This window comes from Phalacrocorax aristotelis, chromosome 3 (genome assembly GCF_949628215.1).
Source record: "Phalacrocorax aristotelis chromosome 3, bGulAri2.1, whole genome shotgun sequence".
Lineage (NCBI taxonomy): Eukaryota > Metazoa > Chordata > Aves > Suliformes > Phalacrocoracidae > Phalacrocorax > Phalacrocorax aristotelis.
Genome location: NC_134278.1, coordinates 66,862,011 through 67,150,368, shown reverse-complemented (window position 1 = coordinate 67,150,368; position 288,358 = coordinate 66,862,011). Strand labels below are relative to the sequence as shown.

Sequence of the window (288,358 nt, the reverse complement as noted above, 5' to 3'; positions counted from 1 at the left end):
AATTTTGCTCCTGTAAAGAGCAATTTATCCACAGCGAGCAACTCCAGAAGCATCCAAGCCCAGCATCTTGACCACTGCCTCCTTCTACTGAGGGGGGCTCAGAACCCCTCTTTAGTCTCTTAAATATCAGCTACTTATTAACACCTGTGGGCTCCTTCTTCCTGAAGTGGCGTATACAGCTTAAGGGTTCACTGAACCTCTCTCCCCTGATCCTCAGATGTCAAGACAGCATTATTCCAGCATTTGCTCATATACAACTCTGCCACATATGTAAACCTAGCAGCAGTTCAAGCCCTAAAGCTGCAACAGAAGGGCCTGAGACCCTGTGGCTGAAAGACTGTTTCATCCTTTCCAAGGGGCAGCCGATGAATGTGGAGATACCAGCTACGAAGGTCATGCCACAAGATCTGTCCTCCATCTGACATTTGAAACCAGTTTCTGCTGTTGGCACCACATCCACAAATCACCCTAAACCAAAGCAACAGCAGATTTGAACCACAGCTGAGGAATGCCAGAAGCAACCAAACCCAAACCACCTCTTTTCAAAGTCTGCCTGTATTACTGACAGCGGATGTAAAAAAGCACCACCACCACTATTACTAAGCTAATATCCTTGGGATATTCTACGTACACAGAGTAAGACTAAGCCAAAGGAATAAAAAAAAGAGGGGGAAATATTGCCTCTTTCCTCTAATCAGATATGCAGACCAGGCATCTTCCGGTAAGTCAGTTCCTTTCAGGCAAAACATCTGATAAATCTTACAGTTAAGGGTAGACCCACTTTTTAGCACGACATTTGAACCTAAGCTCATTGCTTCTGGTGACTTCATATGAAGGATGTTGGCACCACACAGTAAAGGACACCGTAGCTGAAACTCCTCTCAAGGTGGATGCTGCATAATCTCTCTCATTTGATGCAGAGAAGTGCATGCACTTGTCGTACACCTCAGCCTTACATGGCTGCTGGGGAGGCTGCAAATATTCTGCCTTTTTTAGGGCCTTCTCCAGCTCTCCTGGTCAGAACAGTTTAATGCTCTTTCAGTCTGACCAGCGCCTCACATAGGGAAAGATTTCTCTTCCATCACACCTGGAAGCAACAAAGCTGACTTGCAGGCCAGAAAAAAACCCAACCCGTTTCAATCCTTCTGGTTTTCAGCACATTCCAGGACAATTCCCACAGTCTCCATCATGGGGCAGAGAAGCTCATCTCATGCTCACCTGGTAAGATACCCTCTTCCCCATAGCTCATCTGCAAGCACTGCTGAGCATGATGGCCACTCTGTGCGGCACCTCCAGCACAGTGGATGAAATACCCAGGGAGAGAAGGGGACCTTCTATGGTGCCTAGTTTCTGGGCAGGCCCAAACAGGTCTCTCAGGTAGGTCAGGGAAGCTTCAGAGACTGCCCAGTCTGAAAGTAAAGCTATGATGTCTCAGGAATAATTTTTAAAGCAAATACCTCATGTTGTTTACAGGTTTGGACCTTCCCATTTTTAAAGTAGTTGAAGATTTAACTTCCCCGTGGTGCTCCCTAGCAGCGCTGCAGCTGCTGAGCTGCTTGCGCGTTGTCTGTCTGTCCCATGGGAGAACATTTCCTGTTAAAAGAATTTTTGGCGCGGCTGCTTCATTCTGCGCAGGGAGCAGAAAGTCGATGCACAGATTAGCAATCGATTTTCTAAGAAGTACCCCACAAATCAGGTCTCCTCTCTCTGTTTGCCTTCACATTTCTGCTGGAGCCTCTATAATTAATTTAAACAGATACAAGCACTTCTCCTCCTCTCCTTTTTGATGCGAGCTGTTTCAACAGACTGTGCAGCGAAGCTGCAGCAATTCAAAGGCTTCCGCTCCCTGCGCAGAAGGGAGCAGCTGCAGGAACAGCTCTTTAAAGAGGAAATGGCACCCAATGGGACTGGCAGGCGGCTCCAAGCTGAGCTCAAACAGCCCCCAAAGTCCTTGGGAGCATCTGAGGACATCAAAAGAGGAAAGATCTAGGCTGGGAGAAGCCTGAAGAATTAATTTAAAAGACTTTCCCCCATCCCTGGAGCTTTCTTCTATGTAAGCAGCAGGGTCTGAGGGGAAGAGTCTCCCTCACATTTGGCTTAGATGATCCGACTCATATCGAAAGGCTGGAAATACAGGGATGAACACAAGGGGCAGCTGCATTCCTGGTTTATTTGTTAAACTATAAATGTATAAATATGTATATAAACACAAACATATATATAAAAATTGTATTCCTGTATACTATTAAAAAGCTACTGTATTTCTATTAATATAAATAAATATACTACCATATTTCAAAGTTACCATAAACCACTCACAGGGCTTCATGCATGTTTAACTGGTTAACTGATGGACTCACTAAAGTGATTTATCTCAACTAAACTGTATTTTTTTAATGATGATTGCAAATAAATTCCTCTGTTATTTACAGCACAGGACACACTTTCTGACTATCCTATTTAAGTGTTTTATAGCAAATTCAATAGGCAAAATAAAGAAATCTGTTTCATATATATGAATTTGTGCACAGGTACATACATACGCTCTCTGTCCCCAAAGCGTATAACATCACTGACTTATGGCTGAACTTTGTAACGGATGGAAATTTCTAGTCCTGATTTAACAGGCTTCAGACTTAATGGGAACATATCCAGTGAAGCCCTATGGCCTGTGCTGCTCCTGCAGGACCATCCCAGCTGAGGGGTAGTTTAAACAGCATTCAGTTTTTAGTGGCAGGCCCACAACAACAGTATTATACCAAATGCATGTTATTTTCTGAAAGCGGCATGCTTCCTTAATTACTTATGCATAAATAGATGCCATTTTACTACACTCTGCTACTGCGCGTAACCAACATGTCGTCTAGAAAAAGAACTGACACAACACATCCTGCAAATGCCTCCTCTTTGTCAGATTGCACTAATTACATACCCACCACAAACTTCTCCCTCTTAGTCCTCCTAACTGGCAAATTCTGCCTTTTCCTATCAATTTCACACTGTTCGTCTCTTCACTTTTGAATTTTGCTTTTGGAAGAATTTGGGTACATGGACACACAAACCTGAGTTAAGCAGTTCACAGACCTACTGTGCGTGCCTATTTATGCCCACGCTTCTGCACTTCCACTGGCAGAGATGTAGAAAGCCTTTTTTCTGAGACCGTGCCGAGTTTGGCAGGACAACCCTGCACCCTGGCAGGAACTGCCCTCAAACAATTTTGCTCTATAAACAGTTTTGCTTTGCTATTAGCGTTATGCCCCATTGTTCTGATATTGCCTAGCACATTATGATATAGCACTATATTGTGACTACTTTATTTTACATTGCAATGAACTGACTAATGAACTTCATCAAAAACGCTTCACTCTTCCTAAGCATATAGGCTGCTTAACTGAATTACTAAATTATGTGGAAAAATAATACAGAGAACTAAGATGAGATCAGTGGAATAATTCTCATTTGCACTTCTCGCTGAAGTGCAAGGTTTGCTGATACTTCTTGACACGTCACATCTTAGTTGTATTTTCGATGTCTGACAGGGTCAACTGTTGAGAGACAAAAACTCCACAGCCAGTTGTTTATACTTCTGACAGCAAAATTAAAATGCAGAGCAGGAAATAAACTAAAATGGTCTCATACTTCAATGGAATATAAACATTCTGCTTAATTAGGTCACTAAGCATATGTTTGTTTACTTGGATACTTCCTCTCTGACAGTTCATCTCTGGGTAACACAACTACCTCACTAGAGAAAGTGGAATTCCCATGGCAGATATCATGAAGTTGGTAATTTTGGGGGGAGAAAAGTATGTTTATTAACACTATTTCAAGTACCTCATAATGAAGAGAGCTAGAGTACGTGGGCAATACATGGCTCACTGGCTTCTATGTCAGCTTGGTGCCTGTACAAAGGACAGCAAAGCCAAGAAGGAGCTGGTTATAGCTCTCTGAATTTCTGCCTGTCCTTGATTTACCTTCTTAGCTGATTGTAATGCAGAGAAGGCTGTAGGAGCTAGTGATGCCTATTCCATACATATGGAAAATCTTCCCATGTTGCAAACCAAGAGGCACAAGCAATATTGCCGCCTACATGCATCTCAATCACTACATAATTTTTTTTTGGAAGGCCTGGAGGGGAGAAACTTGAAAGTCTTGTGCTGTTCCCCAGAAACTGACCAGGGAATTAGAAAATAATTACAGCTTTTAAAGAATTCAGTGCAGTTGATCTGAAGAGAAATGGTACCAGCAGCTTGGAGTGTTGGTCTGAGTTCAGAGTGACCCTCTCCCTAAAGCTGGCTGGAAGCAAATTCAGTTTCTGATTTTATTTCAGCTGAACAAACTCCTATTAGTCCACTGTACCCTGAAGGCATGAAAGCCACCTCTCAGCTTCTTACTGTTGGGGCCTAGAAATCCCTGTATCAGTTGTGCACATGCTATCTAAAGCAGTCTTTAAGAGACGAAGAAAGCCAGTTACTAGGAAGAGCTGAAGAAGCACACTTTACTACTGTGATTCAGTTATTTGCTAATGTTGAGGCTGAGGAAGGAAACGCTGAACCTTGGGATTCACAGGAATACCCACCAGCCCAGAAACCATACGCCTGATCCCTTCTGCCTTTCATCTTGTCATTATTCTGTTCACAGGCTTCAATCCTCATCTCCTTTTTGGCTGTCACAGACTTCCCTCCCTGCTGCCCTTTTCTTCCTTGCTGTGTTCCCAGATTCCCTGGTCAGCCTTTATCTCCCTAAAGAACTTACATGGGACTCTAGATCCATCCCTTAATGATCTCTCCGTACTGCATCCTCATCCACCTGCTTCCATGCGATTGTTTCTTTCTTGTCCCCCACACTCACTGGGTACCATCAAGGAAAAGGTAAGGACATAGAAGAGCTAGATTTGCAACAACTCAAAAGCCATAGACTGCTACATGTCCATCTCAGAAAGTCTTAGACTTTGGTTCCTATGCTTAAGCCTGGCTTTCTCAAGGAATATGGGACCAACACACTGGCATGTCTCAGTGCCACAATGGCATGAAAAGATTTGAGTCATGCCTGGGAAGGGGTGTCTTTTGCACAAGGTTCACAAGGAAATAATTTGAGCCAATACCTTGAAGGTTGCTGTTACCTTTGTCATAGGCAATGAACCTGACTGCCAGCATGTACATCCCATCAGCTGAATCTGCATGTTTCAGCAAACATGCAAATAATTTTTTTAGAAAAGCATGTTATTTTTAAATTCTGTAGATGTATTCAGTCTCTGCTACTCTGAGATGCTACCAGGAAAACTGACTGTGGGGATAAAAAGGGAGGGAAAATGGACCGTTAACTCAAGAATACCATTGGTCACCTCACAAAGAAGAAAAGGCAACAAATCCACATTACTTAATAAAAGACCTTGAGCTAAACCAGTGAAAGGCATGCCTGTACAGACACATTCACTACTTGCAGTTCCTGTATGACCACAGAAGTCCCCAACAATCTGGAGAGCAATGCCATTAAAAGTCATAGTTGCCCTTCCTGCTCCAGGCAGAAACAGGTTCAGTCCCGCTGAGGCCGGGGTATGCATGCAACTCAGTCCTCACTATGTGGCTGGGGTAGCATTACCTTTGCGGGACCAATGGAACCAGTTGCCCACTTCTAACAAGCCTGCCTGGAGTCTGGGGCAACTGAGGACTTCAGGAGCTTGCAGGTCAGCCAAATCTTTGTAGATTGAAAATGAAAGACCAGCAAAAGACATATCCTTACACAACACTGTCTTTGCCAAAATTCAGCCCCTTGTTCTAAGAATGAAGGTGTTGGAATACTTCTGATGTCAAAAGATATGATTTCTGATGATCCAGCTTTTATACATGGATGATCTGTGGTTTGTGTAGTTCCCTCCTGAAAAATTCAGGTAGGAAGGTAACCTGAACATGGAAATTTTCAAATTGCACTTTTTATCTTGATAAAGTTAGAAGTGATGGAAATTGTTAGGCAAATTTAACTATAAGCACTTTTCCACATAAAGTTTATCTTTATAATATGCATGCACCAAACTGCATTTTTCTTGTTTCGGTTTTGCCCATATCCCATTTTCTTCTGCATCCATCTATGCATTATTTTTCTTGTCTGTTTTAAGAGCATAGGCTGCTTGGACCATGTACGCAGATTTCTTGTCTTCATCGGTCCAAGAACACTTCTGGTGGTACATAAAAAATGCAAAAATTTTCTTTTCTGTTTGCATTACAGGCCCAAGCTGCTACTGAGACTCAAGGAAGACCTTCTGAGATGGCTGCAGTACAGACAAGCCAGCACAGGCACCATGGAGACAGCAGATCCCCCCTGCTACTATAGACCCCTCCTTTTATGGGCCTGTGTTGAAAGTGGGATGGGGCTTTTGGAAAATTGCATCTGCCATTGCCCCCATATCCCAGTTCCAGGACATGGAGCTTTAAGGACTGGCGTGTTTTTCACAAATAGCCAGTATTTTCTGGACAGAGTACCTCAGCAGTTGTTCCTCCGCTATCAGTCTCACGTCATCTCTTGGGATGAGTTCTTCTGATTTCTCAATACAGATTACTTGCACCTGGATGGGAATGATAGGGTATTGGCAGAGACACTGAGCAGACGAGTGGAGAGGGGAGAAACCTTGCCAGCCTTTGTGTGTGCAACTGCTGAGTCAGCTCAACAGCCTCAGATATACCCGCCCCCACAAACACAGGTGCAGATGGCCATATAAAAGTAATCTTAATTTGGCTGCCGCCCAAATTCCACATTCCTCTTGGCTCCACTGGACCCGTTTTCCCACATGACCTCATCAACCATGCCCTCGCGGCAGACAGCCAGGCAGGCAACGCACAGTTGATTCTCCAAACATCCAGGAGTTGTTGTGGAAGTGGGAAGGAGATGAGAGTCCGATATGGGCGAGAGGAAGTGCAAATAGGCAGGCCTGGGTCTGGGCCCTTGACCCCCAGACTTCCCCCACACCCACTGCAGTCTGGGAGCCAGATCCTCGGGGCTACCGGGCTGCCTTTGTGTCCTTCCGCTCCAGCAATAATGCATGGGCTGCAGGAGATCCCTCTCTGCGAGGACTCTGCTGGCATAAAGCTGCTCTGTGCAGACCCTGGCAGTGCCCGCTCTGTCCCCGTCTAGGACACGATTAGAGGCTGCTCAGTGGTGTCAGGATGCCCTTGTGGGAGACTCAAGCTGCTGCAAACCAGCCTCAGCTGCTGAGGGAACTGGCCAGGCCCCTGCCTGTCTCTATACTCAGCACCAGGTAGCTGAGGATTGAGATGCACCTATGTGAACAACAACTTCAGTGGCAGCTTGAGGACTGAGGGCTAATTCCTGCACCCATCTCAACCCATGAGTTAATACTGAGTATAGCTACAGCATATGGAGCTCACAGACATATCCAAACACAACCACTGAAGATTAAGAAAGTTAAGTTTAACCTGCACAACCTTTAACTCTGCTCTTGACTACCGTGCAAAGTTTTCCTACAGTGACTATATTCACCTGTCTACGAAAGAATAGTAAATCCTTCCATATGTTCACCATTTGCCAGGGAGACTAATGAAGACAGAGCCACACGACATCCAACCAAAGGTTGTTTCCATGCTGTGTTTCGGTTTCCAAGATGAAGGCACTTTGTGTGCACAGCTAACAAACTTAGTAACTTGCCCGATTTGCTTTTGAGGGACTTTTATTTTTCCCCTCTTCAACGATTTGGTAGAAAAAAAAAAACGTAGTTGATTTTGATTACGGTAAAGCAGACACAAAACCTGGAGTACTTCAGATAACTAAAGTTTAAATAACTCACAAGCAGTTTGAAACAGGGAAGTGGACTGGAAACCGTGACACAACTTCACTGTAGGGATCACTGCTTCAGCTGCTACAATCTGGTAAAGGAAAATCAAGATCTGCAGCACTCAGATGTGTATCAGATTTCATGACGCATATCTAAGAACCACCCATTCCCTCATCTCATGTTTAGCATATCCAATGTGTTAGGGCAAAAAATAAAAACCTGAGCAATAGGCACGAGAATGACAACACCATCGGGAGCCTCCTGCTGTTGGAGGCTCTATCGAGGGGAACTTTGACTGTCAGCTTGGCCGAGCTTCAATTTTGTCCTAAATATGGTGCAACTGACTGAGAAGAGCTGGGGCGACAGTGTGAGAAAGCTTGCCACCAGAGAGCTATCAACATAAGCAGGTGGCTAATGTCCTCTTTGCTGGGCTGTCACACAGCCTGGTTGTAAAGGCAACACTAATAAATACCACCAAGCATTAGGTGCAGTGTATGCCAAGCCCAAGCAAGGCTGCTAACGCAGAGCAGAGGCTGTCGCCTCGCAGATTGGGACAGAGGCATGAAGCAGCACACAGGTGTCTGCATGGGCACCATGGAGCTTGTGGTGGGAAGGAAAAAATGAATTGCCAGAGGAATTCCATTTTTAACAAGTTGCTAAGAGGCACTCTGTGCCTATTTAAATCCAAATTGTGCAAGCAGTGGAAACAGAAAGGGAAGGGTGGGCAACGTTAGGACTGCCCATTAGATTTCCTAGATTGGCTGGGAAAGAATCCTGTTTGGCATCTGAATACGCTGCAGGAAGCACTCTTGACGTTGTGCCTACACACCTTTACCCTCCTTCAGGCCTATGACCATATGCCAGAGACCTTCTTACCATGGTAGTCATGAAGTTGCTTTGCAATCTTTGCTGGCTCCTAGGGAGCAATATTAAGTGGAAATCTTCACTCTTTCTGTCAGCCCCGACCACGGTCATTGCAACTTCCTATGGTTGCAGACTGCATCCAAAGATCCTACGGATGAGCTCTGGGCTAAGCTTTAGGTTGAAATCATGCTGTCAACTTGGGAGAAGGGAGGTGTGTGGGAAGGAAGAAATGAGGACAGCAGGGAAAGACACTGCAAGAGCCCACAGCAGGATGGAGAAATAGAGATACACAGGAAATTTGTCCTTACCAGAAATGCAGAACAGAAAACTGTTGACATGACACCCTACATGAAAAAAAAATCTACACAAAATACTATTAGCGGCTTTGGAGGTGTGCATGATCGGAGTTGCAAGGAAGAAGAAACATCCTGAAACTGAATCACTTTCTGTTCCTGAAACAGACAGCTAATTAATTTTTAGTTTTAAACGTTGGAAAAGATCACTGATCATTTGAGCATGTTTCAGCATGATTGAAAACAAGTAAGGAAAAACCTAACTTACAAGTACCAGCAAGCCATGTTTGCGATGATTTGGTTTTATTAGAATTTTTTTTTAGAAAGAGCATTTATAAAGATCCAGATATAGATTTGCAGCTCCGTATGTATGGTAAGTAGAACATTTGGTTGCACTGTGGTCATCTCAGTGGTATTAACCTGCAGCCTCATGATTCATTATTTATAATATCACTGTCTTTGTAAAGTACCAGGTCACAACCACCATAAAATCCAGATATTTCATGTCAGAACTAAAATTTTGGTTAGCCTTTAAGAATGAAAAAGAAGGAGAAATTAAATCACCCAAATGGGCAGGATAACTAGGTTCTGTGCGAACACACAACAGGACAAGCAGATCAAGTAAAAAAGAATTTTGCCTCTAATACGCTAAAGTGTGAATAGAAGCTCTTGTGCCATGCTTGTCAAAGACCACACGGAACAGCTTGTCTATGTAAGCAATTACCATAACCTTCTGTGGACCGGCAAACAGCAAAGTCATTCCAGAAGTGAACATGCACTACTGATCTCAGCTAGTAAAATTCAGCCCTGCTCCCAATTCTACAAGTTGTGGCAGTCCAAACTCTCATTAGACAGCAAGAATTCGGGGCAAGGATCATCCTCTAGTATGTACTTTGTACAGTGCCAAGCATGAGGGGGTGGAGGACTCTAGCTGCCACACAATATGAATAATAGTGATTCATCTTTATGATGCCTCACTATTAGTTTGATTACCTGGCTTGATTCACTTGAGGTCTGTAACGACTTCTGTAGGCTGTCAGAAACCTTACTTTCTCAAGCTGTTTGTATTGGTGAAAAAGAAACCCCAACACACCTGCCTCCTGAGTGAATGGGTTTGAGGCAGGACATAACACAGCCTCTCCTCTTCATGCCAGTGAATGCAAGTTTGCCTGAGCTGCTCTTGAGGTGATGAGGAAGGGTGGGAATCCAGGCTCTCTATCTGCAACCAAGAGCAGCTTATCTGTAGCTCAGGTGAGAGTTACATTTTAGGTGAAACATATGCTCCATATTGTGCTAGTTCCCACCCCTGCAGGGGACTGGAGGTTCCTTCTGTTCCCTGAGCGCATGGGGGCACCTGCAGGAAGCAGGTCCTGGTGCCCTTGCTCCACTCTAAACCATTTCCTTGGCTCACACACTGGTGCAGCAATTTTGGGGAAGCAGATATTTGTTCATTTTAATAAAGGCTTGTCGCTATTAATCCATTCTGTCTACATTCTCTTCAAGATCCAGACTCTCACTCTGTCTGGGACTCCAAATGTCTGGGACATTTGGAAAAAAAGCAGTGCTTTGTTACTCCAGTCATACTCATCTATCATCTGTTTTTACAATGACCCATGCCACCTCTTTCGTTTCTTTATAAGCCCTTGTCACAGCTTGATCAATCCACTAACTATTTCTACATGTCTTCTCTTTATCTGGGTTTAGGTATTGTGCTTTTACCAGTTCTGGACTAGAATTCGGCAATTTCCAGACTGTTCAGGGCCATGGTCTTTTCAGGTTTTATTTTTTTAGGCTAAAGTTTAGCCATGTGGTTATCCAGCATGTCCCCCTGCAGCTCTTACTCCCAAGAGCTGATGATTGCGCTGATAGCAGCATCCTTAATCTGAGTACTGTTCTTTCCAGTGGAAAGAACAAATTAGTGAGGAAAAAGTAAAAATACCAAAGAATAAGATTTTTAAAGACAGTCTTCATGCCTTCTTCTTTTACCTAAACACTAACAAACTACCTACCTCTGCACGTCTGAGTTTTGAAACATTTTATCTCCATAACCAGCCTGATTTCACTGAAAAACGCCTCCATAGCAAATCAGGATTCCCTTCCAATTCCTATATCCCTTCAGTGCATGCTTTTCTCTTCATCCCTTCTTGGCATTGCCCTTTAACCATGCTTATGAAAAAATATTTGTAGAAAAATCACACCTGTCTTTGGCTTCCACTATTTGCCTTCTCTTCCACCCAAGACCCATGAACAAATCCCTCCTAATCATTGAGAAGGCTTCTGAACTGTACAAATACCCAAGAAAGAGACACCTTTTCAAGTACACCACAAAATTAAATGCTGTAATCTACAGCAGTTACAGGCACAGTAACAACCTCAACTAATTATATAGTTACGAGCTGTCTCAAATGCCTTTTTCTAAACCCCCAGCTAAAGCATGTGGAAGACTTACAAATTAAACTCTTGCAACTTCTAAAAGTAATGTCACATCTTTTGCTTTTTGTGCAAGTAACCTCTCACTGGTGAAGTTTGGTCAGTCACAGCTCGAACTGCACCTCCAAATACCTGCTAAACATTCACAACGTGAGGTAGACAGGTTACACTCTTGAAGAGTAAAGACCATAAATCTCTCTTGTGCAGCCAGTGAGCAGCAATTCCCTGTCAGCAAACACAAAAGAGGAGAAATGAAGATAACCTTCCCCTATCTGTGTTGCTGTAGCATCTGAAGGCTGTAAATCTCTCCAGAATGGCCATTACGATGATGGCTCTGCATGTTGTACTTGAAGAATAGTGACGTTTCATCATCTGCTTACTAGAGATGCTGAATCAATGGAGAAGTATTTTGCAGTCTTCCAAGGACACACAGGGCCAGCAACGCATGCTGCTACTATATCTGCTAAAGCTTTTGCACTGCCCACGTACACGTTATTAGCAGTTTTCACATGTGCTTATAATGGACTTCTCCTGACACCTCTGCCAGACATACCTCTGCAACCTACCCCACTATGCTGCAGAACCTCTGCTCAAATAACCTTAGGTTAGCAAATGCATGCTTTGGCTTCTTGCTTTCCTGGGCTTGCAAAAATGGCTGATACGCAGCACTTTTCTACTTCTCCATATTGGAAAAGAGCAAAAAGGCAAATGACAGCATTTTAGGTCGTATGCAGTCAAGCAAAGGTCACCTTGAATTAGGACTGATGTTAGCTACTGCCTCGTTCTATGGTCTCCTGACAAATCCACTCCCTAAGTCACTAAGCATAGGATAGACTTTTCCAAAGCTATGTCTGCACCCAGAGCCACATTCCACTTCCACATGAGGGAGATACTTAGGACCCTAAGATGCACTCATGTTTGAAAAGGTGACGTTGAAATCAGAGAATCAGAGGATTGCTGAGCTGGGAAGGGACCTCTGGAGATCATCTAGTCTAAACTCACTGCTCAGATAAGGGTTAACTAGAGCAGGCTGCACCGGGCAGTGCCCAGTTGCATTTTGAATAGCAGTAAGGATGCAGACTCCACAGCCCCTCTGGGCAACCTGATCTAATGTTCAACCACTTTTACAGTAAAAAAAAGTTTTTCTTATGTGACCTTAGCTCAGTATATAATTTTTTCCTCTCTTCTCCATGGAGCCTGTGAAGTTGCCTACATGTTTCGGGGATGCTTCCTGCAAGCAAAGTATGACCAGAAAATTCCCTGCCATCCATCCATCATTCTGAAGTTTTTAAGGTAGTAATTTAAAGCATAGGTTGCTAACACTGAAAAGGGATGTTTATTGTTGCATCTATATTCTAGCTGACAGCCAGCAGGAATTACACAAACATCACAGAGTCAACCTTAAAGAGAGTCTATCTCACGGCAGTTAACCTTGTTCTCCCTCTTCGCCAGACTTCTGTTACCAGTGCTGAAGAAGTTCAAGGGTGGAAGAAGATTTATATAGGATACAGATGATGGCATCTGCCTGTGAGGTTCATGAGCAGGACAAAAACAATGCTGGCATTTTACCCATCCCTTGGTATCTCATGTTCGGTCTAAGAACACCATACAGCATCTACTGTCTGCACATCACAAGAGAAAACAGGGCTTTCAAATGGGAATTATCCACCAGAGGCAGCCTTGCAGCTAGCCACCAAGGTTACTGGGATTTTTCACCATCTTGTCTATCACATCTCCACCCTTCCCCTGAAAGGTTTTTTTCTCAGCATGCTTACTAATATCAGGATTGGATGAGGAATATTCCACACCCTACCTAGCATTTTCTTCACCAACAGCGTGAAGAAGAATAACTTCAGGGACTTGTTGCTCCATTTTACAATACTTAGCTACCCATTATTGGCTCCAGTTATGTTTCAAGTTAAAATAGCACCAAAACAAAACAAAAAGGTGGGAAAGAAAACCTCTGAAGTTTGGAAGCAAAACTCCGAGGTATGCACAGGACCACTGCTGAAGAACCAACTGACATTATCTCTACACAGGTAGGGTTGTTTGGTTGAAGATGTATCGGCTGTGCTGCCACGCACCTCTCGCCTCTGTACCATAAAAAATACCTAATTATGAAACAAGCATAGGAAATGATGGGCTGGCATGAACATAACCAACTTCCAAGCAGTAATTAATATAATGCTACAAGATAGTCCGTGGCCAGGAAGGGAATTGTGGGATTTTCTTTGGTAAAACTGAGAAGTGGATGTATCAGATCAGCTAACCAGCACAGCAAAAATAAGACAGCTTCCAAAGTAAGTACGAAGTGTAATAAATGTACTAGGTTATTGTCTGCAAAGGTTAGAGACATCTGGGCCACGAAAGTATTCTTCCCCCTGAAATTTTATGTTGAAATAAAAAAAAGGTCAGCTGAAGTCAGCCTTATCTGCACCACAAAATGCTTATCTAATTATTATGTATAAAATAACTCAACATGAAAAGATCAGGGCAGACAAAGACTACTACATTTAGAGAACCTTGATGCTAACTGGAACAACAGATGATGACATGAAATTAAGGATGACAGTGCTACATGCCATGTCAAATTTAGCTCATGTAAACTAACATGATAGTTAAAGGGTGTTCAAGTATAGCTTCCAGATGGAAGAGGGAAAGAAAGTAAGAAAAAACTTGCTTAAGATGATTTCTGATGACTTTTTTACTGGAAAAACCTGGTCAGCCAGTTAAGACCATGGTAAAAAGAGAATGTAGTGTCTTGCAGGAATTTTATCCCACCAAACAAAGCAATTTATCTCTACATATATGCACAGAACTATTGACAGATATTCTAGCAAAATAAATATAAATAAAGTTACCCCATATTTCTACTAGTTTTAAAAATTCTGAAAAACTCAGCTGATAGATGGGCATAATTGAAGTAAAGCACAACTTGCAAGTTTCTCAGTCCAAATAGCAGTAGTTTCTGACTTTGTGTGCTTTCACTGTTCACTGTTGCTTCTTTTCTAAGATTATGTTCCATACGGCTTTTCAAGTAGAGATTCCAGAAAATTTCTAATTGCAATAGATGCATTTATAGTGTCTCTCAGTAAAACCAAAATCCTATATATGAAAACAACTAGCAGTAAGATATTAACACCTGAGGTACAAAATTTCTGAATTAAAGCACTGTACTCGTTACTCAAAAGATACATGCTTTCATTACGGAGAATTATATCTGTGTCTTTAGGTGGAATTTATTGGATTGCTCCAGCAATTGACATACAATAATATGATTCTCAAATACATTATAAATTAAATATGTATACCAGAAACAGTCTCACTTCCGCAATATCAAGTAGAGAATTCACTCCATAAGCAGGACAAAGTGGTCTTTAAGCACTTCAAGCACTAGAAATGGGTATTAGGAAATAATTTCTATCTTGGAGTATGGGTATTAATTTCTTTCAGATCACAGCTTTCCACCAATAAATGCAACCACTGTACCACCACCCTCATTACTAAGTAGGAATATAAGGGGAAGACAAGACCTATGCAGGAGAGGAAAGCAGAAATACTGGATTGAAACGTTATGATGCTCCACCTGCTCTCATCAGGCTGAGAGACATGTTTCAAAGGTGGCCGTGTTGTAGCCAAGCACCTATACTGAAGGTGAGAGCAAGACTGCTGTACCGAATTTAAAGACGACAGTAAGGGCTGAATTCTCCATCATGTTCAAGCTCTAGTCAGCATAAATGCAGAGCAAGAGCTAGTGAGCAAACATGCAAACCCTTCCCCTTTTGCACTGCCTGGTCATAACTAGAGTCATTAGCATCAGCCTCCCAAAATGTGATGTAGACTGAGAGATGTATCTACACAGATACTCTACCAAACTCTAACTCTGCACAGGCGGTTTGTGTTGGCAGAAAGTTCCTTGACCAAAATATGCCACAATGACAAAAATATTTTTATAAGTATAACCACATCCACTTCAGTATAGAAAGGAAGCGAGCTTGGGCAACCTAAACCAACACTGCCACAGCAGCAAGGGTTTCAAAGACAGACAGCGTTCACGTATGTTAGCCGCGACAGTTTGTGCCACATTTCTTCTATATCAGCCTCAGACATGAACTGATACAAGGCGCTGGCAAATGGTGGCTGTAGCAGGAGAAAAGGCCTTTGTTACCCTCTGCCACAAGATGCTACCTTGCTGCAGGAAGAATGCTCCAACAGTCTTGTCCACGTTCAGCTTCTCCCACTATTTGGCCACTACAGCTGAAAACATAAGATCAAACTGGAGAATGCAACGTACGCTCTCCTCCCCCTTTTTTTCTCAACAAGCATTAGCTTGGGGTGGCCAGGAAAGAACAAGGGAAATAAAGGAACTATAAAATACATTATAGTAACTGTAGCATTTTCTTAACACTTCAGGAGAAAAGGCAAAGAAGAGCATTGATTTTACACTCTTCTTTACATTCCTTTTCCACACAGCCCATCCCCAAATGCAGGGCTTAGCAGAGCAATGAAAATAGTGAGCTACAGTTTCCCTCCACCTGCCACACACCCCTGTACTTACCCACCTGGAAGTCCTGCATCTTGTTCAACTGCATTGGGCCCAGGGAGGCTACAAAAAGTCCTTAACTAGTGCTAGCAGTATAGGACATAATAAAGGCAATTGCTTGAAAGCGCTGCATCGGCATGTAAGTCATACTTCTATTTTTTTCCAGAAGATACAGAACTGGCATACTATGATCTTTCCTTGTAGAATGCTACATACTGATTTTTTCTCTTTTCCAGATTCTTACACATTTTCAAAATCCACTAATGCAGTTTGTTCGAGAAAGAACTTGAAATGTGACCTTTTTATCATTTACCAAGAGAAACTGAGAGTTACACAAAGGTTTTCCTTTTTTTTTCTTGTTGGGTTTTGGTTGTTTCGTTATGTGTTTTGGGTTTTATACACTACGGGAAGGAAATAATGTGTTTCTATAACTGGCCAGCATTTCTCTATCACATCAGAAAATATTTTTGAAGCTTGGATAAAAAGAGAGCGACCAAATGTTTAAAAACCTCCCCCCCTCCCCGCCCCCTTGGCAAAACTCCATGTTATTTTTCTTTAAAAAACCCTGTATTTGCTGTTACTTTTAAAGAGCTGGCAGAGGCTTGGCCACACATCTTCTCTTAATATTAAATAAAAAAGATGTGGGCAAACCTTTTCGTGCACTTCTCTGAAAATCTCAACCTTTGATAAAACAGAACGCCAAAACAAAAGTAGTAATAATGTGGTTGACATTAACTTGAATGGTTCAGTTGTTTAAGCTTTATCTGATTCCATGCATCCTGAATATGGATAGTTTGGTTTCTAGGATAATAGCAATTTGGATAGTTATTTCATTATTTCATCTCAGCTGGGTTTTTGAGGAAATGTTAGTTGATTTGTGGGTATGTTGTTCTTATTTACCAATGAAATACTATATTCAAATACAGCACAGACTTTTTCCCATTTGTTTTATATAAAAATAATAACAACTCAGCCGTATCCCTGGAGGATTTACAATTGACAAAATCCTTCCAAGGGTTACTTTATCTTCCCTTTTTTGTTCATGCTTCCAGTTTGTCAGCAACTGAATCAATAATTAACTTGGACTGTCATGTTTTCTGTAACATAAATAGAACATTTAAAATAACAGCCCTGAAAAGCCCTATTTTCTTTAGGTTACACAACATCTCAAAAAAAGCAGGCAGCTGAAAACCACTACACAACTGATTTTAATGTTTTGAGTTGCGAGGGAAAGTCAGCTGCAGGACACCCACATCTGTTTTTCAGAGGCTCAGGGTGAACGAAAAGCGAGGACTCTTCACAGGTTTTCTGAACAAGTATGTAAGAGTGCTCTTTGCTTTTTCACTGCCTATGGAAGTGGCAGGTTATTCCTAGCCTTACAAACACCTTTGATCTGGATAGGTGAGGACCCATTAAAGAATCTGCTTTCTTAGGGGCTCACAAAAGATAACAACAGACAAGCATGCGCTGCTTTGCAGGCAGCAGTCATCCAAAATGCCAACTCGTGTGACCGCTATTGGCAAAGACAAATGTCTAATCTATTAAAAAAAACCAAAACAAACCAAAAAACTCACGCGTATCCCCTCCCTCCAAATCTCTGTAGCTATAGTGGCTGTGCCATGCTGTTTCTTAGAGAGTTGGGACAGTATATTTCTTATTATTTTAACAAGATGGGAAAAGCAGTGACATGACATCAATGGATATAAATGTGGCTGCAACTAAGATTGTCAGAAACCTCTTGCCTTATGAAAACAGTTCTGCTCAGCTTCAGAAGGGCTGAATTATTATGCCTCATTATTCCTGATACATTTTGGTGGGGGGAAATACACTGAAAACAAGGAATCTGCAAGAAATACTGACTGCAGTGTACTGCATTTAAGTATGCGTTTAAATATGTGGTGAGGTGTGATCTTATTTCTGGAGATGTGCTGTAATATCTGGTCTAAAACCAACAATGTACGGCTGTCAAAAAGACAATGGAATATAATTACTGAGGAGGCTCTTTTGCAAAGGATCACATGAAGACAACATAAAAGCAGAAGAAAACTATTATTATGCTTACAGTTTTGTCACTATGGGCTTTTCTATGCTGAAGACAATTTACTACAATTTTTTCCCTCCACAATTTCTCAAAAAAGAGGGACAAAATATTACTGAAACCTTGTTTTCTAGATTAAGAGATGAACAGCACAGCACACCACACTTCACTAACTCCTGTCTGGTTCTAATAGTTTAATAATCCTTTCCCCAGCGGGAAACCAACACTGAAAAAGTACTACAAAGAAAATGCTCCGATCCAGTTAGGGTTAAAGATTTTGCTGTTCATTTTGAACACAGGGGATCAATATAGGGAAACCACCTTTTTATGAAGTAGCTGTTTAATAAATAGCAAAGAACATTCCCTGCTGGAACTGCCTGTGCAAATATATGCTTAAGACTTTAGTATCTGCAATATGTTCTCCTCACTACTGGGGACCTGGCTGCCCTCTCCACTCCCACATCGTCAGAAGCAGCTATGCAGCACAGCGATTTGATGAAGCTCTTTCTCATGACATTCTGGAAAATGATTCAGCTAATGGCTTGGTGGGCAGGTCCAATTTTTTGCCTCATTGTCTGTGTTCTGACTCCAACCCTGTATAATATTTTGGAGAAAGTTCGCCTTTTCCGCACTGTGCCGAGTAAATATTTTGTCAGTTGTTAAGGATGCGCTGCAGAGTAAGACCCGACAACGTATCCAAATTCAGCAGCAAGACTTGGAACCGTGTTAGAACTTTTTCCAGATTGTGATTTGTAATGTATTTCAGAAGCCAGCAGAAAACCAACCACTTGAACTATTACAGAAAGGCTGAATGAACCCTTTTCAGAGCAGTAAAATGTTTTTTCCCCATAGCTGAAAAAAAAAAATCGTTAACACTAGCAGAAAGGGCTGGGTGACAAAGGGGGAAGTTTACTTCCTGACTGCTCCGTGGTGCTGCATGTTCCCCAGCGAAGAGCAATATCTGTGCTGCACCAGAGAGAAAAACCTCACTGGGACGAGGCGAAAGGACCAGTGCTAATGCACTGTGATACCAAATGGCTGTGATACCAAACTGCCCATGTCAGAGACACATCCTCATGACCCGCTGGTGAGGGGTAAGCAAAGAAAATGAAAATAGAAGCTGCCCTCCATCCTGCCTCCACAGTGGAGCTATAGAGAAGGAGGCACAAATTAAGACTAAACAAAGGCTTGTTTCAGGAACATAATTATTTGATCTCTGCTGCGGCCAGGCCATTACTAGAAGTGATGGTCACTAAAACTGAATTCCACTACTTAAGCTAGAAAAACATTTAGCTTATAAATTACTAAATAAAGAGAATGAAAAGTGAACACAACTATGTGGCTCAGCATACATCTATAACAACGTCATGGTAACCAGTTGTTTGTACTTTTTATGTTATGTCTAACATAAAATCTCTACAGTAATAATCTGTGGGAAAAACAAACAGATGATAGACTCATATTTGTGGTGTTGTTGTTTGGACCAATGAAGAAAAAAAGTTAAAAAGCACCTTCCTTTCCAATACAACAGTCCGTCATATAATTTTGCTAGAAGCTGTATTAAAATAATCGATATCTTGAGGTTAGTATGCCAGAGAGATTCTCTCTCTCTTTTGTTGTTATGATTGGGGCTGAATAAATAATTTTTACAGTCTGGTGGCAAGGTACAAAAATCCTGAATTGCTGAAAAGAATGCAAATGATGACAAGGGCCACCAGAAAAGCAGAGACAGAGCAAGAAGACAGAAACTGAAAAAATAATGTTGCTGTCCTCAGTGGAATGTATACCTGAGGAAATTTCTGTCACTACCCCAGCTATGCAACAGTAATAAAAATGGCAAGCAGTTTCACCTCCTTCCATCCATGCATCCATTCTTCCTTTATTCCCTCCTCTCCATCCCTCTTCCTCCTTTTTCTCTTTCCTTCCCCTCCTTCCTTTACTTCTCCCTCTCATTTTTTCTGACGTTTTTTTGTGAGGTACAGACTTTACATGGGAGATAGTAGTAGGCTTTTTCTAGCAGAGGAGAGAGTACCACTTTCTCAACCAGGAAAATTTTTGGACAGCATTTACAATCAAGCCTGGCTAATGGTTCTAGTCCCTGACTGACCTCTGCTACTTCTGGCATGCTCAAAGCAAAGAAAGCCAGTCCTTGAGGAAAGGCCATACCAAAAACCTCCTAGAAGGCCAGAAGGCTTTAATTTTTGTTGCAGCTACGCTTTGCTTTTGGCAACAGCATCCAAAATGTCTCACTGAATCATCAGGCAATAAACTGAGGCATAAATTGATAAAATCTATAAATTTCAATCTGTAAGAAGAGTAATTCTTGACAAAATTTACAATTTGCACTGTGAAAAACATTTCCAGTTTTGTTTCTTTAGCACATTCATAAGCTTACCATCTTGCTCTCTCTTCAGCTTTGGGGACAACATGTCAGGCAAACATAAGCACAGGCTTCTTCTCCAGACCACCACGTTGTATGTACTGGTTTACCCAAGAAGTCCTTTATGTGCTATCCTCCCACCCCATCCAATTTCAGGACTTTCCTGCCATGGTCTTAAGCCAATGGCTCCTCCATACCACCACTCTCCTTTTCCCCATCAGCTGGGTTGGACACGTGCCCTCCACTCAGCTCCTCCCTGCAATAGCCAGAGCTCTGGCTGCCCCTTCCCTGCCATTTCACAACCCTCTCCTCCTCCTTCACTTTGCCTGTGGCTTCCCACGCTCTTCTCCCCAACTCTTGTTTCTTTTGTTTCTTTTTCTTCCCTCTGGAGGACTGCTCATGTATCAGTCTCTTCTGATTCATCAGAAGCGAAGCAGAAGTGACACAACCAGCTGAAGAAAAAGCCATGGGCAAGGTGTGTGGTTGTGTCCTGCGTTTCTGCTGCATCTAGTGTATCAGCGCCTGCCTCCGACTGGGGCTTTCCAGCATGGCCGAAGTGCAAGCAGCTGAGCAGAACACTTCAGAGCCACTGGTCAGGCATGGCGACACATGGCATACAGGTCTGTAAGTACTAGTCAAAAAAACTGCCGGAGGAATATAAAACTTCTGGAGCAAGTCCAGAGAAGAACAGTAGGGTGCCTCATGACATATGCTGGTTTCTGGTTTTAGAATGGCTTTTTAGACACCTTTCAAAAGCAGTCAAAACTGCAGATAAAAAGAACAGTAGTAAGATTCTGAACAGACATTCCCTTTTTTATCCCCTGTCCTTTCTGGCTTGGTTTTACAACTCCTCTGCAGACCAACCAGAAAGTCAGTACAACCTGGAAGACCCACCCAAGCTTCACGGCCCTTCAGTTTGGGACAGAATCACACGGAATCACAGAACCACAGAACGGTAGGGTTTGGAAGGCACCTCTGGAGATCATCTTGTCCAACCCCCCTGCTTGAGCAGACCCACCTAGAGCAGGGGGCACAGGAACACAGGGACACTCGCTGAATCCCATGGGTTCCTGGATAGAACAACACAAAAAAGAGGAAGGGACACATTTTGGGAAATGCTAACCCAATTATGCCTTTCCATCAATGTGAAGGGCTTAAGGTGGCACAAGGACCTCTGGCTGCTCTTTTAAGGATTGCTGAAGCAAGTGTGAGAAGAAGCTCTTTTAAGATGATGATTTCCTCATATAAGCAAACACCACAACAGAGGTGGGGCAAGGCATTAAACCTGCAGTCTCCTTTCAGGGCCCAGCCCCATTTTCAACCCATATTTACATCTACTGTCAACATAACTTTGCCCACTTAAGGAGGTCCAGTCCCTCCCACAGGGCCATTTACTTTCTTTCAGCTGGTGGAATTTGGGACCACCGCACAACAGGACATGTTATTTTACATACACAGTTGACCAAATCCAGGTGGCCTTTATCATCTGTTATTCTTATTCAGTGTACTCTCAGGCAAAGATCAATGTCAGTTCCTGAATGTAAAGAGAGTTTACCTGAGGAGAAAATGGGTAAGGATCTCATTTCCACTGACTTCAGTATCAGAAAGTATTTCATACCCTGCAACTTCCTTAGTGGCCTTCTGCCGGCCCATGTAATGTTGCATCTATGCAGCTGTTTAAACCACTGTTCAAACGTACCCACTGGAAAAATCTACTGGTGCCACAACTGATAAAAAGAGGTGTGGCACTTTTGCAACTACTTCTTAAATTTTAATTATTCGTTAGTTTTGAGGAACCATATTAGCTTATATATCATCAGAGAACACGGGACTTAACAAAAAACTGCAATTGCCTCTTCCTGGTACACAGACAATATTTTGGTGAGATTACAGACGCAAATCTTTGCAGCATTTCAACAGCCGAGGTCCTTTCCTTTTGTGTCAAAATTGCAATATCAAGAAGAAACATCACTGAGCTCCTAACCCATTCATGCATGTGTTTCTAATTATTTTCTTTCAGTCTGTTATCCAGAATCAGAAATTACATTAGTATAAGAACACAAGTTTTCTCTGTCGTGGTTTAGCTTTTCATCTTTCTGCTGGATGAAGGAATGAAGTCATAATAATTTACTTATATATGTTAAAAATTATAGCCCACTTACATGTATTTAGTTTGAGATAAAGCCAGTAACTGTCCTTAGCAAGTAAATACAGTCCAAAATGAAAGTCATTGTTTCAACAAAAAATAAAAGGCATTGCTTTCCTCAGTAGTCTGACTCCATTAGGTGTTCCGTGTGTTTACCAGCTGTAAGACTTGACTGAGGTTAAGTGAATGAAGGGATAGAGTCAGTGACTAAGTGAGGAGACAGCAGGTAATGGAACCAGGAAATTAGGTATAAGCCACCAAAGGATTAATTATACAGACCCAGTCCTCTGATCTACTCTGTTTGGCACCTGGCCTAAAGGAATGCACAGTGCACGTATGCTCACTACCTACAGCCAGTTTCAGCTGCGTACATGCACTGCCGACCGCTTCGGTTCTGCACATTTCTGAAAACATGCCGCAGACGTCAATTTTTTTGGCATATACATGCTCAAGTCACTTGCTTAGAAGAAATACACCATTTTTGGGGTATCTGGCAATTCAGACTGCAGTACTTACTTTTTTAAGCCCAGTGACTGAAAGCAAGTTTATGCAATTTTGTTTACTGCCGCAAAGAAATTCACACCGCATCTTAACAGCACATAAGATGACATATGATGAGGAAAGAGCTTAATAAGGCAGGCAAGTATCAAAGAGCAATTCAATACAACTTGAGAAAAACATTTTAAAATTTTGCTTAGAAAAGTTTAATTATATGTATTTTTACATCTGTGAAGATGCTTCTTAAAAAGCAAACCATTGGGTAATTCCTCACTGCACTTAAAGGAATGGTCTAACTTGTATTGATATATTTGATATATTGTATATATCAACAGAGAAGCTACATCAAATGATAAAATTAAATAGTAATGTTTTGCAGGGTTGGCAGAGTATGCTCATGGCATGAGAAGTACAAAGACACAATATTAATTCAGTATCTTTCAGAGACAAGAACCAGATTTGTGCACATTTTGTAAGCTTTTCCTTGTTATGTCCATTAACCAGCATTTTGAATGACGTATGTTTGGCCTTTCTGGGAAAAAAAAAAAGAAAATGTGAACTTTACTTCAGGAACAACCCAAGAGAACTAATGAAGCTTTCTTAACCTCACCAAAAGGAAGACAATATAGGAGAGGTCCTTACTTCTATTTTTGTACTTTTTATACTACGTGAAAAGGAATTAAGTGATAAAAAGGGGCACTAGAAGCAACTGGATAAAAGATCCCTCTAGCACAAGGTCCATGAGGACAGCTGTATGGCTATCCTTAAGCATAATGTATACCAAAGTAGAGGTATATCTCACAGCATGACTGGAACCTCACACCACACTCAGCCTGGGAGGTAGCCTGTGTAAATCACTGATTTAGGGGACACAAATCTCTGCACAAGTCTTTTCAGCATATGGTGCAGAAAAGGTACAGGAGGGCCGTAGGAGAGCCTAACACTGAGAGAGTGCCATTGCCTCTCTGTTCTCTGGCACACAAGTGGAAGCTTTCAGAAGCTCAGTGTAGAAACTTGCCCACAGCTCCAACACCTGTGAACTATGTATTTCTTCGTAATTAATGTATAGTTATCTTTTTCAAATTGACATCCCATCTTCCACCAAAAGACTTAGTCAGGTCTCCTTCTCCCAGTAGAAGGAAGGACTGCAGCGTTGTTATTTGAGCTTTGGCTACACCTTTCATTTTCATCTAGGTATGCTATTGATTTTGTTAGAAGGTTGCATTTGGGAGGGATGAGAAACCAAAATTAAGTTTACAGCGGAGTAGGCTTTAAAAAAATTACTTCTGTGGCTATTCTCTGTCCTTAATCTTGAGAACTGCAATGAACTACAAGTCTACAGAGGCAAACTTGACAAATTTTAAATAATTTTTTTCCTTTCAGAGTATAATTTATTATTGTTTCCAAAATTATCTTCCACAGACTACTGCAACAACAAACACAAGTCCATGCTGATCAGAATATCATCTCACTGGCTGATCTAATCTCACTGAAAGAAAGGGAGGCTTATAAAAAATGTTTAAAGACTAAACAGTACAACTAGTGCCAAGTTTCGCTTGACTCATGCTATATGGAAGCTGAGGCCCAAATAGCCAATGTTCTTGTCTGCCAGAGGCCCATGTTCTCAAGTTCAAACACATTTTATATTTGCCAGTCATACTGCCAGTAATCACCAAGCTCTACTAAAGAAGACATTTAATAACTTGTATGACACCATACACTATATTTAATTTTCTCTTTAAAATGCATTAAGAAACATTTTGTAAAACACAAATTCATTATAAACAAAATGTAATCAGTATGGGTGTGTATACCCAGATGTCTGCCTGTGAGACAGATTTTGGAAACTAAAAGCTCTAATTCATCTCTTCTGAAAGGCCCTAGATTTTACAAGGTCAGACCAAAAAGTCTCTAATAAAGAAAAAACCATGAATGCACAGAAGGAACACACATCTGTTCATGCTGCAGTTCATACTGCAATTCAAAAGCAACACAAGGAAAGGCATGCAAACAACATAATTTTGTTGGTTCTGGTGGGCTTTTAGATAACCAGGAAATTTTTGGTTAAGAGCAAACTAGAAAAAAAGAGCTATGAAAGCTTAGCATATTCCAGCTCTATCCCCTCTGGCTGCATTGCTCTGAAGAGGCTGCTGAAAAAGACAAAAACCTCTGACATTTCTGATCCTCCTTCCAGAGGGAAGTAGAGTCTGTCAGTCTTCCTTTTGCCAGTTTGGAGGCTGTGCAAGTGTACACCAGCATTTTAAGACAGAACAGGGATGTACCAGAGGCCAGAAAATCCCTTTCCATAGGTTGTCTTAAACAAAGCAGAGCCTCGGGACAAAGGCAAGAGGAAGCGGTCTTGGGTGGCAGCCCGTGGTTTGGGAAGGAGTCCAGGTTGCTGAGCACCCACAGTGCCCCAGAGCGAGGACCACTGCGTGGGCAGGGCACAGCTTCGCTCGATCTCATCTAGAAGGAATCCTGGAAAACGTAATCCTAGGATCTGCTGGGATTTGCAGACCTCCATAGAAAGGCATATTTGAAAGCAGTGGAAGATAGAAGCAGCCTCCTTTCCAATAACTTAAGAAAGCCTGAATGGAACTAGAGATGATGCTCATCTCTCCTCTAAGCAGGGAAAAAAACCTCTGTGTTTGACTTTCAATGCCAAAACTGAGGAGGCATCCATTAACTTAACCACAGCAACACCTGGGATAGTTTTAAACTCTGTAAGCAAGACTTTTATTTTTTTTTTTTTTTAATTTACTCAAAGTGTTTTAAGTTGCTTGTTTGTTTAGACTTCGCCACTAGAGCTCTGGGGAGAAACCTCTCTTCAGAGAGAAGCTGTATTGTTTGTTTGTAAAATAACTTCATAGGCAAAGCCTGCAGGGAAGGTTGACCTGTAACATGCAGGAAAAGCAAACAAGAGTGGTAATGGATTCAAAGGTTAATACAGAGTCAATGAGGAAATTAATTAGGTTAATGAATGCCCTCAGGTACCCACCCACCGACCCCTTCATCCAAATATAATGGCATAGCTGCACCACAGCTCTGGGTACATCCTCAAGAGGGATGAGAATCAGATACTGTAAACCAGTGTGAGATGCAACATGTGGGAATGTATGCAAGCTTTAAGTGTGTAACCCTGCACAAGTGTACCTATGAATGTTCACCTGCTAGGTTGCAACACTAATACCTTGCAGATTGACTGACTTAAGGCCAGGAGAGCCCCTGCTGATTGCTGTTTGACCTCCTACAGTGCACAGGCCACAGAATTTTGCTCTGCAATTGAAGTAAACCATTATTTTCAAAAGTGTGCATCACTGAGCCCAATGTGGTAAGGTTGAACAACAAACCATCGTACAGGTAGAAGACTTACCTACTTCCCAACCTGTCTTTATAGATGGATTTTCTCACGCTGACTCCCGAAAAAGCTTACAAGCAGCTAAATTAACTTCCCAGCACAGCTTAAATTCAGACAACATTTCAGACTCCTTCATTTCAGAAGTGCCTCCCCAACCTTCTTCTCCCCAGTTTGGGATTTAAGAAACAAACTCCACCCAATACTCCAGGTCACACCTGGTAAGCAATTTACTGGCTTATTTAACATCATCCCTTCTGTACTGCCCCATTATCTTCAAGAACTACCTCAAAACTGTAAGGTGCTGTAAAACATGTTTACATAAATTAAAACAGCAATAAAAGGCTGCCAGGAAATTCTATAGTATGCTACCAAAATACCTCAAGGTACTTCACATAACCCGAATGCTGAGGGTGAAAAAGCATCACAGTTAAAACAGTCACAAAGTTGCATGTTGGGGTTACAAAATTTCTTTCAGAATGAATTTCTGACAGAAACATAGTTTGGGTATAACTGAAATTTTGTCATTTTTGGTTTGACAGAATTTTTCCATGCTCATAAACAATCTAAAAGGTCCATCAGGCTACTTCAGCATGGCTGCATTGGGGACATGCTGCCTTCTCCCAGCAGCTTTCCAGAACAATGTAGCCTTGGGGGAATTTCAGTTTTCAAGCACCCGATGGACCAGGTCTTGGCTGTGGGCTGAGCTTCTGACTAGACCACACGTCTCATAATGCAGTTCCTCCTCCTCTCAGACTGAGTGACCAGCTTGGAGAAACACAAGTGCAACCGTGAAGTACTGTAGGAAGATGCAGTTCAGGTTTGAACTAACTCCGAATGAATTATTTTTGACTTCCATATTTAAAATGTTTGAAATTTATATAAAAATAAGATATATTGGTACAAAATAATGCAAAAAACCTCAACAACAAAAAAACCCAGAATGAAACATTACCATTTTTTTGCCTCCATTAATGATATAAAGAGTAAATGGAACCTATGGATATATGAAAAACTGGTGAATAATGGCTATGCAGACTGCTGCATGTCTATATAGTAGTCGTGTGTTTGGGTCTGTCAGATGTGAGACCTTGGAAAGTCCTACCTGTGCTGCATTTATGAGTATATACAAGTTATCTTTAGTAAACTACCATTCTATCCCAAAAAGAGAGAAACAGAGACTTGCTTATTTGAGGCTGCACAGGAGAAAAAGAGAAATAATTAATGCAAACTTCCAGGCAGGTAAACTAAGCTGTAGAACTTGCTGCCCTTCCTGGGGAAAACCTTTTCTGAACGCAAGAAGAATAACGGATTGGGAGGGCTTTAAAATGAGGCCAAGGCCAGGGAACCATACTCAGAAATGAAGTGGCATTAACAAGTGACAAGCTCACATCTGTCCCTAATAGCACCGTTTAGCGGCTGACATGTTACAGCTAGTCAGCTAGGTCAACCGCATGTAAACAGGTTTATTGTATACAGCCTATTTTCTCTGTCAGGCTTTCCTCCTAAAATAAACAGCAGTGTGCTCCATGCAAGGTAGGTGGTGACCGTCTCACCTTGTGTGTGTGCTGGTTTACTAGGGATGATCAAAATTAACTGCAAGGGGGCGCCGGACCCGTGGATCCATGTAGATCACAGCACAGTGACAACTCAGGTGCCCCCCATCAAAAGAGGGTATCGGAACAGGGGCAAGAAGAGCCACTAGTGCTACTGAGAGATTGCAGAGCTTCTCCTTAGATGAGTCTCTCAGATGTCTTAACCTGATCAGTTTATCCAAAAGAAAACACAAGATCTCTCCACGTATGGTAAACAGTGATACAAAGCAAGGAATAAAGGGCTCTTTAACGCAGCAGTGGGAAGCACAACAAGCTGAAGTCAGGAAAGTGTGCCAGGAGAGGTTTAGGTTGGATATGAGGAAAAGGTTCTTCACCCAGAGGGTGGTGGAGCACTGGAACAGGCTCCCCAGGGAGGCAGTCACGGCACCAAGCCTGTCAATATTCAAGAAGTTCTTCAACAACGCCCTCAGACACATGGTGTGAATTTTGGGGTTGTCCTGTGCAGGGACAGGAGTTGGACTCGATGATCCTTTCGGGTCCCGTCCAACTCAGAACATTCTATGATTCCAAGTTAGAAATTTGTAAAAGAATTAGCAGCGACAATGAATAATGACAGGAGCAAGCTGCTAAGGAAAACAGAAGATTGTTTATCTCTTCAGATCATGACCAAATGCCTTTCTGGAAGATAAACTTCAGCGAAACAAAAATTACTGTGCTCACTACAGGTGCAAGTGAAATGTTATGGCCTGTGTTACACAGGAGGTCAGACAAAATGATCTAATATTCTTTTCAGACCTTAATGCCATGAATGTCTGGGTTTGTCTGCATGGTATTTTGTCAGTAGGGGAGAATTCACTGCTTCTGAGTCTGGATGAATCCACGCCAACAGTGAACCAGGAGCTGTGTAGCTGTGGTTAGCTCGGTGCACAATCCAACCTAATAAACTTGCTCCTGGCTTGGAGCTGGCTGATGCCCGGCCAGCTCACAACATGGAATAAAATTGCATCTGTCTGCAAAGTACCATACTGACACACCTGCCCCTACCCAGCAGGCCAGCCACCCTAGCCCACTTTTGAGATAAGGAGACAGGAGGCATGTCTGTGCCACGTCCTGGAACGTGGTGCAGGGATTTCCAAGGTAGCACCCATGGTGCTTGTGCCAGACCCAGCAGCAGCACAGCCACCTCAGCCCCATTGATAAAACCTGGACAAGGGGCAAGACCCATCCCCAAGGACCCAGTGCTGTGCTAACCCGGCCGTGCTGCCTTCAGGACTGAGTCAGCATGTTGGCACAAGTGATGTACCACACGGTGCCAGGACACAGCCGGCCATAGTGGCTACCCCTACCACAGGATAGAGGGGCATAAGGTCCTCTCGCTGCACGTGGTACTCTGAGGTAAACTGTATCATGGATTCTCTTCTTCGGGAGCAAGAACGAGGGCTCAAGACACACTCACTGGTTGCAGCTGGAGCGTAAATGCGCTGAAAGGATGACCTGCACTCCCTTCCTTTCCATCAAACTCTCAGCACCTGCTCGGTGACCTGTCTCTTTCTCAGCAAGAACCGAACCAAAGCAATTCCAACTGCAAAAGGAGTGATGTGGTCACACTGTTTTCCGTGCTTGGTATCTGAAGAGTAGGATAATGAACAAGGTGGTAAGAATGTGCATTGGATGTACAAAGAAGGGCAAATGAAGTGCATGGTGCTAAGATCATTGCCACCGCATGATTTGCCTTTACAGAAAGTAAATTGAGCAACACCCTGAAAACCTTTGTTTGTCAGCAGAGCGCTCTACACTGACAAGAAAAGCACAGCTTGAGCAAAGAAGACTGAACGTGATCCTGAGGGATGAATGTTTTCCAAAAGGGCTTATGCCACAGGACTGAATTAATGATGTGAACAATTGCTGAAGTAAAAGCACAAACCAAAAGTGAAATTCAGATGTTTACTCCACTGGGGACAATCTGGCCCAAAATGGTAGGTGCTGGGAAGGAATTAATAGGGGAGAAAGGATTAACCACTTCTCCAGAAACATAAATACAGAACATTTTTGAAAAATATCTTAAGATTTGTAAGAAGCAGCAGAAATTTATATTATACAGAGAACACAATAAAAATAAGAAAGTCAAAGGTAAAACTAATTGATATAATCTAACCTTTCAACCATTCTGGGAATGGCTGATCCTCCCCTTTTTTAAAGGCATCAGATCCTTAATTTACATGATTAGTCGATAATCTCAGCTTTCATTCAATAAAAAAGGTTTTCCGATCCTTCATGATGTGAAGAAGAGCTTACAACTGAGGCCCTGAGGATTAAACTGCCAAGGCAAAATTCCCAAACTTGCATATTTCTGAGCCTCCGCTCTTTTTAATCCTGACCATTCAGATGTTAATGCTTGCAGGTTTACCCTCAAGACCACTGACACCTGGTGAAGAGCCCAAAAATACTGGCACCAGCATAGGATGCTCAGGGTTTATTTACATGTTTCCCTGAGATTACGTAAAGAAATACACAATGAGAAGGACTGGTGTGTGAGCAGTACTAGCACATACGAATTATTCCACAGTATAACTCCTGAAGGCATCCTGTGTCATTAGGTTCAGTGGGTGGACAGTTCCATGAAAGAATAATGCCCAGCCGGATGGGCAGAGTATTTGGAAAGAGGCACTAGGGGTGGGATTTAAGCTGTATAGGAGCTACTGCATATAAAGCATCGTAAACACTTCAAAAAGGCATAGTGATTGCAAAACAGAAATATTTAGGATGATAACAATGCCCTTAAAGTTAAGTTTTTCCGTAATCATAGGACCTTAAAAGTTGAAAACTCTCCTTCTTCCCTCTCTATTGCGCACCAGTATGATTCTCACGAACATATCACTTCAGTTGCTGTGCTAGAAACAAAAACAGGATGGATATTAGACATTGGAAACTCTCCATTTGCCTTTACCACAAGGGTTTTTTTTTCCCATGGATCATAAGAAGGGCAGACGGGCATTCCCTTGAGGCAAACAGAGATGTTTTCAGAACATCATGCAACAGGAATACTCCCTGACAACATGTCTATAATAATATGTTCTAAATACAACTTTCTGTACTGCACCTTAGGCTATTTAGTGGTGGACATATTTTCATGCCCATTCATTTTCCCTGAACTTGTGTAGGGACCACTGCAACTAAACACCAGCCTTTTAAAAGCAGTACATCTCATTTAGCCCCACAGATGCTCCTAACAAGTCAACAGGTCCATAAAATTTTCTGAAAAAGGATCTGTGTATCATCACTATCCAGTTTCTCAATCCGCAAGGTGGAAAAGGTTATGATGAAAGAAATGCACTTAGTCACAGAGTATCTGGCAAGCGGAAAGATTCCAGCCCACCCCTTGTCCCCGCATCTAGTTTCCTTACAGAGCTTCTATGTGGCAGGAGTTTGATAAAGACATGAAAAGTGAGACAGTGCCAAATGCCATTCAAGGCTTCCCTCTGGATAGACTTGCAGAAGAAAGGAAAGAAGATTCTGAATTTGTTTCAGTACCATGAGGCTTCACTCAACACACAGCTAATGTAAATGCCACCCCAGGTGACATTTCCTCAAGCACTAACAACAGGCAAACATGGCTCCCTGTCTCGAGGCGCGTACTAGACAGCTCAGCTTGGTTCTCCCTGGGTAGCTCACCAGCTCCTTCCCTGCACATCTAGTAGAACATCAGGTTTGGTAAATGCCCTCCCATGAACATAGCAGGAGGAAGAAGACTGTTGACTCTCTCATGTTCTCAGAGCAGCTGCCTTCTCTTTGAATCTCCATGAATCCCAGCTGCAGTAGCCCTCCTCACTGAGAAAAATATAATTTTTCTGTGCTGCTGATGGTCCTTTCCGTTTCACATCTGGAGACTGTTAACTGTTTCCCATGTGGTCTGAGTTTTAGCAGCAGAAACACTCCAACAAATTCTAGTAAAACTGATTTATTTGTGTTAACTGGACACTGGATACCAAAATAATACTGTATGGGGGCCTTTATTCTCCCTTCCTCTTCACATTGACATTTCACCTTGACCTGTCCTCTGAAATAAATTCTAGGGAAATCTCATGTTTTAGTGGTTGGAAGTTCGGAACTGAAAAAGTCAAAAGCTGAAAATAATTTAAGCATGACATATCCTCTGTTTAGGAGAGCTTAAGTATATATGAATGGCGGAAGTCCCAGCTAAAACTCAAACTTGATGCTGTGAGGCTGCGACTTCCCCTTGGATACCAACAGCTTACAACAACCTCTGTTTTTGCAAAGTCATAATTTGCTGCCATGGAAAGAATTATATTAGCAGAAACTGAATGCATTGCTTCAAATCTTTGAGGGACAAAACACTGCAGGAGGGAAAAAGATACATATGCATGTATGTATTTTTTGCAACTGCATAAAAGAGAAACCAGATAAATAGAGCAGAGGGGAGTGCTCAGTGGAGCTGGGAAAATGGTTTTAAGTGGCTAGCATGGAGGAAAATTTACCCAAGTCTTGTACAGTAAAATTTACTACCTTTCCAGAAGGCAGCCAGTTGTGAATTTATCAATGCCTTATTTGGTGCAAAAACACTTCTGCAGAAATATCTTTGTTTAACATTCAAGCTACTCTTACGTGAAAGCGAGAAGGATAAGTTAAATGCTCTTCAAAAGTAAACTACCACAAGTAACTAAAGAAACCAAGATTTTATACAGATATTTATTTAAAAATCAACACTACCAGGGAAAAGAACTAATTTGATAGTTGCACAACGCTTTCTACTCTACTCAAGCAGGAAAAACCTTCCCCCATGAGATCAGCAATGTGCCTAAACCATGTGGCAGAGAAATAACCTTTAGAACCGAGAATGTGAGAATGAAGGAGCTGACGGTTTAGATCAGTCAAGTATTTGTTCCGTTATCTTACTTTCTCAGTTTAATTTAGTTCTGAGCCCATTGCTGCAAATTTACCAGCTACCAGAACGTTTTGCTGCCCACAGTGCTACATCCTTGCGTTGCATGAGGCGGCAGAAGACATAACACGCCCCACGGCTGCAGCCTGAGGCTTGCTGCTGCTGCTGCTGCTGCCATGTCAGGGGAGCATGCTCTCTCCTGGACTCTGCTAGTGCGTGTATCCCGTTTTGGGATTTATATTGCACATAAAGGTGGTGCAGTGCAGGACACAGAAAGGCTGCACTTGGCTGGCTTGTATCTAATTTATGGGCGGGTGTATGTAGGCATTAAGAGAAGGCTGCAGACCACACGAGGCTCCAGCCGTGCTGTGGCGCAGCAAACTTAAACAATACCTCTGCCCCAGGCAAGGACTGGCTCTTGGGGAAAGGGTTTATTGCCCAGCATTCATCATCAGGTACTCAGGACAATGAAAGAGAACAGGTTTTATTTCTGCTACAAATCATGCACAGCACCAAAACACTCTGTTGCAGCCAGGACAAAACCAAAAGTTTGCCTGTGATCTCTGACAAAGAGGGACTTTTTTTTTTTGTAACTGAGACAAATTGTAGCCTTGAGATAATGGAACCGAATATCATTTTTGAAGAGTTTTGTACATCATTCTATCTTAAGAAAAGGAGGAAACGACCTGAAAATCATAAGATGATGGAGAGAGTCCTGTACTGTAAGTGTTTTTGAAGATTTTGAAACCACCGCAACTGAGCCTTCTAGCCTGTAGGCCAATGCAGGAAAGCTGATCAAGAGCTCTGGCAGGGAGAGACTGCCTGCCAAACTCCTACTAATTGGTAATAAGGACAGCTGAAGAAACTAGCCTCAGAAAAGAAAAATACAGCTTGAAACCTCAGGCCAACTTCTTCAGGAACACAACTACTTCTGAAGAGAGTAGTAGATCCGCGTGCATGGATAGATATAGGCTAATACCCATAAATAGCTCCAAGCTGGCAGCGCTACGGCAGTAACAGAAGCCAGACTGTGGTAACAGCCGGCTTCGCTATAGAAATTTTCATCTTAATGCCATCTTCCTTCTTGCTGTGGGAGATGCATTGAAAACAGGTCTGGGTAGTATATTAAAACTCTATCAAGCTTTCAACAAGGTTTCATAAGGTTACACCAGTAATTCTTAAATTTCATTTTAGAAATTCAGTTCAATCTCTACACTATACCTATAAAACCTCTAGATTTCACTGTTCACATGAAAATGCCAAGGAACATGACCTTTAAATACAATTTTTATATTTACTCCAGTAAGTTTTCTCTACACCAGTAGTAAGAGCAGTAAGGAACCTTATGCTGAAAGAGTTGAGATAAATTCACCAGATTAAAGAAGCAAATATCCTTTATTCCTTTTGCTGCTGTTAATTTAAACTGAGATAGGTGATTTTATTCCTTCAGAATGAATGTCACACCTCTCAACTAAAAGAATAATATATAAGCCTCAGTAAGGTGTCTTTAATACTCTTGTAAAGTTTAATTCATTTGTTTGCAAAGTGATCCAAGATATCTGGAAAGACTAAGTACTATTTTCTTATCAAAGGTTGGAATAGGGTTGGGAATTCTGCTGCAGTATGCTAAAGAGACTGGTTTCCAAGAACAAAACGAAAACACTAGATTCTCAAGTACAGCACATCTGCTTTGAGTGCACTGAGTTATACAGACAAAAGTAAGGAGAGAGAGGAGTAAAATCATAGCACTTTTCTACCCTTCTGACACCGTGGGGTTGCTGGGGCTCCCATTTCCTGCAAGAGTAAATGAGAATAATTTGCTATTCTAACACATACAGGAACTGGCTGGTCTGTGTCACCTGTGAGGACACCAAGCTGGGGCTAGTTCACAGAGTCATAGAATAGAATCATAGAATCGTTAAGGTTGGGAAAGACCTCTAAGATCATGTGCAGTTAAAACACCGTCAGAAACTTTTTAATGGCAAGAAATTTTACATTTTCCTATTTCTATTTTGAAATTGCAGCCACGGAGTGTTCAGACTCGCCCTTCTCTGCCTAGCAATATATAGGTGGCATTTTCCATGTACAAGCCAACTTGATATAACATGCTTTCAGGTTCACTGCAAAATGTTCTTCCTTGCACTGTATAACTTACCAAGAGGCTGTTCAGTATTATATTACATGGCAACGGTATTTCCAGAAAAAAAAAAAAAAAAAAAGAATTACACATGAATAAGGCAATGAAAGTATGCAGGTAACCATGGCTACTGTTGTGAACTAAATAACATTTTTTATACAGCTGTGAATATTTGTATTATTGCCAGTTAAGCTGTAGAGTTCAGATTTGAGACAGGACTGGTAAACACTGAATTCTTGCCTGAAGAAGGTACTTCCCAAAGTGGATATAGGCTTCTACATTGTGCCACTGCACATTCTGGTGTAATTTTTTGTCTAGTAAACACACATCCTATTATCTCAGTCAAAATAATCAAAGTACAACTCTTCCCGGCCACTGCTTATACTTTGCTCTCAGTGACACACTTTTGCACAAGCTATTTTCTGTCTTAGGGGTACTTTCACTTCCTCTTGCCATATACCTTCAATTGCAACTTTTGACATACCTTTTGAAATAGCTTTGGCTCTATAAAAGAGGCTTTTGAAAGGTCTTAAAAAATTTGCAAGCAAAACTCTCAGCTTTCCTTGATTTTCACTAGTGGCAACACCCCCCTCTTTGGTCCCAACAGCATTCCTGGACAACAAAAGAAAAAACAATTCCAAATGACAGAGCAGATGAGAGGGACCTTTTCTCCTTTGACATCTTTTCAGTTTCCAAGTTCATCCTTCTTAAATCATCCTGCTGTTTACATGACAGAGTCTCCCTTCTTAAATCAATCATCATCAGAGAAGGAATGGAAACCTAAGGGATTTTTCTCCTTACGGAGAAAAGGTACGCCCAAAATCAAATTATTTGGAGCAAGTTGACAGTAGTTGCTATACTGAAAGAAAACATAAACACAAAAGCAGTTAGTGAGATGAACCTGTGCTTCCAGTAATATAAACAAAGTGAAAATAATGAAACGCCTATTGTAACTAAGTGAAGCAGGCCTTAGAGCAACATCTCTCAACTCAAAAATTGAGTCACTTCTTCCTTCCAGTAGAGCATGAGTTTGAAACCCAAGCAAGTGCTTGTTCATTCGCTGTCAATTTGTCTTCTTTGCCTGGTTTGGAGAGAGAGGATTATTTCTTAATAGAAGCACTGGCTAATGAAGCAGAGACAGCTTCGCCTCACAGTTCAATCTTTAACAAACTGCCTGTATCCTCAGGCAAACCACAGATTCCATGTTTTAGTTTCTCCTGAGTAACATGGGGTAAATAGCAACTATTTTCTGCCAGTCTTTGCCTGTCCTGTTCATTTAGGCTAGAAGAAATTTGAGGACTAAACATTTCATATCTGTACCAACAGTGCTCAGTTTATATAAAATTATAGATGTTCTTTAAAATGGTACTAGCTACCAATATTGTTATTAATATATGAATAATAATATATATTTTTATTACTATATAAACACCATTATACACACTATATATATATATACATTTTATATATATACACACGCACACTATATAGTAATCCTACCAAACTGATGTCATGAAGAATAAAACTGTGGGAGGCACAGTAGCACAGTGCTTGGACAAACAACTGTGAGAACTAAAGACCCACAGACTCTGGGGATATTAGAGGCAATGAGTGTACAAAAGCAGGGCACTCTTCTGACTTCTGCATACACAAAGAAGTTGGACAAAGAAAATTGCTCTGCAAACAGTGATCCCGCACAGTGGTCATGAGAAACCAAATGGAACTGAACTTCTGCGTGTTGGTCTAGAATAAATGAAGGGTCACATTTTCAATATCCACTGGCTACTTTAAACTTCCCTTTCAAGCTTTTTCTCAGTGATGTGCAGTACACACAATTATCACCTCCATGTTCTATGGTTCTCTCCAGCTGACTACTATTATCACCTCTTTATTTCAGTATTTGGTCTCCTCTACTTTGCTCCCTGTGTTCTCCTCCTTAATCTCTAAGGCTATCACTTTTTCTCTTAGCTTCTGACACATGCATTTCTTTCTCCTTCGAATTCCCTCTTCTTTTTCATCTTTAATTTCTCTGCTACAGGAGCAAAGACGAAAATGACATCCACCTTAGTCTCTGATCTAAGAATACATACATTTGCCTCCTAAAATGATTCACAGCTGTATGCATTTTTAAACAACTTGTGGCCAACGCAATTTTGTTTGTTAATGGAAACATTAGTAAACCTCTGTGTTAGTAAAAAGACATTTTTAATGGATGTGTCCTTTATAGAAAATGATATCATTTCCCATTCCTTCATTTTAAAAAGTGCCTTAAAATACAAAGTTCAGTAGAGCGACATACATATTTCATCTTTCCCATAAATAGTTCATTAAAAAATTCTACATTACATACTGTATTTGCAAAAGAAGCCACAAAAATGTGCACGGCAGTGACTCAGCAAGTTGGAACTCTGCATATAGGGTTTATAGAAAGCTGGTAAAGCTCAAAGTAACAGAATAAAAAGCTAAACCCCCCCTAACACAAATAAAATTGCTTCCTGTGGGAAACAAACTTAAGGATGTGATTGGAATATTACAGCCATTTTTGATAAAAAAGAATTTCCTTTCTAGGTATACTTGAAGTTTCTATAGCATGCACCATATCAGCCTAGAGTATTTTATGAGATACCAGAGCACCAAATTTGGTATATAACCATAAGTAATGTTATTATTTGAAGCAGAGGTTGCTTCCATTCTGCAGCAGGATGGATAACACCACCAACTCTAACTCTTACTTTCATTTGCATCCACGAGCCTCAAAGTAATTCGCAAAAGGCAATTCACCTCTTCATTGCAACTGAATGAATGGGATGCTGAGGCACACGAAAGGGAAATACCTCCGAGCACCCTGCAAGACCCCAGCACGGTGACGAGCAGAGTGCAGGTACACGCAGGCAGTTTGGTACCGTAGCTGCCCTGCCTGGGACACTTCATAACCAGAATCAGGCACAGAGCTATAAACCCAATAACAGCCAGCACTGTTCTTCCATCATTACAAAGCCCCACAAAATACAGACATTAGCTAATTAAGACTTATAAAAAATGCTTTTGATTAAACCCTGCATAATTTCTCTCAGATTTTTAAGTAAAAAGTGGCAGAGCCAGGAATAAAATGGAAATTTAAAAACAGAGTTTAAACAGCACTTCAGATACGCAGTGTTACCTGTTTCCAAGAGAAAACAAGCTGTGAGGAGTTAAAGGATACCAGTTAATATTGCAACAAAGGTGTATGAGCATATATTGGCCATTAGTCTGCCTTTTGCCATTTTGAGACACCTCCACGCCCTGTGCTCTTTCTCCATGGTTGGAGCTTTTCCCTGCTCAGATTACTGTGGTGTCAGAGGGGGGAAAAGAGTCATCTTAGTCTTCCTTATGGTCTCTCTGAAAGAAAAAGACACCTCTGAAAGGTGATGGCTTTTCCTTAGTAGGGCACCAGGCTGGGACTTTGGTGCTTTAGGTAAATGTCCAAAGGTAAAAGGGATAATTGTAGACCTGCATGATTAATGGCAATGGCTTATGCATCTCTCAGAAACATCCTTCATGCTGCATCCTATATTTGAGTACCTTGTGTTTGAGGAGTTACTAAAAATGTACACCGCTTTTACTTATTTGTATCTATGTGGGAAAGTAAAAATATGGGGATTGAACTGAAGAGCAGGGCAGACATTGGGTTATGTCAAAGCTCATAGCCCACCATGAGCAAACCTAATTCCCAAGGTTGTCCCCAAATCCTTGATTTCTGCTGATCAGCATGTATAAAACATACTGCTGTTGCACTACTTCAACATATTAATTAATCGTCTAAATATGAAATGATTTCTGCAGAAATGATGTCTGTTTCCAAATACAAAGGCATGTATAAAGACAGCAGTTAACACAGAAAAGAGTTACCTTTAAAAAGTGGTAATTTGTTACAAAAACAATGTCAAAATATTTCCTTGTATTAGCATTCCTGTAGCAACAATGATCTTGGGATACAGGGAGAAGTAATATTTTTTATTCCACCAACTTCAAAGGCTGGAAAAAGCATATAAGCTTTTGGGCTCAGATTCCCTTCACCAGGTCTGCTGATTCTTCTGGTATTGTGTCCATGTGAAATAATGCACTTTCCAACAATGATAAATAGGTAAAAATCTGGTCACTGAGTTAGTGCATATGCCTTCAATTGAAGGAAAAGCTGTCTGCCAAGCTTCAACCAAGTAGATCATAGGTCTGCAAAAAAAAGAATCTAAAAGGATGGAATCCAGTTGCTATAGCGGCAAATTAAACAAATAAATGAGATACCATGGAATGCTGCAAAATATTTGTGGTATGATTAAGTCATATTTGCCACATGTGTGAATACTAACAGCACAGTTTAGTGAAGTGGGTACAATATAATACAATCCCACTTTTAATGTATGTACATTCTAATTCTTATCTGAGTAAGTGCTAATGAATGGTAACCAGTGTGTCCAAGGAAACAGAACACTGCATTTTACTGTAATCATAAGGCAACGCATAGGCCCTTAAATACATAAAGGTAGACAATAAATGTATATTAAACTACTGTACCTTCAAAGAGATATTTGCATCCTTCCCTGTGTTTGCATGGCCTGCTAAAGAGACAAAGCATTTTGTAGTGATCACCTCTAGGATGATTTGCGTATGGGTTGCTTTAGAGCACACAACCTGTAGCTGGCAGCTGACATATTAAACCTTCTTCAACATAAGCAATCCTCCTCCCAACAGATTAATGTTTTCCAATGAAAGTTTCTCTTTTCTAAAAGACACTGTCTGAATATACTAATCATTAATGATAATAATATATCACTTACGGTTTGATTCCACTATCTGCCTATGTTCTCTGGAAAAAAAACCTCAGGAAAAAACCAGAAATCTGTGATGTCAAAAGATAAAACAGATGCCTGATTTTAACTGACAGAGGAGAGAGGAGGGCAAAAAGATTTTTATCAAAAATGTGTACCTGCTATTAATGCATTTTGCACTGATTTTCAACTTGAACATTTACTTACATTTTTAACCTGCAAACCACGTATCTGATAAATCGTGTAAGTAGCACCAGAGAACTGTACCAGCTTATGCACTACAAAAGGGCTGCATGGCTCCAGCAGTGACTATGGCGAGCAATATAAGCTGCACAGAAAATTAAATCGGCATTCCTAATATTGTCAGAATTATGGGAATGAACCAAATGTGTTTCCATCCCACACCATTGCTCGTTTAACAAACAGACCAAGCAGTCCAGGGCCAAACCCTTCTTCTAGGAAAACACAGCTCAGTACATACTCCACACCCAGAGAAAGGTAGAAAGTCTAAGGCTCCTTTTGTGTGCCCCTTTTGGGGCTTTTCTTCAGTCTTTTGCTTTGTGTCCATAGTAATTGCTTTACCAAACAGTTGTATGAGTAACTTCAGCTGAAAATCTGGCTTTGAGCTTTTACTATCAGTATTATTACTATTACCATAATTATTACTTCCAGAGCTACACCTAGCTTTGGCTGTTAAAGCAGGGTGGTTTGAAATACGGACAATATACTTCCTTACCTCTGGTGCTTCAAATATGTGATCTTCCAGCACACCTGCAACCCTTAGCAAACAGTGCATCTGCAGTGCAACTCACTCTTCACAGCTGATATGAAAAAATAAGGCACACTCTGAACAGGCTTGTTTTCAACAGCAGGACTTAAGTTTTGAGGGTCAAGCTGACAGTCGAGACAGTGTACGGCATTGTTAGATAAAAATATAGTCAGAGATGCAAAGACACCAATGCCATTCTACAGATATCACACAGATACCATTTACACGAACACAGGCCTCGTACTGTTGCATGGTTGCAGGTGGTTTTAATCCCAAATATTTTACAAGAATTTGAAGCTCCTGGCATGTCACTGTGCAAAGTATTACTTCATCTACCCTGTAAACCTACATCCAACAGCAACAGAAGCAATTCTCCTCCTCTCACAGCAGCATCAATAAGCCATCTCCTTGCCCTCCACTCCTCTAATTAACAGATCTCAGGGAAGTTTTCCCAGGGAAGCGATGGAAAGATATGGTAAGAAAACATACTCTTCATTTCCTCTTTCTACTTTTCGTTATTTCCTTGCTTCCCCTTTCCTCATCCCTCTCCTCCCCCAGGTCCTCTTTAGCATTTTGAGCCTCTTCCAGCTTGCCTACATTATTCTGTGGCTCCTTTTTTATTCACTTCCCTCATCTGTTCTTGTTTTTTTTTCTTTTCTTTTTTTTTTTTTAAGGTAGGTGTTGAAACAGCATCAGCTGACTTTTTGATTCATCTCTTTCCTCCTGCCTGTCTTCTTCTCTCATGCAGCTATCTTTCCCTAACCTCCTTTTTTGTGCTCTCTCTGACTCTCTCCCCTCCTTTGGTAGCCACTCCCGCAACTTCGTGTTGACACTATATGCTTTCACCCTCTGTGCTAACAAACCGAGTTACGTGACCTTGTCAACAGAAGAAGGCAAAACTTCAGAAAAAGATCTCTTCTGGGGATTTCAGCTCTCAGACTTTTCATTTGCAATGCCCACATCTAGAATAGGGCTCGCATGTTTAGCTGGTACTAAGTACTCAAAGGTATTTTAGAAAAGGTCCCTCGTTACTCTGTGTTTGTACCAGGAGGAGCCTGAGTGTGTGTTTTCTCTAGATTAGTGGAAATAGCAAATAATCAGAAACATTTGGCACCTGTGTTCAGTTAGAAAGCTGTCTTCACGTTACGCTGATGAGTCTCCTCCGGCAGATGCATAACATGGTTAAGGCCAGCTTCCTAGTTCACAAAAACTGCTGTGCTGTTACTGTATTAGGTAAAGGGGATTTCCTAATGCTCCCAGAGGATGCCACTCAGATAATTCGATGTTTTTTACCTAGCAGCCTCTCTCAATTTTCAGGTGCTATGCTATCACAGGTTTTGACACACTACCAATTTCCAAGCTCTTCACATAAGTAACATAAAATCAAAAAAATCTTTTAAGCTGCTGCTGGTTTTCTCCCCAGAGCAGGGGGATAATTGATACTACTGTATTCACGCTCCAGTGTTGGAACTGGTAGATAATGAGGAGAGATACCAGACGGAGCCACGTAACTGCAGCATGGACATGCAAGAATTGTACCGATCCAACAACATTATTTTCACGGGTTTTGCAAATATTCTGATTCCGCAGGCAACCAGCTTCAATTTCTATTCTTTCTATCAGATAGATGTTTAAATAATAGCCATCTAGTAGTGGGAATTCTGCTGGAAATTAAATTACAATTTTTCTCTGATTTTTATCAGAAAACTTTGCAAATTATGGAACAAGTGGGAACTCCTTCCTGGAGTACTAAAGACTTTATTCACCCCTAACATACAAAAACATTATAGATAGTTTAAAAAGAGCACTTGAGTTGGAATATCCTTGAAAGCTTTAAATTGGATTTAGAAACCAATCTCAGAAAAGGGTAAGTATCTTCTAGATATAAGCATGAGGCATTACCAAGGTGCAGTAGATTGTACAAAAATAGCTCATACATGGGATGGATGTTGCTGTGTTAGGAAAGCATCCTCAAGAAGTATAATGCACTGTTTCAAATGAGTCATTTCTGAAAAGGATTTTTAAAGCAACACACTAGATGGAAACACATTGCTGAAAGAAAGGACTTATAATGATGGAGAGAGGAGTTTGTCAAAAAAATCACCAGTTTTGGACCTTCCGATCTTTATATGCCAGGTTACTAGGAACTTTGATCTTTGCATGGCTTTTCTATTTTTCTACTTGTTGAATCATCAAGGAAAAAATCTTTCCACCAGAAAAATGAAGGAACAAACAAGCCAAGGCCACTGGACCTAAGACAAGGCTGCCAGGAAGAACAACAATTGGAGAGATGGCTGGAGGGACTCTGTACCACTCTGCAGCAGGCTGAGCTTTTAAGCTGAGCAGCTAGCAATAAGAAAAGAGAGCCAACTTGTGAAATAAGTAGACATGTATCACTTGGACAGGCTCCTTCCTCTCCATATCTTGTCTTCATCTGCTATTTTTCCCAGTTTTTGTGCATTCTCTTGAATACAAGGACAGAGGGTATGACTTTCTAGGAACGCCTTTATTTCCCAAAAACAGCCTAAAAAGGATAGAGTACAAAATTGGAAGAGCTCACACAGACTGTAGTGGCAGAGAACCCATATAATAATCAGTTTTTCAACTCCACAGAGGCAGAGCATATTCCCCTTCCCTCTTCCCTGACCTCTCCTCTAGAGTTTTCATATGAAGGCAATTCTTTGTTTCTGACCTCCAAAGCCATTAAACTCCTCAGTAAGTAATTTATATCTCTGTATTTTACTTTCCTTGCCACAAAGAAAAGATGATTCACGTTTTTAAAAAGAATTTCGGACAGCATCTGTGAAAAACAAAGAAGGACTCTCGCTGAAATGGTATGCTAACTTGGACAGATACTGCACGCAGTCCTGCCATGTAACCTGGCTCAAAATCAGCAATGCTCAAGCTTAAATTAATTCAGTCTACAGATCTGTTTATGTGGGCATCGGTTAGAATAGGGGCAACCTTTAGTTTTATAGTCCATGCTAACATTGAAGAGAATATAACTTCTGGAAACAAATGTTATCCATGCATCATCCTGTCCAGTCCCAATATAAAAAGGTGCAATGAATGAGCCGATAAAAATCCTGTTACTATGACACACTCTAAACTCTAAAGGTTAGCCTTTAATTAAAAATTCCTAATACTGATAGAGGTCAGATAGACAGCCGTCAGAAAACGGGAAAGAATATTTCCCATGGAAAATATGCCTGTGGAATTAAGGGTTGATAAGGATCCAAAGTGCAGAACAGTCTCAAGAACACCAAAAACGTCTTTGATGGAAGAGTTCAGTAATTTGACAACTAAAATCGTAGCCAGCAAAGATGAATTCATATGCATAACTAATAAATACAGGAAGTGAACTTGACACTTCAGAAATAGACCAAGGCTGAGACATATCCCTATTCTCCAACAGCTGTCTTTAGACAGGTAGTTATTTCTACTGACAGAAGCTTAACCTCAGCCTCTCAGATGTACTCCACATAATAAACAGAGATGAAATCCTTGTCTTGCTGAAATCGACAGTAACCCTGCCATTGATTTCCCCTGGTCATTTCTCAAGCCATAGCGATGCCACTGGTTATGGATGAATCGACTGACTGGAATGGTGAAATATATCAGGTTTACAGCACAGTACAACTCTATTAGTGATGCCTTTCACAGGTGTATGAATCTGTATGTATGAGGTACCATCTGGTACCAGAAGGCACTACTTAATACACACATTTTTATCTAGACAGGAATTATATTTTTAAGTATTATGGTGTGTATATATACACACACGCAACAGAAATACAGTTCTTAACGCTATATGCAATTTTATGGTAAGTAGTTTGTGGCTTTTTTCTTGGCGCACAGTGATGAGCCTCCTCTGTTTCTACAAAACTTTATAAACAATATTAAGATTGAATTGGTAATGGGATTGCATAGCTCTGAGGTCCATTTCCCTTATGTTTTCCATTTCTAAAAAGGTATTTTTTATACAGTTAGGAAGTTTTTAGATGTTGAAAAAGCGTTGCAGTGAAAGAGTGGTATCTCCAGGTATTAGCAAGACATTACTATGTATTCAAGAAAACTTTTATTTTTAGCTATAAATAACATTGTAACTGCAGAGAAGGGATAGGAAAGGGCACAGGGAGGGGGGAAGGACATGAGAAATAATTAGTGCAACCTACCCAAGCAGCAGACACTGCTGCCCAAACTGCTTTTGCTTGGGCTAATGCGCTGAATTGGACCAGCCGTTCAAAGAATTTCTTCATACAGCCTTCAAGATAGTCACCTTAAAATGCTTCTGAAGTATGAATACTCTCAAAAACTTTGATACATGCCCATATTACTAATGGAAATATGATTGCTATTATGACAGCCAGATTTCATGACTTCATTCCTTTTCTACGTGTGGATTTTGCAGGCTGATGTTGACAGTTGAGCAAGTTGTTACAGCTGGTCATAATGTATCTGTCAGGAACTTTTGAAATACGACTTTTCAGTTAAAGTCAGGAATCTTTTTACTGTGGAAAATGTATAGGTTTACATTTCCTACTTTTTGTGGCTTTTTTTTTTTGGTGATAAATATGTGTTTAGGGAAACTGCTGTGAAAAAACCTGGACAGAGTGTTCACAGGTGAAGTAACATGTGAGCCCAGATCCTTAGGAGCTGCACCAGGCACTGTGGAGAAGCTCACAGAGAACAGGGATTCATCAGCAGTGCTGCAGCAGCAAAGGACCCACCTCTCACTGACAGATTTCACTCTGCCAAGGGTGATGAATCTCTTGTGGGAGTTGTTTTGTACAAGGTTAGGCTCCAGCGCAGCCACCCTTTTGTTCAGAAAAATTATCACTGAGTGTGCACAGCTGCTGTCAAAATGTGCAGGAAAAGATGGGAATAAATGTTTATTTCAGTAAAAAAACAAGAGCCAGGGATGCCGACTTTTCTAAAGCTGTATTCCCAGAGGTCCTACCCTTTCACCAGGGGGACCCCTATCATATTATCTAAAATCTGCCGTGTCAAAATTGTAACTACTACTAAGTGAGGTGCTAGCATTCTCAAAGTAGTTTAAGAACCCCTTCATATTATGATAGGCAATGCATCAAAATTAATTAGTATGAAAGCTGGTGAGGATAAAATGATGGCTAAAACATCAGAAAGAATTAGACTGAAAGGTGGTGAAAAGCCCAACAGCCATAAGTTTTCTGTGTGACAATGCTAAAGGAACACTTGGATAAATGGAGACTGACACAGCAAACAATTCCTTTACAAAAGACTTCCAAAAATGCCTTCTACAACATTTCAAGGTGAAAAAAAAAAGTCTGAGATGGTGGCACGCAATTCATTTCAGCAAACTCTACTATGTCCAAAAATCTCAAACAAAAGCCCTCTTCAAATATTTCGCTAAGTATACATTTCTACAGAGCACCATGAGCTTGAATTGCCTTTTAGTTACGGCGCAGAGGAGACTTCCTGAATACATAGGGCTGTTTGTTGTCAACTGCTTCACAATGTACATTCATGAAAAATGTTATAGGTTAGGCACTTCCAGTACGTGGAATGTCACCTGGAAGAAATGTCATCAGAGCTGGCAGTGATGTGGTGTGGGGAAAAAAATCAGTGTACGTATGGCTTGGCAGTGTTTGCAAGTGTTCGGTTTGTAACCTCAAAACTCAAGAGAAGACAGTCTGAACAAACACAGCAGGAGTCATCAGACTCTTTCCTCAGCTCTCTACACTCACATAATATCACACTATTCCTTTCCAAACATTGTAAAACAGTACAATATCTAGCAGAAGCTGATGCTCCTCTTGTCAGTAGTAACTCTCATACTGCTCTTTTAACACAATATTTAGGGAATAAATAAATAGCAGTACCATCTGCTCCACCCCACAAAGGACCAATTTATCAAGTCCAGCATTAGTGGACAAATCTTAATCTGCTGTGGTGATACAGTACTCACACCCTGAAGGATGAGCTCTGCTGTCATCTGCTGATGAACAGCAGTGCCAAATGGTTTGCCATGCCTTGATATGGAAAACAAAGCAATAATGAAACATTTTGCACAGACTCAACTAGAGAGGCAAATATGATGCTTTTCAGCGCCAAGTGTTGCATAAACAGTAGTAAGCACCTGATGGCAAAGTGTGGCCTTATCTTTCCCTTAGCATTTAAGCTTATAGTTGGGAGAAAGAATGTCTGACCTGACATACCAAATAGGGCTGAAAAGGTCAGATTTCTTCTCAAGAAACTACTTTTATGACTACCCATGCAGCAATTTTGAAACCTTGCATTGACGCATGTAATTCCACATTATTCAAAATGCTCAGATACAGGTTCTGCTACACAAGTTTGTTGCACTTGAGAAATGAGTAATTGATTTTTTTTCTGAAAACATCTAAGTTCAGAAAGCATAGTGAGATTTTTTGAACGAGCATTTTAACCAAAATGTTTTCATCACAAATTATGCTTTGGTAGAATGGTAAAGAATAATTCAATTAATTGTTTCTGTCATTTTAGAGCAAGATTTGTCAAAGTCAGAACCTCTGTTTTGTGGAAGAGTCCCTTTTGATTAGAATTCCTCATGACCAGGGTGACATTGCTCTGGGAAAGGTACCTTATCACAGGAAACAGCCGATCCCCACAACTAGGCTGTTATGTAAGACACACAAGTTCAAATCTCCACTGTTTCAACCCAATAAGGATTCAAATATATGACTCCAGGAGTCAAGGAAGGAAAGATGTGATTCTTGCTTGCAAACAGTGTTCCTTAACCACTTCTGAGGAGATTAGCTCTAAGTGTATGCAAAGTCATGCACAGGGAAATCAGTGTCTTTCTTACATTTCTGTCTATGCAAGGAAGTGTTTTCATTACTTTACTCACCATTCCATGATTTAGCCATGCTGGTATAAAATTATCAAGCAGCTTTGGGTAAACCAGTTCCCTGTCATAGATATAGATGCTCCAAAACATCGTCACAACAAACTAAGAAGAAAAAAAAAGAAAAGACAAGACATTTTCAAATATATGCTTCTGAACAATGAACTACACATTTTAAATAGCAAAATGGAGCATTTAGCAAATGATCTATGGACAGACACAGACATTGCTCTTTGGCCAAATCCTGCTTTAATCAACAGTGTGAATCTGGATTATTCTTTGTGTTCACAGGAGTTTTAACTTTTCTTCCTTTTTGTTTTTTTTTTCTTGACTTTCAGCCTGGAAAAAAATCTCTTTTTTTTGCTTACATGCCTGTGGCCAAATTACAATTGAGTACTATACTTTGGTAGCAGATGTGGCACACAAATAATGTTTCACCACTAACAGGATAGAAAACAAATGGAAAATAAGGTAAAATATCACTTGGAATTCACAGAATGTATAAATATGAAACATTCACCCCTGAACCCATCTTTGCACTTTTTCATGTCAGCCATCAAAGCAGCATTGTTAAAAAAAAAAAACAAAAATTCAACCCTTCAACTACTCTGCATGCAATTCATAGACTGTGATCTACAGAGAAGAGGTCTAATATCCTGCTCATTTGTCAATATGAAATTTGGCTTGGTTCTTGTCAGAGGCCATTTACCAGGAGCCCAGAGAAAGACCATTATTTCCTCTAGACTGAGGACAGGACAGATGGCTCAGATAAAGTTTGTACTAGGCTATATTTTTGCCAAAGTGTGCACAAATTCTTTAAAGATACCCTGATGTCTGAAAAGCAAACACAATATAAAACCAAAAAAATTTACAGAAATAATAGTTCTAGCTTACCTTAGCTGGGGAAAGAACGCAGTAAGTAATCTTCTAACTAAAACACAATTGCTTTCTTACCTTGAGTTTGAGTCATAGTTTTCTAGTAATAAAAGGCTTATTGTTTACAGCAGTAAAACCCAATACTTGGGACAGAAGCTTTTCAATGACCATTTTCAGGGGATCGCTACACAGTAGCAACCAGTCCAAGTTTAAAGTTTAAGAGGCAACAGATAGGACTTTCACTGAGATCAGCACGGAAGTATTCAGTTACACCCAAACCTATGTGGCCCGTGATTTTACAGCTAATTTGGGGGTTCAGTAAAAGAAGGTGCAAGAAATACGGGGTGAGCACAGCAAGGCCAGCAAATTACTAGGGTGCGTGATAGTGTAGGCATAAGTTGTTTTATATGCTTCTGAGTTTGAAAAGTTAAAATTGAGGTTGCAGTTTATCAATGGCACCTTGTTCTAACCACAGACACGCAGGCTTCGGCCAGCCAGTTATGTGAATGACCTGAACCAGTACACTGTTCCCTCAGTGTGCATACAGTACATAGTTCTTGGCTTCCAACACACTTGTCCATCTGTTATGATAGCTATCGGTGCCTGCTCAGAATAAGCTTGAACTATTTGACTATTGCACAGAGGCCAGGAAAAAAAAAAAAAGGTTATGATGGACAGCCTGAAAAATATTGCAAGTGTAAAGTACCCCACAAGAATTCTCTCTTCTGGACCAGTCTTGGCATTGGCACAGCCTAGCTCTTTACGCACCTGCTGACACGTAAGTGCCAAGATATGAATAGCTGAACAGCAGGGAAAATGGAAGCAAAGTATCCTCTTCTCTCTAGGCTTCCTAGAAGTCATGTATTATCACAGTGGGTCTCTGAGAACCTGCTAAGACCAACTGGGACATAAAAACATATTCTCAGACGCATGAAGACCAAGACTGATAATGCTTTTTTCAATGGAAGTCTTACAGCATGAAAAATCACCCAGGAATAGGTGAACATTATTACATGGAGTACAACAAAGCTGGCATGTTTTGACCTGTGATTTTTGTGTGGAGCAAAATAAAACAATAGACTTTGCCAAAGAGGTAAAGATAAGAAAAGAGGGGATGTGCCATCTGTCCCTTAACCAAAGTCAGCCAATGGATGGAATAGGATCATCGAGCTGGTTGCCACCATCTGGAGCTACAGACGGCAAATGCTGCTTAGCAAAGCACTATCACAAGGCAGACATAAGGTAAAGGAAGTGCGCACAACCCAAGGTGTTACAGAACTAACCTATCCTGGAGGATGACCTGACATGAGACTAACGCAACACCCTGGTGAGGATCCCTTCCAGTGTCTGAATGGTTCACCTTAACTTTCCTTAGAATTAGTTCATTTGGATAAAATGAACTATAAAAATGAACTATTTGGATAAAAAGAACTATAACGAGGACTTGCTACTTAGCTACCTTGGCTGCTTCTGAATTTGTTTACTTTGATTAATGAGCAACTGTTGGTCCGGTACTTTTAAATCACCTCTACTATGCTTACACTTTGGTATTGATAGACTTTTATTTGGGCTGGCCTTTGCCAAGGTCACATATGGTCATGCAGTGCCAAACCATGATACAACTGAGATGCGTCTTTACACTGCCTATGTAAGGCTCAATCAGAATTGCAGCTGCCTTCCTTGTGGCACAGTTCATCACTGTTGTGGAGAGTCATGGTACTACCCTGGACAGGACGAGGGGTAATGGTTTTACACAAAAGGAGGGCAGGTTTAGACTGGATATAATAAGAAATTTTTTACTATGAGGGTGGTGAAGTGCTAGCACAGGTTGCCCAGAGAGGTCGTAGATCCTTCATCCCTAGAAACATTCAAGGGCAGGTTGGACGGGGCTCTGAGCTACCCGATCTAGTTGAAGAGTCCCTGCTCACTGCAGGGGGGTTGGGCTAGATGGCCTCTAATGGTCCCTTCCAACCCAAACCATTCTATGATTCTATGAAAGATACTCTCACATGCCAGGCTGAACAGGCTCCTTATGTGCACCAGACATCTTTCAGGGAGCCCAATACTTTTATTTTCTTTTGTTCCCAAGGCAAAATGGCACAAATGCCACCCTTCCACTTCCTCTTTAGACAAACTAGAGGCCTGGAATTCAAGGAAGAAAACAGGCACCAGCAATTGCTTTCACCCTTCTTTGCACAGGAGCCTCCTAAGATTGCCAACTTTCCAAAGACAGTGATTACTTGGTTAAACATAAGGTTAAGCAACATATAAAAGAACAGAAGTGTCCCTCATTTGCTACTTACCCTATCTAGGGTCATTACAGACCAAAGGGAACCTCAAATTTGCAAGCAGACCTTGGAAACCGCTTTAAAATATGGAGTAGCTCACTTGTCACAGGCATCTAAAGTATTGCTAAACAAATACACAGCAGCAGGAAAAAAATAAGGCTGAAAACTAAACTCTGTATTCCCACATAAGGAGATATTCCTTGAGTTTTTGTCCTCTGCCTCTGAAGCTTCAGAGGACATGAGAAGAGCATGTGGCACTGCCAAGGGAAAAATTTTAAAGGACAAGTTGGAAAACAGTTGGTGATTCAAAAGGGAAAACAAGTGGCTTTATCAAAACACCACAAATGGAAGCAAAGAGAAACTGAGAGAGGAAACCCAGTGAAAAGAATTGCATAATTTGCTGTTTTACATGAGCCCAACCAAGAAACGTTATGCAAACGAAGAGCGAACCCAGTGGAACTTTACTTTCCTGCACTATGTGTTTTTGGTTTTGGCTGGGCTGCACAGTTCAGTTCACTCATTTCCTGGATGGCCTCATGACAGAAAAATACCCCCAACCCTTTGACCTTGACAAATTTCTTCTAAGTACAGTTAAAGGTAAGCTTTCTGGTTATCTTCCAAGATATCTGCGGTTAGCTGCGAGTATAAATATATTGTTTGTGAGCCTCTTTGAGGGTTAAAGACATTACACATAGAAGCAAAGTGTTACTAAAGGCAGACCACAGTGAGCACAAATTGGTGTGGTACTGGCTTTTGGTAGGATCTAGTGCTAGCACAGCATCACACCAAACGAATTTGAAAAGGGCCAATGAAGGAAATCACAAGGAGTGGGAACTGAAAATCAGGGAGGACTCCTCTCGGAGAACAGAGTTCAGGAGGCAATTGCACCACTGCTCACTTATGTTGCCATCACCAGCCACCACATTACCACAGATGAGGGCAAAATCTAGACTAGAGAGATTTTGGCATGGTTGAGTCAGTTATGGAAATAAAAGTATTCTGTAGTCTGGTCAAATAATGAGGTAGGTAGGAGGCAGCAGCAAATGGCATCTTTTCTTGGCGTAAGATCCCAGATCAGCATTACTGATGTTCTACAGAAGAAGGGTGATCAGCTTTCCTTTTGACTCTACCAGCACAGAGAAACAAGATAAGAAAGGATGCATGGCTTGCTTTCTTTCATACCACAGGTTTTTAAAAACATAAAAGTATAATATCAAGAATATGAGATCATTCTAGGCAGTTTAGACTCAGATCCGAACACAGCTGTTAAAGATACATGATATAAAATACCAATGGTAGAGTTTGTGATTTCCTAGGCAGCAATCTCTCTTCTAATATATAACAATACCAACTTTCTTTCTTCTTCCTATTTCTATTAAACGCAGTCTTTAACAACTAGAAATGCCTGCTTTATCTCTTCTTCCTCTTGTTTGGTACAAATTACAGGAAACACACTGATAAAACCATACACAGTTTACACAAAACACTGATTAACCACAGAAACTCAGCAACTTCATGATCTCTGCCAAAGAAATAGAAAAAAGTAGGGATAGTCTAAACCACTGATGCAGTCTCTGACTTTTAAGTGTGTCTCACACTTCTCTAGCAGTGTAAATTATTCCAAATATAAATCTCCTTTACACTGATAAAGGGCGGGGGGGTGGTGGTGGTGGTGGTAAGTGCAGCCAGTATAGATAAGACTTGGTAAAGAACTAAAATGTCTATGCAAGCTTTTTTCTTCAGTGGATGCTTCCTGATCTCTTCAGCATTTGAGTAGTACCCCAGGCTTACAATAAACTAAAAAAGGGCTAGGAATTGTTGCCCACTGACTTTTCATGGAATAAGGCTTTACTGCATAGAAACTTGGTCTGTTGATCTCTGATTTCATTCTCTTAAGAGTCATATTAAAAAGAGTGACAATAGGTAAACAGTAGTCATTATGTCCTTCAAAGAGGTTCACGGTTATTTCTTGATGCTCCTAAACAAAATGGTAGGTTGACAATCCAGTTGTATCTAAGCCCACAAAGATACACAGTGCATAACACAACACTGCAGAGAAGTGATCTGCTGCGAAGATTTTGCAAGATTTGATTTGTTGCAAAGCCACCCAAGGAGATTGTTTGCCCTTGGGCTGGTTCTTTCCCTTCCTTTGGAAGGTGGGTGGAGGTTGGTGGCCAGACTTCCCAGATGGTTTATATGTGATACTTTTTTAGGAAGCACTAAAAATGAAATACTTTATTTTGTTACTTTTTTTTTTCACACATCATTGTTTGACTTGGGAGTGGAAACCCCTTTTCTCATCTGTTTTTCAGAACAAGTCATCTCAAGGGCTTCAGTAAGCAGGAAATACAGAAAAAATTGTGTTGAATTGCTCTTGAAAAACTACAGTTACTGGGCTTCAACATGTTCCCCTAGTATTTGCATTATTCCCTAAACATGCCCTGTGTAAAACACTGAGCAATAAAAATAATTTAGATGTTAAGGTAACTGACAAGTACTTAAGCATGACCACTGCTGTTACATTAGAAACCCAACAAGGATTTTATTCACATCCACCCGATTTTTATGTGTGAAGCTTCCCTTGTGTTGCTACTGGAAACCACTGAGAAGCTCCATGGAGAGCTAGGTGGGTGAGTCTCAAAGAAAGAAAGTCTGCATTTGAAATTTTTTTTTTTTTTTGAGTGAGGAAGCTGTTGAGAGAATATGGGAAACAAGGGAACTTTAACTTTTTTTCTGCGGACACTCTGGTGTTCTAATAACTTCCTTCTAACAAGCACCTCTGGCATTCCAAAATTTCACTGGGTATTTTCTTACACATAAATAGCTCTTTAGAGAACAAAGCCAGCATTAGACGTTTGCTACTTGTGGGCCCTGAACTTTTCCTACCCGTTAATCCCACCGAAGAAGAAGAGCCCCCAGTGGCTGGCAGTCCCTCAGGCACTGGCCAAGGCTTTGGCAAGTGGCAGCTGCGGTGTGGTGGGTGCTGCTGGAGAGGATCAGGTTTCAGGAAGGAGCTGAGACCAGCATTAAGTTATGAAGTGCTGCTGTTTGTCTCCCAGTAGCCAGGAGAAGAAACAACAATGAAAACAACCTTTTTAAGCTTTCTCTGTAAGAAGTAAAGTGAAATAATATGTGGTAGTCAATTGCTCCTCACCACAGAAAGGTCACCTTTGGAAATGGAGAGCATCTGGCCAATGATCATGGCCATTTCTTACTATTTTCTGGATTTTTTTGTTTGTTTGTTTTAAGACAGATGATGTTTCTATATGAAACCCTTAGGAAAGTAGCTAGCTCAAGGTATGCAAGACATCTCTTGAGAACTGCTAACTTGTAAATGTTGCAACAATACTTCTAGTGCAGAGGGTGGCTAGCTGGGATTCCTCGTATACTGGTGGCAAGAGAAACAACAGCCTGAACAAAATGCACAGAATTACCAAGACAAAGCGAAGCTGAAGTCCTCCAGGGTCTTCAAAAGTCTCAAGGTCAGGAACACTGCAGGGGTGGAGGAGTGCACAGATACGGAGCTAAAACAGCAGCAGGAGAGACCCCCTGAATCCTGAGAGGTGTGAGAGAGCCAAGGAGGGTGTGCTTTGGTGCATGTAAAGCTTACAATTCTAGACTGAAAAAGGCACTTAAAATCTTTAAATAAAGACAAATAATGTAATGGTGTTCTCCTTCACTTCTACTATGAACACAGTAGGAAAAGCATCTGTTGCCAATCACAATCACAACTACTTCTAATTCCCAATCTCCCTTAAATACAAATGTAACATATAAATATCTGCACCCAAAAAATACATATTTCAAGCCTGTTTATGCATGGATTTTTTAAAAACTGTATTAGCTGATCCAGTTTCTACTACTATGGCTGAAGAACTGCAGCCTGTTACCCCAACAGGAACTGTGGCAGCTCCCAAGAGGCAGGCCAGCAAATACAGTAAGGGAAGGCTACCAGCTGGGTTTTTATAAAACAAATACCTGCACAGTGTTTCACATATGCTTTGCATTTTCTAGCTTCGCAAAAACGTTCTGTATTTCTTCACGTGTTGTAAAATCCCACATAAATGGTGAAAACACATTTTCATGAAGCATCTCTGAATATATCAAATTATAAATGATAGATTGATATGTTGTGTTAACTGCTGTTAATTGACAGTGATCAGCTTTTGTGAAACAGTATAACTTTAGAGACCTCATACAGTTTTCTACTAGTCCTATCATGAAAACAATTTGCTTCTAGTGAATTTATTTTTAACCACTGTACACTGAAATAAAAAATTAGAATTAAAGGTTGATCCTGAATTACAATAAAAGCAATATTTTAATGAAAGGTTCACACATCTGTTTTAATGTAACCTAAACTTAGAACTAGACACACACATATCACACTTCCATGTAAAAACCCATAAAATTCTGGATTTCAGCTGCCTTCAGTGTGTGGTATGGGACACACAAAGGCACTCAGCACTTTCTGCCATTGAAAGCAATGTGCAGTGTCCCATTAGAGCAGGACCTGATCCAAAAAATAGCTTTCTTTTGAAAAAGTCATGTAAAAACGTTTTTCCATACCTTCTGTGTGCTTTTTTACATTACTGACAAACCCTTTTTTTTCCTTCCCCATTTCTTCTGTCAGCTCTGAATCCCCAATGGGATTAACAGGGAGCAACCTGGGCTTGTGCTTCCCTATATATGTCCATGACAAAATGGCTTGTGGCCCAAACTGCAGTCAGGTCGTTACGGTGTGAAACATGCCCCAGTCAGCCCTTTCGCTGCTCCTGATGATGACACACAGTCCAGAAAAAGTCCAAATTGACTCTCAAGATACTGCTGGTACAATTCACATTTGAAATTACTTGTAAAATCAAGTTCCTATTGAAAAGTACATTTTTTTAATGAACAAAAAAATAATTTCAGCAATACCAGTGCTCCCTTACACCTGTGAAAAACAAGAGAGCAGTAAAATAATCTCTACCATTTTTCCCTTTCTGCATAGTTTTTTTCCGTAGAGGTGGGAAAGCTTTTCAGCCAGAGAACAATCACTAAAAAACATCGCTCACCCAGTTTGTAAAGACATGCACAGATGGACACCATACTTACCACTCCGACAGGGAAAGCTAGAACAGCCATCACCCAGTCTCGGAGGGAAATGAGTTTTTTCAGCTGCCGCTCTTGCTCTTGACTGTCATTTCCTTTTGTGAGAAGGCTGGACAGGTCGGTCAAGACGCAGATCCCGAAGAAGACAGCCTGGATAACCTGCATGGAAGGGGAACACACTCTTTAACACAGAGAAGGCCAGACCTTTGGCAGAGAACAAGTCAGACACAGGCACATGTGAGGAATATTGCCACAGAATTGACACGAGGAGTGGGAAAACGTCCGTCCCTTAAATATGGGTAGAGTTTGTTCACACAAAAGCCACTTGTGCTTCTAGACTGAATGCCCTGCATGAACCCTGCTCCTTATGTATGGCGGGATTCAATGCGAGTGGAAGGACTGTTCCAGAGGTGGGACTTCCCACCCTCACCTCACACATGTGCTGCCTGCTGGGGACTGAACGGTAGCCACCCCTTCCTGTTTCACTCCATGCAACTTGGCCCCAAAACATGCACCTCTGAGGCGGAAAAAGTGAGGAACTCTCCATGCAAAAAGAAAGAAAAAAGACAAGCAGTTCTTTCCCTTGTGCCAGGTCTCCCCTGCAGACCCTGCCTGCTCCAGACACTCCACCCAGAGGCGAAGAAGGTGCCTGAGACTTCCTGAGAGATGCGGCACATGGCCCAGGCTCCAGCAAATCTATCACTACGTCATCTCTGGTAGTGAACAGCAGAATGAGCAAGCTGCAGGAGTTATTAAAGCTTTCTTTTCATGATGGCAGACTGTCATTTACCCGCCTTTTCCTTTTTTGTATTTATGTATTAATGTGCAATATTGTAAGATTATCTGTTACATTAAATTGGTAGTTTAATCACCTGAACCCACTGATTTGGTTCAAACTTGACTTGATTTTAGTTTGATCACTGCATTTTTCTTACTTAATTACCTTAGTAAAGTAGTAGTAAGTTAGCTCAGGAATGCTTTTGCCTGAGGACCTGCACATCCTTTCTAGTACGGTTCAGAGGAAGTGCACACAGCTTGTTTACTCCTCAAGCTGGAAGGCTGGGTCACAAATGCACATGCATCAGGTAATCTCAGGTGAAAAATTAACAAAACATGGGATTGGTTCCCAAACTGCACAGTGATTCATCAAAATCCATAAACATATGTTTAAAATACATACTGCGTGTTTTTCAAAACAAGCATGGAGTACTAGTTTAGAAGACTTATTTGTAAATCTAACTTCCTCTGACTAGGAGTCTCTGACTAAGCAGCAGACCATCCATAAGAAATAAGAACAGCACATACCCAGATTTTGCAAAATACAATTTATTATGTGCATACAGCTTTGCAGAATTTAGACGGAAATAAGTAATGTAAAAAACCACCTTAGGCTAGGGGACACAGATCTGGAATATGGTAGGGAAGGGAGGGAGAGGAGGAAGGTGGGACAGGGGAAGGGAGGGAGGGAGGGAGGGAGAAAGGAAGGAAGGAAGGAAACACCAAGCAGATGTAGGCTACTAGAAACAGATCCAGAGGTGTAATGATTGGATGGATTAAAGTACATTTCCTTCCTCAACAATCCTTATATGACCCAAATACTTGTAAATTCTGGCTGTAAAGCTGTGAACGACAGACCCTCAAATGGCCCCTGGATCTGCTTGCAATTCTGCTGCCATTGCTCTCCCCTCTCCAGGCTGTAGTTACATACAATTTGCTTGATAAATAGATGAAGCAACATTACAAAACAGTCCCTGAAGCCACAAAATGTGACAGACTACTAGTGCTAGAGCTGTATATTGTGCTAGAAAAAGGTATTACTACTGCAAATGACTGCCTGGAAAAGTTACCATCTTCTACATAATTTCTGAAAAACAATTTTTATAAAAGTTGGGGCTCCTTGGAGCTACATAATCGCATGAACTCCTAATGCACTTTTCCATATTATTTTTTGAAACAAGCACTTAGTAGAAAGAAATCTTCCCATACTCGGCCCTGTTTTCCACCAAACAGATGGCCTATTTGGAGAGAAGGAATAGAAGAACTAATTATGCATTTGCTTGACTTCAGAGGAGATATGATACCATCTATTCAGTCAAGAGTGTGAATGCCAAAGAGGGAAAAGGTTTTAAGACAGGACTGGAAAAAAAGTATACCTAACAGTCATGAGATCAATCTGGGTGTTAAAAAGTTTAGGCTGAGTACCAGGAAATATTTCCTAACTGTGAGCTCTGTCAGACCATGAAATAGTTTCTCAGAGGAAGTGGTGGAAGCCTCGTGGCTTGAGTCACTCAAACCAATATTGGACAAAACACTCAATAATGTACTGCAGGGAACAGCATTACGCTGGCAGGGCTTGGACGAGTGACTAATGGATTGTTTGCAGCTCTAACTACGATTCCCTGAAATGGTCTCTCTCCGAAAAAACACAGACTCAAACAATCACACGCCCACTTTCCAAGGGAATTGAGATTGTACATCCACTAATCAATCACAAACCAAACAGCTTCTCTCCCCATTATCCTGCTATGAGCACACTGCTTCAAGGGAAAATATAATGACATCATCAGGAATAACTGAAAACTCCTAACGGGAAAGAAAATACCCAAAGACTTCAGAGAGTAGGTATGAAGTAAACTATTCCACAAAAAGATTAACAAATAAAAATCCATATAGGGAAGAGAAAATTACATACTTACTGAGAACATTCAGAGCCAATGAAAAAACTGTATACTGTTCAGGGAGGAACAGTGCCAGCTTATTCATACAAATAACGTACACACATTCGCTCTAATACTTCCTTTCCTTTCTAGAATGTGCAAGAAGACTCTTCTGACATCTATCAACATTTAGACTGAGGACCTCCACAATGGCACAAGCCTCAGCAACATAAACGGAACAGCCAGAGTCAGTAACAATTTACCTCCTTTGTGGGTCTGGCATAGGAAAGAGTAGCATGCAGCTACTGGAGGTTTATAGTATGAAACAAATTTTTTGAGGTCTATTCTCCTTGGTGTGAATGCTGCCTGACAGATGTGAAAAGTTCACAGCAAGGGAGTAGAAACTCCCTCTAAACAATATTCTCCAAAGTGCCCCGGTGTTACCTCAGATTTAGGATCACATTTTCAAAACAAGACCCTTCTTTTGAAAACCTGCAGGTGGTGCATCTATACATGAAACATCCCCAAGATGTTAAACAAGCAGTTGACTTCTTTTTTTTTTTAAAAACCTTGGAAATGTAAGCAAAAACAGCACTTCAGAGGAAATATCTTCCAATTTTGACTCTAACTAGAGTTTGAAGGAAAACAGTGATTTAGAAAATGACAGATACAAATTTGACAGAAAACAGCCATACCTTCTTTATACCATGCAACAGTGATAGGCAGAAACTCGTAATCAGGGTATGCAAAACCAAGAAAAACATTAAAACAGGTATAAACTACTAACTTACTGCTGACCTCATTTTCTCCATTGAAGCCTAGAGGGGCCACTGCTACTATAGTTGATACTACAGTACCCTTAATCTGTGATAGCATAATGACAAGCCATCTACAGGTATTTTAGTAATACAAAACTCTGAGCAGAGAAAATACTTGTGTGCTGGTTTTAGCTGGGATAGAGTTAATTTTCTTCATAGCAGTTAGTATGAGGCTACGTTTTAGATTAAAACACTGGCAACAGTGTTGATAACTGATGTTTTTGTTACTGCTGAGCAGTGCTTACACAGAGTCAAGGCCTTTTCTGCCTCTCACCCCACCCCACCGGCGAGCGGGCTGGGGGTGCACAAGAAGCCGGGAGGGGACACAGCTGGGACAGCTGACCCCAACTGACCAAAGGGATACCCCACACCATATGGCGTCATGCTCAGCAATAAACTAGGGGGAAGGCTGGCTGGGGGGCCACTGCTTGGGGACTGGCTGGGCATAATCAGTTGGTTGGTGGTAAGCAATTATTTTAATTTGCATCACTTGTCTTTCTCGGGTTTTATTTCTCTTTGTTATTTTCCTTTTCATTGCAATTTATCATCATTATTGCTGTTATTATTATTGCCATCATCATTATTATATTTCAATTATTAAACTGTCTTATTCTCAACCATGAGTTTTCTCACTCTTACCCTTCTGATTCTCTCCCCCATCCTGCTGCAGGGGAGTGAGCGAGCAGCTGGGTGGTGCTTAGTTGCTGGCTGCGGTTAAACCACAACAGTCCTTTTTGGCAACCAATGTGGGGCTTGAAGGGTTCAAGATAACAACAGGTTTGATTGGAATGTGCTAGATTGGATTTATAGCTGTTACTGCCGTTTAGCGATTAACCAGCAGGCTCCTGTGCTTGCCATGGGGCTTGCTTGCCTTACTGTATATTAGAGTCTAGAGCTCGTTAGTGGCTGCTTCTTGCTTTCACTGCTTGCTGTGCTGCTGATCACCTTACTGTGCTGTGCCTGGGAACATTTTGGTAACAGCAATGGCCAGGTGCCTGGGCTGGCAGACGGCCAGGGCATCTCTGCTGTTTCTGTGCTGCTGTACTGGACTGTGTGGATTCAATGGCCTGGCACATCAGCGCTGTGGGAGTATAAAGCTCTAGTGGACACCAGGGCAGAGTGTACTCTAATACCATCATATTACAAAGGGGCAGAATCCATTTGTATTTCTGGAGTGGCAGGAGGATCCCAAGAACTGGGATCTGTCTGTGTTGAAGGATGAGGTAAGCCTAGCTGAGAATGAGTGGCAAAAGCATCCTGCTGTGACTGGTCTGGAGGCTCTGTGTATCCTTGGCATGGACTACCTCAGGAGAGGGTACCTCAAAGACCCAAAATGGTACTGATGGGCGTTTGATATAGCTGCCTTGAGTACAGAGAAGATTGAACAGCCATCTAGCTTCCCTGGTCTCCCAGGTGATCCATCTGTGGTGGGGCTGCTGTGAGATAAAGAACAGTAGGTGCCAATTGCTATCATGACAGTGCACCGGTGACAATATGGCACCAATCAAGACTCCCCAGTTCCCATCCATAAGTTGATCTGGTGACTGGAGAGTCAAGGAGGGATCAGTAAGCCTCACTTACCCTTTAACAGTCCCATACGACCAGTGCAAAAGAGAGCGGAGGCTAACAGTGGACTATCGAGGCCTGAACAAAGACACACTGCCGCTGAGTGCTGCCGTGCCAAACATGCAAGCACTCCAATTTGAACTGGAATCAAATGCTGCCAAATGGTATGCAACAGTTGATACTGCCAATGCATTTTTCTCAATCCCTCTGGCAGCAGAGTGCAGACCACAGTTTGCATTCACATGGAGGGGCGTCCAGTACACCTGGAATCATCTGCCCCACAGGTGGAAACACAGCCCTAACATTTGCCATGGACTGAACCTGACTCCACTGGAGCAGGGAGAAGCTTCCGAACACCTGCAATACATTGATGGCATCATTTTGTGGGGCAACATAGCAGAGGAAGTGATTGAGAACTTGAGAAGAATAATCCAGATTCTTTTGAAAGTTGGTTTTGCTATAAAACAAAGTAAGGACAAAGGACCTGCACAGGAAATCCATTTTTTAGGAATAAAATGGCAAGATGGATGTCATCATATCCAGTGGATGTGATCAATAAAATAACAGCTATGTCTCCACCAAGTAACAAAAAACAAACAACAGCTTTCTTAGGTTTTTAGAGAGTCATACTCCAGGTTATACTCTTTTTCTAAGCCCTCTCTATTGAGTGACCTGGAAGAACCACTTTGAATGGGGCCCTGAGCAGCAGCAAACCGTTGAACAAATTAAATGGGAGATAGTTTGTGCAGCAGCACTTGGGCCAGTCTGGACAGGACAAGATGTGAAAAATGTGCTTTACACCTCAGCCAGGGATAACAGCCCCACCTGGAGCCTCTGGCAGAAACGGCCTGGAGAGACTCGAGGTCAGCCTCGAGGGTGTTGGAGCAGGGGACAGACGGGGTCTCAAACCCGTTACACTCCAACTGAAAAAGAAATATTAACAGCATATGAAGGGATTTGACCCACTTGAGAATCAGTTGGTACTGAAGCACAGCTCCTTTTGGCACCTCGATTGCCTGTGCTCATCTGGATGTTCAAAGGGAGGGTCCCTTCTATGCATCATGCAACTGATGCTATGTGGAGTAAGTGGGTTGCACTGATAATGCAATAGGCTTGAATGGGAAACCCTGACTGCCTGGGAATCCTGGAAGTGATCATGGACTGGCCAGAAGGCTGAAACTTTGGAGTGTCACCAGAGGAGGTGACTCATGCTGAAGAGGCCTCTCTGTATAATAAATTACCATAAAAACGTAATCTTCCCTGTTTACAGACAGATCCTTTCATATTGTGGGAAAACATCAAAGGTGCAAAACTGCTGTGTGGAGTCCTACACGACAAGTCGCAGAAACTGCTGAAGGACAAGGTGAATTGGGTCAGTTTGCAGAGATGAAAGCCATCCAGCTGGCTGTAGATACTGCTGAATGTGAAAAATGGCCAGCACTTTATCTCTGTACTGACTCATGGATGGTGGCAAATGCTCTGTCGGGGTGGCTACAGCAGTGGAAGCAGAGCAACTGGCAGTGCAGAGGTAAACCCATCTGGGCTGCTGAATTATGTCAAGATACTGCTGCTTGGGTAGAGAACCTGGCTGTAAAAGCTACTAAAGGTACATCTAAAAATGTACATGCTCACATAGCCAAGAGTTGTGCCACTGAAGAACACCAAAACAGGCGGACCAGGCTGCTAGAATTGAAGTGGCTTGGTGGATCTAGACTGTGAACATAAGGGTGAGCTATTTATAGCTTGATGGGCCCATGACACATGAGGACATGTAGGAAGGGATACAACATACAAATGGGCTCGTGATCACAGGGTGGACTTGACTATTGATGCCATAGCACAGGTAACCCCTGAATGTCAAATGTGCACCATAATCAAACAACCTAAGCAGTTAAAGCCTTTTTGATATAGAGGATGGTGGCTGAAATATCAATATGGGGAAGCCGGGCAGATTGATTATATCGCACTACTATGAACCTGACACGGCAAGCACCGTGTGCTTACAATGGTGGAAGCAACTACTGGATGGTTGGAAACATACTCTGTGACCCATGCCACCACCCAAAACACTACCTTGGGCCTTGAAAAGCAAGTCTTATGGCAACATGGCACCCCTGAAAGAATTTTATCAGACAACAGGACCCATTTCCGAAACAACCTGGGCCAAGGAGCATGGCATTGAGTGGGTGTATCACATCCCCTATTATGCACTGGCCTGTGGCAAAATTGAACAATACAATGGACTGTTAAAGACTACACAGAGAGCGCCGGGTGCTGGGACATTCAAGCATTGGGAAACACATTTAGCAGAAACCACTTGGCTAGTTAACACTAGAGGGTCTGTCAGTCAACCTGGCCCTGCCCAATCAAAACCTCTGCACATTATGGAAGGAGATAAGATCCCTGTAGTACATATACAGAACTTGTTGGGAAAAACAGCCTGGGTTATTCCTTCCTCAGGAAAGGGTAAAACTATTCATGGGATTGTTTTTGCTCAAGGACCTAGGTTTACTTGGTGGGTAATGCAGAAGGATGGGGGAGTTGAATGTGAGGAGGCTGGCGGGGGACCTGTTGCTCGGGGACTGGCTGGGTATTAGTTGGTTGCTGGTGAGCAATTGTTTTCATTTGCATCACTTGTCTTTCTTGGGTTTTTTATTTCTCTCTGTTATTTTCATTTTTGTTAGAATTTATTATTATTATCATTGTTGTTATTATTATTATTATTACTTTGATTATTAAACTGTTCTTCTCTCAACCATGAGTTTTCTTACTTTTACCCTTCCAGTTCTCTTCCCCCCATCCTGCTGGAGGGGGAGCGAGTGATTGGCTGTGTGGTGCTTAGTTGCCAGCTGGGGTTAAACTGCAGGAGAAAACAGCTATGAACAGGAGATGAAACCAAGCAGCCAAGAAACCTGTATCAGAAAAGATTGTTCCTTATGAATGATTAGAATAAAGTAAACTAATTGTACATGTCTGTCTCCTAGAAGAAAATAAAGACTTGCTTCAGTAGGACAGTTTTTCCACAAGGTGCTCACTGCAGGATAGCAGCTAATGACCTCTCTGTACTCTCCCTAATTTGACTTAAGACTCAGACAAAAAATATATTTCCTCATAAACCTTTCTTCAGGGCATGGAGACTCCCTTTCCCCCCATGCCATGGGGCTCTACAGTACAGACAATATCTCTGCACAACTGAGGTAAATGGAAATTCTGTCACTACTCTTACCAAGGCAAAAAACTCCCATTAAATTCACAAAATCTAGGATTTAATTGCCTGTGGACTCATCTTCTTTCAAGCTCACTCTTGTAATCAGAAGCATTCCTTAGAGCTCAGGGCAGAAGAAATGGAAAAGTCTGTGCAAGGACTACTATTATCCATGGGTATTTTTTCCTCTGTCTACCTTTGAAAACAGAAAATTCACTACCCTCAAGTTATCATTTTTGAGATTAACAGTACTTACAAATTATTTCACATACACCTCTATGAAATAAGGCATCCGAGTAGCCTGGCAAGTAGACAGCGCTGCCAGAATAGAACATGGGAGTGACACTCATGACATCAGCAAAAAACAACAAAAGAGCATGGAAAATTAAGCAACTTCTACACATTCCAAAATGCCACGTTTGTGCATGAAGTGTGTGCATGCGTGTGCGTGTGCATGCGCACATGCATTAGCTACCTGTACCTCACTTACCAGGTAAGCTTCCACGGTTTAAAGGTAAGACTGCATTTGGAAAGACACTTAAGACTCTGCAAATATAACGTATATAATAGGAAGACTAATTCACACTAGGGTGTCAGGGAGGACTGGCTGATCCATGGGGGCTGGAAGGGGCAGGGGGGCTGCCAGGGCCCATCCGATCCCCAGCCAGGAGCAGGCAGCTGGAGCACCGGGACAGCCCCAGCCCCAGGCATCAGGTACCTCCCCGGGGATGGGCCACCAGCGCACAGATGGGGGACAGACATAACCTGACTTATCAAAACAACACTCACGCTTAAGACAACTCGTGGCTTTCCACAGGAAGGTGGAAGTTTAGCTCTACCAGCATGCAAAATCAAATTGCTGAAAGCTGCCATTTCTCATGTATTTCAGATTTTACAACCTGCCACATACAGAACATGGTCTGGTTTTCCTATTTAAACAACAGGACTATGATTTATAACCTCAGAGTATCTGTTACTACTCCTTGTCACCTTGTGTCACTTTAGCTTTCATTCCTCCAGCCTCTAGACATTATTATTTGATGTACAAGTGTACTATGTTTCAGCAAGTAAGATGACTGTACTTTAAGAAACTCTGAAGTAACTGAAGTCAGGCTTTGATGTCTTTTCTCACTGTAAGCACAACTGATTTGGGACCAACTGTTTTGGGACCATGCTTGGTTTGGGTCTCAGTGCATTGGGCTGTACACAGGCACATGTGGGCAGCCTGCATCCTGTAACAACAGCCCAGTAATCTATAGTTGCAATATACAGAGCAAGACCAGGTTAAGTCAAGAATAACATGGTATTTTTGATAGAAAATGCACTGTGCTTACAGAACAAAGCCATGGGCTGTAGCTGTTTATTAAATCTGTTACTGCTCTTGACTGCATGAAGCTACTGACTCTTCTTGTCCATCACCATTCCAGCATTACTCACAGGCATATTGCTTTTATTCTTGATGCTTCTCCTCCCCTCACTGCATCTTTATTAGTTATAACAGCAAGCAGAAGCTGGACAACATATAATCAAGTGCTACATCTCTGTATCAGATAAGCTACTGATTTCAGAGAAGGAAGAGGCAAATCTTTGCGTCTACAGACAAATGACAGAGAAACATAAAGAAATAAAAGCAAGAAGCAACACCATTTTAAGTACTAAAATACAAGCCAGTGTAATATGTCTAATCACTAAATCTACAATTAATTAAAGCTGAGGTGCAATCACCACAAAAAAGTACTGTGTGCTACTCAGAACCGTTACTTCTGTGTAAGGAATGGGGAAGAAGACTTGTATTTTGGAGGTAAAAGAGCAGCATCATCCCAGGATATTGACTGACTGACATTAAGTTGGGGCATGCAGTCAGACCTCGTATCACATCTTCTTCCACACTAGCTGCAGTGCCATGGCCATTTTAGCTCATTTTGCTTGTTGAAGCAGGTTCCAACAGCGTCATTGGCCACTTCAACACAGAAAAGCAACACAGCACCTGCCCATCAAAAGCCAGTAACCTGAGAAACCAAATACACAACGTACAGGAGAAGAGTCAGGGACAAGGGAATGAAAACAGAATAAGCCAAAGGAATACTTAATGCAAATGATGCCACCTATTTTACTTTCTTTGTTGGTTAGGAATCTTGAAGTATACGTTTCTCCAACTCCTGCTTTCTCTTTCACTTACACGAATCAGAACTCAAACTTCACTAGTAAAACATGACACTTATTTCTATCAGAAGAGCCATTAGAAATTCGGCAAGTGCAGAGATCGACGCCTTATAAATATCTAGTGATGCCCTCATCCAAAACAGTGACTCATGTCTCCCTTTACAGCCTTCAGTGGGGGGAAGGCTCCTCAAACCAGGATGTCGCACAGGAAGACTAGTCCTTACTAGGAAGTTTAACTTCATTTTCATGATTTAGTCATACGACATGAATCAGCTCATAAAACATGCCTAATCCCTTACCATATGATGTAAGTTCAGTGAATCCTTTAAATATCATCCTTTACTTTCCATATAACCTCCTGCAGTCTTTTTATTTGAAGACCACCAGTATTGTCCAAATGCAACCAAGGATGGGGTTTTAAACCAATGAGATGTTATAGATACACAAAAGAACGACGTCTACTATGGAATTATTATGCATGGAAAAGAAACCCATTTGACTCTTGGGTCTAGTATTTATACGTATTACATTGTTTAAGTCCAAGTTCTCTAAGCATCTACTACGGAGCTGCGGAAAGGGGACAAAGCTGTATAAGCTGCTGAGACCTTGTATTTCTGAGAGGAGCGATGCATTTTAAAACTCTGCATGTTGGAATACAATCTGTTTTGTTATCTGGACAGACAGAAAAGCAACTTAAGAAAAGTAAGAAATCGGAAAACAAAACAGATGTGGTCCCTCAAAACACAATTTTTATAGCACTGCCTTTCAGCGTCTACCACAATTCACAATTTTCAGCATATTAAATAAAAAAATCTTATAAATAATATAACCATATTGCATGCATCTTTTCCTTTCTCTCTCCATCCTCCTTCCGCTTAGCCCAGGAAAAAGCCTTACTGTGTTACACTTACTGGAGACGCTGAGTTTCAGATCATTCTGTCTTAACAAGAGTCCTGACTGTCTCATAATGATTTTCAAACATACACAGCACAGTTCCTGAAGGGGTAATGTGGTTGGGCTAACATTGTTTTAAAAGCAGTTTCCTTAATACTTTTAGTACTTCTGTAAGGACAAATATATTATTCCTCACTTCAAGAAGCTAAGCTGAAATTTTATAAACTATCAAAAATATTTGGAAATGTCTTAATTTTTAAAGGCAAGAAAAGCATATTTAGTTGTTTTTTCTTACATGGGCAAAATACCCCCAACAAAAAAATTGCCGTAATGGACAGCAATGGAGAAATTCATCTTAAAGTGCTACTATATCTCAGCTGTGTTGCATAGATGACATTTCCAACATGATCTCAGCATGACAGAGTGTACGCCATCTGGCTCAGAAGTGCTAACAGCGTGGAATCCACTACCATGTATCGGATGAAGAGATGGAATGGACAATACAGAATATACTAAAGCAACATGACCAAAAATTTGACCAGATGCTGAGAAACTGTTACATTTTCTCGAAACTTTTGCATTCTTTTTAGCTGTATCATTCCTCTCCAACACCATGTCAACCCAGTCTTCCTTCCTCCTCTAAAAGCTACAGGTATTTTTTGGATACTTCTGAGTTATAGATGTCTGGGTATCTTACTTTGATCTTAGCTAATACACTCAAAGAAGCACTAAGCTCATTGTGGCAGTATTTAAGAAATTATTATTCTATTTTTATCTTTACCTTTTTTATTTTAAATTGTTTTGACTAAACTAATTTTCTAATAATCCCCATTTTCTTCCTTACTCTCTTGCATTTTGTATAGAAAAGCTGCCATTACTACTTATTGTATCCTGCTTATAAGACAGTGTAATTTCATTAAACTTATATAATCCATTCAGCAAACATGTATAATACAGTTTATTCAGAATAGATTATGATTTTATTAGGTTATATCTTTTATGTTTTTCTTTGCTAAAGCTTAATCTTATTAGGATTATTCGCTGCACAGCAGGTTGTGTCATTATTTTGGCTTAAATGCTAATTTTACACATTTCAGGATGATTGGTAGGCTCTCTGCAGCAGTGGCCTTGCAGCCAACCAGGCAGGAATGGCAGCTCTCTAGACAATGTTTGGGATAGCTAGCTAAGAAGCTAAGACCTGTTCTGCAGCTGCCAGTGCTAAACTGAACTTTAGGATAGGGTTTCCGATGGCTGGAAAGTCCCTAACATTTTGTAAGTTAATTAACCCAAAAATAAATTACATTTTATTATGTACAGAACTTTCTCAAAGAAATGGCTTTCTTACAACTTCAGAAACTTCTGCATTGCACCAACTTTTTCATGTTTAGAAATACAGTTTGAAAACCACTAGAGGGAAGCAATTTTGACAGATGAAATCTGAAAAGAAAACTACACAGAAGTTTTTCAAAGTTAGAGTGACTGTTTTGGCTTTTTTCTTCTCTCCTTTTTAATGAATAAGGTAACAGCTGCCTTCTAAATCGCTGAATTTAGAAAAGGCCATGACTGCTGTATCTCAGCAACATGGTGACAGAGCTGAAAATGCAAATGAGAAAGGCACTGCAATCTTCTGAGACATAGCAGCCCCAGTGCTGCCCTGCCATGGCTGCAGGAAATAAAAGGGTTTAATCTGTTTAATCTGTTTCCTGAACAATGTGAAAGCAGTAATGAATGACTCCTCACACCAGTCCAACAAGGCAGGCTATTAAGTGATACTGTCTCAGTTGGGCTATTCTCTCTCCCTCCCTCCAGGGAAGGTAAGGGAAGAAAACACTGAGAGCTTTATCCCACCTCTTCCTCCATCCATCCAGCCTACCAACAACACACAAACCAAGTCAGTGGCAAACCTGCATTGTGAAAAATAACTCAAGTCCCTAATCAGGGTCATCTTCAGCTTTTGCTTAAAGCAACTTTTCTTCTTTGGCTTACTGCTGCAGCAGCTGAAGGATAATTTATGAGGGGCAGGTAAAGTATATTCATAAATAAAGTTATTACTAAACAAGGATGTTCTGTAATTAGACCGCAGCAAAGGATGCTGCTATTTAGCTCCACTTGAAAAAAAAAGGACATAATTTTGTATATTAATTACAAAGCACGTGGTTCAATGAAAGGTGATCTAACATGTTGTACTGTCCTCATAAACAACACTATTCTTTACACAACATTCCAAGTGAGGCACCATGTGTAATAAAGAGTTATACTTCAGAAGAAAAAAAAAAAAAAAAAAAAGGTCTCATTACCTTACATCTCTAAAGAAAACATGGGGAAAACCCTGATATAAGCTAACTGCATGCATTTAAATTGAATAATACAAGGAGGTTTGAGCGTTCACTAGGTGTGTGGCATTTCAATCCCAGAGGGTAACACTTCCCTGCTTTCATTGCCTTTCTCACAAATAAATCTCAGAGGAAATTAAGGATTTTTTTCCTGATTGTCTGTTGGTGAAAGTGAGGCAGGGAGAAGTGAGCTGGCCATGGTCAGGCAGCAAGTCAGCAGGGGACCGAGGGGATGAGCTCAGGTGCCCTGATCCCTAGAGGCAGTTCTCTAGGCATGAGATCAGGCTGTTTTCCATGTATCTGCACTTGCTCTTACAGTGATAGCCATTTCCACTGCTTACCAGAGAAACACCCCTGGCTTTCGCAGAGGAACAGCACAGACCTTTTTGTTCCCTCCAAACACAGCCATGCTACTGTTAGTATAAATCCACATCCTCTTCCTCTAATGCAGCTCATATTAATCACTGTTTTAAAAGACCTTGTTTGCTTTACTGTGTCTTTCAAAGTTTTCCAATGGTTAGATTCTCTAATTCTGACTAGTTTATTTATTTGTGCCAACCAACTAGAGTTACCAAGCTCTCAAATATAATAGCTTTGGACAGCTTGTCCATTATACCATTCCCACCTTCACTGTTCTTACACCTTAGTTTTTAACAGCAAATATTGATTTTGAGCAACACTAGCACTGAATAAATCTTTTTTCTTTTCCATCACTTGTTCTGCTTTGTATGAATAAGTTCAATGCACTGCAATTTCAGTGTGGTCCACACTTCGCTTCCCAGCTTCTCTGCAGGACAGGGCACTGGGTGGAAGAAGCACAAACAACCCACCTGCTACCTGGAGACTGTCTTTGGAGAGAGCAGCCTGAAAAAGAAACAGCATGGAGCCCTGTTTGTCTTACGTGCTCATGAAGGCAGACACAGCTCAAACCTCTCTCACTTTTTCTTACTCTAACCAAGATTTAACTGTTTTTTGAGTTTCCAAACTAATCTTTCAGACATTGTCTGTATTTCTGTTTTGCTCACTACTTTTAATTTCACTTGCAAAAGGAAGAAAGAGATTAACTGGAAGGAAGTTTAAATGTACATCCCCCTACATGTTATGGGAAGCCACCTGATGGCAACTAGCTGGCATCACACCAGGTTCCAAACTCATTAGATTTAGATCCTCTCCATCAAGCCATTGCACACTGACTGACAAACAGTAAATAGGTTTTTTTTATCAGTAAACACCACAAGATCAATAATAAGCTGTCCTGTCTTCTCAAGAGAACACCTCTTCTAGCAGTTAAGAAAGTAGAAGATGACTCCAGAAAAGAGACCTTTGCTGAAGCGTGGTACTGGTGACCAGTATTACTGACAGTGAGCATGGTGTTTTGGATTCTCCATGGGAGGAAAAGCACTTTGCAAGTACTAGCTTGTAGATGTGGCATCCCAGAACAAAAAAAAAAAAACACCAAACCATCATGCCTATCAAGAGACACAGCCTACCTGTCAGTGGGGCAGATCACGTGAGAAAATGCCCAAGTATCAACTGTCCTCTGCTAAACCTCTTAGACCTCCAACACTAATGCCTCCATACACCAGGAAGGTAGGCACACCGTGCACTCTGAATTAACACTATAGCTGTAATTGTAAAGCAGCTGGGGACAAGGGCTGTGACCATGCACACGCTCAGTGTGCTGAGTCACCCATAGGAACTCCCTGGGCAGTCCCAGGAACTCCCCAGCTAGTTTCTGTCGAGATGAGATAATTGACTGATAGCTACAGAAACCCGCCCCGGGCAGTCCCGGCTCCACCAGAGGGCTGAGGGATCGATAAAAGAATTCCCCAGGCAGTCCCAGTCCACGTTAACAAGATAATCGACGGCATGACAGGGACTGGAGAGGCAGGGAGCTCCCGGCAGCCCTGGGGACAACCCAGACAGGTCCTGCTTTGCACACATGAAGTAAATGGTGAACTGATAGACACTATTTATCTATTTAGATAAGTTTATCATTGGATAGGGCAAATTTTTGCACATAGTTGAGATGATTTTCACTAGAAACTCATCCTGCATGCACTGGAGAGTTGATGTGGGACTACAGGCCAGCTGGATGGTAAGAATTCACCAAATCACCATTTGGGGAGTCTGATCCAAACCAGCTGAAAACGAGGACACTTGCAATGGGGACTCCTATCACCACCTGGACACAAACTGGCGGTACTGTCACAACAGTGACAACAGTAACACAAGAGTATTACCTCATGTAGAAGATCCAAATAAACCAGTTTCTTTAGCTAACATTTGAACCAGTGTGGTGTAAGATGGACCGGAACGGTCTCTAAGAAAACAAGAGCCTACCACCGTGTAAGCTGCCACAATGAAATCACACACAGATTTATAACATTACCCCAGAGTATAAGGGCATTGATCCAAGTAAATGTATCTGATGCCACTGTAAGATTTTATGTAAGGTACGTGTAATTCTGACTTGTAGAATACATACTCTTTTCCCAAAATACTTAGTAAATAGTACATTACAGTATTCTGCCCTGTTCCACACAACACAAAAATGCTGGTTACACAGATAACATTCATAAATGTCAGTGGTTTCTGGTCTGCGCCCGTTTATTTATAATCTGGCTGTAGCCAATTGCAGCACTAGGCACAGACACCACTGCAACGGAACAAAGACCTCTCCTGTCCAGACCATCTGTAACCGTGCAACATGAAACTTCACACCAGAATCCTGGAGCAGAGCTACTGACCAGCTCTGTCGGCATCCCTTTCCTGAGACATTCAATTCTGACTAACAGCAAGACCAGGTTGCTTTCAACCTCTAGCTTTGAATCAGCCAGGAATCCTGGCTCAGAGACATGTTACAAATTTCACGTGACACAGCATGAGCAGGGGTCTGGACACCTCCCCCCTCCTGTCAGGAGAGCAAGGCCAAGTACTCATAGAATCATAGAATCATAAAGGTTGGAAAATACCTCTAAGATCGTTAAGTCCAACTGCCAACCCAACACCACCATGCCTCCTAAACCATGTCCCGAATTCCATGCCTACATGTTTTTTAAACACCTCCAGGGATGGTGACTCTACCACCTCTCTGGGTAGCCTGATCCAATGCCTGACCACTCTTTCAGTAAAGAAATTTTTCCTAATATCCAATCTAAACCTCTCCTGACACAACTTGAGACCATTTCCTCTCATTCTATCGCTAGTGACCTGGGAGAAAAGACCAACACCCACCTCGCTACAACCTCCTTTCAGGTAGCTGTAGAGAGCAAGAAGGTCTCCCCTCAGCCTCCTCTTCTCCAGACTAAACAACCCCAGTTCCCTCAGCCGCTCCTCGTAAGACACGTGCTCCAGACCCTTCAACAGCTTCGTTGCCCTTCTCTGGACATGCTCCAGCAACTCAATGACCTTCTTGTAATGAGGGGCCCAAAACAGAACACAGTATTTGAGGTGCGAGCTCACCAGTGCCCAGTACAGGAGCATGATCACTTCCCTCCTCCTGCTGGCCACACTATTCTTGATACAAGCCAGGATGCTGTTGGCCGCCTTGGCCACTTGGGCACACTGCTGCCTCATGTTCAGCCAGCTGTTGACCAACACCCCCAGGTCCTTCTCTGCCAGACAGCTCTCCAGCCACTCTTCCTCAAGCCTGTAGCATTGCATGGGGTTGTTGTGACCCAAGTGCAGGACCTGGCACTTGGCCTTTTAAACCTCATATAATTGCCTTGGCCCATCGATCCAGACTGTCCAGATCCCTCTGCAGAGCCTTCCTACCCTCAAGCAGATCGACACTTCCACCCAGCTTGGTGTCATCTGCAAACTTACTGAGGGTGCACTCAATCCCCTCACCCAAACCACTGACAAAGATATTAGACAAGACTGGCCCCAACACTGAGCCCTGGCAAACACCGCTTGTGACCGGCCACCAACTGGATTTAACTCCATTCATCACAACTCTCTGGGCTCAGCCATCCAGCCAGTTTTTTACCCAGTGAAGAATACACCTAAGCCATGACCCGCCAGCTTCTCCAGGAGGATGCTGTGGGAGACAGTGTCAGAGGCTTTGCTAAAGTCCAGGTAGACAACATCCACAGCCTTTCCCTCATCCACTAGGTGGGTCACCTGGATCATAAAAGGAGATCAGGTTGGTCAGGCAGGACCTGCCTTTCATGAACCCGTGATGGCTGGGCCTGATCCCCTGGTTGTCCCGCACATACCTGGTGAGCGCACTCATGATGAACCACTCTATGACCTTCCCTGATACTGAGGTTAGGCTGACTGGCCTGTAGTTCCCCAGATCCTCCTTCCAGCCCTTCTTGTAGATGAGCATCACATCGGCCAATCTCCAGTCACCCAGGACCTCCCCTGTTAACCAGGACTGCTGATAAATGATGGGAGAGTGGCTTAGCAAGCTCCTCCGCCAGCTCCCTCAGCACTCTCGTGTGGATTCCATCCAGCCCCATAGACTTGTGAGTGTCCAGGTGGTGCAGCAGGTCATAAACTGCTTCCTCCTGGATTATGGGGAGTTTATTCTGCTCCCTGTCCCTGCCTTCCAACTCAGGGGGCTGAATACCCTGGGGGTAGCTGCTCTGACTATTAAAGACTGAGGCAAAGAAGGCATTTAGTACCTCAGCCTTTCCCTCATCCTCAGTGGCAATGATGCCTGCCACATCCAAGAGAGGCTGAAGATTCTCCTTGGCTCTTTTTGTTGGTAATATATTTGTAAAAACATTTTTTGTTATCTCACACAACAGTGGCCAGATTGAGTTCTAGCTGGGCTTTTGCCTTTCTAATTTTCTCTCTGCATGACCTAACGAGATCCCTGTACTCTTCTTGAGTTGCCTGCCCCTTCCTCCAAAAGTGGTAAAATCTCCTTGTTTTCCTGAGTCCCAGCAGAAGCTCCTTGTTCAGACAGGCCAGTCGTCTTCCCTGCTGACTCGTATTACGGCACATGGGGACAGCCTGCTCCTGCGCCTTTAAGACTTCCTTCTTGAAGCACGCCCAGGCTTCCCAGACCCTTCTGCCCTTCAGGACAGTCTGCTAGCGGACTCTCCCAACCAGTGCCCTGAACAGGCCAAAGTCTGTCCTCTGGAAGTCCATGGTAGTGGTTTTGCTGACCCCACTCCTTACTTAGCTAAGAATCGAGAACTCTGTCATTTCACAGTTGCTAAGCCCAAGTCAGCCTCCAAACACCACATCTCCCACCAGTCTTTCTCTGTAAACAGCAGGTCAAGCAAGGCACCTCCCCTGGTAGGCTCACTTACCATCTGTGTCAGGAAGTTATCTTCCACACACTCCAGGAAACTCCTAGAGTGTTTCCTTTCTGCTGTGTTCTATTTCCAGCAGACGTCCGGTAGGTTGAAGACCCCCCACATGAACAAGCGCTCCTGATTTTGAGATTTCTGCCAGCCACTTGTAGAAATCTTAATCTGCCTCTTCATCCCAGTTGGGTGGTCTATAACAGACCCCAAGCAGGATATCTGCCTTCTTGGCCCTCTCCCTCATCCTTACCCATAAGCACTCAAACTTATCATCACAATCCTTGAGCTCTATACAATTGAAACACTCCCTGACATACAGAGCCACCCCACTGCATCTCCTTCCTTGCCTATGCCTTCTGAAGAGCTTATAGCCATCCACTGCAGCACTCCAGTCATAAGAGTCATCCCACCATGTCTCTGCAATGGCGACTAAGTCATAGCTATCCCGCTACACAATGGCTTCCAGCTCCTCCTGTTTGTTGCCCATGCTGTGTGCACTGGTGTGTAGATGCACTTGAGCTGGGCTATTGATTTCACTCCCAACATTGCCATGCCACCCCTTGGCCCCTCTCTAGTGAGCCTGGCTATATCCCCCTCCCCCTTTGAACCTAGTTTAAAGCCCTCTCAGTGAGCCCCACCAACTCATGAGCAAACTTGATGCAGAGCTGAGATGAGTCCAGCCTGGATGCAGCCACACAGAGCTGTTGTGTGTACATTCAGGAAAGCTTGGTTTGGATTAGGCCTGTATACACCAGAAGGTTCAGGTGTGACACTGCACAGGGTTTTTAGACACCTGGCTCTCAAAGTGGAAATCACAGCTCTCACACAAGATTCAATTTCCAAGGAACACTCCATAAAGTGGGGTGACATTTAAGCAATAAAACCCAACAGGGTGTAGTAAGGAAGGAAGTATGTCTGGAATCCCACCCTGCTCCTGCAAGGCACATACATGCAGCACTAAAGCCACTTCAGTCAGTTCCTTGTGTGAGACTGTTGCTCACAGCTTGAAGCCCAAAGAGGGGCTAGGCTTTTAAGAAGTCAGTCCTTATCTCTCAGCACTGCTTACTCTAACATGTGGTGGAAGTAAAAGACAAATTCTTGGCATCAACTTTTACGCAACATCAAAGTAAATATGATCACTTGGTGAGGGATGTACCCATTTCAACCCAAGATGAGCTTAAAGAATAATTCCTGTCTTCAAGAAGACATATATTACTAACAGTTCCAAAGGGTAGGATGTCCACCCTTCCTGTTAAGTTGTGCTAGTGTAGGAGAGAGCCCATGGATGCCTTTGAAGGCTTATACTGAGGTTCCAGCCCTCTGCCTAGATTTCATAGGGAAATGTGAAATCCTGAAACTATTTGCTGAAATACTTTCTTTGGAGCAAGAAATAGGAACCAGAAAACAGGACTACTTCCTTCTGTCCCATCCTCCTTCTCCACACAGCATGCAAAGTGGACAGCCACTCTTCTAAGAACAGCTCTTTGTGAATCCTCAGTCAACAATTTTGCTTTTAAAATAATTGTTTTTCTTGGTCAGAAAGCCAATATATTTTACAGGCCTCACTGCAGAGCTCAGATACATCGCATTTCTTCATGTATTACTGAAACCTCATGGAAAACACATGCCAGAGGTGTTTTCAAGTTCCACATGACCCAATCAGTTTACCTTGTTCTTCCCACTCCACTGAAGGAAAGAGGCGCATGTGAGCTTTGGGTATATCCACAGCTCTGTATTATTCTGCTGTCAAGACCAGACCGTTTGACTTCTACATTTCTATTTATAAACAGAGTTAGGCATTACAAGAGCCAGACTATTTAGCCATGAAGACTGTCAAAACAGATAATGTATTGTGTCTCATTGAATTACGAACTGGCTGGGTGCCCTGCCTTTTGACTCCAAAGGTCCACTCCACCACAGCTCCAGCAATGTCTTCTGTCTACTTCAAAAAAGTTTTGAAAAACAGACAACTGTGAAATGACTATATGGATCATACAAATTATATTTGTTAATCCTCCTGTTGGTTAGCTGCACTTAGTTACCAGATCTGATGCCAACTTAGGAAGAATAATAATTTACTGGAAAATATAGCTGATGACCTTCATTCTAATGAGATACTGCTCAGCAGTGATCTCTTGTGGTATCCACATGGATGTATGCTCAGAAAAGTACGGATGTTAACTTACTCTACTAGAACTAGTTCTCTGATAAATTGTTTTCCTTATGTATTCAGGGACTGCATGTGCATCCACAATGCGATCAAAATTAGTGTTATACTTCAAAGAACTGAGCAGTTAGTGTAGTAGCAGTTACAACACAGTGACTGTTTTTATGAGGACCATGAAATTTCAGTGAAGGCATTGCTTGTATCTGCTTTCAAAATCTCCAAGTAAGAAAACTAATGGTATTTAAGTGGGTTAATATTTGTTAATAAACCCATAAAAGAGCTGTAATAAAACCTACAACAAGTATGGCAAATCTAATACAGGTAGGAAGAAATCCCCTTTGAGAGGAGAACATTGAAACAAAACAATAACCCAGAAAATGCACATTGACTCTAAGTTAAAACACCAGAGCTTGCCTTTATATGAAATTGTATTAGCTAATCTTTTGGAGGAAAATACAAATTAAATACTGCTTTCATTTATAAAATGCTTAATGTCCAATCATTAACCTGCACACATGCACTGAATAAAGTGCAAGCACATTCTGTTGCCCTAGGAAGGGATTTCTTTTAAAGAGGTAGGGGTTATCCAGCTACAGATGTGGTCAGAGATCTTTCATTTAAAAGCAAAATATGATATAGTATCACAATACAGTAGTATTATCATCAATATAAAACTATGATTTCAGGAATTTCATGTCTATGGTTACAACGTTTGTATCAAAGCCAAGATAAGGTCAGCACATCAATACAGTCAATTTGAAAAGCAAGCACAAAAAATCTACAGCAGAAATGGTCATATTTTAACCAAGCATTTATCAACCTTGTGTGCTGAAATGTAAACCATCATATCACGACTTCCATATTGTAAGTGTCTTTAGCTTAGAAAAAATAATCAATCTGCATATCACAGTATTACTACAGCATTAGAATTGTCTCGCTACAGATATTTTCCCACCCTTATTTTGTTTTTTCTTGTTCCTACTTCCCAGGTTTTCAGACTGAAGATGGAGGGAATATTAGAGGCACTCTTGCCTCTCTGAACAACTGCTCAAGAAATCAGAGAAGCAATCTGAAAGGATCTCACATACTTCATTCTAGGCTTGCCTTCACTCTATAGCACTTAGACAATTTGCATTTATTTTGCCACTAGATGCAGAGAGAGCCAGCTTCAGATGGGGACCCCCTCTTTGGTATTATCAGACCTTTATCATCTTTTAGAGAAACCTGAAACTGGTAAGGCATCAAAGAGATGATCTACTTCTTTCTTACCTATCCCTTATTTTTATGATTCTAAATGTCACACAGAAAGGGGGCTTTATGTGGAACTGTCATAAACAAGCCTATTTAATGGTATCACTGTACATGACTTGACAATATAAATTGATTGTATATGCAGATATTTCTATCAAGCTATAAATTTTTTTTAAAACCACCAGAAAATCATAAAGCAGAGACCAATTGATTGCTGGCTATATTTAATAAAATTCAGCTCTGTCCTTAAAAACAATACGGCATGCTTCCCTGGTTTTAATTTCTTTATTCTTCTTAGCGGTAATTTTTTTGAAGTGCTAATAAAAGCAATTTTCCTTATAGGTCAACATATTTATTCAGACTAAAGACAGGAGTAAGATTCACAACTGAGGCGCTCCTTATCAGTGGCCATTTCATAAGAAGGCAGAATAGCACATCTGCTAACTTCACTGTTGCATAATAGCACAGGAGGAGCAAACATGAGCAAATCCACAGCAGTTTACTGCTTTGTAACTCAAACCAGAGCTTTAAATTCAGATTGAAAAAAGATACAGGAAATGCAACTGTAGTTGGACAAACAAAACCAAAAGTAATTTATTTGTGGCAAGACATACTTAGTAAGCAGACTGCTACATTCTGCGCGACTTCCCATTTTTGGTTGAAGCCCCTGCTGAAGAGAACTGCAGAGAAATAATGCCTAAGGCATTGCTGCCACGTGAGCATCGCAAAACCGTCACAATGAATGCAACCGCCTAGTCAACCACAGGCAGAAAAAAGGACTCTCTAGTATTCTGGAATGTAATCCAGACTTGTAAGGGCCAAAACTGAGTAACACAATGGCAAACACTTCCCCTGAAGAAATAAAAGCATGCATTTATTTTATTTCTGATAGATAATTATCATGACCGGTGACAGGCAGGAATACACTAAAATTTCTCTAAGCAGAATTTTGAACTGTTTTAACTAAATAAATGACCCTACTTAAAATGTGTTGCATGTGTAAAGACAAGCTTAAACCAACACATTATGTACTTAAATTCGAGACACCAAACAAATGAAATGTTTTCTGTAGTAAGCAAAACCTGATTTATTGTTTCTTTTCACCAAGCCCTACAAGATTTTAGAAGTAGTAGATATTATCGTCCCACACCTCATTGTTATTCACAGGTGAGGAGGAAGAAAACCAGCTTTCCTAATTTTTAACTCCCAGTTGGTTTCTCAGTGAGTTGATTTCTCTTCATTCTGTGTGAATGAAATAGTTATTGAACTAAACAAATGAATAACAGGAAGAAATATTTTCTCTGCATCTGCAGAGAAGACTAGTGTTGTCAAAAAAACAATACTGAAGCAAACTCTAACTCTGGTGCTTAACTATTATTTCAGTAGTTCTGTGGTGTCGCTCCTCTTAAAAACTTCAATAACACATTCTCCAGCTAGATGTAACAATAAGAACTACTGAAAAACCTGGATGTGTAGTCCATGCAGATAAAAGAATCTAAAAATATTCTGCACTGGGATATATGATGGTTTATGAATACGCTACATTATCGCACATCTAGCAAACAGGATTATCACCAGTGAGATTGTTAGGACACAATGTGATTGAGCAGTTCTACAATACAACAGAAAGAGATGGATGTGTAACTGTAGAAGTGTATTAACATGCCAAAGAATGGAGGCTTTCAACCTACTAGTCAGGACTCAGCTGGACAAAGTCCTAGGAAACCTGAGTCAGTGTTGAGCATGATCTGAGCAAGGGGTTGGACGAGATGACCTCCTGGCTTACCCTCCATCCTGAGTGATCCTGTGATTACTGGGCCCTGAAGTCTGGGCCTTCACATAAAGGAAAGTGTTTAGTCTTGTCAAGGACTGTGAAACCTTTTCCTTGTTTGCAAAACACAGATATCTGTAGCTGGAGTCATTACTCCAGCTGATCATGAAATTTTAAAGTACTTCTGAAGTGTTTTCACAATTTACTGAAGGACTTTTCCTATAGTCATTACAGGTTTAAGCTTCACATGAAGATACTGGTGCACAGACACTGCAGCAACAGTACTTGGTCTTGTACAACTGTCTCCCTGCTGGTTAAGACTTCAAATATGTTAATTTGGGAGGAAAAAAAGGGAGTCAGGGGACATAGACCAAGTGAAGATTTGAGCTTAAATTTGTATAACAGACACCACTAACTAATACGTACTCGGTAACATCTGATTGCTAGTCTATATGTTCATATAGAAACAACCAGAAAAAAACCCCTATCCAAATTGTGTCATGTGTCTAAACCTGGATATCATTCTGTGATTGCAACACCTGCAAAGACGACCTAGGGTCAACTCACCTATTAGAACAAAGACAAGGTACTTGTACACATTTAGGCATATATCTGTTACAGACACTCAGAAAGAGCTAAGACCAGTAGCCGGTTATTTCATTGCCATTTGCTGTCTAAACAGGTCAGGAAGTTCTTAACATACACACTTAGATACCAGTATTGCCTTTTAAAGCTGCGGTTTGATTTTTCAAATGTAATCACAGATTGATCTCTCGCCTCTCTGGTGACCGTTCAAAATCTGTTTCTATCTCCATGAAACTAAAAGACATTGGAACCAATAGTTTTGTCTTTTATGTGTAATTTTACAGTCAACTGTTTCCCAGTCACACAAAGAATTCTTACTCGCATCCTGTGTCCAACTTCCGGTTCACATTAAACTGATGCTATGCATTCTTTGGTGAGGTCCTCATCACAGGTATTTTTTCCTGGATCTTTCCAAGTCTGGGTGTCAGCAGCAAAGTAACATCAATTCAGCTTTTAACCAAGATGCCTGATGTTGATAAAAAATTTTCATTTAGTATCTGTAAGGGAAGTTGCATGTGAAATGGAGCACTAATGTATTTGCTTGAAAAGGCTTATCAAGAGTTTTGCAGGTAGTCTTTCCAGCAGCTAATGGTATTATTGGTATTATTAAATTATTATTTATATAAAATATATAAAATATATATTAAATTAAATTATTATTAATGGTATTATTAAAAGGCTTATCAACTGGGGGAGTGTTTTAAGGACTTGCATTTCCATAGGTTATCTTTGGCATCTGTGGGCAATGTAGACAAGACACTAACAAACTAGGATGATAATATTTTATTTTCACTTTGTGGCATCTTCTGTCATTTAAAATCTAAGAGGCAAGATATGGTTGCAGTCACACAGTTGTTTTCCCTGTTGCTGGTAAAGACTGAAATCAAAGCTCCAGTTTGCCTTGGGATATTGGAGCCTTCCATTTCAACACCTTACCTGTGTACACTTCAACAACTGGCTAGCCCCAAAAGGAGTCTACCATTGCTCAGCATTGCTCCCTAAAACTAGAGGAAGAACCCTGAATCTTAATGCCTATTTATGGTAGCATAATCACATCCATTGTGGTCTGTAGAGATATATTCAGCTAGAAGAGAGAACAAGAACAAGGAGACTGGTAGGAGGCTGTTGCAGAAGACTGTTGCTACCTCTCCCCTTACAATAAATCCTGCCCTACATATTCTATATATACTCCACAAACAAGATTCAGCCATTCTCATTATAAGTCCTGTTACTTTTCTCTCCTTCATTCGACCCTGTAGTACATTCTGGGTGGGACCTCACAAGCATGCAATGTTCTTTGAGCTTTCTACTCTACTGATGCTGGCGGCTGCCTAACCTTAACTGCAGCAAAGTTTCTGAAAAATCTCACTTTTTCTAACCATATGTGGCACGAAATGAATATGCAAAGCCTAAATGAAGGACTTTCAATCACACTAAGTCTTATATACAGTCAGGTGAAATTAGGTTGCTGTTGTGTTGGTTTTTTTATTTCTTCCTTGATATTCAGAACATCTGATAAAATATGTGGATGCTAGCTTCATATCCTGCATATTAAGATGAGAAATATTCTCTAGTGCAGTTAAACAATATTGTATTTCTGGCTTAATTGAAGAAACTGTGAAGAAAAAATACAGCTAGTAAGTATTACAGCAAAGTCTATACAACGTTTTAACATTCATGGCTAGGACTTCAAAAGAAACTGAAAAGGAAACCTACTAGAATTCATAGCACAAGGTACAAAGCACTGGGGAATCGTATTTTATTATACCTCATGACATCAAACAGTGAAGCAACAATATCTTAATTTTATTGTCATATTTTATAGATAACCTGAAGCCCACAGAATTTACTAACTCTCCTGTGATGACACATTAAAGCTCAGGGCATTCTGGAACAAGAGGACAGTCAGAACTCCTGACTGAACGAGACTTACTAAATAATCCTTTTGCCCTTGATAGAAGCCAGTTGGCAGAAATTCTTCAAGATTTGAATACCTCCCTGCCTTATAGATATCTTTGAAAGGTCACACTTAAATATAGATGTACACACTTCTAAATAAACACCAGTTGTGTCTTCTTCTTCCCAATAAAGACATGCTCATATGATAAGTCTATCATGGAAAAAAATAATTTTCAGTTACGGACCCTGCCAATGAGCAGAAAAGTTGCACTATAAATTTAAGAGAGTCTTCTCTGTGCTTCGGTTTGTCTATTTACCAGATTAAACATGTTTTTGTAATTGGCATCTGCTTCATGGAAGAAAGCATCTTTCATGAAACCAGATTTTTATGCCTGGAACCTTCAATCTCATCTACATTTACATACAAAATGAAGATAAGATGCTAGCAATATCAAATGATAATGATGTGCATTCATATGACTAAGATGTAAATGGCAACACAGGGTGCAAGCTAGAGGCCTTAAAAATGTATGAAGAATGCCCAGAAATTCAAGCACTAATGAAGCTATATCCTAATTTGGAAAAGATTAGAACAACAATAAAACTAGCCTAATTTTCAAAGTAAAATTGTCAGAAGCAAATTTGGACTATGATTAATCAAGAATATAAACACCTAAAATTCTTTTGCTGCCATGATTGTTTACTACTAATTAAGCAGATAATTTTTTCACACTCCATTTGCAGCAACATCTTCTGTTTGAAGTGTTTTAAAGATGTTGTGTTTGTCCAACACAGAAACAAACGCTTGTAAATTTCCCTTTTTGATGGCTCTACACTTTGATCAATTCAGTTCCTTTTATGACTTCAGGAAAACTGGCTTTTAGAAATTTATTCCATTTCCTGAGGACTGGCATATGAAACATCTGATGATCACTAACTTTGGCTCTTTACATTGTTGTCCCGTGTCACAGTTGAGGCAAGATAAAAATAAAGCTGTGGAAAAGTCAGATTCAGCATGAGTATCAATATTGCTTCCTTTTGTTGCTATGGTTCTTCATAAAATACTTGGACGTACTTGGTGAATGGAAAAGGTCTGAAGCATGGTTTTCACAGGCCCGCCAGAAAATGAAGAGAGAAGGAAGGATGTTTATAATGGAAGTAGGTCTGATTGCTGTAAGCTTAAAGCTCACATCAGATAAATCACTTAGGATGTAGATTTTCAAATGATAAAAATTTGGAAGTCTGTGTCATATGATTACAGATTAAAATGGCAGCTACTCTCAAAATTAGGTGTATCTGGAAGCTATCTACTACATTTAACTGGCATTCTGCGGAAGCAGATACACAACCTTATCTGAGTGTAAAGAGCAAAGGTAGTCTTCCAGTGCTGGGTCCAGCACAGGACAAACCAAGCAGAAGCACAGAGTGAAACAGCTGACACCAAAACTGGCTCTCTGACTCTAGAAGTTTGTTATTAGAGTTCACTCGTGCCTTTCTCATATTCTTCTAATAGATCACTTTACATCTTCAGACAATCTTTTTAGACCAGTTTTCTTTAATTAAGTCAAAGACCTTTTCAGGCCACATAGCTGAAAGAGATACTAGGGAATTATTCAGAAAAGATTAATGCTCTGGGATGGGAATGTGAAAAATGTACTCACAATAAAACACGCTTGGAAAACATTCTTGTGAGAAAAAGAGTAAACCATAAACCCTTATTCTCCCCACAGAAAAGTGTTAATTAATGAGATGACTAGAAACCATAAACATAAAACTAAAAAAAATATTAAACCCAAAAGAGTTTGTGAATTAACTTGACACATGTACTACTTCACCACATGAATACAATACTTTTTGTTGTATATCCCATGTCCACCTTTGCTTTATATGTAATCATAAGTACATATACACATACTCTCTTTTATGTATCACAAAACCTTTGGGCTAGGGTTGCCATTGCCTTTTTTCCTGGAAGAAGGCGATGCACTCTGCAGCCATGAAAGCTGGACCTTGTCATGGGCTGCTCCAGCTGAGCGACCGCAGGTCGCGTTTACAAGCAGAGAGAAGAAGGCACACAGCCCGACCCCGCTCTCCTGAAGGCAGGCACCCAGGGACCCAGCAGAGGGATGCCTGTAGGCCAGGCTGGGCCCTGGGGCCCCACTGATCTGCCCACAACTGCCCCCGTCTCCCCTGGGGAGGAAGAGGGTGAGCTGCACATGACTGCCCCTCCAGCCAAGTCGTGCCTGCAGGCCATCCCTCCAGCACCCCTGCCAACCAGCGGCAACAGCAGCAACGCAACAGGGCACACAAATGTCAATGGTACATAGGCTTAAACACCTATGTAACCACAGACTACAAAATATGCTAATAAATAAGGGCACACACAAAATTCAGGATGAGGCAAGCTTCCAGAACAACGCACTCCTCTCCAAAGTGTGCACAGAGCTGCCTCATCCCACCTTTCAAGAAGGACCTTTCAGGCACAAGTGCCCAAGCTCAGGAAAACAGTGCCTTGATCAATGAGGATCTGAGACTGACCAAATGCTGATGATACTTCTTTGCAATCTCCTTCACTCCAACTCACTGATCCTTTAGGAATTTTCAAACAAATAACGAATATTGGAGAAAAAACTGTCCAGCACAGTGAAGCAATAATCCACGGACACGAAACACATTCCTCATTTCTCTTCCCATTCAACTCCACAGCTACATGAAGACAGTAGCACAGTAAACAAGCCTCCTCCTCCTCAACACACTTCAAGTCATTCTTCCCACACACAGCTGCCACTATCATGCATATTTCAAAGCCTCCATCTGGGCTTGACAACTGTACCTTCCTTTCTTCCAGCCAACAGAAATACACGTCCTACTCAAACAGGCATTGACGGTATCGCTCTGTTTATTTCAGAAAAGAAGCTGTTCCACAAGTAGGTCATGTGGGTGGAAGCCCCCATGCTAACCTACATGTTCACCGCGTAAGTTAGAGCTACCCTACATTCATTTTCCCCTCTTTCCAGCTAGAAACTGTCTCCAGGCAGCATGTGAGGATTCGTGGTACTTGTCCAGGCAGCTGAATGCCTGGTTCTTCTGGATAAACACCTACTGCTCACACAGGGATTAACTTCACAGTATATACCCAGCAGGTTCAACATTTCCCAGAGAGTCTTCATTTGTGTCGCATGTGCTACACACTGCAGGTACACCTCCTTCTGTCCAGAAATATGGCAATAATCCCCGCGGCTGCTGCAGATTTTGAGGACGCCCTGAACTCAGTGCACACACAGGGGCCAGATCTCTGGTCTGGGACCTCCTCTTTTTCTCCTGAAGGTCAACTCTCCCTGCTGCAGCTATCCCTCTTGATGCTCTCCCTGCTGCAGCAACCTCCCACTCGGCACCCATGGCAGCAGCCTACATTCTACCATTTAAATAGCTGTGTCTCTTCCTTTCTCCCTTGTCAGCAGCCTGGACTCAGCTCACCCCTCCTATACCATCAGATGCGCCTTCCTACGTCCACATGCAAACAAGCACCCTGCCTCTCTCCACCTCTTCCTCTGCAGCAGCTGGGGAGGCACAAGCTGAGGACAGTGGCTGTTGCAATACTGGTAAGGGCTGAGGCCGAGATAGGATAGGGCTTTCACCTTGGAAAGCACAAGGTGGGGCCAAAGACAAAGCCAGTGTGGAATCAGGTTGCTCCTGTTCCACCAAGGGGTAGCACATGCCTTCATTCACACCTGATGGCAACATCCACACACTTCCCATCTCTTTGTGGACAGCACTAGAATCAAGTGAGTCACTGGGTGAGACAGGGCAAACTGGACATGATGTTTGATTACCTGGACAGTGCTGCTTGAATAGCCAGTCTCAACCCCAGCCCCACCCCACCCTGCAAAAAACCCCAAAGGCTGGATAGGAGTAATCTATGGGCGGCCTCTGTCCCACAAATAGCCTCCTGGACCACCTGAGATTAATGATGTTTTAACATACAGATTACATAACTAAGATAATTCCTTCAGGATTTTAATGACTATATGTCCAACCAATTTTAGTGTCTTGCATGCTGGGCTTCCATCTGGTTTAAATCATGCCTCTCTGCAGAGAGATGTTGTGAGGCTTAGCTATCTAGTATGCCTAAGGGCTTTGAGATCTTGCAATGGCGCAATGGCACTACAAAGCAGTTTTACTCTTAGTAAGATACTTGCTACCAGGATTTATTAATTTGGTACTGAAGAAAAATCAGAAGACCTCCATCTACATGTACATTGCTTCTTTCTTGGCAGATGAAGAACAAAGGAGAGGGATAGTACAAAAATCAGTATCCATAAAGAGAATGGACAAGTTTGGCTATTTGGAATAGTCACTCCTCAGCTGTTTATACTGTTTACCTATGCCTTCTTTTGGGAAGACCACCAAGGAGGAAAACTGCAAAGCAGACTCCATGGGAAGATACTTTCTGCCCAGAGCACTCATTCATTATAGGTCACATGGAAAGAGATGTGGCCTAGATCTTCTGTGACCCTGTAGCCACTACCTGTCTTCCTACTTTAACAGCATTTCCAACAAACTGAGATATGGCCTTAATTTTCCTTAAGCTGATCACACAGGTTTTAAAATTTTTCTTTGGTATTTGTCATAGTGCTTTGGAGGTCACCCAGGCATTTTATGCAGGCTGATGGTACACTTAATCATTTCAGTGGCTTCCTGCAGTAAATCAGGAGACATTATATTAATAAAAGATGGGGCTGTTCCAGGTCTGATTCATGCCAAATACCCATTTACCTGGCTTAAAAAGAGTCCTTTAAAAAGGTCGGTTTACTCTACAGAATTCTGAATATCAGGGATACGTCTTCTCTCACACAAGATATGTACATTCGAGGCCACCACCCTGAGAGGTACTGAAGACACTGGAGTGATTCAGAATGAGGGCTCACGGCTGTCTGTACCACAGCCTAGCCAAAGAGACCTTGTCTGAAAATACACCACTGAGATACAGGCACACCACGCAAATAAGCCTCTCATAAAACAGGTCTACCTCCATCACTGCACTTCTTTGTCTGGCAAATACTGTTCAGTCACATTCATTGAGCACAAGACCCAAGACAGGCAAAATACCAGGTCTAAGAGGGAAAGATTGGCAAAAAGTGGACTTTGTTTGTACCATATTATTATTATTTGGTTACTACTTCAAAATACTTACTAATCCCTGCAATCAGGATGCATCTAATTTAAAAAAAGAGAGATTAAAAAGTTGTTTTCCAGATTTGACTCGTTATCAGATCCCCTCCTGACTTTCACTTTTATATTTCAAATTCAAGTTTGTTTTCACTATCTCAAGCAGCACAGGTACAATTCCTATGAAACAAGGGTAACATCTGTTAATAAGTCACAGCTTTCAGTATTAAGTTGGTCTCGTGGCATTGGTCTTGCTCTCTCTAAAGGAAAATTAAACAAGTTTTCAATTAATACAGCTGGCAAAATATTTCTGAATAACAACTTCTCACTGCAAAGGCCAATTCCTTTGTAATGTAATTTTGTCCAAGTATCATAATGAAGACAGTCAAGCGTTTTGTTTTCACTTGGTTATTCCAACTTCACTGAAACCATGAACTTGAAATACTTTTTCTAAATTTTTTTTCCCCACAAGAAATTGTGAGATTGACTTTTTCTTCCCATCTGGAACAAATTCATTATTTCTAAATTTACAGTCTCACAGGAACAGAATTAAAAAAAAATATTAAAAACCCCAAACAAACCCCTTCAATACTTTATGGCCTTACCCTGCAAGATGCTGCAAACTCTCATATTTCTAACTTGCATGCAGTGTGGAGGGGATGCTAACTGGAAGTCTGACCTCAACTCCTGTGAACACTAAGCAGAACAAATGTGTATACTACAGAGGGAATAGCTTCCCATTAGCTGCCAGATATAGTGGCAAAATACATGTGTAGGTTAAGACCCTTACAAGATCCACAGTCCTTGTGTGACATTTTACGAGGAGGCAGTTGTGATCACTGGTTCCAATGACAAGCCACACAGATCAAACCCCGCGGTAGGGCCAGACTCCTTGCAAAAAGTGGCATCGAGACCAAAGTGCTCCCACCAAAACACTGCATGCAGCCCACAGCCCACCCCTGTGCTGGGCACAGGAAGGACAAGCAGGCAGGCTACAGACCCTAGGTGGGTCATTCGCTGAGCACTCCTTGTTACAGCCATCCCTTGAGTATTTGGCTGACATATCTTAAAAGACATTCTTGAATCTAAACCACCTAGTCCATTCAGAATTTTGTAAGTATTGACTTACATTCTAGCGCCTTGATTTTACACCTCTGTTTCCGTGTATGCCCACTGGGCACAAGTTCAGCCCTGCTACTAGTTGGACGTGGCGGCATGGAGCCATGGCGGGCTCGTCTCTATCAGGCTACTGCATTGGTCAACGCCTAAAAGAATGAATATGTTTCCGTGGAGGTTTGAGTAGAAAGGTACCACTGCGAAATGCAGATTTCTCTCTTCCTGTACTTCGAAATTGCAACACGTGTGTCTGCACGCAATCCCAATCGACCCACACAAACAAGGAATAAGTACTTATATGTTCACATGAAAAAAAAAAGCTGCTTCTATTAAACACAGCAATAGCTGACAAGCTAAGCAATGTTTAAAAGTATTTTTGTTCATCTCACTGAATACAGCAGATTTCAAACCTCACAATGGCTATTATGAGATAAGTTTTCGTATTAGGAAATATAAAATACAATTTAAATCATTTCAGTGTCTCCTTTAAAATATATAAATTACAAAAAAAAAAAAAAAGAACATCTGGAAAATGTCTGAATACTGATTACTAATTCCATACATTATTTTGATTTTTCAACTTAAACATAAATTTCTATCAAGGACCTGCTTCTGAATTGGAAAATTTATCATAAAAAATTAAACGGCAGACTACCAAGAAGTGACAAGATTTTTAACACCGTAATTAACATTAGGATCTTAACACTTACGGGAGTTTTTTCCTGTAACCAGGATGCTTAAAAACTTGTTCAAAAACCGAGAGCAAAGCTAAGAGTCTTATGTAACAACATAATTTCAAAAGTGGTTTCTCTAAGGCTATCACCACACCAAAATCAAGCTTTTTTAAAGGAAGATGACTAATTCTTCATTGGTTTGGGTCTGCATAGGGTGCTTTAAAAAGACAAGAGAATGACACTACTCTTCTGGTCAGGTATTTGGGAAGGGCAGGGTGAGGATACAGAGGATGACATAAGACAATGAATGCACTGGGAGAAAAGACAGGATGTGTGAATGGTGGGAAAAGAGTATAAGGAGTGCTGTGGGGATAAGAAAAGCAGCACTAGACAGGGCAACACAGGCTTCTGGAAGAGGACTGGGTGTGCAATGGAGCTGGGGTACAGAGCTGAAATATCACGGAGACTGTGCTGGGTAACAAGAGATTAGACGGAATGGGGAAAGGGATGTTGCACAGGCAGGTTCCTATAAGTAAAAAAGGGGAGAAAATAACATGACAGCTAACAGCAACCTCTAACTGAGGAGCCTGACTGGGTGACAAGGTGGATGAACGGATCAGGGCAAAGTGGGAGCACTTTCATTCACCAAGCCAGCGGTGGATGAAAACACCCTCCAAGACACTCATGTTTTGCTTATATGTTGTAGGTTGAATTTTAAAATCAAGAAGTTCAGATCCCACTGCCTTGTACCCGCAAAGTAACACGATGTCTCTCCACCCTTTTCTAAAATACATCCCCATAAAGTACATCCCATCATTTTAACTCATCCTTATAATTAATGTGGAACAAAACAGCTTTAAATCAATTTGACAATATCATTTTAGTAGCTTCTGCCCCAAACCGTGTGAAAAAGAAAATAAAAATTAGCCTGAAATGCCATATGACTTAACAGCACAGAATATAATCTCTGGAAATTCAGAGGTGTTTAGCTTCTGAAATTCTACTGGCATTGAGTCAAGGAGATTTGAATACTAATCTTCTGTAATCATATGTTACAATGAGAAACAATCATTAGCTTCTTAATAAATACAGGAGTAACCCTTTCTAGCCATGGTGGGTCATGAGACAGCTGACCTGAAAGCCGCCTGCACTCTCGTTAGCTGCATTTCTTTGACACTCAAAAACTTAACAGCGTCTGGTACCTCAAACCACTGTAATCTTCTGTCCATGGTTCATCAGTTGGTCACCTGAACTAACTTCAGTAGTGGCAGGCCAATTTACTCTTAGATGTGCACAGCGTATGGAGTGACTATAGAACAGAGTAGCTTTTATGAACACTTTGATATTTTCAGGTCATATGCAGCGTAAGTAAATAACCATTATGTCAAACGTACACAAAGATACATATCCACCTCCAAACACCCTAAATCCCTTTCAGCCTCCTGAACGTCCTGTTTAAAAGTGTTGAGCAGCAGGTCCACACAGCAGAGGTTTCCTTCGTGACTCACGCATTCGCATTCTTAGGACTCACTTCCTCAGACCTACAGGAATGCAGGTAATTGTGTCTAATGCACACACAAATTCACACTTCTTGGAACACAGCTATAACAAGCAAACTCAGGTCAAGAAAGTTTTCACAGCACAGAGTTTCAATTTGTTCCTAAGCTTAAGTGAACAGCAAATGGGGATCTCTGCATCTGTCAGTGCATATGGCTTCTAAGGACAAAGTTTTGCAAGCACCCTCCACTGAGCAGAAGCGTGCTAAGCCAAACAAGTTGTGTGCAGGGAAGTGGTGCCGCGCCACCAGTGGGGGTGGGGGTTTGTGTGCCGGGAGACTGTGTGGGTGTGTGGGAGGAAGAAATGGGGGTGAGGACAAGGAAGGGGAGAAAGCCTGAGGAAGCAAACGCATGTGGTTTTAGCCAACAAACACCAGTCACTTTATATATCCAGCCATTGTTCTCCCTGACTTTGTCCTCAAACCTGGCAGTCAAATATCTAAATACCAGTTTGTCACAACACAAGGCTGACCAGCATGGTGCACTGTCTCACCTACACACCCCAGGTACAAAGTGGTGTCATCTACTGGATCTTCCTTTTCTCTCCCACCTTCTCTACTTGCATCCTTTACAGAGCTGAGCCAGTGCAAGCACCAGCCATAAACCTGCACCTTCTCTAGGGTCAAGCATCCTTGACCCAGGACCACAGATTGAGACGTGAGATCACAGAGATGCTGGCCCGAATATTAGCTGTGTGAAATGCTTCCACCACTTCAGCCACAAGCTTGTTAAGCATCTCACAAAAACATCCCTTTTACATTTATCAATTTATATATCAGCATTTAAAGTCAGCAGTTTCTTTTTCTTCCTTTTGCATCTGATAAAGTACATTTAGAAACATATGCCACCTGTGCTCTGCATGTGGAACTCCCACTCCTACTGAATTCTAATAATACTAGCAATAATAATAAAAAACAATTTGTTACTTATGTGCTGCCAGGACCAGAAGGCTTCAAGACACCTGATAAAATATATGCAAACGGGGGGGTGAAATAAATTTGCCCTTAGGTTCACAAAGAACTAGGTTTAAAAAAATATACAAATATGGACAGCACTGTCCAAAACCAAAAACAGCCACTCAATTCCTAACGTAGTGAAACTGAAATTCTCTGCTAAGTCCCTGCACAACCTCTCAAGCAGTCTGAAGTGTCTAGCAGCATTTGTGGATGTAGGATCCAGCTTCTTAAATTGTTTCACTTGAACTAAATCATTGCAAAAACCCACCACCCCCTGTGCTTTGCTTTACAAGTTAGCAAGTAATTAGTAAAGGATTTGACATTCTGCTCTTCTGCACATTCTACTCTAGTTTATCTTTACCAGGACACCTAATATTCAGATAGTAAAAATCCAGTGGTACTAGTTTTGTTTTAAGATATGCTGTAGAGAGTCCTCACGCACTTTGAAACAACTAACCTGACAACTGCAGCAGAAACACCTGAGCTATGTCAGTTGCATGTAGATCTAAGTGGAAATTATTATATAATTGCATCCTTTGGCAAGTATTTGTTTGGAAATCCCACTGTAAACAGGATGCTTGCAAGGGCAGTGGCAAGACAAGATGTTCAGGGAATGCAACTAGAGGCATTCAAATGTTGCTTTCAAACTCTTGAGGGAAAATTGCATGGATTTACCTAAGTTGCCAGAAGGAGCCTTCATACAAATGAAAATCAGGTTTTGCTTTTTCTACGAGGATTTCACATGAGCTTAACCTGTTTCCAACCAACAGAATCTCTAAATTTTGCAGTATACTGCAAAAAAAAAAACCAAACAAGCAACACCAATTATATGCCAAGAGAGTGTAAAATATCCTGAGGTAACTGGCAAAATGCTGACAAAAATCCTCTAAAAGCTTAATCACAGCTCTAACTGGGAGAAGGACTTGTCTTTAAGTCATACCAAGACATGTTTATAAATTTTAATTTACTTTAGTGTCTTCCTTTCTGAGAAAGCTAGAAGTTTTACTTCAGCTTCCAACTGATTTTGTTTTTTTCTTCATACTTTGGTTAACTTTTCCATCCGCTAAAGTTAAACACAGCTTCTTTAGTGGTAGCAAATTTAACTACGTCAAGTTGAAAAAATCTTGCATCATACACAGTAGAGTAGTAGAACAAAGGCTGTAAGGCTTTGAAGACTAATAACAAATTCAGAACTTTGGAAAATATGGTATGGGGAAAATGCAGTTATTCAAATAAATGCAGGCAAACAAGGCATAATTTGAAAACGCTTTCATTAGAAGGAAGAAAGCTTTTCATATTCACCCATTCAAAGAGTGAACAAGGAGTTTGTGCTTCACTTCGGTCTCCAAAATAGGCCAGGGCATTGTCAATTTTGTTTCTACCTCATATGCCATATATACACCTGGAATGTGAGAAGACCAGGCCTCACATTCAGACATTTAAGAGACAAAAAACCTACACTGAGAGGAATTTGATGTTTTTTGTGTGTGTATTGTGAGCAATAACATCACTTTTGTTTCAAATGTAGAAATGTCCAATGTGAACTTATTACACATCAATATTTGTTTCACTTTTGAATTCTGCAGAAAGCATACAAACCTGACACCGGTGTTGATTTTTTTAACATTTACTGCTCCAAATGACAAGGATTCTCCACCCATGCTGAACTCCTCCCAACATCAGAGTCTACATAGAAGTAGTGCAATTAGGAAAATGTTTTCTAAATACTGCATTAGGGTAGGCAGGCACTGACAACTTCAATTATTAAGTATGGAAAGTGGCAGCACAGAAAAGACTGCATGTGATGGAAGGAATCTGAGATATTTTTCTTTTACTGTTTTGTTCAGGTAAATACACGCTCAGCATAATCCCTTGTAATGAATCTGTATTATATCATGTTTAATATACTGCAGAATTGCCTATTTTTTCAACTTCGTTTTATTACATTTTATTGTGGTTTTACTTTGTTCAAATCTGCAAACTTAATTCTGTGGAATGTCAGGGTTTTGTAATTTCATAAAGGCTTTTTTTTTCCTCTATTTATAGGTTTCAACAACTTCACATTTTGTTGCATGGTGGCATACTGGCACATTTGAATTTTCCACCACACTGATAATAAAAGATTTTTATTGTGTGAATGTTTCCCCATTTTCAGATAGGGTGATCAAGTTTCTGGTTTGCTTTTTTTTTTTTAGCCTAAGGACAAAACAAGCAACTACATAAGTGGACTCTTCTAACCTACAAGTCTTTGTACATCCTGAGGTTGATGCAACTGAAAAGATTCAGGTGGAATTTGATTTTTATTAACAAAAATTTTAATTTAAGACACTAAGTTTGCAATTTTCTATATTAGTTAAGAATATTACTTGATAGGTTATATAGATCTTTACTACAACTTAAGGTCAATCTCAAAATTTATTTCTTGTATAAGCTTATATGGTCTCATTAAGATAATACAAATACACTTATAAGGTCACAAATACATCGATTAAATATTTTGATATATACTTATATTCACAACAAATTAGGACAGCTCAGAACCCCAACTTTGACTTCAGCACAGAACACTAGATGTGCTGTCCTTGTTTAAACTAATTGTTTAAAATATTTAACAATTTTGCCATATGGAGGCATATAAGATTATCTCAGTTATCCTTACCACTATAATAAAATTGTAAAGAAAATCATTCAACTGTAATAAGACATAAATAGGATTTTTTTTCAAAGGGGAACAGAAAGACTACTAAACCAGCTTCTTGAAGTTGTCATCATTTGAAACTGTTCTGGCAAAACTCTACAGACTTTACACCAATTTAAAGCACAGCACTGTTACCTATCACTTACATACCCCAAGTTATAAAATAATATTACTGGCATTAGTTAAATCTATCATCATAGTAAGTGATCCCAATTTGTCCTCTCTTCCACTCTCCTCCTTTCCCCTGCCAACCCTACTGCCAACACAAATATTTCAAGACAGCCATAACTTTCTTAAGAATTCCCAAATTAAATGTTCAACATATTTAAGTCCAAGCATAAAATAAATACAAGCTAATGCAATGTGAAAATGGCACTCTTCAACATGGTGCTCAAATTCCACTCAATTTGTAACAGCACTACCAAAAGCAAATGGAAAACATGGGTCTATGAATAAGAAATGGTGATACTATTACAGTTTTATTACTGCATCAACGGCAGTATACATAACTGTTTCTCTGACATGTTTACAGCCTGAGAGGGAAAAAGAAAGATTCGAAACACACAGTTATTAAAAGGCTCCCTTACACGTAACATTGCCTTTTCTCTCAAATACATTAAGCACCATTAAGAAACCTCACCTTGTTATTCCTCAAAAAGCAATCCCCTTCTTTCTCTGTAAACTGATAAACACTCAATTGACTGTATTCTTTGTTATAGTATGAACAGTGAGATATTTAGTCATGGTGATAAATTACCTCTGGGAATAATACATAATAATATTTCACACTTCTGTAATCTTTTCACCCAAAATCCATAAACCACTTTAATATCAGGGTAGCTTTACAGATGATGAAAGAGGAAAGCAGAAAGTTAAATTCATTTTACTAAAGGAAATCCTGGAAAAGAGTCATAGTTATATTCCATAGAGTGTGGAACGTGTTTTACACTTTTGTCCTCTGTGTTGTGGCGAGCTTAACCCACACAGTCAGCAATGAAACTTGCTCAACTTCAGATACCGCACCAATGGCACAGTTCATTAATCCTGAATTCTGAATCTTCTGGTCTCTGACATTTTCTGGTCATCTTATTTCCTATCAGCACGACTAAATCCAAATTGGGCACAAATCACCTACAATTTTTAGTCATGCTTTGTTAAACTGCTATCTTTTTTTGTTGTCTAGTACCTGTAACTCATATAACTCAATAGCTAATTAAATGCACTAAGTAAATGACAGACCTATCAACTCTAGATTCTAGTCCTATTGTAAACATGCCCCTCTGAAATTTTCCAAAGACAAGAAATGAATTAAGTTCTGATGACTTACTTAAACTTAATCAAACTAAACCTAAAGGCATTTTCTGCAAAACAAATACAACATGTACTAGCAAAAAATGTGCTGGGAACAGAGCTTATACCTGGTTTTCTTGTAGAACTCAATATGCCAGACAACATATAAAAGTTCGTATACAGACATCCTACTATTTCTTTCAAAGGTATAATAAAAGTATAAGACCAAGCAGAATTATATATGAGCAAAATCAATTCCTCTCTAGCTTTGGCTGCCCTGAATCAAGTCATACGAATACCCACACTAACATTCTGTTATTCAAAATAGGACCATTAATCAGAATCATAAAACATAACACTTGAGACTGCTTCCAAAAATCTAGCCTTGTGTTTTGCCTCCGTAAATACCCTGTACAGCCTATCAGAGAGACCTAAAGATTAGAAAATAAAACCCATACAGTATTTTGTCAATACATACGTATGTATGTGCAACAGTATCTTGGTTTACTCTAGCTTCTTTGAGGAATAAGGTTTTCACAGAAACTGCAGAATGAAAGCTAGATACTATTTAGACCAGCGCACCCTTTACTAAGGAGATATATACTTATTTTAACTCTAAGCTACTTTCCTGCCAATTATCATATACACCCTAACACAAAACGTAGAACTGGTCTTATTTTGGCACCCAGAGGCTCCACTTTATTCCAGAATACAAATTCTATTAATTTTTGCCTCCTCTCACAACAACAGTAAGAGAGCCAAGAGAGGCTGAAGAACAAAACCCCTGCAACAGCAAGGATCCTGTCATTTTAGACAAGTTGGTGCAACAGACCCCTCAACAGATGTGTGTTTATAAAGGCAGGTGTGTGGTTGCAGTGTATGCGGGAATATTCTGTTATCTCTAATTCAAGTACTATTACCTTTAATTCAGCTACTTCAAGTATTTACAGAACTGAACAGCGGTACAAGCAGGGAAAGGTACATAGCTGACAAACTTGTTGCAAAGAATCATTTTGTATTGGCACCATTTTCACCCTAATTTAACTTTCGGCTCTGAGGCTCAACAATGAATTTATGGTTTGTGGTGCAAGACAGCGCAGCAGTCCACTACTAAAGCACAGAATGGTGAATCTGAGTCTAACAAAGGCAGCTATACAAGAAATTTTAGGCACATCTCTTGAAATATCTCCTCTGAATCTGGTTACTTGCCATTTTCACAGGACCTAACTTTGGGGCTTTGTGGTGTTGTGAGGCTGAATGAAAGCAACATGTTGCAGTTTTCAACTAGCCTCAATGTTCAGTTCACTGCTTTGAAGAGCTGGCCTCACCGACTGATTTCGGCAGCAATCCTTTACCTCTTCGTACCTCAGTTTCCCACTCTATAAATGACAAAAAGGATACTGCTCTCTTTTCTGAAGTGTTTTGGAATGCACAGGTACTAGGCAGATATCTTTACCACTTTTTGCATAAGTGGGAAAGGTATCTACAACCTCTATATACCAGGGAGGTAAGTCTGGAGTAGAGAAATGTTAGCGGCCACAGTGAGGAGCGTCACCAGTGTAATGGCAAAACTTGCTGCCAGTACATTGCTTCATAAACCAGAAAAACATTCCGTTGACATGGGTGTTTTAGAGAATGTTGCCACCGCAGTCACAACTACAAGAAGACTGAGTCAGTCATCAGAATCACAGCAGACAGTTAAAAGAAGTCATCAGTTGCGCTTATTTTCAGTCTTCATTCAAGGACAGGAGAGGTTAAGCATGAATATTGGCATCCAAGAAAATCTTACTTAGATATGAACATCCAAAATATTACGGATGGACAGGAACAAACATTACAGTCTTTAGCTTTGTATTAAGCAACTTCCTCATAATGCCCAACTTCCGTAAACAGTGTGAGGCTGCAAGTCTACTGTTCAGATTAATGCACACATTTATAATACTGTGTCTTGTGTTTTAGAGTCCAAACTACTAGTTCTTCATAATTCGATTCAAAATTATATTACCTGCAGATAACTGTAAATCATTTCACACAGCACCCTGCAAAGCCAGCTACCTAAACCTCCAAGACATTTGCTGATACTGAGATTGGAAAGGAATGTCCCGTTACAAATGGACAGATAAAAAAAAATAATCCAAATCGCTTTTCAGATTCAAGTCATAAAATCACTTTTCTCAAAAAACTGGTAACAGTTTTTGGAAACAGAAAGAACTTCTACGTGCTTCTGTGATGTCAAGGATGAAATCTCTGCTTGTGGAGGTACAATCTGTAGCAAGAACACACGTCTGCCAAGACTCTGGCATTGATGATATTTTGTCTAGACAGCCTTTGAATGAGACTGACACAGGAACACTGCACATGGTTGAGGAAACTGAAACTTACTGAAGAGCTTTTCAAGACTTAGTCAACATACATTTTGGAAATGTGCCTAACATCCTCCAACCACACCTCCTGGTACCCTCCCCAGGAATCTAACAGTTTTTGTTTCTTCGAGTGTCTCAGTTGTCCCGGGAGACAGAAAGATAGATTCGCTTAGATAAGATGCTACCAGGGCCATTTGGACAGAAATAAATATTGTCAACAAGTGGAGAGGTCTATGTGCTGGCTAGTCACTGAGAAAGGCATTCAAGTTGTTGAATTGTGTGTTACTTGGAGGGATTAATGACTAAAGTATTGGTAACCTTTTCTGAACTATTGGACTTGACTATGAGAAATACATGACAACTATTAGCTAAGGGACTGAAATGAGACCAGCTGCAGGTGACAACTGTTAGAAAACACTACATATTTACCTTGACCTCCTGGGCCATGACAGAAGTAGGCTGAACCATGTGCATGCTTTGATGGGAAAGTCCACATGAACTTGCCACAGACAGCAGGCTGTAATTTTTGGGAAATGATGAATATCATGTACTGTCAAATGTTATTTTCACTCTATGACAGCTTTAGTTCACTTAATCCTCAAGCAGCTGTCAGGGCTAGGAGAACAGAGAAGAAGGTGAAAGAGACTCAAAGACAAGGTTATCAGCTTTTAGCTTTAGTTGGTTCACTTCCAATTCAACTGCCACTAAAGTCAACAGCTCCCCCTCTAACTTACTGGGACTTGATGCTAACTTCTATCAATTGATATTACAGGCGGTACTGTTCAGCAGCCCAAAAGGAAAAAAAAAAAGATTAGATTCTAGTTTTCCTTCCAGAAAACAGCAGGCCTTAAGATGCCCTTTTCAAATTGCAATAAAAGCACTAGTTATGGCTATGGAGCCTCAGAGATCCAGCAAATTTTTGGCACCAAACACAGAAATTATCTTGGCTAAATGCAAAATACAGTAGGTGCTTCTTCTCTGCAAATAAAATATGGACCTCAGTGAATCTTAGCTTCATTGTGGTATAGAAATTTGCACTCTTGACCTGCCAGGTTAATAGTATTTGGGTTTGGTCTCTAGACTCACAAACTCAACCTACTGGCTGGATATGAAGTGCCTGGACAATAGTGGCAATACTTGTGAATCTACAATGAGGTTCTGAGAGTGGTTTTATCACTGGGATGCACTGAAATACTTGCATTTTGGCACTTTCCTGTAACTTGGTAGGAACTGCAAAATTTCTCTATTTACATCGTGGATTCAAAGGAACGAAAAAAACCCTACTTTGATCTAGACACTAGGTGTAAGCTGGCTATCATATTTCTGAACCAGAAACCGTCTTCCTCCGGCCCCCTCTCCTCCCACTGGCACTGGGGGAACGCGGTAGTGGAGGCAGCAAGCCTGGGAAGCTCAGGGCAAAACCAGCCCCCGGCCAGCAGCTGGTGTTCTCCAGCAGGCCAGCGTGCTGGTGACTGTTCCAAATCTGGACCCTTATGAAGAAAAGTGAAATGAAACATCTTTTGTTTCGTAGGCTCTTTTATGGGTTTGCACCAAAACTAACTGGATCTGGCCAGCTGTGTTGCCCAACATTTTTGTGTGTGGCTCTCACACGCTGGGACCTGTTGGGGATGGATTCCTCGGGTGGGCCGAAGGGAGCAAGGCGTGTTTTCTGTTTTGACAGCACACGGGAGCCAAATGCCGGGACCGGCAGGTTCTGGTGTTTACCGTCAGCCGTTAAAAGAGGCGAAACACAGCGTCAGCACTGCGGTGACGGGGCGTCAGGAGCACCTTCCCCACGGCCGCTGGCACGCCGCGGCCCCTCCGCTCTGTCCGTGGCTCTCTCCGTTCAAACCGCCCGGCTCCGCCGCCGCCGCCGCCGCCGTGTCCGGCTGGCTTCTCTCACGGCCGGCCCGGCGGTCACAACATGTCGCCGTCCCCGCTTTAAGGTCACCTCATGGCACTGCCGTCGAGCAGGGCCGCCGCCTCCGGGGGCCGCGGTGCGTCCGGCTCGGCCCGCTCCGCTCCGCTCCCGCTCCGGCTCCCGCTGCCGCGCCGGGCCGCGGCCCTTCGCCGGGCAGCCTGCGGGAGGGAGGGGGCAGGGCCACGGGCGACGGGGGCACTTACCAGGTCTATGAAGGTCAGAAATTTCCAGCTGCCTCCATAGGTCTGATGCGCGGGCATGTCAATGGCCTTGTAATTGCACAGGATGGAGCAATAGGATAGGAGGATGGCGGCGCGCAGCACCTGGCAGGGCACCAGCGCCATGTTGCACGCTGCGCCGGGGCGGCCTCGGCGGCGGCGGCGGCGGGCTGCGAGCTAGCTCGGGGTGCACTTCCGTGTCCGTGTGTCCGTGTCCGTGTGTGTGTGTGTGTGTCCGTCCGCATCCGTGCGGGCGGGCCTCGGAGCGCCCCCGCGCCGCGTTCAGCCCCGGCCTGGGCGGAGCGGAGCCGCAGCCGCAGCCGGAGCGGAGGGGAGCGGCGGGAAGCAGCGGCCCGGCTGGCGGGCACGGCGCGCTCCCGAGCCGCGGCTCCGCGGCCGGGCCGGGCCGGGCCGCGCGGGAGCAGGCCGTGCCGCCGCCGCCGAGGGAGCGCAGGGGCATGCCCTCCCTGCCTGTTCCGCCGCCCCCCGCCGCGCCGGTCCGGTCGGGCGGCGGTGGGTGCCCGAGGGGGGCTGGCAGGTGCGGGGCCGGGGGCAGCCCCCGAGGGGGCACGAGTGTGAGCACGGGCAGTAGGTTGTTTGCAGTTATTCGCATTTTCAAGCAAAAATTACAACGCATCGGCAATCACGGGTTTTAATCGGCGTATGGCGAAAGGCTGTCGCAGGCGCGGGCCCCGCCGCAGTGCCCGGCTGATGACTGTGCAATGTGTTCCCCACTTCTGTTCCATTACATAGGGTCAAAGGCTCTTAATCTGGTATCCGCTGTGCTCAAGTTCTGCAAAAACGGAGGGCTGTTTAGGACAACAGGCTACCAGCTATCCTAGATGAGATCAGCACAGTTTAAGATCTCTGCTTATGCAGGGGAATTGGGTGTCAGGCACAGACAAAGCATCCTCTAGAAGCATGGTGCACAAATTTCCCAACCAGATCCTTTAGGTTATTTTACCTTATCTTACCAGGGTTCACAGCCCCAGCACGCACATTGGGCAATCAGAGCCTTCTGTTGTTTGTGGCACGTATTTTAGTCTTACAGCCTAAAAGGGTTTGGTCTCACTGAAGTCTCAAGGTTCAATGTAAGAGGTATGTGGGTGAAATGTAATGGCTGCAATTCAACAGGATACCAGACCGATGTCTGCAATACGACGGGAGACCAGACTAATAATGTTAGCAGTGTGCCCCATTACGAGTGGATCTGTAGAGCAGCACAGCTGCTGCTGAGGACCTGATGCCTGTTATCTGTGTATTGCCGGAGGTTTCACTTCGGACTAGTTCTTATCTAAAGCTGTGGACTGAATGTTCATGAGCAGCTGGAGTGCATTAAGTGAATCCCTGGAGCACATCTTCTGGTTTGGTTTTATCCAAAAGGAATCCAGCTTGCTTTCTGAAACTGTGTCAAGTTACAAACCAAAGTTCAGTGTAAGTCCCGATGATCCGGAGATTTACTCTTCATTTGAAGAGTGCTACTGTAGAGGGACCTTTAGAGTGCAAGTCTCTCTAGACTGGATCTTTGTAGGTGCTCAAAGGCAAGTTGCTCTGTGCTGAGCTCCACCGCACGACCGATTACATTCCCATGGACACCCTTGTGTCTCGTCATCAGCCTCTGACAGGAAGAGTGTGGGGCTGTCTAAGCCTTAGGCAGTCTGTTCCCTGCTTTTCCTCCTCCTATGACGTACACGAGTTCAGTCCTTGGATCACCTCTATGTCACTAATATGACATCACAGGCATTAATACTGGATGTAACTTGATAATGGCCATTCTCAGTCTGCCTTTTAGTCATGTGCATTCAAACACACTCCAGGGCTACAGCATCCTCAAGACTTACAGCAAAACTACCCAGGCTTTTTGGAGCCCCATTTGAACGCTCTTCAGTTCCACTCTCCACTCTTCCATAGAAATCTCAGCAAAGCCTACAGAAAATCCTCATACAAAGAAAAACTTTCACTCAGCTTTGTAAGCCAAGGTGCAAATGTAAATGCAGCAGAAAGTATAAACACTCTTGTTCCCCATTTTTTTTTCTTTCAGTCAAGAGAATCTCAAGGCAGGCTAACTAACACGCCAGGCTCAGCCAAGCTTCTTCCTGGTCAAAGACTCTTCTTTATTACACGTTTCTAGACCTTTGAAAGGAAACGTAGCTCCTTTGTGGGTGGGTTCTTTGTGCCTGCATCCTTTCTAAAGAAGCATCTGTTGAATCTCTGGACAGTATTATAATAAGGGCTAATTAAATTGTAGACTGCCATTAGCCTTTATGTGCTACTGTGGACTTTATACTCCCTGTCTATTGAGAGACCAGCAGCGAAGTCTTTTGTGACTGTGGCTGAAATGGGCTTGCAGTGGATCATGATTTCGTTTGGATTTGATCTTAATTTTTTCAGCAAAGTGAAAATGAGTTTATTAATTTGCCCCTTATATTGCTATATGAATGCAACTCTTTGGTACTTTGTAAAATGTTGACATTTCAGGTTTTCAGTTAAATGTGCAAATCATAGTAAGGTAGACTATAAACATGTGAAATATGATATTGAGTGCTAACGTGATTTATCAGGCCCTGATGATTAGAGATTTGTTTGTATGTAAATTGTGAAAAGCCTCCACTGAATTTTCATAAGTCACATACTGTAAGTTTATTTGAAAGTGGGAGTGCGACATGGGTCGTACTTATCGTTCCAAAGAGATGAGAAGGGGCTTTAGAAGGGAGAGGCTGTCCAAAGCCCTGGTATGTCTGGGATGGGAGATGTTAATAAATGCTGTTTACCACATGGGGGGAAGCAAGATGCCTAAAAATCTGTCAGAGAATTGAGTGGAAAAAAGAACTAAAAAGGTGGTTTCCATATCCAATTGTTAATATAAAATTAGTAGCATGATGTTTTTGTTACTTGGCACCTTGACGGAATAAAGTATAACATCTTGGAGTCCAAGCTTTAACCGGCTAGCAGATCAGAATGCTTAAGAGTTTTTTGGTGGTGGTGTTTTTTGGTTTGGATTGGGTTTTTGTCTTTTTTAGAGGAACACCATTTGAATTTCTGAACAGCATTGTATTTTGTGAATATCAAAGATGTTGGTGAGTATTGGTGAAAGATCTTTGAGAGGTGTTTCCAGACCTGTGAGGTGCCTTTTCTTAAGCAATTGCTTTAAATGCAAATGAGTTGTTTACAAGGAATTATGCCACAAGCAGTTGCCTCCAAAGCAATAATAATAAGCATAATAATGCTTGCTTGAATTCATAGGAAAATTGGTAATACTGTCTCATCACAATGCGTTCATGGCAATGCACCTGATACTGCAATTTCTAATATTTGAGGCAGAGCGTACAAACTGTGCCAAGGTAAGTGTACTTGGATGTGTGGGAGTGTGACTCCCACATAAGCAGACATGCAAAAATTAAGTTTTTTCTTTTAACTCTCTGATTTTTAGATTCTATACAGATTCATGAAACAGATAACTATCTGATGTAGATAGCTAATCTAAAAAAATAATTTCTTGCAATGGATATAAGTGAAATTATTGAAACATTGCAAGCAACTACTGAAAAACAGCTTGCCTGTGCCTTAGAAGAGTTTTTAGAAATGTTATATATAGGTGTATATAGATGTGTATATGTTTAATACATAGCTCTTCAGTCCGATGAGCTATAACTTGGGTAGTAAATGGCCCCACATAGCAGAGTAGGATTCAACTCAAAATCTTTGAGTTATCTGCTGTTAACTGGGCACATTGTTAATAATGCTAATGAAGTTTAGGCAAGTTTATATTTCTTTATTGACTTCAAACAGATATGATAAAAATTGAAGGATGGAGAAGAAAAGAGAATAAAAATGAAAAGGCCACATTTATACCAGGTATAAAGAGCAGTGTGTTTAATAAAACTTCTGGAGCTATTTGTTTGTATGATGACTGATTATTGCCAATTTAGTTTCAACTTTAGAATTACAGTGAAGTTACTAATTCGGTATATTTTGTGCGGAATATTCTACAATATATATCTGTATGCATTTAACAATGGGAGATAGAGCTGGAGCAGGGATGACCAGGAGATAAGTGGAACAAAGTTTGGGGTGGCTGGAAATTCATTCATCCTCTCTGCTAGCTAAACTTTGCTTTATCCTGAAAGACCATCTCGCTTTCTTGCTATAAAGGAGAAATGAGCAGATAAAACTTGCTGCGTTATCTTCCCTGTTAGGTTGGAATTTCCCAAAGTGATGATCTGATAAAGAAAAAGCCTTATTGTACAAATCAGGAGTTTTGAATATGTAAGTGAAGCGGGGACTGCGTAAGCAGATTAACTTTTCTTAACATTTGGATCAGATACCTTGTGCGCAACAAAACTGTTTCCCAGTAAGGATTTTATATCTTAATTTCATATGCTTTCTGCTGATTACATTGGTAAGTGTTAGGGCAGGAACGGAAGGCAGGTAACAGGCCTCTGAGGTGCAAAAGAGCAATGCTGATGGGGAGTATTCTACTTGCCCACAGATAATGTGGCCCCCTGTAAACCAGAGCAAACACTCCTCTGCTGTAGCATGCAGTCTCACAGAGGGATGTAGCCTCTGGGAAACAGTCTGGGTGCAGGCAGCACACTGTTATAGATTACCTGCCGTCCTGTTTTAAGAGCTTACTCCTTATGCTGCATCTACTATCATCAAATTCTTGAAGAGGCTGGATATGCTGTATTGTTTAGGAATATCAGTGAACAGTAAAAAAGCAGAACTGTTTGCCATGGGGAAATATGAGTCAGCTTCTTATCATTAAAAATGTGCAAAAGAAGAGAAGAAGAATTTCCACAAATTATTATAAAGCCAGAAAATTTAACCCTGCGTGTAACTGCATGCTGTGTGTCTGCCTTCTCTTAGACCCTCTTGATGAAAGACAGTCTTGACATAACAATTGTTATCAGGTACCTTTGAAACACGTGAAATTCCATCTGAACATAAAACGCTGTTTACTGTCAGGATGGTTGAGCATGGGAACAGATTGCCCCGAGAGGCTGTGGACTCTACGTTTGTGGAGATATTCAAACCCCATCTAGACATGGTCCTGGGCAACCTGCTGTAGCTGACCCTGCTTGAGCAGGAGGGTTCAACTACATGATCTCGAGGGGTCCCTTCCAACCTCAACAATTCTGCTGTAATGTAAATGGAGGTACATATGTGACTAATGCATAACTTGCCAAGTCTGCCTCAAGTTTCTAGATTATCTTGTTAAAATCAAGTCTCTGGTGGCATAAATCCCCTAAGTGTATCACCGTGCTACCTCCTCTGAACACCTGGGCAAGGGAGTTAGAGGTGGTATGAGAAACAAGGAGTAGGAATTATGTGGGTGCCCCACACCACTTCTGTAGCATTGCCAGCATGAAAGTTATATAACTGTTAATTTCTGCTGGAGACTTGATATGTGTATTTTGTGAATGAATTGGAACAAATCTCTACCCCTAAATTGCGGGTCAGAAGTTGTAGTATTATTTATCTGCACCCTACCTCTACCCCAAATTCTCATCCATAAAACTGGACTAGTAAAATTTACTGTCTTGTGTCTTGACTGAAAGCACATCTCAGCAAGAACTATTTCTTCATTCATTTTAAAATTATAAATATGTAATTGTACTTCACCCAGTTACATCTTGGACTCCTGAGGAAACCTGAAATATTAAAAAATACAGTATTTTCTTAAGCACCGGATTCTTTTCTGTGACAACTAACTCTAATGGGCAGCACTTGAAAACAGAGTAAATGTGAAGTATCTTCTATTGTGACTCAGTGAATAATTTTCTGGTTCAGCTGCAGTAAGGTTTCACTGATCAAGGGAGAGCAGTAATACTCGTCTAATACAACAGCCAGAATACAGAGGCCACTTCATTCAGTAGCAGAGAGACAGCGCTGGCTAGCAAGGACAATAGTAACCAAATACCCATCTCAAAGATTTGGCATAGCCACTTTCTTTAACTGGGCCGGCTTTAATGACTTTGCAGATGCCTGTATTGCGTTTGGGCTGCCAAGCGAACCTGGAGGTGCCTACCGTCATCTGCTAGCCCCCCTGCGGGAGATGCTTATCGTTGCCAACTCCTCCTCTCGTGGTAGGAGTGACTCTCAGCAGGGCACCACGCTTCTGGCTTTTTACTATCTGCCAGGCAACACAGCAGTAACCAGGCTCTCTCCATCTCCAGCTGGAAGCTGTTGTTCTATCTCATTTTTTATTCTAGTGCTCATCCTCAAAATGTCTTTTACGCAACTTGTAGAAACTGTGTTGTTTTCAGTACGCACCTTTCCCTTTGATACACTCTGCCGCTGAAGGCTCACATTTCTCTGAGCTAACAATGGCAGGAGGTCTCTACCATACTGTGGAGGTATTGCACTACAGATGGATCCATAGGATGGTTTTCTTGGATACTGATGCTTCTTTTTTTTCATTGTTCCTCCATGTACCAAAAATGTTTGGTCAACACTGATTCATATTCTGGAAAAGTAGAACGCGAACAAGAAATCTTTGGGTAAGGTGCCTTCATGTCTCTGGAGTATTCTTTTTTCCCTGCCTTCTCCCTTTTTAGTCCAGTCCATGGCTATGCTGATAGAGTAAATCATTAAAACTCATTTACACTCTTCCAGCCTCCTTTCAAATCTTGTTCTTAGACACTTAGAGAGAAGACTATTCCTGTAATTTCCTCACTTATTAACCTGACATTTATCTGTATTTCTATAACTCAAAGCCTCTCTTTAAATCAGCTTGAAAAAAATTCCACAATAAAAACCTGAAAATATAAGTGAAAAGGGAGACAAACACGCATCTTGATGTGATACAAAACTGAACTGCAAGCTGGGTTTAGGGAAACAACCATGAATAACGTTCTCTACTCTTTGCTCAGCTTTGTGTAATTTTATAGTCTGATGATCATTTGCGATTAATTACAGAGGGTAGAATGATAATATGCTTTAAAGGAGAAAAGTAAGGGAGAAGCAGGAGGTCTAGGCCAACCTTCAGAAAGAAACTGACTGTACACTATTGCATGTTTGAGCTCTTGGACAAATCACCACACACGCATATGTGAATAACACATTGAAATGTCTTTGGACTTTCTCACAACCACCTTTTTCTGTATTATGATTCTCGCTACCCACTTGCTGGAACAAAAAATAAAAACAAAAATATTTTGAGCCAGCTACATCACAGGAACTTCTCGGCAAGTGAAAAATAACCATAATCTCCACTTTCCTGAATGACAGCAGTGTTGCAAAATATACATAACCACTGCAGAGACAGACTAGAAAAATGGAGTAGTACTTCATATCCTTGGGAAAATTTGACTGCCACAGGTCCTGCCCCCAGATCTCGGATTCAGTAACTGAACGGCCTAACCACAAGTCACTTTGCCATTATTTTCTGTTTATAGAAGGAACGCAGTTGTATACACTTCACCGGTGCATCATGAAGAGACAGCACTTTAAGCATATGTGAAGCAGCATTATTACAAGGCTTAGCAGTATGATTACTAGCTAATAAAGTGCAATCAAATAAACCAGAAGAAGAGACTGAATTAGGATGTCTTTGATGGAAGTAAATATGATAATGAGGACACCTTTGAAAGCCTATAGCTGCTTTTTTGGATTATATTGGCTGGTAAATCTGACTAGTTAATCTTGTAATTGGCAACTGCTAGGGATAATGGAAGATGCACAAGACTTCGATTTTTTGCCAAAATATCCATGTGAATGGGTGGAAGAAATCGTGTTTTTGAACATTTTGCAAGAACTATACTTTATTTTCAACATCTTCAATTCTTGCATGTACTTATGCAGCCACTGACCTAGCAGCTTTATCATTTATGAGCAGCCCAGATGGCACACTGAGGTTCAGAACCCAGTCTAAGTCCTTGGAAGACTCCATTTCATTTTGGCTGGTTTAGATTAATCACAAAACTGTCCTCTCTATGTTTTCTGAACCAAAGTAGTCCAAGGTTTGAGAGGTTTTCTTATTTTGGTTTTTTGTTTGGTTTTTTTTGTTGTCACCCTAATGTAAGAGGTGTCCTTATCGGAGTAAATGATATCATGAATATTTCCATCAATGATTGGAGAGAGGGATTTTTAAAATTTCAGACATTCCTGATGGAAGCTGAGGAAATTTCGTATTTTTTACCTTGTCACTGAAAACGTATCCAAGCGTGTCTATTATCCTGGTAAGGGATTCACTTTGGGACAACAGCTTGCTGCTTATGATAGAACTAAACAGCATATGATGGATTTGGATGGAAGAAATCCATGACTTCCATTCAGGGTCAACGTGCCTAGTTAATACTTTATTAACAGCAATATAAGGATGTGTCTCCCCTCAGGAATTACCGGTCTGTGATGAGGATAGGGTGTAATGCAGGTGGATGCAAACTACTAACATTCAGTATTAGTATAAGTTTTAAATGGTTACCTAAGTCCCTATGAACTGAATCATCTCAATGTAGAAGTCATCTTTTTAAGATATCTAAAATACTGAGAACACTTAAGTACTATGTCTTTTCTACTTATTTTATATATTTCTTCTATCCTTCATTAATAAATTAGCATGCCGAAATAACCCTGTACAACTTTTATTAGTATTGGTCTATAAACAGTCTCCTGATTCAACTAACCATCTAAATTTCTGTCGAGTTTTAACACTTTCAGTGTGTCTGAGGTGAAAATTTGACCCTTCTTCTGAATTTAATGATACAGCTTCCACTGATAATGATACATGATCAAGCCTGAGCTCATGTAACATATTTATTCAAGCCCAGTGTTCTGGCATCATTAAAACAATAAAACCAATGCATAGAGTGTAGTTTCTATGCCACAACTGGTACACAATACATTCTGAGTAACATTATTCTTCTCTCAGTATGAGCAGATATTCTTAGTTTTCACTAATGTGCCAGTAAATTGAAAAGGAAAAGAAATAAATGAGCAGAATATTAAAGCAAAACAAAAAGCAGCTCAGAATGAAAGTGTGCATGCAAATGAATGTATGAGATAGTGGCAGGAAATGATTGCATCCTACGTCCTCTGCCTTTTTTCCAGGTTTTGCATTATTCTCTAAACTCTAAAATTATAGCGATGGATCAAATAATTTTCATAAAACCAAAACAAAAGCAGTGTTATTAGGTGGAGCAGATATACCATGTGGAGTTTGTTACAATTTGCTAATTTTCAATTCATTTATTAAGATCAGCTCTCATTTTTTAATTTTCAGTAATCAGTGTCACTCTGTTATGAAAGCACCTCTGCAGTCTAGACAGTACATACTAATTTATGTGATAAATAATGGATAAACATTGAGTGTGCCATTAGCCGTTAATGCAGTAGATTGATTCCCTGCAGCACATAACTCTCCATCCTTGTTTTAGCACTTATGCCACCTGTCTCTTGCACTTACTGTATGATGCTTCAATAATGCGAATGGGGTTCCCTGATCATTCTTAATTTAGCTCATTTTTATCATCACATAAATAGGTTGGCATTACTGTGTCAGATGTGCAAATCAAAAGGTGCCTCACTACTACCTTTATGATTTCTGTCACAACTCTATCCAATGTTTTTAGCAAAATACAGATTACTTGTGGATAACCAGATAAAATCAGTAGACCTATTTTCTTTCCACAGATTTCCATTTTAGCATATCACTACTGCTTCGGCCAAGTGGCTGGGACAAAGAAAAGTTATTTCAAGTCCCTGTTCCCATTTCCTTTGCCTGTAGGATCAGGGATTCAAAGTGAGTTAAACCAAATAGACAAATTAGATACCAGTAAGTAACCAGGGCAGGATGGCTTTCAACCAATATTTTGAAGGAACTCAAACGTGAAATTGCAGAACTGCTGGCCAAGTTGTCTCACAAATGTATAGAAATGGCCACTCTGCCAGACTGCCAGTGTAACATCGACCTACAAAACAGGCTCTAAAAGAGATCAGAGGAGCTGCAGACTGATGGCTGACTCCATTCCTGATTAGATAGTAGGGTATCTCTTAGAGTAGGATACTTGATCACATGCATAAACATCACCTGTTGGGAAGAAGTAAGCATGGCTTCTTTAAAAGGAAAGGCCATCTCAAATACCTGTTGAAGTTCCGTGAGGGCAGTCAAGCACATGGATTAAGGGTATCAGGGCACTTAATATTTTTGGTGTTGAAAAGATCTTTGACACAATTCCACACCAGTGGTTATTACAAAAGGTAATTTTCCATGGGGGTGGGGGAGATATTATCTTATGGACTGAAAGCTGGTGAAGGGATTGGGCAAACAAAAGAGTTTGATGATCACTACTAAGGGTGGGGTCAGTTGCTGGGGTTCAGTGATTTAACCAGTTTTATTCAACACTTTCATCAGTGACATGTAGTAGGATGTATGCATTGAATTCTCCAATACTTCTTTTTGGGCAATGAAATGTAATGCTAATAATAAGAAACAGGAAACAACAAAACCAGAAAAAACTTGCTAAGTTTGGTGAGCAGGCAAGAAGGTGTCACATTAGCTTCAGTGCAGACTCTACGGAAAAATAATCTAAACTCCATGCCAGCACAATGTGAACTGAAAAGTTATAGCTCAGAAAAGAGATCTTGGAGTTACCGTTGACACTTCCTTGAAGTCATCAGTTCAATCTCAGGTGGCAGCCACAAAAGTCAATAAAAAGTTGTACATCGTCAGGAAAGGTATTGAGCACAAGACAGGAAACACAGATACAGAGAAAGCAGCTAAAATGGTTAAGGAGATAGAGCCCCTGACGTGTAAGAGACTGGAAAACCTGGGAATTTTCACTTAGGAAGGAAGACGGCTGAGGGATATATGATCTAAATCATGAAGATGACACAATACCAAATCTAAGAGACACTCAATGAAACTAGAACATTAGTCTAAAATGTATTTAAGAATACATTTTAATGTACTACTTTACAAAGTAGGTAGTAAACGTCAGGAAAGTGTTGCCTCTCTGACAATTGTATCTCAGACAGCTGAAGAGAGAAAGCTTGGCTAAACAAACCACTGGTCTGAAAGAAGGGGCCATTTTATTCTTACATTCTTGTGCAGCATTTGAGGCTAACCTAGGAAAGGAAGCACCCCTCTTCCACTCCTTTGTCACAGTTGTCAGTCAAAACCAGGAAAATATCAAAAGAAGTGTGCTCCTTCATACACACAATACAAAGATAGATCAGCAAACCACAGATGCTGCAGAAGTCAAATCTATGTCCCACAAAATAAACAAGTCAAAGGCCCAGGTCAGGTGATGGAGTACACAGGAGATGGGGAACACACAGTTTTTAGCCTCGCTAAGGTCTATGGATGTTATAGTTACCATCATGGTTTCTGCATGACACAGCATTGTTGATGCACAGTACTTGACTGGTGTGTTATTCTATGTGCTTTGGATGTTTCTGACCCATGACAATGCATTAGATATGGCACAGTGATAGAACAGGGCAAGAACGTCCATGGCAGATGCATGTTTACGCATATGTCGTTAGAAATTCATGATTGTAATGGGGCTCATTATGTACTAATGATTGTTCAATAGTGTTTACATAGAGATTTGTTACAAATACATGTATATGTGAAATTAAATTCTTCCATTGTAGATTCTAGCAGTCTAATTAGTGATGTATTTGTTCCTTACGTAATGCCTTTGTGTTTACTGGGTGGTATTTGTAAGATGCTTCTTATTTTTGATAGCACACTGCATTTCATCTCTTTATGGGGATTACAGTATTCAAGTCCTGCTACCCTATTTTCCACGTTCCCCAGTTCCTAGTGTTCAAAGTGAGAGGTCTGTGGCTGCAACTGGATAGTATCTTATCATCTAACTGTTGGTCTGTAAGGAGATATACAAATAATTTAAATGTGAAAAAACTTTTTGTTCGATCTGTAACATTATATTGTGGGAAAGATGGGTGAGGGAAAGCAGAGGAAAGGATGGACACAAGCAACTGGAAGATGAACTCTTTTCCCTGAAAAATCCAGGGGTTAAAGCAATCACCAAGTATATAAGAAAGTTTGGTTCAGTTCCTCCCAGTAGCAAAACAGACTAGAATCTGTAGCTCCCACTTTTCATTCTCTCCAACATGCTAGAGGATATGTTTGAGTCGGGAAGAATTCTTTTGATTATTTTTGGAGACTGTGTATTTTGTATAAATAATAAAATACTCTTTATTTTGGAGATTAGTGTTCAGGTTTCATCCCTGAAGCAGACTGAGGGTTTATTGTGACCTTGGCTGCTGACAGCTTGTTTTGTGTGAAGGAAAAAGTGTCAGCAGTAGAAAATTCAACTACCCTATAGCTTAGCCATTAAGGCTCTCATGTAAAGATAGTGGGAGAGATAGTTTGAATCTACTCTGTGCCTCATTCATGTATACCCATGACTCTTTATCTTTGTAGTTTGGTTACTCTCTCAGGCAAAGAACTGCACTTGTGTTGCCCATATCTTGGTTAAGCATTTTAACCCTTAAGTTATTAATGAAAAAAAAGGGAGAAAGGGGAAGAAGGAGGCAGGGAAAACCTACATTATTCCTGTTGCAGTGTTGTGAATACAGTCTTCCCTGCTTCCCAAAAGCACCTTTCAGTCAAAAGTATTCAAGCAGTTGAACAAATATTTGCAAATAATTTCAAGACTATTAAAAAGGCATTTTCCTGAATTCAGCATTCCTTTTTTACTTGCTTAATTCTACGTAGGCACAGATAACTCATTGTGCCCCCTGGATGGGCACATGTGACTTTCCTGAGCCCATGAAAGCTTGTTAGCAGAGAAAACAGTCTTTAAAAAATAGCTCTACTGAGAACATAGTAAAAGCTCATTTGTGTCTTAGTATACAACAGCCAAGAACAATGCAGTATGGCCAGAGATTTCAGGTCTCCAGCACTTACAGCTGCAGTCCAAAGGAGCTAAGCATGTGAACCAGTCAGGTTAGTGTAAATACATAACAGAAATACAGAGGTCCAGTTTGATACATCTCTTGACTTCCATGTACTCTGAGACAGTTCTCCAGATTCAAATTCCTCACAAGGAAAATTGCTACTAGAAGGTATTTATTCAGGAAGAATGATTACACCTTCTTCCCAAGTCCATTTGTCTTTTCTATAGACACAATGGAAAATTAAAATTTTTTAAAGGCTTTTAGTCACAAAACTGACTCACTCTTCTTTTTTTTTTTTTGCCAGCACTTTCATCTTGCAGAACTATTAATATAAGAATATTAGATATTAAAATTGAAGTTCATAAGGAAGATTTTGAAGTGGTGCCACTGGAATGAAACTAAACATTGGGATTAATGTTATAATTGAAAAGTAGACAATTATTGCTAGCCAGAAGAACACCATTCACCAGCAGTACCAGAAAATTCCCAGCGTGTATGGCAAAAGCTTGACTGGCAGGGTTTAAACAAACGTTCAGTAAGAAATCAAAAACCTTGCTAACACTGCGGAGATTCAAGGAAGCTGCCTTTTTCTACCTACATTTCACATTCTTTTTTAATCCAAAACAAAGACTGCCTTGGTTGAAGATACAGGTCATGTTAGTCACACTGGTCACTTGCATTAAGCCATGTAAGCAAAGATTTGGGTTCCCATTAATAATAATGTTCTTCATTGGTTAAGAGGAGTCCCCAGACATGGCTGGTGGAACAGACACTTGACATTGTCTTCTCCCTTGGTAACAAAAACCTCTTTGTCCAGAGGAAGTTTCCTTTCTCATGAAAATACAGACTGGACTAACTGGAAAATGCCTGGCTGGGGCTGTTGACAGCACCAAGAGCAAAATCCCTGCCTGTTCAGGTAAGCCAGCAGGATCCTGCTCTGGTTGCAGCAATGTTCTCCTGCAAGAGATGTTTCCTCACCAGCAGGTCAGGCCCATGACCAGCCGGCTAGGTCTGCCCCAGCCTAGACTCCTACTTCCTCAGCCGTGGCCCTGCATGCCTGGATGCAAGCATGGCTGGAGTCAGCCTTGAGAGCGGGTGGTGCTCTGCCTGCCTGTCAGGGCATGACAAATTGGCTTGTGCGGGCCGTCAGACGGCTGTCTGCAGGCTGCCTGCAGAGTGGTTGTGCAGGGAGAAAGCAGATGGGGCCAGGAGCATGCCCTGGCCCTCTTCCCTCTTCCCTGGGAGTTTGGGCCTGGAGGTGCACCTCAGAGTAAGTCATGGGAGTCAAGATCACGCTTGCAGTGATGGTGCTGTAAATCTAGAGAAGGACCAGTGCTGCCACTGTCCCTTCAACTTCCCCCTCCAGTTCAGGATGGAAAGAAGCGCAGGACCACACTGCGAGCCACAACTCGCAAGGTTCCTGCTCAACACCAGGGCAACCTCACAGGGGGAAACCAGGGAATGTATTTATCTTTGCGACATAGATCATAAAGTATATTTAATGAATGCAATTCAGTTGATCACTGAATGTCCTTCTGCTTAAAAAGAGGCATAAAATTGTGAAAGGCTAAATGAAGTTGGCATGCCTCTGTCTCTATATATGCACAAACTGATTTGACTGTAGTAAGAACGTAGCAAAAAAGATCAGAACATAAATCCATTCAGTTTAACCATCAAAAACTATTTCCTCAATGGACTGTCAAAAAAGGAGTCACTTTTATTTAATCTATTAATTTTGTGGGAGAAAGCTACATCTCTCATCCTCAAATTTATTTACATAAGGGAAAATAAGTGAGCCTGAGAGATGCCCTACAATTTAAAATTCAGTAGATTTTGCTTCTGGTTCCATTAGATTCTTTCCTTCTTGATTTTCAAAGACTTTTAAGCAACTGAGTCATGCTACACAGGAAGATTACACAAAACAACCTGACTTTCAGAAGAATGATTGTTGTGGCTGAACCTTGGAGAACATGGTAAGAGGCCAGCTTAAAGTACTAGGTGTACCTTATTGTCAGTCTTATATCAGAGCTATGTTCAGCTGCGATAGTCCACTTTTCTTAGCAGGTTTTCATATTGCATTCAGGAAAGCAAAGTTATTTCAGGCTGAACAACAGCAACAACTATTCATGTCCTTCAAACAACACATCCCATGTATCTTTACGGTCAACTAATCTGATTCGTGTATGTAAGTATTACCCTGTCACTTTATCAGAAAGGACCCAGTCATATATCCTCTTACTTCAGGGGAAAATTACAACAGCCTTAGGAAAAAACTTGCACTGAGTACCAAGACATGGCTGATACCAGAAAAATGGGAGCAGCTGGCAAATGAAACCAGCAGAGTCCCTTCCTTCCCATGCCAGCCCATCGGTGCTGCGACTTCGTTTATCCCAGTGGACTCCTGATGTCCTGGGACTTTGGGTATTCGTTCTGGTTCCTTGCCTGTAATCCCACTTATGGAGTAAGATATTGGACAGAGTCTGTGGGCCAGTTAAACTTGATGCTGATCCTACCACATTCTTCCCCTGTTTCAGGAGGAAAGTCCAGGGCAGCGATAGAAATCTCCCTTCTCTGGGTACCAAAAAACATATGCCATCTTTGTCCCTGTGCAAGCCTAGTTGTACTGCCCTAGGAAGACACTGAGAAAGAAAAAGAAAAAAAAAAAAAGGGAGGCAATTGCTGACAATGACAGCAATTTTTTGACACCTGACTTCTGATAAATAGAATCAAGTTCTTGATTCCACTTGCTGTCCTATATACAAACCCCATCCATGTGTGGTGCACCAAAAAGGAGGAAATAGCATCCACTCAATAAGAAAGGCCACAGAAAGCACCAGGGAGTTCTGCTCCTCCTGATTTTCTTGCCTGCCAGCACAAAGTGAAGTCATAATCTTTTAGCTTTAGCTTCCCATCTGTAGAAAAGCCTATTTTCTTCCGTATACAGAGGGCTTGGGAGCTGACTTCTAGCTGTAACCTACGTTTCAGCATGCATTACATAGACATATATACAATACTTGGCATATGTAGCACTTAGACGAAATACCAGGCTTTTAAAATAGTCCATTAACTGATAAAATACATATCAGTGTCCTTAGAAAGATAAAAATACATGTTTCTGTTAAAGAGTTAAAAAACCTACCTTTCTTCTTAAAATTCTCCTTATTAAATCTCTGACTTTATTCTGTCCCTTCTAAATGTCTAAAGCCTTTTTTGAGGAGCCATCTGAATCCCAGTCTGTCCCAACAGACTAGCACACCCATGTTCAGTCAGCTTTAGCAGGGCCCTGACTCCGTGGGGACAATGACAACACAGTAGTCTTGTCATCTGGGACGTCCATTTAGCATCCTATTTTTTCAAATACTTTGTGCTTGGTCTTCATTGCCATTTTCTTTAACCTAAATCCTGTAAAACCTGAAGGAAAGAATACATAGTTAAGTTACACAGTGATCAAGGATTATCTGACTAATAGAACTGTATATGTTAGAAAATATCTTGTAGCCCCTAAAGAGAAAAAAATACATTGATCACAGAACCTATGGAAACATTCTAACTGTTCTTTGATAAAATGTTTAGCTCTTTTACATGTTATAAAAGTCAGTTTATCAGAGTTATAAATAACAGTACAGCAGTCTACAAGTCAGATTAATGTATACCAATACAAAATGTATTCCATCAAGCAGTACAGTCATTTGTGTAGATCGCTTTTGTCAGTTTATTACTAACCTGATTGGAAACTCAGGATACTTCTAATGGATTTAATCTGGTAATAATAAACTATTGCTTATGCTAATGGTGCTATCCAGATTAATAGGTTTTAAATGGTTGGTGCTATTTTATTGTCTCTCCCTGAGTAATGAACTGGTCTATATATGCACTGTAGATTGAAAGATGGAGACCAATAATTCAAGCAATATCATTACAGTGGTATTAATATGGGACATCTGAAAGGTTTTTTTCTTATACATTAAAAGGTAAAGTTGAAGTTTATGAAGGAGAAGTGATCTCAGTGTTTAATGTGTGCAATAGAAACCGTAAATAGCTGACAGAACACTAGGAAATTGGTACTGTTTGAGTGCCTCACCACTCCTCACTCAAACCATCTGTTAGGCACTTCTTCAGGGAAAAAAACCCAGAATCTTTAGAAATGTTTGTTCTGAAAATGCAAATTAATATTTTTTTTTATTTATTTCCAGTCACGTAGATAGATCTGTTTCTTACACCATGTCTGCACAGATATGGTGCCTATTTAACTACTTCAGAAAAAAGTTGTGAAGGCTCAGGCAGCCCATCCAAGATAAGTTTGAAATCTCTGTTTAGCTTTCCTAAAGGAGAAGGAGTGAAGTAGATGAGGGCACAGAGAGTGCACTTTGACTAGTGTTTTCACCTTGTGCCCGGCTCAGTTGCAGATGCTGAAAAATCCAGTTTTTGCCCTCGCCTCTCCTGCTCACATCCTCCAGCCCCCATTGCAAGTGCATTGCTGGTGCCACTGACAGTGCAGCTCACACAAGTACTAGTACCAGCAGAGGGGAGGTGGTGGAACAACAGGGCTAGGGACATCAGGAAGGGGAAGCTCATGTCTCTGTGCCACCATGGATTTATATCACTTTAAGCAGCTTGTGAAAGTTCACTGCAGAGCCCCAGCTCAGCAAGCTGCTCAAATATACGCCTAACTTGAGGCACACAGACTATCGGTAACAAAATATTGAAACATATGCTTTAACTTAAACCACATTATTAAGTGCTTCCTGAATTGAGATGTTTTCCTTCCCAGTATTTCTTCTCTTCCCATTCAGCATAATTTTATTCTTTCACTCCCTGCCAATATGCACTTAATTTCCCTCTTCGCGTATTGCCAGCAATCCCTCGACTTTCTGACTGCATACCTTTTCATTCTCTTAGGCTACTGCTGTCTTAATGTGCAATGCAGGGCCAGGGCATGGTTTTAGCCCTCTGCATGCAATCATGTATGTTGTTCAGCAGTGAACATGTTTCCTAGCAGGGTTTTGGCTTGTGCCAGATAGGAGCCTGCTAGATACACCTGAGCACAGCCTGGGGAATAGCATGGGCTCTGGGCTGTTCCTGCCAGGTACTGTGTGTGATGCTGCTCTGTTTTGGGCAGGCATTAAAGATGCAAGTCCTCGAGGACAGAGAACGGGCCCTAGCCTGGTTCATTGACTAGCACAGATACAGCTTTGTTGTCTTCTGTCTTGTACGAGTCTGGTTGAAAAGCAATAAGAACCAAGTCAAAAACATCCAAATATCTTTAAATGAATCTGGATTCAGATTTCCATACCAGCCTGTTCTGGCATCAGAACATATGGTATGGAGGGAAAATCTACTTCTGCACCATTTCTAACTGCTGCACTGTCTGCTGCGGCCTTAGAGAGGCAGATAAGGGAAATAAAAAGCTTGTAAGTACTGCACTGTAAGTCATCTAGTCAGTCTGAGACAGCATAATTACAGATCCCAAACTCTAGACAAGTTTAGGTCACCAGCTACCCGATTTGTTGGCCCAACTATTTCTTTAATCAGAAGAAGGTTTTATTCTTGATTGTACTAATAGCACTTCACTGAAGCCAAGCTTGAAACTTTCTGTTTTCTCAGGACTTAGATGTTTGTTATGCTTTCCACAAATGTTCTTCCTCAGTTGTGGTAGCTTGAATGGCACAGAGTATGCTGGCAATCACTTGCTATATTCAACTTAATGGGTAATGCCTGTGCAGTCTCTGAAGTCCTGTTGGGTGCTGCTGGAGGACTAGCACGGACGAGGACTCACAGATCTGTCAGGCTGGTTTACTGTCAACACAGCCACTACTTCGAACTGTGCATTATCTCCTCTGATAGATTATTCTATCCTTATTTCCTTTAATTTATCTGAAGCTATATCGCATCTCATGGATTCAGCGATCCCCCCCACCCCCCTGCCCCCCCAGTGTCTCCCACTTTCTTACTATATCTGGCTGCTAGAATATTTTTCGCATTTTAATCTTTTGACCAAAATCCATGTTAATTTTCACTTCCGGAACATCTGTTGCCTACCGTCATTAGCTGTCTTCAGCCAGTTTTCCTGCTCTGAAACCAAACATGTAATTTTGTTTTTCTGAAAGAAAAGATTTTCACCTGAACTATTTAAACAGACCTTTACACTTACTTAGGGCAAAGAAAATAAGACAAAAAGATGACCTTTAATTTATTATATGGCTGTGAGTGAGGCTTCTGTGCCCATTGCTCACAGCACACGTGGTTAGCTGCTGCCAGCTTTTCTGTAGTTTCAGAAATTTCTGGATTGTTGAAATGTATTTACAGTTTACATGAAGATGCCACAGACTAATTTGCTCTTTCAGTAATTTCTACAGACCAGGGACCTTGAGCCGGGAACGTGGATGGCCATGCTGTAAGCCCAGGAATGAATCTCTACTTACTCATGTAGGTACCCACCAACTGACCTTCCCCAGCCGAACAGGCTTCTTGCTAGTTCCTTAACAGAATATTGTTATTACACTGGCAATTACAATTTTTAGCTTTAGGGTAAAAATGCTTTTTAAAGAATCTGTCAATGTCCTTATTGACCAAAAGACTCCTGTTTTTCTTTTCTTTCCTCATCTCCAGCGATTCCCCATGATTATACTGAGACCACAACTAAAATTGTTAACGAACAACATCCAATGAATGCAACCTGTTTGAATTCAGTAGTGTCCACCCATGTGAAAAATCCAATAATTCTCAAAAAGTAAGGAAACCATGTACATACATACTGATAGTCACTGGAGGTGCGAAAGTGTTTGTATTAGTGTATTGATTCGGGCCAAATCGTACTTCTCCTCCTAGAGGTGTGTGAGAAATATCATTGTCTATGAGAAAGGATGGAGGGGACAGGATTGTAAAGTCTAGGACACTTAAGCGTTTGTTTAACTTTAAGCCCAAGATAACATCACTGAAATCACTATGTTTATTCCTGCACTTAACTGTTAAATATACCTTTACATACCAGCTTGACTTCAGACTTTACTATACTATACTGACTCTATGTAATTTTACCCAGCTCCCATTGATCTAAGAATTATTGTGCAGTCCTTAGTGGGTCTTAAGTGATATTAAATATTCCATTAGAGAAATGTTGTTTCCATTACAGTTTACAATTTTAACATTTAAAGACTGCTATTAAAATATGTAGCTTTATAACATACTTTGTTCGTATATGTAGCAGATTGCTACTTACTGGCAACTGGTCGTGTATTAATTTTTCAGAAACATGTTTCCTGAATATGACTAATGACTCACATCCCTTTCACATCTCTTTATTACAGATGAATGGTATATGGATTCTGAAACGCAAAACATATGCTGAACACCTAACTGGGCTGACAATGGCTCAAAAATATTAGAAGTTAAAAAAATCAGTTAATACAAAGTTTGCTGTCTGGGTATTTCACATTAACGAGCCTGTGGTATTCAGAAAATAGAGTTTATATTGATCTTTTACCTATTAGAATTGGTTAGATCATGACAAATCCGTATCCTGCTGGAGATCTTTTAATGCATTTCTGTTTTCAAAGCAGAAAATATAACATCCTATGCAATTTTTCTTTCATTATGAAGAAGAAAAACAGTGCAAGGGTGAACTGAAATTTTCATCGAATGCTTCTCCATGTAATTTTTGAAACTGAAGATAGTGAAAAAACCCAAAAGTAGTCACACATTTGCACAAAGAGAGGCTAATTGTGACTGAAAAAAAGAAAAAACAACGATAAATTGGTAGGAAGGTAAGAGTTACCACTACTGCAGCCAGATGAAAGCTCCGTGTAATTTATTGTCTTCAAATTGTGGCCAGTTACATCGCTTAGGGAAAGAACTTCCTCTTTTTGTCTCCTATATCTTTTCTGTGATACACCCTCTTCTGCCAGCTAGCAAGCAGTGTAGGGACTGACCCCCGGAGCATCTGTGTGTATATGGGCCATTGCTTTAATAGCCGATAATGGACTATCTCACAGCTAATGAGGTGAATCTTGTTTGGAAGACATTCATACTATGGTACTGCATTCTTCTGCCATGGGTCCACGCTTTAACTGTGTGCTGTGTCAAGAAAAGGTTCTTTTTGCTTGTTTTAAATCTGCTATCTGGTAGTTTTCTCGGGGCGGGGGGGGCAGGGACCTTGTGGGGTTTTAGATTTTCAGAATATTGGTGAGTGTTCACTTCTGGCTCACCCTCTCCTCATGGTTAATAATTTAATAGATACTACCAAAGGGATGGCCACCCTTCCTAATCTACCAAACCTTTCCTGTGCTTGAGAGCCTCGGCAGCTGGCACACATGCCTCTGGGGTTGCGTGGCAGGGAGCTCAAGGAGCGGTTCGCAGCTAGGAAAAACAACCAGCTCCCAAAGAGCTGCCACGGCAGCAGCCACCGCAGCAGCCGCCGCTGGCTTGTGCCCTGCCTGCAGGAGGATTTAGCCAGTGGAGCAGTCCTGCTGGGAGCATGGTGGGCAGAAAATGACCAGAAGTGCATTGGGAATATGCCACCCTAGATTTCTATGGCTGTACAGCCTTTTTATCCCTTTAATTTCAGAATAAATCCTGCTCTGTTGTCTTGGCCAGCGCTGAACAGTGAGCTGATAGTTTTGCAGAACTGCCCACAATGGCTTCCAGACCGTTTTTGCTCGGTGATAGCTAGTATAGACCCCGTGACTGTGATGGTGAGTTTAGAGCTAGATCTCGCCCTGTTTTGTGCTTGCTGACAATGAATTTTATTTCACTTCTATCTCCTGCATATGTGAAACCTTAAATGGTACAGTTTCATGTATTAAGGGATTTTAATGTACTGTATGACAGGTTGGTTAAGACTGTGACAAAACTGGTAGAAACACTTCAAACTTTTATTATACACATTTTCAAACCGTAAATATATTAAGATGTTTATTCTAAACCGTATTCTTTTATTTCCTTACTTTCCAGCTGAAGTTTTGAGGAAATTATTCGTGAAAATTTTTGAGAACAATATTTCTTACGAACAAATATGTTCAATACAGAAGTGTGATGAGCTTTAAGGACATATTATCTGTTAATTTCAGTGAATCAGAATTTTAGATGTTTTGATTATCTGCTGTAATGTACATGAGCACAATTTAAAGCACTGACTCCAAAGTGAAAGGCTCTGATGAGCCTCAAACCTGAAAGTTTTTCAGTTACCCAGTTCCACATATTGTAATGAAAGCAATTGGTCTTGTTAAAATACTTATTTATGTTCCGCTATTACAACAGTTGAGACAACATTGACATCTGTTTCAACTTTTTTGATAGCAAAAATGATGCATTACTATGCATGAATAACTCAGTGGCATGCAACACAGGTAACGAAAGGACACTCTTCTAGGTGTGTCAAACAAGTTATGGCAACAACTGTGTAAAGTTTCCTTTGAGCTTGTTCAGCCGAATGATTAACTGAGACAGTGCGCTATCAAAGGTCACTACTATCTGGCAGTAAAGCCAGTTGTTCACTCATGTGTTAAAAAAGCCTAACTAATACCTAAACTGCAAATACTGTGTATGCAAGTATTGCCAACACATCCATGTGTTGTACTGATTATCCCCAGATCTAATATTTTCTTACAGTTGTAGAGATAATGCTTGATATTTATCCTACTTTTGGCAAAAGTGGCAATGTAGGGGTAACACTGATACTTGCTCTCAGGCAGAGGATTTATTTTTATCTCAAATTATGCTGCTTACACGTGAATTAGACGGAAGTAGCCTGGATTGCATTTGCTCATGTCCATCTTCATGACCTTCCAGTTGCTGAGTTTGCAAACTTCCATAAACCGAACACTAATTCCTTATTCGAGTTAGTAGTGTGAAGGCCTGGAAAGTTCAGGTTTGGGAAAGAACGTAAGAAAGTCCTTCAGTAGGTGGCACACTTCCCTCTGGATCAGTTGTGAAGGAAGGTATTCGCAGGATGCTCGAGGCGCTGGCCTGTGGGAAGATTCCTGAGATGCAAAACCAGGAGGGCAACCGATGTGGTTAGGAAGGTTCCCATGGCATGTGCCAGAAGACTAAAGGAGATAGGATCATTTGGTCAAATTCTAGGTAGCTGCAACTTAGTTAATGTCGTTTTTCTTATCCAAAGTGCCCTCTGCCATTCTGAGATGCCAAGATATTCTCCTTTACTCTGTTTTCAAGTTGTCACTACTCACTACTAGAAGTCATCTGCCCCTCTGTCTCCCTCCAGCCCATACATGAAATTCTCTATACATGAAGGACTTGAGGTTTCTCTGAATTGGAAAATGGTGCAAAATTGTAAGTTGCCTATATGAGAACATTGCTAAATGGAAAGCTATGAGGTCTAATGGGAATATAAATAGGTAAGCTTTTAGAAAATTAAGTCACTTAAGTGTTCAGGTTATATATAACTCATAAGTTGCTAAACCACGCCATGTCTTTGGCAGGCTCTTACTTCAGCTCTTCCTAAAAAAAGTGGGTCAAGGAGGGGGAGAGAACCCAGTATAGTATACAAAATACCTAGGAGCTGTTACTTTTTGTTTAAAGGGAAATAACCAGTGCTTGATAACATGGCCCTCTTGTTAGCAAGGCAAAATATTTTCTCAAAATCTCTAAAAGTAAGGGTCTTTCAAAAACTTAATTGGTCTGTGATATTAAAAAGGATGATCAAAGAGAATCTGGCTATAGCACTTAGACATGAGAAGTGCACATAATCACTTGGCTGAGTTTCTGGTCACCATTGTACATTTTCCTATTCAGCTTGCTAATTAGCTGTGAAAAGATGGAAATGAGTAAAAATAATCAAATTGTATTTAAAAATATTTTCCCAGAATTCATAGGCTTTAAAAAATATTCCCATGAAAGGGGATAATTTCAGAAAATTCTGCCTTTTTCATTTTCCCCCCCCTTCCAAGGTCAAGTGGTGATATGTTATTATCAAGCTGTTGATACACGCAGCATGTTAGCTCTGCATCTGGAAATACTTTATGTGGAGAAAATAACTTTTTTTTTTTCTTGGGGGAAAGCTCAGTATTGCAGAAAATATTTTTTCTTCAGGAAATAGAGCCATTTGTTCATTAGCAGGCAAATAGTACTCCCCTTCCTTTGGGCCCTATGCCAGAGTTATTTACACACAGGCTTGTTCAGGCTAACCACCTTGGCTTCTTGCTCCTTTTCACCATTTGATACCTTATGAGCTTGAAGCTGTTGTGGATAAAGAAGTGCTTCACTGTGACTTCTTTGTGTTCTGTGGAGGAGTCACTGGCACACTCCCCTATCAAGAAAGATTACCCTTGTTTGTGTAGGAGAGTAGACAAACAAGATACAGCAGCCCGGATTCAAGCACAGGGAGAGGTGTTGGGAGGGTGAATCGGCAATGTCTTTTTCTCTTTTTTCATAAGATGTCACTTGAGCAAAACGAAAGCAATGCGTACTAATGGGAAAGTGGAACGCTGTGGCTGGAAATACGTTTTATGGTATTAAATGACTGGTCTGCTAGTTACCTCTAAGAAGAAGAGCTTGAGATGGTGAGTAGAAGGTAGGTATCTCTCGAAATAAATATCCCCTCAGCTATGTGAATTAATACTCCTCTACAAGCTGATTTTGTGATGTGTTTGGCATCCAAAGTAAAGCAGGAGACAAATGCAGCCCTTTCAGGACTCTCAACAAGCCTTCTGATCTAGGTCAGTCTCCCTTCTCACTCTCCTTCCCAGCCCCAGAAACACCGGAGGTGCTCTCTTGGGCTCTGCCAGCATCCCTGAGGAGGGGCCAGTGGCAGGGACCCTCACCCTGGCTGGACATCCATCATCCCAGCATCCAGCTCAGGGCCCTTCCCTCGCTCACACGGGCAGGAAGAGCAGATCCTCCAAAGAGTCCTTCCCCTTCCAGCATTGGAAAGCCAGTGGCTTAACTGGTAAGCGTAAGGAGCACTGAGTGTAACTAGGGAGCTGGAAAAGGCAGTGGTGGGAGCGGAAGGGGCAAGAGACATTGCGGTCCAGGCAGTCGGAAAGAGGAGTGAGGGGAAAGGGAGGGAAGCTCCTACGCAAATAAGCACGGTGCCTTTTGAACACCATTGATAGGAAACTACTAGTGTTTGTTTATTTATGAGGAGGGCCATTCCCAGGCAGTTTCCTATAGGTTTTCTCACTTAATCAAACCTTAAGAAAGAGGATGCTAGACAGCGAAATAACGCCACCAACACTAATTTTAATTTGCGCTCCTGCCCTCTGAGACTTTCAGAAGATTGGATACATTTGGTCCATTTTGCTTTACACTACTCACACTGAAATCAATAGATAGTATCAACCCCTTTATATCAAGGAATTGCCTCTTTTGGTGAGGCTGTATCCGTAACAGCTTTGCGGGTACCAAGTAATTTTTCCCAGAGTAAGAAGGGATGAATTGCTTTAAAATTGTTAACTATTTTAGGAATGCTAATTTAACATTTCAACTCAACTGCACTATTACAGAAAAATTATGTAATGCTTTCTATTATTGACTTTGGGAGCGGCACAGTTTACAAAACTGATGGATTCTGTACGTTGAGATCAAACCAAGTTTTCAGAATAATTCATACTTTTTAATAAACTGTGAACATCATTGCTGAATATTATCATTCTGCATTGTGCTTGCTAGTAGTGGCAGCTGTGATGGCCAAGGTGCTTTCCAAGCAGCAAGACTGACTTCTTTCCTGACGAATCTGCAAAATCTGTACTTAAATAACAGCTGTAAATCTCACACCTGAAAGCTCCCTTAGTTCCCTTCTCAGTTTAGTTGGAGTGATAGTTTGATGAAATGCTGGATGTAAATGTGAAAAAAAACAATCTAGAGGGAAATGATAGGACGGTGTGATGCAAGGACATCATTATTAGGTTGTGTTGTTGTCACAAGCAGGCAAGAGAAAGTGATTCAGATGTCTGCTGCCTCTCTGTGGAGTTACTGGCAGGAGTTTGTGAGGGAAACTACCCGGCCATCCCAGCTGCAGTCCCTCTGCGGGACGGTGCTCCTGCCTCCTGCTTCCCGCAGGAGGGGAAAGGGGCATCGGTCGGGGAGGAAGGTAGGTTTGCACTCAGGCTACGCTCATCCCCCTACAGTGTTGCACAAAGGGGGAGTGGGCTGAAGGAGCCGTGCAAAGACCTCCCTGCCTCTTTGGCCGGGGGTCTCCTCCACAGTAAGGACTCTTGCAGCTGCAAGGTGTGCAGCCTGTCAAAACCTCCTCCGGGGCTCGAGCCAAACAACTCAAGTACGACAGTCAAGGACTCTGAGCACGCGCGTAGCTTCAGTCTCTTCCCTGGGACCGCTACGGTGCCCAAGGTGCAGCTCCAGCTCGCACCTCTTGTAGCCACAGCGAAGGAAATGGCTGTGGCTCAGATGCCGCAATACCAAGAGAAAGAGAACATGGGAAAGGATGCAGAGTAAAACTCGTTGAGATAACCAACGTAATTGGAAAGAAACCTTTATTTTGAAAAGCATTATGGAGAGAACACTTTTTTTTTTAAACTTTGCTTTGAGAATAACTGTCAATAAACACTTTTTTAAAAATTATTTTGAAGGTTGACCCTTGTTGCAGTAGCTTCTGCGGGCTGGACTCTGTGACAATAAAAATGAGCTTCTGAAGTCTTGTGAGGGGCAGGAGAGGAGCAGACAACGCTGGGCATACAGCAAGGAGTCAAATGTGTTGGTCAGGAGTCTGCAGTTTCCCAGAGGGTTGCCGTGGCAAGCGGCAGGATGGGAAAACCTCGATTTAGAACGCATTCTCGGCACTCCTGTCTCCCACTGACTTATTCTGACATGACATCAAATAAAGATCACAAGCCCAAGGTCAATATGTTTACTCAGACAGAATAATTCCAGTCAAACCATACTGGGTGTCAGGAATGACAGTATCACTTACACTGAAAACCAGGAAAACAAAGACAGGCATGCCCGCAGACTTAGCAAGGAACAAGCAACTCTTTGTTGGCTGCGGAGCAGTCCTCTTACTAGTACTGCACACACTGGCAGCAGCAAGCCCCTTCTGTAACAGAAGCCATCGGTTATGGCAAAATTACGATCACGCGAGATGCTTGTGCCCATATCACTTGAGGCGAATCCCAAGAAACCCCGAGACTCTCCTGCCCCTCCTGGATGGAGCGCAATGAAGCTCTGGGGACCCGACCCAAAGGCCACCAAAGTCAACAGGGGCCAAGGGCCGTATTGGGATGACGGGGTATTTATTAGCGGATTCTGTGCGCCTGTATTGCAACCCTGGGCACTGAATCGTTACTAGTCCCTAAAAGCTGCAGGCATGACTTAAAATTCTTAACTACTAAAACTGTGAAATAATAGTTTTGTTTGCCCTGGCATCTGCTGTTAAGAACTGCTGCTTTGGGGATTTATGTGCATGCACTCTCCTTCCCATTCACGAGGCAGAGATTTTTTTTTCTTGATTTGATGTGAATCAAGGTAACAATAACCTCAGGTGCTAGCACGACTTCTGATGTCACGGTGACACCGCTGCGAGCTGGCATCACTTCGAGTCACCTTACGGTAGCCTTCAAATGCGGTTGAATGGCTTCCCCAAAATAAAACCATTCTGCAAACACTGAATATTAAACGAAGACCGTCTTTCAAAGCCCCAGCACTCCTCAGTGCCGCAGCGAGCCCGAACCGGGGAACCAGCCGGGTGAACCGTACTCTCCGAGCAGCCGCGGCAAATCTAAAGAGGCCAAAAGCAGTTCCCCATGAGCCCGGGGGCGTCTGGCTGACTCAAGGGTTAACCAGCTCCCGGTTCGGCGGCGGCTCCGAGGACCGGCGGCAGGACGCTCCCACGAAGGGCAAGCACCGCCTCGCCTCGCCCAGAGGAGAGGGTATTCCCCCCGCGGCGCCGCTGCCCCGCGCAGGGGGGTGGAGGTGGGGGGGGAGAGGCGGCCCGGCTCCGGGGCCGGCACCGACGGCTGCTGCGGGAGACCGGCCCCGCCACCGGCCCCGGCCCCGCCCCGCCGGACGTTGCGGGAGCTCATTGGCTGCGGGCGGCCCCGTGAGCGGCAGCGGCGGCGGCGGCGGCGGGGGGAGGTGGGGGCGCGAGCCCGGGGCGGCCGTTAGCCGGCGTGACCTGGCGGCGGTCGCAGGCAGCGGCGTCCCCAGCCCTCGGTCCCGTCCGGCAGCCTCCGCCCGTCCTCCCGGTGTCGCGGGGCGCTCTCGGGGAAGGCGCTTCGCCGAGAGGCTGTTAAAATAAATGTGCGTCTGTGCGGCAGAGCCCCGGGGGGGGCTGTGCCCGCGGCGGGCGGGCTCCCTGCCCTCCGGAGCGGCGGCAAGCCCCGCCGTGCCGGTGTGCTGTGCGGCCCCTGTGAAAGGGCCGGGTACCGGGTGGTGAGCCAGGGTCGGGCCGCCCGCGCAGCGCGCACAGCCGCCCCTGGTTTCGGAGGCGCCCGCCGGGGCCGGGCGGGGAAGCCAGGGTCGGCGGCCGTCACGGGGAGCCCCGGTGCCGTATTGTTCTTCCTGACAGATAACGTGATCTTGTCCAGGCGGGAGCGAGGGGGGCGGGGGGGCCGGGGGAAAACGGGAAGGAAGCGGGTGGGGGGGGAGGACGGGGAGGCAGGAGGATCCCGCGTCCTCGTAGGAAATTCTCGGGGCGGGAGGGCGCGCGGCGAGCCGGGGCCGGCTCTCCTGGGAGTTCCCTCGGCGGGGCGGGAGGGGCGGGAGCGGCGGTCTCCGCCGGCGTGGAGAGGCCGCGGCTTCACCCTCCGAAGCCCTGCCTCCTCGCCCCCCCCCCCCCCCGCCCGCCCGGCGCACCTCTCCCCCCGCCGCCCCGCGCGCAGGCAGAGGGGCGGGCAGCGCCCATCACCCCCCGCCCGGGCGCTGCCGCCGATCGCTCCCTCTCTCGCTCTCCGCCGGCGCGCGGGGGGACCCGGGGGTGACGTCACGGGCGGCGCGCTCCCCGCGCTCGCTCCGCGCTCGCCGCCCTGTAACTTGTGTTCTGGGAAGTGGTGCCAGGAATAGCCCGGCGGATCCGCCTGCAGCGCGGCGCGGCGCGCTCCCTCCCTCCCGCCCCGGCCAGGGCGGGCTGCGGCTCCCGGGCCTCCGCCTCTCCCCCGTGCAACACCAGCCCCTCCGCCACTGTCAGGGTGATGGTGATGATCCTTCCCAAAAAGAGGGAGAGAAATGACCTGCCTTAAGCTAAATGCGTGAAACGGGCGCCCCTCGGCCGCTGGATATATCTCTCTCTGTCTTTATATATAAAGAAGCACCGCCGGCCACCTCACTCCAGGCGAGCCCTTAGCAAAGGAGCAACAAGAGCGCCCGGCGGGATCGGCAACAACAACAAGGGCAGCGGGAGGGCTTCCCTCCTCCCTCCTCGGTGACTCTCCAGGTGAGCAGCAGCGGCTGCTGCGGGCAGCCCCCTCCTCCCTGCCCGCTCGCCCGCCCGCCGCTCGCCCCCTGTTACCGGCACCAGCTGACAGCCGCGCCGCGCCGCGCCGAGCCGTGCCGCCGGCGGGGGGCGGCTGCCGCCGGCGGCGGGGCTCGGGCTGGGGGCGCCGCGGGGCCGGCTTTCGGGCCGCGGCGGAGGGGGCGCCTGCCGAGCCCCCCGCCGCCTGACGGCAGCGCCCCAAGTGCCGCCCGAGGGACTGGAGGGGCGGCCGCCGCCGGGCGACCCCCGGCCCCGGGGCTGCGGGGGTAAATGGAGGGCAGGCGACGGGGGTGGGGACGGGCGGGGGGAAGCTGGCGGGGCTGGAAAACCGCCGGACCGGTAAGTCACCTCTGTAGCGGCGGCGGCTCCGGGCGCTGGCAGTCACCGGCACCGTCCCCGGGGCACCGCGGCCGGTGGCCCTTCCCCCGACCCGGCCCGGCGCCCCGCTGAGCCGGCGAGGGAGGGCGCCGGGGCCGGGGACAGGCCTTTGTCGGTGACACGCCGTTAGGAAATGCGGGGAATACCCGGCTTGTGAGTGTATGCAGATGAGGAGCTGGCTGCCTTGCGTAATCCCCTCCTGCGGCGGGGAATGGGCATGGTCACCGCCGGGGAGAGGCGCCCGCGGGGGGGGGCCGCCCCGACGGGGCTCTCTCGGCGGCCTCCGGCGCCCTGCGGGGGGGGGGCCGCCCGGCGCGGCGGCGGCAGGCGGGGCGCCGGGGGGGGCGGGGTGGGCCTCGGCTCCGGCACGTCCCCGCGGGGGGCGCCGGGGGACACTGAGGGTGCGCGTGTGTGCGTGCGGGGAGACCCGCCGCCGCGCCGGAGCTGCATCCGTGTGCCTGCGTGCCCGTGTGCGCGCTGCGCCGCGGTGACTGTTCCCTGAAGTGGGTGGGACGTTGGCCCGTTCCGGGAATGTTCCATGACGTGTAAACGCCACAGGAAGGGGGTTAACGAGGGGCTCGGCCGGGGCCGCCGCTGCTGCCGGGGCCCTCCCCGCCGCCCTCCCCCACCTCCCCGCCGGCCGACGGGGCTGCCGCGGGGGCGGGGGCGGGGGGGGGGGGGTGCGGCGGCGCGGAGGCTGCCGGGGGCACGGTCCCTTATGTAACGCGGGGTGCGCGTGCGGCCGGCGGTGATTATGTAAGCGGCACGTCCGCGCCTGTCGCACAGGACGGCTCGCGCCAGCACCGCGCGGCGGGGGGCAGGCGGGGACGGCCGGCACGGTCGGACGGACGGACGCTGCGGCGGACTGCCTCTGCGCGTCCCCGCCGTTGGGGGGAGGCGGCGCGGGGAGGGGAAAGCCCCGGCTGGGCTCCCCCCGGGCGATGGTGCCCCGGACCTCCTCGGGGGCTCCCGGCTCCCCGCCGCGGCACGTCCTTCCCCACCGCGGGGGAGCGGAGCGGGAGGGCGGGGATGCCTCGGCCCCAGGTGGGGAGAGCCCTCCTCCGGGAGGCCCCGCCGCCCGCCCGGCCCGGGGCGAGCCCGGCCACCGGCGAGCCCGCCTTGTCTCCGCGAGCAGGCGGCCGGGGCTCTCCCCGGGACAGCGATAAAGGTCCTCCGAGCTTAATTTCCCAGAAGCGGAGTTCTCTCTTTCTGATTAGTTGGCAGCAATGGTCAAAAGTTATTTTGAGGTGGCCCTTTTTTTTTTTTTTTTCCTTCATATGGTAGTTGAAGAAATTAAACTTCTACTCAAACGTTAACGTTTTTCTTTTTGAATTCCAATAATTCTTAAACACCCTTTTAAGTTAAACCCATAGAAATACGAATGAGCTTCAGCAGAAATATTTTGCTAAATAATTCCCCTTCTCTCATATTAAAATGAAGTCAACTTTAATACAAAGCCCGTCTGGTTTTGTACGTTATTAAACAATACAGAAAACATTTTACGCCTATATGCCTATTTAGCCAAGGGTGTTACTTTTTCCTTTTTTTGATGAAGGCGGTAAGTCAGGCTGCCGGGGTGGCGAAAGCAAAGCGTTAATCGACGGGTCTGTGTGGCTGCTCCCTGGAGCCGTGGGTGCAGGCGGTACCCTGTGCCCTGCCTGAGCGCAGCTCCTAGCGCAAGGGGGCTCCGGTCCTCGTTCGGAGTTCTGGGGGCACCGACTAGTTAGTCATTACCAAATTGAGAGAACTACTGGTCTAACAAAGGGCAGATTCAGTGGGCCCAGTTTTCAAATTCTGTTGTTGTTGTTGTTGTTGTGAATCGCCACGGACTGCCAGAGGAATTTGATCCTCAGGTTATGAGGACGCAGGGCAGAATCCTCAGTATTTTGATAGTGGAAATGATACGCAGACAAGCTAAAAAAAAAGTGCATCTGTTTTTAGAGATAGGAGAGTCTCTGTCTGTTAGGTTTGCAGCATGTGGATGCATTTAGATAGATGCCCTGTAACCTGGGGCTTATATTTATTTACAGTTAGATGTTAAATCTTTCCTTATCCTTCCAGTCAGGAGATACCTCTGAAACTTCAGGTATGAATTATCTGAAACTTTCTTCATAATGTTTTTGCTTTGCTTCATTTTTTTAAAAAAAAAACAAAACATTGTTAGTGCAGTAGATTAGGCTGAGAGGGTTTTTTCCATGTGAGTTTTAAGAAGTTTCTACTGTCATCTGTAAATGCGTGTAACGTTACTGTGGTTTTCAGCTGTGCAAAGGCAGCAGCAGTACGGTACAAAGTCAAGGTGTCATTACTGTTGTTGATAGAACCATCCACGTTTTTAATGTTTTATAGGGTATTGTGTTGACTTTATTTTCCAGTGGCTATGGGGCACAGCAGGTATGTATGTCCTGGCTGAGGTGGCGTGTCAAAACATCACTGCTATGAACAAGAATAAAATTGGGCAGCACTTGTCCAATGTAGAGGACTTTTAATTGTGTATCTAAGTCCAGTTGTGTGGCAACAGCGCAGAACGCTTCTTTACAAAGGCAGATTTTTAGATTCTCAAGTGACTAGATTGCCTCATATGTGAGATCTGTTTACAAACCTTCTTGTTACTATGAAGACAAAACAGAGAGCCATATGCATTCATGTGGTCCTTGCTGAATAATGGTACATGTGTCTGCTTGAGTGTTTGGCAGTATATCATGTTTGGTTTATGTGGTGGCACCCTACAAGGCCATTCTTTTTTGACTTTTAACTATTTCTAATACCATTGACTGGACTCGGTTATGTGAATAAACTTATGACACTGGTCCACATGTTTGTAACTAAGCTGGAAGTTTTTGAAGCGGGATGTTTATTGTCGAGCATTTTGCCAAACTTCTTTGTTTATGCATTTGTTTATTTAGGTGCTGCTTGTTTTTAAAAGGATTAAGGTGAATGGGTTTTAAACAAAAGTGAAAGTAATGAGTACCATTTTGCATATTCCTCTCCTCATCGGTTTTAAGTCATCAGCGGGGGCAGTTACTGTTAGTATTTTTGAAATTTAACTGTATCAGGGAAGGTAATAGAAATATAGGAGCTGCATGTCTGGCAGAAGTGGTTTACTTAGTGAAATACTGTAATACTTACCCATCAAAGAGAAAAATGGGTTCTATTTAAGAGTATTATTGTAGAGTATATACAAGTCACAGTTTTGTGACTTATGTTATGAAATATGGCATTATGGAATATGGCAATATGGCAAGCTATCTTTCAAATTTGAGTATGGTGGAGCTTTGTAATAAGCTGTGATCGATTATATTGATAGCTGTCCGTCCAGCTCTGTAAGCAGAGCTCAGCAAGTACTAATTCCGTGTAGTTCTCGCTTGATTCTGTATAAGAATTCCAGGTAAATTACCAGAGCTGAGAACTAACTTTCTCTGCCTGTCTTAGGTCCCAGCATAAGTCAGGCCCAGCAAAACTTCGTTCTTCATTTCAATGGCCTTCGCACAGGGTAAAGAGAAGAAAATGTTTTATCCATCTTACCTCAATCATTGAGAAGAGGTGAACCTGACAGTGTGTGGTTTTGAATTGTTGGTCCTCCTAGCAGGAGGAATACATAGTTATTACTACATCTGGTGGGTTAAAGTTTTCAGCAAGAGTTAATTGCTAATACTTTTGGGAGCTCCGCAGAAGTGTTGAGTGCAGAGGCTGCATACCTTTGTTGTTTGAAAAAGGTCCGATAAGTTATGAGGAAACTGCTTTAAAAATTCTTGTATTTAAAGAGGCAGGTTATTTTTTCTTAACAGATTTCTTAAACGGTATCTTTGAAGTGGCATGTTACAGATTAAAATAACTACTTTGGAAGTTATTTGATTTTCTCCTGTAATTTAACTGTTTTGTTTTGTTTTTTCCTTCAGTAGAAGGAACAATCTAGCAGTTCATGAAGAAGTGAAGAAACAGCAAGGGGAAGAAGCTAGATGGAAAACTGAGAATAGTGTTTTTCATATGTTTCAATCAGTAATTTTGGATGCTACATTTAATTAAAGTAGCACAGAATTATCACAGAAGAATGAAAGTTTCAGGCTGGCTATGCCTTTTTAATAGGAAATAGCAGCTTCGTACAGTTTTGTTTCTCTTTTTGGGGCTTAAACATTTTTATAAGACTTTGCAACTTTTCTAGTTCAGCAGGAAATATTAAAAAGCAATTCATTGGGGCCATATTTTTCATTCTCGAGTGAAATTGCGACTTGTAAAAGGGCTGGTCTGACAGCCTGAGAGCAAAAATCCATTGTAAATAGAAGTATTAGAAGTTTTTCCATGATAACCAACTAGTGAGCCTCTACTTGGACCATAAGAAATCATTAGTGAATTTAAAGAATATGTTAATCTCTGGAAACATCTGATTTTTGGGTTTTTACTGAAATAGCAAGTGGGAGGCACAGCATACCTTTTATCTTAGCATTCTGAACTTTTGTTCATAAACTAAACAGTTGACTTTACCCTAACCACTCATTTGTTGTAGGTCCCTCCCAGTAAGATTTGTCCCCAGGAACCTCTCTCACAAAGCTGTGAGCATGGAAAAGGGGTGAGAGGGTTTGGGTAGGGGAAACAATCTGATGCGGTATTTCCAAATCCCCAATGTGAAATAATCAGAAGACGTACACTTTGCCTGTCAAATTAAAAGTCTCTTGCCTGTTTTTTATTGTCTTGTGATTAATTTCTCACCATCATTAATATGATCTAAGCATAGGAGTTTCTTCTTGCCCTGAAGAAGTTTTGTGGATTCTGGGTGCTTATTTTAATTTGTCCTTCAGGCACATTTTGTACACCTGCAAAACGGTCGCTCTCTGCTCTCTGTATGCCAGGGTAGGAGCAGTGGAGTGTGGACCACAGCTGTTTATGGTCACAGCATTCCTTGTTTTTCCATATTTCCTTGTTCTGCCCTGGGCATGCCTCTTTTACGGTTTCTTGAAACTGCATATTGCCTTTTGCTTTTTCGTAGATTTATATGTGAGTAAGCAAAAACCTATACGTGGTTTTTTTTCTCCACTTTCTCTGGATGGGGGTTGCAGGGCGTACTCAACCAAAAAAATGTACCACTTAGATGGTAGTGTCCTTAAAGTAATACGGTGTACCAATGTGGATGTAATTATCTGATACAAATTCCCCCCTGTACATGGTTATGCTGATATGACTAGTGTGTAGAGTGATTATATCAATTTTTCTGAGTTTGTTTATGCGCACTCTACCTCTGCCAGTGTAGACTTGGTCTCAACAGAAAAGTTCTTTCTACAAATGACGTAGTCACAGTCTAAAAATGACGTATGTAATTTCTAAAAATGACATAGTCTAGAAACCATAAATAATGTAATAATGTAGTTGGTAATGGGCTTATGGCCACTTCATGTGCACATGAGTTTGTTTTGTCTCACCTCAATTTGTGTTTAACATAAAATTATTTTATTGTTTTGGGGTTTTTTTTGTGATTGACAGTTCTGTCCTAATATGCTTACAGAGTTTGAAAAATGCAGCTCTAATATACAAGAAATTTCAACCTACACAAAAACAAAATGGTAAAGAATATCTCTGTTTTGGAAAATTTAAGTTCACTTCATCACAACTTAAGTTGTAATAAAATGCCGCAGCTCTGGCTAAAATCTCTGATTTATGTAAGCTGCCAAAGGGGGGAAAAGAGATGTACAGTACTTTTTGAAAGACATGGTTTAATTGCTGTTGTGTCATACGGGAGGAACTCAAGGTTCGATTGCTACAGAAAGTTTCTTTTTTAGATAGTGGTTTATCGGAAATTCTGTACAAAGGAAAGCAGTTAGAGAATTTGCATGTATAGTTCATTTTAATAGAAATGTGAAAACTAGAGAAGCTAAAGGGAATTGGAATTAGAGTGTCAGGTGACATTTTGAAGGTAATGCAGTAAAGTAGGGTTTGACCCTCTTCATAAGAAAATGCTCATGAAAAAAACAGCAGAAAACCCCCAGATTATTTTCTGTAATTTGTAGTGAAGTTTCGATTTTTTTTGCCATAGAGGTTAGTATTGCTGCTGGCCTGACTGGGCTAACTTAATCTTCCCTGCCTCCCCAAACCCTAGAGGTGTGCCTAGAATTATCCTCTGCTGGGCTTGATGGTGGACTGTCAGAGCTTGCTCCTTATCGAGTGATTTATGAATATGGAGTAATACTGGATGTTTTCTAATAAGCAATTGAAAAAGCTGAAAGAAATGTTTAATTGCACATTGTAGGACGTGATATGATCTCAGAGAATTTAGTAGAGCAGAATGCTTGTTTTTGGTAAAATAATATTATTTAAGGAGCATTTTTTCTGTAGAGTAATAGCTGTACTTAGGCAGAAAGGAGCTTTATGTTTAAAAAAATCAAACAGGACAGAATCAGGTTTACCAGAATTAGTTTTACTAGGCAGTGGGGTTTTCTTGTGTATTGTTTTTTTTTGTTTAAATAAGATAAATGGCCCAATCTGTGTATTTATATATTTTGTATTTGTGGTTTGCATTAAAACAAAACACGTGTAGTATATCAAGAAAGAATAGCATGAAATAATAACTGGGGTTACCCTTCCTTGACAACAAGACGTGACACTAGTTAGAGCAAAAATCACTTAGTTTAGACCAAAGTCAGTGTTCAACAGAGACTAAGTTGCTGGCATCTATTAACAGTCTTTGTAGCTCAGTGTAGTTCATTTCGAGTGTAATCTATTCTCAAAAGTCGTAAAAGTATGTGGAGTTTCATGTTCCTTGTCTTTCAAGGACAGCTACAATAGTTCAGTTAGCTGGAAAATATATGTTTATTTGGTCTAACTGTTGTCAATTTATGTGGGGTTTGAAAGTGATTTTCTTTCTTTCTGTACAAGCGTTAGCAGTGAAAGAGATGCTCTAGAGAGTAACACAGGCCCCTGATTAACTGACATTTGTGCATGCTGACAGGGTTTAGCTGAGTCCTCTGTGACACCTGTGAGCAGTGATTCTTCTTTAGAGCAGAATTTCTAAAACTATTTTATTAATAGCTTGTTAATAGCGAGAATCGAGTACAATTTGTGGTCTTCTGTAACAACAGAGGTAGGCTAATTTTGACTTTTTCCCATTTAAAATCATTTATGTTTATGAACATGGTTTCTGAAGCTGCTTATGAAAGGATTGTTCCCCCTGCGTTTGTCTAAGACAAAATAGTTCTTTAGTGAAAAAGGTATTGATCTTTGGCTGGACATTCATAGGCGCCTGCAACCAAATTCCCTATCCTGTTTAAGTCAATAATAGTTTCTGCACTATGGTAAAGGTAGGATTTAACTATCAACTTTGAGACCGTAAAGTTGGACATCTTGATGCTGCATGATATGACACTCTACTTTGATCACCAGAAGAGTAAAGAGATTTTGCTTTAAAATCTCTGCAAAGCTATGTGAATATAATTTCTTCAAACATTCTTAGTAAAATTGTGTCAAACAGAACTTGCAGGCTGTTCCACTATGTTGTGATTGGTCCTACAATACTAGTAAAATTCCTCTGAAAGTTAGTGGATGTTTTCACAGTGCTGCTTGGCTAGAATCTTTGTTTTCTTAAGGCCTTAAGTAATGGATAAGCTCCTTGTACTTAATTTTGTGAGGTACAGCTGAATTTTGATACAGGTTTAGCAAGACATTGCTAACAGTTTTGATGAAATTTGTGATAAGTGTAAGGGCAGGAGTCATTTATATAATATGCTTGAGTAGGAAATGGTGGTAGTGAAATGATGTTAGTGATGTTAGCATGATATTAGTGAAATACAAACTCACAGGAAGGTGTTTGTTTTAGAGCTAGAGTGATGCCAAATACAGCGTTGCTACTTCTGCAGTAGGTTGGTATGGTGGTGAAATGTTGGGATGGAGAGGGCAATAAAGTTGGTCTAGTAAGTTATCTGTCACATTTGATACGTCATGTCTTTTTTAGTTTTTTAATCTCTGATTTACTTAATTACTAATTAAAAAATACACAAATTGTACTCATCTTTGACCTAATTTATTGTAGTGAGTAATGTTAATTATTGGTTAAATACTTCAGAATCAGTCATGCATTAGTAAAACTACTGCATCATTTGGAGTAATTAGAAGGGCAGTTTTGAGTAAGCTATGTTTTTGTGAAGGAGTAAGCTGTAAGTTGGGACTGATACAGAGTAGTATGAAGGTTCCCATAGCATCTTTCTTTGGTCTGATTTGTTATTGACAGGACTTTGGTGTGTGAAATGTCAGGAGACAAAAAGATGATACCTTCATTTTCCCTGCATTGTTTTTAGCTCAGCTCACTGATACAGTTGAAATACTGTTACCATATAGCTGTTCAGTGTTCCCATTAAATTAGTTGGTGATCTCTTTGTGGACAAAAATTCATCAGTCTGCTTGTTTTGCTTCTGGGTTTTACAGATTTCAGCATTCAGAGTTGATAAACCTGAACCTTCCCTGATGGTAGGTTGGCCTGGACACATCCACTTGTCCACATTCACGTGTTCACTTGATAAGTGACCAAGAAGAACCTCTACTTTAGTTTTGGTCCGTGCCCTCTATGTGGTGCTTTACAGTGGTGTGCCTGGGGTCTTTGCTTCTTCTGTAGTAATGGCAAAGTAGCTTTCAGTAGATGTACCCTGACTTTCCTTCCCTTGCTCCCCAGATCACCCTCTGCATGGCAGGAAAGAGAGACACGTGGGATGATGGAATTCCTTTACGCGCACCTCTCCAAAGCTTCAGTGCAGCACATTTTCCACAAATGGAATGACTATGAGAGAAACCTTTTAATTTTCATTCTCTTTCTCTCTCACAGCCTTAGTAATTAAAGAAGAAAATGAGGATGCTAAATACAGATTTTTGGATGTATGCTGGTTGAGAATGAGGCCTAGAGGGGAAGATAAATAAGATGGGGAGGGGAGGTTTGAATGTGACTGACAGTGGATTATAATTGCTTACAAGAAGTTATTTTTATCAGATCAAGTCTCCCTCTAGCATTAAGTCCTCAACCTGAAGAATTTAGTACTACAGCCATTAAAATCCCTGTCCAGTCGCAAGTTGTGCAAGCATGTCTTGATGAGTAACTAAGATCCGATAGAAGGCACCATCTTGGATTCATCCTCTAACTTCCATTGTTTGACATCACCACAGACAATTTACACACAGAATACGACGTCTTCTTACCTTGCTCAAAGCTTGTGGGTATTTGTCTTTACATTTGTTTATGCGCTGTTTTCATCTAATTTAGTTACAGTATCATTTGATCCTGGTCAACAGTTCAACCCACTTAACTAGGAAGCAGGGGAATAAATGAAAATGATCTTGACTAACTCTTTCTCAATCAAGTGGGTTGTCTGGCAAGCCAGGAGTGTAATAAATGGATTTTGTGGCTATTTAGAGACACACACTAGAAGAGAGAGCCGTGCTTCCCAGTTTCATGACGTAATCCAGGCAGTGTCATGTCCAGATCACGGGATTACACCTGTGTTTTTATCTCGACCAAAAGTGCATTTTTTTGGCTCCTGCTTTGATGTTTTCCCATAAAAATAAACAGATTACACCCGAAAATTGAGGGTTTTTGCTATAATACAGGAAGAAACATTTAAGCATGCATGTATAAGTATATACATTTACACGTATGTACATTTATGTGACCATAGCTTTTGCCTCCAGTCATGTTCTGTCTCCTTCACCGTTCAGTATACCTGGAATAACTTCATGAGAGCTCGTGGTTGCAGGTCTGGCTTGTTTGTCACTGGGAGGAAGATTTGTCCTAGATTCAATGTAGGTTCAACTTCTGCTTCTATTTAAATATCAAAGAAAATATTTTAAATAAATAAACTTATTTGCATTATTTATGTGTGAGTATTAGCATTTATTTCACAACTGTGTATATAGATGCATATACACAGACACATTTTGTTGACCAGGTGAAAAAGACGTATTAGTTCTCTATGATGAAATGCCATGGTTTCACTTTGGTGCAATGCGTATCAGAATCTGCCCAGGTGATCTTTCTAAAGTGTTATTCACTGTTCCTGGTGTGTTGTGGGTACAATGATTCCAGCAGAGTCAGTAACTGAGTGCGGTCCATTTTATTGCCTGTGATTGATTCAGCCAAGGTCACGTCTTGGTGGACCCTGAAGATGTTTGCCTTTGAGGTTGAAGCACTTTGAATTCTTTTTATATCCTCTTGTTTTTGAAGGACATAATTGTATCAGTCTAGTCAAAAGGTTAAAGGATCAGTTCTGAGGCCCTGTCATTGCTGGTGGGTGACAGTCAACTTGCATGTGGTGCTCGTTAACCCTCACTCCTCTGCTGGTAGCATCCACTTCAGCACCCTGGCTGAACTGGTGGTGCCAGGTCTCATGGCTGTAGAAATGTGACCAGAAAGTCAATCAGTGAGCAGACTACCTGTGTAAATAGATGATGCAAATGAAAGATGTAATAAAAAACACTTGCATCATGCCAACGCTTGTTATCTTGTTGCCTGACCTTCACTTTCTCTGGTGTCAAGCACAAACCCATCTTGCCCTCATCTCACAGTTTTCTAATCAGTGCCCCACAGCTGAGAAGATGATGCCAAACTCTGCTCGGCACAGCTTGTGCTACCATGTGAACTGCCTTGTCTCTTGTGAATAAAATGAAAACTCTGTTATTATGGGTCAAATCCTGACTTCAATAAAAGTGCACAATGGCAGGTTGTTAATGATTTTTCATGAGGCCAGGATTTTGCCATCAGCTGTAGATAGGACTTGTACTGCTGAAATAGTGCTCCTCGTGACTGTCTCAGCCTATAAATGGAAACCTCCAGCATGCGAGGTTTGATCTTCGTTGGATATAGTAACACTAGGGGAGAATATTGGAAAAACTGTCTACGTGGAGACAGCCTCTGGATACTTCCGGCAGAGAAGATATAAACCGAAAGGCACTCTCAACAGAAATGATTGTTGCATTGCCAGATGGTATAAGGTAATTTGGAGGGAAAGAGCAGAGATGTATTACCTACCCCAAGGTGCTTTTGCTGTGATTTGAATATAAAATGCATGAAGTCTTAGGTACAAGTGTTGGAACTGACAGTGGCTTAGAGCTGTGATTTTAGCTTATCTTTTGTAGTTATAACGCATCTGGGAAAGGAACTTGCTGGGTTCCTGAGGGCATCGTAGTTCCAGCAGAGTTTGTGAGCCTGGAGCCTGGTCTGTACCTCACCTGTCCTGTGTGCTTTTTTCCCCAGTGAAATCCCATTATCTGGGTTTGGGATTGCTTGTTAAGATGTGAGAAACTTGTATTTCATTTCAGTTTGTGCATGATGCTGTGTTGTTGTTGTTTTTTTTTTTTTTAATGAGGTCTGATACCTTCTTGTCTCAAGTGGCATAATTTCAGAGATATTTTTTTTTTCCCCTGCTTCTAGTATGGTTCAGCATAAAAAAGACTCACAAAACCAATGTTTACAATAGGTTTGCAAGGTTCTAGTACAATGTTTTGTTCTGGTGTAGCCTACCTGCCGTATGTATCTAGTCCTCCATCTGAAGCCCAGTAGCACCAACCTGAAATTGGCTTATCACTGATAACTTTGCATTTTCCCATTTTTGGATGTAATTTTGAAAGAATCTTGCATCTGATGGGTTGATTAGAGGGGACACGAGCTATTTTCTTTTTTTAAAATATTACAGACAAAAAGGGAAGAGGAAAAAGCCTGGATCAACCAAAGCTTATGACATGATTTTAGAATGCATAACCTTGGGCAAAAAGGGCCAGTTATTGGAGTAGTTCTTGAGTAACCTAATTGCTTGATAAGGATCCTTGCCTGTTTAAGTTGTTGTTAGTTGTTGGAAACAGTCCATTTCTAAATTTGTGCCTTACTGCATACCCTGAGGTATGTGTGCAACCCACTGTAATTGCACAGTTTATTATTTTATTAATGAGAACTGTGATAATGTGTTGGCTCATGAATTCCCTCCAGTCCAGGTATGGTCTCCTAATTGCCCAGAGTTCCAGGGATGGTGATGGAGGGCAAAAGCAAAACTTTTACGAGCATGGTTTAAAGAACTCAGACCTTGCCCTAAAGCCTGTGTTTGGTGTGATATTGCAACCAAAGGCTGGAAAGGTAGGATACCTTCTTAACACACACCTAATGAATAATAATAGAAGCAGCAGAAGTAAATTCTTACTACATAATCCTGAGTACCTGAGACTTTGCCAGCTGGAAGGAGAGGGACTCACACCTTAATTGGCCTTCCTAACCATAACAGAGCACCCCTTAGTAATTCTTTGATCTGGGTCTCTCCTGCCTGCCTCCCTGCCTGAGTGCCTGGAAGACTCGCACTTCATTTGCTGTAAGGCACACAACAGTGAGCAAGCATCTGGCATGCAACAGCAGCTCCTATTTTTAATGAGCCTCCGGGGTAGCAGGCATACTAGGGTGCCCATTCCCATGTTCTGGAATCTATTTCTGTGTGCAGATACTAGACTCGTAGTACAAGAGCAGGGAGCAGCATCAGCGGAGGTGTGGTCTGTGGAGGAGTTGGGGAAATCCAGTTTACTGTGCCTGTAACTCTGGAGACAAAACTTTCCCGTAAAAAGCCATGGCAAAACACCACAACCTCAAACAACTAGCACTTGCTCCTCAGCACCGCCCAGCTTTACTGGTACACTGTAAACCTCTGACCCTGGACTTGCAAGATCCGGGGGAGCTCTCTGAGGATGTTGTGGCAGCCCGGGTCACCCCAGCCTGTGGGACGGGGGATGGTGAGTTCCCACTCAGTGCGTCGCAGGCTGCCTCCTTACTGTGGTGGCTGGTATGGTTTTCCACAGCTTCTGAAACTGCTCATTACAGCGCTTGGCTCTTCTACAAGGGCTTTTCATAGCTGTAGCCCCTGTGGCTTGCTGCAGCATGGTTTTCTGGTGGAACAGATGGTATATTACGTAGAAAGTTATGGTATTTTTGTGTCACTGATTTTTAATTATTTATTTCACTGTTTACCTCCCCTCCCCCTTTGTTTTTTTTAAAGTGGGCATATAGCATAAGTGCAGAATTAGGAATTGATATTGGATTTGCCTTTGATATATTCATCTTTATATTTCTGTACATGTGTGGTATTTTACACTGAGTAGTGTGTGCTTTCTGAAGTGATAGTGAACACATTTGCATAATTTCATTTGAAATTAGTTCAAAATACTTTGAGAAAAAAGTCTATGAAAGAAGATCTTTGAAAGGAAAAGTAAATGTCTTCTTAAACAAGCGTTGTACTGACTGGAGTACAGTTTCGTTTTTAAGTCAGTAGATGTGTTTTCTGTATCTAATCTTTGTTTTTTTAATTGATATCATCTGGTCAATTTGAGTGAAAACGCTATTCCCATAAGAAAAATATTTATTCTAAATATTATTGTTGCCTAGTATCTTGTTGAATTCATGAGATACAGAAGCAGTCAAGTTGATTTAATATTTTTAACGTTTTTATAGTGTTTTCTCATTGTTTCCATGAAAGCAATTTCAATAAATATTTTAGCAATTGCTTTTGGTTTCTTGAAATTAGGTTACCTATTGTTGAAAACTGCAGGTTCTTAAACATGGGTTTCAGATCTGCTTTGTCTTGATTAGACATTTGAAATAAAACATAAATACTCGAGCAAGCCCCAAAACAAGGGCTTGCCTCTTCCCCCCATGTAGTTTCCAGGACTTAATGTGTTTTGTCCAAAGAATCTCTGTAAGTTGTTACTTATAAAAGTTATAATCACAGGGGTTTGGTTCTGTTTAGCCAAATCACTTTCATATATTGACTTTTATTTTTTATGTGTGTATATGTACATTATTATAAATACACATGTGTACTGTTTTATATATATACACTCACATATACATGAATGTATGTATATATGTATACACAGACAACAGAGACACATATACACTCTCACGCTATGTGTCTACGGACACTTGCACACACCGGAAACGTATGGGATCATCCCATTTGAAATGTAAGGTTTATATTTTCATCCCAAACCTGATCCTTACCACATAATTGCAGTAGTGGTTTTATCTTTACAATGTAGCGTTTTATCCAGTGGCTTCTGAATGGGAGGCTGTGTGGCCTCGTGTGTGGAGACCCCCTGAGGTACGTGGGGAGAGAGACCAGTGCTGGTGGCGAAGTCCTCCTGGGGCAGGAGAGCAACGGGATGGGGCAGCCGAGTGCGGGAGATGAGAAGGCAGCTGCTGAGGGGTACGTTAGGAATTTCTGGTTGTGACCTTCAGCGGTGGGAAGTCTCTCATGCCACATCCCACATACTGCCATATTTAGGCTGGGTACCAGGTTCACAGTAAAGAACAAGCCCTCCACTTCTGTGTTCTGCCACATATATTTTGAAGATAAATAATTACCTGCTGTCAGGTGTTTGGCGGCTTGGACCTTGTCATCTTTATTTGCCTTGCTTTACTCATAAAAGTGGCACAGGGTATTTTAATTATCTGTTTATGGGATTGCTTGAGAGAATTCCCATAGTGATGAGACAGTTCAACAAAAAATCTCAAGATAATGGCTTTTCCACTTGTGCTTCTCAAACATTCCTTCAAATGGAAGTGAAAGAATTTTAAAATCCTTGTACGTAGTTTAAATTCCCAAGTGATACAATAGAGTGGTTTTGTTCTAAGTATTACACAGATGGGTTGTAGAGGGTAAAACTGAGTTCGTGGGAATCTGTAAAGGTGTTAAATATTTTGTAGGTAGCCAACTTTAAGAGTTGTTTTCCGTATGTATTTGTACTTACCGCAACCAACTTCTATTTTGGTGTGGGAAATCACGTGTTTTCATGAGCATACCAAGGGCACTGTCAGTGAGGCCAGTTCACAGTTTGCATCTGTCCCTTTGCTTTAAGCGTTGAATTTTAAATGAAGAAAAACCAACACCACAGATACAGCTCTTTTTAAAGGGTCGAATTTGGATACAAAGTATACTGCAGAGAACACACCTCACTTTCTCACCTCAAACCACTGTGCCCACGTTAATCTCCGGGTAACTACATTTTACTGTTCCATCAGTTGAAGAATGGTATTGAACCATTCTCAGGATGTGGATGGGTGTGTGAAAACACTGCTGTTCCTTACTGTATTCTCTGCCCTTCAACAGGACTATCGCAACAGGCAGCCATAGGTGTATGGAAAATGCCTGTTGCAATACTGTGTGCTGGTGCGGGATGGCTACCCAGCCTGGCCATGTGCTGCTGTTGTGCCATGCGGCAGTTGTCTCAGTACGGTCAAAAGTACAACTTGTGGGTGCATTTCTTTCATCCTCGCACATGGGGCTAAAAATAGTTGACCAAGCTTATTCTGAGCGAGTGTGTCACTTTATGGTCAGATTTCAGAAAATCGAATGGCTCTCTTACATGTTATTTAGGATGCTGTGCGCAGTGGAAGCGTTCTTACGGTACTTTGAAGGTTTTGTCCCCTTTTTCCTTCTCTCAGGAGAACACCACTGCTTACACCCATAGCTGTGTATGATATGGGCTGGATTCTGATCCAGCACCCACCTTTCTAAGGGCCATATTCTGATCACTTTACTCCGATTGAACTAATCCAAACTCTTTGCTAAAGTTAATGCTTCTTTGATTCGACGCAGAGTTAATGTCAGATTTTATTCCTCAGATTTTGTACTGCAAATCGTTGCCAACACCAAAGACTCATTTGTCTGCTTTTTTCATATTGAAAAGAGTCCTGATGATTACCGTCAGACTGACAACCTTCAGGATTAAGTCTGTAAGTTAACATCAGAACGAGAAGCAGTAGAGGTTTCTTCATGCTAACTGGGAAGTCAATCTTCAAGATAAGCTGTCTTTGAAAACTTTACCTCTAAAGGAAAAGGGTAGAAAACAACCAAACTAGCTCATATCCTTGTAGAAGACTATGTTTTTAAAAGTATATCCAAAGTGTTTTGTTTATAAATATTTAAAAATATTATCTTTGACTTTCTTTTAGTACCATGAACAGTTTTGGTAAGCCAGTGTCATTGCGTATGTCCCAAAAAAGGTACAATTTCTTACGACTCTGAGGTACAGGCTGGTGGTTCCCTAGTTTCAGCTCCTAAGGCTCCACATTACTAGGGCTGAAAGGCTGGCTTCAGTTCCCAGTGTCACCACAGGGTGGTTTTTGCAGAAACACGTCAAAAATACTCCTCTTCAGCTAGTGATGGGAGTATCAGGAGAATCCAGAAAAGCATTTTCCAGAAAAGCATTTTCCAAACTCCTTGTAACCTTTTCCACTGAGGTTTGTTGAATTAAGTGCCTCTATTTGAAAATCGGCTTCTATCAAGTAGAGCATTGCTACCCAATCTGTCTCATTCAATGTACAGGGTAAAAATCTAGTGTCCCAGGCACCAGAGTTTGTTGCTGGGACATACTCATTGTGGAATAACTGTATTTATCACTGTATTTTGACATGTTGTTTAGAAACTAATGAAAATGGGTCTAGAATGTGTCTCATGAGTGAGAGTGTACCATAAGCCTGTCCATCCTCCTGCCCCAGGGGAGGATCAGCTATAACCAAACCATTTCCTACAGGGGATTGTTCAGTCTGCTCTTTAAAACTTGCAGTGGTGGAGACACTGAAGCCTCCTGGATGGTCTCATTTGGATTCTTAATGGTGCTTTCCATTAAAAAAGTCTTTCTAATGTTAAATTTAAGAAGGTAGTAATGTTGAGTAGGACTGCAATCCAGGTTCTCCCTACACTTGCCAGGTAAGTATAGGAATGATTTACTTGGGGTCAGGTGAACAGCCTGTGAGACAATCAGTTACCAAATGCTGAACTCCCACACGCCCCTACCCAGCTCCTGTGCCTTCGCCCTTTTCCTTAAGCTGGGCCCTCATTTGCTTCAGAAAGGCAGGGGCAAAAGTGAAAAGAAGCTTTGCTGGGTTGTCAGCCGTATCTGACAAGGGAATCCTGTACACTCTAGTTGTGCCCCAAATGCATTCACAAAACATGTTTTACTCCATGGGATCCAAAAATCTGTAAGGCTTGATGCTTGCAGCAGTATGGGCTGTAGTGAGAGCTTAGTGCATTTCTATATTGTAGTAATATTCCTACACAAGCTGTACAAGAAAAATAAGAGCAGCACGGCTCCTGAGCAAATATTGTTTCTAGTCACATACGATACTTTGCAGCTGAGCCTGGTAACACGCTGCTTAGCTGTTTTGCTATGCAAGTGCAGAGAACGCTGTTAGCAATAAAGCCACTGCTGGTTTCTCCTCCAAAACCTCCCTCCTTGCAGTGCATTGGAAATGACTGAACTTTGGCCCTCAATCTGCTGACACCCTGAGGGAGTGTAAATGTAATGACGTCTTTGCTTGTTTCAGCTGCACAACAGGAAACGCTCATGGCCTCCCCTTCTTCCTGCTCTGAGAAAGTGCTGCCTTTTTTTTTTTTTTTTCTTTTCCCTCCCTTCCCCTGCAGTCGAGCGGGCTGAGACCTAATTTCAGGTCTGGGCTCGGCAGCCAGCCGGCGCTCGCACAGGGCCCCCATTGCTGCTGCCTTCTTGCCACGGCAGCCAATAGCCTCCCTATTGCTCTGCTGTGGTGGTGATGCCAGAAATACAAGCATTTTAATTTTTTTCCTTTTTGTTTTTTTTTTTTTCTTCCCCTGGAGAAGTGACTGAGAAGAGAATACAGTTATGTGGCAATGGCTTGCTCCACAGGGCATGTCACTGGATACAGCTCAGCTGCAAAGACCAGGATGGTCAGGTGATGATTTGCCTTGGGGAGACTACATCACTTGCATAATATAGAGGACACCCTGTCAGGTGGGCATTCAGGGATCCTGGAATACGGTCCCAATAGTGCTGAATAATGCTGAATATACAGAGCCTGAACAGATTTCTTTGCCTTGCTGGAATACGGAGGCTTGCTTCTTGCAGAGCACTGACAGGAAACCTGTTTAACCCTCTCCGGCTGCTTTTATACTTCGTAACTGAAACAGGGGTATGAGTAAGAATGGTTATTGAGAAACACAAGCATTTTGAAGTTAACTCAGTAAGGAGGATTTTGTCTCATCAAAGGCAGCCAAAACATTAAAGCAATACGGCGTTCTTGCGAGTGAAATTAATTGGTTCAATATTCAACTGTTATTCTCTAATGATTGCGGGGGCGGGTCACTCTTTTAAAAAATAAAACGCATATGCACTAGGGTGTTTGCATATTGTGGTGTGAGAAGAGGCACTGAGTAGTCTAGAGTACGGTATCCTGGATTTGAAAGATTTAATTAACTTTGAATGTAAACAGTGCTGGTGCAGTTGCTTATTCATTTGTTTAATGTTGCATAGGCATATTATTTGAGGAGCAGCTTTTGTCTGGGTTCTGTAATAAGCAAGTTCTGGATTTACCTCATTAATCTATCACACTACCTAGCTAAATAACTGTTGTTTTTAACAAGCTGGAGTTACGTAACATGAGTCATGCCTGGCGAGATGCTTGCAAGCAGGGAAAAGCAAGATAGGCAAAGAAATAATGGTACTCAACCTTTTGCAGAGTCCTGCATTTAGAAATTAAATACTGTGTGTTGGTACTCTCAGCTGTACAGACAAGGTCCAGCTATTCATTATGAGGATATGTCTTGAAACAAAGTCTTGGGATGGAAATGTTTAACAGACAGAAGAGTGAATTTGCTCAGGCATGTGCAGTCCTTGGAGGGTATTGTATATGTGCATGCCAAATTCCACCCCACTGCACCACCCCACCCACACCCCCCCATACCCCCTGTGGTTGTTCTTCCTCTGGAAAAGCACTGTAGAATAATAAATGGGAAAAGTCTCTTAAATGGAACTGATTTCACGTGTCAAATAAAATAACTTGATGAGCTGTGATTGCCTCTATAAAGTGTTACATAAATCTCTTTTCTTCTTTTAAATATGCCCCTGTAGGGTCATTAGGCAAGAATATACTACAATAGTCCCCTGTCCCAAGGGATTTTACAACCAGTTTATGGAAAAGGGGAAGCAAGTAGTTATATGAATGCATTAGAATAAAAGCAATTGATTTTAAGTTAAATCTTCCTTTAATAATATTTCCTTGACAATTTTATCTGCCATTACTCAGTTTTGATTTTCAAAGTCATGCTGAGTTGTTAAGCCTGGGGTAACCTTTTGCTTTGGTGGCATGGATACAAATATTAAATAATAATATTAGGAAATAAAGGCATGAGAATAACAGATCTTTAGTAAAGGAGTGGGAATAATGACTTTTTAGGAAATGAATGGTTTAGTGTTCCTGAACTCCCCTTCAAACTGTCCTGCTCTGTCTCATTTTGACCAAATTATTCTGTATTTTTCCTTCCTTTGATCTATAGATGAAGCAGCTGTAAACTGTGGTGTGGGGTTATTAACGACTGTATTTTGAGATTTTATTGTTATTGACAACAAATACTCAAAAATGAGTGCTAATATTTAAGATCTTCTCTTACATACTACCCTACGTGCATATGTATACAGTGGTTGATAATGCGTTAGTACAGACAACAGCTGAGATGTTATAATGAGAAACAGTTACATCTGTAAGTTGTTTCTGTAGCTAGCATCATTGCTGATAATCTCAGCATGGAGAAGAGGAGATGAACAAGCACAGAGGGAAACATGTATTTTCTTACACAGGAGGCCATTCAGGTCATGGCCAAGGGATGTCGAAAAGGCACTGTAAGGAAATGGACCGTGTTGCTCTCATTACGTCCTTATTTTCCACACAAATGGAGGATTTCTCTTGGACTGTCAGTGCAACATCCTTCAGAAGGAACTTGCTTTTTATGAAAACTTAAATTTCAGTCTTCAGGAGGTTTTTCATTTATTGTACTGAATTGACTTAGTTTTGTGTAGTCATGTGTTACTGTTACAGCAGCAGAAGCCCAGAGCTGGGGATCTAAGTAGTGGCTTGTAGGTACACCAAGATCTTGTAGGTGGAGAAAGACCTTCTCCTGAATCTGCAATATACCCAAATATAGGGTTCATCAAATGCTTTCTATTTGTATCAACTCCAATACTCTTTACTTTTGACTCTGTAGTGGTTGTTGGCTGGCTAATAGTAATGTCCTTTCTGCAACTCCATGATTTTCTTCATGAGATGAATGTTGTGTAGGGGCATCATATAAAATTGTTGAAATTTTTGTGCACACGGGAGCTTTCACCCCAGATTTTGGTACAGTCTGTGGGATGGGCATAGCTACAAAGGGGGTTGTGGCTGCCTGCTGTGCTATGTTGCCTGGTGAGACCCCACAGACCTTCGCTGGGAGGTGTGCAGGGGTGGGCTGAGGGCTCCTGGGGTGTCAGCTGGGGTGTGAGCTGTGGCTGTGCAGGTGCTGGCAGGAGCTGCAGCAGAAGGGCACTGCTGGGCTCCACGCCCAAGAGGAGTGAGGGTTGTTCACCGTCTGCCATGGGAGCTGTGGGCTGGCCTTGATTTCTGGTGGAATTTCTGTTGAGATCAGTGTGATCTGAGTGAGTGGAGTAGGGCAAGAAAGTAATTGCCGTGAGTGACACTGATGTACGGGCAGGGAGGGAGCGTATCTCTGCGTGTGTGTAGGCAGTGGCTTGTTCAGGAGTAAATTCTCACATCCTGAGGTCCTTGACTAGATCTTCAAAGGTTAATAGTCCCAGTCATAATGCTCTGCAGAGAGGGATTTCTTGCCCTGCAAGTTGCTGTACACATTTGTTCCATTTTCCTTGTTTTTGTTAAAAGCCCGTATATCTTGTCCGTTCAAACCCTGAAGTGTCTTCAGGTTATCAAGTTGTTCCCATATTGCAGCAAAACTTGAAATGATTACCAACTCAGTTTCACCATTTTTGCCAGTTAAAAAAGGTGACATTTAATTTACACTAATTATTTATCTGCACGAGATGCTCAGCATGAAAATGACTAGGTGCAAATTAAGATTAAATGAGTAAAGGGGAAAAATACGTTGTGCGTTACATTTTTCATATTTAATGTTCTGTTTGTATTTCATTGACAGTCCATCTGCAAGAAGACTTCTCTTAGCAGATTGAAGCATTTTTTCAAGAAAAAACCCAAATGTATAACCAGGCTGATAAAAACAAAGTTTCAGTCTGAAAAGATTAAGATGGGAGAGTTTTAATAACATCTTCTCATTATTGCAGGCTTACTTTGTTTTAACTCTGGTAACGCTCTGTGCCTTCGTATGATCTCTGGAGCCGTGCAGTGGCCACACTTTCTCCAGGTTGTCTTGCAGAAACACAAGCATTTGGTAGCCTCCTCAAAGCTATTCTGTGTATGAAATCAGCCCTAAGGTAATACCGAACTTTGTATAACACATAACCTGAGTGGGTACATGGTCTTAGCTCCTTGTCACAGGAATGGATTTCAGAGCATTTGCTGCATTGCTGTAGTGCTTGTTGCACTGATACCCCACAGCCTGCCCCTTGTGAACGTGCCACTGCTCTGGGAGAGACAGATCACGAGTCATGATGGCCCCGCTGTTTGTGGGGATGAGAAGCAAAAGCTTTCGTGCAGTTGTAGGCAAGAGCAGCCGTGGGGGTGGGTTGAGGGCACAATCAATCGTGCCAAGGTTCAGCACTGCAGTGGTGTTGCCATGATACATGTTTCTTTGGAAGTACCAATGCAACACACTTCTGTATTGTAGAGAACTTGTTTCACCATCCAAAAATATGTATGGTGTCTGCCTTTACCTCAGCTGACCCTGGCTTTGAACCTTCCCAAACTTTGGGGATGTTTGTAGTGAGACTTTCCTTTCTGAATGGAATTTTTAAGTGCAGCATGAAAGCTTTGGTTTATTTGCATAGAACATGCTTGCCTGAGCAGTTGCTTTCCACAGTGCAGTGCTTGTAGATTAAAAGCCTTTCTGTAGTGGTTGTGCCAGTTCAATTCCTTCTGCAGCAAGTCAGTTTTGCTGGTGTACTGCAGTTAGGTGCTTGGTCGCATTAGTGAGAAAGGAAATTTTTAATTTCCGCTGATGTGTCATTCTTGTAGATGCAAAATGGTAATGACAATGTTTTATTACAATTTTTTAAGGATACTCTGAAACTAGAATAACACTCCCTGCTTTAATGTATATTTTATTTCACCTGTAAAAACTGCTTTTAATTAATGCATTTGCACTTGGAATTTGAATGCTTTGCATGGAAAACAGAAATGGCAGTGTCATATGCATGGAATATACCTTTTAGTTTATGGTAGCGTGTTTTACTGTCTGTGATGTGTGATCACACAAGCTCAACAGTACACAGCCGACTTGATGTATTTACTGTGATTTTCTACCTAAGGAAATATGGTCTAGTGACTAGCAGGCTAGGCGGGGACTTAATACACATAGGTTCAATTCCTGGTTCTGCTACACAGTTCATGAGCTTGGGGTAAGATTCACACCACCTTACACTGATTTTCATGTGAATTGTATTAATAAATATGAGTTAGGCACAAAAATACCATTGTTGTGCGCTATTCTTTTTATGCCAGTTTCACTTCCTTATTTTAGGGAGATGCCCTGTAGACAGATGCTGTATTCTGCTGTCAATCCATAGAGAGCCAGGAAGGGTTTTGTGCTAAAACAGACTGCGGGATTTGAACCTCTTTTTTTTGTTTGTTTGTTTTTGTGCCTGTTTTTAAGTGGCCATTCTCAGAGTGATCAATAGGTCCACTATTTGCTATGATCACCTCTGCTCACAGTATTTATGCTGTTAAAGATCATACACAGAAGTCAGGCTACATGCTGCTCTGGAGTCCAGTTCTGACTCCTTTACTTAAGAGTGAAAATAGCCTGACTAAGGTACAGTCAGCAGCTAAAGTATTAGAGAAGGGCAGCATGCGTAGATCTGGATCCAGATGTTAAATGCTGTGTTTAGAAGAAGAAAGGGTAAATTTTCTTCCCAAACAAATTGGTAGAATTCAAGGTAGAAATTTGTTATTTAAGGCATTGTATCGTGGTGAGTGTTGGAGTGAGTAGCAGCTTTGCAGGGTGGAGGGAAGAGATACTTCTGCTGCTGAGTGAGTACATGTGGGGAGTGCAGAACATGCCGGTTTTACTCTGGCTTTGTGCAACTTTGTGAAATTTGCATTTTGAACTACCTGGGCAATTCAAAGAGTAACTGCGTGAACACAGTTGCCTAAGACAGCTATTGGGCACACTACAAAATGTTTTGGAGTCTACAGGGCACACCAGCACTTCCTAAACCAGCACAGTGCCCATGGGGATGCGCTCAGCCTCACCTGTGCTAAACCTCTGGGAGGTCTGAATCAGCTCGGTGCCACGGACAGCCTGAAATCCACCCTGGTTTATGCCAGATGATGACCTGTTCCTCTGCGTCTGAAGAGAGTGTAGCTGCTCTGGTTTTCCTCAATTCAGGATGTTGTGACCGAGCTCTGTAAATGTCCATGGTGGCGGTGGGAGTGTTCAGGATGGGGCCAGTTTTGCAGAGTACACATAAACTTTACCACGTCCACTTGTTAGCAACACGCACTTCTCACTAATGGACGTTTCTGAGAAAATGTTAATCATCATTGCTACATGCACAGACCTCATAGTCTTTCACAACCGTACTGCGGTGGCTGAGAGTGGGCGATGCCAGGGGACTGCAGTGCCCGGCTGCTCCCAGCTGCCCACATCGCGGTGGTCAGGCTTGGACCTCAGCAGCGAGAGACGGCAGACCACCAGTGGCCGTATTTTCTCTCTCCCACAGGCTTTTCCCCCAGTTTGCTAGTTTAAGATTCAAACAGGAAGAATTTAGGTAATTAAAGCAATTAAACTTATGCTGTTGACACTGCTTGTCTTGTCTTCCTCTGTGTTGTCAGTGATGCTTCTGGTCTACTTGGGAGGTTGTCCTGCCTGTTCGCAGTCCATTCTGCTTGTCTTTTCCTCCGCCTGGCAGATTTTGTTCCTTGGAGGCCTCCGACATGCAGCGAGGCCCATCTTTGCCACTTTGGTGAGCGCATTGCTTAGCAAATGAAGAAAATCCTATGGCAGGTAGAAAACGTACCACACAGACCCAGTGAGAACAGAAGCCTGTAAATACCTGCCAGATGTATCTGGTGCTTACTTAGCAAAACCCCTAAGTGCAGCTTTAATTTTGGGCAGATTCCGAAGTCGTCGTGAAATCACCGGGTCCTGCACATGCTCCTGAAGTTAAGTATATGCTTATATACTTTGTGAATAGAAATGGCTTATTGAGCTGGAGGCAGCGTGGCGAATTTTGGGACTCCTGCTGTTCTGCTTACAGTATTTTTCAGAGAGTTTAAGGCTGTAGAATGACACCAGCTGGATCCACAGAACAATCTGCTCCTGTTCCCGTGAACTCCAAATTATTTTCCTTCTCACATGCAAAGTTGTACCAAGAGCTGCATTTAAAAACCCATCTGTTGTCCATATTATATCAATAGGAAGAAAAATTTTAGACTTCTAAAATATTCCGGTTATGTGTTCCATCTTGCTGTCATCTGTCTTTCAACTACAAGCCATTTCTTGTAGTTGCACTTACTTCTAGCTGCTCAGATCTTTTTCCCTCCCACCAACAGGCGAAACTCTGAGTTGCCTGAACTGCAAAAGTGGAAGCAGGATGCCTACAAACTGATAGTGGAAAGAAATTACCGCTTTCAAAATAAGATGCTTTTGATAGTATAAATTAAAAAAAAATTATATGATATTTTTTTCTTATCAAGTGTGGGAATAAATAATAAATTCCTTTAGAAGTTTTTTATTTGTATTTTTCATTACACACTATATTTGAAGTGTCATCAATATCTATATGTGTTTTAATATCATTTGTGACAAAATTTGTGATGTGTAACAAAATATGATTTTTTAGGTTTTACAGCAAAATAATATTATAATTCCAGTGCTGCTGATTATAATTCACCTGCTGCTACTCCCACTTTTCTGTGTTGCAGTGGCAGGAGCAGAAACATATTCCTTGGCAAATACACTGCTTTTCCATAGGGCAGCAATGACATTCATCTGTCTTGTTTATTTTAGTTTTGTTGTTACATTTTGGTAAAACAGCCAATTGTGACAGAACTAAAGAAATAGGATTGTATCGTTTCAGGTTTGCAAGGTTTGCTTTGCAACTGTAATGAGTACTCAGGGGTGTGTGTATATGTGTGTGTGTATTTGCATCTGTTACAGCTTTGGGGCTTTTCTTCACCATTTTCCAAGCAGTAGCTTCTCATTGAGGGGTTCAGGACTTTTGAAATAGTGCACTCTGTCCTCCCTAGAAAACTCCATGGGAGGCAGTCAAGCAATGGAAGCTTTGTAGCCTTCTCCCAGTGAGATATAGATCACAAACTCAAACTGTCCATCTCCTGGTGGTAGGATAGCTAGGCCATAGACTGCTGACACCTGTCTCTATTCCTTGTCAAACCCTTGTAATCATTCATGCTCAATAATAGAGCAGTGTCTGTGTTGGGAGGTGACCAATGTCATCAAGGACAAGACTGGTCGTGTTCAGTTGTTCCCCAGTATGAGGAACACAAAAGCCTTCACCACGTGTAGTTAATTATCTGCTAAACAGCACATCTTACCAGGACTTCTGTTTCCAATACCTAAAACTCTTATCCCAGTCTCTCTTGGTATTTTCAAGAATTCTGTTGAATGGTACCTCCCTTGAAACCATCCCCTTGGAAACAGAAGGTCCCTGATGGGGAAGCGTTTGGCAGGAGCTGTTCTTTAACAGGTTAGTGTGTGGCCCAAGAGGATCCCATTGATATCCATTCACAGATTCACGGTCTTGCAGAGGTCACTTTCTGGGATTAGGAAATGGAGTTGAATCACTCCGAGGGAAGTCCTGATATGGAAGGTTTCTCCCCATATAGAAATATTTTGAGCACAAGATTTGGATTAGGGATAAACCCACACAGAGCGACTGACAGATTTCAGACTTCAGCAAGGGAATAACAAGCTCCTGAATTTAAATGCTTGGGTCAAAGAGCAACACTCGTTTCCTCTGTTTATCAGGACATTAAATAAGAGTAGTTCAGTTTTAGCCAAGCATTTGGTAAGACCCCTGTTGCGATGCTGCTGGAATGCGGGAGGAAGGTCTCGGGATAAAGTGTTGGTGGAAACAGTAGATGAAAAGGACTTAAGGCAGACCACTAAAAGGAAGCTATAATTAATATAGCTGTGGAGTTCTGGTACGGTGGTATGTTGTGTGGTATTTACCTGATACGTTCAAAGAAGCCTAGGGATGTCACAGATCTTTCTGTTACCAAAGTTCAGTGTTGAACAATTGTGGGTAGAGAACTATAAAGCAGCGAGCATTATCACAACTCTTTCTGGGTGATATCTGTTTCTATAAAATAAACTGTATGTGCTGTTTATTGATTTATCCTCTGAATGTAAAGGCTGTAAAGTTTGGAAGTATGCATGGGTTACTGTTTTCAAATGTATGAATACTGGGTATAGGATGTGTAGGAAGCAAACCAATGTTTGCAGTAGTAGATTTTTGTGGCAATACTGTGAGACTCGGAAGAGACTATTTGGGAGTGCCCGGCATGGAGGGACATGGAAGCAGGAAGGGAACTGTGGCGAGGGCTGGGCACTTGGTCTGAAGCAGCCATGTGCCAGGCAGCAAAGCTCAACTCCAGAAACAGCTCTACCAGGGATGTCGCCCAGTCAGTGCTATTATGTCTTGACTTACAGCACTGACGTTCAAATTCAGGTCAAAGAGGGAACAATGGTGGGACAGAAGGTCAGCAGGGCATTGCTGTGGGACAATGGTATATATGTGTATTTGCAAACCTTCCCACTCCCCTGGTTTTCTGCTCCTCAGTACTGCACCCATCAGATGCAATAAAAAATGCCTCCAGTTCTTTGGTGTGCAGCAGAAATTGCGAACCCCAGCTTCCTGTAAGTGCCTATCTTTTGGATGCAGTCCCTGGCTGTGTTTGTACTGCTGTGTAAAAGGAGGCAAAGGACTGGCCCTTGAACTGACGGCCAGGTCGCACTGGCTAGGTCACATCCGCGCTGCTAAGGCACCCCTCCTGACAGCAGACTTGTCTTGTGAGGAGATGGCTGGAGTGGTCCAAAACCACACAGAAGGCAAGCTATTGAGCTGCAGTGCTCAGACTTGCTTCCTTTCCCACTTTTACTTAGCCATATGGGTGCACCTGTAGTTGTGAACTTCATCTTTCAGCAGTTTTGCATCTCCCCGCATCTATTTTATCTGTGGATTCTGTGCTGTCTTGTAAGGCAACATGGAAGGTTTTTCCCTTAATGAGGATGCCGATGGTCTCTGTCTTGTCTCTTTAAGCACAGGTTGGAATCGGAAGGTGCTTCTGGCAACTGACTAATTCTGAGAAAGCTACCTCTTTGTTAAATGTCTTTAGAGAAATTATTAGGGGAAGACAGACACAGGCATGACATTGCACACAGTGTGGGATTGCAGTTTTTTTTTTTACATGGGAATCAAGGATACAAAAGAGATCTTGGGAAGAATGCAGAATTTCTTCCTTTGAGAATACTTTCCAGATAGGAGACTGTGTGGAAATAGTAAAATGTTGGAACTGCATGATATAAGTGGTGATATGAGTGGTGATATTATGGTGGCTATTATTTTCCCTGTGGTAACGTCTAAAGGCTTCTATGTAGGCTTCCTTGTCTTTACGTCTTCAGGCACAATGAATTTACAGTGTAAATATCTGATAGATGAAGATGAAGAGAGGAAATAAATTTTATCACAGGGATCAAATTTAGAGACAAATTTTGAGATGCCCTCCATGGTCAAATATGAAATCTGTGGCAGCAAAGAGCTCAGTCTGTTTCTCAAGTCCTATGAGCTGGTAGCACTCCCAGCACCATACCTCGCTTAGCAGCACAGAGGTCAATCTTGCGATACTCCGTGAGCCTTTAGCTCCATGTCAAACCTTCAGCAAACCTTTTTCCAGTGAAGGCTTTGACATATTTAAAGCTTGTTACATATGTCTTTGTGTTGCGATTCAGGCCTAAATTTGTTTTATTCTGAAGTTTAAAGGTCCCATCTGACATAAAACACATTGATTTTGGGGAAGATTTATGGACTAATGTCAGATACCGCTATTTTAAAAAATGTTACTGCCTTGCAAAAATGAATTTCTTGTTTCTTTGTCTAGTAACGTATTCAGAGCACTTGAAAGGAAGTTTTGGAATAAGGAGATTTCTAGCCTGGGGGGGTAGTATCCTGTGCTTTCGTTAGGTCATGTCAGGCCATTGTTTTGCTTTTCTTATCATAAAGATCTTGTGTCTTTATTCATGCTCAGCTGTGGACTTGAGTTTCCTGGAAGAGAGTGAAATAATTAAGAATTGGTACTACAAAATCATATGTTCTCTGTTTGTAGCTACATGTGTTTAGTTGAAGGCAGTTCTTACCTGTAGTTGCGTATAGTAATAGGTGGTGTAGATACATAGCAGTAATAAGGAGTATCTTCTATCTGTGGTTCTCAGTATAGCTGAAAAGAAATACCATTATTCTCTATAACTATGAGAAAACTTAGACTGAGAGATTCAAGGTCACCCATCAAATGGCTAGTAAAACTGTGGTCTCTTGTTCCCTGCTAGTTTTCACCCCTAACTGCCAGCTGATGTTCTCAGTGGCTTTGTCTTTGCTCGTGTATTACACAGTGGCAGGGTATGGGAAAGGGCACGTTTAATTTATTGGTCTAGATGCAGCTGCTGGGGAGGACAGTTAGGTACACAGGGTGGTTTATCAGAAGAAGAAGTCATTAAAGTAGGGTGATTAATGTGGTGCCAGAGAAGGGCATGCGGCATGTTGTGCTTGCTCTTAAAATCTGTGAACTACTACACAAGGTCACGCAGCCTAAATACGGTCCTGGTGAGAGGAGTCAGGGGAGGAAGAAGGGCACTGCCAGCCTAACTGAGAGCTTATATTGCTCTGCAGTTGTGTCGCGTCATGGAGGAACACCTCCCTGATGACTTGCTAATGGGATGGCCAAAGCCCCTCTGTCTTGCCTGGTAAATCTGGCTTGGTTCTGGTGTGACAGAGCTGAGACATTGATATAAGTGATGTGAGCGATAGCTTCCCTGATCACAGCCTGGGATGCAGGGACCTTCTTTGCAAATAAGCAGAATTTCTAGCACTGACAATGAGATGCCTTTCCCCAGAACTAAATTTATCATTAAATAGAATAGAAGGATGCATGAGAAGGTGAGGCTTGCTAAGTCTTGTATGCATGGGACTCTTGCTTTGAAATGTGTTATTCCATTTCCTCCAAGTCTTCCTCAGGGAAACACTTAATTTATATTTCCTGTGCATTTTATCATAGATTCTTTAGTTGTCACTATGTGCCTCTAGATTATGGCCATAGTTTCTGTCTACTTTATTCTCTGTCAACCACTGCCACTCTTTGCAGGCTGCACTGTGACGTGTAAGTTGTATGCCATGTAAAGAAGAAGACAGAAGTCTTCGTAGGTCATAGAATCATAGAATTGTGTAGGTTAGAAAAGACCCTTAAGATCATCTAGTCCAACCGTTAACCTAGCACTGGCAAGTCCACCACTAAACCATGTCCCTAAGCACCACATCTACGGGTCCTTTAAATATCTCCAGGGATGGTGACTCAACCACTTCCCTGAGCAGCCTGTTCCAGTGCTTGATAACCCGTTTGGTGAAGAAATTTTTCCTAACATCCAATCTAAAACAGATGATAGGTGCACAGCAGCTGGCAGATCTGGCAGCCTGCCAGGTTAGCACAGAAGCTGCCTTCTGCGCAGACCTCGTTTTTCCAACTAAGGACCAACATGCTCTCATACAAACGAAAATGAATAAATTGCATCTAGGGTATTGCAGTCTTTCCAGGGGACAGCTCTGGCTGAGAGAAGCTGGAGAAAAAACTCCTGGCAGAAATTATACTGAGGCTTTTTCACTTAAGTGGCAACATCAGAAAGAGAGGAAGCTGCACAGCTGTATGAATAAATGTGCAGAACCTGAAACTTGCACTTCTGGCTCATCTATCACATACCATCCTTTTACAGTGTGAGATGAGATGTCCAGCACCAACTTTAAACTTCCTCAGCAGGCACAGTGCTACCTTCTGTCTCAGTGCACGGCTGTAATCTCATCCTGACAAATAAGATTTTACCTTCCACTTACCCTTCTGGAGACAGCTTGTCAGAACAACATGGTACCACAAACTTATCCTGCTTAATGTCAGCTAATTAAATTCATTTTTGAATATAGTACTAAGCCAATTTAATTCTGTCTTTCAGAGCCTGCAGAGACAGTTGTGACTCTCAGATGGGTTTCTGTTTCTGATTAAAAAAGCACAAAGAGGTTTGATCACTAGACTCTCTGTCTTTTTTTGCTTGTCTCTCACCTGTACTTGTGATGTTGGGGAACGAGGTGTTTTTTCCCATGCTTTCATAGCCCCGGCATCTACTGTCACATTTGACAACATACTCTGTTTAATGACTTTTGTTCTCTGAAATGAAAGTTTCATTACTGCTGCTGGAATAGAAATAGAAATTATTGTGAAATACTCTTAGTGTTAGATTCTGATTTCAGAGGTTGTTTTTCTACAGTGTTGATCTTTGGAGGGATGAGTATGCGAGTGACCTTCTAACTCTGAGCTCGTATACCAGCCTCTGGATATCATCCACATCGCAGTCCAAGTGCAATAGCCTCCAGTAATGTTTACTGCCTGTCACTCTCAATATATTTTGTGATCACTAACATTCATGAAAATGAGGGGCAGGATTAAAAAAAAAACAGTAGTCAAAAAAGAGAAAGGTCAAAGCAAGTCATACTGTGGAAAAGAACAATATGCTTGATTAATTAAGCAGTGCTGGTGAAGTGTATCATGCCAGAGACAATCTGATGAGGTTTTTTTTTTTATTTTAAATGCCCTCTGTGCAGGTTATCAAAGAAAGTCAAAGAAAAAATACTGTTTGTCTGGAGATTTTCATGCATTAGTTCTTCTACTGCTCTGGCATGCCCCTCATTCCTTTCGTGCAGCTTTGTGCCAGGGAGGGCCTCCAATCTGCCATTTCTAAATCCCCTTACACTGTTGGATGGCAGATCGATGTGCATCACCGTGTAACCTCCTACTGCAGTTTACCCCCTGTTTGCAGCTGCATTTTCTTTCTCTCATTCTCCTCCTGCTTCTCCTCCCGCTTGTTGATGTGGCTTATTTGTGTTCAGACATTACAAGCTGTTGTGTTTTAACCCCAGCCGGCAACTAAGCACCACCCAGCTGCTCACTCACTCCCCTCTGGTGGGATGGGGGAGAGAATCGGAAGAGTAAGAGTGAGAAAACTCATGGGTTGAGATAAAGACAGTTTAATAAGTAAAGCAAAAGCCGCGCACACAAGCAAAGCAAAACAAGGAATTCGTTCACCACTTCCCATGGGCAGGCAGGTGTTCAGCCATTTCCAGGAAAGCAGGGCTCCATCACACGTAATGGTTACTTGGGAAGACAAACACCACTACTCCAAATGTTCCCCCCTTTCTTCTTCCCCCAGCTTCATATGCTTGAGCATGACGCCATATGGTGTGGGATATCCCTTTGGTCAGTTGGGGTCAGCTGTCCCAGCTGTGTCCCCTCCCAGCTTCTTGCGCACGCCCAGCCTGCTCGCTGCTGGGGCGGGGTGAGAGGCAGAAAAGGCCTTGACTCTGTGTAAGCACTGCTCAGCAGTAACAAAAATGTCCCTGTATTACCACCACTGTTTCCAGCACAAATCCTGAACATAGTCTCCTGCTAGCTAGTATGAAGAAAATTAGCTCTCTCTCAGCCAAAACCAGCACACAAGTGCAGAACTGAATTGCAGTTATCAGCAACGTAATTCACAATTACTGAGAAATTACTCCCCTTTTTTCTTCCAGAGTATAGCTGGAGTATGTGGGAGACATGGTTTGAGAAAAAGCTTGTATCGTCATTGTGCACCGTGCTTATTCTGTATGAAGAGGGCTTTAGTCTGCGTGGATATCAGTCTGACATATTTTACAGGCAGTTGATTCACCCATCCATTTTTTGTGTTGCATAGTAAAGTATACAAGTGCTGTCATGTCTGTAATGTAGGTTCTGATGTCAGAGAGAACTAAGTACCAGCTTTCTCAACCTTTACTGAAATAATGCTGAAGTTCTGGAATGGAAGGGCAGATGCCAGGAAAGTAAGACTTGAGATGGTAATTTTTTTCCTAATTCGTTAAATTTATTGAGAGGAAGGAAGAGGCCAGTTTTTTTCAGATGGTTAATTACATATTTTCTTTAATTTTAAACATATTTTTCTGAAAGGTCATTCACAGGTATATATTTTTGAAATTAGAAGCTACAGTTTTTTAAAAATTCATAATGAATTTTTAAATCTCTATTCAGGGAGTTTTTTAGGCTTAATACTTAGACCTGGTTTCAGTAAACAATTCCTGTATCTTATCAATCTAAGCATTTGGTTTAGATACTTTGTCCATTTTGTAAGTTCTTGTTAATTTTTCACGTAAGCTTTCTTTCTTTCTTTCTTTAGGTAGAGAAAGAATTGCCAAAACCCTGCTAAATCTTAGAGCATGGCAGTGGTTTTATAGGCACTTTCTAAATACCGATGTTTGTAAGGTCTCTCCAGCTCTGTTGGTGTGAATATGCCATGTGCGTTAATATGAATATCTATAATGCAGAAGATTGCATATTTGCTTCTTCGGTACTGTACTTTGTTGTAAGAAAGGAGTTCTTTGGGCCGAGAGAGTAACTTATCTGTAGTTTAGTACGTATAAATACAGTTTTAGGATTGCCTTAAGATGGTTAGATTCAGTTTTGAGAAGTGATGGCACACGTATGTGCAAGTAAGTTGGCAGCAAAAATTACGTTTCAGCTTCCATTGGTTTTTCTAACTGTGCCTAATGTTTGCATTTCCTTAAAACATTATTTGTGAAAATGAATGTCTTATTTGATGGCACTGGAGATTACCACTGTCTAGCCATAGAAAATAAACATTTTGGACAAGGACTGTATTGTATTAGAATTCTCTCTTTCTGTAGAGACTATATTGATTTGTATGTTTAGTTCCCAATCCTTCTCCCACCAAGATTTTAAGTGCTGTGTCCCCAGTGTATTCCTGTCGATGCCAGCTATTTCCATAATTACCAGAGCCATGTACTTAAATGCCTCCCATAGAATTTCCATTTTCAGATTTCACAATGACTTCCATGCTTCTGCTTCACCTAGAAAAACTGTCTTTGCCTTAAAGAAGCTCTTCTAGGACTTGCAATTTCTAAGTGTATTTTGGGGACTTTGGTGTTTCTTACCAAAGGAAAGACACTAGGAAGTCTCTGCCAGAAAGATCTTTGTGAAGGATCTTGGAAGTTCATGATGTAGTTCAGTTGACTCTTAGCAGCTGCTCCTTAGTCCCTCTTGCTCTGCCAGAAGTGACTTGTTTTGAGCAGTTTTGGCTTTTTCCTACATGGTCTCCAAGATCCCGCCACCTCAACTGTGAGCAGAGAGGCAGCAAGCGCTGAAAATGGGGCATGACTTGTGGCCTTGACAATTTAGACCATGGTTTTGACCTGGCCAAAGAAGAGGATAAAGACTCAGTGAAGGAATCTGAGCGAAATGGAATCAAATGGAGAATTACAAACTCATTTCCTACAGGACACTGAACAGTGGAAAGCCTGTGGTAGCTGGTGATGGCTACCAACCTGAATTCGGTTTGAACTGATTCACTAGAGATGAAAGACTGCATTTCACTTCGTTCCATGTGCTGTGATACATTTCGGTTCACAATGTAGCTACTTTGTGGTCATTCTTTTCAATTCCTGTGGTGATTTAGGACTTTTGTTTCAGAGGATTCATTTTCCGAGAGTACTGTTAACAGGCAGCAAGGAAAAAAAAAAAGGGAAAAATGTTTAAATAAATTATTCACCTGAAAGGTTCTGGTATTTTTTTAAAAGATTGATGAAGTTATACAAGGTAAATTATTAGATGGAGTCATTAGGGACAGATTGATTAAATGACTCCAAATAAATCTGCAAGCAGAAAAAGAATGAGTTGCATGTCTTACTGTATTTTCCTGTTGAAGATAGCTGGCCATGTTTAGCAGCATCCTTTTGTGGGGAGGATGCTACAAATTGTTTCTCTGGGAGGGAAGATTCTTTTTAAGCCTTCAATGGGTTGAGGAAGAATTGCTTTTGTAGGTAAAACAGTTACTACGAAGCAAAACTTAAGCAGTTCATTAAAATGGATCTAACACTTGGAAAACTGTTTTAGGGAAACTCCATTATAACATCAAGCCTGGATGTGAAGAGTTAAGGTTGTATGTGCCTCAGCTTCAGCCAGCGTATTGCAGTTGGGCAGTGTGGGAACCCCCCCAGCCCCAGCACAGAGCTAGGGGAGCTGCCTGCCCACTGGGAGGGGCAGGGCTCTCCCCAATGAAGGAGCGCTGCTGAAATCCCAGGGATGGGGCACAGCAGAGCAGCGTGGCTTCCACCACCCAGGGCTGCCCCTGTGCGCTCATAGCAGTCACTGCTCTGCTGTCTTGCTCACTACTGCTGGATCCATGCTATGGCTCAGCAACTCACCTCAGTGTCTGGCATTTAAGTATGAATATACTTAAATATATGTCCTCTACTCTGTGCCGATTCTAGGTTTTTGGGTTTTTTTTGTTATTTTGGACCACGGAGTATGTTATTCCTAACTTAATCTTTACAAAGTTTTATGCTTGTTCTTGAAGACCAAATACAGAGTATAGGAGACACTGACTTGCGTAGGTGGCAGCAAATGAAGACGTACATGGTGCTAGTGAACTGCGTGATGTTGTGGCTGGCCAGTGAAGCCTAATAAAGGCAGGAGCCAAGCCACTTTGGAGGTACGAAGAGTCAAAGAAGCATTAGAGTAATTTAAAATATGTAAACTGTGGCTAAAATCTAAAAACATAATTTCTTTAAAATTCTTTGTTATTTACCAGACCTCGATCCTGAAAACCTCTTACCCTAGGATGAAGTGCAGCTTGTAGAGCAGGAAGAAGATCAGCTTCTGTTTGGGGAGGCATGATTTAAAAAGATATGAACCCAGCTTTGTCTCTGGTGTGACTTCTCATCACTGTGGGTGTGTCTGGGTACATTTCTGAGTATCCTGTAAGTCGTATTGTTCACATTTTCAAAATAAAGAGAACTCAATTAATCTGCCTTTCCCTGTGTAATAATGCTATAAAACACAATAACTGTGTTTTGTAGCTTTATCCACATCCTCATGTAGTTTCTTGTTTCAAACACTTATTTACAGGGATATGCGGTCCAAGCGAGTTTTCTTTATTTAATGCTGTAGACTTTTAGGTTGCCTGAACCTACGTTTGTTCCAATCATTTGTGATTTTATCACTAGTTTTGTAAGAAAAAATTTCTTCAGCTCTTAAATTGGAAAGTTTGTTTGCTGCCACGTGTCTTGTCATTGGAGACAACACTGCTAGTACAAGCTCATTTCCATATCTGCATTGGTTACCTACAATGTATATAAAAATACTTAAGGCCAGGTTCACCTTTCGTGATTTGAAATGATTGAATGATTATAAATAAGGTGATTGTAGTCACCAATAGGAAAGAAATGCTTTTTTAAGACCCCTCGATCACAAGAGAATAGTTCATTAGGGAGCTCCAATGTTGTGCCTTCTTCTAAAACAGTGAGTTTCAATGCTAATAAAAAAAAGAAAAAAGAAAAAAAGAAAAAAAGAAAGGTAGAGCCAAACTGACAATGCACTGGCGAAAGGAATTACATGCTTGTCAAGGACCCAACAAAAGGGAGATCTGAAATTCTCTATCTGTCCTCCAGATCATTACAGCTTCTGCATTAACACTGAAAACTGGTTTTCATTGCTTTGATTGCATGCCTGAAATCTGGTCTGGAGCAGTGGGCCAAAACAGTTTGGCTACAGCAGGAGACTTCTACTTGCCATCGTGAGCAGCAAAATGTTTTCTGTAAGCCAGGAAAGAGCACAGACCCTGTTAATGCAGAGAAGGAATATGTGAAAACACAAAATCTGTTAGCAGAGCTGGATGTAAACCTCTGAATATGATGAACTTACTATCTGAATTTGTTATGTTTTCAGGTGGGACCCTCTTCTGATATGTGATCTACGGCGAGCTACTTTGAATCATACGATGACAATGTTATCACTGCCACATCTCTGGGAACCAGATATTCATAAGTATACGGTATGTGAACGTCTGCATCTTACATTAACTATTGCTTGTTGGAACAACGTGGAAACAATAACACGAAGGTGCTAGAAGTCATTGAAGTAAATGTTAAGCCACCTGTACAATCAATTACACCCAGCCATTCCAGCAGATGTTTTTCTGCTAGGCCTGGTCTGTATGCAGAATAGTGAACTGTTTTAACTTGAAAATGTATTATTTACAGGTATTGGTAGAAACATTCTACCAGTGTTTCCTTTGGATGACATTCTATTGGTACAGCGATGATACGTAGATATACAAACTATTATTTTCTTCCTCAAGCAGGAGAGGGTGGTAGCAGTAGTGTGAAGGGTTCTGTACTTCAACTGTATCGCTGTGCTTAAAGCAGTACTGTTTTTGCATTTAGGAAAGGTCTTTTATTGCTCTTCTCCTTCGTTCTATTTTCAATTCCTGGTCAATCTAAATTAGGTTAATTTCACACACCAGTGAATCCCTAAAGAAGTATAAATTAACTCCATTTTACCAAACTCAGCCAGATGATGGCAGTTATTCCCTTGATGTTTAGCTTTACATCACCCACCATCTTTGACCAAGATTTCAACAGAAATTAAATCCACATATTAAGCCTTTTTTCCTCACCCTGCATAAGGAAGACCTGCATAAGGAGACTGAGACCCACGTCTAGTGAAGGGAGGCTATTTAATTTGCGGTCTACAAGGTCAAAAATGTACGGTCACTGATAGTTGGCATGTGTTTCTTTTCTACTGTTCTGGCTTCAAATTGTTAACAGACACTCAGGTCCTGTAAAACCATGAGCAAACTGGTTTTATGAGAGTGTTTACATCATTGTTTTATGTTCTGAAGCAGTTCGTAGCACACCACATAACCGTTAGCAAGGACCATCTTCATCTGATTTATGACCCCGATGCAACTCCCGCTGAAGCTGGTGGAAAAACCTTTCTTCATGCTGATGGGAGTTGAATTGCACTGCACGTAACACCTGAGACTTTCGTAATGTTCCCTGCATGGGTTTTTGTTTTACTGATTAGCCACTTTTTAGAGATGTAGTATTAAAGATATAGAGCATAGAACAGAATTACAGGGAAATGGATTGCCAAAATGACCTAAAAGAGGACTCAGTTATTGAAAATGCTTGTCTTCCTTGAAAAGTTATAAAGTCATGAGGAGAGATGACTGTTTGCTCCAAAAGTATATATCTGGGTTTAATGCACTGTATTTTTATGTATAATTTTGAAGACAATTTTTCAGAAATTCAGAATGATTTGCTGCTACATCAGTGATGTGAGAGAGGGAAAGCAAGGTTTGTCTCCCCGCTCCTCTTACAGGGAGTGGGGAGAGAAAGGTCATGCGTCATTGACCAACTTAGTGTGTTTTGGGAGAGCAGTTCACAACTCGGGTAACTTGTGTGCTGAATGGTGAAGAAGTTTCCAAATCTGGGTGGTCTCTGGGTCAGTTCAAAGAAAAGCTCCCGGAGGTGATGTCTCCCACTCAGGTGCGAGAGTGTTGATCCTGCTTGCGCTGGCAGGGCTTCTAGCATGCCCTTTTAATCCCTCAGTAATCCCTGCAGGCCAAATACCATCAACATGACCCTTTGCAGACTTTTTCTATCCATTTGTTCAGATGTCTCCTCTGTGATCCAGGATATCTAAGCACCTTTTCAGGAGGGATATAAGAATAATAATCTCTGTTGCTCTTGTTTCTTCTGAGCGGATTCATTTTTAAATGTTCAGAATTGTTTGTTGATATATGTTTTTGTAAATAAGTTGTTTTGGGGTTTGTGTGAGCATTGGTAATGGGAAGCTGATTTGGAGAAGATGAGTTTTATGTTCTGCAGGGGAAGAGGTCTGGAATGGACCCAGCAGGCCAGCTGGTCTGCTTTCCTGCTGTCACAGGTATCTCGTCATGAAAAGCATGAATACATCTTGGTTGACATTTTCACTGTTTTGATGGAATGCGGCTTTTTGCTGGTGGAGGGGACCTCTCAGAGAGCCGAGGGCAGGTGGCGGAGAGAGGTAGTTGTTGGAGTGGTGACCGCTTACAGATCTCCGTGTTCCCTGGGCACAAAGAGCAAGCAGCTGTCTTGCTGCCATGCTTTTTATGAGCTGTAGAGCAAGGAATGCTGTTTCTTGCACCTTGTGAGGCTTCTTCTGATATGTGGTAATAACCTTCACGGATTTGCCATCTACTCAAATCAAAAGGAAATTTCCTTTGACCGGTGAATGCAGGAGTCGGAAGGAAGTAAATGTTTTTGTGTTTATTTTTCCTTTTGGGTGTTATTTTGGTTTTCCTCTTTTGCCAATTCTCATACAGCATTGCAAACGTTTCAGGAAACTAATCTGCAGGAGCACAGCTCATAAAAGATTGGCCTGCCAGAGGACAAGGCTCCGTTTATTACAGAAAAGCTTCTGAGACAGTCACAGCTGAAAAGATTACACACTTCCACAGGAAATTAAATTTGATGTAATATAGTGAAAGAATGACAAAATGGAAAGGGTATATATAACGTATTTGTGATTATTATGTGGTAGAAAAATGAAAACTTGAGCTCCAATAAAGTGCATGTAATTTAGATATGGATCCAAAATTCCCAATAGTGTTTTAAAAATTTGGCCCTCCACCTTCTTTTGCCCTCTCTCGGTGTTGTTTCCTCAATGTGGAAAATCATTAATGTCAACTTTTGGGCATGTTAGATTGTAAAGCATTTAAAACAACTTTCAGAGCAGTCCTGTGGAGTCCTGTTAGATTGCGTTCTTCAGCAGAAAGTGCATACGTGACACCACACTTGGAGTGGGAGGCAAGAGCTTCCTTCTTTCTTCGTCCTTCTCCCATGTGGATGTGCAGTACTGACAGAGGGGGAAGCTCTCCTTCCCCTTCTGCCTGTGCCTCCTGCCGAGGCGCAGTGTGGTGCTCGATGGGGGGTGGAAGTCCCAGCCACCGAGCGGAGGCTGGCGTCGCAGGTGTGGTCAGGCTGCAGACCTGCTGGGGACCGTTCAGGTTACACACGTGCTGAAGAGATCTGTTGGTACCAAGGTCCTTGCTGCTCGCTTAAGGCACGGGTGGGTGATGTGTCCCCTCTTCCTCTCCTGCGCAGGGTCAGTGTAGGTGCCGCAGTGAGTCGGGCTTTCTCCTGGCCAGGTGCTTCACAGCAAAATGCAGGTTTTCTTTCAAAGGGGATAGTAATAACTTGTAACATTTTAATATTTTTTCCTATAAGATCTGGTTACCTGCAATTGGAAAGAATAGGCAGGACTCTGGCAGATTTAACTTTATTAACCACCATAAATCCTTTCCCTTTTGACCCTAATCAGTCCCTGGAGTCCTTTTAATGCTCTTGACATTGCACCGGCCTTTCATCACAGCACAGTATACATTTTCCTGTAACTAGAAAACTGATGGCGAGAGCCTTATGTAAACCTGAGGTAGTGGAAGCAGCGATGGGGACGTGCGACTGTCAGACGCTTGCTGCCAGTGAAAGGAGGAGGGGGAGCTTATTCTGCCAGCACAGCTCTTCCCTCGGTGGAGGGAAGAAGGGACCTGAAGGGATAGGCACTCACGGGTTCTAGCGTGCACCCGCTGGCAGCCAGGAACGGGGGACCAGCCGCTTTGCTCTGGCCCAGACAGTCAGACAGGGAGACAGTCGTGCTTTTGTGTCTCCTGCTGGCAAGCAGGGGGACACCGGGGGCCAAACCTTGCCTCAGGAAGCCCCTCTATGAGCAGTCCCCAGCCCGTGTCCCCAGGGCAGTGAGCTGCTGGGGCTTGCGAGCGGCCGGCAGGCTGGCCCAGCTGCCAGGAGCTGCTGGCCAGGAGGAGGTTGCTTGTGGCACAGGCACCCAGCAAACCTGCTCGGGCAGAGGCGGAGGTTGAATGGATCTTTTCTGTGCCGGGGCCAGCACTTAAAAGGAGGGAGTGTTACCAGGTGGTCGAGGGGCAGGCACCTAAGCAACAAATACCTTCTTCATAAAATAACTACCTGGGTTATTGCCTTTCTGTCCAGCCGGTGCACAAAATCCTCTGGAAAGCGAGAGGGGAATTCCCCGGTCGGTAGTCTGTCTGTCTCTCTGCTGTCCAGGAATTTATGGGACGGAGAAGGCATCCCAAGAATCTGCCCCTGTGTGCAGGGAAGCTAAATTCCCTCTTGTTTTTCTGTATGCACAAGTCAGCAAGTTTCTTCAGCAAATGCTTTAATTTTAAGCTTAATACTATGCAAATATTTAACTTTGGACAAAAAAGCCTCAAGCTGGCTCCAGACCATGGACTGGCTTCCAGCTGTTTCTGCAGGTACAGATCCAATGTTTACATACACAAATGGTTATTTGCTTATTTATTTATTTATTATGGTAATCTTTTTATAATGAACTTGGATATTTGTGTACCCTGTTTTTCCCTTGAACATAAAAATCTATCTACCTATTTGCAATGTGTGTACAGCCATTTTCAGAAGCTTTGGCAAAAAGCGCAGATCTGCTGAAGGTGATCACTGTAGGCTGAATCTTTATGTGACACAGAGTTGTACTGACTAACTTTTTTTCTAACTGAACTGTCCAAAGCAGTGCTTACCATTGAGAGCTCACTAGCCTAGGTTATGAAAAAAAGGTGTGGAAAGATTGGTGCCTGCTGCAGGAGCTTTATACTGTAGTTTGGTTGTCTGGACAAATGGGTACAAGAGAATATTTGGGAGTGTCAAGAGCTTTAGCAATAAATGTTAACTAGGTTTCAGAAATCTGCTTAAGTGCTACCTTGATTTATAATACTTTGCTGTATCCACATATATTTTGTATATCTATGCTTTCTCCAGCGCTCATCTCAGCTGCTGCATGCCTGCAAACAGCCTCTTACTAAAAAGGGAAAGTCCGTAGTCCTGCGGACCTTCTATAATGTGCTCAGCGTGTGAGCTATTGACTTCACGAAGATGAGAATAGCTGTGTCAAATGCGTTTCATTTGCATGTGGCAAGATAGAAAAAGCAAACTCTGTGTGAAGACGAGCAGACTAGACAGACACCAAATGCCTTAAATACTAAGGGAGTTAATGCTATGCAGTGATTTTGCTTCTGTTATAGGAAGTGTAAGAACAGTATGCTTCCTGGCGTACATCACCATCTAAACTGCAAAGGTTTCAGTTCCATGGCAACACGAAGAGCCCAATTGTGCTGAAGGTGTATGTATTAATGCATTCAGAGTGAGGGGCTGGGAGTGAGCTGGGGAAAAATAAAACATGCAGAACATTTCCTGTTTATTTATTTATATATAAAGTACAGCTTTTGTTCTTAGAAAATAAGAACCGACATGAATATACCCACCACCCCCAATTCTCTCCAATTCTTCTTTACATGTGTTTTTCTCAGGCAAAAAGCAAATGAAGAAGCTGTTTTGCTGGAGCTTTTTAATAAGACTGTAAGTGCAGCAGCTCTTGAATGCTGCAAGAAAATGCTATTAATTCCTGAGACTATTGTATATCCCTGGAGAAAAGGACTTGGGGGACACACACGACTATTTTTTCCAAGATGTGCTGCTTTACAGAGCAGGGTGAAGCAGTGTTTGGGTTTTTTAAAATTATTATTATTTTCCTTGATCTTTTTGATTTGCCTTCTTTCTGCCTTTCTCTACAACGACCTCCAGTTTCCCTCACCTCCCCTGGCTGAAGAGCAGGAAACAAGACTGAGCTCTGTTTCCTGACATCCAAAGAAATATAAAACTATGAGGAAACAGTGTATTTTGTTTTGCCAGCAGACTTGGATTCTCAGACCCACACTAGGAAGGCACCTGCTCCCAGACAGGGTGAGGAGTCACCGTCCGGAGCAACTGGGCAATCGGCCAGGGAATAACCGAGAGCTGATGATTACGTGAATTTTGTTTGATCTGCTCAGTTGACTGCATGAATGTAGGATGGGGGATTGTGACAAACACATTTTCCTCAGGGTGAAGAGCTACCTAAGGCTGGTCCTGCCAGCTGTGCTGATGGGTGGTTGAATTGCAGATCTCCAAGGTTTAAAGTCAGACTGGGCAGTGGGGAAACCTCCAGATGTTGGTATTTCTGAGGCTAACAGCAGTGCTAATCTGGCATGGTAAAGCTGACAGAAACTGGCAAGCCGAACTGGATATACAGCTGCTTTGCATTGCTAAAACAAGCAAAGCAGCCAGAACGTATCAGTAGATCTGGCCTATAGATTTCAGTGAGGTTTCTCTGTTTAACTGGGGAGAGAATATAGCTCTGCAGTTGGAAGATGGTCGACTGCTCTCCTTTTGCTGTGCCAGGAGGAATAAAATCTGTCTTTCTCTTATCTGTATCTTTTTCTTGTTTGGATTTTGTTTGTTTGTTTGTTTGTTTGTTTGTTTGTTTTTCCTACCAGCAACAGGAATATTTTTTTTCTTAAAAACAAGGCTTGCTTTCACTGAAGTGGGAACTCTGCCTTTGAGATTTGACTTGGGAGAAATCTGTCCCTGTTCAGGAGACCAGTGCCACATGGGTAAATCTTTTCTAAGGGAATAAACAGAATTGAAATTAATAAATGTCTTGGAATTCTACAAAGGGGTGGATTTCACCCTTGAGGCAGCAGGACTGTGAAGTAAGAAGGTGTCATTTTTAAATAGCCACTTTCTGAGGGAGAGCAGCACTGGTAAGCCTGAGCCACTTGCTAATGCTGCATTTGTCACTCTCCCAAATTTGTTGTTGTTGTGGCTTCTAGTTTCTGCACAGGCCCTCAAAACAAAAAAGCAGACATAGCTCATTAACTACTAGCATATGCTTCCCAAATTATGTGGCACCTTCATTTTCCTGACTTTTGACGAAGGGACTGTGCATACAACCCAGGATGAGGATGAGGATGATGTCCAGCCGACAACGTAGTAAGGGAGGTGAAGGGTTCCTGTGTAGGTGTCCTGACCTGACCTAACCCTCCAAACAGGCTAGCTGCTGTTTGCAAGCACCTTCCCAGTGGAGCACCTCATTCAGCTTGGCAGGAAGGATGAAGAGAAAGCACCAAGAGGAGCATGAAAGAAAGAAGAAAAGGAGGAGAGAAATCAAGGACAGGAAGAGTGAGGAAACAGAGCAAAGGCAGAAGGGTGAGCAGGGAAACAACAGGGGGCTGGGAAGAGCACAACACAGGAAAGAGATGATGCTCTGGTGCTTGTGAGGGAAAAGTTGTTTTTCAGATGTAATGAGTCCAAAAAAAAAAAAAATCAGAGTGATGAGGGAGGACAATTCAGATTGACATGAACAGAAAAAACGCATGGATTAATTTCATACACTGGTCCAGCCAATTTTAAATAGCAGTTGCTAAGTCTGTAGCATCAAGAGCTTGTGACATTGTCCACGTGGTTTTGGGGGCTGGTGGGGAGCAGTGGGGCCACATCAGGAGGCTGCTGTAGGCACCAGAGTGGGTGGTGGGAGGCAGATCTCTTCTGTGCACCTTGGCGGGAAGCCTAAAGCTGGTATGAATATCCCTGAGGAAAATTACCCATCCTGTATTTGAAGACTGGCAATCAGAAAAAAGTATTGGGTTCTCTCTGAAGGTATCTGGGCAAGGGCTGTTGCCATGCAGGCAGGGATAAAGGCTCCCTCTAGATCCCTCTTCTTCCACTTGTTCAGGCTATCTAGGCTACCAGAAATAAACAGCTGAATGGAAATTTTTTTTCTGGCTGTGAAAAGAAGCTTTTGAATGAATTCTACATCAAATAATGAATGTCTTCTTTCCTCCTCCTCTCCACCTACCTTGTTCCTAAACATTAACATTTCATGTTGCTTGAGCTAAGTTCAGTGTCAGACTCACCAGATCCTGCTGAAAAATACACCCTTCTTTTGTGGCAAGCTGGAGAAGATGAGAGGCTTGTGGTATTTTTCCTTCTCAGTCTCTGCTCCACTGGGAGAAGCAGCTAAGGCTGTGTGAAGCTGTCTCCTTCCCACTCTTCTAAACTGCGCTCCTAAAAATGCTTCTCCCTCAGTGGCTTTGCTGCTTCTCTGAAGGAGGCATGGCTTGGCCCACTTCGAGCTGTCATTTGTCAGGAGATGGTTTCTCAGATTGCATTGACTTTCATCATGATAGGAGGCTGAAGAAGTTTGCTGTGGAGTAAGTCATGGGCACCACTAGCTGTTACTTAAGCATGAAAGAGAAGAAGAGGATCAGGAATTATGAGATTTAAACCCTGCCCAAAACCCCAAATCTCCAAATAATTTGTGCCATTTCTCCTTCCTGTTTTCTAAACACTTGGGCTGTATTTGCATCACATTTTTAAACTTTCCTCCAGAACTGCAAAGGTGAGAAATACCCTTTCTTTGAAATAGGTTGTTTTGTGGACAGTGGTACTAGTGTATGTTCTCCCATGGCTCTCTGACCCCCTCAGGACTTGTCACCCACCTGCTTTATGTCACTGCCAGCAGGCGGAGGACTGCAGGCCGCCTGGCCGGGCTGAGGCTGTGCACCCCTCCTTGCTACCAGGATGGTTGTGCAACACCCTAGGTCTGAGCTCGCGGCATTGCTCTGGCTTTCCCCCTCAAAGCCAGCTACCAATTTTCTCGAGACTTGTGAGAATGTAATTACTGAAATTTAATGAAATTTGTTGTCTGGGAGAGAAGATATGAATGTCTGCAGAGGTGGAGAAATGTGCATTCAAATACTGGGCTTGTTGTACAAGAAGGGGAATGGTTCTCACCGGGCAGTCGTGTCTGAAATACTCTGCAGTATGTGGTAGTATTTATGATAAAGATTAATGCCTTTGTGGTAAAAGCATGGGGACCCTAGTTTCCCTGGAGACCTTAATAATTGTCCCTACTATACAGAAAGCAAGTGATGAAGAGGTACAAGAAGGAAACGTTGGTGAAAACAGACTTTTTGACAGTGAGCACAGTCTCCGTGTTTGGTGGATCGAGTAGGGATGTTCCTGTGTTGCACTGAAGTTATGTGGAGATGAGCTGATACTTGCTTATTTTAATCAGTGCTGAAAAACAGAAGCAAAAAATCGAATGTGGCTTTGGGGTGCTGTAATACAAGTCTGAATCACCTGAAATCAAAGCCAGTGCAAGGTGGAGATACGACAGCTGATGTTTGTGTAACCCCAGATCTGTCAACCTGTACCTGAATTGACTTGTCAGATGTTAGAGAAGAATCACCCTTTCCACAGATGCCGTGCAAGCAGGGCAGTCGTTTCTGCACTACAGGAGGAGGTTTTTTCCCTTCCCTCACCTTGGTGTCCAGTCCAGCAATTAGGAATCAGAGTTAACCCTCAGAGTTAACCCTCAGTGTTTGTTTCAGTCCCTGTGAGTCTTTAATTCTTTTCCAGCAGCAAAACACTTATTTCTCATAGACACACTAGTTGTTTGTTAATTTGTTTATAATCAGTTTTCCAAGAGGTTGCTTTGATGTGGGAGGAACAGAATTCTTTGGGTGCAAAGGCTCTCTGCTGACTCTCTTCTTAGTCATTAAGAGATGTTTTTCACATTTAGATGCCTTTATTTTTAAGGGAAAATGTCAAGCATGTTCTGATACCAGACATATGAAATGTGTGGTTGCCTAAACAGAAGCCATCTGCACGTGAGGGCAGGAATGGCCGAGTCCAGCCCAAGCCTTCACCAGCCACCTGGGGAGAGGCTGAACAGCCCCGTCCCTTGTGGCTGCTCTGCTGCTGCAGCCGCCTGCACCAGCCCCCAGGACCTGAGACCCCATGGGTGCTGGTTCCAGCTATTGACCTACATCCCTGCTGGTATGCTTCCACACTAAAAGATTTTCTTTCCAAAATGATTTCTTTCCAAAAAGAGTGTGTCTTTTATTTTTTTCAATTCCCTTGACACCTTTTTGTATTTTCCAACTGCAGCTCTTTTAAGGCCCTGCCTCTGCAGTTCTTGCCTTTGTAGAGGTTATTTTTGGAAACTGGGGAACCAGGAGGAAGGATGAAATTTAGGGGAGTTAACTGCAGCAGAAGTAGAAAGCTCTTTCCCTTGGTGTGCTCTTTCTTCCCTCTCCTTTCTTCTCGTGACCTCTGTGGTCCGACCTCCATTGCATTGCTCATTCCAAGGCAAGCCATAGCTGATGCTCTTTGTGCCCAGCAAGCAACTTCTTCCCATGCAGAGGTGTGCAGGTTCGCAAGTTGTGCTCGACACTTCCTCCTTGCAGTGGCCATCGTTTCTCTTCTGCTTTTCTGGGTCAGCCAGTTGGCCAAAAAGTGGTAGGTGGTCGAGCAGAGTTTTGAGAGCTCTGAAATACTGGTGTGAAACACTTGGGAGGTTATGTGCCTTAGGGTAAATTGTATGCAGAGAAGAATGTGTTTCCTTTGTTTTTTCCTCAGTGGGGCAGCCCCATCAAGGTGGCTGGCTTTTTCTTGAAATGTCGGCATGTTTTTACCTGACCTAGTGGGGAGACCGGGAGCTCACCCTTCGGCTCTGGGGCATGGGGCAGGCGGTGGTGAGCCCAGACCCCCAAACCATCTGAGCTCTTCTGCATGGGGGTGATCACATCTTTTGTTTTGAACACAAAAATATAAAGAGAAGTTTTCTGTGAAGGAGCACCCAAGGACTTTTTTCTGCATAGTTTTTCCAAAATCGCTAGCGCACAGAAAGACATTGACCATAGAGTAGGTCAGGCTGCCCTTTTGATAACTGAGACAGTATTTGGATAATTGAGATGCCTGTGATTGCCCATGAAAATTTGCTGATGTTTACACTGCTGTCAGGTATTGAAGTCACACCATAATATTTATTGTGGGATCTTGCAATGGATTTTAAAATAGATCGATATCACAGCACAAAGTGGGAATTTTCCTCATTTTTTTGGTTATGAAAATGCCTAAATAGCGGTATAGTGCAGTAAATGTTAAACATTAAAAGCAGGTTTTGTGCATACTGATAAGAGTGGATTGGTAGAGGAGGAAGTAACTTGTGTTTCGTTGGTAAAGCTGATAGGAGTACGGTGGAAATCAAAGTGGGGGATGATTGTAGACTCAGAGCAGTAACATGCCGTCTTTGAAGGATGGGTTTGAGTCAGTGACATAACAAGAAGTGATAGTGAGGAGGACTTTAACCCTAAATTAAAAAAAAACCACAACAAAACAAAAACAGAAGAGGCAGATGATTATGTACAAGAAGCTGCACAACTGATCAAAAAGTCACACAAAGATATAGAGAATGAAATCAACAGAACATGGGGTACTCTTAAAATACACAGAATTTCAGGGGGGTTTACTACAGTGCTATGGCAGAGATCATTAAACTGTGCGGAATGGTTATGCAAAATGTTCACTGTAGGGAAATCACCATTTTCCGTAAATTCTAGGAAGGAGTGCTGGCACGCTGCCGGCAGTGATTTTTCACCCAGCCCCGGTGCTTGTGGCTGGCACTCAATGAAATCTTCCAGGGTGAATTATTTATTTAATTAAGAACAGCCACAGTTGCACTGAGAGACTGGCAGCGCAGCAGCAGGAAGCCTGTTAGAGATTAAGCCTAACTTCTTACAGATAGGCTGCTTATGTGTACTATAAATAATTAAAATCGTAAGTAAGTCTATGTTGGCATTTTTGTTCAACCTTATTAACAACAGTTCATAATATTGAATGTGGTGTATGTACTGCCATGCATTACAGTCCTCTAATTTCTTCATTAACTCACGCAGAAGCTTGTGCAGCAAGCTAAGACATCACATTGTTGCTAACTGAACTTTTGAACTTTTCATAAGAAAAGGAGGTGTCCGTAAGAGAAGAATCAAATTTATGAGTGCGTAAGCACACGCAACTCAAAACCTTTAATTTCAGTAGGCATTCCTATAAGAGAAAAGATGGAAATCCCCCTATTCTTATGCCAAATAGGCAAGGTAATGCTTTCTTCTTAGTTTAACATATTCCAGAGATAACAGTTATAGCTGGTGGTTTGAGGGAATCCCAGGAAGAGAGGAATTTGAATATAACTAATGAGAGAAACTGTCATTTGAGGAGATATCCCTGGAGAGTGTCTACAAGATTTCATATTGTTATCTGTGTTATTTAAAAAAAAGAAAAAAAGAAAAGGTGAAGTAATGTGATTTGGCAATTGTGCTTTTATCAATAAATTTGATATTTGAAGAATACATTCTGAGTTTGGTCCTTTTTTTCCCTGATTGTTGGGTAATAAGAAACAATTTCGCAACATTTTTTGCAGCCTCTTTTAGAGGAAGCACTCATGGATTTAAGCTGTGTAGTTCGGCATGAAGGAGAAAAATGGACAAATGTTTTCAAAAATACCAGAAATGGACAGTTTTGAAACATTGGACATACTTGGTTTTGACAGGCCTAATAAGCAAATCAACACAGAGCTAAATTCACCTTCTGGGCGCAAGTTCCGCTTTTGGCGGGTGCTGGCGGCAGGGGCCATCAGGCAGGCTGCCAGCAGCCGAGGTAGGGCTCTCTCCTTTGCATGGGGTGGTTTGGACCTTCCCCCCTCCTCCCCCTGCGCTTCCTCCCCAGCCCTGCTGGCTGCGTGATGGTCCTCGCTGAAGCTGTCAGCAGCTATGTCTGAAACAGCCCTTGACTTTGAGAGGCTGGCTTTTCTCTCTGCAGCCCGGGCTCTCCAGCACTGCCGAAACTTGGAGTGAGCAGGTGATTGGGGTTTGAGGAAGGGTTTCCCACTGTCCTGGCTGTAGCTTCACATCCTGGAGGGGCTGCTCCTGCTACCTGTCCTCTCCAGCTGCCTGCCTGAATCCATACTGGGCTGGTTTGGGCAGCTGGATGGGCAGTGAGCTGTTGGGCGGCCAGGGGTTTCTGATGGGTTAGCACCTTGGATTGGCTCCTCATGGGCACAGACAACCTCTAGAGCTGGCAGGAGCACACGGCTGGTGTGGGGGGAAAGAAGCAAAGCGGCGTCTCTCCCCCTTGGGTGGCATTTCGCCATTGGACTGACCTCACCAGACCATGAAACTGTATCCTCAACATGCAGATCAGATCTTGTACATGCAAGGTTGTTCGCACTTAAATACTATGTTACATTATCACAGTAATCAGGAATGGATACTGAGAAGATGATGGTAAAGGACAGTGGTGTTTCCTATGCTGCCTTTTTCCACTCCCCACTTCTGATGATCCCAAATCACTCTCTGTGTGTTTCCTTTTCCAGATGGAGTTAGGTGTACATTCAGAATTGGGTTTTTATTGGCAGCACCTATGAGCAATCGAAGATTGTGCAGCTTTGCAATCAAACTTCAAACTGAAATGAAGGTGTTTTCAGTACAGTTTGTTTGCAGTTATTATTTTTTGGTTGGGTTTTTTTTTTTTTTTTTTTTTTGCAAATAAAAGGCTTTACAGTATCTCAGGGCAACCTGTTCCACTGTCTCACCACCTTCACTACAAGAAGTTTGATCCTTACGTCCAATCTATACCTATGCTCTTTCAGTTCAAAACTGTTGCCCCTTGTCCTGTCACTACAGATCTTGGTAAAAAGTCTCTCTCCATCTTTCTTATAAGCCCCCTTTATGTATTGAAAGGCCATGATCCCTGGAGCCTTCTCTTCTCCAGGATGAAAAACCCCAACTCTCTCAGCTTTTCTCCATAGGAGAGGTGTTCCATGCCTCTGATCATTTTTGTGGCCCTCCTCTGGACCCACTTGAACAGGTCTGTGTTTGTCTTGTGCTGAGGGTCCCAGAACTGGATGTGGTATCCAGGTGAGGTCTCACAGGAGCACACTATGGCCGGAGAATCACCTCCCTCAACCTGCTAGCCACGCTTTTGATGCAGCCCAGGATCCGGTTGGCTTTTTGGGCTGCAAGTGCACATTGCCAGGTCATACCCAATTTTTCATCTACCAATATCCCCAAGTCCTTCTCTGCAGGGCTGCTATCAATCCATTCATCCCCCAGTCTGTACTGATACTGGGGATTGCCTCAACCCAGGTGCAGGACTGTGCACTGGACCGTGTTGAATTTCATGAGGTTCACATTGGCCCACTTTTCAGGCCTGTCATGATCCCTCTGGATGGCATCCCTTCCCTCAAGTGTATTGGGAACTGCCCCACTCATCTTGGTGTCATCCACAAACTTGCTGAGGGTGCACTCAATCCCACTATGTAATTAATGAAGATAATGGACAGTATCAGTCCCAAAATGGACCCCGAGGGACACCAGTTGATATTGATCTCCAATTGGGCACTGAGCCATTGACTGCAACTCTGGATGCAGCCATCCGGCCAATTCCCTATCCACTGAATAGTCCATCCATCAAATCTGTATCTCTACAATGTAGAGAGACAGGGATGTTGTGTGAGACTGTGTCAAAGACCTTACAGAATTCAAGATAGATGACATCAGTTTCTCTTCCCTTATCCACCAGCACAGTCACTGTAGAATAATATATAGAATAAACCTGTCGTGTTTTAATGGTGAACTTTATTTGGTCCCTTCAAGTCAAGTGGCATACATATGATGTGAACACACTGTTGAGGCTACTATTATTTTTCATCACCATATTCTAAAAATACTTTTGAAGAATTTTGGTGAAGAATAGATCTCAAAAGAACCTTCAGATATTATTAATGAATATCTTGGAAAAGGAAAGTACACTTTCCTCAACTTACAGTTATTCAACTGTAAACAAGCTTGTCATTTAACAGATCCAAACTAAATTCAGTGAAATGAAGATCCCTCAGATCCTTTTGCTGCAGCTGCAGAAGAGGCTATTGCTATCAAATGCTAGTTTCTCATTTCAACAAAACCTGGTTCCAGGTGCTCAGGCACAGCTTTCCTTAGTTTTCATGGTTTGATTTGCTTTAAAACTTTAGCATAAAACCTGTAATTTACTGTTAACTATGCTACCAAATGTAACCAGTTTAGACTAGGTAGTGATAATGTGAAACTTAATTTCAAGTACACTTATTTCCAAAAATAAAAATATTGATTTTCATATTAAATATCTAAAATAAGCACAACTCCCACCACCACCGTCATCCATTGTTACTCGTTTTAGATTTCTTCAGGGGTGTTTGCATGCAAGGGGAAATATCAGATTCCTACTTCCAAACAGAGAAAAATTATTATGTAGGCTCAGAAGCCTCTACTTCTATAATATTTTAATATTGCTTTGAAGTTATAATCAATATTACCTGTTTTGCCAATGTTAGCGTTGGGAGAAAAGCCCTAAGATACTGATGTGCAAGCAGAATGAGAATAGCATGACTATTTTTACGTTTCTGACATCAGTGTCTTGGTTTATCTAATGTTGTATGACACAGTGACTAAATCTCCATACTATTCCATCCTCAGAGACCCAAACATCTTTTCCAATATTGCTCCTTGTTTCAAAAGTTGCCGAAACTTCTAAAAAATAGTTTGCTAGTTTGGGGTGTTCTCTTACTGTTTGTTCAGAAAGCTAATAGTCTCTTTACTTTTTATAAACAGTATTCCTACACCACATTAATGTGTATTCCTAATTGGATACTCATGGGTCAGTAAGAGATAATTCATGAGCTTCCGTCTTCAAATATGGCATTTTTAAAAACTATCATGAGGCTTTGTTGCAGCAGGATGTCTCTGCACTCTTTTATACTTATTTAGATGGGTACATTTAGTTACCATTATGATTCCTGTTCTGTCCTTTACCTGTTTTCATTAGTTTTTTCTCTATGTTGAAAAGCAATACATTTTTACTACTGGGAACAGTAAAACCTGCTCATACCAGATCCTCATTTTTTCACATCTCTTTTACCCCACAGATCCCACCTTCACCGCCCACCTGTCACACTCCCACATCTGTACCTATTCTCTGCATGGATTTGCTGGGTTCCTTTATGTTTCAAGAAAACAGGCCTTTGAAAAGGGTGTTGGCTTCCAGAAGTAGTCACACAAACCAGCCTTGTGCTAGATCTCCTGGATAAGAACTGACAGAACCGACAGCTGGTTGTAAAAAAAAAAAAAAAAAAAAAAAGGAAGAAAAGTGAACTATGCCAAAAATCTCATTTTCCAAATGGAGTAAAATGCCTTTTTTATGTGAACAAAGGGTTTTGACTATTCCTTGTTCAAACAACCCCTTGCTTTTTTAATGATGTAGAGATTTGGATTGCATCCCCTTAATGAGTATTGACCGAGTCTGTGGTGTTCTTTTCGTGGTGGTGTGTGTGAAAGTAATGTTAGCTGTAATGGTGTGCTAAGGTACTAGAGAAATGGAACCCCAGGACCCTTCCAAAATGCCTGACACTGGGGTTAACCCGTTCTGTGTTTCAACAGGCAAAAGGCACATGGGAAGGTAACTTTCCAAGCACAGCTGGATGTTGCAGGAGCAGCCTGGCACCTCCTAAACTTTTCAGCAATAATTGCTTTACAGCTGCTGTTCAGACACAGAAACAAGAGACTGTATGCTGCAGCTTTCTTTTTCCCAATCAAAGTATAAACAGACTTTTTGAGAATTATGAACACAGCCCTAAAAGTTAGTCTATCTCACAGTATTTTTGTTGAGCTTCAGATCCTGGTCTGCTTTGATTGATGGTTGATATGGTGCTATGGACATCTGTATGTCTTGAACTAAATGCAGAGAGACAGCCAGCTCTGGCCAGCCTCTGCCTCATGCAGCTGGGCAAGGAGGAAGAGAACTGAGCTTTAACCCTGCTTTCCAGACAGCTTCCCTACCTCTCACATCCTTTGAGCGGCTGCTGGTGTGACTCAGAGCAGATACACCCGCTGGTGGAGTTGCCAAAGAGCTGTCCTGGCAGCCTGCGCTTGGTGGGCACCTCGTGCTGCTCCTCCCTTGGTGCCGGGGACACCACAGGCACGGTGTCTCCTGGGGCAGCTCTTTCTCGGTGGGGGATTTCCCTCCAGCCAGGGGATCTCCTGTTTAGGATTTGGACACAGTTTTGTTTGCCTCACCCGTCACCCTAGAGATGGTGTCCAGTACGGTATGTGTTAGCATCCCTGCCTCGTGGCTTGTACAGCTTTGAAGATGCAGCAGTGCTCCAGGTGCGTCCCTGCCACAGCCATGCGACGGTGTGGTGATGAGTCTGTGTACCTCCGTGGTACCCCATAGGGCCTCCGGGGAGTGGGGCACAGCGGGTGGAACAGGGAATGCACCCCTTTGGCAGTTGTCAGAGCGAAAGAGGCAAACTCGCTCTCTCTGCTTGCTCAGGCTTTTGCAATGGCAAAAGGGAGGTCCCGGGCTGTGAGTTGTGAAACTGTCTGATCCATCAGTGACTAAGTTTACACGAATTTCAGAATGCGTGGTAAAACATAATATATGGCTCATAAGCTGTTTAAAGGCTCTTGATGAAGGGGGTGATTATAGTACTCACTTCTGAACGGGTGAGGGGCTTTGTGTGAAACATTGCAGGTTGTAATTTCCCATGGAATTTGCAGACTTGCTATAAAGTGTACCTAGGTACTTCACAGGTTCTTGGTAAGGTGCTATGCTACACATTTACACCTCTCCTATTTTTCATGACACTTGTGTTATTGTAAGAGCTCCTACAATTGAGAGCACGAGGGGATTTGAATGTTTTGACTCCCACATATTCTGTAGGAAGTGAATTGTTGTATCGCATTGAGTGGGCACCAGTGAAAGACCCATGAATGACAGGAGGAGGAAAGAGAGACTGGTGCTAGGTGTCTGCAGCAAATTGGTTAGGATAATCAGCTAGAGGGCACCAATGAATATTTCTTCTTAGGGCTCTTAAATTAGGCCATGTGGACTGCCAGCATACAGATGCATGAGAGAAACGTGAAGGCTTTGCAAAACAGTTGTGCTAAAAATAATTTTTGGTATTATTTTTAATAATGTTATCACAGATTAAGAAAGTGAGGCAGGTTTGTATCCTGGGACATTTCTTTCTCCTGCTTAACAGGGTAAACACTATAAATCCTAAGTGTTTGTTTGGCTAAGTAATGCTTTCCAAAAGTATGTCAATGAAGTAGGCATCGGAGTCATAAAATACTTTCCTATATTTAGATTTTAAATATGCAATAGAAAGTCATTAACTTTTAGACTCCTAAGCTAAAATTGCTTCTGAAAAGAGGGCTTGGATGTTAAAATCAGTTAATTAAAAAAATAAAAATTTTAATATTGCCAGAAATGCACAGTCAGTGTCTCGCCATCAGCAGTGTTAGGAGTCTCAGTCTTATCCTAGTCAATTTGGTTGCTGTGAGGGCATGAGAATGATCCTGAAACTGTTGAGGGGGGCAAGAGTATTGTGGAATTATCAGTTGACTGGTTAATTTAGAGGATTATGTTTTTAACTTGCAAAAAATGCAAGGTAAAGTTAATGCAAAAAAAAACAACCAACCAATCCAGTTGCACAGAATCATAGAGTAATTTAGGCTAGAAGGGATCTCTGGGGGTCATCTTTGAGCCCCTGCTCAAAGCAGGGGCATGCTACCTTGTTTTGCCTGTTGTCAATAATTTACTTTTACATGGTTTTGATTTGTGCAAGACAGATTAACAATTCAGGTCTTTTTTTTTTTTTTGAGTAGTAGAGAGGCAAATGCCAAAGAGGGGTAAAAAGTAAGCCAAAAGTATTTTACAAAAAAGTTGATCCAGGTAGCATTGAAGCATCACCAAAATATCCTGCACCATTTCACATATATTGATTTTTTTTTTAGAACAAACATTGCTCTTGGGTAGCGCAAGGGACTTAGTTTGAGCATTTGTGAATTAATTTTAAATTGTTCTTTTCATTGCTGGCTAATAGGCAGAAGGAACTGGTAAATAGTAAGAGCAAAGGCTATACAGCATTTTGTAGCCAGTGGTTCTGTTTAGACTTAATCCCTATAATGCAGTGTTAAAATTTACAAAACAGCTTGTAATTGCAGTAGCTTATTTAAACCAGCTATTTGTGGTTATGTCTGCTGAGGAAACTTAAACTTCAATGTTCCCCAGCCATCTAATAGCAGCAAATTGACTGCGGGTCTCTTGTAAGAATATCTAAATGTAGGCTGTTGAATAATCCCTTTGGGGGCCCTGTAACTATTTTTGTGCCTGGATATGCGTCATCAGTGGGTATTTTCTCTGGTGACTAGCTTACATCAGTAGGTCTCCTACCATACACTCTATCAGTGAGTGACTTATGATTGATGGGAGTCACGGCTGCTGTTTAGCTTTTATCTGTGACCTCAAATAATGGACAACAGGAATTTCCAGGCTGTTAAATTCCTTGAATGACTGAAGACACGGGATGGCTCTGCTGATAAATGCAGGTAGTACCCAGATACTGGGTGTTCACCGGGGGCCAAGGTGGGGAGGAAGGAGAGGGGGGTTCCTCGGCTGCAAGGTGGTGAATCCGGCTCCGATGTGTAGCCGAAAGGTGCGCTTCCCGGACGCCAGGGAATCGGCCGTGCCGGAGGACCGCCGAGCGACCGTGATGCTCTAACTCTCCCGAGCTCTCCAGCCATATGTGTCTGCTAGTGGCAGCGGCGTTTCAATGTGTTGAACGGGCTGATCTTTAGGGCAGCTCGTCGGTCGGTCCGTTTTATCCCAGGGAGACATGCAGCTTGCAGCTCTGTGGAGGGAAGTGCTGTGGAATTTTCAGCTGCAGCCTGGTTGTTTTCTTAACCCTTTCTGTTACTGCCCATGAGCAGCGAGCGGATTTATTGGAGTACTTAACCCAGGTGCTATCTGGGCTAAATCTGAAGGTGCAGTAGGCTATGTGGTTTTAAGGTTAAGTTGCACCTGCCACAGTGACCTACTGAGGATGTGGTCATAGTTCATTTTCCAGGTGTTCAGTACTTCACATTATGAAAATAAGGACTGCAGATACTGAGTTATCCCCTTTTGCTCTTTCCACTCTGCCTTTTTGTCAGAAGCTGACATGCAAAATGGGGCTGCAAAGACAGCTATGAGATTTTTGTGAGTGTTACCTTTGATGAATTTAGCAGCTTGAGTCAGCCCTACGGTGAGGCACTTTTTGTCATTTCTTCTTCTTTCCCCCCTGTTCTTCCTGCCTCTTGTGGGCTCAGTCCCTTTGACACAGCTGTGATAGGAAACAGTAGATCAGCTCTCTGTGAACTCGAACTCAGAACTCTCTCAAGCCCTTCTCCTGGCAACCAGGGAGTAAAAATTGCAGACACGGATGCTGACGGTGTGATTGATGATTAAAAAACGTCCTTAATGCTGTTTATCGCGCGGCATTGTTTGGCTGAGGGAGGATAGCAGCTGGATCCAAATTCCTCCTCACCACTTCTTCCTGTTGGCAGGTGGCCCTCTGCATGGGCTGAGCTTGCAAACTCTCACGCAGGTCTTACTTATTGGAGCGCCTGCTATGGTTTTTCACTCAGGTGACAGCAGATTGAGTTTTGTACAGGATTTTGAGACTTGAAAACTTTCAGTGGGAAAACAGGAGCTTTGTTTTTAACTCGCCTGTGTGACTCCTCCTCCTCATGTACTAGCCCAGAGGTCGTAGTTAATGAATGAAACCAGGCTTCCTGCAGGAGCCAGTTAACCCACGGCTGTGCGTTTGTTGACACAGTGTTTACATAAAGCTGCCTTCAGTAGCAACGCATGTGCTGTCATAGTGTGGATGCCCTCGCTCTGAGTGATACAGGTTATGTATACCTTTCCATTCCTTGCAGACAGGTGCCTGGTACAACACATGCACTCGGTCTGACACCAGTTTCCTCATCTGCTCTTCGGCTAGTTGAGTGCGGGTTAGGAATTGCGTTCCACAGAAGTAGCAGAAAGAGAAGTGACAATTAAAAGGAGGCTCAGAAGATCAAGGGAGAGGAGGGAATGAAAAGGTTTTCTTTGAACTGTGACTTACAACTATACTCTTCCTTTGTTTCTATATCATTTTTTCAGTCACTTCAGTAAGACTTTGTGATTCATGACAAACTGGTTATATAATTCAAAATCTGTAAAAGGTTAGGCACAAAAAGCTTGATGTATCTTGAGTCATTTGCATTAAAATTCAGTGAATTTTCCTGGGGTACTATGCTTAGAAAAGCTTGCTAACCGGTTGATGTTGCTATATGTTTTATTTGCCACAGCTTTCTAGAAATCATTATGCCCACTACACATCAATATCTTTTGGCTAATATTGACCTCCTTTCCCCCTATTTTTAGGGGGATTGTAGTTTAGGGTAGTGATAGTATTTTAGGGTAGTAATAGCATTTTAGGGTAGCTTTCATTCACCGTGTTTGTGCAAAAACTCAGCATCACCAACTTGCCAGAAACACTCCACAAGCCTTCCAAGCATTTCAGAAAGGGTTGTTGTTTGCTAGGAAAAAGCGTTAGCAAGTTGCCTGCTGTTTCTTGATGCTTGGCGCTGGGGCTGTCTGCAAGGCAGAGGGATGAAGTCCAAACTGACATGTGGCAGTGCGTGTAGGTGCCTCCCTGCGTGCTGTGACAGAGGTGTCGCGTTGGGGACAAACTAATTCAGGTGCTGACCCTGCGGTGAAGTCGCTTTAGGTGGATGCCTGGGTCCTTATGCCTAACCCTGTTGACTTCAGTGACTAAGTGCAGGCACCAAACTCTGCTTGCACAGCTTGAATTGAGGAGCAACGATCGTGGTGGCTAAACCCTTGTTTTTCCAGAAAAGCATTTGCCTATTTAATGGCCACCTTTCAAATCTTGTCAGTTGCCCTGGACAACGGCTAACCAGGTATTTCACCTTCATAGTTAAAATAATTAGGTGTTGAGAGCAAGGGATACTGCCCATTCACTGGAAGTCAAAACATCTGCTGCTTTATCTAGTAATAACTCCGTCAGCAAACCTCTCCCTCCTCCAGTGAAGTGTGTTGGTGTTTCAGTGTGCAACTAGTTCCCAGTGGGCACAGGACTGTAATTACCATACTTGGGAGGCGAAAATGGAGACTGAATCTGACACAGGAATATCAGGGGCTTCACTTTGAATTTTTTTAAAAGATTAAATACAATTAATTTCTCTCCTACCTGTTAAATCTATGACTGCATGCTCTGTACAGCTGTTGAGTGTTGGATATTTGTTGAGGGTCATAACAATGAATTGGTATTTAATAGTTTTGTATCGCTTTGACAAAGTACTCTCAGTGCTTAAATACTCGCGAATAAAGAGGTGCCCTGGGATAGGAAGAAGAGCAGAGGTAAGACAAAGCTCACCTTGCCCGTGGCCCTCCCTTCTAGCAGCACTATTTTGTTTGAAGAATGACTGTATGAAGCTGGCAGTGCTGCTCAGTCATTAATGGAATCGTTAACGCAAGTAGAGGTATGTCGCTACTGTGAGCTGGCTATGTGTTGTAAAAGTATTCTGAAATATGAGGCAAAGTAGTGATTTCACTACTTCAGGGCACGCAGTATCTTTTGATTGTGTTACTTCACAATAATCTTTGTGTTTCCATAAAATCCCACTGAAATTGTTGAACCAGTCCCTAGATAGTAGGAAACTCCAATTTTGGGTGGCTTGTGTCAGGAAGGGCTTGAATAGTTTAATTGATTTGTTTTGGGTTTTGTTTCTTAAGGTGTCGTGGAGGAAGTATGGGTTAGCCATCGCCTCATTTAGACATTATTTTGCTGCAGGCAAAAATAAGGAGTTATCCATAAATATTGTTGATGTTTGTAGTGAGTGGAGTAATAAAGAGCAAAGAGGAAGAAAAGCAGTGCAGTGAAACAGTATAAGGAAAATACAGCATAAAGAAAAGTTGGGAAAGTGAAAAACGGTATTGGTATTCCATTTTTGTGGTATTTCTTTTTTTTAGTCCAATTGATAAGATATATGAAGAGCCTTCCATCTTTTTGATGTTATTGTGTACAATAATGTGAATGAATAACACTTCAGATAACACTTCAACTCTTCCTGCACGCTCTGTGCCTGATGATGTTGGTCCTGAAACCTTTGCTCAGCAGCTCAGTCCTTCCTGCAAGCAGCCAGCGACTTTCATAAGACTGTTGGAGATCCAGGACCGGCTGTCAGTAAGTTAATAGACTTGTAGATGTTACCCTGGCATCGAGTTAGTTTGAAAGGAATCTACCCATTTGTTTGCACATGGGGGAGAAGAGGGAAGGAAGATACTGCAGGCGAAGCCTTGAGTGTACTGTGGCAGATGGGAAGGTACCTCCTTTATATCAGTAGCCCGGCACCAACTCCTGTAAACTGTGTCAAAGTCTTTTCTTTGTCTCCTGTTTTGTTTCCTTTAGAGACACAGTGCAGTAACTTCTGCAGGATTTTTGCTCTTGGCAGTGTTTCTCTTTAGTGCCACAAAGTGAGCATTTTTCCTGCAGGACCTCAAACAGCTCAACAAGTGGTGTGCCGCCAGTGACTCAGCGCAGAGTCCCTGTTCGTCTGCTCGCTGCCACAAGCCCTCCCTACCAGCCTCCAGTTTTCAGATGCAAAGCCGTACTTGAATCCTGAGACAGGAGCGGGTAAGGGACAGGGTTATCCTGGGTAAAGAGGTCACGTACCCCAAGGAGCAGTGAGGGAAGAAGCTCCTTTCCAGCCCAGGTTAAATTTCTGAGGCAGATCTTGGCCCTTCTCAGGGTGTTCAGGTTGGCTTGGAAACTTGGTGTAAAGGAGGCGAGAAAGAAATGCCACACACTGACATCCCCAGGAGCCTTGATAATGTCAGGACCCATGACAGTACAGTGGTACTTCAAAAATATCACTGTCGTGAAGGATTTACATGATACTGCAATAGCTAACAACATGAGTGCAGTACAAGGCACTAATTCAAGATTGCTGAGGAGTTTGCCAAGCGCCTGTAGTCTCGTGTCATGATTTTGTCCCTTTGCAGACAGGCTGTTAGCACTGAGGGGTTTTCCAGAAACTCATCCCGCCTTTTTCTCAAGCACAATTGCCAGTTGCTACCCTGCTAGTTAGAAATAATAACAACTAAGTTAAGAAATTAAATTCCTTATCGGGTAGCCATTTTGTTTTCACAGACTTATTCCAACATGCTCAAGGACGGACCCTCTGCAGATTTGCTTCTTGTACACTTAGTTATAGGCAGTGAAGTGAATGTACATTTGGAGATTGCTCTGCATGGTGCTTGTGACCATCTATGTTCAGGGACAGGGGATACAAAGTCAGTCTGTGAGGTCCTGACATCTGCTGTCCCTTGCTTGGAAGTTAGGATATCAACGTGCAGTGTGAAACTCCTCCCCCCTCTCCAGGGAATTCCATTTCCATTTACGAAGGCCAGCCAGAAATCCTAATCTGGAAGTCTGTAATTTGGGAATGAGAAAGAAATAGGGAGACACAAAACTCTTTAAATCCTCTTTCACTAATGTGCAGGGAGAGGTAATAGTAATGAAATTTCCCTAGTGTAACTGATCATGGAGCATTACATAGAGTAAAGAGAATAGGAACCTCTGAGGTTGCTTTGCTAGTAGATCTCCATCCTCCTTAAAACTCAGGGCCATGTGCTGGTGAAATACAGCCTATCTTTAAATGCCAACGGTGGTGATTTTTCCCCCACTTGACTCTTGACCAGGACCTCAGGTCTCATTCCACCAGAAACTTGCTGCTGGTTACAGAGGGAGCCAGGCTACAAATCAGAAATCAGTTACTCTGATTAGTTTAGCATTGTCTACCTTGATTGCTGTTAAATTAGATATCATAGTGGTAAAAGCATCAAAGCCAAGATCACCTAGAAGGGAATAGCTGTCTCAGAGAGCTATAAAGGAGTAGAATGGTGCAAATGAGCAAAAGGGGTATTAGGTTAACTACGAGGGAAAAAATCATTACTGTGAAGGTCTGTTCTTCTGATGGAAACCAGAAGAGCTAATGAGTTTGAGTAACTCCAAAGTGACCTGGACAAAACACTGTAAAAAATACTACATAGATTTTTCTTATTTGGGTACAAGATGATCTAATAGACTTTGGCCATTTCCTTTTTGATCTAATTTCTGGGATTCTATGATCACTTTTAAAAGAGGTAATTTTCTTGCCTGTCTCACTGCAAATGTTCTTCCTGAAAGTTTTTGGCACTTTTTACCACAAAGGGAGACATTTGGAGAAATCCAACATGATGGTATTTTGAAGACTCCAAACGAATTTTTCATGGCCATATCTTGCCGTTGTTCCACTGTAAAATTCCCAGAATACTTACGAGACTGTTGCATTAAAACTGTATGGTATTTATATCTAGGTACTCTTTAGAGGCCCAAGTCATGTTCATGCTCTATTCCCAGAGTAGCCTTCGTCCAGTTCTTTAAAGATACAGTTTGGCTTTACAGGAAATAATAATCATGCCTACCATACTGTAACTAAAATATTCAGACACATGAATCTTTTTCTTGACTTCCTATAAAAATGTCATTTGTAGCTTTATTTTGTTTGTTCTGGTTTGACTATAATATAAACAAAAGTTTATTAAAGTCTTAGCTCTAAGTTGCAGTTCTTTCTTGAGACTTCAAGGTCTTACAAAAAATATTATTGAAACTGCAGGGCAAAACCACGTATTAACAGAAAAATGAATAATGAGTCTGTTTTCATATGGATTTTTTAAAAAGTACAGCTTGTAGTTGAACTAAATGTACTATTTCTTCTACTGCAGCCAGGAAGCCCTCATAGACTTTTGACAGCGCCGCCAAAAAATTAATGCTTCAGCTGCTTAAAAGATATCAAAAGCTTGTTTGACAATTGTAATCTCTTCCAGGAATTTCCTTTCCCATTTTCCCTCCTTATAAAAACTGATAACGAGATGCTTATATAGTAGAAATGGAAAGTCAGAGGTATGTTACAAAGCATTGTGCATTCCTTCCAGCCTCACGAGATGAGGCATGACATCTCCACAGCAGGCTAGGAAACGCGGGCACTCCATTGTGTAAGTAGCATTTGCTTCCAGGATTAACTGCTTGCCAAGATAGCACAGATTTAAATGTTTCCTAAGCCATTTTTGAGTTTTTACATAGCATGGCAGCCAACAGGAGAGCGGTTGAAGATGGCTGGGTAGGAACTCAAAGCAGTAACCAAGGAAAGACAAAAGCAAAGGAAACAGAGAAATATGCTGCATGTGCCAGCATCAGTTGACACGGCAGAACTGAAGGCAGGGGAAAGCAGCGCCAGCCCAGCTTCTTTCGAATTTCTGTCCTCACTTTTACATGCAACAAGATGTGACAAACTGAAATGAGACACAGCTTGAACTTTTGCTCTGAAGTGGTTCAAAAAGGCACTGAAACATGGACTCAGAGGTCAGAATTGTTCCCTTTTCTGTAACAAATTCCCAGGACAGCCGTTAATACTACTCTGTCTTTTAAGGCTAATCTTTAATAGTATTCACTCACACGTAATATGAAATATATAGTATTGCTGTGGCTGTGGTGAGGAGCAGTTTGTTCTTCTCTAACGATAGAAAGGAGATTCTGTGTTAGGAAGAGTGAGATAATGAAAGAGGTTGCCAATAAAAAAGCCACTGTGTTTGCACAGGGTGCCCTTGCGTTCAGCAAATGCCAATTAGAGAAATGCCACTCTCTGTGTATGATGGGTTATTACTACACAGACACTTGTACAATTACGTGCTGTGTCAGAAGGGCAAGCTACCTTTGCCTCACGGCCATTATTTTAAAGCAAACACAACTATCAGGCACACAAATATCAGGTGTTGCAGAATGGGAATGGTAAAGTAATGATCGTTTGAAAATGCAGGCGAAAGAGAAGAAGAGTCAGTGTAACAAGCCTTGGCATTGAGGGAGGTAATTTTTACCATGTCTGCACTAGATGGATTGGAAATATCTTTATAAACAGGAGAAGTGAACGCTTCCTTCCACCACTTAAATGAAGTTGAAATACTGTTACGTTGTTCTGGTGCTTGGAAATGAGAAGCAAATATACATTCCTTTCAGGTACCTTCTTTGATACTGCAATGTTTGTAGTCCACATGCCTTTGTAAAGGAGTTTGTGTACTTCGTTCTGTTGTGCTACCAATGGTCTGGTATCACCAACATCTTCCCAATATACCCTGCTCTCAGCTCTTGGGTGGCTCTGGCTGGTTTCAGTAAATGGAATAAAGGGCCGTTCTGCAAGTGACCTGGTGCAAGACATGGCCTTGGGTGTTTGTTACTCACACCTGCCTGTAGGTGTTCTACTTGGTATTTTATTTTGCATGTTTTGCCTGAAGTCTCCGTGGATGCTGTGGCCATCTCGGGTGTGTACAGGATAGCTGCACGATATGTGGATTCGTGAGTTTTGCTTTAAGGCTGTCAGGTTTGTCTTCCTTTCTAATGTTTGCCATCTGTGCTTTTGCTGGCTTCTCTCTGGGTCATAAGAAAGAACACAATTCAGCAGAGACTGTATTATCATCAGTGGCCTGAACCTTTGTGCTCGCTTGACCTCATACCTCTAGGAAGCTCAGCTGGCAAACGTAGCACAGATCTTTGTGGCAACACCCTCTGGGGTGTGCGGGCTGCTGGTTAGATTGTCTTGCTTCCATAAATGCCAAGGTGTTTTCACTGACATGCCCTTTTCACAGGTTTGAAATCACTGTGGCTTTAAAGTACCAGCTTTCCCTAAAGAGGAAGCACTCCGCTCACCCAGGGACGTCCTCGAAGCCAGCATCTGCTGGGGCAGGATGGGGTGGCAGAAGTTAAATGGAGAGCGTTAGTTTGAAAAATTTTATGAGGTCACCATCCTTTTAAATTCGTTTACACAGATGGCTGTCTGGTTTGTTGCTTTGTCCTTGCTTAATAGTAACTGTTTATGGAAAAATGAATTGCTTTGCAGAAGGAGGTCCAAAAGCTCATGCTGTTGTTTCCCTCACTGGAGATCTTCATGTTATTATGGACATACAAAGATTTGGCCTGAAATGGATATTAATTATGAGGTGCGCAGTGAATAATTAACTGTTTGACTTGTTCCTAAGCTCTGTAGTCACCGGGATATAAATTATTTCCCAAACTGCAGGAGATAAGAGAAGGTCATTCCTGGTTTCACAATGTTCATATTGTTAGGGCTTTGTGCTGTCTGTACTCTGACATCAGCTGATACCTACGAAAGTTGGGTCCAGCTTCTCATCCAAACCACTTCCTGGGGTTTTCTCGGGTAATGGCAGTGATTCAGAAGATACCACAGTGCCTCAGGAAGCCATTTCTTACATGTCACACCCAGACTGTGTGACCGGGAAGAAACGAGGTTCTTAGGAAAGAGGTTTGATCTTAAAAATACCCACTTTTTGTGCTTGTTCTGCATTCAGATTTAGATGTGCATCATGTGCCTTGTGTCCTACTGACCTGTTTGTAGACTCATGGTATGTATTGTGGAAGATGTAGGAATATGCTGTATGTGTATGCGTGAGGCAGGACCCTGAGATCAACCTCCAGGCAGAGATGCTGATTTTGTAACCATAATTGTTCCTACCTGGCAAAAAAAAAAAAACCAACCAAAAAAAACCCAAAAAACCCCCAACAAACCAAAAAACAGAAAACACCAATAATTACACAGGATTAAAAATTTTTTAAAGGAATTAAAATGGTACTCTGCACTTTTGCAGGACTGTCTACTTGAGAAGCTGAGAGTGAGTTAGAAACATTGATGAAGCCTCTATTCTGTGAGGTGGGTATGTGTTTTTATTACTGTTTTGAAAAAGCATAGAAAATTCAAACCATTTGCTCGAGTCCAGACACAGAGCTATTTCAGACCTGTGAACAGAGTCCAGAAGTTTTCTGCCGTGGCACGTGTTCTGATCAATACTTACAAATAAGGTCTTTTGCCCTCCACTGGAAGGAAGTGATGAGTTTTTGCATTCTTTAGCATTTGAAGTGGCTCTTTTAATTTTTGATTTCTGACTAATGGAACAAGTGACTCTCACAGCTACTTTTGCTCCGCTGCCCTCCTGCTCTCGTTGTGTGGTGCCCTTATATCACAGTTTGGGGAGACAGCAATCTGTGACAGGGGAGTCAGTGGAAATCAAATGTGTCCGCTGGATCCAGGCCAAACATAATCTGGGGTTCAGAAATGTTCAATGTGTTTCGTTACCTTTTTATTTTAGCTTTTTGTCACGGTCAGGTGCACCAGCAGTCTTTTAATAAATCCCCTTCCGCGTTGAGACTTGCAGCTCAGGTTCGCAGACCCATGAGGGCTGGATAATTTGAATAACTCTGAGAAGTGAAACTCAACATTCATAGGTACAGCAAATACAGGCAGCAATAACTAGTGAATGCTTGTAATTTTGCTAGCCTTTGTCATTACAAGACACTGCATGCAAAACTGTCGGCTCCGCTTGCCCTCTGCATGAGCAGCTTGGACGTGGACCCTCAGCACTTCTGTGCACGAGGCTGGTCGTCCACCCTTGCTCAACTGGCCCTGCTCCAGGGGGACTTGTTTTGGGCAGCTGCCTGGAGAAACTCCCTCTTGGGTTCTTGGTTATTTGCACCGTTTTCCGTTTTGGTTTTGGGAGGTAAACCCAGCGAGTGGGCTTCTGCCTCCTGCTTCACACCATTGGGATCCTGGACTTGCTGTGGGAAGGAATAAGTCAGGACTGGAATGCATCTCTTTAAGGATTTGGGTTTTTCTTTAAACCAGTGTTTGCCTTTAAATGCCTTTTTTGAATAAATTACTCTAACAGTAAGTACCAGAATATATATTGATAAAATATGAATTTATGCATGCCGGCATTTATCTCTTTTGTGTCTATTCGCAAATGCGTACCAAAAATTGACTCTAGCTCCATATGGCTTCCCATCTCTTTCCTCCCCCGGCTGTCAGCTTTTCCTTACCTGGATGAATAAAAGGGAGCAGAGTGCTGGGCCACGAGCTGAAGGTGGGTGTAGCAGAAAAGTTACATTCAGAATGTTCTTCTCTGGGACATCACTGTGGCTCCTCAAGTGTCTCTCAGTTCAGGTGGAAACCCCATTAAAAATATGATGCGGTTTAATGCCAATCTTAGCTTCACACTCTGAAAAAGGAATGAAAATACTCAGAGGGTGTGCTACCTATGTGCAGATTTGCTTTCTGGGTGATAGAGACTCTGCAAAAGCTTTTACTGTTTCAGAAACTTTTCAGTACACATTATGATTATTAATTAAAATCACTCATTTTTTAATCTGAAATTTATACTCGATTGAATTAGAGATGACAGGCCTGCTTCCAATCTGTTCAACAGGGCTATAAGACAGTTGAGATACCTCCACCCCAAGACCTTCCATTTTCTGAACATAAGCACCATTTATTTTGCTCAGTTCTGAAGCGTTTAAGTTCAAAATCTATGGTGAGGTTTGTAATACATCATTTGACTGAAATGATGCAAATCCACTGCTGTAGCATAAAATTCTGTCAGGTCTTTGGGAGGGAAACTTCCCATTTCTTCTGTCTTAACATGCCTGGAGGCAGAAGGTGCAGGTTTCCCATGTTGCTGCAACGCGCACAGTGGGACGGCACAGCTTGCTGCCTTGCTGCCTGCGCTGCGCTGCCGGAAAGCCCGCACCAGTCGCTTCAACTTTGATGGGAACAGACTTCTGAAAGTGTCCAAAATGGGAAAATTATGAGCTGGTATTAGGTGGTGTTGTCATTAATCGATGATTCTGTTATTACTGCATTACCTCTGCTTCTGGGGCTGTGTGGGTGGGCAGCTAGGTGGTTGTCTTCTGTTGCTGATGCTCTCTAGTCAGCTGGTGAGGGAGCTGAAATCGTCGCAACTGATTTGGAGGTTTCTTTGGAGATTCCTTTCTGCCGCTGCCTTTAGAAACCAGACATGAGGCCACAGCTTTCTGTCCTGTTAGAGCATTAAGTTATATTGTCAAATTCAGAACAGTTAGATCAAGTTTTAAAGATACCTAGGGGAATAAACAGAGAGAGAAGCAGCTAAGGAGAAGCAGAAGACAAAACTGGTTGGAAGAACATTTAAATGGCAGAAGGTTCTGAAATACTTTACCTCTCCTCTAAACTGGGACAAACCCTTGACAACTCTTATACAGTAAGATATCTTATTTCATAACATTCTAAACGTTGCTTCAGTTTTCTTTTTCATAAGGATATTTTGATGGCTTGAATGTATTCCACCTCATCTCATATGTCTTGTTAAATTAATTCACTGAGTAGCATAACAATACTGTTAAACTGTCAGTATTGAAGTATCTTGTTGTATCATAAGGCCTATTACTTTTAGTAAGCGTAATTTAAACCAGGGACAAAAATTCTATTTTTCATGGAACTTTTCACTTCTATTAAATCAGAATGCTCTTCTTTCAGGAAACCCCTTCAGTGTGAAAAGTTTGGGTGTTACACACTTACACAAATTTTTTCAATTCTTACTATGCAGTTTCAATTTTTAAAATGAGTGAGACGCGCCTTCTTTTATTGTCTATAAACCCCATAAATCCCTAGAATTACATATTTATGACTGCATAGGATTTCAGCACAGATAGGGCTGACTTTCCAGTTCTGTGAGAATGTTTACAACAGAATGATCTCAGGAATAAAAATGCCTTTTATTTACGTGTTTTGCGAATATAGAACTTGCAGACGCTCTGAGCTGTGAAGCAACAGCTTCAGATTTAGCCAACAGAGAGGAAGGAATTTGTCTGCTCTACAGCAAAAGGAAGTATTTGCTGTGTTATTGTAGTATATGGCCTTTTGCCATCTTTGATGAAGTATTTAAGGGTTGTGCACCCAAAGTCTGCTGCCCTCTTGACCTATCATCCATCACCAGCTGTAGATGAGGAAGATGAGACACAGCTCCATAGGAGAGCCATTGTTTCAGCCCCACGCAGCTCCTCCGAGAACGGAAGCTGCCGACAAAGCGGTTCCCTGTGATTCACGGCACCGCTCAGCCTCCTGGTGTTTTCTCTTTTACCTATACCTTCTCTGGCCCTGCTCTGTGCTGGCTGAGGTGGACTGACACACGAGGAAGCTGTGGGATTGATCTGCTTTCCACTCAGCTTCACTGGGCGCACATGAGACAAGCGTCTGGGATTTTTTTTCTGTATTAAAAAAGAAAACCAGAGACAGTTATCACAGCACTGTGCCTTGGTGATATATTTAAATTTATTTCCCTTTTGACTATTCAGCACTGTTGATAGATGATGCTTAAAACACTAAGTTGCCCATCAGTTTTCTAGGGCACTGTGAATTGCCCAGTCTTTTTTTTCCCCCTCTCTGAAAGCAGTTCTGGTTACAGAGATGCCAGCATCCCCAGTAAGTATGCCAAGAATGTACAGTTGTACTTTATACTTCTAAATTAACAGCCAGGAATAGTCACACCAAACCAGATTCATCTCCCAGATGGGAAAGCGTCTCCTGTAGCCCAAATTTTAATGACTTCTTTACGTGAGAAAGTTTCACCAATATAGCATACAGTGTGATTTAAAACAAATGCTGTCATCTCTCTGTGTTGGTGACAGGTAACTTGTAGAAAATAGTGATGATTTCTTTGTTTTCAGTGACCAGCCACAGGTTGGAAAGGTATGGACATTTAGGTAGGTTAACTCTTCTCTTGGTATCTTAAACTATTTAAATTTTAAAAGATTATTTTTAGTTTATCAATTGCACTTTTCTGAGCCCTGGTTTGAGGTGAAAACCAGGGTCTGATTCTTATTCGATTTGTTATATATGCAGTTCTCTTAGCTTTGTGAATTTGGTTATAATTTACATTCCTGTAAGTGTCAGGGAATGAGACCTAGATGGCATAACAACAATATCAGAAGAGCTAACTTCGATTGTTGCAGTATATGGTGCTGATGGCGTGAAATATTCTCAAACAGACATTTCTGTCTCCTGACTAGGAAGGGTCTGTTCATGAGGTTATGAAATCCATGGTCTTTGACGATTTGCCAGTGCCAGCTGGAATACCGTGGGAGACTTTGGCCCCCTGCAAATTTTAGCAATGACTGTGTTATGATGAAATAAGGCAGAAGTTTTAAGATTTGTTTAACAGAAGGGAAGGGGTCTTCCGCTTTTTACGGACACTTTACCTAAGACTCCATAGCCTGACTTCTCCTTGGAACTACTTTAGGTTCCTGCCATGAAGCTGAGTGAGATATGCAAGTCCTAGACGAAAAAGTTAAAAGGAGTGTACATGGGCATTCGTATAGAAATGCACAATTCTCTGTGGTTGTACCAGACACCATATCTCCCAGTTGTTGAAGGTGCTCAGACACTGGAGAGATACTTGAGACGGGATTACTTCGTGTTGTTCTCCAGTTTGCTGTGTTTCTAGTTTTTCTACTCTATTCCTGTTTATAAATCTTTTAAGCGTGCACATTAAAAAAGTAATTGAATTGTCATTATAATTTATAGTATGCCTGAAGTCAATCACCTAATTAAACGGAAAGAACAGAAAGGTAGTAGGTTCATAAGCATTTATTAAGTACTACAGTATTAATTATGCAGGACTTTTGAACCAAGCAAAAGAGGAAAGAATGGAAACACCAATCTAAAAAGACTTTCCATTGCTGCCCTTCTCAATTTAATAATATGAGACAACCCCCCACCCCTAGTTTGCAGGACAACACTAATGCATTCTTTTTGTTAATTATTAATGAAATTATGATGGAGGTTTTTTAATGACAATCACTTGCAGCATTTTCCTGTAATATTTTTGAAAGAATAATATGTCCTCATGAAGGGGCCTATAAATATGTGAGTAGAATTGGAAGACACATTTAGAGTTATGGTTTGGGGTGGACTGTGCAGGAATAGACCCTTGGTCATCACTCCTCAGCATCTCGGGTGGGGAGCAGAGCCTGTGCCAGTCCCAGAAAAGGGGCTCGGGGCAGTGGAGGTGGGGGCTAACCCCAAAAGAAGAGGCTTCGGGCAGCACTGGAAGAGCGGTGGGGGTGGGTAGGGACAGCATGGTCACGAGAAGCTTTGCTCTTTGCAACCTTTCTCCCAGTTCTAGCTGTAAAACTGTGTCGCTTGGCTGAAAGTTGGAGGGTACGAGCTCCTGGCTCGCCCCACAGGGACCAGGTTTGGGAGGAGGCTCTGCAAGGCAGCGAGTTGTGGGTTGGAGCTTAAGAAATGGAAGTGCATTATATTAGTGAGCTTGTGAAACAGGGCTATCCTACCGTGTCTGGTTTGTATTTTGCTGCATCAGATGAACTGCCTCAACTAGAAGGTGCTGAGCATGGAACAGAAGCCTTAAATTCAGAATTTCTTCTTTTTTCCTAGTTTGTTAAAAACAAGAAACACTGGTAACACACTGATATAGACTTACCTGCATTCTGTGTTGTTTCTGTGGTTTTCACTGCAGCCTCAGTGGCCTTTACACATGAGCGTTAGACATTGAAACTTCTCTTTTACATAGCAGAGGGGTCTGATCCTGCAGCCCAGGCCTTGAGCCCTGGCTGCACTGAAGTAGCCCATGGGCTTTAGGGCAGAGAGCGAGTGAACAGGCAAACAGGCAGCTGCCAGGAGCGTTTCAGAGGTCTGTGATCTTGTACTGATCTATCAGCCTGCAGTGAGCAGGTCCTTACTGGTGCCTGGGGGTACAAACGTGGCCAGTAGGCGAACAAGTGTAATAAACCAGGATGCAGACCAGAAAGGGTTTTGAACAGAATTCACTGTATACCTTGCAACTCAATTGAATGTTGATGGTAAAGGCTAAGCTGAAATCCTGGGAAAGGAACACCTTTGCTGTTTTTGTACATGAACTTGTAGCAACAAAAGCCTCTCTCCCAGTTCACTAGAGGTGAGGCCTTTAAAAGACCTTTAGATCAGAGGTCTTTAAAAAAGAACACAGCCAAAAAACCTTGTGTATAAATGGACAGGAAGGTGCTAGAGACTTATCTACTTGTACTGTCATTATCAAATTGGTGTAATGTATTTGGAACCTAACTGCACAGGTATCAGTGTATCTTGCAGTGTATTAGATAGGAATTCATTGACAATACATAATCACAACATAAGGGCAGTATCTAAAAGTTGGACCTGACTTATCTGAAAACTGGAGAACCAGTTCAGTAGCTCTTTTTCTGGAAGAAATTAAGATTGTGTGATTGCAATATAAATTCCTGCTGAAGGTCATTTGTCTTCACACATTTCTCTTAATAGGCTGCATTGAATTGACAGCAAAACAACAAAAACTAAAAGCTAGACAGAACAATCAAGAAAATTTACTGTGTATAGGTTTTTCATTTATGCAGAAAATATTGAATCTATTTGGCCATGAGCACTGCAGTATTCTGTACCAGCTTCTTTTGTTCAAGGATGCAGAGGATTGTACTTTAAGGCCTGATTCAGCAGTTTAGTTGGCAGCACCCTGTCTCCTTGTCCCGTGCACCCACTGAGACACGGGCTTGCACGCCTTGCTGGAGGGAGACCTGTGGTTACCATTCTTAATCTGTTTATTAATGTAATTACTGTTTCAAAAAGGTATAATTGGGATTCCCTTTACAACAAAGACAACAAAGACCTTACATGGAGCAAATCAAATTATTGACAGCTCCTCATCCCAGAACTCATAATAACCCTATAATGAGCACAATCATTATGCTTCAGGTTAGCACCACAGCAGCATTATAGAAGGAATGTAACTTGACAGTTGTGTGGGGGAAAAAAGTATATATATACACATACAAGTATACATTAAAAAGGTAGTGGCCTAACTAAGGTCTCAGATGACATAACACAAGTTGGGTTATATAATTAATTTTATGGTCAATAAGCCTGTCTTCTGAGCTGCATATTGGAAAATGTAACGCTTGTCTGTTTGTATCAGACTTTACAGCTATCTCTTTAATATATAAATTGCTCGTGCCATGCTATTGTTAAGCGTGTTTTCAGCTTCTCATGCTGGCAATAGGCAGAGGCAGTCCCAGCAGCAGTGTCTTCTCTGTTAAAACAGTGAAAAACTAGAAAACCCAAACCTTCCTCATATTGATTCTGAAAACAAGTTGGATGAGTATTATATTGCTGCTATTTGAAGCAACTGTGGAGCAAGCCGTTCAGATACTGTCTGCCAATTGTTTTGTCAAAAAAAAAAAAAAGTCTCCTTTTCATGTGTGAGAGCCCCTTCTTTACCACTTTCTTTAGGCATATATTTTCATTAGGAAAAGCAGCTTGTTTTATGTTACAGGCAAATAATTGATTTAAAGTCCCAGATTCTACTTCAGTGCATGTGCATTACGATAGAATGATGCACCAAATAAATATTGTATTTTAAATCCACAACTGTGGAAATATTTGCAAATCCTCAGGTATTCAAACCGCCGCAGGTGTTCTGTCATGGATGGCAAATTTGACCATGCGAGTCTGTGTTTATGAGTTGCTCAGAAAGGCAGCCTGACCGAGGTCTGTGTTAGGCACTGGCAGAGTTAGGACGGGTGGGTGTTTGGTAGCACACGCCTTGCACGCACAGTGTATGACTCCAGGCAGCTCAGCCAAAGCTTGCTCTGCGAGCGTGAGCAGGCCACCAGCTTCTCCTGTGCCTCCGGACCTCCTCTGCGTTGGGAGCACAGGGGTGTCACAGTCATTAATATGTATCAGGTGAAGGTTGTTATTTAAAAATCAAAGTATATGGTGCCCTTGCCATGACTACAGCCCCACCAGGCATATCAGAAGCAGCTTTTAATTCCCTGCTACTGGAACTTAGTGTGGCCTTGACAGCCCTCAGACGCTCAGTGTAAATGCTCAGGTAATCTTGGTGCTGACAGGGCTTCACTCCTAGCAATGCCTAATAGAGGTGATGTACGTTTATACAAGGAGTTAACACTCCTTGTTCAAGTTTGGGTGGAATTTCCCTGAAATTGCAGAGCACATCCTGAAGAACAGCAGTATTAAATTCCAGTTATTTATCTCATTAATGTGCTTATTGATCTTGTATGTGTGATTTTCTCAAGGTGTTTCTTGGGAGAACAATATTAAATTGGAAAGAAGAAATGCCACTACAGAGAAGGGAGATGTGCGATGACATATTTGTAACTTCAAACTTCATAAAATAAATTCCTAACTGGGCTCAGTACAAACATTTTAAATCCTCTTCAGCCCAGAAAATCAAGAGCCAAAAGGTAACCTCAATTCACAGGACTCGGCAGAAAGATGGAAAAACCCGAAGTCAAGATGAAAGAGTGACAAAAAGTGACAAAAAGTGACAAAAAGTCTAGGTACACTGAGTCTGAAGAAAGTGTCAGTCAGAGCTTTAACTGCACATATATATGCAAAAGGCCTGGAAAGAACAGGGCAAGTGATCTTCAGATGAAGAAAGAAGGGAGAAAAATACTGTGGTTAAGATGAGGCAGGGAATACTTTGCTAGACTGTTCGATATTGGAAAGGGGTTACTGCTACACAACATTTAGGTCAGTGGAGCAAACTGCCATGGGAGGGTGTGGAGTCAGTCATGGCTAGACTAGATAAGTGTCTGTTATAGATGATCTAGGATGACCCATTTAGAGGTGCCTTCCAACCCAAATGTTTCTGTGATTTTTGTTCTCTTCAGGTACAACTTTTGTCAGATTGACTTGTTCTTCCAGTTACTATGTGTATTACAGTCCCATTAACAAAAAAAAGCCCTCTATGCTAAGAACAGCATGTGAGCTAGAAATATTACCAATATTCCTTTGCATGCTGTAGCAGATGTAAAATGCAAATAATTATTACATAAACTCAATACTGTTTTCATTTATGAATAATCTCCTGAAATCTGTGTTAAAATTAAGATATCTTTTAAATATTTAGACTATTCTTGAAACATTTTGTTTTCTTTCTTAGAATAAAGCTTTTTTTTTTCCCCCAGAAATGTCTCCATATTTTAAATATGGGAAATGTATAAAATTTTAGAAAATAGTATTATACAGCAGGTGAGATACACCATGTTCCCATGACCAAATGAGCTATATCTCTCCTACAAATGTTTGTCGTAGTGCTAGTTCCTAGGGAAGGGTTTAGAGGACCTACAGATCAGTAAACCAGTGCATATATATGTGCATACATATGTGCATGCCTTTATGTAATAGTGTGATAGTCTTACTCAACGGTTACTGTAGTCAATGGAATTTTTGCTTGATCCCAGAGCACAGAACACATGCTTTTTCTATTCCAGGTTATGATTTCTTTCATGAAAATATATTGTTCAAAAGCAGGCTCTATTGTTAAGTAATTAAAATGGGTGCATGGGGAAAGATTCACTTATATCAACAGAAGAAGCATAATGTACAGCTAACAACCCATAGCAGGGGAAATAATTTCCCTTTGGGTTCAATCCAGGTTCCACTGACTTTTACGATACTTGGATCAAGCTTCCTAATCATGTTGCTGTGATGATCTGCAAACCCACTGGGGACTTTACTGCTCTGTTGCCAGGACTAGGCATAATGAAATAATATGAAAAACACTGGAACATAGGTGCCGACTGCAGTTCAGGTTAAGGATGTCTTTGACTTATCAGAATGAAAGAAAAGGAGTAGCCCCAGCAAAGGTAATTGGGACTCCATTTACTTATCCCCTTTAAATCTCATTTGAAATTGCTGTAGGATTGGTGTATTAGTGAGTAATCCTTAAAAGAAGTGGGGAGAAGTGCTTTACTGTATCCTAAAGGCATGGTAGGTAGATCAGGTATAGTGAGCCTGCCTGGAGCCTTTTCCTGAGGCCTCCTAATTCTGCTTGTCTCCTGTGAAGTAGTCCTGATAGAAAAATAGCTTGTTTTCTTTGAGTGCTTGTTCTTTTATCATTTAAGTGGTTTCTGCTGGTCACAAAGGTTCTGGAACAGTGCGATAATGGTTTGGGATATAATTGGCTGAATTTTAATATATCTGTTGTAACTTCCTGAATCGGAATTGGTGGTATTCATCTCTGGAAACACTCAAGTAGGAATTTGAATAACTCTTTGGAGATGTAGAATTCAGTAGGGGTCGTCTTTGTCCTTTTCTCTATCACTTATCACCTTTCTTAGTCTTTAATTTTGTCTGAGTTTCTGAATGATCACTATTGTTTGTTGTGCCTTTTATTCCTCACGAGAAGCCTTTAACTTGATTTCTTATGATTCTTGGCAGTGGCATTATGTTTTCCTGGCAGAAACATTTTTGCTGTCTAGCATGTTGACTATGTTATCTGAAAGCGTTTTTAGGTCTCATGCACTTTCTTTGCTCTTTTCCTAGGGCAGTTTTTCCTCAGTTGGACTTCCTACAGTCAGTGTGGCCTCTCACCATTCTCCTGGTTTTTATTAATTTTTGAGCAGAAGCCCTAACATAGAATCAAACCTTGAGGTTTTAAGGAGACAAGTGTCAGTGAAATTGCCACCTTGCAATCCTTAGTCTTTTGCCTGCAGCTGCACTAAAGCTCTGCTAAACACAGCAGAGAGAGCAAAGGTGACTTAAAACCAGTTTTTCCATTTGTCTGGTTCCTGGGGCAACCAACCAGGTCTTGAAGATACTCCACGTTGATGGGAAACATCCTCAGAAACCGGGTTTAGCTAATCCCTGCCAGTCTCTTTAAGTCATCCATAAGGCTTCTTTCTGTCATTTAGTGGTAGGGTATCCATGTGAGCTGACTTTTGGACACAGATATAAATAAATTCAGCGGAGACTCTGCTCACCTGATTGCCACTTGTGTTTCAAAGGTCAATAATTTTCTTCTTTAAAATGTATTGCTTTTTAGTGACCTTTCTGGGGATAGTAAATAAAGGTAGTTTAGAGAGGGATCACTTTATTTTATTCTGACTCTGTTGTCTTGGCCATCACAAAAGGATATCAGGGTGGCCCTTTTCCCACAACAGCATTCACGAGTCCTGAAAATTCAGGATAAAACCTGTGTGTCTGCCCTAAAGTAATGAGTCTTCTGTCAAATACCGCATCATGGATAATTGTTACTTAGGGTTTTTAAGTTCAGTAGGGTTGCTGGTAAGCTTATTTCTTTAGCTCGTACTGTAGGGGCACAGGAATTGAAACTTTCCATCTTGCCTTTTCTATAACTCTTCATCTATGCTGCAGATCTCAAATGGTGGACATGTGTTGCCTTTGCAAGGGGCCACAAAGGTTGAAGATGACACTCTGCCCACGGATCGTCATTACTTACTAGCTGGAAATTGCTACTCCACCACTACTTGGTGGAAAAGCTGTGGAAGCGCTGTGTTTCTTACTCCAGGCAAAGCCATCTGGGCTGCCTTTGGTTGAAGGTCAGTGGAGGGTTCACTCTGATTGAGGTAGGAAACGTGAGCCTTCAGCCAGCCAGGAACAAGTGAGGACAGGAGCACCTTCAGCTTCCACAGCTAGAGGAAGAAGAGGACTTGTATCATAGGTCTTAGCCAGCAGCACTTTTCCTTTAAATGAGGCATGCTGGTGTAGATCAGATAGTTACAAGCTTTTGTATTGTGTGTTTTCCTACATTATCTTGTGGAGAACTTATTCAAATTCATATACAGAAGTGTACCAGTACCTGTCTAGTCACTGTACTTGCAGGAGCTTTACACTGGCCTCCAAAACCTAGCCTTTTATCTGAGATTATTCTCCAGGCTGTTGATTACATTTTTCAGGGCTGCAGTGTTCTCGGTGATGATTGCGTCAGGACCATCAGTTGTTACTTCCAGGTCCTCAATTTTCTTTTCAGCCTCCTGCCGTTTTAATTCCAAACCTTCAAGCTTCCTGTCCATGGAAACCATAGTAGCCTGGATTAGGTCCAACCTTCCAGAAATACGTACTGCATGCCTTGTAAAGAAATTAGATAATACTGGGTGGCCAAGGACCACAGCTGTAGACATTGCCAAACCAAAGGCAGGTAAGCAGGTTAGCCCTTTTAACAGGCTGAAAACTGTGTATGAATATGCTGCCAGATCCCTTGCTGATCTTAATTTCCTCAAGGGCATGTTAAAGTCACTGCCTGTTCTCTCATGAAAATCATAGATGACAGTGTTAAAATCTTAAATCACTTGGGTGATTGTGACCAGTAGGCCATACCATATACACCTGGAAAATATATTTTCGCAGAGCTCCGGAAAGCAGATCCACAAGTTCCTTTAAAATACATCTTAAATCAGCTGTGGTTTTCATCATCTTAGTAAATTTGGTTGTTTTCTGAAAGCTGCACACCTAACCCCAGGCACTTGGTTTGGCATAATATTTCCCACATCACTGTATATCATGGTCCTCCCTTCTCCGTCCAGGGAGAAGGCTTGTGACTGCAGAAGGCAGCGGCACCAAGACCGTGTCCACTTCCTCCTTCCCATGGCTTTGGGGAAGGGCGCTCAGCCCAGGCTGAGCCTTGCTGACGTGGGCAGGGCCGGGAGGGCGAGCCTTCTCCAGAACAGTGGTGGAGCGGCAGCTGGGGTCAGTCGTAGGCGTGCTGAAGACCTCTTTTGCTTGTGGAAACACCGTAACTATTCCAGTCAGGGCACGTGTGGTGAGATATTTCGCATTTCTGCAAAAGCGAATGAGAACTTAAGATTTGCATAAGTGGCAGAGGCCAGTACTGAAGTTTTTACAAAGGCCTTCCCACTCCAGTCAAAAGAAGAACATGCCTGTTTTACAGATTTTTGCTGTCATAGCTGACTTGGCCAAAGGCATAAAGAGGCTTGAACCTTGACTTGATCCCTGACTGACACAGAAGCTCTCACTGTGGATACACTTAGGACAAACCTTTACTTTTACTGAAATGCTTTTCACTTACTGGATGAAGGAAGAGGGACCTCAGTAAAAAGCTGTGCCAGCAAACAACATGAGTTTGCTGGTACAAATGAAGGCTGTGCTGGGAACGCGCTGTCGGTACAGTTTGCGAGGACAGCTGCACCAGCAGAGCTATCCCATTCCGAATACAGCCTTGTCTTTGATTCCAGTTTGTCATGCATGATTTATCTTTCTGTCACCTCTTCAGGTCCCTAGGCACCTCTCAGCGTAAAAAGAAATTAAAACACAATACAGATGAACCTGCTCTGTATTGGAGTCTTGACCTTTAATATATCAGGTTTTCATATTGCAACTTTCCCAGCAAATAGGCTGTCCTACAAGAACTGAGGTTGCTTTTGTGATCTGCAGAGGTCCCACTTCAGCCATGCTTCAGTTTTATTTGCTTCCACCTACAAATGCTCAAGCTGCTGGAAATGCCTTTGAGAGGAGATGAGGCTTTCAGATTTCCTGGGAGGTCACAACCATGAACTCCAGCAGTCCAATGAGGAAAAAAAATTATCATCAAAAATCAAAGAAAACAGCCTAGCAACCCAAGTGTCAGAAGAATTGCATAATGTTTTGTCCTGTTATACCAGTTTAATTTCTGTCAGACTTTGGGGTTTGGGTTTTTTTTCCCCTTGGTGCTCTCGTTATGTTTTTCTTCCTTTATTAAAGAAAGCGTTTGCATTGTGCTCTGTGCTTCTGTGACAGCATTCCTCCTGAGCAGACTGGTATGTCACTCTGATGGCAGGTTTGCAGTCAGACTCCTTAGATCAATAAATCAACTTAGTTGTTGAGTATATCAGATTTGAATTTTAAAAATCCACAATCACACTTCTAATACCACAGAGGCCAAAACCTGATGTAAATTTTAAGGGGCATCTGAAGGATTGCTCAATATTTCAGTTGCAAAGCTTTGCCAGCATTACCTTTTGACCAGATTGCTGTTTGATAGGGTTTCAGTCTCATGTTTTTCTCTGCAACTATTGAAGGTGGGTTTTTCTTTTCCCCCCAAGTGACAGACAACTGTGTCTTTAAAGAAACAAAACAACTGTGTCAACAGATGGGAGAGAAAATGCTGTGTCTGAAATAGTGCTAGGAATAAACCATGTTAAAAATAGGTAGTCTTGCCACAACTGTTTCTATGGCCAATGTGGAAATCCTTCTTTCCCATACTGCCGTATTATCAAAACTATACTAAAACCCTGCTAGAAAACCTGCCAAATTAGCCTATAAAACGTTGCTAGAACCATAACTACTCTTTTCCTGCTTAATTGTAACAGTCGTGCTAGTAAAGGAGGAGGGCTAAGGAAGCTGCGCTGCCACCAGAGAGCTCTGAACAATTCCTGTGACTGACTCTTGGCCAGCAGCAACTAAAACACAGCTCTCGCACTTGCGGGTATAGATTTTAATGATGTGACCCCTGCCTCCACCCCCAACAGTATTAGGACAACTAGGACACCAGAGGGTGTCAGAATTTTGCCCTTTCTTAGAAGTGTTGTTTCACTCCTAGGTATGGAGAGAAATACTTTTCCTGTCCCACAAACTATCTGGGCAGAACCCACGTCAGTTTGGCTAACAAATCGGGTTTTTTAAAAGAAAACTTCTTGCCCTCTCCAAAATGGGAAATCAAGCAGAACTATGCTTAAACGTGCCTGTTACTAGCAGAATTACAGCTGCAGTTTAGACATTGCATTTCTGCTTTCCATCTGTTGTCTCACTTATTTTTGCTGTCTGTCTCCTTGCTTTCAATTGTGTCTTCTGTGTCTCAGTTTATCCAATTTTCAGGCCAGCCATTTCAGCATTATCGCTGTCCTAATGGCTGTAAGGAGAGCAGAGAAGCTCTTTGCTAAATGATTTTTTTTCCACAATGCCTCTGTGCTTTGTTTGGTCAATTTTTGTTTGTGCTCGGTGCTCCATGTTGTGTCATCTGGAGATGTTTGCATAATGTGTATTTTGCTGCAGTTGTTTAATTTCTGCAAACATTTATACTCTACAGCTCTAAGTGCCTTTGGGGCAGGGACAGATTGTAATCTCAAACAGAGAACAAATCAGAGGGTTGACCCCATGCTGGCTGTCTTTGGCAGCCTGGAGGAGCTGGAGAACAGGTAGAGCCTGGCCCTCAGTGCTCCCCTCCCACAGCTCTACCAGCCTTCTGCCTGGGGGACCCACTTGGGAGGAAGCAGCCTTGGGCAGCAGAGCATAATTTAAGGCAGCCCCGTGGCATTTGTAATTGATTCCTGACCTCTGAGATGAAATGCAAAGGTAGATAAGGCCTCTTCATCGGGGGAGAAGGGCAGAGGTAGGCAAGTGGTGCAATCTGCTTCTGAGAGTAAATTCCCCGTGACCGGTTGCAGCCCTGCTGTTTGTAAGAGGCTTTTTCTTTTCCACTTGTCTGCAGTCGAGGAATGCTCTGGGGGATCCGTGCTTGCCTGGAAGTTGTCTCTGTTAGATTAATGCTGCTTGCTAAGACTAAAGGAAATATAAAGGGAAGAAGAGATTTCAGAGGACTTTGGAAGCTGCCCAGTTACTTCAACGCATCAAGGAAAGAGCTCCATATCAAAGCATTGTGTGTGTTATCCCTACTCTTTCCTCATTCCCGTGGGAGGGAAATGGAAACGGAGGGGTTGAAATGCCTGTGATTTTCCACTCTTCTTCCAGCGGATAAGAAAGGTTCCAATTCATTCTGTGAAAAGGCCCAGAAGGGCTCATCAGCAGTTCTGGATGTAAGGGATTTCCTATGGCAGCTTCTTACCTCATCTCCTCTGTGTTACCTCCTTCTGCCTCTGTTAGCCCCCTGCAACTCGTGGGTAGTATGTATGTATGTATGTTTGTCTGTGCCCAGCCCAAGGATATGTCCCATGGCTTTTTTTTTTTAATTTGTTTTTGCTTAACCAATCTATGGATGAGTTAAAAATACTAGTACTTTATATGCGTAAGTGACAGTTTGATTAACAGCTGAGTTCTACCTTCTTCCAGAATCATAAACTCTAAAGGAAATCAAGGGAAGTTTTGTGAAATGTCCTCAATCTGTGAAAAACCCGTATTCAGAAAGATGCATGCTACCTATTTGCTTTTGACCTGAGCACATGCTTTGCTTTGCTAAATTGGCTTTGGTGATTAGGGATGGCATTAAGGATGTGCTTAAATGATTTGCTTACCTGTGACTGAGGTTGCATAATTTGTCTGCTGATGCTTTTCTGTTGAATTCAGTGAGAGTAGTCTCAGGCTGCAGCGACACAGAAGTGATGCAGCTGTAATTGGCAGGATATGCCAATTAAAACTTATTCCCTTTGTATTGTAAAATGAGTTTTTGCTTTCTCATTACTGCCAGTTTCAAATTATGGTTGTGAATTGTGGTCAAGTCAATATGTTTTCATGGGAGAAGCACAGCAAAACATTTTTGTTTCAGCTCTAGGAATATATAGCTAAAAGCTCTCCTATAGCTGTGTCCAGGCTAACTGCTTGCTGCTGCATTGCCTCATTTTTCAGACTGTTTCATTCTTGTGTTGGACGCCAAAATCATTAGAAAACACTCACTGGCAGCATTTAATAGCATATATTTAGAACGTGAAATTAAGAAACCAGACATTTGTGATGCACTGCTAATCTATTAGTAATTTGTTTAACTCCACAATTTCCACACATGCAAAAGAATAAAATAGAAGCTATTAAAATAAAAGTGATTTTAAAAAATTCTTTATATTTATGGCCTTTGGGTTTTTTCTTCAACATACGAGCTTTTTTTTTTTTTTCTGAGAGTCAATGGTGATTGTGGAAGGTGAAATATTGCAAACAAAACTAAGGAGAAGTTCAAGTTAGCTGTGGAGCCAAAAGTGTGATTCAGGAGCTGAAAATATCTCTGCACTTCATGCATCAAACTCAAACACTGTGCTTTGGCAACGCCCCCTGGATTAGAAGTGGAGTTTGAGGTCATTCCTCCTCCAGCCTGCCATGTATGGATAGGGCCCACGCTTGTGACAAATTACTGACTTACTGAGCACACGCCAAGAGCAGAGTGACATCAGTGCAGAGGGATCTTGCCTCACTGTGGAGAACCAAGGACTCCACTGCTGCCTTTCTCTTGTCTGTCTTTAGACCTGGAGAACCAAGGTGGAGGTACTGGGAATGAGAACACTTTGAAAATTCCCTTTCTAGATGTGGCAATAACAAGGGATAGTGAGGTAGAGCACTTGTCTTCTTGTAAAGAAGTCACAGAGTGTCCAGCAGAAGTGCTAACGAAGTGTGTGGTCAGAGGTGTTTCTGTGGCCCATCCAGATTTTTAAGACAAACAATATAACGCCACTGATGGTGCCAGTGATGGTTGTGGCTGCCGACCTGAGATGACAGTAGCATATCCTGTGCTGTACAAGCTGTCATTGTAACCAGGAGCATAGTGTCAGACTGATCTCAGATTATCTGGTGTAAATCCAGAGAGCCTTGAATGAAGTCTATGATTTGACTTAACACCAGTCTCACTGAGGTCTTAAATTTTATGGAGAACACTGGCTTAGATTTTGCAGGTAACAACAACCAAAACTCTGTAAACAGACGCCAAGTCCTTAGAATATTTTTTTCCATTGACAAATTTCTGTTGTTTCCAGGCATCTCACTTCTCTCCTCGTATCCTGAATGTCGGACTAGCTGCCAACTTCTCAGGGGCAAGTTAGCTTTCATCTGCTGCTGAGATTGTCCAGTGCTGCTGCCATTGCTCTGCCATGGGCTTGAACTTGCGATGGACTTTCCATGGAGATGGAGATAATTTTAACAGATCAAGTGATTGTCATGGGCTCGTAGGACACCTGCCGCACTGCAGCCTGCCTGGCAGCCTGCCTGGCAGCCTGCCTGGCTCTACCTCAGTTTCTTGATTGTGCGTCTGGCTGTATTGGTTTTTCCCAGTGCATGGGTGTCAGAGCAGGGTAGTCATTCAAAGAGGGAAGGAGAGCCAAGGCACTCGGTGTAGGAGGTTCCTCATGGTGATTTTGCTGAAGCTTGTTTGGATTGTGTAGAGCATGAGCATTACCTGGAATCCTATCTTCGTCTCAGATGAGACCTCATGTTCTCGCCTTCTCTGCCCACTCTCTGAGGATCGCCAGGTACACTCGCATCTTGCTGCCAGCAGCCTGTACAAACAGCCCTCCTCTCTTGGCAACAGCGGGCTAGACAAATGTGTTGAGCGACGTGTGTATATGGACACTGTGTCAACTGTCAGCCTGACCATTGTCTAAAAGCATCAAGCCTGGTTAGCGAGGGCACTGATCTCAGCTGGCAGTGTCTAAACTGTTATTTGCAGTGAGGTTATGGACCTATACTTAGGGGGATGTGCTCTTGCTAATTTAGCTCCTGGCTGAAGTGAAAAAAAAGTAACCCAAAATCATAGTTCCAGCAGTAGCAGAAAAATAGGATCCTGTGCAGAGTGAGCTCTGGCCATAGAGAAGAGGATGTAGGGGCGATCCGAAAAAGAAAACACGTGCTTGATTTTAATGAAGTGAATCACCTATGTGTACAAAAAACAAACAAAGGTAATAGGTGGTGTTCTAAAAGCCATTTGGCATGATATATCTTTTAGGTACATTTTGTTCTGATTGCTAACTTTTTGCAGAGCCAGAGAGACTATGAAACCAGCTCTGCTAAAAAACACACGTGTTAGTAAATACGGCTATTTTTATTTATATAATATGTAGACATGTGCACATACATGTGCATATAATATACATATATTTGTGTATATATGAATTCATGCATGTATAAATTTCAACAAATTAAAATTTTGCAAAGATTTCTTGGTGCTCTTTGCATCCAAATCTGCAACTTGGTACTAGCATACAGGAACCAAGACACTAAAATAAAGAAAAACTGTGAGTAAACAATATTTAAATGGGCTATCACACTGCTATTGAGAAAAATGTGGAAAACCAAAAGAGCATAAATACTGAAAAATAAATTAGTCTTCTAATGTCTTTCTGCTTTAGTAATGAAGACAAAAATGTTTACAGCATAGGGACATTTGATTAAAAAATAAATGATATCCCTTTAACTTTGGAGGTAGTTCAAGATTTGATCCATTAATTTAATCAAACTGCTTGTGGGAAAATGTATTTCTGCAGTATCAAGAGCTGCCAGAATGACCTGGAATTAAGAGGGCAAAGGTAGAGACACTGTAAGTATTTTAATTCATCTATTCATAGATGATTTGTGTGAACACATTAAGAATGCCAGTAAAGTAATGGGAATAATTTTCTTCTACTTTTTCCAAATTCAATTGCATATGGTATGATCGCATTTGATCAGGACGTGAATGTAGTTTCTCAGTTGATTGTGTTCTGCTATTGATCATATGAAGTCAATTTAAAGTATGACATTGCTTTTACCTTCCTCATGCAGGAAAACATTTTTACTTCTAGAGTTAGCTGCAGTAGCTATCAAATTGTGTGTCTAATAAATTGTGCTTTGTTTAGAGAGTGATAACTGTAAAATATTGCCCATTCAGAGAAAAAGTACTGAGATTGAGATTGATGCCTGAAGCTTAATGCAACATGGCTGCAATCAAGCAAATTTTAAACTTCTTACTTCTCCCATTACAGACCATAATTCACAGAGTTCTCTGGACTTTCTGTGTCTGAAAAGGAGAAGGGGGGCAAAGAGAACATTAGAAAATCCACACAGACTGAGTTCACAGTCTCTACATACCACAGTACAGAAGCTTGCGTGGCGAATTCACTGAATTTAGTGAGAAAACATCTATAAAGGGGGATTTGAACCCATGGAGATGAAGTGGGAGATTTGCATATAGCCTCACTGCTTTGAGTTGCCAGCCATGAATCCAAGCCCTTGGGTGGTATGCTACAGAAGTGTGCATGTTTTCCTACCTGTGTTGCCTGGCTCTTCTCTGGTACGAATTATGCTGTACAATCCTGGAACCTGCCTGCAATTTAAATGGCACCTGGATTTCTTATAGACCTAGCTAAAGTGAGGCTTTAGGTAAATTCCCAAACCGTGGTAAGGTACAGTCTGTGCTGCAATGTTATCTATCTTCTGCAAGCCAATTAAGGAGTAACATGGGCATGGCTTTATTTGCCCTTTGTACTCTTGAGGCAATCTTGCCCGTTTATTGTGCTATTTCAGAATCTTTGAGTAATTAGCAGTAAAATAAATATTATCCAAATGTTTTCATTAAACTTTCATTTATGATTAAAATACACGTGAGATTTCTGATATTTTTTACCTTGTAAAGTGCACAGGCATCTTGCTGTCACTCCCTACTCCCAACTGACCTTGCAGTGATGGTGTAACAGATCTATAAGAAGTAATATAAAACCAAGTCCTGTTCTTATTGATCCATGAAATGAATTCATCTTTATGGTCAGATGATGCCGATGCCTACTGCTACATTTTTGTTTTACCACTGAAGGTGTAGTTCTACAACTACAAAATGATTCCAGGAGTTGCCAAGGGAGAAGCTAGCAGTCTTGCAAAAGCAGATGGTGTAAGAGTCATTATCAGAGCACTTCTGCCTGCATGTTTCCATGTCCCATGTAAAAGGCTAATCCCTGAGTGTTCGAGATACAAAGTTCAAATTGAAAAAAAACTCTTCCAAGCAGTAAGACGTGTCATGCTTCTCATACTTTTATTTTCCTTCCCATGTACTTGTTTGATCTTAGTCCCCATGGCTGGCAAACAACTGCAGCAGATTAGGAGAGTCATGATCAGATATGACCAAACACTAGCAAATGCTCAGCAGTGATGGTTGCGTTGCAGTGTGTCTTTGGTGGGCAGTCGTTGAAGGCATCCTTGTTTACTTTTGCTGCCAGAGAACCAAGGATTGCACAAATTTTTACTAATGCGGTGATAAAAACAAATTAAAAGTTCCTGGTTTTATATCACAACAATACCTTTGGGAGCTTTAATTGGGCAGCAAAATCCTGTTTGATGACATATGCATTATCTGGGGTTGTTAGAGACTCTGCAGGTTGGCTCTTCCCTCAGACCATGTCCTGTTTGCTAGCGCCAGCGCTGCTGTAAGATGGTAGGTTAGTAAGGAGATGCAGTAGTATTGCCTAGACAAAATCTTACGGTCCTGAACCAGATCTTGCTCTGGATAATATTTTGCCTAATTTTAAGTAATGATTAAGCTTCTTAAAGACTCAGAAACTGATCCAGCCTTCACTGAAGTCAGGGTTAGTCTTTCCCACTTGGATCAGATGCTAAGGCATCCTTTGAGGAATGCCATTGAAGACATTGAAGGTTGCAGTGGAAGACGCTGGTTCCCATCAGTTAAGAGCTAAAAAAGAGATTAAGTAAAATGGAATATAGTGTTCCTTGTGGATTTCAGTTTAAATCCTGTTTATGAAGCTGGAGTAGCAGCAGTGTGATTTTGTTTCATAAATGGCATCTTTCACTTACAGCCTCATTCTCTTTTCATGAAGGTCTGCTCTGCTCCTGCTAGGGTGCTATACAGAGGATTTAGTGTAAATGAAAATAAAGACTCTTGTTTTTGGCTTGTGGATTAGATAAACTGATTCACAATGCACGTTAATTAAAAATAACTGTGTGCAAGTGTAGCCAGCATCACTAAAGCCAGTTTGGCCTATGAAAAGCACAGGGTGACCTGCTTGGGGGCTGGAAGGTATCTGTGCCACACCAGGGAGAGGATGCTTTAATCCGGAGGACCCCTAGCTCCTACTGAGGGGTGGGAAATAAGGACTCATGACTCCTGTATTGCTTTACTTTGTTTTTTGACTGGCACTTTCCTCAGGCCAGTTGTAAAATAGTGAGTGAAATACTGGCCCTGCTAAAAACAGAGTTTTGCCCTTAAGTCCAGCTGTGCCAAGGTTTCACCCACAGATTAAAACTGTATTTGGCCCTGGTTGCTGAAAGGTTCAAGAGTGGTTCCTGGCTCCACATCCAGATGATTTCCTAGAAAGCTGTGTATTGATGTGAAAAAGCATCAGGATCTGGAGCCAGAGCATATGTTACTTTATATACTCAGATGCCTGTATAGACCACTGTTGACATTGCTGGTCAGTAACACATTATCATTTGCTATTTGTTTTTGTTGCTGATAGCAAACGTTAAAGAAAAAGAAAGCATAAGCATATGCCTTTTATTGCTAAATGATTCCAGGCTCGCTTTACCCTTCAGCTTTTGGCACCTCATTTCCAACAGCTCACATCTGCACTCCGCTAGCGGTGGAAGTGCCATGTGTCGCCCACGCCACGGTGGACAGGCTTTGCCCTGTGTATGGTGCAGCACGGGCAGCCATCGCCCTCACTGGAAACAGCGGGAGGTTTTCTGTTGGTTTTGGTGCTAGTAAGGTTAGATCATGGGCACAAATCTGCAAGTTAAGCATGCGATATTTTCCTGTCTGAGTCCTCTGGCATGGTCCCCTGTTGTAGCATTTGTAAGCCCTTGAGGAGCAGGTACCTCCTCCTGCTGTGGTGACCTGACTGCCCTGAGGTGGTGGCCAACCAGGGCTCAGCATCACAGCCAGGGCAAAGAACGGGAGAAGGGGCAACACGAGCTGCACTTCTTGCTGGGACCCTGTGCTCTCCCGGGGTGCTGCCCTGTCCAGGATCATCACCCTGGGATGCCCACACTCATTGCCCATCCCTGTCATGTTACCTGGGGTGGCATCTCAGGTATGGGCGTTCAAGGACAGCGGGAAGCCTGGAAGAAAGCGCCCTGGGCAAAATGCACACTATGGTTGTCTGTGTGCTCATGCTGGTCTTCAACAAAATCAGAATAGCCAGGCCTGCTAGAGTGTGTGATCTCTAGAAGATCTCTGAAGGTTCATTGTCTCAGTATTAATGAGACGGACATTTCAGGCAGCTCTGCTATGTGCAAATTAGATATGAGTCTCCAGTTCCCGATGCGTTGCCTGTATGCCCTGGTTAAGGGTAACCTCCAATTATTCAATAACCCTCTCTCTGCAGGTGTAAATAGGGCAGCCTGTAGCTGTCTAACGTGTCTAACACATTAACGAACATGCCTCCTGGTGCTCTGTGCCTTGGACACACACACATACGTATACTCCTGCATAGACGTAGTCTTTTGTATGCAGAAAGTGCCTTTTTGTGGTCTTTCCCAGAGTACCAGAGTAATTTTCACAGTGTACATTAAGAACTTATTTTCTAAAACTGACTAGCATCATATGGAAAGGGAATTTTTAGAGGTGATCTCACTTTTAAAGCACAGTGCTAGATGGGAAAGAAGCAGAATGAAAGACAATTGCACTGGTCTGATTCAATAACAGGAAAATATTTGTTTAATAAAAAATTATGTGCTCTTAAATTCTGATTTGGACATGATCTTTTCAAAATTGGGCAGAAAACTTGGAACCGCAAGTCCTAAAGGTAAAAAGACTCCAGAGGCACTTCCATGCTTTGTGTGTTTGCAGTGTTTATTGTATACATCATGTTTGAAAATACATCATTGTATGCACCTTTTGGTCTTGTATGGCTATTGTTTCCACCTTGGAATATATTAGTTGATGTGTATTCTAGCCCACAGCAAGTTGGAAACAGCTACTGATTGTTGGTGCTACATTGCTCTGAGGGAAAAAGACCCGAGTAGCAAGAAGCGAATGGAAGAACTGAAGTGACTGAATCTCTGAAGTTCTTAAACATCTTGATGTAGCCAATGCTGTAATGTCAGTTATGTTATAAAATCAACCAGCAGGCTGAATCGACCACAGTGCTTAAAAATCTTTCATATTTGTTTTCCAAATAGGCGGAGGAGAAAGTCAACAGCCATATTCCCTGGAGCAGTGAACCAAATTGCCTTGACTGGAACCATTATTCACTTGCACCTTTGACAGCAGCAGCCAGGTAGGAGGGCAAAGAAAGGATGGGTTTCAGTGAACTGAGGGAGCAGGCCTGGGTGAAAATTTTATCCTTCTCAGAAGGCTTCATGCGGAAGTCAGTCACATTTAAATACTGATTACGTGTCCTTCTGTTACAACTGAAGTCAGCTTTTGCTGAAATCAGAGGCATTTCTCTTTTGGGGCAGGTTATGTTTTTGTTCATTTGGAAGTTCTGCCTTTGCTTTGCCCATGTATTTGGTTTGACACTTCTCCCTCTCTATGCAGTTCTTGCATCAAGCATGCAGGAAGCACACTCAAGCACAAATAAACAGCAAAATGTACTTGTAAAAATACAGGAAGAAATGGTGGGTGGGGTTTTGATATCTGAAACAGGGTTGGGTTTTTTTTTCCGTTTTTAAATTGTCCTAAAGTGTAAGTTGGTGATGTCTGCTTGAACATCTTGCCATTTCAAGTGCACCATTGGTGATACTGTTCAAAGTTTATTTTTTCCTCTTTGAACACTTGAGCACATATAAACTGCTGTTATGAAAGTGATGACACTAGTGTAACAACACCCAGGCTGGCTTAAAGTTAGTTGATCCCCAACAGCAGTCTTACTATGGCATCAGATAGTTCAGAAGCCAGTTTATCTTGTCAAGAAAAGGTCTGGTTTCAGCTGCTCATTGCAGCTCCATGTTTATCTGGGTTGGTAGTCACATCAGTTGGACAGGTTTCACGTTGACTTTGTATCAAAAACTGCTCCTGCATGCAGTACAGTTACTTTTGTTGCTGTAGGAGACCCGAGGCACTGGGAAGCTCCTCTTCCCTAATCTCTGTACAGGCACGTCCTGGACAGTCAGAGAATTATGTTAGCCCTCAGAATTTAATGAGACTGGCTTGAAGTAGTGAAAAGTTCAGAAAAAGTTTGATCCTGCTCATTGGCCTTCTAATTTTTTTTTTATTATCCACTATTTATCTGCAACCATAGGAGCTAGGCATATAAGGAACAGACCAGAGATTCTCATGTGGTGTCACAACCACAGGAGAAGGTGTTCAAAGAAAACGTAGAACATATTTTGAGATAAACCCCCCAGGTTTTTCAGAACTATGTATATGGTGTTGGACCTATGTTTCATTCTATATATAAATTGAAGGAATTAATAGAGGGGGCTATCCCTGGAACCTTTGCTGAAACCTGGAACTGATCCCAAATATTCTGCAGTCCAGGATGGTGCTATATGGGGCCCTTCTTATGGTTCTTACAGATCCCTCTCTAGGTTCCTGCAATGGAAGTTGTATCCATCTGCATGGCATTCTTTCCCCTCTGCAGTCTCTGAGAGCTGACCGAGGTCTTTCCATGCAGCTTGGGATCAGCACTGGGTGCGTGAGAGGGGTGCGAACTGACAGCTGTCAGCAGGGGTGTTACCAATGAACATGCCGGCAAAAAACAAGGCGTCATCCCTTGCCACATTCCACAGGCCAGAGGTCCTGCGGAATTTATGTTGAAAGTTCAGCAGGAAAACAAACTGTCCTCATGCACCCCTGAGCTATGTTGCCAGTTTGGGAAGCATTAACAGCGTGCGAAATTTATAAGCGGGAGTAATGGAATACTCCTGCAGTACAGAAACCCAGCCACGTCCTGACTCACCAGGCAGGATTTAAGTGGAAAACTGAGAACTTTGGTACACAAGAGCGTGGCAGCCGTCCTCTGAAATGGGGTTTTAGCATAAATTTTTCAGGTTTCATTAGCGTGTAACTTAATGGTACTTCTGTGCATTGGGCCCTTATTGCTATGGCTCTCTTGTATGCCGAGAACTATCCCCAATGATGTGTCAGCCGAGTAATGGCATGCTTTACTTTTTTGTATGGAACAATTGAATTTTAGCATAGATGCTCTCAATTAACGTAGTTCAGACCAACATTATTGTAACTATGATAATATGTGCCGCTACCTTGTGTGCTAAGGATATTAAGGCAAGCACTTAATACTGGTAGGGTAGTAAATATGCTGTGTGAGCTAATAAAAGGCGTCCATTAAGAAACTGAACCCTATTACCGCCTACTTTACAGGTGAAAGCTTGCAGTATGATTCCACGGCTAGATATGGGGCGATAGGAAGGCACATTTTCTCTGAAGACAGGAGCATGCAATGCTGCCAAACCAGCAGCCCAAGGCACCCTGCAGGGGATGATTCTTGCAGCAGAGTGATTGCACAAGCTGTGGTGTGGAGGGCTAGCTGCTTTGTTTTGGCTGAGAACCCTCTGAAGATACTGGTCCTAGTTCTCTACTGCCCGAAACCTTCTGCTATTTATACCTGGGTAAAGTGAATGCCGAGCGAGCATCAAATGCCACTACCCTAGCACTAAAGGAGCTGTTATCCACTTTGCCCAAATATAAATGACTATGGAAAGGGTGAAGCAAGTTCAAGGTCTCTCTTTTTGTTATAACATTGCCCCTAGATCCTGCTGTTCATTGCTGACGGTGTGAACAGGAGGAGGCTGTGTCTTCATGGCAGTTTGAGCTCAAGATGTGCAAACTCAGGGGGAAGCAAGAACACTCATTTCTTGTCCCGCTATTAGTCACACAGAGGAAAAACATGTTTCTTCTTCCGCGTCCAGGAGGTGGCTGAGCAGGGTGGTGGGACAACAAATCCATTTGTTAGTTCTCTGACAGCCTGGGGTGGGAAGAAAGAGACTCAAAAACATCTGGAAGAGGCAAAAATGGGTACTGCAAAGTCTCTTCTGTCCCTGGGCATGAAACAGCTCTGCGGCTGAGCCGCTGCCAGCGGTCCCTGCCGCTGCAGTGCCCAGATGCCAGTGGGGCCTCCGAGTGCGGACAAGCGGGTGCACACAGCCGCGGGTGCACGCCTCTGGGGTGGTGAGCGCAGCGGGCCGGTGCCGGGTGAGATGTGGGAGAAAAAAGCCTGCAGCTGCTGCAGCTGCTGCTTGGCAGCCCTTGTCCCCTCGGGAAGCTGCGACACCCTTCTGCTGGCAAGGAGGTGCACTTGCGGGGCTATATTTATCTTCTGTTTATTGCAGAGCTCCCCCAAAAAAATAAAAATTAGGACTTGTTTAGTGAAATCTAGCAACTTCGCTTGATTTTTTTCCCCATACACAAGATGTGCTTCATGCAGCTCCTGTGCAGCCACAGACAGCTATACAATAGCCATCAGCGCATTAACATGCCACATATTGGAAGGACATGGTCCTTGAAATCCTCTGGCACCACAAGCCACAACTTGCAAACTAGAACAGAGACAGATAAGGGTATCATGAAGGAGAAATTTGGCATTGCATATTATAAAACTGAATCCTTAAAAAAAAAGGATACTTTTGGCAGTATTTCATATCTTGTAAATAGAATCCATATATATTCATGCGTATTTTAAGTAGAATATGGTGTACTGCAATTTCTGCTATCTAAGCAAGTATTAGAGTCATTTAAAAACGGATCTTTGCTTTGTAGCCAGCACTGCACAATCAAATAGCAATGCTGGCCTATGTTAGGCATTCTGGGCCAGGATCTGCCAGCGGTACATATACCTGCTGAAGGCAGTGAAGACGCATGGGAGTTGACCTGGCACAGGGTGAGGTCATCAGTGGCTGGCTCTTTCTGAGCAGAGCCGCATGTGGATTGTGTGCTGCAATGCACGCTGCTGTGGAAGGGACCCATTTAAAAAGCAAGAAATGCAAATTGTTTTGAATTGCAGGCAGCAGGAGGGATTCTTGCTCTATAATACCTAGATAAACCTCTGTTTATGTGGCTGTATCATTTCTGCAAGTAACCTACCTTTTGTTAGGGATAGGGGGTCATAACAATATTAACACTGAACCACACTTGGTGGGATTAATTTTCTGTGACTTCCAATACATGTATATACCTATTTGTATCTGTATTTCCCTCTGTCTAAAAAGATCCTAAGGTTACAGATTCAAGGCTCACAGCTTCAATGAAGACATGGAGTGAGCAGTTGCAATTTTGAATCTGCCAGTGACATGTATGCCGAATTACTGTAACATGCCATGCTGTAGGAATGCTAAATTAAATATTTCAAAATATAAAAAAGACACTATAGTATTATGTCAGTCTGTAAAAGTAATCCTGTGAACATTGCTTTTTGTTGCTGTCTTATCAGAAATTTGAAGAATTTACATTTTGGAAAAATTATATAATGTCCAGTGCCCTGTGCAAATCCGTCTGAGCGCAGCCTCTTGCTCACTGACGCTTTCCTAAAAAGTTCTGAGGCTGCAGAGTTTCAGCCAGCTGGGAATCTCAGATCCATGCTAGCAGTTATCTCCAGATGGCTGCACTCTTATTTTGTACCAAGCCTTCTAGCATCTCAGCCTTTGCATGTTTGGAATGATGAAGTCCACTGTTCCACTTGTTTTTGCCAGAAAGTGTACAGGGCATTTTATGATAAGTTTTGACACATGGTATAGCTCAAAGAAGAGGTGAGAGAGAGGCTGTGGGGAGAGAAAAGGGGAAAGGAAAAGAATAGGACAGGAAAGGAGTAAGAAAATGCAGCAAGAAGAGTGTATGTCAGTGTAATGAATTCAGTCTGACTGGCAAATACAATTTGACTGCAAGTTGTGAATTTCATTGAATTTGATCCAAGAAAGACACAGCTGAGCAATCTGCAGGAAGCAATCTTTTCCTAGAAGTATGCAGCTCCAAACTGTACAAATTCTTCCACTGGTCATAAAATGTCTGTGTGCCACTGAACCTGTGTAATCGGATACTTTTGAAGGGGAAGTAGTGTACTGAGACAGTCGACTAAAGAATAACAAAACCCATCACTGAATGTAGAGTTTTGAAAGAAGAAAACCTATATAATTTGAAGCTGGCCAATGAAGCCCTAGTGGTAAGGACAGTTAATCATTTCTGGTGCAGCTGTTTCCTGACATTTCTGCAAAATGTTGTGGAAAAATTAATGAAGGTTCGTTCAGTAATGGTTTCAAGCTTGGCTAGTGGAAAATATGACAGTATTTCCATCGTCAATTAAGAACAAGCAAGGCTTTTGTTGGTTTTTTTTTTTCCGTAAGGGAAGTGGTATGCAGTTTGTACTGCACAGGAAACTGTAGACTTGAGAGCAGCTGTGTGATAGTAACAGGTATGCAGAGAATATGGAGAAGAGCCTCTTCCCTTATCACATGTGTTTCAATGTAGTAGAACTACCTCTGTTATATACTGGAAAAGACAGCTTACACTGCCTAGCACGTGGGGTATTCCTTTGAGTGTCCAACTGAAAATAAGTGCTCTTCTTGTCACTTCAGTAACAAAGCTTGTATCAATAAGGTTTTCGTTGTGATTGTATTTTATTACTGTGATGCCCCAAAAGAATGACTCCTTTAGGTGGAGAGACGCAGGATTTTTTGAACTGATCTCTGAAATTCACGTTGCTTGCAATTCGATCTCGGCGTGTATGATTTTCAGAGCCATGCAGCATGCCTTGGTGAGCACCCGTGGTTGCTGCGCTCCCTGGGCACAGAGCAGCAGTACTCCTGCTGTAGCTGGCTAGCCACTTTGTGGTGAGAGGTAGAGGAGAACTCCTTGGCCTCGTGTGTAGTACAGACATGGGCTGCGCACGTGTGCAAACTCGGTATCATATGTGAGTACATATTGCTGCAGATAGCCAAGAAAGCATGTGGTTTAGAAACACGAGCATGGCCTGAGGGTGCAATCCCATCGCAGATCAGCATAGCTGAAGGTCACTGTAGCAGCTGAACAGTGGCCTTTGTCCACTCCTTTGCCTCATAGCCTGCAGTGCCTGGCAAGCAGCCAGCTGCCAATAGCCTCCGCAATGGCACCTTGGGGCTCCCAGTCCTGCCACAGCTCCCCTGTGCTTGAGCTCCTCTAGCTCAGCTTTGTTTGGGGGATGCTGGATCCGTTCTACTGTTGGATAGGCCATATGGGACAGAAAGTAGTCAGGAAAGAGGCAACATCTACTTTGAGGATAAATTGTGAAGACCAGGCCTGTGCAGTCAGTAGAAGTAACTTTTTCACTCACGGGGATCTGCATTTTATTTTGTGGTAAAATGCATTAGTGTGAAAATACAGGGCTGGTACAGAAGTACTGTAAATCACTACAAATATTTAGGTGAGCAGTTTAGGTGCTTAGTATTTTTCTGGACTGTGAGGGGTTGCATAAGCCTGCCTTCTCTAATAGCTTTTTTCTTCCTCTGACTTTCTGAGATACTTTGAGCCCTGCCATAAATATGATTTCTAGCCTGTTTACACAGTATGGTGATTCATGCTAAAGTGGTTGATAGAAAGATGCGTTGTAATGAATGGTTTATACTTTTCTAACATCACTCTGTAAAGGAGATGCTTACTTGGTGCTCCTCCTGCAAATTTAGAAGACCCTTAGCAAGCTCACTAAAAATGTTTGTCTTATGCTCTGTGACATTAGCTGCGGAGCGTGTAGTTCTTATTGATGGGTTTAAGCTAGTGTAAAACAATTAAGAACAATGGAGTTACAGCCATGGTTTGTGACCATTCACATGGTCACATAAAGCCAGCACCAAGTTGCCTCTCTCTGGTGCAGTCTACTGTGAGGAGCTTCATTTAAGTCTCTCCCAAGCCTGCAGTCCCTAGTGCAGGTGAACATGTTGCCGAAGTCAGTGGCAGCTTTACCAGTGTCAGAGCACCGGGGACAGTTTATATATAAAAGCCTGTAAGTAATCTTGTTTTGGGACATTAAAAGATTAATCCTTCCAGCATCCCATCTGTAACCATTGGTGATAACTGCCACTGCAGTCAATATACTGTCGTGCTTGCGGTGGGACTGGTTGTGTGCTGCAGGGCATGCCTGGGAGTAAGGGAGAGATGAGGGCTCTGCTCTTGCAGTTTATCTGATGTGGGAAATCTGAGGGCACTAGGTCAGACAGGAGCTGCTTTTAAACTGCTCAGCATGGAGGCTGTGCCTACAGCTGCTTAGGAATTTCCCATAAAAACAATTTGTCAACTGAAAGCGGAATTTCCACAAGAACAAGTTTTCCACTGGAAAATCTCCATATTACTACTTTTATTTTGTTGTTGTTTTTGTTTTCCCATGGAAATCTCTGAATGAAATACTTCCCTTTAAGTCACCTTACGCCATAGAGAAGACCTTTGATGAGCTGAACTGAGCTAAAATGGTTTCAGTTGTGCTTAAGTTGCATCTGCCTATTATTCCCTCTCGTCTCAAGGAGAATGGCAGTGCAAAAACTTCATGCTTAAGAAGTTCCTGTGGGCAGGTCACCTTGAGAGTCCTCCATGTCCCCACACTGTATTGTAGTCACCCTTGTGAAATAGTCTACTAACTACTGAAACAACAATGTCAGAGTGAAACAGACTCTAAAACAAAGGCCCCAAACCCTGGGAAACCAGAGGAGCCTTGGCCATTTGTGAGCTTGTATCTTTGCGGTTCAAATTCAGTTTCCCAAATTCTCGTGTACTTTTTACTGGTTATTTAAAACGTCTATGGGGGTTGTAAAACTCTTCGATCCATTTAAGATAAATGGGGAATAAAAAGTAAGTACATTTAAGTGATTGTAAAATTGGCTAAGGTCACATGATCAAAGTGCTTGAAGGACTCCCACACATGTCTTGCTTTATTGCCTGCCCTGTCTGTCCCTACGAAAGGCAGCTGGGTGATGGCTGAAATATTACTGTAGGTGACTGGACACCTGGTGCTGAACTTATGGGAAGGGAGAGAGGAATGCTGCTGACACCAAGGTGTTCATTGAATCTCGCAGTGACCTCTTATGGATGAACGTTTAGAAAGAATGAATGCACATACCACTTTTACTTTTTAAAGTAACAGTTTGAATAGTTCCCCGAGGTTTGTAGTAGATGCTGTGTTCTCCTTATGGTACCTTGTCTCCAGACTTTTATCAATCTTTTTCTTGCTCTCCCTCATCAGTTCTTCATCCTGTTCTCATTTAGACATGCAGCCAATTCTACTTAAAGCACTAAACCTTTGGCTGTATTGCATGGTGACCAGCTGGCAGATTTGACAGTTGTGGCTAGTGGCATGCACAGAGCACTTGCCCCCACTGTCCCCAAGGGAAACATGTCACCCAGAAGGAAATGGGCTGTACCAGAAAGCACGCTGCGTGACAACCACTGCGCCGGAGGAAGCTCGCTATCTACACGAGGCTGAAGGCTGGCGCAGATTTCTTCACCTCGTGCACACAGGAAGCAGCATGGCAGATATCTGACTTTCCTTCAGGCAGCCTCCTCTGTGCTTCTCAGAAAGCCGCAGGAGTTGTAGTTAAATATTACAGTCTAACCTTTTACTTGCTCAGAGACCGAACAGGAGCTAAGTAATTTTAAACCATTAGCTCAATTTTAAGTATCTCTTCCACAGGACAAAGGGCAGTCAACTCTCAGTCATGTTATATCTTCCAAATGAATGATTAGAGTGAAAATCCTGGGCTACCCTTACCTACAGCAGAGCACAGTGCCAGTGTATCTAACAAAACAGATAAGTCCTCCTTTGTCCCTTGTTCTGCTCCTCTCGTAGGATTCTCCCTATTTCCCTCTCCCTCTTACTCTGTCAGTGGTTTGTTTTGGCCATCGTAATTTTCACTGGGTAGCCTGAATCAGATTTCTGAATGCTGACTGCTGGATCTGAGCGTTCTCACTTCTGGGAGGACAGGAGTGACAGCTTATGAAGAACTCGCTTGGCTGTGAAATCAGGAGGGCTTTTTGAAAGTTGTCTTAGCCATTAGCCCTGCCAGCATCCCTGTTTCACCAGAGGGTGCTGGGAGCCTCCCAGCCCTGAACCTTCTGCTTCCTCACTGCTCAGTTGCCCTGGTGGTGCTGAGGATGAAGGCAACAGTTCTGAATTGAAAGAAGTGGCACATACGGACTAGTCATTTATTTTAAAAAATCGAAGTTTTCCTTTAGGAGATACCAATATAACTCCTTGACATTTGAGGGAACACCAAATAGGCTTTCCATGCTAACAGTGAAGACTTAATTGTAGCTGAAAAGCGGAATACAAAGATAACACAGTGTGACACCACCATTTCCACCTGTGTACTGTGTTTTGGGGAAAAAAAATAAAGCCCACCTCACTTCTATTCTACCCTACGCTAAAAGCAGTGGTGTTCTTCAGTTGTAATTGAAACTGGAGATTTCATTCACCTATTAGAATTTAAAGACTAAGTGAAGGAGGGATCATAGCAATTATTCAGACCATTTGGCAAGAAAAAAAAATTGGCAAAACCTACATTGGTGACAATCAGTTGTATTTCAGAGTTGCATTGCAAAAGCTACGAATGGCCTCAGTTCTAAATTTAAGATAGGCAGAAATTGTTCTGTTTAGCATGTCCTAAAATTATCCAGCACAGAAATACTTTGGGGAAGTGTAAAAATTAATTCTCAAATTTTAAAAAGGCAGCTTAAAGGAGAAGGAAGGCTGATGTGGAAGTATTAAATAAATTCCATCTTGGTAACAATTTTACCAAATGTAGGGAAGAGTCATACGCTTCATGTCCTTGTTATAAGATTCTTGGAGAAAATACTCCCACTCAGATAGAAATTCACTGTAAACAGCTGTCTTGCTGTTAGAGTTGATGTACTTTTGAGGATGCAGTGGCTCTTAGAAGGAGCGGGGCGTGTTGTGCAATAACGTGACCTTATGTTGCATAGACACTTCCAGTTTTGGAATGCGAAATGTCTGAAACTGGGAGTGGGCGGACAAGAGGTGGAGCCAGCCAGGAGCCTGGGTGGCTGCGTTTCTGAGAAACTCTCTTCTGCTGGTGAGTACTGCTAATTTGCCAAGCGTATGGCTAAAGCCCTGAATAGTGCTAAGTCGAACCACTAAACATTGAGTCGCAAGCGGACATGGTGCTATAGGGTGATATTTTGGAAGTTCAAGCGTGTAACGCTTAGTTGAAAACAAGGCTGAATTCTTTCAGACCCGAAACCACAGCCTCCCAAAATGCGTCAGAGACTCTTGATGCTGCAGCGAGGTCAGCTTCCCTCCCCCCACACCTGTGAGTCAGGACAACTCTATTAAAGGAAGCTTTTATTGGAAGCTGTCAATAGAGAGGTAGACAACATGCAGATGATGAGGACACAGTGGGAAAGAGTTTGGATCCTGTGCCTGCATAAATGGTCACCAACAGGGAGAAGACCATTTTTCTGGAGAACAAAGGGATACTGAGGAAAGAATAGTATTTAAGCAAGAGGTAGGTTCACCTGATTTCACCTTCTCTCTAATTAAAACTAGGATTCAGAGTCCACTCAAGCTGGCATTGTATCCATTTCTCAAGGGGGACAAAGGCTAAGTGTCTTCTGGGCTTGATGCCCTCAGCGCTTGTCCACAGTTCCTTCTATATCTACTTTTGCTGAAAATCACAGAAAAATAATCTTAGAGCAGCTCAGTTCACTGTAGTGAGAAAAAGAAAACCAAGGAGGAAACATGAAGTATTGGATGGAGGTGAATCTCAACAGTATGATCTTGATTTTCAGTCAATGGAGACACTTCTTGAAATAGAAACTTTCTGTGGAGTAGTCATGCACTTAGTCTTTCCTTTGCTATAAATCCAGACCTGCTCCTGGGTGGATGAACACTACTGGGACTTAAAAATGTCAGTGAACAATGCTGTCCCATTTATATTAGTGCTCCTTTAACTTTTTCCTTGTTTGTTATTGCTGTTATTACCTGGAGTGCTCTAGCAGAGTGTTTGCATAGCTGAAATTTCTGTAACAGGCAGCATTTTAATAACTGGGAGCTGTGGTTTTAGATGTGCTCTTTTAATGCTGGCAGGTGCTCTGTTGTGCTTCTTGAACTCATTGTTACTGCTACTGGAGAAGAAATACCTTGCAGCAGCTTTGCGATTAAAAAGAAACCTCTAGAACTAATTGACAGTGTCAGTACTTTTATTGTTTCTATGTGAGATTGCTAGCAAAAGGAAAGACATCCTGGAAAACAGCTGTAGTTATTTAATTCATGACCTGTCATAAAAGAAGGTTTTGGGTTCCAATCCTGATGAGCACCTTGAGTGAAGAGCACAGCACGGTCTGGCTATGCAAAGAGCTGACCTCCCTGAGCCCTCAGCATGCTGGGTAGCACTGCATTTGAGTGATTTTCCTGAAAGCATCCCATGTGGAGTTTTCCACTGTCTTGGAGGCTTATATTGTACTGGTTTGATCTACTTTCCATTTCACTGGTGGAATATTTCTATTAACTTTCCCAGAAGCTGATTCAAACTGCATAAAAGGGGGGGGAAAGTTACTCTTCATTGCACCTTTAATTTTCATGTCAATATTAAGATTTGGATTTCAATCCATGGATGATGCATTTTATAAGCAACCTCAGCAACACTTCATTCCTAGAGGTGTAAGTAACCTTTTCTTTAAAAAGTGATAAACAACTGGATGTACTTGTGTCCCTCTGACTGCCAAGCATTCGTTAGCAAACACTAAGGCAAATGGACCTCTTCATGCAGATATGTCTGAGTCCGTATCTGGACATATTCTCATGGGGAGTTAGAGTTTGAGAAAATAAGCTGCTCTTGGTAGACTTGCTGAAGCAGGTATCCACCTGAAATTAGAGGTGTGTTTTCCATTCAGAAAGTGTTCAGGCTAAGGATGGTTGCAAAGGAAAAAGAAACAGGAATACATGTTCTTAAAGCATAAAGCAAGGCAATGGTTTATCCGAGCTGTATGATGAGGGAAGGAGGGGGGGTGGACAGACAAACCTGAGTACAGCAGCGTAGGCTCCCAGGAGGGGTGCAAAACTGCACCAGGGTGCCACTGCGGCAGGCAAAGGGAGCTCCTCGACGTCTCAGCGGGACTAGCTGCCACATTCCCCTTTAGTGTGATTCAGCAAATTGTTTCCCTGTTGGACAAGATGGAAGTATGCTTCCTCTGCCATCTGCCTGGTCGCCCGCCATCTAAACCTGCTTTGAGCAGCCAGCAGGAAGCGTGGCTGCCTTTGACCTCTGCTGGCCTTTTTTTGGCCTTCCTCTGCCCTTTGCACTTTCTGGCGAGGTCCTGGTGCAGTCAGGCAGCAAGATAGCAATGTAACTGCCAGCATCATCCAGGTGTCATATGAAACTGCAATTTGGTTCACATCAGTTCTGCTCTTGCTACCTTTTTTGCTAAGCAGGTTTATGTAGAATATAAAGGTCCAAATCCTATCTTAAGATTAGCTTTGACGTCCTTGAACAGATCAAGGAGGAAAATAAATTGTTGCCCTGAAGAAAGCTATGAAGAAAAATATCACACTGATAGCTTCTTTGCTTTTAAGTTTTACAGATCAGAAATCAGAGACTGAATTTTGGATCAAACATCGGTAGTGGTTTTGCAATCAAATACTCCCAGCTTGTGAAGATGCAAACAGCAGCTCCTCCAGCTTGCTCTAATGAACCAGCAGCTCTTTGTTGGTGCTAGCAGAGCAATTACGCTCCCTGCTAGAAGAGTGGTGTTTGTTACGGAGTTGCGCCTGAGTGATTGGGGTTATTTTACTCAAGCAGACCTCACTGATCCACAATTAAAATGGCATTTTTCATCTCACACTTAGAAGTTGAGGAAAAGCTTTTTGAAGATTTTAGTTGCTCTGATGAGCTTGATAGAGGAACAAAATCAAACAGGGGTCTTTTGTTGCAGCAGTTTGGTCGTGACTGAGACAGTTGACTACTTCATTATAGCAAACATGTAGGTGGCCATTCTCATGTTTTGAGGTCCAAGAGACGAGCTGTGACTTTACTGACACCTTTGTGGGGAGTGAAGTCAATCCTTTGCAGAAGCAGGGTCATGTCAGCTGTGCCGTATGCAGCACGCGCTGACAGTGAGCCCTTTCCTCTCAGCTGCTCTGAAGTTACAGGCTCCGTCTTTCTGCCAGGATCAGATATGAGTGGTGAGATCGCTCTGGGTTCAGGCAACTTAAAATCTGTCTGTAATTTTTTGCACCTGTTTGTAGTATTTATTATGTGGTCATTTTCACCTGTGCTTTCTCTTTGGCATTATAGATACCAGCAGCCTTCCTTGCTGGTACTGGTTCATCTCTGAGGGAAACACTGGATGTAATTTGGAGGATGATTAGGGTGAGATCAGCTCTTGAAACCTGAGTCAAGTTAATGATGAAACATGAGTTTTGTTACTAATACAGCGTAATTATTGCTGCCGGCAGGGCAGATATCTCATATTTCTCATCTTTTAGCTTGAGGATCCTAGTTACAGTGATCCATTCGACTTCTCACCCATTCCGTCCCTTGCTCGGGTCTGCAAAAGGAAGGCATCCCATCTCCTCCACCAGATTTCCATTCAAGCTTTCGCAGGTAGAGCAGTGCTGCCACAGATGTCAGTGAATTGCACAAGCTGGGGCACAGAGGGGCCAAGAGGAGGATACATGATCAACAGATGAAGCAGCAGAACGTTAATAATACAAGACACCTAATTGGACCTGCCCTTTTGCCCAGCAGTGAGGACGTATGTCAGTGCGCAGCAGGCGCCAGGCCCGTGGCAACCTGCTCTCACCTCCTACAGGTCTTCACGAGAGAAAAATTGCATTATGGGCTGAGCTGCTTGCCCGCTGTAATTGCCAATAAAGCATTAATCCTAACCTTTTGTAGAGTGCATCTATTGCTCGTACCTCAGAGATCCTGGGCCACACTGGAGAGGTGACATAAATCATGGTGTGTGTTACACGTTGCTGAGTGGGAGGGGAGCTCACACCGGTGAAAGTGACACCCTGCAGGGGTGGGAGGGAGAAGGCTGTGGCAGGAAAAGCAACCTGTGGCAGGATGTAGGAAGATGTGAGATAGCACAGCGCCTCATTGCTTAATGCCATATCTTCTTACTGCCTCCCATGGCTCCCGTTGCAACCTCCCCTGCTATCCTGTGCTGGCACCCGCTGCCTCCTCCGTTTGCCTGTGGTGGGGTGCCCCTACCCAGGATGTGAAATCGGTGGTGCTGTCACCAAGCGTAAACTTTCATTTTGTGGAAAGTGCCGTCGTGGAACCACCATCCCACCCGTGGTTCAGGCAGCCACCGTGTCTGGTCTCCCACGCCACCTGTGCGACGTGCATGTGGAGGCGCAAGTTAGGGACTGATTTACACTCAGGAAAATAACTTTCCAACACCCACAGTTTAAATATTGGCCAATGGAGAAAGCCCATAGCAGGAACTTACTGAAAAGAGGAGCTACCAACCTGTTTTGTTTTACTTCTGCCCATTATCTTGCCTGTGTCGTGTCTGAGTGTGGTGTGTGACAATGAAACCAGAAAATTTGCATACCCTTGAACCCCCCCTGGTTGGCCTTTGTAACCAGTCCGGCAGATCCTCATCATGGTTTGGGCAGCAGAGGAGGAAAGGAGAAGGCGAGTCAGCAGCCCTGGAGTCCCCAGGGAAGGAGGGAGGTGGCACTGAACAGGACTGGTCTGGATGTGGTCAGGCAGCCCCTTGCCCAGCTCCACCACGATATGTAGCTGCCCCTTCTGTCTGCCAGCTGTACCACTGTACAGCAAACACACCAGGGCATGGATCTGACTGAAATTTTACCATTTCTTTCTCTCAAATTATTTTCCAGGCATCCCCTTTCTTCGTTCTAAACTGAATTTGTGCACAGTTAAAGCTATCTGTCTCTTGTGGGGGCACGGAAAGCCCTGAGGCCAAAGGCCCATGTGGGTGCAGGGGGGCTGAGGTGGCACCTCGATGTCACAGCCCCCCCCAGGGTGGCACGGCAGCACTGCCGGTGGCCCCAGCCCGCGGGGGAGTTGGGGGCAGCTGCCAGGCTCTGCCCACTGCATGCAGCCGTCCCCAGGGTGCAGAGCTTTGAGTAAAAGGCACCAGTCTATTCTACATGATTCTGGAAAATACTGTGTAGTAACAAATATTTACCTAAGTGTAGAGTGAAGGTAATTTTTCTGAAATGCTTTCCTGCTGGTTTTTTTTTAGTTTCATCTTCTCCTTTGTACATTTTTCTTTAAATAGGTAAAGTCCTAAAAAGATAGGTAATATATAACTGTTACTTAAACAAAATTTCTGCTCCAAATCTGAGTGGGGGGATAGGCTGAGGTTCTGATCACTATGCCTTTAGCTTTATAATTTAAGAGTGGTTTGGGGTATGTGGTCCTGTCTCCTACTAACGTTATGTAAATGTACTGCCAGAGTATGGGCTTCAGTATTAAAACCTACTAATAATTATTTTTACATTCATATTTCCTCTAATATAACATTTACTTTCCATTTCAGATGAAAATTAAATTGTCTGAAGAATAATATCATCAGCTGATTTGTCTTGCATCACAATGTTTATCTATTCTAGTAAAAAATCAGTGACTATTAAATTTACTGCTAAGACATAGGATGACAAGACAAAACTATGATGCTGAACAAAGAATGGTTGTATCAGTGGGAATTAATCCCAGCATATCAAGAAAGGAGCATGCTCTTGATTTCCCACTGGATATAGTGTTAAAAATACAGTCTTTTTTACTTCAGTTACTTTTTTTATTTTTAAAATCAGAACAAAATAAAAATTATAATGCCAGAATAACAATTTTCATTGAATCTTGCATGTAAAGTTGGCATTGTCTTACAGTGGGCTTTTTTTCCTGTTGTAAATGAGAGAAAAGGTCTGGTATAAACCTGTGCATTTTTGTTTAACCCTGGCCCCAGAACGATTGATATGAGGTATTTGGAGCCACACAGGAAGGCTGCATAAGAGTGAAACAAAACCCTCATGCAAGCATCAGCCAAAGGAATTACAATATTAAATAGAAAAACCATAATTGTAAAAAAACCCCATTTCCTTGCACAGCTCATGCAGAGCACTAGAAAGTTGGCATGTGTATTACTTCCAGTCATAATATTGCAGTAATATACTTTAAACAGTTGCAGACATTCTTAAGAGAGTGCTTGGGACCTTTTGGGTTAGGAGGAGCAAACCTCACGTCGTGCAGAAAAGCAAAGTCTCCCTGGAAAAAGAGGTCGCTGAACATCGGCACCGCTAAGTTGTGGATATTCCTATCACAATTAAACCTGTGAAAGTTTCAGGGCACCTGACACAGTAAGGTGGGGCAAGCAATGGGCTCAAATTGCAGTCAGCATGGCACTGCGAGCAAGGTGCCAGCAGCGCGGAGGTGGGCTGGGGCTCGGCGCAGGCCCTCCTGTTCCTGTGCATGAGGCAACTCCGTAGCTGCAGCCGAGTGGGGCAGATACGGCATGAAGCGTCTGAGCGCTGATCTCTGCTCACTGCAGTGTCCGTGCCAGCTGGCATACACAGGTACAGCACCAGCACTTTAAAGGCACATTCATTAATTCCTGTAAGTGCAGGTATTTGGGAATCAGAAATTTAAACGTGCCGTTGGAAGCGCTTCTGGATATTGCTTGTAAGATGCTAAACTGTATCAGTTGGCCATACGGTCATTTATGCTCATGCCACTTTACTAGGCAGCGTAGGAGTGCCTTGAACGGGAGTAAGTTATATTTACACCCTTCCTAAAAACTCCCTTATGCTGGTTAAGTGATGTAAACAGGCCTCAGAGTACATGAGACTTGCAGAACAAGGCTGTAAAAGTGCAACTGCATCTCATCAGTCTGTAGGTCTCTGTCTACCTATGGTGGGGCACAGCCTTCTCTTGAGGGCAGTGCTGGCTCAGGCAGCAGAGCTTGCATGGGGCGTGTCCCCCTTCCTTCAGCTCTCAGAGTCTCATTGCTGGTCCCTGGAGAAATTTGCTGGTCCAGCTGTTTTTGCTTCTGAGTCTATTTCCTAGTCCAATGGGCTGTATTAGGATGCCTTGGTAGCAAACACTCATCTATTCATTATGGGGTGTCAGGATGCAAAACCCATGTGGAAGATCTACCTGGTCTTTTAATGTTTAAGCTTTTCTTAATCTCAGTGAAAAGGGGAAAATTTCAAAATCTGAATTTTCTCCCCTCGTGTTCTTGAGTTTCTCAAGTTATGTTTAGAAACAGGAAGCTGTTCTGCATAAAGGTAAGATTGTGTTTTTAACAAGAAAAGTTGGTGTTAGACCAGCTAAATATACCCACACAGTCATACTCAGTGGGTAGTCCTGGTTATTTTTAAGCTTTATTTTTGCTGCTCTTTATTTATTTTTTTTAGTGACACCTCCACTGTACCTTCAGCTCATAGTCAGGCACCGCTTCCTGCGCCGGTATGAAACTTGCAATTACAGGAGGAGTCAATCTTGTCAGGTGTCATTTATCACGCATTGCAGAGGGCTGGTTTCAGCGAAGGAAGAATAAAGCTTAATAAAGAAAGAGAGAGAGAAGCATTCTCTTAACAATTTGCCCTTTGCAACAGCAGACCCTTATCTGATCACCCACGCTCATCTGGCTGCTGACGCTGTACTTGCTTCATTAGTACCAGCTATTTTTACACCTTTTGTGTCTTTTGAGGAACCGAGTGGGCCTGCTGGCTTGTAGTGATTCACCATCTCCAGGCGAACAGGGTGTCCTCAAATCCTGCGAGGGGGGTAGAAAGAGAGAAGTAGGGGATGGAGTTCCACTGAATAAGTAAATTGATTAATTGTCTTTGGTGGTCTAAGCGCTAAAACATTGCACTTTATTCTTAAGAAAAATAGCCTACGTGCTTTTGCTTTGCAACAGTTTTCCAGACTGTTAAATCCCAAGGAACATGTAGTAATTAATTAGTTCAAGTGTGGCTTAGCAAACATGAAGCCCTGTATGGTTGCACATATACTCTAGGTGTTCATTTCCCTGTCTGTAAAGAATATTGCGGGCTGGACTAGGGGGTGTTTGGGAGTTGAACTTGAAGATCTTCAAAGCTCCCTTCCAACCCCAACCATTCTATGATTATAGGTTGGTGAGCTTTCTTTTGTTTGCAGTGCACGAGTGTCAGTGTATCTCAAGCACCCAAGAGACTTTTGGGCCAGATTGTTACCTGATTTCACTTCCACTTCTGACAATGGAAGAAAAGCTAAATTTGGTGGAATGGGCCAAGAATGATGCAGGAGAAGGAGAACCCTGTACAAAGTTGTCTGGAGTTTTTGAGAGCTGAGTGCAGTTGCTTTCCCTTTCGATATACCATCAGCCCTGAAAATGTCATCTTAGAGCCTGCTGAGCTCTCGCCTGGTGGCTGAAATTTAAGATTTTTGCTGTCCTTACTTCAACTTTTCCTGGGTAGGAATGATTTGGCATCCAGTTGTGCCACTTATTAAGTACACGTTAATGGTGTCACATTGCAGGTTTCCTTGGAGTAGTTTCAAAAGTTGGTATGATGTGGGATACATCTATGAAAGTTTAAGGTGCTGTTTGTACTAAGAATGCCCTGTAATACTGCACCCCGGTCTGCCTTGTCTGAGACTTAGTCGTCATGAAACCCGAGCAGTTTCTTTCCCAAGAAATGTTTTGGGTTTTACTGTGTTGCACTCGTTGAGAATCTGTAACTGACCTGTCAGCTTGGCCTGTCCCTCAAATATCAGCACAACCCTGTGGAATAACAAAGGTGTTATGTGCAGATTGAGGCATCTTGGTAGACTTCCATCTTCCCAGAGGTGTTTGCTCAGGAGAGTGATACTTGTTGCCATGTTGTGAAATCAACACAGTTGATTTGTGTTTTGTAGAAAGAAACCTGACTGCAAAGAGTGAAATTTCATGTATACCTACAAAATGCAGCAGAAAGCGTATGCATATTTTACTGAATTTTTAAGAGGTGTTCTGATGCCATTGGATGTTACACATACTGACTTTAAATGCTTCATGCAATAAAAGAAGGAAGTACTGTAAAATATAGCCAGAGTAATTTTAAAGAGCTTTTTTTTTTTTTCTTTTTTCCCCTGCTAGGCATCCTGAAGGTTGTAAAGAAAGCAGCACCCTTAAATGTGCAGTCTAATTAATGTATCTTATATTGCTGCTGTAGTGGTCAGAGTCTTGAGGAGATGCTAAGTGACTAGATTTGCTGCAGCAAATCACTGTGTTGAGTCACCAGTCAAAACAAAACATTTTGGCTGCAGAGTAGTGACTGTTGTGACATCTGTGCAATATATAGGATTTGGGGCTTAATAGCTGATCTCAGCTGAACTTTAACAAAGTGTTCAGAAGGGATTGAAATAAAACTGCCACGAAGGCCCATTCTACTTTGGGTGAAAAAAATGGTAAGAGCACGCTACTGATGCTTAGCATGCGTCTTTTTTTATTTTGACATGTGGTGACCACAGGGCTTAGTAAACAGTGACAGGTTTTAAAATAAACTTGTATAATAATTGGTGTGAGTGAAAAACAAGCGCAAGCTCAGATACTATAAATGTCTTCCTATGTAACTCTTCCCAGGGCGAGGGCATTCATCAGAGGCAGTCCATTTGCTCATTCAAGAAAGTGTTTGAAAGACACTGATATTTTCATTTGAAATGCAAGTGGCTTCTTCTGAGAGTGTGAAAGGAGGCATAGCTGTTCGCAAAATCTGCTGTAGTTGCATAATTAGGATTGCATAACTTCTAAACTAAAAAAGCCTCACTTTCCAGAAAATTCAGCCATATTTTCCCTCTAAGATGAAAATGCTAGACACGGGCCTGATATTTGCCTAATATTTTCATTTGGCAATAGAATAATAATTACTTTGTACCTAAAAATGATGCAATATTACACATATTTTCATTATTTTTTTTCCTGGGAAAACTTGGGGAAAAGCTTTATGGTATCTTAGCAGGGATTTACCAGCACAGGTCTGTTCTCCCCAGCAGCTGCCCAAGGTTGCAGTTCTTGTGTGAAAATGAAAAGGCATTTCAGACTATGCATGTCATTTCAGTTAGGAAAATTGTTATTTCTGGCAACTTTGGCAGTTTGAACTCTCCAGTGACACTGTTCTTACCCTTCTTACTGTAGGTGAAGTTTTATAAATCTAGAAATGACTACAAACCACATCCACATGGGAATCTTGCTCTTTGCATATACTTTATCTTTCACAAGTGCTGCCAAATTCATAGTTTAGTTAATCTGTCCTTTATAAGGTGCGAAATTTCTTGTTCTGATTAACACATTTCTTTGTGTTGAATTGAGAATAAATTCTTTTAATCTCAGTAGTTTTCACCAGGTCTTGCAAATTCAAAACTTCCATTGCAATCCCAATGGCATCACATAACATCATTAGTTAGTGTCTGAGCCTTTGCTTTTCACAGATTTTTAGGTATTTAGCCTTTTGAGGCCTACATAACATCTATTCGTTTACATGATAATAGTTTGGGGCCAACAGCAGGGCCAAAGCCGCCTTTCTTTTCTACACTGCAGGAATGAGAAAAAAAAAAAAAAAAAGGTAATCCTACAAATAGTGATCAGAAACTATTTCACACTCTTCCTGTTTGGCACAGTATCCTGTGGCTCAGGAGAAAGTGAGAGAGAGTTGACTTTCTGCTGATGAAGAGAGCAGCCCAAGAATTAAGAGCCCATTTGTATCTCAGCTCTGGTTTGGATACTACTGTACACTGTTAATGTGTGTTTAGTAAATACTGTTTACTTACTACTTAGCTCACCCTTGAGAGAGACTCATTCTTGTGCAGGTTAGGACCAATGGGATTAGGCATCACATAAACCTAACTTCAGCCATCAAAATAGTGTTTAAAGAGGACCTTAGTGGTGGCCATCTGTTTCTGACTGTTCTCTGCATGGGAGCTGCTCTCACTTTCACAAGGCAGTGTGTACTATGATTCAAAAGAAAATGGGGCGGGAACGACTGTGATATTTTTGTTGCCTTCTGAAATTTTAATAACACTGGAAGTACTGTCTGTCAGATCTGCCATTGCTCTGCCATCACAGTATAAGGTCCCCGTGGGAAATGATTGGTATTTTACTCATCCGTTTTTTCTTTTTAGCTTGTTCCCCAAGGAAATAAGTAACAGTGTAAGAATATTAGCAGTTTATATAATTCTTTTGTTTAGTTTCATATCTGAATAATCCCAATCCTTCGCTGTTGTGTAGAGATAGATTCAGGATGTCCATGTCAGAAGACGGTCAGCCAGAACGGGTAGATTTTGTATTATCTGACATACTTAAGCACCTCCGACAGACCCTTATGTGCACAGCAAGGTTAGACAACCAGAAACAAAATATTTACCTGATCCGTTAAAAGCCAGAGGATCAGAGAGATCAATTAGCTGCTAATTAACTGACAGGATTGTTTGTCCTGTCAGCTGTTTTGGCATCTATTTGATAGCAGGTTTTTGTTCAATTCAAGAAGAACTGATTTGTTTGCAAACTTTTACCTATAAAGGAAGTGTTTAAGGTTAATTTGGCTCCTGTGTAGCTTTTTATCTCTCTCTCTTTTTTTTTTTTTTTTTTTAATAGTCATCCTGTGGAAATAAGTCTGTGTTCAGTTGGACTTTGGCAATGTGAAAGCTTTTTTTAAACATTTTTTCCATCCGGTAGTAATGTGTACATTATGTATGATGCTGAAACAGGAAATAGTGATGTACTTTAAGTGAGCAATCCTTGTCATTATAGTGAAAAGGTCAGTGTTAAAGCATTTCTGCTATAGGCTTCTTGTACAGCTTCTTAAAATACACTCAACTTGAATTTAAGTTTTTTGGGGGTGCTATTTTTCTACAGAGAGTGACAATTTAAAATTATCTTTGAGATACTTAACATAGCAAAAACAGAGTGGTTTGCTGCAGCTGTGCTCTAAGCATTTATGATACAAGCCACCACCTCCTAAAGAAATTTGCCCATGTTTTCTTACTACCGTGTAATTGAACATTTATTGCAATACATGTTATGAATTTCTCTGTAGACACCTCAGAGGTGTTGGATTAGTTTATTTTCAACTTCTAACAAATAACCTCAGATATTTAGTATGCAGGATGTAAGAGCCTAAACCTAAGTAATGTCTGTTTTTGTTTGGTTTTATGAGGAATAAATCTGGGATTACGTCCTTGGATTTATGACTCATTGCTTCAGATTCATACCAGGATAATGTAGAGCAGAATTTGGCTCTTACTTTTACTTGCTGTTAGAATAATTCGTCTCCTTTTAGCCACTCTGAGTCAAACCTTGTATCTGTTCAAAACTCCTTGAAGTCAAATGAGAGACTCTTGTTTCATACCTGATTTTTTTGTAAGGTCGCTGCAGAAAGAATAGAGTGTGCCTGACCTCTGATTTGATCAGATCACGTTCAGAGGAGGGAAGGAAAGTCTTGTTCTTCTTCACAGCATGTACTCATTGACATTTATATGAAATGTCTGAGATGGGTATAAGTTCCTACAGTTAAGGTTAACAGGTGTTAAGAGTACAACAGATTTGTTTATTTGTTGGCTTCAGGTGCTTTTAAGCAGACAGGTTCCGGTTATTTTCTTCAACATACTCAGATAATGGTCTCAGGTAATAGTTTGAATTACCTGAAATAACAAGATTAAGGTGAGTTTGGTAAAGCCTTAAAATGAATGAAATAAGAACTCTATAATTAACTAAAATGTGCTGTTATAGGCCATCTCTCAACAGCTGAGATTCTAGAAGGGTTTTCAAAATATCAGCCAGATTTAGTGCAAGCACTGAAATAATAATCACAAAAATCTGGATGCCAGGTTTTATACCACTTCTAGTTTTACGTGCACAGATCCTGTCCCTTGAAACCAGCAACTACCAGGGACAGAAATGTGCGTTCATAGAAACTGGAGAGTAAAAGCCTGAAGTTGGTGTTTGGTCACAGTGAGCTTGCAGTCTGCCTTTGATGCATCTCTGACTGGATCCTCTCAGCCAGTCCCCTCAGTTCCTGGCTTCTTGGGGAATCCATGTCAGCACGAGTATTTATCCAACATAGCAATGGAGAACAGATTCTGCCCTGTAGCTTCTCCTCAAGTAAGCTTGGTACGGTTCATTTGATCATTTAATAGTGAATCCACAGTGTGCTATTTGTACTTACTGAGCAGTATTTGTTTTTGTATTTGCTGGTACTTTTAAATGACATTTTAAAAAACACAGTGTAATGATTAGTTCTGCTGCCCAAATTTAAAAAACATGTGTGTTATTCTAAATGTTTCAGAGTATTTTCAAAACTGTGATTCTCTGGCTGGTTTTGGAGAATGGCAATACTTTCAATAAAGCACTGAAATCCAGAGGCCAGGCAGAACATGGGTGGGGGGAGGATTAAATGAACAAGTTAGAGTAGTGTTCTCAAATGTGAAGAAGTAACAACAGCAATTACAATACACAAAGTGGGAGATTAAAATACACCTAACCTGTTTTAAAATGGCTGCATTCTTGGAATTGTATGCGTAAAAGGATGTCTTACAACCCCTGCCAAACTGCAGCAAAAGCACAGGCATCCTTGCATTCCCCAGTAATTCAAGACCTTGCCAAGTGCCAGTGGTTGACATAGGAATTTACAGTCATTCCTAGAGGTGTTCAAACAGACAGGTAGAAGGCCAGCTACAAAACCACAGTCAGACGGGACCCTGTTGTGGTTTAACCCCAGCCAGCAACTCAGCACCACCCAGCTGCTCGCTCACTCCCCTCTGGTGGGATGGGGGAGAGAATCAAAGAGTAAGAGTGAGAAAACTTATGGGCTGAGATAAAGATGGTTTAATGGGTAAAGCAAGAGCCATGCATGCAAGCAAAGCAAAACAAGGAATTCGTTCACTCCTTCCCATGGGCAGGCAGGTGTTCAGCAGGAAAGCAGGGCTTCATCACGCATATCAGTTACTTGGGAAGACAAACACCATCACTCTGAACGTACTCCCTTCCTCCTTCTTCCCCCAGCTTTATATGTTGAGCATGATGTCATGTGGTGTGGGATATTCCTTTGGTCAGTTGGGGTCAGCTGTCCTGGCTGTGTCCCCTCAGAGCTTCTTGTGCACCCCCAGCCTGCTCACTGGTGGGGTGAGGTGAGAGGCAGAAAAGACCTTGATGCTGTGTAAGCACTGCTCAGCAATAATGAAAACATCCCTGTATTATCAAAACTGTTTCTCAGCACAAATCCCAAACATAGGCCCTTATTAGCTTCTATGAAGAATATTAACTCTACCCCAGCCAAAACCAGCACAGACCCCTCACCAGGGCTTGTTGGAAATGCAAAGAGGATCCCTCTGGTCAAGAATGGGAAGTCTTCTTACAAAACTGGGAAATTTACGACACGTTTCTTCTTCCTTATCTTTTTAGTAAGTACAGTTCAAAGACCACAAGTGTGGTGTCAAGAAGTATAAAAAAGCTTGCAGTTGGTCATCTTTTTTTCATTTGTGTAAAATGCCAAAACTATATACCCCAAGGACTGCATTCCTTTTGTTTTGTTGCTGCATAACATCCTCAGCCCATGAATGAATATATAACCTCCCTAAGGTTATATCCTAAGAAGGATGAACAAATGCTTATCTGTCTTCATGCTGGTTAAATCCTTCAGTTCAGAGATGCACATTGACCGCTGGTTGAGAGATCTTCTTCAGACTTAGCCCAACTATGACTTTGCCTAGGTAGAAGAAGTTCTAAATCCATGTTTTATTAGGATTCCCAGGCTTTTTTTGGTTGGGTTTTTTTTTTCACTGGCATATCAACACCAAACAGCTCTTTGGGGAATATCATTAGTGGGGCAGAGGGAAACATCATGCTGTCTTTCCTCCTGAAAGGCCAAGGCAGTTTTCTTCAGAGTTGCAGGTTGGAAAGAGCTCAGAGGTGGCCTCTCTTTCTTGTAAGGCTGCTTGGTTGCTGGGCTTATCCCAGACATAAACTAGACTTGCCTAATAAGGGTCTTGGCAGAGGTCTGTGCATGAGTGTAGGGTCTTCACAGGAGCCATTGCAGCTTGTCTGTGCTAATGCTTGCCCTATAGAATATAAATTCTTCAGGGGCCAGTTACTGTGGTTTTAGGCCAGCTTTGTGCTGGCAGAAGTGGACAGAAAAGATTTAAAACAGGGCTGGATCTGACCCTTAGTCCTTACGCTAGAGTCAATATTTGTTCTGTATGGTGCACACAGGATTTAGCCTGGAAGACATAAGCTTCCAATTTGTTCGCTTGCAAGAGTTGTAATATGAGCTACAAATTGAGAAGTAGTAAAAGTTGTATTTTGCCAAATTTTATTTTAAAGCTGTTGAGTGTAACCATTTTAATGGTCTGAAAAAAGGAGAAAGAAAAAAAAGAAAGGAAGGAAGGAATAAACTTGGAGCTCTGCAGTCAACCAGACCTACATCCCCTGCATGCAGCTCACAAAGGCACCTTAGGAAAAGGAGCGACAGGATAATGCTCCTTTCTAGAAAGTTTTGAAAGTCTTGATTTAGTAGGTGCACCTGACATAAATACAGCTCCCGGTTTCCCAGTAATCTTTTCATGTTTAAAATTTTCATAGAAGTAAAATGTCCCGGTTTGAAATGGGCAGATAGTGCAGTTAGTGTGGCTGGGGGAGCTGGCTCCCAGGCCACATTCCTACTGGGAAACCTGGCTTGGCCCCCAGCCAGGCAGGACTTAGCAGCTCCTGTCAAACGATGTGCTCAGTGCAACTCCCGTACGGCTTCTGATCTGTGTAGGTGGGCTCCTCTTCATCACTCCAGCAGAGCTGAACCGTGCCAAAGGTACTAAAGAAAACGTGCATTTTTATCCTCCTTAGTTCCTTAGTTTGAAATGTGTAGTACTTGAAATATAGGGAGTTTCTGTCTATTGACTGGTATGTGTTTGATGAAGAACAATATTGGAAAATATATTTACAGTGTTTTCTAAAGGAGAAACATTAATCAGTTGAAAAATGGAAGTCTGTTGTCAGCTTAAGCTAGGCTGTGGACGCAGGCACGTGAGATAGAATCTTGGCTGGAAAAAAACAGATGGAATGCAAACTAGCTTTGCAGTGTCTTAGATTTCTCCAGTTAGGCCAGTCTCCCCTTAGGGAGAATAAAAAAAAAAAAAGAAATAATATTAAAGCCATCTTTGACACAGGTTGGATGGCAGCTCAAACCAAACCAGAAATGATTATGTTGGTTCTGGAAAGGGATTCATTTTCCCCAGGAGAGTGATTCTGACCAAACTTAAGCCGTCAATAATCCCTGAAATTAGTCTATACCTGTTTCATAGTGTAGGCTGGAAAATTATATAGAATGTTCTGAAAATAGCAGGACCACAGAATGGCTTGAACTCTGTAATGGAGATCTCAGTCCAGAACAGAAAATTGTTGGAAGTATATTAGCATCACCTTTTGCTCAGATAAAACCCTTGCTGTCGCATTTCTGTGACTGGCAGATTTCTTCTCTGAAGGTGCTCTTGGTAGAGGGAGTATGGAACAGAAAGGATACAGCCATCTTCTAGAAATTTCTTCTTTACCACTTGCAAAATTGCCTAATAAGGAGAAAACTATTTTTCTCTGAAGATGGCTAATAACTTTATGCTCTCTCAGTGAGGAACATTCCCTCTCATCCCTGTTTCTGCTTCTCAAGCCACACATTTTCCTTTACATCCGTGCTCGTATGTTGGCAATACTGACCTGAAATTCAGTTTAGCTCAGCTGCCAAAAATGGTTTGCCACTTACCTGCCATTTCCTCATAAGGCATTGCAGCGCTGCTCCATAGTAACCACTTCTGATATATTGGAAATTGTGCACAAGGATTTCTTTTCCATTTGTAGCGACACTTTTTATTTGAGGAAGTGGATTAGGAAAATTTAAAAAATTTTTACTTGGATTATTTTTTTTCTTTTTTTCTTTTAGAGAATCAGACATTATGAATGACATTATGACCTAAAATATTCTGGTTTGTATTTGATAGCTTGCCATTATATTGTACTATATGGGATTCCTCTATAGGTACAATTTAAAAATATGTTATCCATATTTGACTATACTGAGAGTCCATTAGCTATTGCTGTCTTAACTACTGATATGTCACTTGTAGTATCAAATAAATAATTGATAACAGGTGACACAGTAGAGATTCTACTTACATCAAGTTGTCCGGCTTTACTAACGTCCATTTGTTTTTTGAAAGTGTTATTAATTTTAAAGAATTAAAATTCTTTTTTAATATTTTTATTTTTGTATAGACTTTACTATTTTATCGTCTGTTGGTTTTATTCAGTGGAGAAAGCATGAGGGGTCTAGCTGTTTTTCTGACAGTTTCTAATTGAGGATCATTATAGTAGCCTACATCCCATACTCTGAAGCTAATACTCAAGGTATTTCTAAAGATCTATTCTTTAGAGATGTTCTGAATTTTGTCCTAAATAAAAGCCATAAAGAAAGGCCATACGAGTTCCTTTTGTTATCACAACTGAACAAACATCCTTTTTAATGAAACAAAAGCCAAAATCTGTTTTCAAGATAAGATTTGTTGAAAAGTGGAAGGGAGAGTCCTCCTTTGATGGGAGAAACATTGTTTAGGGCAGGTAGAGGATATTCAGGCTCCCTTTTTTAGAGGCGTTCTCTGTGCCAGTCTTTTCTGCAGTACAAAGAGTAGCCTGTGGTCTGGCAATGGTCAGACAGGTGGCAAAACACGGCAGTCACAAAAGTCTTTTAACCATGTATTCGGTCTGTAGGTTTCTTCTTTGAGAAGACAGCCATATATCCTTGAGCAGTATCCCACTGGTGTTAACTGATTTGGAAACCTACTTGCATTTCACTACATTTTCTTGTACTTGAGTGGTGACACCCTGGCCAGGATTTCGTTCTGGTCCCTGAAACATCTAATGAGATGTCTGGAGCATAAAAGTATTAGCTGGAGAGAGGCACTGAAATGGGATTTGCCAATGAGATTCAGGGATAATCCAAGCTTAGTGAAGGTGGAGGAATAAAGAGGGACATTGGCAGCTCTGTTTTGACCAATTCAGGAAGGTGAGACTGCATCAATTCAGACTTGCAGTTATTCATCTCCACACTAGAAACCTAAATATTTTAAAAAGACTTGCACTCATTATTCTTCAAAATGTGGTTGCTCAGACCTCTAAGACACAACGTGATTTTTTTTCAGTGGATAGATAGATGAAATTTTCAGGCCTCTTCTGTAAAGAATAGAAAACTTTATTTAGGATTATGCTTAATTTCAAGAATTTCTTGTGACTGTATTTTTTTTACTACAGGAAATTTGAAGATAGTCATGCCTATTAGATTCCTAGAAGATGCAGGTAATTGTTTTATACTGAAAAAAAAGAAATATATTCCCATTCCTTATATGTTTTCCTGCACTTTGCTATTGCTTCTTCAAGCACAATTCATTTTCTCCACTGTAGGAATGAAAAATATTTCAGTATCTCTAATACTGCTTTTTTTACCCTTTTCCTCACTATTATAAAATCGTGACTGTCTTTATAATTCTCACTGTCGCGTCAAGAAAATATCCTGTGTTTGGATAATATGGAAGCAGGAAACTTATACTGTTCTTCAGATTTAACTGCTGTACTTGTCTATGAAATTCATACCTCTGAGCATTTCTTCTTTATAGTAGAACTGTGGAAACCTAGTGCATTTAAGCATAAACAGTACATGTATAGCTGGATGGAAATTCCGACACTGAAGTCTAAAATGCTAAAGGCACATAAACACAGTCATAGCTCATTTCTTTAACATGTGTTTTACCTCCAGTAAGACATTCTCACTAAAATTTAATATAGTGATTGGAAGATGGAGATGTGGAAAGGTACCAGTAGAGTTGTGTTCAGAATGTTTATTTGATGTCTGTTTTGTTTACTGTTTGAAAGTAGTTTAAAAGGGTGATCAACATCTTGTAAAACCATTTAGATGGTCTAAGGTAAGAAGTACTTCACTTTAGCTGTGTTAAAATTTGGCATATACTCTAAGGTAGTCATCTAGGTTTTCTGCCTAGGCGACAGGCATCTCCAGAGTGGAGGGCCATGTGCATAGACATCCCCTATGTCTGAAGTACCCATCACGGTATGGAAAGATTTCTCTTTTGGAAGTACTGATCACCCTCCTCTGACTTTAGAGGAAGGCCAGGTCACTAAAGTGCATGTCTGAACTGTAGGTGAGTAGAACTGGATAAGGTAATTCCCACCCATGGTGTTAGGACTCCATTTTCAGCAGCAATTTGCTGAAAGAGCTTTGAAAGTAGGTGGCAGACTTTCTGAGAACCAAGCCTTCAAACTGTTCCCCTAAAGCCTTCCAAAGCTTCTATTCAATTTGGAAAGTCTAGATCCCTGTTTTCTGTTCCTAAGCCTTTTATTGAGTAGTGATTACACTTGTGTGCAGTCTCTGGAGCCAGTCTTTACTGTGTCTCCTGACAAAAGAGGGATTTGTGAAATGTAGTTACCTTTACTAAAGTCCCTCAATATTTTTTTATGAAAGGCTCAATGAAAGTGCAGCTGACTGCATCGATATTATTTCGCATGGCTGTATTAATTGGTGTGTGTGGTTTCTTTGTTTTTGCTTTTTCTTTACAGATAGCTGTGTCACCATGGAAGAGATGAAGAGAACTTCGCTCCAGTAGATCACAAATATCTCTGGGTCATTCTGCATCTCAGCATTTAATAACAATGGAACATGTCCAAATGCTACAACAAGTCTTTGCAAATGTATAATAAACTGTTTAGGAAAGTTCCTGCCATGAACAGAACTGTATAATACTCACAATTAGTGTACAGACACAAATCTAATGCCTATAGACTACTGCGTGGAAAGTTCCAAAGAGAAAGAAAAGTCTGTGAACTTGCAACAGCCCTGGAAAAATGGGAGCAACAAAACTTTAAAAAGCACAGCTTTGGACACACTCCATGTGTCTGCACAGCTTTCAAGTGAACTAGCACTTAAGACCTTGTGTAACAAAATGGACTCTGGGGACACAGCTATAGGGCAAAAAGCTACCTCAAGGTCTGGAGAAACTGCTAAAGTACCCAGTAGATGGAGGCAAGAACATTCAGCTGTTATTAAGATGAGCACTTTTGGCAATCAAGAAGTACAGAGGCAACCACAAATAGATGACGAGCAAATTGGAAACACAGCATCAGCACAACTTTTTAGTTCTGGGAAACTGGTATCATCGAATGAAGCTGCACAGCAAGTCACGGAGAAGCAATATCCACAGCATCGACCAAGTCCTTACTCATGTCAACATTCACTTTCTTTCCCACAGCATTCATTGCCACAAGGCTTCTTGCACAACATAAAGCCACATCAGAGCTTGGAAGGCCCTCCATGGCAGTTTCCTAGCCACTTGCAATCAGTTGCCTCAGAGGACTTGTTTCCTTTTCATATGCATAGCCATAGTGGAGGTTTCTCCAGGAAGAAGATTTCAAGTTTGAACCCTGCATACAGCCAATATTCACAGAAATCTTTAGAACAATCAGATGATGCTCACAAAAAGGAGCACAAACCCAAAAAGCCTGGCAAGTACATTTGTCCTTACTGTAATCGGGCTTGTGCCAAACCTAGCGTACTTAAAAAGCATATTAGGTCTCATACTGGGGAGCGACCGTACCCTTGTGTTCCTTGTGGTTTCTCCTTCAAGACAAAGAGCAACCTTTACAAGCACAGAAAGTCACATGCCCATGCAATTAAAGCAGGATTGGTACCTTTCACAGAGTCAGCAGTCTCTAAATTGGACCTAGACGCCAGTTACATTGATGTGGAAGCTGAAATACATTCAGATGGCGAGCAGAGCACGGACACTGATGAGGAGACCCCACTCCTAGTGGAAGGGTCTGACAAACTGAGCCCAGTCCCACAGCTCCCCCTGGACATTGCTAGCAGGAGCGGTTTTCACTCCTCCATGGAAGAGTCCTTGGTGGGGCCAATGAAAGTGCCCATTTTGATTATCCCTAAAAGTGGAATTCAGTTACCCAGTGAGAGTTCACCATATATGGGCTCCGATATGTTGCAAAACCCATCCTTAAGTACTAAATCTGATGACTCTCATACAGTTAAACAGCGACTTGCACTAAGACTGTCAGAGAAAAAAGGGCAAGATTCTGAGCAGTCGTTAAACCTCCTGAGCCCACACAGTAAAGGAAGCACTGACTCTGGTTATTTTTCCCGCTCAGAAAGTGCTGAGCAGCAAATTAGCCCACCAAATACAAATGCAAAGTCTTACGAAGAGATCATCTTTGGGAAGTTCTACAGGATTAATCAAAGGACAGCACTAACAGTAGCCACAACAAATCAGGAACACAGTTTAATGGGTAGAAAGGGCAAAGGAGAGCCATTACCTCTTTTAAATAACAGATTAGATATCAAGATCCTTGAGGAACATATTTCTCAGCTGACTCCAAATAAAGAAGAACTCATTGACTCCAGAAATTTGAGCACTATTAAATCTACACAAGTTTATCCAGGCAGCAATACAGAATCTAGACAATCCCAGACTACCACATCATCTATCAAAAGTGAATCCAACCTGTACCAAGTCAATCAGCAGGGTGACATGCCTGTCCTTCTAGAGCCCCCAGTAGATTCCTCTCCACTTATTAGAAGTAACTCTATGCCAACATCTACTGCAAACAACCTTAGTATTCCCCCATCTCTGAGAGGAAGCCATTCATTTGATGAGAAGATGACTGGCTCAGATGATGTATTTTACCCTGGGACAGTGGGAATATCCCACCAAAGGATGTTGAGAAGACAGGCTGCCTTTGAACTGCCCTCTGTGCAGGAGGGCCACTCAGATTCAGATTACCATGGAAGACCAGGGAAAAATATCATTATTGCTTCCAGCAGACAGACAGCAGGTGACAAAGGACCATCCTTAAAAGAGAAGAAAGGAGACAAGACCTTTTATGACTATGATGCCAGTGGAAAGCACTACAGAAAGTGGGAAGAATTTGAAGCTCAGAAGCAGAACTACAGGGACTCGCCATCCTTAGGTGGGATGAACAAGGGGGGAGAGTACTTTGTTGATCCACTCGGACAATCTCAGGCAGTGCCATCCATGCTTGGAACAACTTTTGAAAACAGAAAGCGCAGGAAAGAGGAGAGTGTTGGGGATGAGGAGGACAGTCCCATGCTTTGCAGCAGTTCGACTGGCACCACTGGGGGAATTCAGCCTTTGGACTTTGATCCCAAATCCCAAGTTCAGGAAGTGCCAAGGAGCGGATTTGCCCTTCAAGGCCTGGACAATGCTGCCCATTGCCATGCGGAGCGTTTTGAAATCTGCAGGCCTTACTTGCAGTCTGGAAGCCCGGCAGCTTCTCTGGAAGACTCATGCTTAACTTCAGAGCAAGAAAAGACTGCAGAACCACTGTCTAGAAAGCCCCCTGGAAATGTCATCTCTGTCATTCAGCACACAAATTCGTTGAGCAGGCCAAACTCGTTTGAAAGGTCTGAGTCTACAGAACATATTGCATGCCAGCAGGAGAAGATCTATTCACCATCTGAAACATACGAGAGTGAGATTTGTGAGTCCCCAATGAGCCCAGATCGAGCTCCACAAATGGAAAATGCTGACACCAATAAGCCATCTCCATCCCAGCAGCCTCAGCCGTATCATATGCAGCCCAGGTTGGTTCGCCAGCACAACATACAGGTACCTGAAATTCGTGTCACAGAGGAGCCAGATAAGCCTGAGAAAGATAAAGAAGTGCAGAGTAAAGAGCAGGAGAGACCCACCGAAGAATTCCAGTGGCCCCAGAGAAGTGAAACCCTTTCTCAACTTCCAGCCGAAAAGCTACCACCCAAAAAGAAGCGTTTACGACTGGCTGACATGGAGCACTCCTCTGGAGAATCCAGCTTTGAGTCCACAGGTACAAGCCTCTCCCGCAGTCCTAGCCAAGAAAGTAATTTGTCTCATAGTTCGAGTTTTTCAATGTCCTTTGAAAGAGAAGAGAATATGAAGTTCATCACGCCTCCCAAACAAGATGAGTTTGGAAAACAGTCTGAGTTTTTAACAGTTCCAGCTGGTGCATACTCACTTTCCGTCCCTGGGCATCACCATCAGAGGGAAATGAGACGCTGCTCATCTGAACAGATGCCCTGTCCTCATGCTGCTGAAATCACAGAGATCCGAAGTAAATCCTTTGATTATGGGAACCTGTCTCATGCCTCTTCAGCTGGGACACCTACTACGGCACTGTCTCCATCCCGAGAAAGGAAGAAATGCTTCTTGGTTCGCCAGGCTTCCTTCAGTGGTTTTCCAGAGATTTCCCAGACTGATCAGAGCACAGAACAAAGTATAAAGCAGGAGCAGATGGAACATGCACAAGCTGGTCTTCGCTCCTCCCAGCTTGCCTGGCATCACTCCCCTTCCTCTGTACTTCAGCCCATTCAGGTAGATGACTCTGGAAAACAGGCTATTGGCTCTTGTGCTCAGCTTAGTAATAGCTCATCCCACCTTGCCCAGCAACAGGCTCTTCTTGCAGACAGCCCAGAAATGTTAAGGACTCCCTTGATTCAACAAGCACCTTATATTCCTAACAAACATCCATCAGAGCAGCAGCAGCTATTTGCACATCAGGAAAAAGTCCCATTTCCCCCTATTCATAGCACCTTGTTTCAGTTCCCATACCCAGCTGTCTGCATGGTTCACTTACCACCATCTCAACAGCCTGTCTTGTGGCAGCCATGCACAGAACCTCTACACTTCCAGCATCATTTTGTACAACAGCTGCAGAAATCTTATGTCAAACAGCCTTTCCAAACAGACGTTCCTCCAAGTTATCACCTGGAACATGCACCAGAGCTTATTGGGAAGAAACCAGCTGATTATGTGCACGCTAAAGAGCAAGCATATCAGCATTACTCAGGAACATCTGGGCACTATTCAAAAAATACTCTTGCTAAGTACCAGTCAGACCATAGCATTAAACCATCAGATACCTCCTCTGAGCAGCATCTTCAGACAGATTTTGATGCCCCAAGTGATGGATCTGTACAGTCTTTGCCAGGAACAGTTGTTCCCGTCAGGATTCAAACCCATGTGCCATCTTACGGTAGTGTCATGTACACAAGCATTTCCCAGATCCTTGGACAGAGCAACAGTCCTGCGATTGTAATTTGTAAAGTTGATGAGACTGTTTCTCAAAGAACATTGGCAACTAATGCAACCATGCAAGGAATTGGATTTAACATAGCCCAGATGTTGGGTCAGCATGGAGGGCTAGAAAAATATCCTTTGTGGAAAGTGCCACCGACACTACCACTCGGACTGGAGCCACCAATTCCCCTGTGTTTGCCTTCCAGTTCTGACATGGCTTCTACCTTGGGAGGAAGCAAACGCATGCTTTCACCTGCCAGCAGCTTGGAGCTCTTTATGGAGACCAAGCAGCAGAAACGGGTCAAAGAAGAAAAAATGTATGGGCAGATAGTTGAGGAGCTAAGTGCAGTTGAGTTAACTAACTCAGATATAAAGAAAGATTTTCCAAGAATGCAGAAGCCTCAATTAGTAAGGCAGAGCTGTGCTACAGAGCCAAAAGAAAGTCTGCCGTCCATGTCATCCTCTTCACCGCTGTCATCCTCATCATCTCAAGATTTCCCACCTGTCAGCACGCCAACAACTGATGCTTTCCCAATGAGCAGGGAGAAACTTTCTAGTTTTGATTCCACATCACCAGGGCAGAAGTCCAGTGGCCCTTCTGAAGGAAGAGACTCACCAGAAGAACTGGATGTAGATGAAACAGCCTCGGATATGAGCATGAGTCCACAGAGGTCTTCATTGCCACCAGGAGAAATTCAGCCAGAAGACCAACTGAAACATCAAAAATTGCCTCTTGGGATGTTAGTCCAGATGTCATCCGATACTGGTGGGAAAGTCACAGGCCCAACCATTCTCCTGACAGACGTAGCAGATTTCCAGCAGATCCTTCAGTTCCCAAGTCTGCGCACTACTACTACTGTGAGCTGGTGTTACTTAAACTATACGAAACCCAATTACATCCAGCAACCAACCCTCAAATCTTCTGTTTATGCTTCATGGTGTATAAGTTCATGTAACCCAAACCCATCTGGGCTAAGTACAAAGACCACTTTAGCACTTTTAAGGTCCAAGCAAAAAAACACCACGGAAATCTACACTCTGGCCACTATGCATAGACCTGGAGCTGGTAAACTGACATCATCAAGTGCGTGGAAGCAGTTTGCTCAGGTAAATAAGAGGTTTTAATAAAATTAAATTAGTATATCTTTATTTGAGAAAATGTTAGTAAACTATGAAAAGTAAGTGAATGATTTTTTGGAAAAAAAAAAACAACAACAGCAACCCAAAAAACCCAACATTCCCTATTGGGAAATCAGACATCGACATCTTACCATGACAACTTTTGAGCCTCAATTTACCCTTCTGCAAGCTCTGCTACTTCTGCTGTCTCTGTCTCCATTTTCAAAATCAGATGTAAAAAGTGAGGCTTTTAAAACCCTCCCTTCGCATGTGCCAGAGCCTCATACATTATTTCCTTTTATTTTGTCCTTTGTTTTTGTCGTGGTTCAAACAGTATCAGGCACAAAAATCCACACGCGTTCATAAGTAAAGATTAAGTTAAAATTGAGTAAGGATCTTCAGATCCATCTGAAGTCTTTTACATGCTGGCTCTTCTTCATGGACTAAGCATTAGATAATGGTGCCAGGGAAAATTCTGTAATGGCAATAAATTACCTTCAAAGGCTTTTCCAGCTCTATTTTCCACATTTTTTTTCTGAGGAAAGATGTGGTGCTGTCTTTTCTGTTAAGACTCTTACAAAAATTTGTCCCTGCTGCCCCCTCTCTTGTTCTCCATCAAATTAAATGGGACAAATTAATTCATCTTACAGAGCTGCACCAAAATGAGAGTTTGGCTTTGACCTGGAATGTTAAAAGTACTTGAAATGAAGTGTGCGTTTATTGTGTGCTCCAGCAGTAACACCCTTCCTTGACTTTGTTCTGCAGATGAAACACGAGCCATTCTTCTTGTTTGGCAGCAAGCTTGAAAAGAAAGTAGTGGGGAATATTATAAAAGAAAGAGTAAAAGGAGACATTCATGGAGATAAAGACATTACATCCAAACAAACTGAGCCGATACGAATTAAAATCTTTGAAGGAGGGTAAGAAAATGCAACTGGAAATTTCAAGCTCAGCCTGTCATTTTAAAGAGATTTGAAAATGAATATGAATGAATTAGGATGTGAACAGTCTCCTGCATCCCTGCCATGTCTTGTAGCTCCCAAGCCTCTTCATTTTTGTGTATATGTGGGTCTTAAACTACTGGGTACCTGTGTGCTTAGTCTTGGCTCTACTTTGCTATTAGGACAATTATATTTTCTGTCTGTGTGAGAACGCTCACTCAAAATTGTTACTTTCGTTCCCTAGGTGATAAAGAAATGGATAAACAGTTAACATTTTGGTATTTTCTATACCATTTCTTTGTTTTTAAATGGCTTCCACATGGATATCTTTCTATTTTTAGACTGTCTGTACCTCCACTCACCTGAATGGGTTAGCTAGGCATGCTTACTCTTATTCTTGTAATTTGTGATTATTTACTGAAGTTGTATTTTGGAGATAAAAGATAAGATTGCAAAGAAATCTATGGTATCTAAGCCTAATCCATAGATCTGTCATGTGTGGTTGCTAAAATCATGTTTAATTTTACCATGGGCATCTATCACTTAAGTGATAACAAGCAAATAACAAAGAGAGGGAAAAAGGAGACCTGAAAGCTCATTAGCATTGTTTTGAGGCTTATGAAGCTTGTTATATAAAACAAATTAAATGGATACTTGTTTACCTCTGCAGTACACTCTAAAACGGAATATATTATTTTATTTCTTTTATGGAATTCTGACATGATGCAATAATTTGCTGGTTGTTAGTAGTTAATAGTCAGGTGGCCGAACAAGATGTGTTTTTCAGTCTTAGCAAACTCACAGCACTGTTCTAGTGGGGTAACTAAATAGGTCAGGAGGGAGATGTGAGAAATTCGTACATCCATTTCCTTCTCCCGTCAGTTTGTACCCTTTAAAATCTCAGTTGTCCTTCTTTAACATTATGTGTTTTGGTTTCACTTGGATACTCTCCATGTAATGAACGCTGGCATTTCTTTGTAATCTGCGACACCGAAGGAGTATAGCCTACATCTTGCCTGAAAGGTTCAAAATGTTATTTTGGAGACTGTGATAGGTCTGATGGCCCAGACGCCCTGATCCTGGCTGTTCCCTGTAGTTGTACATTGTCCTAATACCCAAGCAAGTAGGCTGGCTTCACAAGAGTGACCCAAATTTAGGGGTGAGCCTAAATTTACAAGAAATTTAAAGAGCCATTGCTTCAACTCGCATCCACTTTGAAGTACAAAATTTGCCTCCTTCCCACTATGCATCATTTCTGAATTTGGATCACCCAGCTGAAGACAGTCTGCACTGATGTAAGCTGCGTGATGAAAGGTCAGAAGAGTAGAAGTGTGTTAAGAAAAGCAACTTAAAGGAGGATTCAGATCAGTATGAGCTGCAACAGATCACTCTATAAAATGCCTCTACCATCTAACACCTTCAAGAAACTTTGTGTGTTACTTACACTATCTTAAGTTTCCCTGTGCGCCAATAAGGTCTATGAAACTCTACGTATAAAGACATATAATTCACGTGTCACCTAGAAATGTCTCCTAGTAATACTTGGCTATGTTTAGATGTCCCTTGAGTAGAAAAAAATGTAAAAACCTTGATGTGCACATTAATTTCTGGAGTAGAGGGGGGACACAAATAACATGTGCAATAGACTGGGACTTCTCCAACAGAAGAATATAACCTGCAAAGCTACAGTGAATGAGATGATGCAGTGTTATGCACTGTTAATGGGTTCACTCTTTTCTTAAACATCATCATTTTATTGTACATTTTATAGGAGTTATTTGTGGAAGGGTAGATTCATTCTTTCAACTAGTTTGGCTGTTTTTTTAAATGGGTCTAATATTCTTTACATGTTACAACCATGCCTTTCATTGTTTTCTGTCCTGAGTATCCTCTTCAGGTTTTTGTTTATGACCTTTGAAAGCTAGTTTTTAACATGGGTGGGTTTCCATGCTTGCTTACTCTTTGTAGAGCTGTTCTGTTGTTCTTTGTTCTGCTCTAGTCTCACCAAGCTCATCTTCATATCCTCTCAGCACGTGCAAGTGGTGTACTGAACTATGCAGCAAATGTCTGTTGTCTTTGTTTCACATTTTCTGCCCTGGACAGACAAGCGTGCATGGTGATATACTGTTTCAGCAGGGTATTTTCGTTTTGGTTTTTGTTTGTCTTGGCGAGTGGATTTGCTTAGGCTTCATGATTGCTTTTGGTTTGTAAGTGCAAAGAAGGGGATTCAGAATCCATAGCTGAGAAAGACCTGCAGCTGTCGGTTTTCAGTTTGTGGGAAAACCTGTCTGCTAGGCAGGGAAGTGCAGTTGTGCAGCTGCCTTGTGCCAGGGGAGTGGAGCACTCGTATGGCAGGTAGGTAAAAAGCAAATAGGCGGGGCTGGGGATGAGTGAGAAGCTGAAGGAACAGAATGAATGGAGTTGAGCCGAAAAGAAGATGTCACAGCACATCACCACCTCACTGCACCAAAGACCATCCAGAGCAGTTTGTAAGCATCACAGCAGAGGGAGTTTTGAAGGAAGAAGCTAACCACCATATTATTACCTCTGGCAGGTGGCTTGGTTTGAATTAAATGATCTGGGTCACAAAATCTGCTTGCAAAACCCTGATGGGATATGAAGCAGTGTTCCTCAAAGAAAAGCAGCAATTTGAAGTTCAATACTTGCTGCAGTACAGTTAGTTAGTTACCAATGGCATGAAGTGAAAAGAAAAGAGGGACAGGGCAAACATGCCCGCTCACCTGACATGTGGCTTAATGACATTACCAGCTGACAGCAAGCGTTTAGAGTTTGCTAATGTTTGCTCTTTTATATCAATCAGTAATAGGCTTGACTTGAAAATCTGCAATAAAATAACATTTTGGATAGAAATTTCAGGACTCTGAAGCTTGTTAAGGCTTTTTAACTCTAGAGTCCCATTCAAATCAAACCGAGAGTAGCGGTGACCATCGTCCTTATGTGAAAGTTGTGTAGTGGGAAGGGGGAATTACTGAAAGCTTTGAGAGACGTATGATTTAACAGTAAGATCTAATATTCCTGGGGGATAGAAAGATAGTCACCATAGATTCAGTCTTCTGGTGTTTCAGTTTTTGGACAAGGCCTTCTTCAAATGTCAAATTTATGTGTGTCACTTCAGTCTTTGTTATAGTGAAGCATACCTAGAGAGTCAAGGTCAGTTATGCCAGGAACTGTCCATATGACTGATGAAGAGGCAGAACTTGTCTAATTGTCTTTGTGCCCAGTGGGATCTGACAGGTGTCAGAAGCTGGTGGATTGAGGTCAGGCAGAGGAACAGCAGAGATGGAGCAACAGAAAAACACATAACACAGCATTTATCTTACCAGTATCAATCAGGTGTGATATGGTAGACTCCAACCCAGTAAAATCAGAGTGTAAGGAGAGATAAAAAGAAGATAAAATGGCAGTCTTTCAAACAGTAATGGACATTTTTTCTGTCTGTGGGAGAAAGCCTGGAGGTAGTTGATGAAGCACTGGATAGAGGGATGACTAGGAGTCATTGGCATGTGTGTATGAAGGAGAACCTGGGAAACAGGGCAGACAGAAGAGCAGAATCCCAGAAATGTTATACAAAAACACCTCCTAGAGAAATAGCTAAATATTAAATGACATTAGACTATGCCAGTTTTGCCCATGGTGCCAGGGACAATTAAGGAAAAAGGAGAGGGCCAACTTTATTGGAAAGGAGATGGAAAAAACTGAATTTGGGCATCCACATTTGAAAGAGGAGCAGATGAGTTTAATAGATAACAAGATGGACATGAGAACAGGACAGTGTTTTAAGTATTCTAAGATATTAATGTCAGTATTTATATTGCCAGTGATATAGCTGAACATATGGAAGAAGCGTTCATCTAAGAAATGCACACTTGAAAAATATTTCAGCTCTGTAACCCCAAAATTACCACTTGTTATCATCACATTAACAGAACCCTTCACACTGTCCCTTTTTTATTTAAAGCTCTGCCCGTCAGTACCAACGCTATTTTGTGGGCTGCACATCCGCAGGGTGACTGAAAGTACTTTGTGCTGCTTAGGGAGAGGGCAATGGAGGACAGAGGGCAGAAAAAAAATTATTTCTCAGTTCTCACAATTTCTGGATTTTACTTTGGGTCAATGAGGATTAAATTCTCCCTCTAGGGAGTGCCCAGCGCTCTTCAAACCTCAGAACAGCCTGAGCAGATCCCCTGGGCCCTTTTAGATTTCAGTACTAACGATTTATTATGATAGTAAAGGCAATGTGCAGCTTTACATAGATTTGCATATCTTATTTATTGTCTAACTACACACTATGTAATCAGCAAAAATAGCATGGAACGCTTACGCCTGTGCTAAGAAAAATTCCTTTAACAGCCTTCTGCTAAGTATGCAGGTTGGAAGTTTTCCATTTTATTTCTAAAGCAGCACGTACCTGAGCGAACTCAACTTGGTGTCCCTTAGGGAGGGATCCATCTTTGGGAACTTCAGGCATCTCTAGTGTAAATGCATACATCCTTGCTAGTCATCTGCATTCCCTTTATGCTCAATGGGGAGAAACGGGCATTTCCAGGCTGTGATTTATCAGATCCCAAGGGATAAATACACTAAGACAGTTAAATGAACTGTGCCGCAAAACAATGCTTTTTTCAGTGGTGGTAGATGCCTGTGCTGTACAAGACTACAGTTAGCTGAAATAAATCCAACCTGCAGACTCGTATTTGGAGCTGTGCAGTGTCTATAGGAATGGTAGCTACTCTGTTTCCTGGCGGGGTGTTTATACTGTTCTCATACTGCAACCCTTTGGACTCATATTGTTAAAACACAACAGGAACAGTGCATTCGCTGAAATGCAAATACTTTGTGAGTTCCAGCCTAAAAATTCAGTAGTTCCTATGGACTGCTGTGGATTTGTTGTGATGAGATACATACAGGATCAGATGCATAGAGGTGATGCTTATGCATGTATGTGACTTAGAGCCTGTATGGATTAAATGCTTGCTCTCTTCCAACAGGTATAAATCAAATGAGGATTATGTCTATGTTAGAGGTCGTGGCCGAGGAAAGTACATTTGTGAAGAATGTGGAATTCGCTGCAAAAAGCCAAGCATGCTCAAAAAACATATCCGCACTCATACTGATGTCCGGCCTTATGTATGCAAGTTGTGCAATTTTGCCTTCAAAACTAAAGGTACTTGACCCGTTTTGCTGAACTCTTGCCGCTTCCCAAACAAATCTTGAACTCTTTTGCCATCTGGGATCTAAGCATACTTTGCAATCAAGGAAAGAGTTTCCTTCAGAATAAAATTATTGTGTTTATGTATACAAGGCTTCATGAGAGAGGTTTTTCTCTTCTGTTTAATTGATCCAGGGATTTTGTGAGACTCCGAGACTCCTTGAATAGCTTCATTAATAGCTATAGGCTCTTGGCTGGTCCATCTGTCTGCAAAGAAAATGTAGTAGCATAAGAACTGCCTTACAAATAATGCTTTCTGCCAAAATTGTTACATGGTGCAAATTTTAATTGCAGCAATGTTTAAATGCTACCAGGAGAGTACACTTGTTATGACATAATGTAGAAGCAGAGCATCAGCTGCTGAGGAAAACATGCCTTCACGGGCTTTACAGTGGGTCAGTTTCAAGTTTATAAATAATGAATGTCTCCCAGATGGGCCACTCCATCCGCTGTGGCATTAATTATGAATAGAGATCTGATAGCTTGTGTTCACATGTATTTATCAGCACAGAAAAAAGCTTCCATTTGTCACCCTGAGGCCACAGATAATGATGTTCTTTGGAATACGATTTGCATTGCAACTACCTCCTTAAAAGAAAAAAAATCATTTTCTTTAGTAGCATATCTTTGTAGCACAGCCCAAATGAGACTTACATTCTCAGTTTCTTGGCTTCCCTTTGGCAGACAAGGGAAATGGATTCTGGTCCCATTGCGGTGAGCTTACTTGAATGGGGAGAGAGGAAGCTGAAGGAAATTTCTCCCAAGATCCCAGTGCAGCTTCATGGCTGTTTTGAGGATTGAGAATTGTAATAGTTTCCATGACTCCAGCACTTCTTCCTCTGCCAAAGATGGGAATAGCTGATGGATGGTAGAGGACCCATCAACCTAATTTAAGATGAGAACTTTCATGGGGGTGTAGAGACAAAGACAAGGAGCTGCTTGTTTGTAGTCCCAATAGACTGTCTGGTGAGCTCTTCTTGGATCATTGTTTTCATTTGTCGTTGCCGGAGGAATGGGTCTTGAGGAGGGCCTTGAAGGAGGATTGTGGTTTTGCAGCTGTGCTCAGAGAGGACATTCCAGGCAGAAGAGATGGCATGGAAAGAAATGTGAAATTGCTTGCTGAGGCTGGCATTTCTGGCAGAGAAGAAGAAACAGGGGGGAGGTGGTATGCTATTGCACAAGAAGGGCATGAGTAGGAAGAGGCTAAGTTAGCCTTCAAAGTACAAGAATTGTTTAACTGGTGTGTTACCACTTATGAGCAGTTGTCAGCCTCATAACTATTGTTGCTATTTTGCTCAGAACAGTAAGGGACAGACCTTCAGAGGTACTTAGGGTTTCAGTGTACACCCTGAGCGTTTAGCCATCCGGAGGCAGCAGTGGCCAAGTTAGACTTTTCATACAGTGCTCAGGCACAATAAAAAACCTTTACTGAGAAGGGAATTATTTGAACTAGCTGGGACTGAAAGTCATAGGAGAGAAGCCTGGCCTGTGAGCTTCTAAGCACACCTCCGCTATCCAACAGAATGGCACAGTGTTCTTGCCCCCAGGCTGCAAGTGCCACATGCACCATCTGGAGACACTGGTTGGAGTCCAAAAAGCAGCATAGGTGCATTCACAGAGTGCTTTCCTTGAGCTAAGAAGCACCATGTCTCGGTAGTGGGTTGGTTTACTTGTACCATGCTTTCCCTGTTGGGCATTGCAAATGTGACTGAAGTGCGTAACGGATTAGAGTGATATTCCTGTTCCTCCAGCTTGTGCTTTGTGCTCAAGTTTCTTTGCCATGAAATGTCTCTTGGGGCCAATCTCAACCCAGTTTTCTTATCTGTGAAAAAACAGACCGAGACAGGCACTCCAGGAAGTCAATATTCTAGTGTTAGATTGCTCCCCCAGGGGAATGGGAGATCTGATTTCAAATCCCTGCTGTGTCTGGTTCAGATCCATACTCCAAAGCAGGGATCTGAACCCGGATTTTCCACATCCCAGGTGAATGCTGTAAGTACAGCTTCCCTCAGTTCAGAGATAGCAGCTAGATGGTAAACTTGCATAGAGAGGTCTCCCGTAACTGTCTTTTTTGTGGAGTACTTTTGCTTCAAAATGCTTCGAACACACTGAACATTTGGAACCTACATGTGAAGTAAATGGGAGAGCCCTAAGCATGGAAGTACCAGTTTCAAGGAGTGAAACTAGGAGTGTGAGCCCTGAATTGCTGGTGTGCATTGGACTTACTTCGATGTCTGGACAGTCTGTACATATCATGAACTCTGAACCCAGGGATAGCTGAAATCCAAAAGTGAGTTTTTTAGCTTATTGGGGTCATGTGTAAAATTGGAGACATACCAATATACCTCTCAGGCCCTGAGTCTGAATGTATTTGAAAAAAATTTTTTTTTTGGAAGATATAAAAACCCACTCATTAAAACAGGCTCTGAGGGCAATGGGCTGGATGAGTCAGCCCTGTCTGCTGTGGTTTTTTTTAAACTAAAAACCCCATCTGCAGGATAACAGATTTAAGATACACCAAAACCTGACTTGGAAAGGGGTCTTTTCTCTTGTCCACTAATTAGATTAATCTTTTATCCACAGGAAATCTGACAAAACATATGAAGTCTAAAGCACACATGAAAAAATGCCTGGAGCTTGGAGTATCAATGACATCCGTAGATGATGCTGAAACTGAAGAAGCAGGTATGTCAGAATGATTTAATTTAGTTGGAATGGCCTCTGGAGTATGCAAATGACTCATTGCACTTTAGCACAGTGGCTGGCACAAGAAACTATATTAAGAGTATTTGGGACATTTTTTAATTAAGAGGCATCTTTTTAATAAACAGGAAGTATAAAAAATAAATCTGATCCATTTGTCTGAGTTACATTTTTTATTAAGATACATGAGGAGGAGATAAAAATAAAAGAATGACCTGTTTATCATCTGTCTCATAAAAAGTTCCCAATCTTTTCAACGTAGATGTGAGAGATGGCAACATTTAGCGAAGTTGCAAGGTGGAGTAGGGTGAATTTGCTTATTACACTTCCTTTCAAGTATGGAGTTTTAAGGTATTCCTTATGAAAAATTATGGTTTGAGACTACGAAGAATGGCTTTATGCAGCCATCCCAGATGAAGAGCATCCAGAGATGGCAACGGGTGTGCTGGGTGGGGAGTAACTGTGGCAGAAGGTGTAAGAGGTGGGGTGTGTGCTCACCATTTTGACTTGCCCATGGCTGTTTCAGAAAACATGGAGGACATGCAGCAGGAGGCAGAGAAGAGTAGCAACCTGGCTGGCCTTTCAGCAGAGCACCAGTTTTCTGATGCGGAGGAGTCAGATGGCGAGGATGGCGATGACAATGATGATGATGATGAAGATGAGGATGATTTTGATGATACTCAGGGAGACTCGACACCAAAAACCAGATCAAGAAGCACCAGCCCTCAGCCCCCTCGGTTTTCCTCCCTGTCAGTGAACTCAGCTGGGGCATCGCAGGGGGCTTCCCCCGAGGGCTCCCTTTCCGTGGGACACTCCTCCCTCATCAGTTACTTGGTCACCTTACCTAGCATTCAGGTTACTCAGCTTATAACACCAAGCGACTCCTGTGAAGACTCACAGATGACAGAATATCAGAGGTTTTTCCAGAGCAAGAGTACCGATTCAGAGCCTGATAAGGACAGGTTAGACATACCTAGCTGCATGGATGAGGATTACGTGCTTTCATTAGATCCCAGTGCGTCTCCGAGGGACCTCTCACCTTCCAGTCGACAGTCGTCACCCAGCTACGATTCTTCACCCTATAGAGATAACTCACCAAAGAGGTATTTAATGCCAAAAGGGGATTTGTCACCCAGAAGGCATCTGTCACCGCGAAGAGATATTTCACCCATGAGGCACCTTTCCCCGCGGAAGGAGGCTGTGCTGAGGAGAGAGTTATCACCAAGACGGGACGTGTCACCAAGACGTCACCTATCACCAAGGAGACCAATGTCACCAGGAAAAGATGCGTCTGTTCGAAGAGATTTGTCTCCTAGGCGAGAGAGGAGATATATGGCCTCTGTTAGAGCAGCGTCTCCCCGGAGGGGCTTATACCATAATCCAGCATTGTCCATGGGTCAATATTTACAGTCTGAATCTATTCCAGTGGGGCATTCAGTAAGTATGAAAGAGTATTTTCACTCATGCTGTCAAAACCGATGCTCTTAATTAGTCTGTGTGTAGTATTTTAAAAACCCATGCAGCTGTGTAGAAGAAGAAGGCATAAACTTTGAGCCTTGGTGTGAGGTCCTGGCATGAATGCAAAGAACTTGGAATAGACGGGGACCAAGTCGAGGTGTTGATTCAGTTAGATGTCATAGAGTCAGCCTAAGGGTCAAATCTTCACTTCGTACAAGCTTGATTAGCTCCATTTGCAATGAAATTAGGCTGGCTTACATTAACTGCCCCAATCTTTATTCTACAATTGCCCAGGAAGCTTATGTGGCATATGGGGCTTGTTACAGCACTGGAAAACCTTTTGCCTCCCAGACTGTCAGGTGGGATCGAGCCCAGATCTGGTCTTAAGGCCCCAATACTACAGTATGGTGCCAATCACTGGTGTATTGCTTAATGCAATAAAAACACTAAAATACATGGAACTTCTCAGAAAAGCAGGGTACCTATCAAAATCAGGATCTGTGACTGGAGTTTAAAGGATATTATCATGTGACAGGAGCAGGCAGCTGTCTGCCCCACAGAAAGCGCCATCACATCAACAGGGATACAACCATCTGAGTGGAAATGGAAATATGCACAACTTGCACAGCTGCTGTCTGTGCTGTTCCCTTTAGTTAAATTAGCTCTCAGAAGCTGCTGATTCGGCACTTTTGACAGGCCCTAGCATTCAGAAAACGCTCTCTCCACAAATAAATTTGTCTTTAGAGTTAAGGAACGGCCTCACTGTGTATGCATTTATTTATTTATTTAGTATGCTTCCCTTGCCACGTTTGATGTTGCTGCTGCACTCTCTCTGCCTTGCCTCGTCAGCCCATATGTGTGGGTTCAACCTGGGCAAGCTGTGACAGGCTCCTGCTGCCTCAGGGCTCCCGTCTCCCTGCCCTCCTCCCAGCAGGGCTCTCCTCCCCGCTTCCCCACTGCCAGTCTTCTTGGCTTTCTGTGTAATTTTTGTGGTTCTTCTCTGTAGAGGAGAAGAATTGAACCCTGAGCTCACCTGCACCTGGGAATGGAGTGAGTGATGCAGCTGGGCAAAGGTGGCTGGAGCAGGGTTGGACCAAACAGAGCTGAGATGCCACCAGCCTGGCAAATCCAAAAGTGGCTTGCCAGCTTTTCACGGGGATAAGGGAAAGCTGCAATGTGAGCAGCCACGTAGGAGAGAGCAACGCAGGTACTTCTCCCACTTCTTAGACATGGCTCCCTGGCCTGGCAAGATGTTGGGGTGGCTGACTAGTGGTCCTTGAGGAAGGGTATGCTGGAGCCCTGCTGCACTGTCACAGGGGTGACCACTGCATAGCTGTGAGAGGATACAAATCCAGCCAGCAGTCCTACTGACAAAGTAAGGAAGCACAAAAGACGATAAAGAGCCACCAGTTTAACAGTCATGATGTCTTTGTATGACATGAAAGAAAGGGGTTATATGAGACGCTGCAGCTGACATTGTGCAGGGAGCCCAAGTCCCTAATGTCCTACATGAGACACCTCCACTGGCAGCCTGTAGTAGAGATTTTGGATGTGTGATGATGCTGGCAAAGGGGTTTGTAACAGTCACCCTTGGCCATCTGACAGTTCTTGCTGTAATGTTTGCCTTGTGTGTTATGCACACCTTCCAGCAAGGCGTTTAGCACATCGTAAGGACTCTTTTAGCACCCTTAGCTCCTTCTTTTGGAAAGTCCACCATGCCAGATGGGCTTTTAACACTTACCTTATTTCTGAGGTAGGATCAGGCATGTGGCAGTGAAAACCCAATGTAAAAGATCTTTTGTCCTACAGAAAGCATCGGTAACTGGGTGGCATGTTCAGTGTTTTGAGCGAGAAGCCCAGACCATTACAGTCACTGGAACCTGAACACAGGCATCGCTGAAAGTGGAGCCTGGGTAAATTTAAACGAGGAAATAACAAGTGAGAATGATTGCCCATCTCAAAAAACACCTGTGAGGAAGGAAGGATGGATTCCTCACCTCTTGATTCCTTTTGGAAGACATACTTTAGCCAAACAGTAGTTGAGTTTAGGTGAAACACAAGTTATTATACTCAGTGTGTGGGAAGACAAATAACACCTGAGCTTGCTATAAATGAAAGCTGTCAGAGAAGAAAAAAGAAATAAAGGCTGTTTTTCACTTTCAGAGAAGTGAAATCCAGCAAATCAGAGCATGACTAGCAACTGCATCAGTGGTGCAGATGCCAGCTTACAATCCTGCTTCCTCTTTCAGAGCTGCATTGGGTTCCCACTCCTTGCAGGAGAGGCTGGTTTTCTTTCTTCTCCACTGAAATGGATGTATTTGTCTTTTTGGCCAGTGCTGGTCTAGTTCCCCTTCATGTTGCTTCCCCTTGAATGTTCATGCAATTTGGTGGTCCTGTGCAAAGAACTTGTAAAGTCTCTGACATTGAAGCACCACATAGAAAGCAATTGAAATTATTTCTTTAGGAAGTGGAGAAGAGCACAGGGAAAAGTAAACTATTTTTATAGATTGTACAACAAAAACAGAAAAATATACTTTTTTTTTTTTTTTTTTGGCAGTTTATAACAGGATACACTCTTGCATCAAGATACTCTCCTCAAAGTAGCCGATGGGTCTGGTTGATGCTGGTGCACATTTGGCTTTGGCAAGTTAAATGCCCATCTTTAAATTTAAAGGCAGATCCCCATTGCTCTCTAAATACATTCAGGATCTTCTCTTCTGTCAATGCGAAAGGTTTCTGTCCTTTCTAAGGAGGCTGGTGCTGTTATCGTTCTCCCCGGTCATTTTAGGCCTGTCCTGAGAGAAAGAGGAGAGATGGGAAGGCTGCTTTTGTGCACCCTGAGTGCATCTCTGTTACCATTTTAGTTTGGATCAGGCATACGTCCCTGTTGTCATATTTATTGCGCTTTGACTCAGATTGCAGAGCAGTCTTGGAGTAAGTGACCTGGATTGTTTTCAGATTAAATTAAACCAAAATATGTGCAGCAGGAGTGCAGCAGGTGCACTTAAATTGTGAGTGGGCATTGAGGTGAGCGTGAAGAGACCACATAGGGTTAGTCCAAAGCAACCTTCCCCTCCAACCCCACATCACTTATACTGTGAACATGAGATCCAGCACCAACAGTTTCACTCTGTTCCTGCTTGTCCCCACTCCTAGTGCACCCTGCTACTTCCTAGTGTGGACCAGAGCTTCTGCCTCTTTTTCCAGCCCCAGGGCTAGGCACAAGGAAACTGTGAATGTGTCTTGCTGTGAGCAGTACAAACTTGACCCTAGCAACTGTTGTAGCTTCTGGGAGGTAGTGGGTTTTGCTTGTGTTGCTGTTTTGTTGCACCTCTCATTCATTTTTAAGTCTGAAGCTTGCCTCGATATATTTAGAAGGGCTGAAGGCAGGTAGACACCTGTATATCCACTTGAAAGTTGATAGGACTTAAGGTCCTTTGGTTGTCCCAGACATACGGATATTACATCCCTTCCCAAGCACTCAATAGTTTATCATCTTCAGTGAAATGCATTCCTGTACAGAGAGCCAGCATAAAACTTCTAAAGTCCAGGTAAACTGTAAATAGGTCCACTGGTATATGTGGGCTGCTACAATGCATTCTCAGTAGGACTGCTAATTGAGCTGGTCCTGAAACTGAAGTCCACACAGACTTACAGCAACTTTATTAAGCATCATGTCTTTTAGAAAGCACATCAGTAATACGCTGTGCTACTGAATTTCACAGTAGAGTTCAACATTTTCTGGTTTTTAACTTCAAAAAGTCCCAAGTGTGTTACAGTATGGTTATCAGAGATTGTTTTCCACCTGCCACCTTTTTGTAAGCTGTGGTCTGGGGCTGCCAGGAGGATGTCTGTGAAGGGTGCTTGGCTTTGAAATGTGACCTTCCTCTTAAGCTCCCTTAGCCTGTTTTGGGTGATGTACCAGATACAGGGTAAATCCTGTCTCATCCCTGAGGCATTCTGGGGGACCTGTGAAGCTGGCTATGGCTTTGCTCAGGGTTGTGGTGTGGCAGTCTAGCTTTATTACCAGGTCAGAACATTTAGTGAAAAGTTCCTACAGAATATCGCAGCTTGGGAAATTATGTCACCTGGAGCTGGAGGGAAGTATGCTAAACTGCAACAACTGAGAATTAATAGGAAACCAATTGGACTCCCTGGCAAAGAGAGGAGCTCATCTCACTGCACTGGCAGCAACCCATTCTCACTGCACCGCAAAAAGATACCGTGACTTTCTGCACTGTGCGTAGTGATGGGATCTAATACTTGCCCCATCAACACATAAAGTCTTTGGATTTTCAGGATGTTTGTTAAAAGAAGACAGTTCCTCTAATATTGAGTCTTTCCCTGTGAATATGTATATGTGCGTCTGCTTGTAGGTATGAAAATGCTACGTATTGGTAAAGGAAATAAAAGCAGAGTAAGAAGTATGAACAGCTATTAATGCCTGTAACCATTTATGTGGGCCATTCCCAAACTTTCAAGCTAGAGAAAGATAATCCGATATGTGCTCAGGCAGGCTTGGAAGCCATCCAGTGGAAATGCACCCACTGTCACTGTCTATGTAAAAATTACACATATGAGACATATATTGGGAAGTGCATAGCAGTTCTATCACGTTAGCCACCTCTGTCTGACAAGGACAGACTGTTACTCTATTCCCTTTTGAAACTGTGGCAGGGTACAACATGAAAGCAATGTCTTTTTCAGTTAGAGATTTGTGTGTGACTAAGTTTGTCCTTCAACAAGTTTTACTCCTCCTTTTGGTTGCTTTTGCTCTATTTCCCTTAGCCCAAGTTCACATCAGATGCAATAGTGATAAATGTCATGGCTTAGGAAACAGCCAAGAGGACAGTATGACTGAGAAACGGGTTGACAGACCAAAGATGGAAAAAAAAAGGGGGCAGGCAGCTGTGCAGAGGTGAGGTTGGCGATAGGAAGGACTGACAGGGTAGGTGAACTATCTTGTGGCTTGGCAACTGCAGTTTATTCTGTAAATTTTTCCCCATTCAGCAGTATAACGTGCTGTCACTATGCTTTCTTACGACAGTTTCACTTTTATGAGACTCAAGTGTCTCACTTTCTGAATAAGAAAATTCCCAACATAGATTAGTCTGTGAATAATAACATCTCTTAAGTTTGAGTCTGATGATTATGGGTCACCCTTCCTGTCTCGACATTGATTTATATCAAACAGGACAAAGCATCTGAGCACAGTGAGATTGAGCCCCTGGGTAGCACAGAAACTGAATCTTTAATTGCCCCCTAAACCAGTTCCCTCGGATGGGTTCAAGAGGTTGCTTAATGCCTTGAGAGCTAGGATTTCCCAGCAGTGAAGTGCTGCCACTTTAATGCATTGGCATTTAGCAGCGCAGTCCTCAGGCTGCCACACCAAGACAGTCGTAGCAGTACAGCTCTGGGGCAATTGATAGGCATTTGGTCAATTTGCAGAGCAGAGATGAGCATTTTCATTCATTTAATTTCCTGTGGGAGTCCCCAAGAGTTGTGTGGCCAAATCCCACACACAATTACAAAAATGTCATCCTGCACTTCTGTCATCGTTATTCCTCTGGTCAGCAATAAATGATACTTAATCATCAGATGGAAAACAAATTTTAAAAGTTAAGAATGAAAAAAAGAGAAACCCAAAAGCCTAGGGCATATTTAATACTGAGCGGAGATGAAGCTATTCATTCTTCCAAGGCAGGAACTAATGGGAAGGCACTGAAAATGTCAATAGTGCGAGATTGGTTTTTATTAGCCGTTACAAAATCCCTCATTCTTCTCAATCCCATTATGAGTGGGTGAGTCTCTCTGTGGCAGAATCATCACTTTCACTCAGAGCTAATGCCTGTGCTTTTGTTATTATTTATTGTTTACACTACAGATAGGCCAGAGTGGTGCTCCATTGTCTTAATGACTATAAAAATTTGGGTCGTCATTGCACAGAGGCACTTTAACTTCCATGGAAATACCTGTCCCCTTTCATCAAGGATTGGGTAAAGCTCACGGTGGAGGGTAGGAAGCACAAGTGCTTTCTCTGGGGTTCCAGAGCAGGATCATTCGTCAGGCAGAAAATGCGTACATGCAGGCAGATTTTTCCCGTACTGTCAAGCAGTGGTGGCAAGCAGGGAGTCTTTGGATGTGTATTTCTGTGCAACAAAGTCTTGATACCCGGTGTGGGCTGCCAATACCACTGCAGTTTGCACAGTTTGCCAAAAGAGAGGGTAAGATGGATCTCCTGGCCAAATTTCTCTTGGGGAATGAAACTCTATCTACCCCAAATTCTCTCCTCAGTTTCAGTTGCATATAATACTCCTCACTTCCTGACCTAAATTGCTGCATTGTGTTGCTGAACACTCTTAACTAGCTGCTGCCTTTCACCTCAGAGGCACAAGCCCTGTAGGGCTGAGCTAAGCAAAACCTCCTCCGTTGTTTGGATAAGCAATTAGTGGAGTTTTCCAAATGCTTTGGGATCCATCTGGATGAAAGGTGCTGTGCGAATGGGAGGTTGTGTTAGACAGGAAAGCAGATAGGTGGTTTGGCAGCCGGGCAAGAATTTTGCTAGTAGCAGCGCTGACATTTCTTTTGGTTTTTTTTCTGGTTACAGAGAAGGGGGTTGTCTCAGGGGCCTTACTTCAACGTATATGGAGAAAAAGGAAGTATGGAGCACCACAGGTCTAGCCCATTCCCTGAAGGTCCAAGTGACTATGTCTTCAGTCATCTTCCACTACACTCCCAGCAGCAGATCCGAGCACCCATCCCCATGATGCCTATCGGGGGTATCCAGATGGTCCATTCAGTACCGGTGGCCCTTTCAGGTTTACATCCTCCATCCACTCTGACCCTGCAGAGGGAGGGCTCTGAGGAGAAGCAAAGAGGAACTGCAGAAATCCTTACAAAAGAATCGTATAGTATTCCTAAGCACCATGAGAAACGTACCTCTCCGCACAGCTTGCACCCTACCACTCCCTCCAGTGCACCCTCCTCTCCGTTGCTGTTGCTGACGCAGAGCACATCGGAGGACAGTGTCGTAGCTACGGAGAGGGAGCAAGAGGAGAACATACAGACTTGTACAAAAGCCATAGCCTCTCTGCGAATCGCCACAGAAGAAGCCGTTCTGCACGGGGCGGAGCAGCTGCAGAGGCCTTCTGAGCCTCACCAGAAACCCTTAGAAAGTGCACATTTTAGCATTAAACACTTTAGTGGATCTGAGCCAGGCCAGACCTGTGCCTCAGCCACCCATCCTGACTTGCATGGTGGTGAACAGGACAGTTTTGGTACATCACAGACTGCGCTAGCCCATCCCACCTTTTACAGCAAGAGCTTTGTGGACGTCCGGCAGTTGGGCTTTCACAGCAGGAGCGACCCCCCATCAAGCACACAGGAAAGAAAAGATCCGTCATCTGAGAAGAGCAAGCCGCATTGATCTGAGATGCATGGAGACTTTCACCCATACATTTACCCCACTTTTTTTTTTTTTTTTCTAGAGATAGAAGAAGTATTCAACTTTACAGCATGCCTGTTCTAAGTTACAGTAGTTTGCTATTATATATACTTTTGTTATATCAAAAGAATTAGATAAAATAACAAGTCATCATGAGCCTGACCAAAACTAAATTTGAAATTCTTATTGGGTCTGGTACTTTTAAATTGTACAGATGTTTGTGCCTTTTCTTTACTTTGCTTATATTCTTATAAGCATTTTTTTAGCAGTAATTTGTACATATTTTAGAATTTGTGTATCTGCTTTGTAATAAATGTAATTTCTTTCCTTTTTTGGACACTTGGATCTAAATGATGTAAAGCAAAACAGCATCAATATATGTGAGGTTGCACTAAAACATATTTTTATATGATTAAAACTGAACAGCTTTTATGTACAGCTCTGATTCTGTAATACTAATATTTATTTACTTTGTTTCATAAATTGTAAATTTTTTTCTTAATGTTGTGGATTGCTTTTCTATGTGAAGCATGGGATTTACTGTTGCGTAATTAGAACAAAATGTATATTGTAAAACAAGATATTTAAACTAGAGTATCTTATCTTATTCTGCACTTATGCATTAGTTAAAAAAAAAAAACAAAAGATAAAGGATGTATCAGTCAGTTCTTAACTCTTGTAATTTTTTTTTGTCTCTTGTTTGCCGGATTGACTATAACTTAAGTGCTGATTGTGATTTTAAAATGATAGTACCGTAAAGCATTAAAGTAAAACAATGTGCTATTGTGAGTTTTTTCAAAGCTTTATAAAACAGTTATAAATATATTAAAAGTATTTGGTCTTATGTGAACATGTTGATCTATATACTCCTTTAAAAAGCTATGGGAAAACATTCCACCCCATGTAAATATGTGCAAGTGCATCCCTGGTGCTGTCTGTGTAACTCGCTGGGACAGGCGCGGTTTGCTGTGCTGCCAGGCGCGGGGCCGGGGCACCGCTGGCTGCGGGGAGGCAGAGTCCGGCCGCAGCTCGACCCACTCCCGTGCCTCCAGCAGCAGGGTGGCAAGGCCCCTACGGCCGCACGGGGCTGGGCGAGGCGCAGGCCCACTGGCTGGACAAGCGGCACCCCGCCAAGCCCCGGCAGTCCCCTGCTCGCGAGGGCTGACCGTGGGGCGTAGGTGTCACGCAGAGGTGCCCTGGTGTGTCAGAGAGGGGTTTGGAGCAGGGAAAAAAGGTGTTTCCTTGCACTTGAACACCATGGCTGGTTACTGCTTGCTGCGGTACCCGGGTCAGCTTCAGGGGAGGCTCCGGTCCCGTCCGGTGGACGGAGGAGTGTGGCCCTGCCGGTGAGGCAGAGAGCACCGCCACCCCGGCCTCTTCAAGGAGCGGGATTCGTGGGCAAGAGAGTTGCAGTCTTCCAGAGCAGGGTCTCCATCTGGGTGAGGTTCGCTCCAGGGGAAAGTCAGGAGGAGCCCGGTCTTGTGTTTGAACGCGTGTGGTGGGTTACCACTACCACCAGCAGCATGCGTGCGTGCACACGCGCACACACACACTCACACACACGCATACACACAGATGAAAGAAACCAACCACCTGGATTATATTTTGTGCTATTTAGTGGATTATAAATCTGTGAAACCAAGTTTGTATATTGACTTACAATACATTTAAGGAGTGTTCTTTAAAAAGAAATAAATATACAGTTACCCGCATGAGGTGTCTAGTTTTCATGTGTTCTTTGGATTTTCCAAGTTTACTGGCGTTCCAGTATATTGTCAGAACTTTTTATTCCCAAGCGCTGCTTTCCCACACAAGGAGCACCCTTAAGAATGTGAGTGGCAGCGAAAAATGTGGCTCATCTTTTGGCCTCCTCAGATATTATTGAACTAAACCAGATTATTTCTCCAAAAATACCGTGTGGGGGCAGAACCACAGCTTGTACGTTGTTGTAATTCTAGCATGATGGCCTATGATGAGCATAAAACCATAACGGACAGTGACTGCTTCTAACCATTGAAGGCTAGTTTCTCATATCCATTGAGGCGTTCCCACCTTTATTCCAGAACATTATGGTAAACTTGCCAAGATAAGCACGTGCCAGAAAACTGGCTCATCTCAGACTGGAGAGAGGAGTAGCAGTATACGTAGTTGGAGGCAAGCAGCTTGTTGGATCATGCTTCCATAAAAAAAGTAGTCAATTATACATTTTAGATAAACAAGCCTTATCTGATAAAAGCTTGTCTCTTCTCCACATTGGCTGCATGGATGTATTGAGAACAAAATGCTCTGCACAATGATCAGCTAATCAGGTAATCACAGATTATTTTATTAAAAGAGAACCAGGCAACCCTCAATGGTAAATGCTCTATTAACGTTGCCTTTATAAGCAGCCCCCTTACTGTGGGAGTTACCTCTGGCTTGTTTGATTATTTTAATTAATTTGCAGCTGCAATTTACCATCTAACTTTTCAGCCTTGGGGCTTTTTTTTTTTTTTTATATAATCATTGAGCAAGTATCACTGAAATTATGTGATATTTTTGGGTTACAATGGAGCAACCCTAAAGAGGTTTCAGGTACTTATAATCTTAATTGTATTTTCCTAGTGAGTTATTGTTTATACAGTGCTTTAAAAAACCCATAGCCTCATACGAGGGCTAGGCATTGATGATGACCACTTTTCATGCTTTGGAAGGGGTGTGGGGAAGAAAGGCAAACACGCTGGACAAAATTTTCCCAGGCATGAGTAGTTTTTGGAACCAACATAGTGGATACAGCAACGGCTACTGGGAGCAGATGATTTCATGAGCGCTCTGCCTGCTGCCCGGTGCAGCCCGCTCCGAGCTGTCAGCAGTAACGACGGTGTGGGGCTGCTCTTGTCCCCTACTATGCTAAGCTAACACACTGCACCTCAAGCCTACATACTTGAGCTCGGACTGCAGGAATGCAGCTGCGCGGCTCCTGGCCAGGGCTGTTGGTCTCTGGGCAAGACTGATGGCACCTGTGTGTGCTGACAGCCCCTCTGAGGGTGATAGGGAGGGGTTTCCTCCAAAATACTTGGTTTGGTGGGTGCACATAGGTCTGATGGGACTGAGAAGAGTAACTCTGAGGTCTCTAATATAAAAGTTCTGCAATTTTAAAAGGATGAAAAGAAGATGTGTCAGGGCACTCTAAAAACTGCAGAACCAAATGAGGATTTTTATATGCAGTATGTATAGAATTTCTAAGTCAGGAATATAATTACCTATTATATTTTTCAAGGAGGTTATAATTTTCTATGAAGATCCACATGTCTTTTCTGTAAAGTACCAGAGAAATACAGATGCTCTGGCAAGCTCTATTTATTCCGTTCTCACAGAATACTGTCACTAGAGTCACTTCAGGATTTATTTGTGTCAGCAAAACAGAGAGCATATTGGTCTCATATAACTGACTGCACAATCCTCTTATGAAGCTTTAGATTCTGACTCAGGGTAGTAACTCCATCACATGCTAAATACCTTTACGTGGACTTCCCGCTGCAGGACACATTGCCAGCAGTGGGTAAGAATTAACACCAATAAAGGACATCATTAGCTATAACAGACTCAAATGGAGTCAAGGTACAAGTACAAAAATTTCAACCCAAGAATGCTGCAGTCAGCTCCTGTTTAACCCCCGTAGCACCTAGATTTATAAGGTGCCTCCTTGTTTGAGGCTGTTTCCTTGATTTCTGTTTTTGAGTGTGAGCTGAACTCTCCTTAGAACAGCTTCATACCTCTTTCCCTCCTAAACTGGGCTGGACACCAGAAACTACACATTTCTTGGCCTAGATGCTCCAAGGGACCTTCCCTACTAAGTGGGTCTTTGAAAATACCTGACATATGCTGAAATGGGGCTCTCTGTTGAACCACGCTTATGGCAAGTGGTGTCACCACCTCTTATGGATTAGCCTTATGACTTGGTCCCCTCACTGAGTCTCTAAAAAAAAAAAAACCCAAAATATGTGTTGAAACATCTCCCTTGCTAGATCAACAACTCCAGCCTCCTAGGAGAGTGCCCTAAGTATCCCATGAGAAGTAGAAGAGTCTTTCCTTTCCTGATGAAGTTCTGCTACTGTGAAGCAAGAAATTCAAGCTTCATTGCCTCATCAAGATTGTAAACTGTTGTCCCCAAGAAGAAAAGCTCTTTGGATGTGCCCTGCTCAGTAAGGTGACTTCCATCTGGAAGGCCAGTGAGTAGCGTGGTGTGACAGAGACTTTGAAGGCCTGGGACTGAGCTCAGGCAGTTCTCTGCCTGCAGCCTTCTAGACAGCTTGAAGAGCATGGTTTCAGTCATGCTTCCTACTTAGTGTCCAGCTCCTTTCTGAGGTGATTGACTCCCCCATGTCCAATGGAAGCAGGGAGCAGGGGGCAGATGACAGAGTAATAGTTCTGGGCTTCAGAGTGAGGACCAAGCCCCTAAAGTTAGGTGCTACAATGCCTGAATACTTTATTATACTTTGCCCTGGATAGCTGAGGGACAACAAGCCTTATCAATTTATTCCTCAAATAAATAACTCAATAACTCAACGGGAGTTAACCTTTTAAGTAATTTAGCCACTCCTGAAAATCCCAATCAATATTCTCTAAAGAAAGTCCTTAAAGTAAATCTAGATATTCAATGGAAAATCTGCACAGCACATCATATATTTTAGTCTAGCCACTATCTGGGGGTTTCTTTCTCAGTTAAATTGCCTGCATGAAAAAATCAGCAGTCTGTGTACTAATTGAGTTTATTACTGTGACAATGTCCCTGTCCCCTTTTCTCATATACAGATTACATACACTAAACACAGACCCTGAACATATGCTCACTGTAGGCTCAATTTAAGATGAACGTGCTGGATAGCTTGACTTGTTCTGTAATTATTCTTGGGGGCTTTGCATATGCTACATCTGTCACGTGTGTTTGTGCTATCTTTAATATGCCTACTTTTAACTGGATTCGGTACCATCAATAGCACCAGGAATGTGGGAAACAGCTTTTACTGAAAAATACTTGGCTTTTGCCCCTATGATGTGATGCCTACATGAGCTATAATAAGCTGATTGGTTGTGTGTACTGACATGTTGTGTCTTTTCCAAATGATTGTGCTTGGTGAGGAAAACTCTTTTTAAGAGTTTATTCAGTTTGTGAGTATGGAGGTGCACTGTACATATGGTTCATATGTGTAGGGCTTTATTAGGCATGCAATTGAATTTAAGCAACAAAAACATGTCTCTATCTTTTTATACAAGATAATCTTGAGCTGGACCACTGAGGGGGCAGAGCTAGCTTAAACTCGTCCATGGGAGCAGACCACTGGGGTGACCATGAACCACCAGAATCCCCACAGAGGATGCACTGGCATTGAGGGACCACTGGCTCTCTGTGCTGGCAACTGGCTGCACATGGTGCCTTGGTGTCATTTTCCCTGCAGCTTTAAGAAACAGGGATGGCCTCCTATTGCGCTGTGCATTGCTGTACATTGTAAAATCATGTCCAGTCACACCAGAGCTACAGGCAAGCTCCTGAACCAACGTGCATCATGCTAGCTCCAGCCGTGCCAGTACATCTCTGCTGTAGAGCGGCCAGGGGACTCTGGGAGCCTAACACCCCTGAGGTCTGTTCAAGCATACAAATAACCTGCACAAGCTTGGCTGCTTGCAGGCTGGACCACAGGCTGGTGGGAGCAGTGGCAGAAGAAAACAACAGTGTTTTGAAAAACAGTAAAAATTTCTGCTCTAGTGAGTTTCCCTGCTTTTCTGCATTGTATGAATATTCATTCTGAAGCTGACATGATGAGGGGAGCTTGATCAGCAGCAGGCTTAATCAAAAACAAAAACAATATTACCACATAAACTGCCTTTTCACATTCTTTCCTGATGAGTGACATCTCTTAACTGACAGGAGTATTGCTAAGCAAAGCAGCCAGGATGAATATGCATGGTAGCACGCATAGCCCCATGAACACCCGGCAAGGTGGAGAAAGCAAGTGGAGGCAGATCCGGCTCTGTACTGGAGAACAGCATTTCCTTTCCCTCTCCCCTGCCAGAATAGAAGAAGAGGCTGACACCATGCCATAGAAACTAATGGAGTTTCCACATTCATTTTAACAGCAGGAGATGCAGTCTCTGAAGGCTTGTTTCCATGAGGTGATGAGAATTCTTGCTGCTAAAGTTGCAGGGATGTCAGAGTACTTGGCATTTTGCTGTTTCAACTTCTTTCCTTCCCATCTGCTCCTAGAGAAGTGAAGGTCTTTGCCTGGTTCAGCCGCGCTGTGCCGGGGCAGGGGGGCCGTGGTGGGCAGCTCCTGGCCCTGGAAGGAGCTGGTCCCTGAATATCCTGAGTGCTGGTGTAAGTGCCCTGAATGCTCTGGGCGTATCAGCATCGGCCCTCTAAACAGTGGCATTGTGTAGCCTGCAAGGCAAACAAGGCTTGGGAGAGGACCTGTGTACTTTTTCTTCCTAAATAGATCTATAGTCATAATCGCCGAAGGGTTACTTCGAAAGGGTGACTATTCCGAAAGCCAGATTTTCTGAAGAGCTGGGCTCTTTGGCTGAGGCACTTAGATGAAGTGGTCAGAGTTTTCAAAAGTGCTGAGCACTTGTTCTCAGCAGAAACGGCTGGATTCTGGGCACATGTGAAAAATATGGCCCTTAAAACTTCTTAATGACTAACTTAATGACGTCTGGCACTTCAATTCCATTTGTTATTTCTCACAGTCTTTCTTCCCTTCACAACATCCATATTAAGCCACAAAGAGAGAAAGAAAAAACCCAAATGAATGAAACAACGAGCAAACATTCATGGCTGAAATAGCCTGTTCCTTTTCACTGCCAGGAAAAATGAAAAAGATAAAGCAGAGGCTTTGACCAGTTTTGTGACAAACTTTTTCCTCTCCATTTCGTATTTCTTGATGACATTTTAACTCATGTGACTGGTACAGAGAGACATCTTGGACTCATCTTAATCTTTCAGAAATTTTCTTTGGACACTCAGTAGAGAGGGGGGCTTTTAACTCTGAAATTAAAAAAAAAAGAAAAAAGGCAAAGGCATGGGGTACTGCAGGGAGCAGTCTTTCTCTGGCAGAAGATGAGCTAAATAGTCTAATAGTTTTTTCCATCTCTATTTCCTCTGGTCCTACTGTGAGCAGAAGGGATTCAGATCCAGCTGACTCTCAGGGTGGGGGGTGAAGGGGGCTGGGTGATATTATAAGCTGAGCCCTGCTGCCTGCTCCATCAATTAACACAGGCAGCGGGAAGAAGCTGAACCAGATAACACCCCTGTGGTGCTGCCCCTGCTCTGCGGGATCCCATGAAACGTTTTTGCTGGCTCTCTGCAGAGCTGGATCCCTGCCAGGCTGCGAGAGCAAAGGATCAGCCACTGTCTAGAGCATTGCCCTGCACTAACCCGCTGGATTTCCATGCAGAAATCCAAGTGAGCGTTAATGCCGCATTAAGCAGCCTAAACTTTGGCTGGGTTTGCTCTCTAGCTGCTACTGCACAGCTGTGGGGTGCCTTGGCCAGTGCCAGGAAAGCCACCCATGGGGCAGCGCTGGCTGGGGGTCTCAGCCCAGCGGGGCAGGGCGGGGGGGCTGGTGGGGGACTCCAGGGCATCCATTCCTGGGGGATGCACTGCTTGAGGCTGCTCTGGCCAGTCAGTGCCCCATAAGCTCCCAAGAAGTACTTGGAAATTCTGTATCCTGGAGCTTGCAAAGTTTCCTGGCTCCTGCAGCCTTATTTTCCAGGAAAAGGGACAAGCTAAACCCTCCAATGGTTCAGTTTGCTGTTTTTCTTGAAATTAAGGTATTCAAAATAATGCCAATGGTGTCAAACGTTACCCCTCCCTGGAGGAATATGAGACGGGAGCCAAAAATGTGTTGTCACAATGTGCATTACCTGAGAATTTCATTAAATTAAAAAGGGCAGTGAAGAAGAAAGTCTCTGACTGTTTTAAATAGGTAGGATAGATTCTTCGCCCCCCCCCCCCCCGCCCCGGCCTGTTACTTTCAGAAACATCAGCAGTGACGCTGATTTAGTCATCTGGATTCTGCAGGCTTTAATGGGATGCCAGCTCCTGATTTTATATATAAGTTTTGTGATAGACTGCCTATTTCAGCAGAAATTACTGTTGTCAGCTCGGTGTTCGGGGTGTTAAAATCATCAATGTCACAGTGTGCTAAATAGGTGATGCAAAATGTGACATCCAAAGAGGAGAGCTCAGAGGGTGTAACATTTTCCAAAAATTTACCATCATTCAAATACTACAGGATCTGCAGGCTGGGACGGGGAGTTGAGGGGTGCAGAGGAAACAGTTCTGTATTATACCGAATAAAATGCTGCAATGGACTTTGAAGGTGCAAATCAGGCTATAACAAAACATGAGTGTGCACGCTTTCAACACCAAAATGGCTTACTGGCTGCTAATTAAGTCTCACTGCAAATGGGATTTCATTTTTATTTTTTGATGGAAAAAGTGGTTTTATTACATTTACTTGGCTGACAGCCAGGAATACAGCTCGATACGAATCAAGCAAAGTTAAAGGCCTTCTGCAGCAACATATGGCTTGTTTGGGAAGTATGAGTCATAAATGGAACCAGATGCAAAAAAAAAAAATGGTTATAAGAAGGTAGCAACTGTCCTCAGGCAGATGCTGATATTGTTATTGCTGATGTTTCCACCTTGTTGTGAAAAATTTACACGTGCATATTAGTGAACATTTTTTTTCCAGCACAGACTGTCTGTTTCAAAGCCTTTCAATGGCATACGTCCACTTGGTCTGCTCAAACAGCTAGTTCGTACCTTACACAAGCTATTTTCTTCTTGTGACTTATTAAAATATAATTCCCAGTGCTGCTTGTTTCTCTCCTGGTTTCAGGGTGTTTCTTAAGATATACAGGGTTGGCTTTTAGTTTGCTCTTCAAGTCTTATGAAAATAGAGGCTGGTGGAAGTATGTCCTTGCCTAGGAAGAAACCCTACGGATGCTTTGTAACCGTACCCTACCCAAATCTGTGCAGAGGGCGTGCATGCATATGCTGGTACACACACAGGCCAACCCAAGTGCCAAGAAAATGGCAGCCAGCGTGGGGAGGGGACCCATCAAGGGCTGTCTTCTGCCAGGAGTTTTGACTGCCTGTAGCAAGGCAACAGGTAAACAGGGGAGGACTGAGGCTGGTGAACTGCAGGGGGTGTGGGCAGACTGGGGACATTTCAGCACCATTAGTGGGGCCGCCAGCTCTTTGCCTGCAGGCTGCTTGCTGGCATTGCTGCGTGTCAAGGGCTATCTGCAGCCGCATAAAGAGCTACATACCTGTGCACCCATTGCTGTGTTGGGCACCCATAGCATAGGTATGCTTTTAGCCAAGGTCCATAAGTTTCTAAATGTTTGGCTTTTGAGCCCTAGATACAATTTTCTTTTCACCAGAGCCTTGTGTCCATGTTTCACCCTTTTCTTGTTGTTTGTCTCTCCTAAATCCTCCAGCCCTTTACTCCCTGTTTACCATGTAGGATGTGAAGAACTTTGTCAGAGGTTAAGCAAGGTCATCTTCCTTCCCACATAAAATCCCCTCATCCCCTCTTACTACAGATGACAGATCCTCTGGGGCCCTCTGCTAGGCAAAGCCTAGCTAGCCCTGGCCTCAGAGGAAATAGTAAGTGTTACACACTCAAGTCCTGTAGAGGAAAACAGTCACGTATCCTTGAACAGTGTCACAATCCACCCAGTGCAAGCAGTGCACGCACAAACACCAGTTGATAGGGTAGGCTATAAATCATCTCCTTTACCCAGTGGTGGATACCAGATGATGAGCAAACAGTGAACACCCCACTGGAACATGACACTCAATTGCACGTGTCCTCCCAGCCCTGGCTACCTCTGCATGCCGCCACCACAGCTTGTCTGGTGTGGGGCTGTTTGCACAGTCCAGTTCAGGGCTTTCATGTGGCTCAGCCCTGCCATATCTCATCGGAGGTGGAGCCCTGCTTGGTGTTGGGCAAGCTCCCTGGAGAACTTGTGAGGCATCTCCTTTATGATGTGCCCTCTTCCAGCAGGATGTACAAGAGCCGTCCAGGGCATGGTTCGTGTCCTCCACCTGGAAAACTCAGTGCTTATACCACTGCTAGAACTATTGCCCTTTTCTTGGCAGGCTTTTTTTATACTTACAAAAAGGCTATTGTATTAATGAAGTGGTTAAGTGATCCCACAGCATCTCATCTTGTTTGATCTGCCAGGCTTAGTAAGTCACCTGTCTCTCAGTGGAAATGCATTTGGAGTCTGTGTATACCACTGTAGCCTGCCCAAAATGACCAGCCACGGTCATATAGCTCCAGCCTCTCTCACTGGAGTTTAAGCTACTGCCCAGCTACGAGCTACTGACATGAGCAGGCTGGCTCAGCTGAAGAGAGTGAACTGGCTCAGCTCATAACTCAGGCTTAGTCTGTTGTTATCTTAGTGAAAAGTCAAACTACAGGCAAACATTACCTCCCAGGGTTTGCGTTACAGCATATATGCACTCCTTTGCACTTTAGGAATGCAGATTGCATATCTGAGTTGGAAATGTTATTTCCTTCTTTTACACCTGGTTTCTGCTGATGTCTGGGATCCTAATGATAGAGGATATTTGGCTGCTGGTAATTTTGAAAGTGATACTAGGGACTGAAGCTAAGGAGAGAGTTACTATTAAGGCTGTTGCTTTGTATCCATGGAAATCCTCTGGAAAGGCAGAGGGAAGCTCAGGAGACTGCATGACCTCTTGGTTGAACACAAATCTGTCACATTGGTGGGGAACGCAAAGCTCGGCTGGACGATGAGACAGGTCGTGTAAGCTGAACAGATAAAAATTTATACCTGTGCTAAAAACAACCTTATAACACACAATGCTACTTAAAAGCAGCTAGATTTTGCAATTCTTGCTCATGCTGATGACATCAATGGTATTACTTAAGTGAGCTGGTGTTTATTAACATGAATAAGGGTTGTGCTATGTAGCATTAAATGCACCCTAGTTGGGCTGGGGGTTGGGGAGTTCATGTTCATGACTAATGCTTGGTGCTTGCTAAAAAGAGCTGGAAGTGCCAGAAAAAGAGCTTCCAACTCCTGGGAGAGAGGCTTTACTTTCTGTGCATTGATTGTACTTGCCTTGCTTGTTGTGAAGGAAAAACTGAGCTCTCCAGCACACCTTCCAAAGGCTTGCTACCTCAGGAAGAGCTGTGGGAGGTTTTTTGTGCAAATGCCCCATAAGAAGAAAAGACAGAGGGGATGGAAAAACTGGAAAAACTGTGTGTCTGTACCAAACTCCCACAGAGAGAAATTTCGGGGGGGGGTTGGTCCTACAAAGCTGGAGGTATGTGCTTAACTTAACAACCTGAGAGGCCCCATTGACTAAACATATTTAAAATCATTGTATGGTCTGTGTCTTAACTTGTAAGCTTTTTTTAGTCACAGATTTTGTCTGCCTCTTTGGCCAAGATTTTGTTTCAGACGTTGCATCCTTCCAAGCACAACACTTGTGGCAGTGTAACGGGTAACCCTATTTCTATAGCACAGGAAACCCAGCAGTTGTTTCCATGCTCCAGGGTTAGATAACCCTCTACCATATGCTGGAGGCCAAATTTCCTTGCGGAGTGTGCTTCTTGGCCCCCTGGGGGAGATGTGAGACTGTCCCTAGTACACAGGGAGGGCTTGGGAGTGCTCCACTCCTGTGCAGCCCTCCAGAGCACCTCATCTCTGCTGGCGTAGATCCTATAACAGAGCTATCGTGATTTGATTCAACAGAGGATTTGACTTTTAATTTTGCATTAATTTCTTGAGCAGCTGGATAAAAAAGTGCCTGGAGCTGAGCTTTGCTTTGACTTCCTGGGGTTTCCAGGTGGGTACAATGTGTATTAATGGCAACAAAAACCAGTTCTGTACTTTTGTGGACCAAATATATCTGTCCTTAGACATGGCTTGAACAAACCATACACAGCTGTATTTAAAAATCTATTTGTTTCCACCTCACCAAATATAACATTTGTAATGATGGTTGCCCTCAATGCTGCAAACTCACAGTGTCACAGCAAGCTTAAGTTTTTCAAACATTTTCCTGTTGTCTCAGTGGTACAGTTTTTCATGGTTGCCCTTTGTCACCAGCCTAGTGACAGTTCACTGACAGCTGACAATAAGGTACAAGGGAAAACTGCAACCTTTGGACGTTCCCATCAGCACAGAAATCTGGAGGCCATTCAGGGGGGCCTGGGGGAACAGAGCCCCAGGATACAAATGCCCAGGCCAGAGGAAGGCTCTGAAAAAAGAGCAAAGCTCAGTTTCCCAAGAGTCCCAAGGATGGGACACTGGTCTTTTTAAAATGCAAGCTGATAACTAAAAGAGGGGGCAATAACAATAAACAAAACAACAAAAAAGCCCTAGAAATGCTGGAAAGCTCTTTTCTTATACCAGGTTATGTTTTCTATTATACAATCATTTTATACTGTTTGCATTCAGATACCAGTTCCCTCACAGGAGCAACGAAATTACTGCAGGTCTATGTGTGAGACCAAGTCCAAAAATCCAAACTTGTGAAGAGATATTCTAACAAAGAGCTGTACGTGAGGAGCTGGCTGCTGCTGAGAATGGGGCCAGGCAAAATATTTGAAAATTACTTCTAACTTGTAGTGAATTTCTCTTTGGAAGCTTTGGGTTTATTGCATGTTCCTGATAGACGGAGAAGTCAACTGCTCAAAAGCATCTAAACGTCCAAGCCTTTGTTTAGAATGTTTTATTTAAGACTCGAACTCATGAGGGGAGGAATTCAAATTTCAAGTATAAAATGAGATATGTGGAATAGGAGTAAACTAGGAAATCCTGCCTTTATTCTTCTGTAGTCTGAGTGAGAAGATGCATTAGTTTAGAACAATATCCTAAAGTACCAGTGTCATGGGTAACAGATATAAGTTGTTGCTCTCATATTAAATGCTTCTTGATATCATGGGAGAATAAGTTGCTTCCATGGTACTGAACATTTATTTTGCTGGATTCTTCTCTGCATTATACCTGTGGCACATTAATACCCAGTGCACTCTAGTGAGCCAAGTGAGGTGTATTAGTCGGGACATACAAAAGAAAAAGTACTGTAATATTTTGTTATGCTGGAGGCAGCTGGTGTCTACGGCAGATGTGATGATTTGGGGAATCTGTCTAAGAACAGTTTATGGGTTATGGATCCTGTACGTTTGCATGAATTGGAAAACTCCCTTTTATCAAAAGGCTAATCTTTGTGTTGCTACTACCTTTCACCTTCTGTCTTGGACTAACGTTCCTAGGAGGGCCTGGCACAGAGCTTGCAATCATAATTAGCGATACTATTGCAATGCCTTCATTCTGAGCAATAAGCTCTCTCCTGTCAAGTCAAACTGGTTCATCGCCGCATAACTTAGTTTGGCAATACGGTCACCTGGCACGGTACTGTCGTCATCTGGTGGGGTAAATCAGAAACTGATCTGACAGAGGATGGAGAATGTGCCCTCTTGAATAATTTTAAACCTCAATCAGCTTATACAGCTGAGGAACAGCCTGCAGGAGGAAATCCTTAAGGCAGGGAAATCCCAGCACTGTTGAATGCACATGAATTACCAAGGACATCCAAGGGGGTAGCTGAGCCAAGGGGCTAGGGACAAAAGCTGTTCAGTGAAGGTGTTTGTCCTTGGAATTCAATTCAAGCTTTAAAAAAAAGTAAACAAAACCCCAGAAAAATCAGGCATGTGTATCTACTAATTTTTGCACATGCTTGGTTACATTCTGCATTTGTGTTCTTGAAGAGTTATTACATAAACCAGAAGGTTTGCTTCTCCCCTAAAACTCTGGGAAAGTGACATGCTGGAAGCTCTGTCTGGACCCCAGGAACAGGTAGTTTTCCTGTGGGTCTCACTCCTCAGAAAACAGTACTAGGTGGAGGATCTGCTCCTCAAGAGTTTGTTTACTGACCCCCCAAGACAGGTAGAGCATCTGGACTCTTGCTCACCTCCAAAAGCCTGAAGACACACAAGGATTCAGTGTTGCAGCTGACTTAATTTATTGTGTGGCTGTCAAGGTGCGCTCAGCCAGATGTTGCAACAACAGCTCCAGACACAGTGAGACTGATGTGCGTGCTAGATATACTCGACTTAAAACAATTATGAGAAGCTACTGATCTCCTCTGGGGAGTGAGATCCTTGTCATCCCAGGAAATCCTCTTCCAAGGGACTAGGCCTCACCTGACCCTTGCAGTGTTCAGAGAGAGCAAGGGAACACACATGCAAATGCATGAGAGAGAGCACACCTTCATTTTCACATGGATTTGCAGGATAAACAGACTCTGGGCAACTGCTAGGAATTAAGCTAGGTTTAGCCTTTCAGAGCAAAGGCAGTGAGAATAGTGTGAGAGGAGGTGCCAGGGGTATGTGCAATGCACCAATGAATCCCTGCAGTAGCCCAATGGAAGTGGAAGGAGCCCCTGGTCCAATGGCAGCCTGTCATCGCAAGCTTGGCAAGGGCAACTTTCTGTTGAATAAATGTGAGGGAAAGGAGGATGTAAAACTGGGCTCTGATATTTTTGAAGACTTTCAAAAAGCACTATATTTGCATGGTAAACCCATGGAAATTGGCAATGATACAGAAACTTGAGACGAGTGGATCAATTTGTTGCAGTGAGGAAAAAAAAAGACGATAAAAGAACTTCTATGAGGTTGAGGCTATTTGCAGCAGAACATCCCAAAATTTTAGTGAAGGCCACTCAGCCACTGGAGGGAATTGCACCCTAATACAATGGGCAAAGAAGGAAGACAGAAAACATTCTAAAATGAGAATGAGAATTTGAGGAGTGAAATGCAGTAACACCGGGGAATTGCACAGGAATATGGGTGCTGGCTTACACATGACATGACTGTAGTGAGAAGGGTCATGCAGAGCAATGCTAGAAAATAGAGGGACCCAAAATAATCCTCGTATTAGTCTCAGGTGTAGAATGTGATATGGTGTTGTGCAACTGTTCAGATCTGGAGGAAGTATGGAAATTTGGAAGAAGGAGTCTGGATATATGGGACAGAGGATTTCTTTGCTGTTGAGTTACATCATAAATGCCAGAAAAGAGGATTTTTATGTGAACAGATCAAGCAAATAGTTTGTAGGTAAATGGTTTGTTGTGGAAAGTGGTCCTGCCTCAGAAAGCAGACATAATAAATTGCGTACTGCAATAGTGTTCTAGCAAAGAGTGAAAAAAGAAAAAGAAAAAAGCAGCCATCAGCTGAGTCTGGTTTGGAAGTCCAGATTTACAGGGGAATTTTAAATTCTAGCTATCAGAGGACTCACAGGTTATGGATTCTTACCTGTTTCTGCAATACTTCTGCTCCATGAAAACATTTTGCTTATTTTATAAAAGACAACTATGACAAGCCCAAAAGAAAAAGTGAACAAGTAGATTTCTTAGCCATCATTTATAAGAAAGCTACAAAGTTCAAAGAGATGAAAATGTCTCCCTTCAAAATAAGAAGAGGCCTAACATCACCCTGTCCTTCAGCTTCCCTCAGCATCCTGGTTAAAATAATCCCCAATGACAGCAAACTTGATGCAGTCATTTAGTGATCTCCCTTTTTAAAGAACTGCAAAAAATGCAGGCAGGGTACAGAGCATTGGCACAGGAGAGGTGACGTTTGTGTTGCAGAAAAAATGCGTGTAAGACAAGAGCAGCTCTTGTGCAGCCATATCCCACGGGATTATCAATGGATCATGGTTTTGCTTTGTTTTGGTTTGGTTTTGATGTATGTAAGCCTTTGCTTGAGGCAGAAGTAGGCAATCAATATTTGCTGTCAGCAGCCAACTACTTTACAAAATGGTTGGAAGTTTCTTCAAGGAGCCAAAAGACTCTGAGAGCAATAAAATTCTTCACCAAATCTGATAAAGTAATCTACAGAGATGGTTTTGAACCTACAGTTATTCAGTGAGTTTACAAGGGATTGGCAGTCTACACACCCCAGCATCCCATGGGATGGGGGAAGAGTTCACTGGGGCTTGGCTGTCTTGAGAGTGAAGCACTGTGCCTCTGGGACTGGGCATATTTCACTTCTTCTCATTAGCTACAAGGCTCTCTAGATTGTTTCCTCCCCATAAGAAAAACAGGTCTTTGCATCCTCTTTGTAAATAAAACAGTCAATGCCTAAGAAACACTTAACTTGTGCCAGTCAGCCATCCTAACGGAAGCAGTCTGCATGGCCCAAACTGCTAACTGCTCAGGCCAAAGCAGGGCCCAGGATGGTAGCAGGCAGGTTGACTTGCTAAAGCCTGCTTAATAAGTGTGCTACTCAAAATAATGCATTTCCTTGCGTGCACTCCCCTGAGGCCCCTTCCCTAGGAGGAAAAGATTTTCCCCAGCCACATAAATACCCCCTGAAATGAAAGTACATGGTGTTCCCAGATCAACAGTGCAGCCTACTGGCCATTTCACTCTAATTAGCTTATTGAGTCTACAGCAAAATTCAGCCTTCAGCGAGAACAAGATCAGATCCTTGCAGACATGCTTGGATTATATACAACGTGTCTTTACCAGCAGAGTCATAATACCCACTGAGGGTGGCTTAAATACGTTTGGCTTGTGGCAGATCCCATATATCTTCATGGAGAATTTGCAGTTACTATAGCAAAATAAGTAATTTAAGCTGCCTTAGTTATTTCTTGGAATTTCCTTTGATTTATTCATGGTTGGAGGATTTGCAATTCAGAGTTTTGGCAGCTTGTCAACAGTTGCATTGTTGAAGGGAAAGATGCATTCCACCACCTTTAAATAGGCTGGGATTGTCTTGTCGGATGTGTTTCTAACATCTGACCAAATTCCTTATGCCTATAGCTAACTTAACAAAAATTTCTTGCAATTATTTCCACTTTCTAGGCTCTACTCTTACCCTAATTTTTTTCTTTCAACTTGGTTTAAAAAAAAAGTTATTAATCTTGTAATTGATATGAACACAGGAGTATATGTGACAGGTTGTAGAGAAAATAATAATTCTTAGTATATAACCAATAAAATTAATTACTCTCTGACATAATCACTCATTATCCCTTGTTGTGTCTTAGGCTCAGCACACCTCTAGGTAAAATATTGTCTTTCTTGTAGTCTATTGATAGTGTATTTATGAAATACTTGTGTAACTGTGAAAAATAATGTGAAACACAATGTTATTTTCAGTGGAAATTATTGCATTCCTGAAATTTGGCTCAGGTTAAACATAACGGTTCATCCTGACCAGAAAACATACAGCGAAAATGTTTCAGTAGTGCTTATATTCATAACTCTCCCCCCCTCCATTAATCTAGGATTTCCTTATGTTGCTTATCATTAATTGCTGTGTAAATAGAATACAAGTGTGCCTCGGTTCCTTTGCTTGCTTTTTGAAATATAATTTCATCTTTATTTATTTTTGGAAGGAAAAAGAGAACCTAGCAAGAGTATTTTGAGAGATTCTAGCTCTGTGCTAGGGAATTATGATGGAACTTGGTCAAGGCAGCATCCTAAATCTCTTAAAACACCCCTTGCAAAAGCATATTTCTCCAAACTAGGAGGGCCCTGACCGAGCCAAGCACTTAGCTGCATATTTAACTTTAAGCACCTGCCTAAGTGGCTCACTGTGCTATCTTGTCC

At 42.3% G+C, this 288,358-nt stretch overlaps 2 protein-coding genes and 1 long non-coding RNA gene across 9 annotated transcripts in view; 1 reads left to right on the top strand and 2 right to left on the bottom strand.

Annotated features, from left to right (window-relative positions):
- AIG1 (androgen induced 1) overlaps positions 1 to 100,544 on the bottom strand; it is a 132,874-nt gene extending 32,330 nt beyond the window's left edge. The window contains exons 1-4 of one of the 2 annotated variants that reach the window (XM_075087807.1): positions 100,146 to 100,459; positions 55,630 to 55,785; positions 47,372 to 47,473; positions 20,723 to 23,510 (exon numbers count right to left, since the gene is read on the bottom strand). In XM_075087807.1, coding sequence (XP_074943908.1) covers positions 23,475 to 23,510; positions 47,372 to 47,473; positions 55,630 to 55,785; positions 100,146 to 100,286 — 435 coding nt within the window. In that variant the 5' untranslated portion in view covers positions 100,287 to 100,459 and the 3' untranslated portion in view covers positions 20,723 to 23,474. Of the gene's footprint in view, positions 1 to 20,722; positions 23,511 to 47,371; positions 47,474 to 55,629; positions 55,786 to 100,145 lie in introns of those variants that run through there. The other variant, XM_075087806.1, reaches the window with a different exon arrangement.
- Positions 100,545 to 127,448: 26,904 nt separating this feature from the next.
- On the bottom strand, positions 127,449 to 130,390 carry LOC142054781 (uncharacterized). Its single transcript, XR_012659668.1, has 2 exons — positions 129,757 to 130,390; positions 127,449 to 127,716 (listed from the first exon to the last, which is right to left on the bottom strand). It is a non-coding gene; the product is annotated as an uncharacterized LOC142054781 (long non-coding RNA).
- HIVEP2 (HIVEP zinc finger 2) lies at positions 128,839 to 272,423 on the top strand. Of its 6 annotated transcripts, none has more exons than XM_075087799.1 (11): positions 128,839 to 129,369; positions 165,767 to 165,872; positions 194,194 to 194,255; positions 217,956 to 218,053; positions 245,980 to 246,024; positions 247,297 to 252,923; positions 253,701 to 253,855; positions 258,886 to 259,061; positions 261,690 to 261,791; positions 262,336 to 263,246; positions 269,875 to 272,423. In XM_075087799.1, exons 6-11 carry the CDS (start codon positions 247,509 to 247,511, stop codon positions 270,691 to 270,693), a joined length of 7,578 nt encoding a protein of 2,525 aa, XP_074943900.1. In that variant the 5' UTR covers positions 128,839 to 129,369; positions 165,767 to 165,872; positions 194,194 to 194,255; positions 217,956 to 218,053; positions 245,980 to 246,024; positions 247,297 to 247,508; the 3' UTR covers positions 270,694 to 272,423. The 6 variants fall into 6 exon arrangements, with proteins under 6 accessions (XP_074943900.1, XP_074943901.1, XP_074943905.1 ...); XM_075087801.1 differs by lacking the exon at positions 128,839 to 129,369 and adding an exon at positions 147,129 to 147,549; XM_075087800.1 differs by lacking the exon at positions 194,194 to 194,255.
- The last annotated feature ends 15,935 nt before the right edge of the window (positions 272,424 to 288,358 follow it).

Coding starts and splice junctions, on each gene's coding strand:
- HIVEP2 (XM_075087805.1), top strand. CDS start 247,509: ATGCCTATAGACTACTGCGTGGAAAGTTCCAAAGAGAAAGAAAAGTCT. Junction 252,924..253,700: donor CGTGGAAGCAGTTTGCTCAG/GTAAATAAGAGG, acceptor TTTGTTCTGCAG/ATGAAACACGAGCCATTCTT. Junction 261,792..262,335: donor TGCTGAAACTGAAGAAGCAG/GTATGTCAGAAT, acceptor TGGCTGTTTCAG/AAAACATGGAGGACATGCAG.